At 49.6% G+C, this 288358-nt stretch overlaps 1 protein-coding gene across 1 annotated transcript; it reads left to right on the top strand.

Moving 5' to 3' along the window:
* Positions 1 to 49315: 49315 nt before the first annotated feature.
* Positions 49316 to 261096, top strand: LOC147664191 (histone deacetylase complex subunit SAP130-like). The gene is made up of 3 exons (XM_086949944.1): positions 49316 to 49421; positions 144702 to 144815; positions 260157 to 261096. The coding sequence occupies exons 1-3, from the start codon at positions 49344 to 49346 to the stop codon at positions 260313 to 260315; spliced, it is 351 nt and encodes a 116-aa protein (XP_086806070.1). The 5' UTR covers positions 49316 to 49343; the 3' UTR covers positions 260316 to 261096.
* The last annotated feature ends 27262 nt before the right edge of the window (positions 261097 to 288358 follow it).

The following is a 288358-nucleotide window of genomic DNA, read 5'->3' as shown; positions in this document are numbered from 1 at the left end:
TCCACAGAAGCAGATCTCTGTATAGTTAATACTTCCTCCTAGCATTATGCCAGTGCTCCGCTTGTGATTTTACTACGTACATAGATGTAGTGCTTTGCTGTATTGCAGTTTCGCGGGCTACACGATCTACGAAGGCATTGCCTTGTCCGATTTTGTCAATGATTTTCTTGTGTGCCATACACTTCATAATGGCAACTTTCTTCGGCTATGTAAGTGCAGTCAAGAGATTATGTACTAATTCTCCGTGCATTATCTGCATCCCGTGGGATGTAAGAAAGCCTCTTTGCTTCCAGAGTAGGCCAAAATCATGAACCACTCCAAAAGCATAGCGGCTATCCGTGTTAATTTTCACACATAAGTCAGTACTAAGCTCACACTCTCGTATCAAAGCTATTAGTTTAGCTGCTTGAGCCGACTTCTGTGGTATACAAGCTGTTTCCACTAATGTCTCGAGTGTGGTGATTGCATATGCAGCTGAGGTTGTGCCATCTGGTAACTTCAAACAGGACCCATCCACCCACAGCTCCCCATCTACATTTGAAAGGGGCGTATCTTGCAAATTAATGCAACCTTTGTCGGTTCCTCAGTAAGGAATATACAATCATGAGGCTCCTTTGATTGAGACTGAGTCGCAGGATATGGCAACAAAGTGGCTGGGTTTAGTGTTGCACACCTCTTCATTGTAATATGAGGTACTAACAATGTCAATCCGTATCCTGTCAGGCGAACACTAGTTAAATGCGTTGTCTTAGTCTGATTCAAAAGGGCATCTACTGCATGGGGTACTAACACCAACAGTTTGTGTGACAAAACTATCCCTTCGCTCGGACGTATAGACACAGCTGTCGCTGCAACTGAACGAAAACATTCAGGCAACGCACGAGCAACAGGATCAAGAACTGCAGAAAAATATGCACAGGGAAGCTGCTTGTCACCGTGTGTCTGTACTTAAACTGACTATGCACATCCATCTTTCTCGTGTACATAGAGTGTAAAGGCCTTCGTGTAATCTGGTGTGCCTAACACTGGTGCTGAGCAAAGAGCTTGTCTTAACTGACGAAAATCATTTTGACATTCATCTGTTCAAGGAAGAGGAATCAGAGTGTTCTTAGTCAAGAGTGCTAGCAAAGGTTTAACAATGTGTGAAAAACCCATTATCCATTGCCTACAAAAAGAAGTCAAACCAATGAATGCACGGACTTCTTTCTGGGTGGAAGGTACTGGAGTGTCTAAAATTGCTTGAATGCGATCTGGAGTCAGTGCACGTCCCTCCTTAGACAGAAGATGACCTAAATAGGTTACCTTTAGTCTACAATATTGCAATTTCTTCCGTGATACTTTATGGTTGTGTGTAGCAAGAAACGAAAGTAAGGACAAAGTACATTTTTCACACTGCTCAGGTGTATCGGCTGCCAACAAGATGTCATCGACATATTGTATGAGAGCCACTCCTTCAGGCAAAATAAAGGAATCGAATTGTCTTATTAAGGCTTGACTAGAAATACTCGCACTCTGTGTACCCTTGAGGAACACTACAAAATCTGTATGATCTGTTATTCAAAGTGAAACGAAACACTGTTGGGTTTAAGTACAGACAGGTAGTTTGGTTTTTTAAACAATGATTTTATCTTTGGGCAGTGTATGGTATCAGACTGGAAGTAGAAATATAAAAAAATGTATGTGATAAAGCCTAAGTTAATTCTTAATTATACAAGACAAGCCTAACTCCATCCATAACTAAAACAGAGAAGTCTATCTTATTCTATAACTATTACAGAGGGATAGTATATAACTATCAGAAAATGTTTTCCTAATTAACTTAAAGTGCAGAACATACTTCAGTTTTTAAAATAACATCTTACCTTTCAAAAAGAAGTTTAAGTTCTCAGTTGAAATGCACTTGATATGTACTTCAGGAAGTAGTAGTCAAAATGGCTGTGTTTCTCTCTTTCTTTATATATATATTCAGGTACATAACCAATCAAATGTCATGAAATAATAGAAGATATTGAAAGTAGCATTTTGATTGGTTGTCAATTCTAACACTTCATAAGTGTTTTTGTTAGGTAATTTACCTCAGGATATTTAGTCAGGCTTATAGCATAATTTTCTCAATGGAATTCCATCAAATTTGGGTAAATGGTAGGGACTGATATGTAGTAGGGCCTATTCTATATTTGATGAAAGTGTCTGTAGTGGTTTTTCTGTAAATTACTTTCCCACCTTTTTTTATCGAACGCTTACCGGTGCGCTCCCCGGTACGCGAACCGGCAGCATTACGGGAGTCCTCCATTTTGTGTATCCATAGAATTGAGACATAAGATGGAGGACAAACAATGATTGGAATGGGTAGGAGGGGGCACGGTAGACACTTTGTGACCCTCTAGGTTTTCTGAGGGGGGATTAGGACGCTGATATATGCAAAAATAAAAAAATTAAATTTTTGAAAATTTCGCGGGGGGAGCGCCCGGTACGCGCACCGGTAAGCGAACCGGGGAGCGTACTTTGGTGAAAAAAAAAAAGTTAGAAAAAGATAAATGTTTTGAATGATCAGAGGTAGGGTAGCTCTGAAAAGAGCTATTGGGTTCTGTGGCTAATTTAGGTACCTACAAGTAGGTTCCAATGCACACTTTTAAATAAAGGACGAATATTCTATTCCCTTCATCGAAGAAGTGCACACCATCTCTTCTGTAGATGTCTTGAATGTTTTAACGCAAGTTATTGTTGTATGTTAAACCCATTCCATAGTCCCTCATGAAGGCAGAAACAGATTTATTCACACGTTTCCGTGCTTTCTCAAATTGTGGAAAAAATTGGTTGGACCACTTACATTTCTGTCTTTGACATATATTGGAATATACCAAGGCAGTTTGGGGAAAAAGTGTCATCAATTGAAGAAAGGTGTTCTTTAAAAGCATTTCCAGACCAACCCCAGTCATAGTGCCCAAATCATTTCCACCACAGTGCACTATTAAGAGGTCAGGGTTTGGCAGATGCATACATTTTTTTTATTTAAAACATATAAAATATATTTTTGCATTAAAATAAGAATACATTTTACAGCTTTTGATATTTACTATTAAAAAAACATTGAAATTCACTGAAAATCCATAGGGTATAGACCATATATAGTTAGGAATTAGCATTTACAAAACCTTCAAAATTCACGGAAAAAACCATAGGTTATAGACCATATATAGTTAGGAATTAGCATTTACAAAACGTTAAAAATTCACTGAAGAAACCATAGGTTATAGACCATATATAGTTAGGGGTTAGCATTTACAAAACCTTATTTTACTCGCACAAAACCATTGAAATTCGCATATATAGTTAGTTCCACTAACTATATATCGCGCACCCGCAATCCACTGCTAATGATGTCACATATTACATCATTCATGACATGGTCAGTGACATCACTGATGACATCTCAAATGACATCACTGATGTCATCACTGATGACATCTCATTTGACATTACTGATCGCATCACTGATGATATCATTCATGTGATAATACGTTGAACCTCTTCAGACTCTAATATAACCTTACATACACTCAGTGTAAACAGACACTCACAGACTGTCACTCATCCATGGATTTACTCACACACCTAGTCAGTCATGCAAAGAATCAATCACACCTCCATTTCCTCAACTATACAGTTATACACACCTTACTTATTCAAACATATACTAACACATATTTTCTCTTTTATACAATCCTTGATTGAAGTTCACAATGATCCATACAGCCACTCACACATTCACTGGCTCTTACGCACAATTATTTATATATGTCAACTCTCACATGTACTGTGTTTTACATATGTACTTACTTTGACATGTAGCACTGAGATATCCATTCACTCACCAATACACTCATGCACACAGTCAACTGCCCATACAGCTGTTTCCACATGTACTTTTGGACTCATACATCTAGTGAATCAACTGCTCACACATCTATGCACAGAGTCATACCCCTCCCAGCCACCCACACACATACTCAGTCTCCCATACAAATACTTGGACAACCAATCAATAACCCATATAGTTACTCATATAGCTACTGTTGAACACATGCAGCAGTTTACAGAACAACCGACATAATGATGCACAAATTAAGACAGTTTAGTCACTAACCCATGCACTCAGTGAGACACATTTAATCACTCACTCATACAGTCAGTCATGCACCTACTAAATCCTTCATCCAGACACTTATACATCCACTCATTCTTCAATATGTAAGACATATTTTAACTTTACAGAAACATACAGTCACTGGATGTTGTCATCAGTGATGTCATCAGTGATGTCATTTGAGATGTCATCAGTGATGTCACTGACCATGTCATGAATGATGTAATATGTGTCATCATTAGCAGTGGATTGCGGGTGCGCGATATATAGTTAGTGGAACTAACTATATATGCGAATTTCAATGGTTTTGTGCGAGTAACATAAGGTTTTGTAAATGCTAACCCCTAACTATATATGGTCTATAACCTATGGTTTCTTCAGTGAATTTTTAACGTTTTGTAAATGCTAATTCCTAACTATATATGGTCTATAACCTATGTTTTTTTCAGTGAATATATATATATATATATATATATATATATATATATATATATATATATATATATAAAACAAGGTTCAATATTTGGCTGATTCCATAAACAAATGCCACAGTAAGTGTTTCTAAACTACCTTTCCAGTCAAGGCGTCAAAACCTACAGCAAGTGCCGCAAAACTACTCTTACCAATCAAATGGTGTCCAGGTTCCTACTGCCAAGTTCTCAAATCGACCAAACGGTCACTGCACAGCAAATCAACAGAAGAGTTCTCAGTCGAGGACCGGCGCCACCTGGATGGTCAGATCAGAAAGAAAGGGAAAACGCAGTGGATGCCAAGACTTTGGTCTCCTCCGGCAGTGATCACGTCCAAAGCGAGATTCCAATCCTTCTTCTCGACCACTCCTTCGGGCATCCGAGTCGCCGATGAGCCCTGCATTGGGTGCCAATTTGTGGTGGCAAGCCTCAGCCAGGCCTACCAGTGCAAGGGATTCGCCCTTCTCCACACAGTCCTTAGACCAATTGCAAGAAGTTGGCACAGAAACTGGAATAGAAAAAACAGAGTTTATTAAACCTCATGAGGTGGAAATACATTCACACAACATATGTTAGGTAGAGTATGAGGTAGCACACTGACTGGAAGGAGTTTGGTCCTTTTATACCCACACAGGGGCTCAAATGAAGGCGGTACAAAGTATAGAATGCTGGTTTCAAATACATATAAGGTCATACAGAGAGTGGGCTAGCAACAAGTGGGAGGGGCTGACAGTTAGCTAATTCTGGTGGGCACATCTTGACAGTTACAAGTTGGAGACAGCTGTATGCTCAACTGAGCATGTGCAAAACAGAGGAGACTAAATATATCTTGTCTCTAGGCCGATTTCAAGAGCAGTTGACAGGAAGGTAGGACAAAGCACATGGCAAACAAAATGGCCGAGAGAAATACAAAATGGAGTCCGTAAACGGACAAGATAGTCTCTAAATACAAGATGTCTTCTTCTGATGCTTAACCTAATCATTGCTAAATTTCAACACCATGAAGGGATATGTACTACGAAAGCAGTAGTGTTTTGTACCGTGCCTTTTCATCCACATGGGAAGGATGAACATTTTAGCTGACTCCAGGTTTCAACCTCCACAAAGTGTGTTTAGTCCACTGAGCAATCGTCTGAAGTGAGAAGGCGGAAGAGGTGAACAGGCGCCATAAAAAAGTAAATAAATCTGTAAATAAAAATAAATAGAATTCCATGTAGTGCAAAGCACTTTTTATTAGGTTGAGCAGCTGTTGAAAATTGTGGCCCACAGAACGTGCTTCAGATTTGGTGCTACCGCATGTGTCTTACACATGGAGGGCACATGAAGAATTGGGAGGGATTGTTACTCAGATGGAATATTTAAACCAAAATCACTAGTTGTCTGCAGGTCACTTGAACCATAATTCTGAGAACAGAGGGTGTTTATTGCTTCTTTTGAAATCTGCTGGCATTTGATACATATTCTCTTTGGAAAAGTGAAGAAGGTTCCCTTTGCAGGTTTACATGTGTTTATCTATGACCATAAAGTATGACCTATATCTCTTATACTCATTATCTACTTACCTCTTCCTCATTCTATAGATTTGTATCTTTTCTTCTGGCTACCCGATCTTTCCGTCTTTACCTTATGTCTCTCCTCATCACAGCTATCACTACCTGATTTATGGTTCTAATTCACCTCTCTCATTACACTGCCTCTTTACCGCCCTGTTCTCCACCTCTTTCCCCCCAGCCCCCAGTTGGTACTGCCCGGTATAACTGGGGATAACTGTCTAACTAGAGTAGTGCACTCAAAGAAAGAGAGGGTGGGGGACAAGGCTGAAAAGGGTACTTGCGTTCAGAGAAAAGTGCAAAATTTGTGAGGGAGCTGAATTTCATTTCTCTTTAGTGTTTTGGAAAATGTTTTTATGGCTGATATGCAAAATCTTTTTCTTTACTGTTTGTCATTAGAGGTTCTATTCTCCAAGGCAGAGTTTCAGAGCTGCCCTTCTTTTACTGTTCTGGCCAGAGATTCCAGTCTTACCCTGTCCCCTTGACTTTGTATTAGATTTCTGATTCTATTGATGATCAGAGTCAATGACATAGCTGGCTGGGAAAGAGCATCTAACTACATTATAAAGACTGCAAGTAACTACTCAGAACTGCAGTGCTCCTGGTCTTTACCAATGTTACTGGCTCTATAAGCTTAAAAATGCTTAATTTACCAAACATTTCTCTACAAATGAGAGTAACCAAATGGAGTTTCATGAAAGTGCACACCCCGTGCAAGTGGGCCACTTTGTTTGGCAGTGCCCGGGCAAAATTGTGATCCAAATCCGACCCTGCAAGGAAGTCATAGAGATGGAAAAGTGGCGCTGCAGGTATAAGTCATCCCTCGGGTGGCTGCAGCCCAGAATGATAGAGTTTTACGGTATGATACTGGCTGTCGCAATTGCAATCTCGCTAGACCACAAGACGCTGACAGAACAGGAAGCTGCTGATGATGCGTGCTACCTTAAACTGAGAGCAAGCACGCACTGTGTGTAGAGATAATGAAGCAAGTCCAATCACGACATAAAAAATGGCTCGCTTCAGTGAAACCACAGGACCCCATTTTAATCCAGGCCACAGAGGACATTTCGCCAACAGGTGGTCTTTCCAGTAGCTGTGCATAATTGCAGGCACACAAAGGTCACCATTCGTATTGGGAAACTATTTGTTGTACAGCACCTTATTTTTATCATTTCTTTGGGTAAAGCTTGCACCGCTATTTGATGCACACGCTCTAGGAGCATTTTCAGCTGTCTGTGAATTGTATTTACACCACCATGATTAACACAAGCATTTGCAATACAATAGGTCTGGCATTTACTCAAGTTTAAGCTTTTGGCATTGTAAATGTCAATGAGTTTTTTTTTAATATGTTTTAAAAAACTAAACATAAATAAAAAGCATTGTCATTTACAATGCCAATAGCACAAAATCGCTTAAATGCCAGACCTATTGCATTGCAAATGGAAGGCATCACGGACATCTGAAAGAGACACGTGAGTGATAGATTCCTTACCTTAGAATATCCCCAGGCGTCAGACTGGATCCGGACATTTTTGCGTAGCAATACCCCTGCGCGTCGGTAGGCGTTATCCGCGGCTCCGTGTCAGTCGTCCGCGTCGTTAAAGCCAGAATGACGTCGTCGGAGTACTTAGACGCCGCCCATGCGAGCTGACGTCAGTTCTTTTTTCCGTGCCAGCTAGCGTAGATCTGGAGAAGCTCTACCCCTAGTCATTTTTTGACTAAACCTTTTGATCATTTCTTTCTTCGAGTCTTCGACTCTATCGGTGCCGGTAGGGATGCCCGGGTTCAAACCCTGTTTGAAGTGCGACCGACTGATGTCGGTTACGGACACCCATCGCCGGTGCCTGAAGTGTTAAGGCCTCAACCGCGACGACCGCACCTGCTCAGACTGCCGTGCCCTGACGTCTAAAGCTAGGCGGGAGCGGTCCCGCAAGCGACTCGAGCTCCGGCAGTCTGCCCCGCGCCGTTCCAGGTCCCGGTCCCACGGGAGATTGAGGGACCGGTCGCGGGGTCGGAGTCATCGCAGCTCCGGGAGTGGACATTGGTCGTCAGGCTTCAAGTCCTCAGGTAAGAGGCATGAGAGGTCGGAGAGACGTGATCGCTCCTCCGACGCTCGCACGATGCGGCCTGTGGTTCGGGCGACACCGCCCACGCGGCTCCGAGGGAGTCGCAAGAGTCGCTGCCTGCCCCACACCTTCGGGTCCCTGGGCACGGCGCGACGCCGGAGGTGATCGAGCGGTACCTCATGGCCATGAGGTCCCTCCCTCCTCAGTCGGGTTCCGTGGCGCCTCTGGGCCCAACAGTCCCGGCTGGAGGCCCTAGCGGGTCGGGCGCTTCGGCCCGACGCCGCTGGCGACTTCGGTCCCGGCGCCGCAGGACCTCACCGGATCCGCTTTCGGATCCGGGTCGTCGCCGATCGACCTCACCGGCGCCGGCCCCACGGGTGTCGCCCCCAGCGCCCACTGTGTCGCCGTCCCCAATGTTCCCTTCGGTCCGACTCTGGCGCCGGAACGGCGCCGCTGGGCACCGCTTCCGACGGCCTTTAGAGATTTTTATTTCCATGAGGAGGCCCCGTCTGTTAACCCTGCCTTACAGGAAACGGGTGACGAGGGAGATTGGGAGGGGTCTGAGGACCCTCTGGCACTGGAGTGCCAGTCTCAACAGGACTGGACATATGTGCTTGGGGAGGCCAGTGGTATTGACACTGGATTTGTCTCCCCTCCGACCGTGGCTTCGGAGGAGGGGTCTACGTATAGTGTAGTGTTGACGAGGGCGGCCAAGGCCTTAAACCTTGAGCTCTTCGTCACGGCCGTGAGGACTAACCTCCTCACTGAGGTCCTCAAACCGCAGACAAGCTCCAGCGAGCCTCTGCTGCTGTTCAATGAGGCCTTATGTGACGTTCTTGTGGGCACTTGGTCCAAGTCCGCCTGTGGATAGGAACGTGGCCAGACACTACCGCCAGGCCCCGGGCGACCCTTGCTTTTTGTCTACCCATCCCACCCCCGAGAGTCTGGTTATCCAGGCCTCCACTTCCCAGACCGCATTCCCGTCGGCTTCGCCCGATCGGGAATCCAAGAGATATGAGCAGTTCGGGAAGAAGGAGTTCTCGTCCCTAAGCTTAGGGCTGCGGTCTGTCAATACCGCCTGTCTCTTGGACCGCTACAGCCACACCCACACCCTGTGGGACGCGGTCGCGGACGTGCTGCCACAATGTCCGGAGGCGGTCCGGGCTAAACTCGCCCAAACCCTTGTGGAGGGCTGAGATGCAGCGCGATATTCCATCCAGTGTGGGCTGGATACCACGGACTCACTGGGCAGGGCGATGGCAACGATGGTGGCAGTTCGACGCCTGGTTGAGGTCCGCCAACTTTTCGGCCGATGTCCAGGCCACACTTCTGGACATGCCGTTTGATGGCCGTCGCCTCTTTGACTACAAGGCAGACCATGCGCTTGAGCGTTTTAATGACTCCAGGGCTTCGGCCAAGTCCTTGGGCCTCTCGGCCACACGCCATCAATCGGGTGCCTTTCGCTCCTTTCGTGGCCAAGGAAGGGGCGCCCCCACACGTGCTGCCAGCCACGCGCCGCAGAATGTTCAACAGCACGGTGGCGGCCATGGAAACCGCCGTGGCGGGGGTCGGGGACAACGGCGAGGCCAGTCCACACCTCCCTCCGCAGCACCCGCCTCAAAACCTTCCTAGTCTGAGTTTTCAGGCCCATGTGACGCCGGTGGGAGGCAGGGTTCGCCATCACCTCTCCCACTGGCGCACTGTCACGTCGGACTGGTGGGTGTTGCAAATCGTCCGAAGGGGCTACTCCCTCCCCTTCGAGGCGTCCCCTCCAGCCATGCCACCGCAATTCCACCGCGTGTCGGGGGATCACTTGCAACTTCTGCGTGAGGAAGTCAACGGCTTCCTCCGGAAGGAGAAGTTCAAGATACTGACTTTGGCTCAAGTCTTATCTGCCCTAGACCCTGGAGACTGGCTGGTAGCGTTGGACTTGCAGGACGCTTATTTTCACATCCCCGTCCTGCCGGCCCACCGGCGTTACCTGCGGTTCACGGTAGGCCACGAACACTTTCAGTTTACTGTGCTCCCCTTCGGCCTTACCAGCGCACACGGGTGTTCACGAAGGCGATGGCGGTGGTCGCAGCTCATCTGCGCAGGTTAGGGGTGTCCGTCCTCCCCTACCTCGACGACTGGTTGTTGAAGGCGGGCTCGCCCCAGACAGTCGTCAGCCACCTCCAGACTACGGCCTGTGAGAAGTTGGCCTGATATGCAGTGCTCACTATTCTAGTGATCACTATGTATCAGTCCAAACAACCCTTATTGATGATTGGTTGTAAGTCAACCGTAGACCAGCTATCCTAGTAGCATGGACAAGAGCAGTCTTTAGGCTAAACTCTAGGGGGTGTGTTAAGCCAGCTGTTATACCATAACATATACCCCTTGAACACCAAGTGAAAGGACACCACACAAGTTGTTATGAAAATAAAAGGATATTTATTTAGAACACAACAGCCCTGGACTCTTTATGAGGACAGGGCGCTAAGCACAATACAAAGCTCTTATGAAAATACTGAAAGTCGCACAATTTACACAAATGCCCGAGGGGCACGAAAAACCATATACTCTAAAAGTGGAATGCGAAATTACTAGCAGGTAAGTACTACTCTAATAGGCTTTAGGATCGCTAGGACTGGACTACTGAACCTTCAGATTACTAGCAGGAGGCCTAGGGAGATCGGGTGCAGAGTGTGCACTCTCACGCGGGATGCTGGACAAAGTCTATGGATGCTAGATTTCATAAAGTTAGTGTTATCGGACGAATCCGACTAGGTAGAGCTGAAACGAAAAAGGATCAGGACCCTTGGATAGTTAAGCTATGATGGAGCACTTAAATGCCGAGATTACCTAGCCCAGGGGCTGCGGCTGCATAGGTCTGAAAAGACGTCGGGAATCCTCGTTGCAGTCTATGGAGCCTGAAAGAAGTTGTTGCTGGCAGGCGAACAGTGATGAAGTTCAATGGGATCCAAGCCTGGATTGGTGATGGAGGATACCTGTAAGCAGAGGGGACCAAGTTCTGAATCACTACCCAGTGATTAGATGGGTACCAGGTTGGCACCGGACGACCTCGACAAGGTGAGGGGGCGACGCTGGGCTCTGCAGTCTCTCGGACCAGGAGGCATTGTTGGCGACCAGGATGGAGGTGCGAGCTGTCCCACGAAGGTATTTGCTGTCGACGTCGATGGACCCAGGATTGGGGCAACAAGTCTTGGCAAATGCAAGCCCACGCGGTGGACTCAAAATGGCGTCTGGAGTGGACCAGGAGGGTCCGGGGTGCTCCTCTGTTGGAGGGGAGCAAGGGCCAGTCTGGAGCAACCAGACCAGCGGTGTTGTCGTCGTGGTGCGTCGTCAAGAGGGCTACAAGCCAGCAGGCAAGTAGCCGGACAACGCGGTGAGCAGCAAAGAGCAGAAGGGCCCCACGCAGATCGGCTGGATGCTGGGGGGCTGGACTTCGGTGCTGGAGCTGCTCAGGGTTAGGGCTTCTCAAACCCCAAAGCACTCACTCGAGGATCCCTCGGCGGTCGTGCTGGATAAGCGTTGTGCAGTCTTGAAGATGGCCGGTCTCGTCACACCCACGAATCTCAGCTGGGCTGATGATGCAGGTAGAGGTCAGAGGTGCCAGGGAAGCCGGGTCTCGTCGAGCTGGGCAGTCTTCATCCGGAGGAGAGACTTACTGCAAACCGCGATGTGCTTGGGTGGTGCCTGCTGTGCAGGGTGGCTACTCCTTAGCCACAAGGGAGAGTCTTCTGAAAGGTTCAAGAGTTCTTTCGTGGAAAGTCATCAAGATTCGGAATTATCTAATTTGGGAAGGGGGCCCGCTCCTACCTTTATACTAAGAAAAGGGGCTGGCACGCGTCTAGGTCCTGCCCATGGGTGGGACCAGGAAGGGGGGTGGTTACACCCCTCTCCCATGCCGGACTTTCCCCAGCTCAGGGGCTGGTGTGCCCCTGGAACTGGTTCTAGCCGGCAGATGCATAGTGAGCACCGGGGTGCCACTTGCAGTCACCTTCCTATTCAGCCCTGCCTACCCAGGATACACAAAACCCTGTCTGGGATGGTGCTAGCACCGCCCCTCACAGGAAACCCTTTGTCCAAGCTCTCCTCGCTGGAAGGACTCCGAGCAGCAGGAGGTCAGACTTGTGTCTGTGGTGGCAGCATCCATTTTGTGATGCTGAGGCTCGAGTTAACTTTAACCGGGGTTCACAGTTACATACATGTCGTGTCCCTCTAGAAGGGTGGAATGCTAACCCCGTCGCCAGAATTGGCGAGGGGTTAGTATTCCAATTCGTATGACACCTTACTCGACATGTTTTGATAAAGCGATACCAGAGTTGGCATATAACCGCGAGGATTATAATGCACTTCAGAGTATATGGTATGCGTTATCATGGAACAGCTATTAGGACTTGGTTCCGCAAGCTGCAAACGGGCTCAGCTCATGCCAGGGCACCATCTCACATGCTTCCAAGCACTCTGCCTTCAGGATTGTTAAGGCCTGCCATAGGAGTGACTGATAGGAATACGAGTGTCCATTTTAGGGTTAGATATAGGTATACTATATCTACAGCAAGGGGTGATTACACCACCTTGCCCCAGCTGTCGTGCAGCCAGTTGTGTCAGATTTAGATGGCCAGCCAGGGGTGGCATAATACATGCTGCAGCCTCTGGTAGGCCCTGGGTACACCTATGCCTATGAGTTACAGGGTCTGATAAGGTGGCCCAGTACCAATTGGTAAATGCACCTAAGGTACACGTGTCAATTTAGTGAGAGAACAGCAAGGCTGTGGGTCTTATTAGCAGGCCCACAGCCAGAGAAGTCGTAAACCAGTGAAGCAAAGAGCAAAAATCTGGGGTGATCATAGGATTGCAGACCCTACTCTCCTACATGACCCCCCCCCCCCCCAAACTTTGGGACAATAAACTAACCTTGACCAGGTGAGTCTTCTTGCTCTAAGTGGAAATACCTGGAGAGCCCATCTGCATTGCCATGATCAGTGCCAGGTCTATGCTCCACTGTAAAATCCATCCCCTGTAGGGAAATGGACCACCTAAGCAGTTTGGGGTTTTCACCCTTCATCTGATTTAGCCACAAGAGGGGCTTATGGTCGGTCTGAATCTTGAAATGAGTGCCAAACAAGTATGGCCTCAGTTTCTTCAGGGCCCAAACCACAGCAAAGGCCTCCCTCTCAGTAGCTGACCAATTCTTCTCGCTGGGGGTCAGCCTTCTGCTAATAAAAGCAATGGGCTGGTCATGACCATCAAAATTCAGCTGAGATAGAACAGCTCCCACACCCAACTCAGAAGCATCTGTTTGGACAATGAATGGTTTGGAGTAGTCTGGACTCTTTAGGATAGGGGCTGTGCACATGGCCTGCTTTAGGTCATCGAATGCCTTTTGACAGCCTGCTGTCCACTGAACTTTCTTTGGCATCTTTTTGCTTGTCATGTCATTAAGTGGAGTCACAATTGATCCATAATTTCTGACAAATTTCCTGTAATAACCAGTCAGGCCCAAGAAAGCTCGAACCGGAGTTTGGGTGGTTGGAGGAGCCCAATCTTTGATGGATTGTATCTTGCTCTCCAGTGGCTGAACCTGGCCTCCACCTACAAGGTGGCCCAGGTATACAACCTGTGTCTGCCCTATCTGGCACTTTGTGGCCTTGATAGTGAGACCTGCTGCTTGCAGTGCCTCTAACACTTTCCTCAGGTGGACCAGGTGATCCTCCCAGGTGGAACTAAAGACAGCTATATCATCAAGATATGCTGCACAGAAGTCATCCAGCCCAGTGAGAACTTGATTCACCAGCCTTTGGAAGGTGGCAGGTGCATTTTTCAGACCAAAGGGCATTACCACAAATTGATAATGTCCACCAGGGGTTGAAAATGCTGTCTTGGGCTTGGCTTCCTCAGCTAACCTGATTTGCCAATACCCAGCTGTCAGGTCAAATGTACTTAAGTAGTTGGCAGAAGCCAATCTATCTATAAGCTCATCTGCCCTTGGTATTGGTGGGCATCAGTCTTAGTGACTGCATTGAGGCCCCTGTAGTCTACGCAGAACCTCATCTCTTTCTTACCACACTGGGTGTGAGGTTTAGGCACTAGAACTACTGGACTAGCCCAAGGGCTATCTGAGGGCTCAATGACTCCCAGCTCCAACATTTTCTGCACTTCTGTCTTGATGCAGTCTCTGACATGATCAGGCTGTCTGTAGATTTTACTCTTAACTGGCAGACTGTCACCAGTGTCAACCTCATGCGTACACCAATTGGTTTGACTGGGTGTCAGAGAGAACATATGTCTAAAGGATTGAAGAACTTGTTTGCAATCCTTTTGCTGATGTTCAGAGAGGCTGCCACAAAAGACAACACCATCCACTGACCCATCATCAGGGTTCTGAGTGAGCAGGTCTGGGAGAGGGTCACTCTCCTCCTCCTGTCCCTCATCTGTGGCCATGAGCAAGCTCATGTCCTTCTTGTCGACATATGCCTTGAGCCTATTCACATGGAGCACCCTGAGGTGGCTCCTGGGAGTTCCAAGGTCCACCAGGTAGGTGACCGCTCCCTTTTGCTCAATGATTGTGTGGGGCCCAGACCATTTGTCTTTGAGTGCTGCTGGGGCCACTGGCTCCAGCACCCACACCTTCTGTCCAGGCTTGTACACAGTCAGGACAGCCTTTTGGTCATGCCAAGCTTTTTGGAGTTCTTGGCTTGCCTCAAGGTTTTTAGAAGCCTTTTCCATATGCTCAGCCATCCTGGAGCGGAGACCAAGTACATAGTCCACTATGTTGGTTGCTGGCTTTTTGAGAGGTCTCTCCCATCCTTCCTTCACCAAACACAGGGGTCCTCTCACAGAATGCCCATACAGAAGTTCAAAAGGGCTGTAGCCAACCCCCTTCTGTGGGACCTCTCTGTAAGCAAACAAAAGGCAGGGTATCAGGACATCCCATCTACGCCTGAGCTTTTCAGGTAGTCCATGAATCATCCCTTTTAGGGTCCTGTTGAACCTTTCAACAAGCCCATTGCATTGTGGATGATAGGGTGTAGTGAACTTGTAGTTGACACCACATTCCTTCCACATAGCAGTCAGATATCCTGACATGAAGTTTGCACCTCTGTCAGAGACAACCTCCTTAGGGAAGCCCACTCTGGAGAACACTCCAACTAAGGCTCCTGCCACAACAGGTGCTGTAGTGGTCCTAAGGGGAATAGCTTCAGGATACCTGGTGGCATGGCCCACCACCACCAGTATAAACTTGTGCCCTGATGCTGTCTGGGGTTCCATTAGACCAACAATGTCAATCCCCACTCTTTCAAAGGGCACCCCCACCACAGGCATTGGTATAAGGGGGGCCTTTGTTGTGCCACCTGACTTACCACTGGCTTGGCAAGTGACACAGGAGCGACAAAACTCCTTGGTATCTTCATTCATATGAGGCCAGTGAAAGTGTGAGACAAGTCTGTCCCAAGTCTTGTTCTGGCCTAAGTGTCCTGCAAGGGGAATCTCATGGGCCAAGGTAAGAAGGAAACCTCTTTGTGACAAGGGGACGACCAGCCTCCTGGTTGCACCAGGCTTGGGGTCTCTTGCTTCAGAGTATAGGAGTCCATCATCCCAGTATACCTTGTGGGTACCTGTGGCGTTCCCTGCAGCCTCAGCAGCAGCCTGCTGTCTGAGGGGTTCAAGAGAAGGGCAGTCTAACTGTGCCTTCCCCAGGTCTTCTCTGGAGGGCCCCCCTGAGCCCAGAAACTCAACCTGATCAGGTTCAAGTTCTTTAGGCTCAGTTTCCCTCAGCTCTTTGAGGTCAGCCTCCTCTGAGACCTGATCCTCAACCTGGGGCAAGGGGAAAGGCAATGCCTTAACCCTACTGCTCTTCTTCTTGGAAGGGGTCTGGTCCATTGTTCCAGGATCCAGCACCTGTTCAGTGGGGCATCTTCTGGCCTGTGACCTAGTCACAGTAAGGACATGTAACATTCCATGTGAGTCCTCTGCTCCACTTCTGACCATAGTGATGTTTCCAAATCATTGCCCAACAAACATTCAACTGGGAGGTCTGAACTAACAACAACCTTCTTTTGGCCACTTACCCCTCCCCAGGAGAAAGCTACAATTGCCATACTATGGTGGGTAGTGACATTGCTAGCATTGGTCACTAGGTAGTCTGTACCTAGTATGATCTGTCCAGGGTCCACAAAGTTAGGTGTCACCATTGTGACACTGGCACAAGTGTCCCTTTAGGCCTGAGCCATCTTTCCATTTATAAAAGGTGTCTGCCTGTATTTGCCCAAAGTATTGGGACTTGCATCAGGGGATATATCCATATCCCCCGTACAGACAAGGACAGCCTGAGTGAGTGTGCCAACTAAGTTGTCATACCCCTCAGATCCCAAGGTTAACCCAACTAATCCCTTGGGAGGTGCACTACCACTGCTGACTGTACTAGGGGGTGCAGGTGCCTTAGGGGCTGCAGTGGCAGGAGTTTGCCCTCCTTTCTTGGTGCACTCACTAAACCAGTGAGTTTTACTTTTACAGTATTGGCACCACCTTTTAGACTGGCCTTCTTGAGTCTTCTTCTTCTGGGAAGCCTGACCCCCACCCTCTTTGGTTTGTTGGGGGCCTGTCGAAGACTTCTGGTCATTTTGCTCATTCTTAGTATTACCCTTTTGGTCTGCTTTCTTCTGACCACCCTGGTTCTGGCCCTGGTTCTGCTTAACCCTTGTTCTGACCCATCTGTCTGCCTTCTTTCCCAATTCTTGGGGAGAGGTCAGATCTGAGTCAACAAGGTGCTGATGCAACAACTGGTTCTGACAATTGTTTAAAATCTGTTCCCTCATGATCAGATTATACAAACCTGTGTAATCAGTAACCTTACTGCCCAGCAACCAGCCCTCCAAAGCCTTAGTGGCACAATCCACAAAATCAGACCAATCCTGAGACTGAGTTTTCTGGGTATCCCTGAACAGCAACCTGTACTGCTCAGTGGTTAGGCCAAACCCATCTATCAGTGTATTTTTCAGGACTTGGTAATTGTTAGCATCCTCAGCTCTAGTAGTGAGGAGCTTATCTCTACCTTTGACTTCAAAGGAGAGCCACAAGACAGCTGCCCACTGACTCTGGGGGACGCACTGGCCCTCTCCAAAGCAGTTATCCATTTGTGGATATAATCCCCTTGTTTAAAGGGGGGCACTATCTTACTCGGGTGTCTAGTGTCTAAACTCCTCTCCTTTTCTCTAGGTAAAATGCTGCCACCAGTGGGATCTAGCCCACACAATTTTTGCTCTCTAGCAAGGGCAAGTCTTTCTTTGGCCAGGGCAAGTTCTTCCCTTTCAATCTTCAGATTGACTTCCCTCATCTTAGCTTCATGCTCTCTTCTCTGAGGGGATGTCATCCCTCTGTGAGAAGAGGTCTGAGAGCCATTAGTTCGAATGGATCTGTTAGAGCCTCTGGATAGAGACCTAACTTGTCCACTCCCAATGTTAAGCCTGCCTGAGAGTGGCCCTGGGGGTCCCCCAAATCCATTCTCATGCCTGCTTAAGTTGGTCCTGGTGAGTCTACTGACTTCTACCTGACCCTTGTCTGCCTCATTCCCTGACAACTCCTGATCCTCTCCCTCACCTTCACTGACTGCTTCATTGAGGTTGAGGTCAGGGTCCCCACGGGTTCCCTCTAAGGGTGGCATGTTCCTATCTGGATTAGAAGGGTCTGTGTTAGCAGTCCTTCTAGCATCATACGTCTCTAAGAGACCAATCAGAAAGGGAATTGTAGGGTTAGAACCCTGTTTTAGCTTCCTGGATGTACAGATTTGTCTCATCTCCTGGAAGCTAAGAGCAGCATATCTTGTCTGTGTTCCCTCCTTTATCTGACATGCTTCTAGTGTGGTGTAAGTGATAAACCTACCTACACTATTTGTTTGCCTACTGATCCCTTGCTAAGAGTTGTAGTCCGGGTGTGCTAAGCCCTGTTACACTACAATAGCTGGTTCAGTAGAACTCAGAGTATTCTAAGCTAAGTTATATGTACCTTGGTACTTATGTGATTTTTCAAATGATATTCTTAGGATACGTGTGGTAAAACAACAGCAAGCTCAAATCCCAACCGCTGCTCACCAATGTGAGAAGTTGGCCTGATATGCAGTGCTCACTATTCTAGTGATCACTATGTATCAGTCCTAACAACCCTTATTGATGATTGGTTGTAAGTCAACCGTAGACCAGCTATCCTAGTAGCATGGACAAGAGCAGTCTTTAGGCTAAACTCTAGAGGGCGTGTTAAGCCAGCTGTTATACCATCACATATACCCCTTGAACACCAAGTGAAAGGACACCACACAAGTTGTTATGAAAATAAAAGGATATTTATTTAGAACACAACAGCCCTGGACTCTTTATGAGGGCAGGGCGCTAAGCACAATACAAAGCTCTTATGAAAATACTGAAAGTCGCACAATTTACACAAATGCCCGAGGGGCACGAAAAACCATATACTCTAAAAGTGGAATGCGAAATTACTAGCAAGTAAGTACTACTCTAATAGGCTTTAGGATAGCTAGGACTGGACTACTGAACCTTCAGATTACTAGCAGGAGGCCTAGGGAGATCGGGTGCAGAGTGTGCACTCTCACGCTGGATGCGGGACAAAGTCTATGGATGCTAGATTTCGTAAAGTTAGTGTTATCGGACGAATCCGACTTGGTAGAGCTGAAACGAAAAAGGATCTGGACCCTTGGATAGATAAGCTATGCTGGAGCACCGAAATGCCGAGATTACCTAGCCCAGGGGCAGCGGCTGCATAGGTCTGAAAAGACGTCGGGAATCCTCGTTGCAGTCTATGGAGCCTGAAAGAAGAAGTTGCTGGCAGGCGACCAGTGATGAAGTTCAATGGGACCCAAGCCTGGATCGGTGATGGAGGATACCTGTAAGCAGAGGGGACCAAGTTCTGAATCACTAGCCAGTGATTAGATGGGCACCAGGATGGCACCGGACGAAGTCACCTCGACCAGGTGAGTGGGCGACGCTGGGCTCTGCAGTCTCTCGGACCAGGAGGCGTTGTCGGCGACCAGGATGGAGGTGCGAGCTGTCCCATGAAGGTATCTGCTGTTGACGTCGCTGGACCCAGGATTGGGGCAACAAGTCTTGGCAAATGCAAGCCCACGCGGTGGACTCAAAATGGCGTCTGGAGTGGACCAGGAGGGTCCGGGGTGCTCCTCTGTTGGAGGGGAGCAAGGGCCAGTCTGGAGCAACCAGACCAGCGGTGTTGTCGTCGTGGTGCGTCGTCAAGAGGGCTACAAGCCAGCAGGCAAGTAGCCGGACAACGCGGTGAGCACAAAGAGCAGAAGGGCCCCACGCAGATCTGGTGGATGCTGGGGGGCTGGACTTCGGTGCTGGAGCTGCTCAGGGTTAGGGCTTCTGAAACCCCAAAGCACTCACTCGAGGATCCCTCGGCGTTCATGCTGGATAAGCGTCGTGCAGTCTTGAAATGGCCGGTCCCTCGAGGTCTCCTCACACCCACGAATCTCAGCTGGGCTGATGATGCAGGTAGAGGTCAAAGGTGCCAGGGAAGCCGGGTCTCGTCGAGCCTGGGCAGTCTTGATCCGGAGGAGAGACTTACGGCAAACCGCGATGCGCTTGGGTGGTGCCTGCTGTGCAGGGTGGCTACTCCTTAGCCACAAGGGAGAGTCTTCTGAAAGGTTCAAGAGTTCTTTCGTGGAAAGTCATCAAGATTCGGAATTATCTAATTTGGGAAGGGGGCCCGCTCCTACCTTTATACTAAGAAAAAGGGCTGGCACTCGACTAAGTCCTGCCCATGGGTGGGACCAGGAAGGGGGGTGGTTACACCCCTCTCCCGTGCTGGACTTTCCCCAGCTCAGGGGCTGGTGTGCCCCTGGAACTGGTTCTAGCCGGCAGATGCATAGTGAGCACCGGGGTGCCACTTGCAGTCACCTTCCTATTCAGCCCTGCCTACCCAGGATACACAAAACCCTGTCTGGGATAGTGCTAGCACTGCCCCTGACAGAAAACCCTTTGTCCAAGCTCTCCTCGCTGGAAGGACTCCCAGCAGCAGGAGGTCAGATTTGTGTCTGTGGTGGCAGCATCCATTTTGTGATGCTGAGGCTCGAGTTAACTTTAACCGGGGTTCACAGTTACATACATGTCGTGTCCCTCTAGAAGGGTGGAATGCTAACCCCGTCGCCAGAATTGGCGAGGGGTTAGTATTCCAATTCGTATGACACCTTACTCGACATGTTTTGATAAAGCGATACCAGAGTTGGCATATAACCGCGAGGATTATAATGCACTTAAGAGTATATGGTATGCGTTATCATGGAACAGCTATTAGACTTGGTTCCGCAAGCTGCAAACGGGCTCAGCTCATGCTAGAGCACCATCTCACATGATTCCAAGCACTCTGCCTTCAGGATTGTTAAGGCCTGCCATAGGAGTGACTGATAGGAATACGAGTGTCCATTGTAGGGTTAGATATAGGTATACTATATCTACAGCAAGGGGTGATTACACCACCTTGCCCCAGCTGTCGTGCAGCCAGTTGTGTCAGATTTAGATGGCCAGCCAGGGGTGGCATAATACATGCTGCAGCCCCTGGTAGGCCCTGGGTACACCTATGCCCTGAGTTACAGGGTCTGATAAGGTGGCCCAGTACCAATTGGTAAATGCACCTAAGGTACACGTGTCAATTTAGTGAGAGAACAGCAAGGCTGTGGGTCTTATTAGCAGGCCCACAGCCAGAGAAGTCGTAAACCAGTGAAGCAAAAAGCAAAAATCTGGGGTGATCATAGAATTGCAGACCCTACTCTCCTACACGGCCGACCTCCTGCACTTGCTGGGGTTCTCCATCAACGTGCCGAAGTCGCACTTGTGTCCCTCTCAGAAACTCCTCTTCATCGGAGCGGTTCTCGACTCGGCGCAGTTTCGAGTTTACCCACCCGAACAGCGGGTTCGGGATATACAGGCTCTGATTCCAATCTTCCAGCCTTTATCCCGAGTCTCGGTCAGGTTGACGCTGCGGCTTCTGGGGCTGATGGCCTCCTGCATCCTTCTGATGCATCACGCCCGTTGGCGGATGCGGGCTCTGCAGTGGGACCTGAAGTTTCAGTGGGCCCAGCATCAGGGCAACTTGTCCGATCATGTCTTGATCTCGGAGGGCACTGCGAGACAACTGCAGTGGTGGCTCACTGACCGCGATTGGGTCAGTGGCAGATCCCTACCCCACCCCAAGCACGTGGTTGTGTCAGACGGGTCCCTCCAGGGCTGGGGAAGCCACATGGGAGAGGCGGAGATCAGAGGCCTCTGGTCTCCGGCTGAGTCCCGGCTCCATATCAACCTTTAGGAGCTGCGGGCGATTCGTCTAGCACTGAAGGGATTCCTCCCCTCTGTCCGGGGGAGTGTAGTGCAGGTGTTCACGGACAACACCACCGCCATGTGGTACTGCAACAAACAGGGCGGGGTGGGGTCGTGGACCCTATGCCAGGAGGCTCTGCGCCTCTGGCAGTGGCTGGAACATCAGGGCGTGACCCTGGTGGTTCAACACCTGGCAGGCTCTCTGAATGCCAGGGCGGACGAACTCAGCCATCGCTGCATGATGGATCACGAATGGCGTCTGAACTCGGACGTGGCGCAAGGCCTCTTTCAGCTATGGGGAGAGCCTTGGTTAGATCTATTCACCACAGAAGAGAATGCGCAATGTCATCAGTTCTGCGCGTTGGAATTTCCAAGGCAGCACTCACTCGGAGACACTTTTCGTCGAGAGTGGAGTTGCAGTCTATTGTACGCCTTTCCACCTATACCACTTATGCCCAGAGAGCTGAAGAAGATCAGGCGCGACCGGGCCCAGGTTATCCTTGTGGCTCCGGACTGGGCACGAAGATACTGGTATCCCGAGCTACTCAGCATGTCAGTCGATCCCCCGATTCGTCTGCCTCTTCGGGAGGACCTTCTGTCGCAGCAGCAGGGGACGGTTCTGCACCCAAACCTGTCCAGTCTCCACCTACAAGCTTGGAGATTGAGCGGCGGCAGTTGAGGCCATTTGACTTGCCTCCCGAAGTCTGTGATATCATTCTGGCAGCCAGGCGTCCCTCCACAAAGTCGGTATACGCCTGCAGGTGGAACAGATTTGTGGCATGGTGCACAGCAAAGGCTGTGGACCTACTCTCTGCACCCCTTTCTGGGGTTTTCCTCTTTCTTCTTTCTCTTGCCCAGCAGGGCTCTGCTCTGGGCACTCTCAAGGGGTACCTTTCTGCCCTTTCCGCCTTCTTACGGCTACCTGATCAGCCTTCCTTGTTCAAGTCCCCCATTGTAAATAGGTTTTTGAAGGGCATCACACACATGTTCCCTCCTGTTCCCTTCGTGATGCCCCAGTGGGACTTGAATCTGGTGCTTACTTACCTCATGTGTGCTCCCTTTGAGCCGCTCCATAACTGTCCTCTCCCTCTTCTTACTCTGAAGACTGCTTGCCTGGTTGCCATTACCTCTGCCAGGAGAGTGAGTGAGCTCCATGCTCTTTCTTCTACACCTCCTTTCCTCTCTGTTCATCCGGACAAGGTTGTATTGCCAACAGTATCTTCCTTCTTGCCCAAGGTTGTCACAGCCTTCCATATCGGGCAGTCCATTACTTTGCCCACCTTCTTTCCGCCTCCGCATCCCTCGAAAGAGGAAGAGAGGCTCCACCGTCTGGACCCAAAACGTGCGCTCTCTTATTATCTAGATCGCACACGGCAGTTTCGGGTGGATGACCAACTCTTTGTTGGTTACGTGGGTGCTAAGAAGGGAAAGGCGGTGCACAAGAGGACCATCTCACTGTGGATCATCTTGTGTATCCAGGCATGTTATTCCATTGCCAAAAAGGAGCCCCCTGCTGGATTGCGGGCTCATTCTACTCGGGCCACGGCGGCTACAACTGCTCTGGGCCGAGGAGTGCCCTTGCAGGACATTTGCCAGGCAGCTACGTGGGCCTCCCTGCATACGTTTGCACGACACCACTGCCTGGACAGCCAAGTCCGGAGGGACGGCTTCTTTGGCCGTTCCGTCCTCCAGGACTTTCTGGTGTGATTATTGGTTCGCAGACCCACCACCGGGGGTGGTATTGCTGGGGTATCTATTCTAAGGTAAGGAATCTATCACTAACATGTCTCTTTCAGATGCACAAGTTACTACTTGTGTAACGATATATCTGTAAGAGACATGAGTTAGTGATAGATTCCTTACCGACCCACCCATTCTCCCTGTTCTGCGAACTGATATCTAGGTTTAAGGTCATCCCCTTTCAGGGCCCTAGATGGGCCCTAGTTTCATGGCACCAGTGTTGGTTCTATCATGGCTCTGCGTATCTGGCGCGGAAAAGCTGTGTATCAGAACTGACGTCAGCGCGCATGGGCGGCGTCTAAGTACTCCGACGTCATTCCGGCGCTAACGACGCCGACGACGGACGCGGAGCCGCGGACGACGCCTACTGACGTGCAGGGGTATTTCTACGCAAAAATTTCCGGATCCAGTCTGACGCCTGGGGATATTCTAAGGTAAGGAATCTATCACTAACTAATGTCTCTTACAGATATATCGTTACACAAGTAGTAACTTGTGCGTTAGTGCGGGCGGGGCGCACAGAGAGGGAGAAGGCACGGACAGCGGGCAGTTGGGGATGAAGGCAGGTACAACGGGATGGAGGGCGGTAAACCAGGCACGACAACGGGAGAGGGGTAAAGAAGGCACTAAAGCACGTCATGCCTGCAGTAAGAGAAACTGAATAAAGAAAATAGTGCTCACAGTCTAATTAACACGTACCGTGTAACAACCGAAGTAAAGAGGCCAGTCCTCATATGAGGTGACAAATAACATAACGTGTATGTTCGAGGCATGTGGGCTGCTGAATTCATATCTGTGCATAGATCGCTGCCTAGTGTTGTGTCCGGATGATTGCACATTGTTGTCCTGGAAGAGTCTTCAAAGTATCACAAGATAGGTGGCTCCTCCTCTGGACTACAGTGCGCATGGGCATCCTCTCCATCCTCAGATTGTTTTTTTCCGCCATTGGGTTCGGATTTACTTTCGTTAATCGGAGTTCGGAAAAATATTTCTAACTTTCTACAGGCCAAAAGGCCTTAGGGGCGTCGGTATTGTATCTTCGATCGGCACCTACAACTTATTCCTGTTCTTTCTACTCAGGACGTCGAATCAGGCCGCGTGGCCTTCTCGACACCAGGGCCAATCGTTGATGGAACAAATTCCTTTCAAGTGATGCCCCAACTGTAACTCTAAATACCCACACATTGATAAACATCCAGTCTGTAATACGTGTTTATCTCCTGAACACAACGAAGCCGACTGCTTAGCTTGTGCTCAATTTAGGTCAAAAATGGCTCTTCGGGTTCGACGTGCGGCGCGACAGACAATGCAGAGGTCAGCGCCCGAGCCAGAGAACATCTTTGAAGACGACGAAGAGGTCGTAGACCCTGAGGATTCGGATCAGCAGTCGGAGCAGGGGTCTGAACACGACTCCAACTACTGCGTCGATGACGAGGAAGACATCATCGAGGTAGGGGACGATGAACCAGGTATAGGAGCCGTTGAGGACGACTCCGGCGAAGACACTGGGCCGACCGTGAGTACAGAGCCCAATATATTCACAGGCTCAGATCCAGAGGCTCAGGTCGAGGCATCTCCGGAAGGCCTTAGCCAAGATCAACACGACGATTCGATAGCCCCGCAGTTAAGCCCGGCTACTAATATATTACAAGAGCCATCGGTACGACATTTCCAAAATCTGGAGAAATTGAAACCGAAAGTGATAGCTACCAAACAGAAACCGAAACTGATCGACATTCCATTCATCGGACCAAAAAGGGCGGATCCGTTGAAGCCGACCAAGCAAAAACAGGTCGTCGACCCATCGAGGTCGCTTGCAAAGGTTGTCGAGGCCAGAGCTACTACTCCCACGTCCGCAATTAAGCGGAAGGCAGTCGACCCGACGACATCGACGTCGACGCCTGGCAACACTAAAAAGGGACTCGAAAGGACAACAGTTGTCGATCCGAAGTTACGCGTCAAACAACCGAAGCAAGTGCACACACAGACACTTCTACCAAAATCGAGACTCAAGCCGAAGAGCTTCGTCGAACCGACAAAAGCATCGCTCCGAAGCAACATGCTCCAAAGTCGACACCGGGCCACAGAATGGTTATCGAACAGCCAAAAACAGTCGGATCGAAAACCACAGCCCCAAAAAAGATCATACAGGCTAAAACGGTCCATCAACCTCTCGGACCGATAAAATTCGGGCTTCCTCCGCATGTCAAACCAAGGGTGGTCGAAAAAGATAGCGGATTCGAACCAGACCAGCCAAAGAGGCCATGAATGGGGGAAAAAGCTACAGTAGCAGATGAACAGGATCCCTCGACTGATGAACAGTCTAAACAGTATGTCGACCCCGACACTGGGAGGGTTACCATTCTAAAGAGAAAAATCAGGCCTGAAACTACCGTTGTGTCCTACAAGATACCTCTAAAGAGGAGAAGAGACACTTTAACATCTCCAGTTCTCTTTGAAACTATCACACCATACGTACAGGAAACATATATGTACTCGCCCACACGCACGAGTGACCATGGGGAGTATGAGGACAATGACCAAAACAATTATCCAACGGATATTGACCAGGACACACAAACTCAGCCATGGACTGACCCTGCGGATCCTGGAGATTCTTAAACAATTCCTGACAACTCTGCATACCCTGTAATACATCGCCTATAGAGGACACAGCTGCCTTTAACGCACTGATAGAAAGGGCAGCATATAATCACCATGTCGAGATGCACGCAGATCCCATTGATGTAGACTTCCTCTTTGACACTTTTAGCACCTCGGAGAAAAATGTCTAAACATTGCCAATGCTGAAAGGGGTGCTTAAACATGCAGGGGACATATTTAAAGACACAACCAGGGCACGGGGCATTAACCCTAGGATAGAGAGAAAATATAGACCAGCCCCGGTTGACCCTACATATATTAAGGGACAACTGCCTTTGGACTCTCTAGTTGTCTCCAATGCACGTAAACGTGCTAATTCTCAAACATCTGGCGAAGCTCCACCTCCAGACAGAGTCTAAAATTTTGGAGGCATCAGGAAAAAGGGTGGCTGCTCAAGCAGCTAACATCTGGAGAATTGCAAACACGCAAGCCCTGTTAGCTAGGCATGACAGGGCGCACTACGACACACTGGAACAAATCTTTCAACACCTACCTGGCCTTTATAAGGAACAGGCAGAATTCCTGATACAAGAGGGCAAGCTCATATCTAATGCATCCATAAAATGTGCCTTAGATGCAGCAGACACAGCAGCCAGGGCTATCAACACCAGCGTCATGCTCAGACGACATGCGTGGCTACGCATCTCCGGGTTTAAAAATGAAGTTCAAACCACTTTACTTAATAAACCCGTCAACCCTGACTATTTATTTGGTCCTGATGTGGACACCATACTGGACAAAATGAAAAGGACACCGAGACAGCCAAGTCCATGGGTGCCCTGCTGTCACAGCAATATAGAGGCGGTTCCTTTCGTCGCTCCGGCAACAGAGGAGCTCTTTGAGGAGCCTCAACACAGCAAACCTCTTATACTAAAAGCAACACGCAAAACACCTACAACAAGAACAGTAGAGGTGGATACCGTGGCAATAGCACCAAGGGTAGAGGACGAGGAAATAACAGCTCCAGATCCTCCACCAACGCCAAACAGTGACTTCTTGTCACTGTCCCCAGACCATGTAACACCGGTCGGGGGAAGACTACAGCAGTTCCTGCCAGTCTGGGAAACCATAACTACAGACAGGTGGGTGAGGCAAATTATACAACATGGATATTGCCTAGAGTTAATGTCCACACCACCCAATATACCCCCAAGACAACATCCTATGTCCGCAGAAAACTTACACTTATTGCAGCAGGAAGTCATCAGCATTCTACAAAAAGGGGCCATAGAACTAGTACCCTTGGAGCACCAAGGTACAGGGGTGTACTCTCTGTACTTTCTAATCCCCAAAAAGGACGGGTCTCTGACCGTTTTTAGACCTCAGGCCCCTAAACCAATACATCTTATCAGAGCATTTCCACATGATCACTCTACAGCAGGTGTTGCCACTGTTGCGTCAAGGAGACTTCCTCGCAACAATGGACCTAAAAGACTCATATTTCCATATACCTATACACCCAGTACACAGGAAATATCTCAGGTTCACAATTCTAAACCAGCACTACCAATTCAAGATCCTCCCTTTTGGGGTAACAGCCCCAAGGGTCTTCACCAAGTGCCTGGCAACAGTAGCTGCACACCTCAGAAGACAGCATATACATGTCTATCCATATCTGAACAACTGGTTAATACAAGCACAGTCAGCCCAGCAGTGTGTCAGCCACACGTCGAGCACTATTCACCTCCTGCACGATCTAGGTTTCTCGCTGAATTACAACAAATCCCAACTCCAGCCTGCCTAAGTCCAGCAGTATCAGGGAGCAACCATAGACACTCTGGCAGCAAAAGCACAACCGAATCCTGCCAGAATAAGCAGCATCCAAACGCTCATCCAAAAGTTCAGGCCGCAACACTCACTCCCAGCCCGAGTGTTTATGCAACTGATTGTCATTGCGACAAGAAGAGTGAGCTGGGTGGGGTACCATCCCAAAACTATCCCTGGGGACTGCCTTGTTGTAAACTTTAACAGCTACGACAGTGCACATAGGCTGTTCTGGGATGCCTCAGCCTTGTCAAATAACGGTATTAGGTGGATAACAAGATCCTTGGGCAAATCTCCTGTGGTTCGTCAAGAGGGGTCCGCCTGTGTTACCCCATATCCATCTTACCAGCAGCGCTTTAACATGGCACAACAAAGACCTGCCGGAGAGCTATTAGGTGGGGGTGGGAAGAGATTCTCCTAGTGTAGTTGATTATGTGTCACAGGACAGTCTAGGCCCAGCTGCCATTAGTCCTACCAATAGTTTCTCCCCCTTGACTTCAATGGAGACTAACGACTGACTGCCTGATGTTTTAGCTGAGGACGAAGGGTTGCCTAGCTTACAGAGACCATGCTGTAAAATTCTTTCCTGGAATGTGGCGGGACTTAGTTCAAAAATTTCTGACCCTATTTGGCAGGAGTTTGTCAACCAGTATGATATACTGGCCTTTCAAGAGAGCTGGGATACATCGTCCAGTTTTTCATTGGACGGTTTTCTCAGCTTCTCTACTCCAGCAGTACCGGGAACAAAGGGAAGAGCTAAAGGGGGTCTGCTTTCTCTGTTTTCACTTAACCTGGCTGGGGTTTTCACAAAAGTTGAACCTGCTCCTATGAATTCACTTATAATTGAATGGTCCATTTCGGACCATCAAACATTTTTATTTATTAATTTCTATTAATTCCAGGGAGGGCTCATCTGGGAACGAGCACTTGATCACCGTGGGAGATTCTTTGTCAGTCTACAAACATGATTGCACTTCTGTCCCAGAGATGGTTACCCTGGGAGATTTTAATATTCACCCCTGTGAGGGGGATTGTTATAATGATGGACATGGAGGATCACCTGCAGAGGGGATCCCCCATTTTGAACATAGCAAGGAGGGTGATGCCCTTGAGAGCCTCCTCTCCAACTTAAATTTATTTGAACCAGGTTTAGGCAAAGATCAGGTCGGAGCACCCACATTTATTGGGAGGGACGCAAATACCATCATTGACTATATCTTTGTGTCTCCTGGGGTGTTAGCCAAAACTCTGGAGTATAGGGTAGTGACCGCAATTTTTAGTGACCATAACCCGGTCTTATTGGCTGTGGACCTTGAGAGTTTTATGCATGGGAGGAACCTAGGAGTGGTGGCTCCAAGACATCTGTCAACCAGGGAGCAGGGTAGGCGGGTCAAGTGGGAGAAGGTCATTCCAGAAGCCTTTTTAAGACACTTGCACAGGAAACGGAGGCTAATATGGCCGTTTGCATAGACCCCACTTCATCAGGGGCTGATGTTGTGGCTGCCTATGTTGAGATATGCTCACGGATTTCTAAGAACCAAGAGTTTAGTAATGGATCACTGTAGCGAGGTGGGGGAACCCTTTGCCCGGGTATGCGGAGAGGGACTCGTAACGTGTGACCCCCCCCTCTTTTCTCCCCAGGAAACGGACGCTCCTACTTGGCACAGAGTGGAAGAGCCCTACAGCGGAGACGAAGAGGAATGGGAACAGGGTCCCTTTAACTGGCCAGGTATGCTTGATGAGAAGGAGGAGCCTAGGGCGGACTTAAAAGGCTCACAGCCCCAGGACCAGGTGTGTCTATACACCGGAGGAGCGGTCAGAGTGGATTGGAGAGGCGGAGAGGCGTGGAGCAGCGGTGGAAGAAGGAGCGGTAGAGCGGAGGAAACGACGGAGCGAGAGGAAGCAGGAGAAGGCGGAGAAGAGGAGCTGAGATCGACGGAGTCGACAGTCCCTGGACGAGGACAAGCGTCAGCCGAGGGCAGAGAAGGAGAGTACTCGAGCGGAGTGCACGAGAAGCAAGCAGCGTCCGGACCAGAGGATTCAACAGCGGGGAGCGACATCCAGAGAGAGCTGACAACGGACGGATCGAGACGCCGGTGGTTCCCCGGGCGACAAGCAAGATCATCGGAGCCAGGAGGCCAACGACAACACGCTTCGCCCAGCCACTCCCCCGGAGGGGCGTGGCTAACAGAGGTGCGTAACAAAGTTGCGGGGTGGGTGTGGAGTAAACACTGAGGAAGCCCCGATACCCTTGATAAATTCCCCTGAGAACTTCACTCACCGTCCCCTTTGTAAAAGTGCACCGTGTGTTCCACCACCCCCTTCCCTGATAACGAGCATCGTAAAACCCCTGTACTGATACTTTCCTCTGTCTTTGCTTCTCTCCTTCGGTGGAGGCTGGGACAAGACGGAGACCGATAGAAGAGGACGAAGAGGGACCCACCTTAGACGGGAAGAAGGAGCAAAGGGAAAGAGCCGCCGAGAAAGAAGTCGATCTCCTCGACGTACTATCACCCGTCCTACTTGTACTGACAGACTGTATCAGTCAATAAAACCATCTTTGAAACCTACACGGACTCGTCTCCTCCCTATCCCCGTCCAGCCGCTTACACTCACATTGTGGGAAGGTGTATAAATGGTTCGATAAAAAGTGTTCACTCACCCATGGTGCCTTACTTAAAGCACTAAAACACAGACCCAGGAACAAAGTACTAGTGGCGAACCTCCGCAAGGAATATAAATTGGCACTTGCATTACGCAAGGACCAAATTAAGGAAGAAGCCTGGGATAATCTGCAATCCGCTGATGTGCTGAGAGACAGTAAAAAATTCTGGGCCATTATTAACCAGTCGTTTTTCAGTGAAGATGGGAAATCTGATATGGACTGTGTAATTGATGACGAGAGCTGGCTAAAGCATTTTAAAAACATCTATGACACAGAGTTAGGGGTCTTAACCTCCCCTGACGCTGTTGCACCCCGAAACACTACGCCCATTAAGTTTAATACCACTGAGGTGGAAAAGGCGATAAAAGACACAAGTAAACGTAAGGCCCCCGGTCACGATGGGGTCCCCGCAGACCTCTATATCCTGTACCCACAATTTTGGTCAAAAATGTTAACTAATGTTTTTAACGCAATACCCACTGCAGGTTTCCCATCCTCTTGGTCATCCTCCATTATTGTTCCAATCTTTAAGAAGGGGAACAGAGGGGACCCCGCTTGCTACAGGCCAATCTCCCTGTTGGACTCTGCCGTTAAGATCTTAGGCAGAGTAATTTTACAGAGACTGGGGGATTGGCTTGAGGGGAGTGGGGTTCTCTCTGATCTCCAGTATGGCTTTGGAGCTCATAGGGGGACTATGGATCAATGCTTAAACCTGCATTTTATCGTCAGTAAATACACAGTGGTGAAGGAGGGGCTTCGATATTTGGGTTTTATGGATTTATCTTCTGCATTTGATTTAGTTAATCGTTCAAAATTATGGTTTATTTTGCGGGATATGGGTCTAGACACCACTTTGGTTAATTTCTTAAGTGATCTTCATCAGAACTTGTCGGCTTCTGTTAGGGTAACAAGGGATGGCAGGTGTACCGAGCAATTTAGATCAGGAAGAGGGGACAGACAAGGTTGTATTCTGGCCCCTCTTCTATTCACGCTCTACATTAATTCCTTGGGTAAATCCCTGGACCTGGCCACCCTGGACGTTCCGCGTATGGGAGGGTCGGCTATTCCGGTCCTCCTGTACGCGGACGATGCCGTCCTACTTGCACGTACAGGCATGGGACTACAAAAACGGTTAGATCACTTTGGTACTTTTATGGAAGCCCTGGACTTAAAAATCAATACCTCGAAATCCCATGTAATGGTGACCGGACTTCGCAGGAAAACTACGAAGGTTAAAACCTTTACATGTAACGGACCACCAATTTCGAGGGTGCCCTTTTTTTGTTACTTAGGTGTTGTATTCGATGAAAGGGGGAACTGGGGTTCTCAGCTGAAGCTCAAGAGTAACGTGGTTGTAAGGTCTACCACAGCCCTTTTGAACTTTTCAAAAAGACTGGGAGCAAGACCCATGGAGGCTATGATCCGCATCTATAAATCAAAGTGTATGGCAATTGCCTCATATGGGGCTGATATTTGGGGCTATGTCCCAACACCAGGGATCCAAATCATAGAAAACAAGTTTATTTGATCCCTCTTGTCACTCCCACAATCATCCCCCACATATTCAATTCACTGTGAAGTGGGTTTGGGGTACATTTCTGACCACTTGAAAATGGCCCCTTTGGTATGATGGGTTAAAACATGGCTGAATGACGAAATCACGCTGAACCACCTGATACTCAAGGACTGTATGGCCCTGGACAGAGCTGATAGAATACCCTGGCTTGCGTATGTTAGAGCGGTATGCGCAAGGCTAGGGCGTCCGGAAATGTATCTATCTCCACAGGGCCTCAGGAACGAGGATGTAGGGTGGATTAAGCGTAACTTCCTCAACTTGTTGGAGTCAGAAAGGGAGGAGGTTGAACTTAGGAAACCTATGGTGAGATCACTTTATCAGCTGACAATCTCCCCAATCATGGAACCGTACCTGAAGTACGTGACTAAACCTTACCATTGTTTCCTTCTGGTCAGATTTAGGTTCAACCTCATTCACTTCACGCTGGGTACTTATTCGAAGTGGGGGACCCCAGAAGATACCCCACCTTGCACCTGTGACAGTTTTTCCACACAGGACACGCTCCACTTAGTGATGTTTTGTGAGCACTACCTGGTGGTTCGCAAAACATTTTTAAACCCAATCCTGAAGGGATTTTAAATTTGTCCAGGTGAGGCCTGCCCTCCTACATTTACAAATGCTTGATTCCGTTCAGGTTACCTACAGTGTAGCCAGTTTTTTGGTAGCGGCAGCGCGCATAAATAAAACAAGATTTACCCAGACGAATTTATTAGCACAATGAGATTCCCCAAAAAACTTTTAGCTTATAATGTACTGAGGATTGTTTGAAATTATGGTGGGTTTATTGTTTCATGATATTGATTCCCCAAAAAACTTTTAGCTTATAATGTACTGAGGATTGTTTATGGTGGGTTTATTGTTTTATGATATTGATTTCATTCCATTTTCTCTTTGTATCATTGATTTTAATTGTTTTAGATTGTCAATTATGAACTGCAATCATGTGTACATCTGTATAATTTTAACATGTATAATAATGAATTTTGCATTGCTTTTGTGGTTTTTATTAACCGAAATAAAGATATTTGACTGACTGACTGACTGATTGGCATGATGGCCTCGTGCATCTTCATAGTCCCTCATGCAAGACTTCATATGCGTCCGCTGCAAGAGTGCCTAGCACAGCAGTGGAACCAGGCTCAGGGACAATTAAACGACCTATTGTTGGTGACCAGTCGTGCATACAACTCTCTGCATTGGTGGAAACCACAAAACCTTTGCAAGGGACGACTGTTCCAGGAGCCTGTACCACAAATTGTGCTGACAGCGGACACATCCCTGATAAGGTGGGGAGCCCATGTTCTCCACCACACAGCAGAGAAAACTACACATCAACCTGCTGGAGCTCATGGCAATTTTCATGGCAATGAAAGCTTTCAAGGTACATCTCTGCAACAAGACCGTGTTGATCCGGACGGACAAAATGACTGCAAGGAACTTTCCTTGACCGTGCTGTTGCCTGCAGTTTTCTTTTGGCCACGAACCCTCTGCTCACCCTCAGAATCTACCGCGGACCCGCCCGCCTGTCTCTCGCTGCCTGACTGCTCACCTGCCACCTAGAGCGGGGCCGCCGAGAGAAGACCGGCGAGGGGCGGACTTCACTATCCAGCAGCCATTGCGGTGTTCCGCGTCACCGGGAAGCGCCAGGAGGCACTTAAAATCGTCACCAGTCCCATTGAGTGGGGGAACTTTCCTTGACCGTGCTGTTGCCTGCAGTTTCCTTTTGGCCACGAACCCTCTGCTCACCCACAGAATCTACCGCTGTCCCGCCCGCCTGTCTCCCGCTGCCCGACTGCTCACCTGCCACCTAGAGCGGCGCCGCCGAGAGGAGACCGGCGAGGGGCGGACTTCACTATCCAGCAGCCCTTGCGGTGTTCCGTGTCACCGGGAAGCGCCAGGAGGCGCTTAAAATCGTCACCAGCCCCATCGAGTGGGGGAACTTTCCTTGACCGTGCTGTTGCCTGCAGTTTCCTTTTGGCCACGAACCCTCTGCTCACCCACAGAATCTACCGCGGACCCGCCCGCCTGTCTCCCGCTGCCCGACTGCTCACCTGCCACCTAGAGCGGGGCCGCCGAGAGGAGACCGGCGAGCGGCGGACTTCACTATCCAGCAGCACTTGCGGTGTTCCGCGTCACCGGGAAGCGCCAGGAGGCGCTTGAAATCGTCACCAGACCCGTCTCGCGGGACGCCGGGCGAAGCCCGGGCCAAGGGTGGGCCCGTTTAAGACCGGGTACGACTGGACTGGGCCCCTCCCCTAACATTTTGCCCCCGAGATACTGCTATTATTGTTACCTGTGTTATAAGTGTCGATATTCATTTTAAATCATGAGTACAAGGGGAAGCAGGAGCAAGACGGCCCAGGGGCTAGGTCAGATCACCGGACCGATTGACCAATTTATTACAAGGGCAAATGAGGCGATCGACCAGGGCATCATTCTTATAGAAAGAAGAGTATCACAGGATCTGGCTATAGCGCGAAGGTCCTCAAAAGGCCTATTGGCTCTAGCTACAACTCCCATACAGCTAGGAGCAATTGCCCCATTACTGCTTGAAGTCCCTGTTGATATTCATACCATCTCTAATAACGTAGATCTATCTGCTTCACAACTATCATTGGAGGCAGAGACAAGGGAAGACCTAGAGAAAACTCCGGTCCTGGCCATGAGTCCTACCCAAATTGTGTCACCAACCCAAATAGAATCTTTGAATAAGCATGAAAAGGGGAAGAGGGAGGGAGCTATCCCAAAACAAAAAAGTGCTAGGAGCAAGAAGGAGCATAAACACCAGTACGCTAAAGCCTCTAAAAAGAACAAAAAAGCTCGACAACCGTCTCCTAAACGCAATGTTGTAAATTCCGCGCCTGCACCTATAGATGACCCTTCTCCATCACCATTAATTCTAGATGTGTCAGACAGGGGGGGAGGGTGCGAGTATTATAATTGAACCGAACAAACAACTGTTGGTTAGTATTGGGGAATTGATTAAGATGCATTTACTTCCAATTGAGCGAACATTAATGAGCATTGAAAAACAAATAGCTAAGCTCACCACTCACTTAAATAATCCGATTAAACAAAATACATTAGGAGTTACCAAGGTGAGTGGTACTAAAGTTAATACCGCACAGAAACCCCTAGGGCCAACTCCACTACCTAAAAACTCTACAACCACGCCTAATCCACAAGCAAAACAAAAAGTGACTCAGGATTCGACACAGATAATCCAGGACACACCCAGAGGACCAATCGAAACAGACAAACCAAAGACATTGCCACTTAAGACTCCAGCTATACAACAGGAGGGAGACAACAACAAAAAGGGAGGGAGATTCAGGCGGCCCATTAATCTTCCCCCAGAGGCAAGTCCTTTCACTGTGATCCTCACGGGGGTCCCAGAACTCCCCGAAAATACGAGAGAATCCACCTGGTCTTTAACAAAGTGCAGCAATGGCTTAGTATTAATAGACCTCTCCCCCCCAATTGTAACAGTAGGTTCTCAATGGTTGTAGGGTTTCCTGGATTGGGGAAACAAAGAAAAAAATACAGGTGGATTGTGTTATTATAAATTTTGATGATCCAGGCACGGTTAGATATATTTGTTCATGGTCAACATTGGAGAAAAAAGGAGGTATTGACGCTAATCGTCTGTCCTTTTTCTACCCCCCAATGTATAACTATGACCAAGAACCATCATACAACTGGAACCAACGCCCCGATTGGAATTGGACTCAAATAGACTCCCGAAACAGGAGAAGGGAGGCATGGTCCTGGAATCCCAGAAGAGAGCAACCCTATATGGAAGGATGGAGGGGAATACCAACTAGTTACCGTGTCTCTTCCTTAGAAATGGTGGATTGACCACCATCAACTCCAAGCACTATGGAGCTCAAACTGACATATCCCAGGCCCCCTATAGCCCCCAGGGAACCTCATACCCAAATAAATGAAATAATCCATCACCTGGCTAATCACAAATTAGGGAAAAATAATAATGTTCCGTACAATGAGCATATATCCTCTAGACTGCATCCATCAACAAATGATATTCTCGAAGGGATTAATAACCTACCTAGCAATAGGGGAGATGATGAACCCCTACCGAAAGGTACTCGAGATAAGTCCCTAGCTCAGGGTGCCAGAGCAGTAAGAGATGGGATTCCAACTCATCCAAAAGTAGAGCAAGGAATATTCCAGGTAAATCGAAATAACTCAAGGCAAAATATATCAATTGTAACATGGAACATTGCTGGACTCTCTAAAAAAGCGGCAGACCCAACCTTCTTGAACTTGATTAATAACTTTGACATAATATCTCTTCAGGAATGTTGGGACCTGGAACCTACTAATATAGACGGTTTCAGTACCAACTTTACTCCGGCTATCCAGACCAGCAAGGGCAGATGTTCAGGTGGCCTCTGCCTATACGCCTCAAACAGGGCTAACATAACATTAGAGAGAATGGATTTACCTCAAGATAGACTCAAGAATAAAAAAATCGGATATTCAATGCAGGCATTCTTAGTGAAGGGGAAAGGGGCCCCTAGCTTCCTCCTAATTAATCTATATAATAACATAGTGAGGGACGAGCAAGCAGAATTCATAGATGAACTGTTAAATGTCTTGAAGAGGGGAATGGGAAGGGACAAATCAGAAAGACGTGCCATAGTGATGGGCGATTTTAATTGTCATTTATGCCCCCACAGTGGATCAAGCGTCTGTGATATAAGAAGCCTTAATGGCGAATTCACTACCCACTTTGAGCATACCCATATTGGAAACCTAATGAATAAACTGATACATGAATGGGACTTAGGTTTTTTCAATGAGTTAACTAAGCCAATGACCGATTTCCAACCTACATTTCATGGAAGGGGGTCATATTCTACAATAGATTTTATACTGATGTCAAATAGCCATCACAGGGATGCTATGGAATTTAAAAGAGAGGATATAGTTATGAGCGATCATTATCCGATCAGTGCCAAATTCTATGTTGGCCCTAGCATTAGCCAGTCATTGGATATAACGGAAAGTCTTTACCGTCACTCAATCTCCCTGGCACGTACAAATGGCTATTCCATAAAATGGTCTAAAGTAAATACAGATACCTTTTTGAAAGATTTGATCACGGAAGACCCTGACCTTTTTGTGACCTGTCTTGAATACCCCTCAAATCCATCTGCAGTAAAACTGCCTTTGGTAAAATAGCGATTACTATTAAAAAAAACCTTACCAGGAAACAAAAAGAAAACTCCAGGGTCAAGAGTATAGGCTGGTTTAATTCTGAATGCTCAAAAGCCCATAATACCCTCAAAGACACACTAAAAAAATTTCCAAAAAATCTAACAGAAATTAGAATAGCTCGATTGGCATACAAACAGTCAATCAAGAAAAGAAAAAGGGAACTTAAAGACGCAGCTTGGGAGGCATTACTAAAAGCTAGCACTTTAAGAGATAATACGGCTTTTTGGAGGGAAGTGAATGCACCGTTTTTTAGGGAGAGGACGTCAGATCTCCTAGAAATTGCCATCGCAGAGGATGTTTGGATCAATCATTTCACAGAGCTATACAAACTAGACGAGCTGATTGAACCATACAACCTCGGATCAAGGAGCTTACATGAAAATGACCCTCAGAGAATTCTGACACACACATTTCCACTCCATACATATTTCACACTCCCAGAAATAGAACAGGCCATACTGGAAAGCGCAAACTCCAAAGCTCCCGGACCCGATGGAATCCCAATTGACATATTTAAGGATAACATGTCTCTATGGGCCCCCCTTCTCACAAACTTCCTCAATTCTTATACATCGAAGGCGTTCCCTACAACATGGCAGGAAGCCATAATAATTCCAATTTTTCAAAAGGGAGATAGAATGGACCCAAAATGTTATAGGCCAATCTCCCTGCTAGATTCTATGATGAAGGTAGCCGGAAGAGTATTGCTGAATCAACTGCAAGCCTGGGCCACGGAAAACTGAGTCTTCTCTAAATTTCAATATGGATTTGTTTCTGGCCTTGGCACGGTGGAGCAATGTCTCAATTTAGCCCTGATTACAAATATAATACGCTGTGGTAAAGTAGAGCAACCTATACATGACTTTTGTTGACCTAAGTTCAGCATTTGATTGCCTCAGCCACAGCGTACTTTGGACCACCCTCATAGACCTAGGAATTGATACAAATATACTCGCTTTTATAAAGGAACTATATCGAGGAGCGGGGGCCATGGTCCGCTATGGAAAAAATGGAAAATGCACCAAAAACTTCCCCATAAAAAAAGGTGTCCGACAGGGATGCATCCTCGCCCCGTTCCTTTTTAATCTTTATATAAATAGTGTTGCAGACTACCTGGCTAAGCTGGAAGTAGATTACCCAAAAATGAATGGCATGGCAGTTCCAATATTACTCTACGCGGACGATGCTGTCATAATGTCTAGAACACAGCTAGGTCTCCAGAAAGCACTGACAGGTTTTTCCTCATTCATGGGCATGAGAGACTCAAGATAAATGTGGGTAAAACCTTTACTATGTGCTGTAGTTCAAAAAAGAAAATAGACTGCAACACTTTCTTAAATTCTACAAAGATAAGCTTAACAAAAACTTTTACCTATCTGGGTGTTCTTTTTAATAATAAGGGAACCTGGAACACAGCTATTAACACACGTAATTTGGTTTTCTCTCGAGAAATCGGTGCCTTAAAGAAGTTTGCAAAAAAACTAGGCGGAAAGCCGGTCCAGATTTTGCTCAACATCTACGCAGCAAAATGCGTTTCTACAACGACCTATGGAGCAGGAATCTGGGGTGTGGCGGACTGCCGCGAGATTCAAACCAGTGAGAATGCCTTCTTGAGATACTTGTTAGCAGCACCGAGATCTATCTCTACCACCATTTGTCACAACGAGCTTGCCCGGGTCCACATTATTGACATAATTAAGATAAGTCCAACTTTGCTGTGGCATAAGATATGGTCCTCGAATAAAACAGAGTTCATCAAGGATGCGATTAGAGACTGTATGGCCCTAGCTGCTTCACGGAAAACATTGTGTTAACCAGACTAATGGGACCACCTTTTGAGCCATTGCACTCATGTGAGATACAATTCTTAACATGGAAGGTGGCTTTTCTCATAGCCATCACTTCGCTTAGAAGTGTTAGTGAGCTGCAAGCCCTAACTATTCAAGAGCCATTCATTCAAATTCACGCAAATAGGGTTGTGCTTCGGACAAACCCTAAATTCATGCCTAAAGTGGTATCACAATTCCACATAAGTCAAACAATAGAACCCACAATCAGTACCTGAAAGAGCTCTGCACACACTGGATGTGAAAAGAGCTCTGCTATATTACATAGACAGGACGAAAGATTTTAGGAAAACAAAGCAGTTGTTCGTTGCCTTTTCACCACAGCACAAAGGTAACCCTATTTCAAAAGGTGGCTTAGCTAGATGGATAGTTAAATGCATCCAAATATGTTACATTAAAGCTAAACGTAGGTTAACAGTGCCCCCAAGAGCGCATTCCACACGCAAAATGGGAGCATCTATGGCTTTCCTAGGGAACATTCCTCTAGAGGAAATATGTAGGGCAGCCACATGGAACACCATACATACATTTACCAAACACTACTGCGTAGATGTACACTCCAAGCAGCAGGCAGCTGTGAGACAGGCTGTTCTCAAAACTCTTTTTCAGACTGATGCAGCTGGCACAGGTAGCCACCGCTAAGGGAGAGACTGCTATACATTCAATGCACAGATATGAATTCAGCAGCCCACATGCCTCGAACGGAATATGCTACTTACCAGTATGCATCTGTTCTTGGCATGTAGAGCTGCTGACATTCATATTGCCCACCCTACTCCCCGGTGCCTGTCGCAGCTGTAGCATTTACTCTTACTTTCTTGCATGGACATCTCTTACTGTATGACACTCCATCTCTGCCATAATAGTGAAAAACAATCTGAAGATGGAGAGGATGCCCATGCGCACTGTAGTCCAGAGGAGGAGCCACCTATCTCGTGATACTTCGAAGACTCTTCCAGGACAACAATGTGCAATCATCCGGACCCAACACTAGGCGGCAATCTATGCACAGATATGAATGTCAGCAGCCCTACATGCCAAGAACAGATGCATACTGGTAAGTAGCATATTCCTTGTAAAGTGCACGTTCGCCTAAAGGGTTCTTGGCACTGGATAACCGATGTTTATTGAATGTAGAGGAGGCAGTACTAAGAAGGGACTAACAACCCTATTTTCGAATCAGAAGCCAGCATTTAGGACAGACAATGAAAGAGCCATGTCACTTTCTTTCATGCGGCTCACTCCAGACAAGGACAGCAAAAGGCTGAAGGCAGTAGGGAGAGGGTATCTGCCACACAGTGAAGAATAGCTAATTATAATGCCCTCTTCAACAGGCACAGACACCAAGATTGGGAAGATATGGAAGGCTGTATGTCACATTTGCCAGAGAACTACTGAAAATAAAACGAAGGCTGTCATTGAAGAGGGGAAGAACATTGCTAATGTCAGCCCTAAATCTGTGGTTGGGGCAAACTCTGAAATATACCTTGCATGATTCACAATTACCTTGTTACTCAAAAATTATAATGACCAAGAAAATTAATCAGATGATCATCGCTGGGGCAGCCGTTGCGCTATATAAGCAGCTGTAACATAACATAACATAACATAGTTTATTTTGACATTATTTCAACAGGTCAACAGGTTTGGCAAATTACAGCTATAATGTCTTAAAAAATAACAAAGTGCTTCTGATAGAGACATCTAGCCACAGATTCCTCATCTTTCGAATATTCTCCAGGTGTCTGACTGTATCCAGAAACTTTTCAGCAATACCACGGTGCAGAGCTGTACAGCGCCACCTACTGACGCACAGATGCCGGCTCGCTCCGGAAATTATGTGCAGAACCTGTATAGCGCCACTCCCGCACACTGACATCTGTTCATTTCTTTTAGCGCCACTAGATAACCAGTCCTCACCCGAGCTATATATGATGGTCATGACACCGCCAAGTTTACAATTCTTTTTGGGCTGGCCACCCTTGGCTGTAGCCCATCCGTTTTGCAGGCAATGACCAGTCGTCTCTTATTGACAAACGGTTCAACAAGACTCTCATGTTTGGAGAGAGGGCAAAGTCAGCTCTTGAGTGGTTCAAGGAGAACAGGGCATTCACCCTTCTTGAGCTTATCTACCCCACCTCACCAGCCACATCACCCCTATTGCTCCTTTAACAGCTTCGGCAGAGCTACCCCAAGCAGTCAGCCTGTCCAACCTCCACAAGTTACCCAGACGTTTCGAGGATGTGGTGCCCACCATCCCTGCTTTCAAGTTTAACAGGCTGCCCTGACCACTAGCCTCCTGCAGCTCCACCTGCCAAAACCCTTTAGTGTGCTCTTAGTGGAGCACAGCTACCCAGTGGACGCAGTATCTGACGACTATTGCCAGGTTGGCAGGTGATAACATCAGACATCTGGGTCCTACAGATTGTTTTGGGTTGTATCCTGCCTTTCACTCTCTCCCCACCACACCTTCCACTATAACCCCAGCGACGGACGGAGAGCCGTTTATCCATTTTGCTGCAGGGCTCAGGGGCTATCGGGAGTGTGCCTGCGCAAGAAGTGGGAAATTGTGTTATTCCCACTACTTTATGGTGCCCATGAAGTACAGAAGCCTTCATCCCATTTGGACCTGTCCCCTCTCAACTCCTACCTCCAGAAGGAAACATTAAAAATGCTCAACTGTCCCAGGTCTCGACATGTACATTTTTTTGTCAAGTAAGCTTTAAGCTCTGTGTCCTCCTGCTCCACGCCAACTTCTTTCCGGACCAGCTTTTCTTGCGTACACAGGCATATTTTTTTACTAGAGTTGTAACGCTTGTCCTTGTCAGAATATTAGCTTGATCACGTTTATGCTCCACCTCCCCTCTCTGGGGAGGAGAGACTCCATTGCTTGTTAAGATTTTACCTAGCTTGTACCAAAGAACACTTGATGGATGATCGGCTCTTTGTGTGGTTCTGTGGAGTAACAAAAAGGCAAGGTTGTGCAAAAAAGATCATATCCTGAAGGCTCATGCTTTGCATTCACATCTGCTGTGCATTGTCTAAAAACCAGTCTCAGGAAGGACTTCATGCTCATTCTACCAGGGCTAAATCTCTGCCCCCTGTATTGGCATGCGGACTCCATGTTCGGGACATTTTCCAAGCGGCTATGTGGGCGCCCCCCACACGTTCACAAAGCACTGTTGTCTGGATAGTCTGGTCTGCTGAGAAGGGCATTTTACTCGCTTGAGCCTGCAGGAGTTTGTCTGGAGTCCATTCACAGACTCGCCTCCAAATCGGCACTGCTTTTGTATCTATTCAAAAGATGAGGAATCTGCTGCTAGAAGTCTCTATCAGATACCTAACTATGGTAATGCTCGCCTAGTAGACTGTCTAGACGCAGATTCCTACCATCCACCCCGTTCCGTGGTTTGATCCTATCCACTAATAAGATCCCAATCCTAGTAGTATGCACACTAGTTACAACAATTTGCTTTAAGGGCTCTGCGCTTTGGTGCTCTGACAGCCCTGAAAGCAACTGACGGTGTGCTGGAGTGACGCCTATATAGGCTCTGCATGTCATTTCCAGAGTGGAAATGCACCAGTGTGGAGCCACAGAATGCCGCCTACCAACACGCAGAAGTATTGCTAAATAAGTTTCTGGATCTAGTCTGACAGCTAGGGAATATTTAAAAGGACTCTGCAGCTAGATTCAAGTCAATCAATCACTCATGGACATTTGTATAGCGCCCTACTCACCCGGAAGGGTCTCAAGGCGCTGGGGGGGAGGGGTCCGCTACTGCTTGAAGAGCCAGGTTTTGAAGAGCTTCCTGAAGGAGCGATGATCCTGGGTCTGTCGGAGGTGGATCGGGAGGGAGTTCCATGTCTTTGCTGCCAGGTAGGAGAAGGATCTTCCCCCGGCAGGTGACTCTGCGGATGCGTGATGCGGCGAAGGCGAGGCTGGTTGATCGTAGCTGGCGGGTGGGCGCGTAGAAGGTCGGGCGGTTGTTGAGGTACTTGGGGCCCAGGTCGTGGAGGGCCTTGTGTGCGTGGGTGAGGAGCCTGAACGTGATCCTCTTGCTGACAGGGAGCCAGTGCAGGTCTCTCAGGTGGGAGATATGGCTGTGTCGGGGAATGTCCCGGACGAGTCGTGCGGAGGCGTTCTGGATGCACTGGAGTCTTTTCTGAAGTTTGGCTGTGGTTCCGGCGTAGAGGGTGTTTCCGTAGTCCAGTCGGCTGGTGACGAGTGCCTGGTGATCGTCTTCCTGGTTTCGGTGGGGATCCATCTAAAGATCTTCGGAGCATGCGCAGGGTGTTGAAGCATGATGATGAGACGGCGTTGACTTGTCTGGTCATCGAGAGGGAGGAGTCCAGGATGAAACCCAGGTTGCATGCGTGGTCCGTTGGTTTGGGAGTGGTGCCCAGGGCAGGGGGCCACCAGGAGTCGTCCCAGGCGGAGGGCGATGATCCCAGGATGAGGAATTCCGTCTTGTCTGAGTTCAGTTTCAGGCGGCTGTTCTTCATCCACTCGGCGACGTTTTTCATCCCTTCGTGTAGGCTGGTTCTGGCGGTGGCGGGTCGTTGGTGAGGGAGAGGATAAGCTGGGTGTCGTCAGCGTAGGATTTGATGTTGAGGTTGTGTTTGCGTGCGATGGCTGCAAGAGGGCTCATGTAGACGTTGAAAAGGGTTGGGCTGAGTGATAATCCTTGTGGTACGCTGCAGATGACTTCGGTGGCCTCGGATCTGAACGGGGGGAGGCAGACTCTCTGGGTTCTTCCAGCGAGGAACGAGATGATCCACTCCAGTGCCTTCTCGTGGATTCCGATGTTGCTGAGGCGCTGTACTAGGGTGCGGTGGCAGACAGTGTTGAGTGCTGCGGATAGGTCCAGGAGGATGAGGGCAGCTGTTTCCCCGTTGTCGAGCAGGGATCTGATGTCGTCAGTGGCTGCGATGAGGGCGGTCTCGGTGCTGTGGTTGGCTCTGAAACCGGACTGCGAGGGGTCGAGCGATCCGTTCGTCTCAAGGAAGGCGGCGAGCTGTCTGTTGACTGTCTTCTCGATGACTTTGGCAGGAAAAGGGAGGAGCGAGATGGGGCGGTAGTTCTTGAGGTCGGTGGGGTCCGCTGTTGGTTTCTTCAGAAGGACGCTGAGTTTGCCGTGTTTCCAGATGTCTGGGAAGGTGGCGGTGTTGAAGGAGGTGTTGATGATGTCCCGGAGTTGGGGTGCGATGATGGAGTCGGCCTTGTTGAAGATGTGGTGGGGGCAGGGGTCGGTGGGCGATCCGGAGTGTATGGTGTTCATTGTGCGGATGGTGTCTTCGGTGCTGACCTGGGTCCAGGCGCAGAGGGTGGTGGTGGGGGGAGTTGGTTCGTTGGTTGGGTGCGTGGTTGGTGCGCCGCAGCTGTTTTGTATATCGGCGATCTTGCGGTGGAAGAACGAGGCGAGCGAGTCGCAGAGGTCTTGCGAGGGAGTGATGTCGTGGTATCCGGCGCAGGGGTTGGAGAACTCTTTGACGATGTTAAAGAGTTCCTTGCTGTTGTTCAGTCGTTCTTTGAATGCTGTCTTCTTGGTGGTGCGGATCAGCTGGTGGTGTTTGTGGGTGGCGTGCTTGAGGGCCGTCATGTTGTCCGTGGTCTGGTCGTGGTGCCAGGCTTTCTCGAGGGTGCGGCAGTTCTTCTTGGAGATCTTGAGTTCCTCGGTGAACCAGGGGGTTTTCTTGCTGCCGGGTCTGCTGGGAGGGTTCTTCAGTGGTGCGAGGTCATCTGCGCAGTTGGTGAGCCACTGTGTGAGGTTGCTGGCTGCTTCGTTGGGGTCCGTTGTGCTGGGTGGAGGGTTCTGGCGGAGGGAGGTGGTGAGCTGTTCGGCGGTGATCCTGCTCCTGCGAGGAACTGTTGCGGGTGGTGGTGGGTCGTGTTTCTTCTGAAGCTAAAGTGGATGCAGCTGTGGTCAGTCCGGTGGAGTAGCTGAAGGAGATCTGCTTGCTGGAGGAGAAGATGGGGTCTAGCGTGTGGCCGGCGTAGTGGGTGGGGGTGTCTCTACCAGAAAGAGCGTTACCGAAGATAAGTAACTTGTTGTTATTTTGTACCGTCACCAATCTGAGAGTAATACAATATAAAAAAAAGTTTTAGGCTACTAATGGCATAGCCAAAAGGTCTCGCCTTTGGGCCGTTATAAGTGTTTAGACAGCGCTTTTGGCTTTGTTAACATTTTTAATATGTGTTGTTGAGCATTATGAATGTTGTGCAGCATGTTATAATAAACAAATTGTTATAAATATTTCTGTCAGTGGGAGGGAGAGAGGGTAAGAGTGAAGGGGCGGGCGAGGAGCCAGTAAAGGGAGATAAATTGCAGCAATAAGAAACAATACACAGACTGTTTACTGTAGAGCAGTCTGTTGGAAGTGTGGGAGGGGTGGTGGGTCTTCCTCCTGTTACAGTGGTGGTACTGGTGTGCTTCCTGTCTGGGCAGCACAGGGGCAAAAATGTTGCTGCTGATGATTTAAAAATCGTATAATAAAGGGCAATAATGTGAATGCCAAAGTTGGTAGGAATAATAATTAACTATCACAGCAGCTTGTGGCGGAGGAGTTTGTCCCTCGGCCGGGGTGGAGAGGACACGCCTTGTAAGGAAAGCTGCAAGGTCCAGCTCCTTGTTGCTTCTGTCAGGGCGCTTTATAATCCTGCTTATGGCGGTGGGGTCTGTCCCTCGTCCGGGGTGGATGGGACGCGCCTTGTAAGAAAAATTGTGAGGTCTAGTGACATTTACGAACATCGGAAACCTGGGCATCTGTGTGTGAAATTTGTTTATTAAATAAAAAACAAGAGACCCACGTGGGTGAGATGGAGGGGGCATGTGCAGTGCGGTGAAGGAAACCCGCACCACAGCTGTGCAGTGGGGTGAAAGGAAGCACGCACCACAGCTGTGCAAAAAGGTGAAAGGAAGCATGCACCACAGCTGTTCACTGGGGTGAAAGGAGGCACACACTGCATATCTGCACCTTGCAGTGTTGTGAAAGGAAGCACACGCCACTACTGCGCAGTGGGGTGAAAGGAAGCACTCGCCACAGCTGAAAACTTTGCAATGGGGGAAAGGAAGCATGCACCACAGCTGTGCATGGTGCACCACAGCTGTGCAGATCTGTGAAAGGAGGCACGCACCACGGTGATGAAAAAGGGTGAATGTTAAAAGGTGCGGTGCGGTCCATTTTGAAGCTGGGTACTGTGCAATGGGGGAAGGAAGCATGCACCACAGCTGTGTACTGTGCAGAGATGTCAAAGGTAGCACACCACAGCTGCGCAGAGGTGTGAAAGGAAGCACGCACCACGGTGCTGAAAAAAACGCGAATGTTAAAAGGTGCGGTCAATTTTGAAGCTGTGTACTGTGCAATGGGGGGAAAGGAAGCACGCACCACAGCTGTGCAAAGATTTGAAAGGTAGCACGCACCACAGCTGCGCAGAGGCATTATTTAGTAGCTGGTGCCAGCAAACACGCACAAAAATCTAGTGCTAATAATTAAGTGCCCATGTGCGCACCGGCAAAACCGGCTCAGATTAAGCCCCCAGCAAGGGCCTGCGTTACGAGCGAGCACCAAAAAGCAATGTGGGGAAAGGAAATACTCACCACAGCTGTGCACTATGCAGAGATGTTGAAGGTATCGCGCACCACAGCTGCGCTGAGGTATAAAAGGAAACATGCACCACAGTGATAAAAAAGCGCTAATATTAAAAGGTGAGGTCAATTTTTAAGATGGTACTGAAAGATGCGACTATAGAGGCCAATACGGAGTACAGCAAATGTCTTGACAATAACATACTAATACAAAGATAACGGTGCAGAAGAGAGTGCTGACACAGATAAAATGCGAGTGCTGGAAAAAGAAGCGCGCACTCTTGTGGCGGTGGGGTCTGTCCCTTGACCGGGGTGGAGGGGACACGCTTTGTTAGTATCTTATTGATAAATGCGAGTGCTGGAAAAGAAGCACGCACTCTTGTGGCAGTGGGGTCTGTCCCTTGGTCGGGGTGGAGGGGAAGCGCCTTGTAAGGAAAGCTGCAAGGTCTTGAAATGAAACATGATCCACAACAGATGGCACGCTGTGCGCTGCTGCTCGCTCCCGATAGCTAAACGCTGTGGGAGTAAACATTTTCAGAAAAGGTGGGACATGCACCCGCCTTTGGCCAATTGCGTGCTTTAATTTTTGAAAGCCACACGGAAAGGCCAATAGCATGTTTCTAAAATCGAACACCACGCGCATGAGTTTTCAGAAAGTCTGAAGTGATTCCAAGAGGGCTTCTCCTAGAGCAGCGCATGCGAGCTGCGCTAGGCTCGACCTAAACAAGTTTTAGGCTACTAATGATGTACACTTCCTGTACCTAAGACCTGAAACATTCAAATATCATCCGTGTCCAATGATTAGTTTATTGGTACTCTGGTTTGGGAAAAAGTAAGCGGGTGGCACAGTTTTTTGGGAAGCTGGCCATGGTTAATGGTTCAGTTTCAGTTTCATTTAAAGGTACCTGGCGATCTCTGTGTTTTTTTTGGGGGGGGGGGGGAGCTAGGGGTGGGCGTGGTGAATCGTAGGCTTTGAGTACCGTCAGCAATAAGTGACGATGCCACACAGCTAAGGCGATGAAAACAATGAAGAATTCCAGTGAAATTCCGACTATAGATGTTCCAACCCTGGCTTTACAATTCACCACGCACACTCTCCAAAAACACGCACTGAGAAATTAACACAGTAAGCCTTAAAAATCGTTAATGTGATGAATAATGTCAAGATGGATACAAAGGATATCAAGGTGCGGCCTGAAGATGTAGTAGTACGAAAGTTGGAGATAGCTATTATGTTTTTGGTAATAGTAAGATACCTCACGCACTTGCTGGATAGCAAATTGTTCATCTGTCAGTTATCGCAGCATACATTAGAGGTAGTAACACAAACAGATTAAGCCATAACACTTTTTAAAAGATTAATGAAAGAAGCTCAACAACTCTTCCCTTCACATACAATTTCAGCATCACAGTGGTTTCTTAATTTAGTACTAGTCGAGCTAATGAAAGCACTCTTTGAGCCTGGAGTTTCACTTAATATTCTTACCTTTTAAGAGATCACGTCTTGTAGGAGAGTAAAAGAGGTAGAGTCACTCACTGTACCACAACCATTTATAATTATTTACAAAGTTCATATCAGCGTGGTGACAAACCCAAGTTTTTTTTTACCCCGAGGTAGTGTTACCATTTCACATCCATCAGACCATAAAACTAACAGCCTTCATAACAAAATACTGCAGCAGAAAGGGCTGCGAATACATTAAATGCAAGCAGAACAATGATGTACTGTATGCAAGAGATACAAAATATCAGCAAACGTTATTGGAGCACACAACACATCCTTGGGGCACAGCCGTACCCAAGGACACCATTTCAAGATGGATAGTAAAACAATTCAACTATGTTAAATACTGATGACTCGTACGTTTCCAGCCAGAGAATGACCCAGACAACACCACTAATATCACTTGGTGCTTTGACCACACCGTTCACTGAGTGATGTAGACCTTCATCTGCCTGAAAGGAACCAAGACTGAAATCATAGTCGTTGGAAAACGTGATTGCCATTTGACTGGCACGCAGGTCTTGCAACCCTTCTTTCAACGATCCAAAAGACAAATACCTGGGGATACTGTTGGACTACAAACGATAGTTCATTCCTAACGTCAATACAATCAAATTCCAGCTCTTCTTGTTTTAAAAAATACTCCCTGTACACCCTACCTCGCAAAGCGTTTTCTCTCCAGCTGGAGTGTTCTGCTTGCTGATTGCACCTTTTTACTCTTTATCTGCTTCCCTATAACTTAAGGTTACATGCAGAACACTATAAAACTAAATAAAGGCTCTGTAACCCCCTGCTGAATAGCTGAGCCCATCGTACATTACACCACGAATCTGTTGCTCATTTAGTTAATGTGAGTTATCTGTGTTGCCATTTCTTATTTCCATGCACTTAATATGGTTATCTAACTTCCAAGTGTATTAGACAGACAGTATATTTTATTCATGCTTCTCTTCTGTCACCTTAAGCGCTATTGAGAACATATCAGGCCTGTTAAAGGTGCCAACCTCAGAAATAGACACTATTTTATTTGTGATTGATCATTACTGGCAGTTTGTCTTAAGATGCATACTTCAACCAACATTGCTGGTGGGTTCTGGGTGTCAATGTTTATAGTAAAAACAATGTTTTGGCTTGTCTTTCTGCAGAAGAGAAGAAAGCAACACTGCAGGAGATGGCCAGTCAGAAGGGGATTTCTTGCCGAGCCCAGGGCTGGAAGACTCACCTGTGTGCAGCTCAATTACTGCAGCTAGTAAGTGGAGTGAGGGTCAAAAGGATTGTGCTCTTATTGATGATGCACAGCATTCAGCCTATGCATGAACTGGATTATGTAAAGTAAGCACTTTATTTTGTCCACATGTAATGCTTCCAAGGTAATGGATAGGGTAGAGTTAAAAATTATTCCGCTAAACGTAGAGCCTCTACCCTGCTCCTTCTTTTAGAAAACACCCGTGGGGGCCTCTGCACCATTAGATACAGTATCAGAAAGAGCATTCTATTTTTACTCTGTTTTCCTTTAACATGGTCATCTGTTGTTTTTTGAGCTGTCCCCAGCCATTATGCACTTTAGGGCAGTCGTTCACCACAAAGAAGCTACAGTCTTTCCTCACATGCTGTGAGAACACTCCCAAGTTATTGAGTACATTTGTTTTTCATTTTCCTGCATAATGCTGACCACTCTGTAACTTTCTTTACCAATGCCACTGAGGCTAAGGAGGTAGTAACCACTTTGGTGAAAATTCTCTGACCTGAAGAGAAGCACAAGCTATTTGAAGAAAGCAGCCTTGTTCAGTGTTCCATCCACCCAATCCATATGGATTCTTCCTGACATGCATGAATTGCCCCCTTTAAGTCTCCTTTGGTGTCCCATAGCCACTGGTTTTCTTTACTAACTAAATGGCAGGTAGTGGAAGGTTATCAAGCCTTATCGCAGCAGGAGCGTTGTTAGCTTACACTGGTGTGCTCAGTACGCGGAGCCTTTTGTTTCTTTATTCTCCTTTCTTCCTCACTTTTCCTTGGTGGAGTCTGCCTGAGCTCCTGACTGCTAGATCCTGCCTAGGGTATCAAGATAAGATTTTTTAAGACCATTGTAGTGTAGTTCCTACAAATCTATATAGGATCTGCGCGTTTAGACAACATCAACTAAGGGATTAGTGTCCAGACTGATTCCAGTCACCCCCAATTGACGTGATTGCCTGTAGACCAGCTAGCTCGCAGTGCCACTATTAGCCTTCCAACCTTACCAAGGAGTGAATAGTATCAGACAACTATTGAACATGTCAACCCTGAACCCTCTGGGATCGTGGAAACAGTACAGTACTTTTCGCGGAGTCACTTGTGCTCCCTTTGTCTCAGAGAGATACACAGAATAAACTGGGGGGATGTTTTCGATAAGCATTTATTGAACAAGCGTCATTGTAGTAAAAAAATATGTGTGCTACAACAATCATTAGACAGAAACAGATATATGCGATTACAAGCACCAACAGAGTAAATAAAAAGTAGAATTCTACCATGGTGCTAAAACAGTTTATATATGCAGGCATATAGATACATGTCAGTAATCATGCATACTCCTAAGAAGCAAGATCCTAACTAGATGTATCTAAATGTTCCTAGCATGTATGTATGTTTATAGCCAAGAATCCCCCTAGGAAATAGCCAACCCCATTACCTGATGTGAGAGAACGAAGGACCCCGTCTTGGTCGCGAGTTGGACACCCCCGCAAGGGATGTCAGACCACTGCGTGCTTCAGTGTCTGCGTTAAGGGACTTCAGCGTCTCGTGTCAGCGTGGAAGCTATGTGTCCTCTGGTTTGCCCAGCAAAGATGTGGTATTTATATACTCAAAAGGTACCCTCAGGCATTCTACCTTGATGTGTCATGGTACTGTGAGCATGTCGGCCAAGGATGACGATAGTGGTGACACTTGTACAGAGTTATTATGCAAAAGATGTTAATCCTGCTGTGATACTAAGAATCCTCATGCATAATAAATTAGGCTAGTTTTTGAAGAAAACTGCTGGACATTTATTTGGCACCTAGCTAGGTAAAAGGTCGGTACCAGAACCGTTATGTAGAGCAAGGTAGGACAAATGTAGGTAAAAGGTTATGCAACTACCTAGGCCTATATTGGGGTACATTGTAGTTCATAACGCCGCTCTTACCGTATAACATTTGTTGCAACTCATAACTGCAGCAGTACTAAGTGCTACTGTGAACCATCAAGAACAGACCATCACGAAAGCTTGGGACCCCCATTTTTCACACTAAGCCCCATAAAATGTTTGGCTAGCCTGTCTGGGCATATTTTGTGGCCTATCAAAGTTCTGCTGTAAGAGGTGGATAGGGCAGGCCCTGGAGTCTGTGCATTTTTCAAGAGGGCCTCTCCTACACAAGATAATCCTGTGTAGTGCTTGATTTGCTAATGTAAAATCTTTCTGGAAGGAAGCTTTCAATTGCCCAAACTGCCAATATAGGAAAGGGTTAGTGTGTTGATTGTCTTCTTCTGGTAACTTTATTTCGGTCACCACAGACCATAAAAGTGCAGATAAAATACATACATACAATGCACAAGAAATGAATAAAACAATAAATAACATATCCAGTAAAATTCAAACATTTAAAATTGAATTAAACAATAATGGTTATCCAGATATACAGTAAATACAAAGTTATAATTACACTTGATCTTTACAACACTTTTCTTCGTCTGTGCCACATACCAATTAGGAACCGTGAGACAGCAAAGACAATAGGGGGATGGGTGTTGTATTTTAAAACCCTACAAGTTTGGGCGCATTGGCTGAAGCCTAGGTTTCTACAAAGTGGAATCAACCAGCATTTCCTTAAAACCTGATCAGCAGGGCAAAAAACAGGACATGAAATACATCCTCTCGCTTATATTTGCATGCCGGGCACACAGTGTTCTCTGTATTTGCCCATTTGCTAGTAAATACCCTGAGTGGGAGACTACCAATCCTAAACTGCATATAAAGTTTCCTCACAAGTGGGGGATAAATTACATCCAAAAAAAACTCAATTTTAGATACTTGGAGGAACTCTGCTGTTAGTCTTCCCACTGTAGTGGATCTATGAAGAGATAATAAGTTATGGTGCCTAAAGTAGTGGACCAATAGAATCTTAGATATCCCTGGACAGGTTTCTTCAGGATTGTCCCACAGCTGAGCTAAGCCAATCCTGTTACTAAGTGCCTTAATATCCAAGAGCCCCGGAATGTTCTTAGTTCTTAAGGTAGCCCACACCTCTAGGAATTCTTTTTTATAAGAGGCTAGTTCAGGCACTGACCATATTCTCTTCCAGTACATCAAGGGCCGTAATACTACTGCCTCCTCTATGGGATCTAGCCCCAAGTCCATGCGTACGGGAACAAGTGGTGTGCTGGCAGGTAAGCCCAGAAGATTCCTCATGAAGGTGTGTTCTACCTTCGTGAGGCTGGTTGTTCTTTGGTATCCCCATAGCTACGCCCCGTACATAGAAGCCGTTCTGGCCTGGAGTTTATACATTTCTATGACCGGGGCCGCTGGCTTAAATTCAGAAATTCTGTGCACTTTTCCAATTCCACCCGCCACTTGAGATAACCTAAGGGCAGCCTTTGCTGACTGGAAACCCCAGTCAAGATGTTCCGTCAGAGTAATGCCCAGGTACTCAAAGGTCTTGACTCTTTCCAAGGGAGTTCCATTCAAGAGTGGATTTGGGCTGGTCTGCCTTGGAGGGTTGAAAATCATAAACTTAGTCTTATCTAAGTTTATTTCTAGACCACGCAGTGCACAGAATGCAGCAAAACCATCCAGGGTACGTTGGATACCCGTTGATGTTTTGGACAACAACAAAGTATCGTCCACAAACATCAATGCGGACACCCAACCGGAAGCTAGCCTAGGGGCGTCATTATCCTTTACTTCAAGCAGATGGTCTACTAACCCATTTATATAAAGACAGAATAAGGTTGGGGCCAGGACGCACCCCTGGCGCACCCCCTTCTTCACAGGAAAGCAATCAGACATTTGTCCGTACCTCCCACACCTGACTTGAGCATAATTGTCCGTGTGGAGTCTAATTAGCACATTCAATAAGTAGATGGGTAAGCCCATATCAAGTAATACTCACCACAGCTTTTCCCTCGGCACTAGATCGAATGCAGCCCGCAGGTCGACAAAGATGAGGTAGATGCTGCCATCCTCCACTCTCACCGTCTTCCAAAACAATACCTGAAGTCTAAATATTTTATCTTGGGTTGAAATACCCAGCCTAAACCCAGCCTGCAGAGTACTCAGAATCTCATTTTCCTCTATCCACCCCTGAACTCTGTCTAAAATAATCCTTCCCGTCAGTTTTTGTGTGGTGTCTATCAAACTGATAGGCCTGTAATTAGACTGAGTTAGGGGACCTCCTTTGTTATGGACAGGGACTATCTCTGCTCCACGCCAGGTATCAGGCGTGTCCATACCCTTTAGTATTGCATTAAATAGAACACCCAAGTATGGTGCCCAAATTCTCGGTTGAGACCGAAATAGATCCCCTGGCAGCTTATCTAGGCCGGGCGCCTTGTTAGGTAGGAGTTTGGCTATTGCAGTTTCAACCTCACTTAATGAAATATCCAAAGACCCCTCCAGTTGATACTCATGGAGGGGTCCTGGGGTAAGGAGCAGGGGAGCCTCTTCACCAGAGTACGCATAGAGAGCTCCAAAGTGGGGTTCCCAGACCGCAACTGCTATATTGGGTATGGGAGCTGAGCCACCCTCACACACCCCAGAGCTGACAATAGCCCAGAATTATTTAGAGTCCCTACGTGAGAGTGCTGATCTTAAATCTTGCCATCTATTTGCCTCCCAATCTTTCTTTTCCCTATTAATAACCTGGTTATGGTTAAACCGGCATTGCTTAATGCTTGATTTGTCCTTTGCTTTAATTGCGGTTAGCAAATCTTTTTTTGCTTTCCGACAAGTGGCATTGTACCAGGGATGGCTTACAACTGGGCATGCCTTCTTACTTCCTTTGGGGTAGAACACATCAGACAATTTGAGAACCAACTGTTTATGGATTTCCAAAGGCCTGATCTGAGAATCTTGCTGGGTGTCCTTATCCCCCATCTCTCCCATTTCAATCAGCTGTGGTAGGACCTGCTGATATATACCTGCAAGTTTAGTTGGAGAGCCCTGCAAGTAAGATCATTTGACTCTCCGCCTATTATTAGTTAGGAGGAGGGGCAATTGAGCAGCATTGGGCGCAGGTACAGGGTTAGACAACCCAAAACTCCTGTGTTTCAACGTCAAGACCAGGGCATTGTGGTCACTGTCTTTCCTCGGATGTACCCTGAAGTCCAGGACCTTATCCCAATGTCTAAGTTCAACCATTATGTAATCGATGAGGGAGTTTTACCTTTCCCTATTGAAGGTTGATACTCCCGGCCTATCTGATTCTGTCCTTCCATTGCACGCCCTCAACGACATTGAAAGGGAAAGAGTATTGATTTGGAGAACTAACGGCATCCATGCTCTAACAGGTGGTATATGTGGGTTTGGGATGCGCCAAAACTGATCCTCATCAGCTAATCCTTCTAGATCTATGCTGGTAAGAGGCTCAAATTGGCAATTAAAGTCCCCGCCTACTATTAGGACAACTGTTGGTTCAAGGGTCAAGATGATCTGCCTTGTGTCAATGGTTCCAGATTCTTGCCCACTCTGCATAGGCCTTGAGTAAATATTGAGTAGGGCAATCTGTGTGGAATCTAGGAGTGTTAAAAGGACACATTGCACATCGGGTGAGTTAGTTGATATGTGGGCTGCTTTGGCACCCAGGTGCATACCCACTCAGGTGGTAAAGCCGCCCGAGGGTCTGCCCCTACCCCGTGTTGTGGCTAATATATTGAAAGTAGCAAAAACAGTTATCACGGTCTCTTCCAGCGCCCATGTCTCCTGCATTAGGCAGATGTCATGCTTTTCTATAAACAATCCCCACTCGGGCGCAGTTAGTGTACTTTTAATCGCTGCCAAATTCCAGGACAGAATTTTAATGTTACCACCCGTTGCCCTATCCCCAGTTGCGCCTAGTACTCTCATTGAACTGGTTTCTCCAGCATGTGGTACTTCACCAGGTGTTTCCCCTCTAGTGCACATTGGCCGCTTATTCACTTTAGTTCTTTTCTTGGGCCCACCCTTTAACAACTCGTCTATAGCACCACCTACTTCCTCCTGTGTCACAGGGAGTAGGGCTCCAAGATGTGCGACCGCATGGTCCCTCCCCTTGATCTGCCCCGCGTTAATCCTGGGTACCACCCTGCCGCCTACACCCTCTTGCTGGATAGTTACTGGGGTATGGGGAATAATAACATCAATATTAACACCCTCTCTCGCTACTTGTGAGCCCTGAGCATTGATCGTTGGAAATGCGGTCAGTTGACTCCCTGGCCGTCAATCCATTTGGTCTACGGTACTGAACCTATTGCTTTGAGGAAACAGGGGAAGTAAAGGGATAGATGTATATGCACCCTTCCAATGTGTTGTCCCCACTTGGTCTTTGTGGTGAACCATGTTCTGCTCCCCCCAGAAATGCCCACCTCTGTTTCAGCTGGGATCCGGCTGAGGAGCAGGATAAAAGTAAGATAGGTGTAGGGATTGGATTTGCGTTTCAGGCCGAGCTGGAGCCCCATTACAAATATATTCCACCACACAACTATTCCTGAAGTTAATTATCGCACAAACTCCCAAAATGTTTTTTTGCCTAGGCCCCACCCAATCTACTCGTCTTGCAAACCATATTTCGCCAGAAACCTGTAAGGGAAGTGGCCTATTAAAGTTGAGCCACTCCATACATTTATTTTTGAGCTCATTATAATCCTCTTTTTTCCCCTGGCTTAGGACTGGGACCCCTGCAAGCGCCACCACATATGGTAATGATTCTGGGGGAAGATCAATGCGAGGTAAGGCTTTCACTAGCCTTCCTGAGGTATGTTACTGCTTGCTCGAGGTAGTTGATTCACAGGCGCAGTCACCCCCGCAAGCACCACCTTCTAATCAAATCATTGCTACTGTTTATAATGCTATCACTTAGTCAGGGTGGAGGGGTTACCACCAAAGGAGGTGGAACAAGTACATTATTGCTAGTAGGCAGGATGTTTAGGTTGCCGTCTCCATTATATTGTCCCCCATCAAAGTTACCATCCACCCCTGTAGCCTGTATACCTGCCCGTGCCTGGGCAGATTCATGCAGTGATTCAAGATGCAAGAGTCTATTTTCTATCAACGCGAATCTGTCACAGATGGGGAGACAGGTCTTAGTAAAAATAAGTTCCAATTTGGCCCAAAAGGCAGGTCCCAGGTCGCTGGGGCCCACATCACTGAAGCTCGTTGTAGTAGTAGCCACTTGAGTAGTATGCGGACTTGTGACTGGGGTGTTTAAAGTTCTTGTACTTTGACCTTCACCCTCATTGTTCCGTTTTTAGATCTTCACTTTTCTATTCTTCAAAGGGGCACCCCGCATTTCCTTTTAGCAACCTGGTCTACTGCAGACTTTGTAGCCTCCGGTTTGGAACTCTGTTTAGATCTTGTTTTTGGCCTTGAAATCGGCGAACCTGGGTCCTCGTAGTTGTGATCTGGTATGCTTGAGTTGCCAGGGGCAGCATCCCTAATATCTGATGATATGTGCTGATTTACACTAGCTTGTAATAGATTGTGCCCCTCGCCATTAGCTCTTATCAAACCAGTATCAGTCCCAGCTTCATGAATAGGCGACAATGCGTGTACCAACACACCCAGGGATGACCGTTTGTCAAAAACGGGGTCCAATGACGGCCTTTTTTCAGTTAATTCTATTTTGCGGGCCAGCACAGATGATGCCCTCGTAATAAATTGATCCAGGGTGCCCATTAGTGAGCCACCAGTGGTAGACTTCCTCCCCTTCGCTTCCTTAGTAGTAGTCATGACGGCGTTAGGAAGGAAAGCAACTTCTTAGGTGCCTACTAGTAAGATTTCAGATGTACAAGTTAACACACAGTCAAGCTGCTAAGTGAGGTATGAATACACTAACCTTGGCTCGCAGATGAAAGAGGATGGGCCTCTAACGGGCTCAAACGGGTCTGCCGTTGGCCCGGGCTTTGCCCGGGGCGCGCAGGCGTACCGCGGAGCGGATGTGAGGATCAGATTTAAACAAGCTGGGGGAGTGGCCAAAAACGCCTCAGGTGTCCCAGGCGCAGGGCTGCTGGGACACGTAGTCCTCGCGGTGTTCCGGCATGGGGCAAGAATGAAACAGTCTCTCTCAATTCGCCCAGTATTCGATCCTCGTTGTACTCATGGAAAGCAGGGCTTGGGTGTAAAAATGCGCAGCATCAACCCACGGTGATCTCCTCTCAGCGAAGCGGCACCTTAAATCCACTTAGCTCCACTTACCTGTTTAGCTACTCCAATTTGCAAAGACTCGCTAGCAGACCTTCACGAGGCACAAAGATATGGAGCCGGGCACCTCCAGCGTTTTGAAGCCTCTTACCGGTCGAGGTTGTTAACTGCTGGTTTGCTCCTCAGTCCTCAGCCTTCCCCTTTTAGCCTTTGCCTAAATTTCCTCCTCCACAGCGTCTCACCGCCTTTCGCCACAGCCTTACGCCTCCATTAAGGAGCTGTGTTCGTCTGCCAAATCAGCCCCCTTGGGGTGTCAGTAAGTGCTCATTATCAGCTCCTCTTTTGGGCTCATTAACTTTACGGCGCTTCAAAGAAGTTTTCAGATCGGCGTTCCGCATTCTGCCGCGGTCGCCATTCCACTCTCCACTGCGTGTTGATTGTATCTTTGGCTGTTCTCCAGGTATTGCTTCTTGACTGGTTTATATTGCTACCTTAAACATTAAGTCTGTTTTAAAGGGTTCAAATTCTTCATTTAATAAGGTCTTGATTCTGAAACAGGTACAGCATGCAAAGAACTTTTTTGGCAGCAGCCTACTGGTTGAATGATTTAGAAGTGTAGGTGTACTGACTTGGGAGAAGCTTTGTGTGGGTGTTGTCAACCATCTACAAACCTATCAGAGCACTATAGACATCCTCTTATCTAGCTATGGATTTTCCATGGATTCACACGCTTGAATCATTCCCTGGCATTGAGGTGGGAGTCTCCGGTCATATGCAACAGCAGTACAAAACATCAATTGACCATAAAAAAATTAGCAGTCCTGTGTTAAGTAGACCATCCACCTTAATGAAAGTGTATGAAAATTCAACCAAGAAGGTGGAAGTGCCCTAAACTATATTTCCTTTAAGGCAATCATACCTCAAATTTCTAACACACTTCTTCTGTGTAGGTACTCTCAACTGAGCTATTCTCACTTCTTTGTTTTGAGACCGCAAACTTACATTTTTTATGAGAATTAACAAGAAAGGGGCTATCTCCTTCACTCTTGACCTTCGGAGCATCCTAAATACTGCAAAACATCTCACTCGAGGTCTGAAGAAATGTGATATCACCCATCCTGAAGGTGATCCGGTACGAGAGAGGAAATTCTGCATCCCAAAACATGAGAAGAGTTTGCTGCCCAAGCAATCTTTCTCCCACTCCAATTGCAGGGCCATTCACGATCGCATTCAAAGAGTTGGTCATGCGCAAATTCCCTTTTCCATTCGAAGTCTCCCGGTAAGTCAAAGACCGGTCATTAGCACAAGAAAGACTATGCAGGACTCTATCCAATATTGCCAGTCAAAAGAAGGCGATATTGCACAATGCTATCAAAACAAAAGATTGTAATCCACAACGACTTCTGTAGGAAACTGGGCTTGAGTTGCAGTACCACCACTTTTTGCCCCCTTTAGCTGCTAGGTGCTGGTTTTAGACTCTGACAGTGTACTGAGATCTGCTAACCAGACCTCCTTCCCAGTGCTCTTTCTTTGGAAAAAAAAAAAGTGATGTCTGAATGTTTTACAATTGCCAAGGACTTGAGCACCCCTGTAAGTCCCTAGTAAATGGTAACCTGGTATCTAGGGCCAGGGTACTAAAGACTGCAGCATATCTTTTATCACCCTAAGGGACCCACACCCAAATTGCACTCAGACTGCCCTTGCAGGCTGCGTGACATGGTGCACACCATGGGGGAAACATGACATGGCACACTCCTGTGTGCCCTGCCAAAGTCACTGCATTTAATATATGTAAGTCACCCCTACAGCAGACCTTTGAGCCCTAAAGCAGAGTGCATTATATCCTATGTGAGAACATATCTGCACGAGCAGATATGCCCCTGTGATGTCTAGTTATGTTACTAGATATTGCGAGTGAACAGGGATCCCATCTCAAGGTATGTAGTAGGCGGCGTGGCCAAGCACCATGGCCAACAGGACGTGAGCTCCGCCAGCTCCCATCCATCGGACCCAGAAATCCTTCGAAGCCATCCTGTTCAGGCTCCTGGGGGGCTGAGGTGTGGGTCGCGAGATCCCCTCTTGCTGCGGGCTCCCCTGGCAGGACGAAACTCTTCAGCGCCAGCGGACACGTCCTTGTACAAAGCCCTGACGGAATCACCCCAGCCCTCCGCAAGACTGGGGCTGGAGGCCTGGCCGCGGTCTGGAGCGGACCTCCGTGCTGCGGACCTGCCGGCGGCCCGCGGGGGTCCCGACATTGAAGACGCCACCCTGGTACCCGGCTGATCGGCGGTGAGCGGGTGACGGTGGGGGGCCTACGGGGGCCGGCGGCGGCCGTTCCTGCGGCTGCTGGGGCGCCTGAGGCGGCCGGTCCCTTCCTCCTGGGCCTCCCCCAGTGCTAACGAGGATTGACCCTGACATCGCTGCCCAGCGGAGGTCCCACTGCGAGAGTCCGAAGACTTAGAGCAACCCCCGGACAGGGAAACCGGCAGAGGCTTCCAGCTGCGCAAAGGTCCCGGATCGCGGCCTACGCCTGCCGGGAGCAGACTTTGAAGAGAGCGGCCCGAGCCTGGAACGGGGTGTCGGAGGCCCAGTGGAGGTCCGTGGCCCCCAGAGCCACCACCTGAGGCCTGGACTCGCCCCTGCGGCCCCCCCCACCGGCTGGGTGGGGCCCTGAGAATCGCCTGCGACGACTGGCACCTGCGGATGGCGGCGGCCTGGCCCCGATTTGCCGCGGCTGGGCCTTGAGTTGTGCGGATTCTGTGGTGCCCTAGATACTGGATGGCCTTGGAGCTGGCGGCTTAGGCGCACCTTCCACGAGGTGGGGCCCGGTGCTGGACAAGGGGGAGCCTGGACCCTGAGGATGCTGTAATGCCCCTCTCGGCACGCTGAAGGGGAGGAGTGCCGCGGGGTGCCTCTGGTGGTGCCACTTCAGGAACATAGAACGGGACGTTACTGAGGAGCCTCGTAGAATCACAGTGGGAGAAGATGGGGCTCTGCTTCTGGCGCCATCGATTGCAGAGGATGGCTCGGGGGCTCCGAAACCACATGGTCCTGAAGATATCCTGGTCCCGGACACATTGCAGGCTACAGTGCAGGACATGGTTCTCACAGCTCCAGTGATCCCGGAGACCGGGGGAGCTGAGCCACCGGAAGAGGCGGTACCACCCTGAGGTGTTATGTGGACTGAATGTATAGTGTGTCAGGTTTGTGGGGCCCTTGGGCCGACCTTAGTTCCACACTAGTGGGCAGTGACTATGGGACATGCTCTTTTCGGCGGGTGGGGCGGTGTGACCTCATTTAAGTTGATAGCGCGTGTATGGAGGGGGGCGGGTGTGTGTGATTAGGGACTTGCCTGTGCTGGGGCTAGCCCGCCTAGTTGAGCCTGGTGTTTTTCGCATGGACATTGGGTCGCGCAGGGAGTTGGGAGGGGGGTTTCTTGCTCTGTTTATTGAGAGTGATTGTTGTGTGGGGTGAATGGGGTGGCTGTGTACGTCCTGACACCAGCAGGGGGAGGGCAGGGTAGCGTGTTTTGTTGTTGCTGTCATCTTGCTCGCGGGTGGGGGTGGGGAGGTCTGTTCTGGGGTGTTTGTGGCAATGGGGAGATCGGGGTGGTGGGGGCACTGTAGGGGGGAATTGTTGCAGGCATCAGGTGTATCACAGTTCGGGCTCAGGGATGGCAGACTACAAGAAACAGAGCTGAAGGCCCGGATGGGCACTGTCAATGGCCATGGGATATAAGTTCTTAAGCTGGAATGTGCGGGGCTAGGCACATGTATCAAGAGGCATAGGGTTCTATCCTTCCTCCGAAGACACGGAGTCTCCATTGCGTGCCTGCAGGAGACCCATCTGGATGATGAGGGTGCCCAAAAGTTTGGTAAAAAGTGGAGGGGTCAAGTGTTTCACTCCTCCTTTTCTACGTATGCGAGGGGGGTCCTGATTTGGGTGGCCCCTGGTGTCCCGTTTGCCATCCAATATGTGGAGGCGGATATCAATGGCAGGTACCTGCTCCTGCGGGTGAAGTTGGATGGGAGGGATCTCTCACTACTGAATTCATACGCACCGAATGTAGACTACCCTGACTTCTTTTCCCACCTACAGGAAGTCCTTATTCCGGACCTGGAGGTCCCTCTTCTTTGGTTTGGGGACTTTATTTGTGTATTGGACCCAGTTTTGGATAGATCCCCGCCCCGTACGGGCACAAAACCATGCATGACAGCGCGACTCCGGGCGGTGATTCAAAACTTTGGGGTCAGTGACATGTGGCGTCTGGGTAACCAGACACAGAAACTGTATACATGTTATTCCCCCACTCATAACACGCATAGCCGACTGGGCAGGGTTCTAGCTGCTAATGTCGACGCGCCTATTTCCCTAACGGTTACACATCAGGCCCGCTTCTTGTCCGACCACTCTCCAGTGACATGCGGTGTACAATGGGAAAACCAGCCCTCCCGCCCTCGAACATGGATGATGCCGGTGGACCTCTTGCAGGACCAAGTGGGGAGGGATCATGTGGAGACCGCCCTCGCTAACTACTTAGATTTGAACTGGGAGGGGGGAGACATCGCCTACTCTACTAAATGAGACGCCCTGAAAGCGGTAATACGCGGCGAATGTATGGATCTCCCTTATGGTGTCCGGAAGCAACTGCTTAGTGAGTTACGTGAGGCAGAGGATGATCTTCTGCGCCGACAGACGTTGTCGGATCCTGATAACATGAATCTGGAGGCAGAGCAGACAGCCCGATCGTGTGTGCATGATATACTGAATCTTCTAGACAAATACACTCTCGACCAATATCGGCAGCGTCTCCATCACGAAGGAGACAAGTCGGGCCGGCTATTGGCCTGGATTCTCAGACGTGAGTTTACCCCGGAGAGGATAGTGGCCCTGAGGGGGCCTACGGGAGGCATGGTACACTCGGAAGCGGGCATTCTCCGAGTCCTCCAGTCCCACCTGCAGATGGTATACGCTGATCCTTCGGTCACTGAGGCCTCCTACCTACCTTATCTCCAGGGGCTGACTCTCCAAACCCTTCTGAGGGAGGCCGCAGAGGAATGGAAGAGGTCCTGGCGCTTCGTGAGGTGAAGACGGCGATGGCCAGCCTGCCGAGGGCTAAATCCCCGTGGAGCGACGGCTTCCCCCGGAATTCTATCAGACATTCGGGGATACTCTTGCCCCCCCTCCTCTTACAGGTGTACCTTGAGGCGTTTGAATGTGACACCCTTCCGCCTACTATGAACCAGGGCGAAATCTGTGAGATCCTAAAGCCGGGTGTGGACGGTTGCAATCCCACGGCATTCCGGCCCATAACTATGATAAACACGGAGGTAAACATTTTGACCAAGCTATTAGCTACCCGACTGGCGGCGCCACACATGGCCCACCTGGTGCACCCGGACCAATGTGGATTTATCCCGGTCCGAAATACCGCCATGAACCGACGGCAATTAAACCATATTGTCCATGAGGTGCACGACAGGGAGGACTAGCTGGTCCTGGTATCGATTGACCTCGCTAAGGCGTTCGACACCGTCGACTGGGGGTACCTGTTGGAGGTCCTCCGGGTAGTGGGGTTGGGCCTTGACTTCTGTCGCTGGGTCCGGATACCATACAAGGCCACTCGGGCCAGAGTTAGGCTTGGTTCAGCATGATCGGAGGAATGGTCTTTGGGTAGAGGCACGCGGCAGGGTTGTCCCCTCTCGTCGCTCCTTTTTGTCCTGGCGATTGAGCCCCTGGCGGTCCTCGTCCGAACGGAAATGACACAGTGGGGAATCACAGTGGGCGACACGAGTAACGTGGTCTCCTTGTATGCAGACAACGCCCTCTTTTACTTGATGGCCCGAGGGAATAGTTGCCCATCTTGCTCCGGCTATTGGACCGCTTTGGTGCGGCTTCGGGTCTGAAAATTAACTGCGGGAAGTCCCTTATCTTCCCCCTGGCGGGTTACGGTACGGGCCCGCAGATGGACCTGCCGAACCTAGGGCTGCGCTGGGAGCAGGGGGCTTTCCGGTATCTGGGGATCCAGGTGGCTCCATCCGATGCGCAGTTATTGGCCCGTAATATCAACCGGGTTCTGCAATCCCTGCAACAGTCTGTGTCCTTCTGGAACTCCCTGCCACTCTCCCTATTGGGGCGGCTAGCTGTCGCAAAGATTGTGATGCTCCCTAGGACGTTATACGTCCTTCAAAATTCTTTGTGCCCGCTCCCCCCGCGAGTATTTCGCACGCCTAACACGTTGCTTACTTCTTTACTCTGGGCGGGCCGGCGTAGCCGGGTTGTCCTCCATACCATTGTCCGGAGCTGGGAGGAAGGGGGCCTGGAGGGGCCGAGGTTTGACTTGTACTACTATGCGGCACAGCTATTGCCAGCTTCACGGTGGTTCGTGGACACTGATAATTGTGAGATGAGACTTCTCGCCGGCAGAGCGGATGAGCGGGCATTGCAGGTGGCCTTGATGCGAGGACGGGGGGCGGACGGGGCCCTACCGTATGTGGTACGCCACACTGCAGAGGTCTGGCAGCGGTTCGTGGAGAGAATTTTGCGACAAGCCCCCTTTCATAGGGAGTTGCGGGGTGGATTTTGGCCCCTATAGTTGCCATGGAAGAACACATGTCCTTTCGGGATTGGCGGGCGGGAGGCTGTGAGACTTTAGCCGACCTTTATCCCGATGAATCCTTCGTGTCTATTGAACAGGCCACGGAGGCCTTCTGGCTGGGAGGGGGGGGGGGCAATACTTGTACTACAGGGGCCTCCAGGAGGTGGCAAGAGCGGCTTGGCCCCAGTTCCCCGAGGCGCCCCCGCTGTCCCATACCCTGAACATCCTTCTTTCTTGTGGTAGAGGGCGAAGATTGATATCTTTGCTGTATTCAGCCATGCGACGGGACTCCACCCCGCCGGTTCCAACCTCATGGGAGGGTTGGGAGACGGACCTTGGGGCCGCCCTGGACCCAGGGCAGCGCAAGCGTATAGGAAACCTCACACGTAAGGTGTCAAGCAATGCGCAATTTAAACTGATACATTTTAATTTCATGCATCGTACTTATTTGACCCTGATTTCCTTGCGGCGTATTTCGGAAGACCGGGGGGACAACTGCTCCAAATGCGGGGTGGAAAGAGCGGGGTTCCTGCACCTAGCCTGGGACTGCCCCTTGGTCGGGAGCTTCTGGAGGGCAGTAGTGGATCATGTGCGTGCCTTAACTGGCCTCCGGATCGACCTGACCCAGCTTCACTGCTTATTAGCCTTGGTCCCTAAGCCTAAGAAGAGAAACCTTTCCTGTAAACTAATGCTGGTGTTGGCGAGGCGTAGGGTAGCGATCACCTGGATGGGGCAGGGGGGCTCCTGAGCTGTCGACCTGGCTTCGAGATGTCCGAGAGTGGTCTTTGGCAGAGGAGACACATATGCACCGCACGCGCAGGGACCAGAAACTGCAGGAAGATTTGCTTGCATGGCGAGTCATGTGCACTACGGGGTTGTCTCACAGCGATTCGTATGGCACGAGTGCTGAACTGTTTTCCTCGGGGGGTCGGGGTCTGATGGAGAGGGAGGAGGGAGCGGGGAGGTTGGGTCCGTTCTGGTATAATGCTCTTTTTGTTCCGCACGTATAGTTCCTGTTGTTAATGTGATTTGCTTCACTCCACATGGACGCAGCCCAAACTGTGATGTCTGCACCCAAGTGTGCCATAATGAGGTTATAGAGCTGCCTACAAGTCTTGTAATATTGATGCCAATTGCAGGGGGGATTGTTTTCCTGTTGAAGCAAAAAACTAAAATAAAGTTTAAAAAAAAAAAGGTATGTACTAGGCATTAGTCAAAATGAGTTATCCAGCTACTTAATGGCTTCACTGAAACCTATGATGGTTGGTATCAAACACCTCATATTAATAAACCCACACTAATTCTAGTGATGGATGTATTAATACCTGCACTTAGAGGTACCCCCTGAACCCTACTAGCCCTCTAGTGTGCTAGCTAGCTGACTGCTCTGGTTCAGACTGCCTCCACAGACTAGTTTCTGAACCTCTAGGAGGTGAGTGGCCCTCTCTCAGAGCTCAAAAACAGTGCCTGCTCTGGTAGGATGTGTTTACAGCTCCTCCAGCAGGAATTCTAGTCAATCAACAAATCAAGGCAGAAGGCTTCAAAGACACTGTCACCTTTGATACACAAGCCTCGCTTACCTCAGACATGGGAGATGCCTCTCCCTGAGGCCAATTTGGCACCAGGATAGGCAGGAAAATTAGATAGTCAGGAGGTGTGTTGCACTGGCAGGCTGGACACACCTTTAGGGTGGGCCGCCTGAAGGGAACACGAAATAAAGAATTCCACCATCTTTTCGGTGGTGCAATTAGGAACTCTGGGACAGGGTGATACCCACTCCCCACAGGAAGTGGTCATCTGAGGTGTGTAGTGCCCCAGGGGTAAGTAGTCAGCTGACTACTACTCTGCACTCCCCTTTGCGCTCCTAAAGCTAATATTTACCCAATGCCGAAGCACCTCTGCACACGGAGACCCCATATCTAACCAAGGTGACCTGTTGATGCTGCCTTGGACCTTGCCCCATACTCACCTTGGGTCCAGAAGAACAGTCTTCTAAGTTGTTGACAAGTGACTGTATGCAGTATATGTTTCTTTCCCACAGGATAACATTAAAGTTTCCAAGATACAAATACAAGTGTATTTCTTTATACCTAAAAAGTGACAACTCGAAAAGTACTTGCCCGATTATGATGCTCTGTGTTTCTAAATTCATATAAAAATCTGTTACAAATTGTTGTCAGATTTCTTTGAGTGTGTGTCTCACTTACTGAATCTGTGTGCAAAAAGTGCATAACATTATCCTCTATTAAGTCTAAAACTGCTTGCCCACACTACTACAAAAGAGAGCATTTGAGTTTGTTGCTTGTGCCTTTGTAACCAATAAGGGTTGCCTTGACTCTCTGCACAGTGTACCTCGTTTTGGTGACCTATATGGAGATCCAGCTTCCTACAACTTCTAACTCGACCCACGGTTGGTCTCAGCATGCTCCCAATTACCCTGGTTGCTGTTGAACCTCTGCAGATTGCAGCCCTTAAGGAGGTAATGTTGCAGCTCTTTCAGAGAGTTCCAGCTCTCTCTGGTGCACCTTCTGGCCCCACAGAACAGCTAGATCTAGAGCTAGAGTCTCTAGTTGCACTTCGGGCGATGGACCTTCCTTCAGCGCCTTCCTGACTTTGTGGAAAGTTCCCAGGCCTTTTCTGATGCTAGCTCATAGTTCTGCTCCAGTCTGTGTTCATTCCAGTCGCTTCTCCACTGGTGCTGGGCCAGGAGCCAGCTCCGATGCAGGTCTCTGACTGTGACTTTTAAGCAGGTCACTTCTGGGTCATATCATGCTATGAAATCATAATATTTCAACTAATCAATTTGCAACCAGACTTTAATCCGCAGCTTCAACTCTTGTTTTGTTAAATGCCAGACAACCAATTTAGCCCCGGCCCCGGCTCCTATTCTGTTTAAGGATATACAGAATTTTCCACATTAAACTGTTGATGATGAAGCTGACAACGTGCTTCCCCCCTCACAATACAGATGATGGACTATAGCTTGATGTATAAAGTGGCAGTGGGTTGTATGCATCCCTAGAGAGACTTACTCTCCTCCTAGGTCAACAATTGAAAAAAGTGCTGCTTTTGAGGATTTGTGCGAAGTGCTGTAGAAGTTCTTAGTTTACAGCTAGTTACTGTTGAAAGCAAGGCAAACTTGTTAACTGATGTCTTTCAGCCAGGTCCAGCTTCCACTGAGCCTCTTAACGTTCTTCGAGGTTCTTATACATCCTTATGGTCACTTGGTCAAAACTGTGTTTAACGCCTCCGGTTAGTCATCCTGTTCACAGGTGACATAGAGCAGGCATAAACAGTCAGTTCAGATGCATTTTCCGACTTTCTGTTGGCCAAGGTTGCCATTGAGTGGGTGCTGCTTCCTCGTCCTGAAGAATGGAAACCTCAGGCCTAGACTGGACTTCGTCCCCCTAAACGCCTTTCTGCGGAAAGACAATTTGAAGGTGCTCACCCTGTCTAATTCCTGCGCTGTGGACCCAGAAACAGGATGGTGTTCCTGGACTTGTGGAATGTGTATTTTTTATACCAGTCTTGCTGTATTACATCTATTATCCGTGGTTCACAGCGGGGTCAGAACACTTCTAGTTTGCTTTGCTCCCCCTCTGCCTTAACTTGCCCTTGAGTGTTCATAAAAGTAATGGCAGTGGTAGCTGCATACCATATAATGTCAGGGATTGGTTTCTTGTGTTCTTGTAGCTTGATTACTCGCTACGCAAAGCAAGCTCGCCACAGTCATAGTCCACCTCTAGATAATGGAAGAACTCATTACATATTTGGAGTTCTCCATCAGTGAGCAGAAATCTCATGTATCCCCCACTTAGAGTAGTTCCTTCATGGGACTGTTCTGGACATGATGGTGTTCGAGATCTTTCCACTGCTGCAATAAGTCTAGCATTTAGAGTAGTATCCCAATTTATTGGGAAGAATCCTGGCTATCTCGGAGGATGACGGTCACGTTTCTTGGACTCCTATCCTCATGGATCCTCTTTCTCTCCAAAGCCTGATGGCATATGTGGACCCCGCAGTAAACCTCAAGTTCAGTGGGCTCTTCTTCGGGGTTGCCTCTGACTCCATCCAGATATCCTAGAAAATCGTTCAGGATCTTCTGTGGAGGCTGCCGATCACCAACATGACCTGCACCAAGCCAGTCTCCCTTCCCTAATCAGATTGTGCATTTCACGTCATGGCAGGTGCTCCACAACTGGGTCGGGGGGGGGGGGGTCAGTTGGGCAAGGAATACATCAGACACCTCCATTCAGAAGTGGAGTCGGGTCCACGTGAACATTTTAGATCTCCATGCGATGGGTTTTGCCCTGAAAGCCTTGCTGCCATCTATCATGGGGTGATTGGTTCAGGTCCTCGTTGACAACACATCTGCCATTTGGTACTACAACAGGCAGTGCTGAATGGTATCCTAGACCCTGTGCCAGGAGGCCATACATTACAATACATACATTGCTGTAGGTGGCTGGACCAGCAGAACCTCTTTTTGGTAGCAGACACTTTAGCAGGGTATCTGAATGCCAAAGCAGACAAGCTGAGCAGACATCTGCTGGCTAATCATGTGCAGCCGCTCCACTCTAAAGTGGCACAGTGCATCTTCTTTCGGGGCACTTTCCCTAGTTATCTGTTCACCACTAACAATATTGTGCATTGTCAGAACTACAGTGTGCTGAAGTTTCCACTGGGAGAGTCACTGGGAGACCCATTTTGGCTATGGTCGGATTTGGTCCCTTGTGTGCATTTGTACTACTGCCTCTTCTAGCTCGAGTTCTGAGGAAAGTCAGAGCAGATCAGGTTCAAGTCGGAAAATATGGTAGTCGAAGCCCAGGTGCTTGAGAACTTGCCATCCAATCTGGCTACCACTTCGGAGGACCTCCAGTCTCCACAACACAGGAGGGTCCTACACTAAAGTCTCCACATCTTACACCTCCATGCATGGAATTTGCGTGTTGATGCAACTTTATTTGACCTGCTGATAACAACAATTGATGATATACTTGCAGACTGACACCCTTTAATAAAGTCCATGTATCTTAGGTGCTGAGAAATGTGTTGCCTGGTGTAGTGCTCATCATACTGACCCTCTGCAGGCCAAACATTCAGATGTATTATTGTTTTCTGATTGTCTAGGCAAGGCATTGTATTGGGCTTAGGGTTATCTGTGGGGTATTTCTCTGCTTATTTACTTGTCTCGATTATCTCTACTTAAAACACCTTTTGTGATGTGTTCGATCAAAGGTCGCTCCTGCCTGTTTACCTTGTAGCTGTTCATCATTCCGCAATTGGGCTTGAATTTCATGTTAATATTGATCACTTGCACGCCCTTTGAGCCAATGCACAACTCCTTGAGATTGATGACGCTCAATACAGTCTGCCTAGTTTCCATCACCACTGCACACCTTGTGAGTGAACTGCATGCTCTCTTGTGGCAACTGGCCTACAGCACATTTTCTCTGGACAAGTTAGTGCTGGGAAAACAGGCAGCAGTAGTAACACCTTTTCAAGCTGGCAAATCGGTCACATTGCCATGGTTTTTGCATCTCTTACCCCAAAAGGACATTGAGCTTTTACATGGGCCGCAAAAAAAAACATTGTGTGGATGACTAGCTCTTTGTAGGGGTCGTTTGCTAGGTTGTAACGAGGAAGCCATTGCACATGTTCACAGAACACTACTACTTTAACAGTTTAACAGGAGGACCGTTGTGCCTGCTCAGTCCTGTAGGAATTGATGGTCTTGCATCCACTCTTCAAATACTCAAACTTCGAAAGGTGCTGCTGTGCTGTTTAAGTGAGGAATCTGTTGTTGGAAGTATTTATCAGAAGATCAAGGGTCTCATTTAGAGTTGGGCAAACAGGGTACTCTGCCACTAATGTGGGGGAGTACTCTATCCTCCAAACTGACAGGCGGTCCACTCCTGCTCTATTTAAAGTTGGCTGAATCCTCCTCTTTGTGATGGCAGTGCCCCTGATTGTGGAAACCTAACAGCGACAGACTTTTGGTTTTCGGTGTAAGTATATCAGGATGTCTGCTCTATTTACTCCAAATTAGAAATTGACCTCGAAATGCAGGATTTTTCAACGGGTCACTGTACTGTGAGTACTGACATCCCCATCCTGCCACCTAAAAAAACATTTTCTCCAACTGAACATTAGGAACTCTGGTCACCACTGCCAGCAGCTCATGGTCGGCACTGCAAATCCGATTCGGATGCACCTCCCTTGACACCTAAACATCAGCCAAAGCTGTCCATTTAGGGGCCTAGCCGGCCAGCTCCACTTTCGGCACTGACTACTCAGGCACGAAACAGAAATGCATCTTGGCTGTGAAGATTTTGAGATCGGCACCAAGATCTGACGCTGGTACTCTAGTGGATGCCTTTCTACACAAGATGCTCCGAAGTTGCAGAGTCCATGGGTGCACTTTAACCCTTTCGATGCTGATGACGAGCTCAGCTCGTCATCACCCACGGGTGTCGTGTGCTGATGACGAGCTGAGCTCGTCATGGTGCCACTAAAATGGCATTTTCCAGCACAGGGGGGGGGGGAACGCCCAGCAGCCATGTGGTTAAACACCAATTCCCCGTGGCTTCTTGTGCCACTCATCTTGTAGGGCAGGCCCAAAAACTACCTTTTCCAATAACTCTTCATTCCACTGAGGCCAGATTCACCAATCCTCTCCCAAAGGCCACTAAAGGGCACATACAGAGGCACCAACTCATAAGGTAGAGGCAAAGGTGCTCCCCATGTGGTGCTACATCCATCCCAAAGCAGTGACTCCCTTCTTCTTCCACCGATCATTCCACACTTCTTATGGGATTTTTGCAACATTTTCTCCCCACTTTGCGATCCATAGCCTCGGATCCTTGGGTGTTGGACATTATCCAATATGGTTATTGTCTGGAGTTCATTCCCACACCTCTTAACATTCCACCTCACACTCATAGATTCTCTCTGGAACACCAAACTACTCAAACAGGAAGTGCAAGCTCTTTTACTCAAAGGAGCTATAGCACTCACCCCTCTACAATATCAAGGGTCCAGAGTATACTCGATGTACTTCCTGAGCCCTAAAAAGGCGGGTCTCTCCAGATAATCTTCGATCTATAGCCCTTAAATCTTTACATCCTGTCAGAGCATTTCCATATGGTCACTATCCAAGACGTGATCCCACTTCTCCAGGAAGGCGACTTTCTATCAGACCATGACTTAAAGGACACCTGCTCTCACGTTCCAATACATCTAGCACATCGTAAATACCTAAGATTTATTTGTGTTAGCAGGCAAACATTATCAATTCAAAGTCCTACCATTCGGACTGACTATTGCTCCTCCAGTATTCACCCAGTGCTTAACTGTGGTAGCAGCACATTTACGCAGAAAAAACATCCATATCTTCCCATATCTTGACGACTGGCTTATTAAAGCCAGCACTCGTCCTCTATCTCAACAACACTTCGCCATCATTTTCCAAAAATATCATCTTCAGCTTTTACAAGTTCCACCGTGTCTCGGGGCTATCCTAAACACAAAACAAGGATTAGCCTATCCCAATACAGCAAGGATTCCAGATTTCCGAACACTACTGTCACATTTTCAACCCAATCAACTGTTCACAGTCAGAACCATCATGTGCCTACCGGGTATGATGGCATCATGCATTGCCATAGTGTCACTTGCACAGCTATACATGCATCTGCTTCAGGAATGTCTAGCAGGACAGTGGTCTCAGTCAGAGGGTCAGTTGGAGGATCCACACTCATCGCTCTCTGCAGTAGTAGGAAACAAACAGTCTGTTAATAGGTGGCCTTTCCTCAACCCTGTTCCCCACATCATCCTTACAAGACTCCTCACTGACAAACTAGAGTGCTAACTCACACAATCTTACAGTTGAGGGTCTCTGGTAAACCAAACACCAGGGTCTCCACATCAACTACTTAGAGCTTCAAGCTGTTCACCTAGTTTTGAAAGCGTTCCTACCTCACCTGATCGGCAAGTTTGCCTTGGTCCAGACGGGACAATATGACAACCATGTGCTATGCATAAAAACAGGGGGGAGGGACACATTCTTAACTGTTATCATGCCTATCTCAGACCATTTGGCGTTGGGCTCTAAACCACAACATTTATCTATTAGGGAACACCTTCTGGGAACAGACACCGATTTTGCCAACCTCCTCGGCAGGGTGCATCAACAAGTCCACGAGTTGGAACTCTAGTCCAAAGTCCTCTTCCCTTACTTCCACAAGTGGGCGTTTCCACTAATTGAACAGTTTGCAACCGCAGACAACACAAAATGCCCAGACTTCGTATCCGGGTTCCCACACCCACTAACTAAGGGCAATGCTCCGTGGAGAAATTGGTCTGGGTTATTTGCCTACGCTTTTCTGCCTCTTCCTCTTCTTCCGTTTCTGGTTCAGAAGCTCAGGCAAACATCCCTCACATTAATACTAGTAGCTCCCACAAGGGCCGACAGCCCTGGATCACAACAGTACTCGAACTGTCCGTAGTTCCCAATGAGAAGCTTCCACTCCAGCCTTACCTTCTCTCTCAACCATGGAGAAATCAGGCACCCAAATCCCAAGGAACTCAACCTGGTGATTTGGCTCCTGAAGTCCTAGTTTGGTTAGTTCACTCTCCCACCTGAATGTATGACCATATTCTCAAGGAAGCCTCGCAGGCCTACAACTGGAACTTGCTACGCAGCTACATGGAAAAGATTTGTCTTTTACTGAATGAATGAATGGCATTTTTATACCGCGCAAGCTTAGCCCCAAGGGGCATCAAGGCGCAATACAAACAAACATGAAAATCCAAACTACCCGGTGACTAGAACAAAAGGCCAATGGGAGAGCCAAACCTAATATGCTTGAGAGAAAAGCCAGGTCTTAAGAAGTTGTTTAAATATTGCTAAGGAGGATTGACTGGTGAGCTCAAGGGAGAGGGAGTTCCACAGTTTGGGAGCCAAGGTGGAGAAGGCTCTACCTCCTCATCTTACCTTTGCAAACCTAGGAACCACAAGCCTATTCGATGAAGAACGAAGAGTTCTAATGGGGGTGTAAGCACACAAAAGAGAAATAATACCTTCAGATCCTGAGCCATGGATAGCACTATGGGCCAGACAAAGGATTTTGAAAGAGATCCTAGATGGAATCGGAAGCCAATGAAGATCCCTTCTGGCCATTGTTGCAGACTCTCTCCTAGGAAGGCCTAGAACCAACCTGGCAGCCGCATTTTGCACCATTTGGAGGCGGTGGATAGAGTCCTTATTGATGCCACCATAAAGGGCATTACAATAATCCAGCCTCGATAGTACTAAGCCAGCTGTTGCTTGTTTCCGGGCTGCCAAGGACAGGTAGGGGGCAATTTTCTTTAAAATTCTAATGATGCCACAGCAAGTTGATACTGTCCTATTTACCTGAGGGTCGAAAGAGAGGGCAGGATGAATTTGTACGCCGAGATTCTTGGCAATAGAAGTAGGGGAAGGGCAGTCTCCCATGGACGGTGGCCACCAGTCCTTCGACCAAAGATCTTGGCTCCCTCCGAAGACCATAACCTCGGTTTTTTCACCGTTTAGTTTTAAAAAATTACTCGCCATCCATTGGGAGACTGCCTCCATACAGGCTCTAAAATTGGATGCAATCTCACAGGCTGGCTGGGTGATGGATACCAAGATCTGTGTGTCATCGGCATACGATAGCACATCCAGGCCAAAGGATCTTACCACCTTTGCAAGTGGGGTAACATAGATGTTAAATAGTAAAGGGCTCAACGAGGAGCCCTGAGGAACCCCACATTGCACCTTTTGGGGATCGGAGAGGAAGTTGCCCATTTTAACTCTCTGCTCCCTGTGATGGAGAAAGGAGGAGAGTAAGCTAAGGGCAGAGCCTCCTAGCCTGATATCCTTAAGCCTGGAGATCAGTATTGGCGGGGACAAGGTGTCAAATGCTGCTGTGAGATCTAATAACACAAGCAGCGAAGGGTGTCCCCTGTCAACCTCAGATCAAATTTTATTAGGCACCACAGTGAGAGCAGACTCAGTGCTGTGAGCTGATCAAAAGCCGTGCTGGGAGCTATCAAGCATGTTGGAGTTTTCAATGAAAGCGGACAAATTTTGGTTTATATAAGATTCCAGAATCTTGGCTGGAGCTGGGAGCAAGGAGATTGGACGGTAATCTTTCAGGATTCCTGGGTCCAGGGAGGGTTTTTTGAGCAAAGGCCTGACAATGGTGGTCTTCCAGGGAGAGGGAAAGATGCCCTCTCGGATCGCCAGGTTCATAACTTCCAATAGAGGGGGAAGCACAGATCCTCTGCAAGTTTTCAAAATTTTTAGTGGGCATGAATCAAGAGGCGAGCAGGACTTGGTAGCATCAAGTAAAAGATTGAGATCTTCTAGAGACAGCAGGGGGAAACATGTAAGCGACGGTTTGAACAAACATCGGTCTTTTCATTTATAACAGGAGTTGAAAAGGAAAATCCTACTGCCTTGACATTTAGCTCTTGATTTCTAATTTCAAGCGCACTATAGATATCAGCAATCTTATCGTGGAAGAAGCTCGCTAAGTTGTTGCAGAGTGCCTGGGTTTCGATGGTAGGGTCGGCCGGTCTAGGTGCCGAAAGAGTCGATAATGTTAAAAAGGTCTCTAGGAGATTTTAAAGAGGTCGTCAGGTTAGTAAAATAGTGCCTTTTTTCTTCCATTATCGCCTTCTTGTAGTCTCTAAGAAGAGATTTATGCAGGCCTTTCCCCCGTAAGTCAGGATGAGCAGTCCAGGACCTTTCTTGTTTCCGACATTTCTGACGCATAGTTTTTAGGCAGTCTGAAAACCAAGGTTGAGAAGGGCTCTTCGGGCTGAGTAATATCGTTTAACCGGAGCAAGAGAATCTATAGCATTAGCTAGGGCATTAGAGAGGTCAGAAGCAGCCCTATTAGGATCCTTCAGAGAAGGGCATCTAAGATCATTCAAAAAAAGTGAGAGAGTGTTATCGTTTATTGCTTTATAATTCCTTCTGGTGGACCAGACACTACTCTTCGGTTTATTACCTAGGTTGGAGTTTACTTTAAAATGAAAGGGAACTGCTAAATGGTCGGACCAAGAGAGAGGAATAGGGGTGCCAGTCATAAGTCTAGCATCATTAGAAAAAATGCCATCCAGCGTATGAGAGGCAGATGTGTGGGACCATTGACCAGTTGGTCCAGCCCACATGCAGCTAGACCATCTGCAAGTGCTAGCGTATCCTTAGAATCTGTGGCCTCTAAGTGAAAATTTAAATCGCCCAGAATAGTAAAGTGGGGCCTGTCAACATAAGGCTCAATAAGTCTAAGAATTTCATAGGGAAAAGTCGTTTTAGGGCCTGGGGGTCTATAGCAGAGGATGCCAGAGAAAGAATCAGAAGGAAGAAAATTAATGGAGAAATACAGTGCCTCGAATGTATCTGAGGGCATAGAGAGAGGCTTGATATAACAGGTGAAGATGTCTCTAAACAAAATTAGCAACCCACCACCCCTGCGCCTTGTCCTATCAAATCTGGACAGGGAATAACCCTCGGGAACTGCCTCAACAAGATCAGGACCAGAGGTTTCAGAGCCCCAGGTTTCAGTAATAAAAACCCAAGGTGGTTTATTTTGGGAAACAAAATCATTAAATGCAACATTATTTCATACCAGGGACCTAGCATTTAACAGCAGGCCTGCCTCGCTAAAGAGATTAAGAGCGGGCGACTGACTTCCACATATGACAGGATTTTTGTGACTGGGGTAGCGAGGGCGTCTAGAACTTAGAGTCCCCTTACAACAATGGATATTAACCAGATCATCTGGAAGTAAGCTAAAATGACACGGTTTAGGTACAGGTCTAAGAGCCAAAAGAATTGAGTAGGAGTACAACTCACAATTTCCATGGAGGGGGAAACGAGGTCCAGCCCGTCTGGCCCCTGGCGCGTCCTCAGCGCGGACGGCCGTAGACGGGCTTAACTTTGGCGCAACTTTGGCGCACATTCGTTGGGCGCGTCCGCTGGGCGCAAAGAAAGTTGCCCCTCTTAAGTATGGCCGCTTCACGAGCCTGGCGTCCCACCTGACCAGGATTCGACCAATGAGCTCGGGGAGCAGCTGTTCGCCTACGCGCCCTCCAAACAAACGGGAACATTCGTGGTGGACCGGGGCACACGGCGAATGAATTAACAGATGGCTAGGTAAGAAGCCTACTGCCGTATGCAGACTATTGATCCATTTAATTCTATCGTACAAAATATTGTTTTCCACCTTCTCCATTTCCAGCTCTCTAGCCTTGGGTTCAATGCCATACAATAAAATGTGACTTCAGTGTCTGCCTATCTCAAAAATAGGCAACACTTATATTTAGTTAAAGTACCAGTCATCAAAGCATTTTATGGAAGGCCTTAAAACAGTAATTTCACCCCGAGTTCGACCTGCACTTACATGGAATCTCAATATTGTTTCAAAGACTCATGGGTCCACCATTTGAACCACCACATAATTGTTCCCTCCAATTTCTATCTCTATTTTTTGATAGCCATCACTTCACTTAAACGTTTCAGTGAGCTCCAATCACTACCTCTAGAGGAACCTTTCTACCAGTCACACAAGGTTCACACCAACCCAACATTTCTTCCAAAGGTGATCTCCCCTTTCCACCTTAACCAATCAATTGAGTTACCTGTATTCTTTCCTCAAACTGACTCGGTTGCGGAAAGGGCTCTTAGTACATTAAATGTTAAAAGAGCTCTGAAGTATAACATCGATAGAACTAAGACTTTCGTCAAATTAAACAACTCTGTTGTTTTTTCACCCCCTCACAAAGGAAAGCCCATATCCAAGTCAGGCATTGCCAGGTGTATAATTTAATGCATTCAAACCGGTTATGCCAAAGCGACTTTACCAGCGCCCCCTACAGCACACTCTACTTGCAAAATACGGGCTTCCATGGCTTTCCTGGTGAGTATCCCACTAGCTGATATATCTAAAGCAGCTATATGGTTTACACCACACACTTTCACTAAGCATTGTTGTGTGGAGGTGTTTGTGCGCCAAGCCTGGCGAGGCTCTATGTGGGGGCCTTTGAACACGCTGTCATCAATGACATCTCTTGCCCCTGGACGTCCAATATAAAACTTTGGCGTCGCTACATTGATGACGTCTTGGTAATCTGGAAGGGGGATTAACCATCGGTTCACTCCTTCCTCGAGTGGTTAAATCAGAGGAATCCCCTGTTGCATTTCACTTCAACCATTACCAAGACCGGCTTACCTTTCTTGGATCTGGTGATCGAATCCAGAGGAGGCGCCGTCCAGACAAAAGTCTTTCACAAACCTACGGACAAAAATGCTTTACTAGCCTTTGACAGCTTTCATCCCAGATCCCTGCGGGAAAATTTACCTGTGGGACAGTTTTTCCAGATACGCCAGAACTGTTTGGAGAAGGGTGATTTTACGGAAGAGGCTGGCTTCCCGTCGAAAACACTGATCGAGAGAGGTTATCCTGAAAGAGTGATCAAAAGGGCAAGGAAGAGAGCCTCAAACATCAATCAAGAACTCCTGTTGTCTAAAACAACAAGACCATCAATGGAGAAACCGGTCTTTGTGTCCACGTTTAACACTGCTTCCCAACAGATTAAACGTACTGTTTTGAAAAACTGTAGGATCCTCAATTCGAATGTACTGAGTGTGGAGAAACCACTTTTTTCCTTTAAAATTAGTCAAAATTTAAAAGATCTATTGGTCCACACAAGACCGAAGAAGGTGCACCCTGGGGGGACTAACACTGTGACAGGTCTGCCCCCGGTGACGGGCCACACCCCGTGTGGTTCTTGCAGTGTGTGTCAATTAACTAACAACACTAAATGCATTGAGATTAGTCTTACCTATCCCTGAGAACAAAGATCCCACACAAACTGCAACTCCGAAGGAGTTATATACTTGATCACCTGTCCATGTCAGAAGTACTATGTGGGGATGACGAGTCGAAGAGTAAACACTCGAATTATGGAACACCGGAGTACCATCAGGTGCGGGAAATCAAATACAAAATTGACTGCTCACTATCTGGAGGCCAATCACACTGTTGAGGACTTGAGCTGGACGGTCATTGAGAAGTTACGGTTGGGATCAGACCCAGGTGACAGAAATAGAGCACTTCTTTTAAGGGAACAAAAGTGGGTGTACCGACTAAAAAGCCATTTGTGGGGATTGAATGACAACATTCTATGGCATGCCCTTACTCGATAATATATTCGGTAGGCTTGATGGGGGTTCTAGTACACAAATTACATTCTACAGACTATGAATGGAAGGGGGTGTATGCAACGTAAACTTTCCCTCCCTTCCTTCCCCCCTTCCTTCCCATTCCTAACTTCTTTTAGTTCTTTCTCCCCCCCCCCCCCCCCTTCTTCTTTACTCCAGATTGGATGATATCTGTGTTCTGTATTCCTAGTAGACTGAAGATATCTATGCAGGAGGAGGACTGATTTGGGATGTCCCTAAGGAGGTAGATTATACCCCCTACTGATAGAACTAAGGGGTTGAGGTCACTCAGGCTAGCACATGACACATAGGCATAAGCACGCCCATCGGACTCCGATCGGTAGTGTTTATTTATATACTATGGCGCCCCATTATGGCAGGTTAATTGGTAGCTATGGTATAAGGGGGAAAGACTGGGTCCCTTATTTTGAGTAGATTTCCATTCTGAACATTTATCCACAATGCGATTACAACGCACTGGATATTATCGGAGTAGCGAGGAAGGGGAGGGTCTGTAGGCTGTGTAAACATTGTACCAGCATTGGTTTCCATGGTGAACGAAGTGCCCTTGCACTCTGACGCGTCCACCCGCCTCTGACACGTGACAGGGGTGGATACGGAAGAAATGCTTTTAATGGCATGGCGGCAGCGTCTCTTCGGACTACACGGCGAGGTACCAGCAGGCACAGAGTAGTGTGGGTTCCCCTGCGGAACGGTAAGGAGTAGGACTGATACAGTCGAGATGGGGTATCCTGAAGGGAGGTGATATCAGGGAATTGTGAAGTTTTCGATGTAAACGTTAACGATATCACATTGAAAATATTTTCTTCCTGAACACAGGTTATGTTCTTAGGGGCCCGCTCTGCCCCTTGCCAGTTCGAGCTCACCAATGTGTTAAACTCAGTGAGTGCAGGACTGTTCTTTCTCTTTGTGTTATTCTGGGGGACAGGAATTATCAGTATGTCCGCTAATACCACTGATTTTCTTTTTCAATTTACCTCATGGTTATGGTTTAGAGTGATGGTCTGTTTTATTTCTCTGACAACCTATGTGAGATTATTGGAACATCCCAGGGGCCTACTATGCGCGTTCACTTGCGGAGGGCTGATTAGAAGCGCAAAGTGGTGTAGACAGCATAAAACTATACTGGCTATTACAGATGTTGAAGGAATACATTTGTTTTTGCATGCCAAGCATATGTATGTTTTGTTTTGTCATTCCAGTATTTGGTTCCCGTGTTGGTGGCAATTACCTCCACATGTGTTGGATCTATTGGGGTCCTGTTGCTACCTTAATACTTACCAGAGTAAGCTAAGGTGGGTAAGAGACTGGGACTGATAGAAGTCCAGAGGAAGACCGAGGTGACCAGGTTTGGCGCATAATCATACAGTCGAAACATGTTGACACGAGCAACTTTAGGAGGGGTGTTTGTGGGAACTTTATTTCCTCTATAAACACTATCCATCCTGTACTATTTTTATTCCTGGCCTTGGGGTCACTAATAAAAAGGTTGAATAGGGCACCCATGAGTCAGTTTTAAGCACTTCCAAGACTGCACTTTTTCTATCACAGCACCCAGTCACCAGGGGACAGATACCCTGACATTATTGTTTGTGTTTTGTGTTGTTTTGTTTTCCTCCTCTTTATGCTCCATCCAGTGCGTGGCTACGCCAGGATGTATTGTAAGCAGACCCGATGATGAAGCATCTGGGCATTTTTCCAATACAAATGTTGTGCCAATATGTTATCACTTTATGATATATATTTTTGTGTCCTCTCTACCCCTCTTGGTGTTTGCATGTTGTACTAGGGGCTTAGGGGTAGATGAGTTGGATTGACCCTCTTCCCATTATTTGTGAATACGAGGATCTGAAAGAGACACGTTAGTGATAGATTCCTTACCTTAGAATATCCCCAGGCGTCAGACTGGATCTGGAAGGTTTTTCTACTCAGCAGTACCTCTGCGAGTCAGTAGGTGGCGTCCTGCGGCTCCGCGTCCGTCAATGGCGTCTTAGACGCCGAGATGACATCACGGAGAGTACTTCGGCGCCACCCATGCGCGCTGACGTCAGTTCTTTCTTTTTCCGCGGCGAAAGCGCAGATTCGGATTGAGCGCGTACCTCTGTCATTTTTTTGGCCAATTTCTGAGACTTTTTGTCTCCTCAATTTGTCTCCTGGTGCACAAAGGGATGCCCGGCTTTAAGTCTTGTGGGTCGTGCTGTAATATGTCGGTGGCGAGCACCCATTATGTCTGCCTCTACTGCCTGGAGACCGACCATGACTAACGGGATTGACGAGACTGTTGAGCCATGGCCCGAAGACCTTGCGAGAGTGGTGCCAGAAGTTGCTAGAGGCCCAGCACTCCTCTCCCCACCACTTGGGGCCTAGAGGCCGTTTGCAGGACCGCTCCCAGGACCGGAACCGTCGCTCCACGGGCTCCAAGTCTTCCCCTTCAGATTCCGGTAAGCGACGCCATAAGAAGAAGTCAAAGAAGCGTGTTCGCTCTCCGACATCCCCCCGTCGCTCCTCGGAGGCGGTTGAGGGGGACAGGGGCTCTACCCCTGTGGCGCCTCCGGAGCCTGGGAGTCCCACGCCCTACCTGTTAGGAAACGGTGACTAAAAACCTTGACATGTGTGATGTTCGGGAATCCCTGTCCCGTCATTTTCAGCTATTCCCTAACCACTGTAGCTGATAGGCATTTTTAGACTCTCCCTGGCGCACGTAAAGAGGCGTGTCGGAACGTAGCCGTTGCTTGGCTTACTGTTCCAGTACCATGCCCCCTTCCTACTTCCTGATTTCGGAACGCATTGCCACAGCGTTCGCTGCTCCCTCTTGGCGTTTTCTTGGTTATTTTGTCCCGATTCCTGTGGCCTGTATCTTTCTCATTGCATAGCTTTCTCCATGCACTTCTGGCGTGTTTATAACTGTCTGCCGGCATTTTACTTCGCAGCTCCCGGGCGGGCGCTGCAGTACCCTACCTTTTCCCACGCATTTTTGCGGACGTCCTGCTCAGCCCGTGTTTTCAGTCCCAAACCCCCGTAGCAAACGGAAGTTACTCTTTTCTTTCATTGTTTATCCTTCCTTCTGAGAGTGAGCGCTCCGCCCTGGTTCTCCCTCGGGCCGGGTGTCTCTCCTCCTGATTGTGTCACTGCTCCGCTGTTCATGCCCCTGCACAGCCGGTCGGTACACCTCATTCCTTCCCCTTTTCTTTTGTATGTTTGGGTGTGTGAGTCCTTTGTGAGTTCTGCCCTTCCTGGCCTGGTTAACGGGTCTACTGGATATCTCCTTGAGCTAAAGAACTCATCTTTACAGCGATCACCACCTTCATTTGGGGTAGGAATTTCCTTGTGACAACCACGCATGTCAATGTTTTGAGTAGTACTAGTATGTGTGGCGTATATGGTATATAGTGCCTCCTGTTCTTTTTCCTAGCCTGGAACACCACCTGAAGTTCTTCTTCCTGTAAGCTGACCCCCTCGTATGAGGAGAGTGGTGGGCACCTCTTGGGTTTTTCCCTCATACTTTTAGGGGACAGTGGACAGGAGTGTGTTCCCTATCACATTCTTGTTTCTGTGTCCTGGAGGTAGTGGGATTCTTCTTCGTTCCCGCGGAAACTGGCGAACTTGCTAACACTACCCGCCATACCCGGGTCCGTCGGCAACTCCCGAACAGATGCAAGAGTTTCTTGCTGCCATGGACAGCCTTTTTAGGCCTTGGGCTCCCAGCGGTGCGCCTGCGTCCTGTGTGCAGACCCTGTTGGCCCGGCGGTACCGCCTCTGGTGCCGGCCCTGGAGCCACTGGATCCAGCGCCCTTGGCTCCGGCCACTGTGGTAAATGTATAGAAAGGGTCCCAGTGAGGAGAACGTGTAAAAACACAATAACACACTTACAAATTTAAATAAAGATAAGGAATTGATTCTAATGAGAATGTTGTCATTTATTCAACAACACTACATTTTGATTTAGTGAAGCATTATTACAATCACTTTAAAAAGAGTAAGAAATTAGAAAAATTAAATAGCCCCAATTAGGGAGGGGAGGAAAGGAGGAAGTGGTGCTCAAGGGCTGTGAAAAGGTTAGGGAAAGTACACAGACTTAAACAGGATGTAAATAAATACAAGAATCAAATCAGGAATTGGGAATTATTCCAAAAACCAAAACAGCCTATGTGAATTATGGCAAATGTTGAAAACACAATTCAGCTACGGACACATATACAGTTCAGTGTGATCCAGGAGATGTGCCAGACGTCCAAAAGTTAAGAGGCGTCGACGTTTCGACCCCTATTTATAAGCTAACTTAAGTCCTTTTCCGGGGTCTTCATCAGGACCGTTACAGTGGGGGAAGGGACGAAATGGGGCCGTCCTGTCTGTAAAATTAAAAACCAATATCAGAAACTGGGATATTAAGTTAGACATCACAGTCACTGTCCTGTAAACCATAAAGGTTGATTGATCAAGGCAAAATAACACCATGGGGTCCGGGTCACTAGGACCTCTGGACAGAGGGAACTGGGAGCGGAGTAAGCAACATGTCATGCTCAAGCTCAATAGTACAAATCTTAATTATCGAAAAACAACACTTAATTACCGAGGAAAACAATAGCCAACAAGAAATTTAAAAGACATATACATTAATATACATTGTCTGCGGGAGAGAATCACTTGGAGTGGAGGAGAAACAATGCAGTGGACCATCCGAATGGTGTACTGCTCCCGATGGGGAAGAAACTTTCTCCCAAAAGACTGTCAACTGTAGATGGAACCACAGGTGTTCATTAGTACAGGTATGGGTATGTAGTGGTAAATTACCATTACACGGACAAGATTAAATGGCTACAAGTCCGAATATAGGATGGACAAATAAGGTACGTTGAAGGCGGGTATGAAATTACCTTTAGTTAAATCAAACGAACTCCATCAAGATATACATCAGCGGGAATAATTGCTGCCACGACTGGTGGGCGGCGTGCTGGTTTGCTGCAGATCTAGCTGGCAAATCTAGGTCGAACCAAATACGTCTGGGTATTAAAATAGAGTGATAGAATAAGACGCTGAAAGTCATATTGGTTCATAATGGAAGACACTACACTTGTTGTGAGCATATGAGTTGAGACTGGGCCATGATGTTAACCCATAATAGGGGACTCAATGCAAAATCACAGCGCCACAAGGTGCTGCGCCGCTGGTTCCGGCCCAGGCGCTGCCATTGGCTCCAGCCCCTCGGCTGCCCCTGGCTCTGCCACAGGCACCGCACTGGGTGCCGTTTATCCAGCCCCTGCCCCGTTCCCAGACCATTTTGTTCCAGTCTGGGATCCACATTGGGATGCGGCTCCAGCGCGGCCCCGCTGGCGCTGTTGCCGCTGACCCCCTCTCCGACTCCGGTCCTGTCGCCGCGGCTGGCTCCTTCTAGCCCGGAGCCACACGAGTACTGGTACGGCTCTGAGGACCCCCTTGCGCGGCAATGTAACTCTGAGCAGGATTGGGTGGATGACCTTCAAGAACTTAATGTGTCTTCTGACCCGGGGTTTGCCTCCCCTCAGCCTTCTATGGAGGATGGCGCTTCCTACACTATGGTGTTACGTCGGGCTGCGGAGGCTCTCCATGTCGACCTCCCTACGGTGGTCCTTGAGACCAACCTCCTTACGAGGTGCTCCAGACGGCGTCTACGACGTCGGAGCCACTGCTCCCTTTCAATGAGGCCCCCACCGAAGTCCTCTTGGGCACTTGGTTGCGGCCGGCCTTGGGAGCGCCGGTGGATAAGAATGTCGCTAGGCGTCATCACCCAGCGCCTGGTGATCCTGCCATCTTGACCACTCACCCCATGCCTGATAGCCTGTTCATTCAGGCCTTGACTTCGCAGAGTGCCTTTCCCACGGCTCTGCCAGATAAGGACTCTTAAGAGGCTGGACTAATATGTCAAGAGGTTGTTCTTCTCTGCCAGCTTGCGGTTGCGGTCAGTTAACACTGCCTGCTTGTTGGGCCGCTACTCACACTCGGTGTGGGAGTCGGTGGCCGAGGTCTTGCCTCAGTGTTCTGAGGAGGTCCAGGCTGTCCTTTCCCGAGTGGTTGTGGAGGGCAAGGATGCGATGAAGTTTGCCATCATGTGTGGTCTGGACACCGCAGATTCGTTTGGCAGGGCGATTTCCACGACTGTGGCATTGCGGCACCATGCCTGGTTGCGATCAACCGGTTTTCGCCCGATGTCCAGAGCTCGCTCATGGACATGCCCTTTGATGGCTCCCGCCTCTTTGGTGACAAGGCTGACAATGCTCTGGAGCGCTTTAAAGACTCGCGGGCCACGGCCAAGTCTTTGGGTTTTTCCACGAAGAGCCCGGCCACGTCTGGATTTCGTTCATTTCGTGGCCAGGGTAAGAACACCCAAGCACGCTCCTCCACTAAGCCTGTGCAGAACCAGCCCCAGCGTGGCTGCGGCTTCCACAGGGTTGTCTGGTAACCAGCGAGCGGGTCAGTCACTTCCACTCCCGCTGATTCCGCCGCTAAGCCTTCCTAATACGAGCTTCAGAGAGCACCCCACGCCGGTGGGTGGCAGGGTACGATGCACCTCCACCACTGGTGCGAAATTACCTCGGACAAGTGGGTGCTGCAGATAATCTGCCACGGTTATTCGCTCCCCTTTCTGTCCTCCCCTTCAGCCGTACCACCGCATGTCGGTGGATCATTTGGCTCTTCTCCGTCAGGAAGTCACTGCCCTCCTGGCCAAAGGGGCCATCGAGTGCGTTCCCATTCAGGAAGTAGGGAGTGGTTGTTATTCCCTCTACTTCCTAGTCCCCAAGAAGGACAAAAGGGGCCTGCGCCTCATCTTGGACCTCCGGGATGTAAATCGCTTCCTCTGGAAGGAGAAATTCAAGATGCTGAATCTGGCTCAGGTCCTGGCTGCCCTGGGCCCTGGAGACTGGATGGTGGAGTTGGACTTGCAGGACGCCTATTTTCACATCCCCGTCCTGCCGGCCCACTGGCGCTACCTGCGATTCATGGTTAGCCAGGAACATTTTCAGTTTGCCATGCTCCCCATCGGCCTTACCAGTGCCCCTCGGGTGTTCACGAAGGTGATGGCGGTGGTCGCGGCTCATCTGCGCAGGTCAGAGGTGTCAGTCTTCTCCTACCTCGACGACTGGCTGTTGAAGGCGGGCTCGCCCCAGGCAGTCATCACCCACCTCCATACTACGGCCGACCTCCTGCATTTGCTGGGGTTCTCCATCAATGTGCCGAAGTAGCACATGAGTCCCTCTCAGGAGCTCCCTTTCTTCAGAGCAGTCCTGGATTAAACACTCTTTCGGGTTTATCCTCCAGAGCAGCGAGTCCGGGATATTCAGGCTATGATTCCTCTCTTTCAGCCTCTATCCCGGGTTTCAGTCAGGCTGACTCTCCGGGTCTGGACCTGATGGCCTCCTGCATCCTGCTGGTGACACATGCAAGGTGGCATATGCGGACTCTGCAGTGGGACCTAAAGTTCCAGTAGAGGAGGGCACTGCCCGAGAGTTGCAGTGGTGGCTCACGAATCGCGATTGGGCCAGTGGCAGATCCCTCTCCCTTCCCCCAACCGAAGCACACAGTGGTGACAGATGCGTCCCTCCTGGGATGGGGAGGCCACATGGGAGAGGTGGAGATCAGAGGCCTCTTGTCTCCGGCGGACTCCCGGCTCCATATCAATCTTCTGGAGCTGCGGGCGATCTGACTTGCATTGAAGGCATGCCTTCCCTCTGTCCGGGGAAGTGTGGTGCAGGTGTTCACGGACAACACGAACACCATGTGGTATTGCAACAAGCAGGGCAGGGTGGGGTCATGGACCCTTTGTCAGGAGGCTCTGCACCTCTGGACATGGCTGGAATGTCAAAGCATTACCTTGGTGGTTCAACAACTGGCAGGTTCTCTGAACGCCAGGGCGGACAAACTCAGCCGCCGGTCCTTGATGGATAATGAATGGCGTCTGAGCTCGGCTATGGTGCAAGGTCTCTTTCTGCAGTGGGGAGAGCCTTGGTTAGATCTATTTGCCACCGAAGAGAATGCGCAATGTCATCAGTTGTGTGCATTGGAATTTCCAAGGCGGCAGTCGCTCAGACGCTTTTCGTTGGGAGGGAAGCTGCGATCCGTTGTACGCCATTCCCGCCTATACCACTTCTTCTCAGAGTGCTGAAGATCAGGCGCGACCGGGCCCAAGTGATTCTTGTGGCTCCGGACTGGGCTCGAAGAGTTTGGTATCCCGAGCTACTCAGTATGAGCATCGATACCCCGATCTGTCTGACTCCTCAGGAGGATCTTCTGTCGCAGCAGCAGGGGACGGTCCTCCACCTGAACCTGTCCAGCCTCCACCTCCATGCATGGAGATTGAGCAGCGACAGTTGACACATTTCGATCTTCCTCCCGAAGTCTGTGATGTCATTCTGGCAGCCAGGCGTCCCTCCACCAAATCGGTATACGCCTGTAGGTAGAACAGGTTTGTGCCATGGTGCACAGCTAAGACTGTGGATCCCCTTTCTGCCCCTCTTTCTGAGGTCCTTCTGTTCCTCCTATCTTTGCCCCAGCAGGGCTCTGCTATGAGCACTTTCCAAAGTTATCTTTCGGCCATCTCTGCCTTTCTACGGCTTTCAGATCGGCCTTCTCTTTTTAAGTCCCTGGTTGTTGACTGTTTCCTTGAAGACATTACGCATACGTTTCCACCGGTGCCCTTCATAATGCCTCAGTGGACTTGAATCTTGTTTTGACTTTTCTGATGTGCGCTCCCTTTGAGGCCCTTCATAACTGTCCCTTACGTCTTCTTACTCTGAAGGCGGCTTTCCTGGTAGCTATCACCTCTGCCAGAGAGTGAGTGAGCTCCAGGCTCTTTCTTCCAAACCTCCTTTCCTTTTTCTCCATCCGGACAAGGTGGTTCTGAGGACCCGTCCTTCTTTCTTACCGAAGGTTGTCACGCCCTTCCACATTGGGCAGACCATCACTTTGCCCACCTTCTTCCCGCCTCTATATCCTTCAAGGGAAGAGGAGAGGCTCCACCGTCTGGACCCAAAACCTGCGCTCACATTCTATCTGTAGCGTACACAGCAGATCCGGGTGGATGATCAGCTCTTTGTTGGCTACGTGGGCGCCAAAAAAGGTCGACCCGTGCACAAACGGACCATCTCCCACTGGGTCATTCTGTGCATCAAAGCGTGTTACTCCTTGGCCAAGAAGGAGCCTCCTGTGGGGCTGCGTGCCCATTCGACCAGGGCAGCTGCAGCCACTACTGCCTTGGGACATGGTGTCCCCTTGCATGATATTTGTCAGGCAGCTACGTGGGCCTCGCTGCACAAGTTTACCAAGTACTGCCTTGACAGTCAGGTCCGGAGAGATGACTTAATTGGCTGTTCTGTGCTCCGTGACTTTCTGGTGTAATCCTGTTTGCAGACCCTCCACAGGGGTTGGTATTGCTGGGGTATCTATTCTAAGGTAAGGAATCTATCACTAACGTGTCTGTTTCAGATGCACAAGTTACTTACTTGTGTAACGATATATCTGTAAGAGACATTAGTTAGTGATAGATTCCTTACCTCCCGCCAATCCTCCCCATTCTGCGAACTGATTACTAGGGTTAAGGTCATCCTCTTTTAGGGCCCTAGTTTTATGCACCAATTGTCAGTATCTTGCATGGCTCTGCGTTTCGGCGCGGAATAGTTGTGACGTCAGCGTGCATCGGTCGCCCCTAAGTACTCTCCATGACGTCATCTCGGCGCCTACGACGCCAGTGACGGACGCGGAGTCGCAGGACGCCACCTACTGGCGCACAGAGGTACTGCTAAGCAGAAAAACTTTATGGATCCAGTCTGACACCTGGGGATATTCTAAGGTAAGGAATATATCACTAACTAATGTCTCTTACAAATATATCATTACACAAGTAGGTAACTTGTGCTTATAGAACGCCAACTAGCTAATGTAGGTCAGGCAGTGCTACGTACAGTTTTCCAAACAACTGCAACGCCCACAATTTAGCCAATGCTTTTGAAGGGCACTGCTTTACAGTCCATGCAAAGCATGTGTATCTACAGCCACACATACCTCAAACGTATTATGTTACTTACCCTTGAAGTTTCTGTTCTTGGCATGTAGTGCTGTAGATTCACATGCGCCCACTCTCCTTCCGAGACACCTATGGCCTTTATCTTTCCTTAATCTTTGTATGTGCATGGACATCTCTTTACTGGCACTTGCACTCCATTCTCACCTGCCTGTGTAAAACACTGGAGTTGATGCCCATGCACATTATCACCAAGAAGAGGAGTCACTTTTACCTTGCGACTCGAAAATACTTCTTCGAAGGAAAACAACTTGCATACATCTGGACCCAACACTAGATGGCAGGATTATGCAAAGCATGTGAATCTACAGCACTACATGCTTTGAACAAATCCTTACCGGGTAAGTAACATAATCCTTACTCTTCCACCAGCCTTGCCCCTGCGGTCAGTGAACAGCTTGTGCCTCTTAGACTGGTATTCCCATTCATTGAGGACAAAGTTGTGCAATTGATGCCCATTGTCTCGAAGGAGGCCCGAGCAATCAAGACCCTGGCTATTGTTGATGGCAGGCATACAGCAAAGTTCACAATATGCTGCAGACTGGAAAGGACCAACTTGCTAGGTAAAGCGATTTGTTCGTCAGTGACACTCCACCACCATGCCTGGTTTAGGTCTACTGGTTTCTTGGGACATGTCCAGTCATGCCCTCCGATGGCACAAGCATGTTTGGGGACAAGGCAGATTCAGGACTAGAAAGCTTCAAGGACAGTAGGGGCCCCTTCTGGTCGTTGGGACTCTCCATGTCCCACACCAGCCCCATTCTGCCTTCCACTCCTTCCATTGCTACAGTAGGGGCTACCAGCTGTGTCCTATTGCACCCAGCCACCACAGCCAGCAGGGTCCGCAGTCCTTTAGTGACTGCGTCTCCCACAAGGCTTGTGCGACCCAAAGCCAAAGATCTGCCCAGCTGTCCACCTCCTCAAGCAGACACAGCCTCCAAACTCCTTTCAAATGCCACCACAAGCAACCAGTTGGCAGCAGGTTCAGGAACCACCTACCCCAATGGCAGTTCATAACTTCGGACCAATGGGTGCTCAAAATCATTCAGTGCTGTTCCGCCCTTCTATTCATGGAAACCCCACTGTCCATCCACCAAACTTTAATCTGCTTACAGAGGACCACTTCTCCCTACTGTGTTAGGATGTGCAGTCCCTTTTGCCAAAGGAGCCATCAAGAGGGTGCAGAGATCAGAAGTTGGTTGTGGTTGCTATTCCCGCTTCCTTCTGGTGTCGAAGCAGGACAGAGGCCTCCACCATATACTGGACCGGAATAGTTTCTGCATGGAACCCTGGAGTCTGCATGGTAGCGTTGAACTTGCAGGAGGCATGTTTACAAATACCTGGCCTGCCAGCCTACAGATGCCATCTGGGGTTAATGATGGACTACAAGTACTTTGTTTGCTGTTTTCCCCTTTTGTCTTATCAATCCCTCCATCAGGTGTTCACAAGAGTGAAGACAGTGGTTGCAGCCCATGTGTGGTGGTGAGGGATTCCAGTTTTCCTCGACGGCTGGTTGTTGAAGGCAGGCTGCTGTTACCCACCTCAATACTACGGCTGACCTTCTGCATTTGCTTGTGTTCACTATCAATGTGCCAAAGTCATACGTGACCCTCTCTCAGATGCCCCCTTTTATCAGCCATGCTGGACACAGTACAATTCCACGCCTATCCTGGAAGCAGCAAGTCCAGGATATTACAGGCTATGATTCTTATGTTTAACCTCTGTCCTAGATTTTGGTAAGACTGACTTTGAGACTGAAAGGTCTTCTGGCCTCCTGTATCCCTCTGGTACTACACGCCGACTGCCATACACAGACTCTGCTGTTGGACCTTCAGCAAGAAGCTGAATTCTGCAAGAAGCAGCTTTTCTGGCAAGTATTCGGATTCCTGCCTTATGCAAGCTTTCAATCTGGGAGTCTGTTCCCTTTTACAAGATATTGAGAATAACGCAGTCCCCCCATTCTCACAGTCCCCGGGTGTTTGGACAAAATATTGAGTTAAATCAAGTCAATATATCATTTGGAGAAAATATTGTGTCAAGCATGTAGAGGGCAAAAATATTGTGAAGTTAAGTTCCTATGGGTAAGTAAAGCTTCACTATACTTAACTTCACATATATGTGCCTTGAAAAAAAAAAAATATATATATATATTAGATATATATTGCCTACTGGTATTCGCCAGTAGATAGTTATAGTTAGGACCTTGTTTATATTCAAAAAGCATTTTTTCTTTTCCCAATAACTTTGGCGCCGATTGATGAATCTTCGCAAAATTTTCAAAACTAGTGGGGCACTCCGGTTTGCTCCTATCTTGAAAGTTTTGGGGTGATTCGGCAAGCGGGAACGAGAAAAAAGGGGGGTACCAAAACTTATTTTCTCTGTTAATTCTATGTCAGGAGTGGAGGCTTCTGATTAGGCTTTTCCTTTCTCCATTTATTGTACTCCAGCAGCCTTTCAAAGGATCATAAATTACATAAACTACATTTCCCATGAACACAGGGAAAATGAAAAACAGAAAATGTCCCAAACAGCATCAGCCAATCCTATGCCAGGACGCCTCATATCTTCCCCTGCAGGCGCTCTATCTTCCTCTTTATTCACTGCTCCAGCAGCATACAGATGAATGCTCTTTTGTTTATTCATTGCTCTGACTGTTTTGAGATGTGAATTTGCTATACATTGGCCTACTGTTTTGTTAGCTGAATGCTTAATTGGTTTGGGCGCTGTTAATTACCAGCTTTGGTTTCAGTTCTACCGCGGGAGCGGCTCCTCGCTCCTTTGCGGTCACAGTATTCTGCTGCAGGCTCTGTGCGTGGTGCGGCCTCTCGCCCCTAGGGGACCGCGCGCCCTGTCGCCTATGCTCCTCAGAGAGCTTTACACCCCCCCCCCGGGCGGAATTACACCAAATTTGGCAAAAAGGTAGCCCTTGTTTCAGAAATAACTCTTTTTGTTAAATGATGTAAATCCGTTCAGTAGTTGCTGAGAAAAGTAAAAAAACAAAAGTTGAAAAATGCATTTCCTATAGGAAACTTTAGACATGGCTACAGCTCGAACTGCTGAACGGAATTACACCTAATTTGGCACAAAGGTAGCCCTTGTTTCAGAAAGAACTCTTTTTCTTAAATAGTGTAAATCCGTTCAGTAGTTGCTGAGAAAATCAAAAAATAAAAGTTTCGATATATAGAGGCGCAGTGGATCTGCGCACTCTCCCGATCACAAACTGCATTCTAATTTGCTGTCAACACTTCAAACCAGGAAGCGTTGGCAGCCATCTTGTGCCTCTGCGTAAAACAAGAAAAGAGGACAGGGTAGAAACACCCTGAACCCCTAGGGCTTCTCAGGGGGTCCCACAAAGACCCAAAAAAGCATAAAAAAAAGAAATCGGCAGAATTCGCGCTGGGTGCGCGAATCCGGCCGAGAAAATAAAAAATATATATATATATCCCCAAAAGTGACATCCACTACGCGGTCACAGATCGAGGCTCACACTTGAGAGATGAATTTTAAAGTTTTATTGCCACATGACTACTACCCGGACAGACGCGTTTCGGCTGCACGCCTTTCTCAATGTAGGTGGGATCAACAGAAACGCCATATTTAAAATGCAATACTTTTGTGCAAGCTCAGTATCACTGTATTTCTGCGATGGCCATCTGTACATGGTTAAAACTCATCTATTCTACTCCACATTGTCTATCTATTATTTCATAGAACTTGTGGGTACTCAATCCAATTGCATGATTATTTGATTGTTTAATCAAGACAAATCTAATTCATCACTTCATTATTATTGTTTGTCTCCACCAAGAAGAATTACATTTTTTATTTCATATGGATCGCGGATAGCAATTTGGACCTGAATGGGCTTTCCTATCCCTCTGGCCCTTTACATGCTAGACATTACTGTTCAATCGAGCAAAATTCCTCCTTATCAGGTTGAACTACATTGCAATGTGTATTTCTCATAATTATTTAGCCCTGAATTGGCCCTTTACCCACAGTGTATGTCACCAATAGTCAATCACTGACAGAATATTATTCAATATGCTAATCTTTTTTTCTTCTCCTAATGCTTGCAATAGCATAGGCCCATTTTCTGTGTATGATCTTCGACCATAAACAAAAACAAACAATAATTAGGCTTTCTCATCTATCTGCTCTTCAGATATGAACCCAAAGCTCCTCTTCAATATTTAGGCCTTTTGGGGTCTTTGTCTGCAACTCAACAATATATTGGGATTCCAACTTACTTAATTTCATAGTCCTGTCCCCCCCTCTCTCTGTTTTAGGGACCTGATCTATGCAGAAAAACTTGATAAGATTCTGGTTTGAATTATGTTTCTCTTAGAAATGGCGTGCTACCGGTTATGTTAAATCATGATTTTTTTATGGCACACATGTGCTCAAGGATCCTTTTCTTTGTTGGGTGAATTGTACTCCCAACGTAATTCATGTCACAGGGACAGATTAAACAATACACAGTATAGTCGGAATTCAAATTCATTAGCTTTCCGATCATACGTTTGGTTTTTCTGCCTGGAACCTGAAAGTCTTTTATTTTCTGACTATTTCTGCAAGCTTTGCAGCTCATGCAGGGATAAAATCCTGTAATTCGGTCCTTCTTTTTGGGTCCCTTTGTGAAATGACTCCTCATTATCTGATCTTTGAGAGCCAGACCTCTCCTGTAAGTTAAGAGTGGACTTTGCAGAATTTGTGGCCCTATAATATTTTCAGCTTTCAAGACCCTCCAACTTTTTAGAAAAATCTGAAATACTTCAGAAGAGCTGGTTGTATACTTGGTTATCATTCTAACCATTCCCTTCTCTTCTAGTTTGGAACCCGCATTCACCCTGGTTGTTATCAAGAGATCCTTTCTCTGTATGTTTTGTACTTTCCTCACTGCATTTCTCAAGGTTTCCTGCCTGTAACCTCGATCTCTGAACCTGTCCAATGCACCCTGACTTTCCTTTTGAAAATCCTCAACCATCAAACAGTTTCACCTTAGCCTTAGTAGCTCTCCATATGGGACCCCACTGATAACACTCTTCGGGTGGAAACTATCAGCATGTAGAGTGCTGTTTCCCGCTGTGGGCTTTCTGTACAGAGTTGTCTAAATAGTATTATTTTTAATGTACACCAACAGGTCCAGATATGGTACCTGTGTCCTACTCATACATTCCGTGAACTTTAAATTCAAATTGTTATTGTTCAGGGCTGCTACATAGTTCATCGCCTCATCTGATGACCCCTTCCATATAATGAAGAGGTAGTCTATGTAGCAAGCCCATAGTACAACCTTGCAAAGCCATATTTAATTGTCCCCTACCCACGCCACATGCTTCTTCCACCAGCCTACGAACAAGTTAGTATAGCGGGGGGCAAAGCATGTGCCCATCGCAGTCCCTTGCTCTTGATGAAACCACTCTTCTGAAAATAAAAAGATGTTATTTTGGAGACAGAATGATACCATTCCATTAACATCATGTTGTGTTCACAATACTTTAAATTCCTCTTTTTCAGAAAGAATTGTGTTGCTACCAGACCTTTTTGATTTTCGATGCTCGTATATAGACTGGCTATGTCTAATGTTAACAGTAACATGTCGGGCTTCCATTCAGTGTTGGCAATAATTCGTAAAAAGTCCTTTGTGTCTTTTACATACAAACTCAAATCAGTTACTAAGGGCTTCAAGAAACAATCGATGTAAATAGAAGCGTTTTCAAGTAGACTGTTTTAGAGGATACTATTGGCCTTCCGGGATGGTTTGTCTTACTTTTATGCACCTAGGGAAGGTGATAAAATGCTGGTAATTCCGGTGACTCACAATACATAAATTTATAGTCTAGTCATCTCCCAATATACCTTTTGCCCTCCATTTGTTTAGAATCTCATGGAATTCTCTTATGCTTTTTTCATACTCCATCCGTGTTGCCACCTTGTAGCATTCCTTTTCTAATAGTTGTCTCCTGGCTTCATTTTGGTTTGCTTTTTTGTCCATCACTCCTACATTTCCGCCTTTGTCAGGCGCTTTGATAATTATATCGTCGTCATCCCTTAGATTCATTATTGCCTTCAGTTGTTTTTCCGATAGCTTTTTTTTTGTATATTGAGGCCTCTAGTTTGCAATATCTTTAGATCCTCCATTACTAAATAATGGAACGTGTCTATTGGGTCATGCGCGGTTTGTAGAATGAATTGTGACTTTGTTCTTAGATTGCTTGCTGCTCCTGTTTGCGTTATTCCCATTTCCTCTAAGAATCCTAGTGTTCCCTCCATCTCCAATATCCGTTTCTGTTTCCAGTTCCCTCGGAGTTTGTAGGTTCTCATACTCCATTCCTGTTAACGGGTTTGCCTGGTCTGAAATGTTTGTAGTGTCTCCTCATTGCTTTTTAAGGTGTAACATATGTATCTTCATTAATTTCAATTTGCGTATAAACCTATACAGGTTTATTATCCACGTGCTGGCATAGTCAAATTGGACCGTCGAGCAGAAAGTAAGGCCAAGTTCCAGTACTTTAACTTCTTTGGTCGTCAATTGCGTATTCGATAAATTCACGACCGTTCATTTTTCTGTTATTTCTGTTACTTCCTTGTGACTCTCTGTTCTGGCAATGTAGCCTTTTCCTTTCCCTTCTAGTTTCCCGTCCCTTCTTGCGGGGGGGTGGGGGTGAGTTTGAGATTCCGGACACTGTTTCACTTCTCTCAGCAGCTGACATGCCTGTGAAAAACGTCATCAGTCTTGATTCTTTCTCTTTTCTTTTTACTGATTGTTCCCCTTCTGACAGCTCAACTTCTGATTCCGATGTTTTCCTAGAAGACACTTCACTTGCTTTTTGTAAATTTAAATGCTTCCTGGGAACATCATAATTTTTGGCAAAAGTCAGGATACATCCTGACTTGTAATCCTCATCATCAGTTGCATATGGTAGCGAGGTTCTGAGAGGCAGGGATGCTTTACTACTGAACACCATTATGACAAAAGCATACTGAGTAACGTTAAACTTACCGCCTTATACCTCGCCGGCACAGATTCGGCTCAAGCTCGGTGTAACGAAGCAACTCCTCGCAAGGCGAGGCTCGTACATCAAGTGCTGGCATAAAATTAAGAACTCCGCCATAAACACACTGAATCACCAGCTTTGGCAGGAACTGTGCAGCACACCTACTTTGCCAGCCAAAGCCTACTTGGAGGAATCGCTCGCCATAACGGGACTAGTCGACCTATAAGAAATCCCAACAACGCACCTGCACTTTAAACACATCACCAATAAGGTTGTTAAGGATCTTTCCCTTATAGAAGACAAAGCTGCTTTTTCACACAGGAGCCACGCATGGATGACTCTATCCAATTATAAATCATTTGGATCACAGGCATACTTTGAATTAGGATATTCAAGGAAGTCTAAAGAAGCTTTTCTAAAGCACAGGCTAGAAATCCTGCCAGCCACACCATCTTCCACCATGGCTGAGAAAGAACTACGGGAACTCATGCCGGCTATGTGGAGTTGGAAAGGAGGACATTGAACACATAGTATGCTCCTGTGCAAAGCTTAATAACATCCAAGCAAAAGATGCTCGATGCTACAACTAGTGTATAATTTTTCACAGGCTCCCAGCTAAAAGACTCTGGATACTCTGTACTTTTAACTCACGCACGAGTGCACCAACACTTTTTAACAGAGCATTGAGTGAAAAGCTATTTTATCAAAACGTTTTAATTGAATGTATCTTTTGTAATGGTTTTAATTATTCAAATACAATTTTAAAAAAAAATTCTTAGTCACAAAGAAACTTAGTTTGTTTCCGAGGTTTGATCGTGCTCTCATAATCTGTTAGTCTCTTCTTCATTCGTTGATGCAATTCTTCCTTCAATTTTGTGTCTTTCTCCAATGCTATATATAGCTTCTTTAATGACTTTGATTTCGTCTACCAATTTTTGTTGGTCGTTCCAGGCATATTTAATTTGTACTTTGACCATACCTTTGGCGGATTCAGTGGTATATTCCGCCCATTCTTGCAGTAATAACTGTTCTGGATTTTCATATGAGGGTGTTGTATATATCTGCAAAAAAAAAAATATATATATATATATCGGTCACAAAAATGCCCTTAGCATTTTCCAAAGCACGCAGATGTTGTAATATGTGACATCATCAGCAGTGGATTGCGGGTGCGCGATATATAGTTAGTGCAACTAACTATATATGCGAATTTCAATGGTTTTGTGCGAGTAAATTAAGGTTTTGTAAATGCTAATCCCTAACTATGTATGGTCTTTAACCTATGGTTTTTTCAGTGAATTTTCAAGGTTTTGTAAATGCTAATCCCTAACTATATATGGTCTACAACCTTTGGTTTTTTCAGTGAATTTCAATGGTTTTTTAATAGCAAATATCAAAACCTGTAAAATGTCAAGTACGTGGTAGGTAAAAACATTTTCGTATTTATGCACGCTGATGTGCTTTGAACGCTGCCCCCCTCCCCCCCTCCTCTTTTCTTTTAGGAGTATTCTCTCTTTGCAGATAGTGAAGAGTAGGTAACACAGGCCTTTGCCCCCGTTGTAATCCATCGTGCCTGCTTCCCTCTCCATTTGATTGATTGTTATCCAAGCATTTATTGTTTTGGAATTGGTTCTCTTTGGTTCATTCTCTATTTACAAAGAAGCACAGAGTCGCAATACTCTGTTTAGTCTTTGCAGATAGTGAAAAATCGTTAAAAAAACAAAAGGAATCAAGCAAAATCAGTAGGCCACTAATGAGATCTCTTTTTGACCTCGCCAAAATAGAAACATTATGAACAACCCCTCATGACAAATACGAAACTAGTGAGAGGAACTGAGCTCGACACCATGATGGCTGCAAGACAGCTCGGCTCCGCCGCCCACCCCACCCAAAATAACGACAAACACTATGCAAATATTATAAATATATACAACACACCAGCAAAGTAACAGGGTAAAACGTTTTATTAAATAACTATTTACATGGCAGCCTGCTGCAACATGGATCCAAACAAGCCTTTGTATCTTGGGCTCAAAATAAACCATCAATAGTAAGATTTTCATAGGTGAGTGTAGGTTCATGGTTTTCCATCCACAGACTAAAAGCCTAGAGTGGGAGTGAAAGAACAATAACTAGGTAAGAAGGAAGGCAGAGGTTGTGGGAAGGACTCTGGATATGGTATGTTGCTTGGTCCCTGAGATGCTTCGATGTCACTGCCTTGCACAAATGGCAGAAGTCCTGGATGTTGGGTGCCATAGTTGAGGGTTCGGAGCAGCGCTTGTAACACTGTCTGAAGCTTATTTGCACCTGCTGCAGCTTCACTATTCTCAAAGTAAGTGGGGGCTGTTTGTGGACCTGACTGCATTGGAAAACAATGTGATGCGGTGCCTCCCTGAACCGCTTGACGGAGGCCCCCGAGACAATTGCGCCTGCTCCACACCTTGTCCCACAATCCGTTTGACCTGAAGACACGTCCTGCGGTGCCCTGGTCCGACCATCACATATACCTGCGCCAGGAGACGGCGTGGGGTGCAGTAGAAGGGAGAGGCGCTTCACTCGACCAGCTGACTTGCGCCCGCTCTTCCGACACAGTGCCTCGCTCGGCCAGCTGAATTGCGCCTGCTCTTGCTATTACAACGTCTCACCCGCCATCCAACGGAATTGCACCCAATCTTGCGGTACAGTGACAGGCGGCTGCTACGGAGCTCACGAAATGGCGGTCGGCTCCACAGACTTGGGCCTGGCCTGCAAAGATGGCTCTGGGCAACCGTGGAACTCGGACGCTTGACTGCTAGGGCATGGGCCCCATTCCCAAAAGAGTCCCCTCAGCCTTGAAGATTCTACAACAGTCACCGAGACCCCCGACTCCCGTAGACTTCCGGTGGGGAGCGACTGCCATGATTGCTCGCGGAATGGCCACGACGTAGCCACGAGATGGTGGTGCTCTCATGCTGACGCCAGCTTCAGTCTGAAACATCCAGAAACACTGTAGACTACCAATTGGATCAGTTCCGGTGGAGCCCCAACGTGACCCGGTAGAGAAGAACTTGCCCTCCCCTCTTTGACTGATGGTTCTTGTTGCCTGTCCCTTCTCTTGTCATTTAACAAAACTTTTTGGACTGCTGCAAGGGGTTGTGTTCCGACCGCTGGTTGGTGGAGACATTTTGACTATATTCTGGACCTGCGTTGTCGCGTAATGCGTCATATGACGCGCCGCGTTAGCGCACCCGGAAGTGCTCCGGTGCGCGAGGCGCAGCTTCCTGGAAACGATCCAGAGCGCGGCGCGTAACGTAAGCATAACAGATCATGTGACTTGTTAATAAAACTTTTCATTGGTTCATTTTACTTTTGTTATTCTAATGATGAAAGGCTTGGTCATATGACCTAAAAATAACACTTTTCATTGCTTTCGAACATTTTGTTTGCCCAAATGATGAAATCCCCACCTTTTTTTTTCTCACTCTGACTTGTAAAGCAAAGGACCCAGATGCATTTACAGTTTATCACTAACAATGTTCCACGCTAATGTATTTTCCCGGTAAATTTACAACTGTCTTGCAAGTAAAATATTCCTATTTCGAGAAAAGGGGCGTTTCTTCGTCCCATGAGGGAGCCGTTGAGCAAAAGAGGCTCGGCCTGCTGTCTTAGTCGCTGATAGGCATGAATATCGGATTCTTATCGATCACTTTATGTTGCAGGAGTGGAAAACACAACAGCCCTTGACCATTTATCTTTACTGCGTTCCTGCGTATTATACCTTTAAACCGTCATGTAATCGGGCTGCTTTATTTCACTAGCCTTTTACTCATTCGAAAACAGTGGCTATTATTCAAAACTATACCAAAAAAGGTACTACTACCATATTTTGTTTTAAAAACCTTTATTGTGAAAATGTCAGTATACAAATACGGGCCTATAACCACGTGGGCAGGCCACGGAGCAAACTGGAATCGTATATGATGAGGGGACATTTACAATGTAGAAGAACGTAACGGGCGGGCCATTAGGTTGCAAGAACTAAGGTGTCTAACAGTTGCGGAATCGGTGGACGTACATTTTATAATTAAAGTACGACAGGGCCAGTTACAATAAAATTATCTAGATATACATTTGCGGGCAAGTACCATGGGTGACGTTAATTCGAACTTTCAATAGTACAGAAATCAATAACACATCAGAACTTAATATCAATAGGGATGTCCAAATGTTCAATCAGTACTCGTCCCCGCCTGCCATGTGCTTCAAAACTGCATACGTATCTCGTGATATCAAGGTTGGGCAGCCAGTACACAACAAGGAGTTGCGAGTCCCATTTATACCGGCGCCATTTTGTGCGAGGCCGGGCAGGTCCAGGATATAGTCAAAATGTCTCCACCAACCAGCGGTCGGACCAGAACCCCTTTCGGCAGTCCAAAAAGGTTCCGTTAAATGACAACAGAATAAATAGGCAACAAGAACAATCAGTCAAAAGAGGGGACGCTTTCGTGAATGGGGCCCATGCCCTAGCAGGCAAGCGTCCGAGTTCCAAGGTGTTCCAGGGCCATTTTAGTGGACCAGGCCCAAATCCAAAGAGCTGGCCACCATTTTGAGAGTCCTGTTGCAGCCGGCTATCGCTGCACCACAAGAGTAACCGCAATTCAGCTAGATGGCGGGTGAGTCACTGTACCGCAAGAGCGGGCGGAACTCAGCTGGATGGGGGGTGAGGCACTGTGCCGCAAGAGCGGGCGCAATGCAGCTGGACGGCGAGTGAAACGTTAAGAGGCGCCCCACTGCAGATGAGGTGCCTCGCCCTGGGGAGGCGAGAGAGGCCCGTTTGCGCCCCCCCCCCCGGGCATCCCACGCCGTCTTTCGGCCAGCATTGTAGGATGGCCACACCAGTGAAACTTGCTGGACACCACCTCGGTGCCATCCGGATCTCTGCGCGTTCGACTCACTGTACCGCAAGAGTAACCGCAATTCAGCTGGATGGCGGGTGAGTCACTGTACCGCAAGAGCGGGCGAAACTCAGCTGGATGGAGGGTGAGGCACTGTGCCACAAGAGCGGGCGCAACTCTGCTGAACGGCGAGTGAAACGGTAAGGGGCGCCCCACTGCAGATGAGGTGCCTCCACCTGGGGAGGCGGGAGAGGGCCGTTTGCGCCGCCTCCCCCCGCCCCACCCCCCCCACCCCCCCCCCCCCCCCCCCCCCCCCCCCCCCCCCCCCCCCCCCCCCCCCCCCCCCCCCCCCCCCCCCGGGCACCCCACGCCGTCTTTCGTTGCAGCATTGTAGGATAGCCACACTAGTGCGGCAACTTGCTGGACACCACCTCGGTGCCATCCGGATCTCGACGCGTTGTGCTGCCTTCGGCCTATTCGCACATCGGTCCGCTACTGACGCCGCCTCACAGGCCAACGGATTTTGTAGGCTTTTTATAGCCCAAAGCCGCATAACAGGTCATGTTACATGTTTATAAAACTTTTCATTGGTTCATTTTGCTTTTGGTTTCCTAATGATGAAATGCTCGATCATATGACCTAAAAATAACACTTTTCATTGGATTGAAACATTTTTTTTTCCCCAAACGATGAAAGCCCAACCTTTTTTTTTTTTCTCACTCGGCAATCCAAAAAAAGGTTCCGTTACATGACAACAGAGGGCACAGGCAACAAGAACCATCAGTCAAAAAAGGGGAGGGCAAGTTCTTCCCTACCGGGTCACATTGGGGCTCCACCGGAAGTCATCGAATTGATAGTCTACAGTGTTTCTGGATGTTTCAGACTGAAGCTGGCGTCAGCATGAGAGCACCACCATCTCGTAGCTCCGTCGTGGCCATTCCGCAAGCAATCATGGCAGCCGCTCCCCACCGAAAGCCTGCGGGAGTCGGGGGCCCGATGACTTTTGTAGAATCTTCAAGGCTGAGGGGACGCTTTCGAGAATGGGGCCCAAGCCCTAGCAGGCAAATGTACGAGTTCAAATGTGTCCCAGGGACATTTTAGTGGACCAGGCCCAAATCCGAAGAGCCAGCCGCCATTTTAAGAGTCCTGTGGCAGTCGCCTATCGCTGCACCGCAAGAGTGGGCGCAATTCAACTGGATGGTGGGCGAGACGCTGTAGCCGCAAGAGCGGGCGCAACTCAACTGGATGGTGGGCGAGACGCTGTAGCCGCAAGAGCGGCCGGTAAACAGCTGAATGGCGGATGAGGCACAGTGCAGCAAAAGCGGGCGGAAAACCGCTGAATGGAGACTGAAACGCTAAAGGGGCGCCCCACTACAGCAGACGAGCCTCCACCTGGGGCGTTGAGGCCATAAACTACATCCACAGGGCTAGGTGATAGCCTGGGACCGGCCTGGACAATCAGACACAAAGGAAGAGGAGTGTCAGAGGGTGCGGTAGTGAATAGGGTGAAAGGGAGGTGTCGGGCGGGCACAGGGTGTGATTCTCAGGGAAGAGCAGCGCAGATGGGGGGAGGTTTATGGCCCATGCATAAGAGAGAGAGTGGGGGTGACCAGTGCATGGGGGAGATGCTTGCGAGGGTGGGGAGCCATGCTGAGGATCGGCGGCGTGCAGAGAGTGGGTCTGGTCAAGGCATCTAAAATGGCTGCCGTGCACGACAAATGTGTGGCATTGGAAAAAAAGCAAGATGGCGCAGACAATGTTTATCAATACGGATTAATTTATAACAATTATTTTTAACAATATATTTACTCGCAGTGTCAAAATGGCGGTCAACGCTTCCTGATTTCCTTCCAATCGAACGTTAACAGACGTCACGCAGCAAAAAAAAAAAAAAAACGCTCACGCGCAGCCGCTGGAAGACAAGTATCAACATATATGAGCATCCTCAGAAAACATAGGGGGTCAGGATACGTCTCCCGTACCCCCTTATACCCATTTCTCACATTGTTTTTCCTCCATCTTGTAATTTAATTAAAACGAAACACAAAATGGCGAATTCCCATTTCGCGTCCCGGTTCGCTACCCGGTTTGCGAACCGGAAAGCGCTTCTACCGCAAAAAATCCAATTTTTTTTATTTGCCCCACGGGACCCTTTAATAACCCCAACATCATTCCTAGGGGGTCAAGAAGGGTCTACCTTGCCCCCTTTCATTAAATTCCCCCTTCGTTTTTCTCCTCCTCTTGTCTCTCGATCCTACCGAGAGACAAGATGGCGGCCGCTCCGGACTGTTTAGAATGTTGACAGACACCGGAGAGCCAATCAGCTTCGCTTCGCAAAGTTCCGTTACGCGAAAAGTTCGCGAACCGGAGCGCTACCCGGGACGCTGTCACAGATATATCTGTTTTTTTAAACGTTAATTTCTCAAAATCCACTGGAGCACATATATTGAGACCCAGCAACGGCACATCGGGCTAACAGTCCCTACAATTTTGCCAAGTTTCGTGCAAATCCATTCAGCCGTTCGAGCTAAAAGTGAGGCCAAACGCCCTATGGAAAACTCAATGTTAAAAACGTGTTTTGGGACCCCCCTTTTTTCTCGGCCCCCCCCTTGACGAAACCCCCCCGAATTTTCAGGGGCTGCTCAGAAACAAAATGTGCCATTTCCCTGAAAATTTCAGCCGATTCCGTCCACAAACGCCAAAGTTATTAGACATAGAATTAAGTCCCATAGAGAAAAAATCCTAACTATATATACCTACTGGCGACCGCCAGTAGGTAATATATATATATATATATATATATATATATATTCATATATATGCAGAGCAAATCCTCAAACCTCCACGCCGATAGCGTAGCGAAAGAAGAAAACAGACCCCACGTTTTCAGGCAAGATGTTGGGTTTTTATTTGAGACCTTTCAGATGACGCTTTTCGAGTACCATGTACTCTTGTTCACACACCGTTAGAACAGTCAGCCTGTTATTTTATATGCTTTCTTTCCCTGACTCTTCCTAAGGGCCACACCTCCTGTCGTGCATCACATGACAGTGAAAATAAACATAGAAATAGGTGCTGGATTGTGGATGGGAAAACAGACGACTTTTCATGATGTAATTGCTAAATCACAACATAGCATGAAAAATAATACAGTATATAAAACAAATCAATTTTGTTTTCATAAAATATATTGCATCCTAAATTTTAAAAATGTGCATTGTAACATTTATAAAATATATATTCATTTCCTACCCTAACCAATTGCACAAATCTCATAGATGGCCTTAACACATATCATGAATGCAGATACCCAAAATAAGGGCTGTTAAAGTGACTGGTGCTTAATTCTTACTGCTTTAATGCAGATATCCCAAGGGATATAAAGTGCCTAATGCAAATTCATGTAAACTAACAACCAGATTAATGCTTGACAATAAAGCCTTGATCCACTTGGTCATGTGATGTAAACATATCTGTGACAACTCACTGTGTAATACCCACAAGCTAATGTCTAAAATATTTATTAAAAATTCAAATTTCCTGAATTTACATATCATAAATATCAAGACCTATGTACAATTATATACAAAAAAATATATATGTATATAATATATAATGTAAAATAACCACCACATTGATTTGTGCTCATATGTACAAGTGCTAAATAAGAGTGAGAAAAATGGGGGAAAAAATTGTATTCTGTGAAAAAATAACGCTGATAATGAATATTTGATTTTTCACATTATGTACAATCCTAAAAAAGAGATGTTGCAAATTCCATAAACACACGTATTATCGAAATATTGCCAGACGTATTCAAAATAGTACACCTCTGCCGTGTGAATTAGAAATGTTTGCTCAGTGGGCTATTAATGTTGGAATCGGATTGCAACATGAATCCAAGACCCAATAATGAGGTAACCAAGACTATATATATCGGCCTAATAAACACTAGAGCTGAATCATACTGTAAAGAATTTCCACCATACATAAATAACATGCATTAGAAACATGAGAAACAACAATAAAGTTTGTTTTGGAACTGTTTTAATGCTCAGGAAACAGTACAAATTCTTATAAAACACTGAAAGCATAGGAAGCTCCCAGGCTGCATTGCAAACACACAGTCTAAAAAGACTGAAAATCTAACCTGTAGCTGCATGCAATAAACTGACACCGTGCCTTTAAGGCACTCCTGACCCCCAGCTTCCCATCATGCCTCAGGGGTGACAGTTAGGTCAGTTGTTCTTTCCGGCTTCTTCTGGAAGGATCCCGGCAACACAGCTCCACTCTTTTCTGATTTCTTCAGAAAAATCTTTTCACTTTTGACAACCTTTTCTCTTTACTTCGACGTTTTACATCTTCAGAAGTAAGAGACTGTCCTTTTTTGACAGATTAAGGCATTTTTAACTCCTTAAAATGCAGTCTCTTTTTGACTCTTGCCCTTCTTGTGGTCATAAGAAGGCCAAAACAGACTCACGAAGTCTGTATCCTTTGTCTCCCTGAAGACCATGACCCAAAGGCCTGCTCTCACTGTCAGCACCTGACCAGCAGAACTTTGAAAGACAGAAAGCGAATTCGTATTTATGGCCTGTCAAGAGGAAGATCTCCAGTCAAGAAGGGCTCCAAGAGGGCTAGAACATCTTCTAGAAGTAAGTCCTCGTGTCCTTCAGCGTCGGGCTCGGCGCTGAAAAGAGATCTTCAAATGGGTCATTTATCGAAGAAAAGACCCTTGACAGCGGGCTAGCCGTCGAGAAAAGGTATGTCGTCGACGTCGAAGATTCATCCTCCGCCGTCGTCAAATCGACGACGATTGGTGTCTAGGAGCAGGGACCCGTCGCCATCATCTCGACGACGATCGGCGTCGAGGTACCAAGGCCATCCGTCGGCAAGGCGTTCGATGTCGAGGGCAGGTTCTCTTCTGTCGTCGCAATCCCACCAGAGATCGACGTCGAGAACGAGGACACTTCTGCCGTCGTCAACTGGGCGACGATCGGCGTCGAGGTTGAAGTCTCCGTCGTCGTATCGACGGCGTTCGGCGTCGAGGGCGAGACAAACCCCTCCGCCCTCATCTCGAAGACCTTCGACGACGAGACTGGATCCAGCTCCGCCGTCGTTTAGAAGACATTCAGTGTCGAGTGAGAGACATCCCCCGTCGTCAGCTTCTCATCGCCGTTCGACGTTGAGAGAGCACTCACCTCCGTCTCATCAGCACCGATTGATGCGTTAGACGTCGAGAGGACGGCAGGAGCCTAGATCGGCATCCAGAATGCGTTCGACATTGAGAAAGGCCTCGGTGAGATCTGGGGATTCAGTGGTCCTGGTGACGGAGTCGGCGTCACGACATTTGTCTCCTCACTCTTCCAGGAGGGCATATACAAAGTCGCCCACTCCGGAACCTGCTACCCGCGTCCGCAAGTCTCCTTCACGATCAAAGGGGGCCCCTGCTGCGACCCAGTTGTCCCCAAGATGGTACCTACCTGCAAGTCACTGGAAGGACTCTGGAGCAGCAAGGCGGATGCAGGAATATGCCAGCTCTGTACATAGGTCTCCTTTGCAGAGACTAGTGGACGAAACAGACAGATTGAGCCCTCCTGGACACAGACGGGAGATGTCTCCAGAGACAAGGCGCCACAGGTCTCGCTCTCTGAGACTCGAGGACCGCACTGGGAGATCGAGAGAAGAGAGGTTTTCTGAACATTGATGGCGTAGGAGAACACCATCTACGTCCTCGTCTTCCTCCACCCGATCCTCCATGAGAGATTACTCTCCCACACTATCGGACAGCCCGACTACCAGGGTCACTCCCATAGACAATATTGCCACCTACCATGAGGTTCTACAAAGAGGTGCCCAAAAGCTTAATATTGAGATGTCTGTCCCGCAAGTCACGACAACAGTGATTTTTGAAACTCTCCATAAGAAGACAGCATCTCGACCTCTACTGCCACTGGTTCCTGGGATCCTTGACCCAGTCATGGACACGTTTTTAACTCCTGCAACCATTAAGGCGGTTCAGGCTCGTCTCTGGAAAAAGTACAAGGCGGCTACCTCAGATCCAATCTTCGTCAAGACAGACCCTCTTGCTGACTCTGTCATTGTGGCAGCAGCGAAAAAGACGCATCCTGTTTCGGCCACTTCTTCTGTTCCACCAGACAAGGACAGCAGGTCCCAGGACTCGTGGGGTCGCAAGGTCTGCACTTCTGCTGCTGCTTCTCTTAAGGTCTCCAGCACGGCTGCGTTGCTTGGCAGGTATGACAGGGCTCTCTGGGACTCTTTGGAGCGTTTCCAAGCCAAGCTCCCAATGGGAGACCAGAAAGATTTCGCAGAGATAGTCACAGAGGGATCTATGGTGGCTAACCAAGCAATAAGCACAGCGGCAGATGGCGCTTTGGTTTCAGCGCACTCTTACGCGCATGGAATATGCGCCAGAAGGTCGTCCTGGTTACGGTTAACAGGACTTAAGCCAGATGCTCAACAAAGGATCATGAACCTCCCGTTGTCCGGCTCTTCCCTCTTCGGCTCCCACGCTGACGAGGAGATGACTAGGATGAAAACCGAGTTGGACACAGTCAAGGCAATTGGGCTGGAGAAGAAAAAAGAATTTAAGCGCCGCTACAAATCCAACTGTGGCAAAGGGCCTCAACAGAGGGTTCAAACCCCTCAGTGGTCCCAAAATAAGAACCAGGGGAAGACCCAGTTTCGAGGAGGAAAGTCCAACAGAGGTAGAGGTGGTCACCAACATTAGTCCTCTACCACGACGAGAGGAGGGAAGACCTGAGCAGTGGCTTCCTCCGCCTCCGTTGCCCACTCCAGTGGGAGGAAGTGCTTCTCAACATATAGCAGAGTGGGCCAGCATCACAACAGATCGCTGGGTGCTGAATATACTGAGCAATGAATATGCGCTACGTTTCCGAGAGCTTCCGAAGGACATGCCACCAAAAAAGTCTCGTCCCCATCAGTTACAGCTTCTTCGAAAAGAGGTGAGAACTCTTCTCCAAAAGCAGGCGATAGAGGAGGTTCCACCCTCTCAAAGAGGAAAAGGAGTTTACTCCAGATACTTTCTTGTCCCCCAAAAAGATCAGGAGGGCAAGTTTCGACCAATTCTGGACCTTCGACTACTGACAAAGTCATAGTGAAGGAAAGTTTCGCATGTTGGCCCTTCACCAAATATTTTTTTTTTTTTTTTTTTTTTGTCCTCATACGCCAACAAAGATATTTTCGGTACTGATTATACTGAGAATCTTTAAGGAAGCTCTTTTTGCAGTCACCCAATATGAATCTTACGGTACCACCATGTCTATAGTCAGTTCAGTCTTAAACTTTACCAGACCCTTGGACTGATCTTAGGGTGTTTCGTTCCGCAAAAAGGCATAACATTGGACAAAGCCAAATTAAAGTCCATCGAGCCAGTTAATGCAAGGAGACCAAAAATACTTCCTTCTCTTCCATACCACTTTGTCTAAGCTAAGAGTGTGCCTGATTGCCCTAACCCAATCTAAATATATTGGTGCCTTAATACTCAGCCACAATTTACATATTTCTCTCCGTGCTAAAATAATTAGGTATAAAAATAACTTATTACTATCTTGAGATATTATCTCATAATTGGAGGGAATTCCAAAAAATATTTGTTGTGTACTAACCTGTATTTCATACCCAAAAAGGGCTTTCATACCTTCTTGTACTTCAGACCAAAATTGTGATAGTTCGGGGCAAGTCATAAACATATGGAGATCATCCGCTTTTTCCAAAATGCACTTTGGACAGCAAGGAATAGGCCCCTTTGAAATCTTAGCAATCTTGGCCGGAGACCAGTATACCCTATGGAGAGAAAACAAGTGGTTCCGCTTTAAATTAGCAGGTGAGACCGTAAGATGTAGCAAATCCAAGGATACTTGCCATAAGGTCTGCAGGTCGGCATCCGGAACTTGGTCTCTCCATAGGTGTTCTGGAAGGCTGAACTCTCCATCCTCTCCGTCAAGTATTGTCCAGTATAGAGTCAATGTTTTGAGCGGAGTTGTTTTCTTCATTAGTAGTTCATCCAGGCTAGATTTAGAACCTTTGCCTTCTGTGACAGCCTGATCCCAACTTTTTATTTGTCCACATCTGCAAGTAGGGGATTAGATGTGTTCGGTGGACCTCCGAGATGCGTACTTCCACATCTCCATCACAAAACGACATCGAAAGTACCTGCGGTTTGTGATCGGTCACAAACATTATCAATACAAGGTTCTGCCTTTTGGACTGAAGTCAGCTCCGCGAGTCTTCACCAAATGCATGGCAGTGGTGGCAGCCTTTCTTCACAGAAAAGACTTTTCGTCTATCCTTACTTGAACGACTGGCTGCTAAAAGGTCCGGCCCCACTGCAAGTGAGTCACGACTTCCAGTCCTGCCTGCAGCAGTTGCACGACCTCGGGCTGCATGTCAACGTGGACAAGTCGGTGCAGCAGCCCACCCAGACCATCCAGTATCTCGGCTCCGTTCTGGACACAAGCGTGGGAAGAGTGTATCCTTCGGAGGAGAGACTGTCTTCCATGAAGCACAGATGCAAGCTTCTGCTCCAGGCGCAGAATCCGACAGTCAGGCAGGTGGCATCCCTGCTAGGATCCATGGCGTCCTGCATCTTCCTAATTCCCAACGCCAGGCTGAGGATGCGTCCTCTGCAGCAGACTCTGGAGGACCAGTGGGATCAGTCGACAGGTCGCTGGGAGGATCAGATCTCTCTCAGGCGGCCAGATCCTCCCTCTCATGGTGGACCCAGCAGCGGAATCTGATGGTGGGAGTCCCTTTTCACCAACCACTACCGGTGCAATCGGTGGTGACAGACGCATCTCTGCAAGGCTGGGGCGCGCACATGGGATGCCTTCAGATTCAAGGACGATGGTCGGCAAAAGAACAGACCTACCACATCAACATGCTGGAACTCCGGGCAGTCCATCTATCTCTGAAAGCTTTCCTGCCTGCAATCGAGTCCGATTCAGTCCTGGTCCAGACAGACAACACGACAACCATGTTCTACCTGAACAAGCAAGGTGGAACTCAATCACATCCGCTCTCCCTGGAGTCTCATGCCATCTGGCACTGGCTGCTCGCCCGGAACCTCTCGGTGGTGGCAGTGCATCTTCCAGGAGAGCTAAACGTCAAGGCAGACGCCCTCAGCAGGCACTTCGAAGATCAGCCAGACTGGGTGCTGCACGACGAGGTGGTGGCAGACCTTTTCCATTGTTAGGGTCGTCCGGAAATAGATCTGTTCGCGGATGACGAAAAGACAAAATGCCACACCTTCGCGTCCAGGTTCCACCGTCCAGGGACAAGAGGGAATGCTCTTTTGATGGACTGGTCAGGGACATTTGCCTACGCCTTCCCTACTCTGCCCCTGATCCCGAAGGTTGTGTTCAAGCTACTCAGATCCAACATGACCATGATTCTGATAGCTCCAGACTGGCCACGGCAGTGGTGGTACCCGGACCTTCTACATCTGTTGGGGCTTCCACACAGGAGACTACCGTGCAGGCCGGACCTGCTGTCCAAGATGGGAGGGAGGATTCTTCATCCCAACCTTCCCTCACTGAACTTGACAGCATGGCTACTGAAGTCCTACAATACGGACATTTAAATCTGCCTCCTGATTGTATGCATATCTTAAAGGAAGCGAAAAGACCATCCACACAAACGTCATATGCGTTTAAATGGAAGAGGTTTTTTCTTTGGTGTAGAGAGCATCACTTTGATCCCACGAAGGGACAGGAGGATGTTATTCTCCCTTACCTTCTGAGAAGTGTGGCTCAGGGGTTAGAGGCGGCAGACCCGGAAGCTGAGATCGGCCCTGGACCAGGGTTCAATTCCCCGCCTCGGCAGGTCTTGGGCTCAAAAAATTCCACGGACTTGATAATTCTCGCTCTGGTGCCTTCTCGACTCACGGGTTCACACTCTGCGACTCTGGGCAATAGCTTGCTTAATCTCCAGGCGGGATGCCTGGCTTTCACCTTGTGGATACCCTGCCTGGGTTATCTCACAGGGGAATACCAGGATGGGTTCCCTAAGCAAGCGCCGGGAAACCCACTGTGGGTAGCTGTGCGCTATATAAGCTCAAATACATACATACATACATACCTAGCAAGATCTGGTCTTAAATATGCTTCGATCAGAGTGCATTTATCTGCCATTACAGCTTATAGGAAGTCACCTAGTCAGCCCTTCTTTTTTCAAATGCAGGTGGTCAAGGACTTCTTACAGGGGTTAAAGAAAGAGTATCCCCCTGTTAGAAACCCTTCTCCTCCATGGGAGTTGAACCTGGTGTTGTCTAAGTTGATGGGCCCTCCCTTTGAGCCCATCCACAGAGCTTCCTTGCAGCACTTTTCTAGTAGCGATTACATCAGCGCGCAGAGTAAGCGAGATACAAGTATTATGTACCAATGAGCCTTACACTGTTTTCCACCATAACAGAGTAGTCTTTAGGGCACATCCTTCTTTTCTCCCTAAGGTGGTGTCTGATTTTCACATCAATCAGTCCATTTCCCTGCCATCTTTCTTCCCTGATCCGGCGACCCCAGCTTAGCGGTCGCAACATTCCTTAGATCTTAAGAGTACTTAAGTTCTACTTACAAGTCAAGTCAAGTAAGAAATTTATATAGCGCGCTACATACCCATAGGGTCTCAAGGCGCTTGAGGAAGGGGGGAAAATTACTTGTCGAATATCCAAGTTTTAAGTTGCTTTCTGAATGCTAGGTGGTTCTGAGTAAGGCGAAGGTGAGTGGGAAGAGAGTTCCAGGTTTTGGCTGCCAGGTAGGAGAAGGATCTACCTCCCATGGTGGCTTTGTTGATGCGAGGAACAGTGGCAAGGGCTTGGTTGGAGGATCGTAGCTGACGGGAGGGGGTCAGTCGTGTGTTGAGGCATTCGGGTCCAAGGTCTTAAAGTGCTTTGTGTGCGTGGGTTAAGAGGCGGAAGGTAATCCTCTTATTTACGGGGAGCCAGTGGAGGTTTTTCAGGTGACCAGAGATGTGTTCTTTACGCGGGATATCAAGTATGAGCCTGGCTGAGGCGTTCTGGATGCGTTGGAGTTTTTTCTGGAGTTTTGCGGTGGAACCGGCGTATAGGGTGTTTCCGTAGTCCAGGCGACTCGTGACCAGTGATTGAGTGACCGTTTTTCTAGTTTCGGTGGGGATCCAGCGAAATGTTTTTTTGAGCATGCGAAGAATGTTGAAGCAGGATGATGAGACAGTGTTGACTTGTCTGGTCATTGAGAGTGAGGAGTCCAGGATGACGCCCAGGTTCCGTGCGTGGTCCGTCGGGATGGGTGCTTTTCCAAGGGCCTCTGGCCACCAAGAGTCGTCCCAGGCGGAAGGTGAGGTACCTAAGATTAGGACTTCTGTTTTGTCTAAATTCAGTTTCAGACGGCTGTGCTTCATCCACTCGGCTACTTCTTTCATTCCTTCGTGTAAGTTGTTTTTGGTGGTGTTGGGGTTCTTGGTGAGTGAGAGGATCAGTTGGGTGTCGTCAGCGTAGGAGATGATGTTGAGATTGTGTTGGCGAACGATGGCTGCGAGGGGGCTCATGTACACGTTGAAGAGGGTGGGGCTGAGTGACGATCCTTGCGGCACGCCGCAGATGACTTCAGAGGCCTCTGATTTGAATGGAGGGAGCCGGACTCTCTGAGTTCTTCCGGTGAGGAACGAGGTGATCCATTCCAGAGCTTTTCCTTGGATTCCGATGTTACTGAGGCGCTGTAATAGGGTGCTATGGCAGACTGTGTCGAAGGCTGCGGAGAGGTCAAGGAGGATGAGGGCGACTGTTTCTCCATTGTCCAGTAGGGTTCGAATGTCATCTGTTGCTGCGATGAGTGCGGTCTCAGTACTGTGTTTGGCTCGGAATCCGGACTGTGAGGGGTCGAGGGATTTGTTGCTTTCGAGAAAGGCGGCAAGCTGGTTGTTGACAGCTTTCTCGATGACTTTGGCTGGGAAAGGAAGGAGCGAGATGGGGCGGTAGTTTTTGAGTTCGGTGGGGTCAGCTGTGGGTTTTTTCAGAAGGGCGCGGAGTTCTGCTGGTTTCCAGCTTTCCGGGAAGGTAGCGGAGTTGAGGGAGCAGTTGATGACGTCTCGGAGGCGTGGTGCTATGATGGAGTCTGCTTTGTTGAAGATGTGGTGAGGGCATGGGTCAGTTGGGGATCCTGAGTGGATGGATTTCATCAGGCGGATGGTGTCCTCAGTGGAGATTGGGTTCCAGTCGTTAAGGATGTTCAAGGGGGGAGAAGGTCCCGCAGAAGGTTGGGTGGGTAGGTCTTCGGGTCGTTTGTCGAAGCTGTTGTGGATGTCTGCAATTTTGTTGTGGAAGAAGGAGGCTAGGGAGTCGCAGAGGGCTTGAGAGGGGGTGATGTCGTTGGAGTTGGCTGATGGGTTGGTAAATTCTTTGACGATGTTGAATAACTCCTTGCTATTGTGGGCGTTGTTATCTAGTCGTTCTTTGAAGGCGGCTTTCTTGGCAGACCGGATTAGTTGGTGGTGTATGCGGGTGGCATTTTTGAAGGTGTCTCTGGTGTTGGAGTTTGGGTCTTTTTCCATGCTTTCTCGAGGGAGCGGCAGAGTTTCTTGGATTTTTTAAGATCATCGTTGAACCAGGAGGCCTTCTTGCTGCTTAGTTTGTTTTGATGTTTTTTCAACGGTGCTAGGATGTCGGCGCTTTTGGATAGCCATTGGGTGAAGTTAATGGCTGCTTGGTCGGGGTTTGAGGAGTGGACAGGAGGGATTTGGAGGAGCGATGAGGAGATCTGGTCGATGGTGAGTTTGTTCCAATTTCTACGCAGGGTGGGTTGAGGGTGGTAGTGGATTGTGGGCTTATTGTAGAAAAAGTGAACGCAGCTGTGGTCCGTCCAATGGAGAGCTGTGGTGTGGCTGAATGAGACGTATTTGCTGGAGGTGAAGATAGGGTCGAGTGTGTGACCTGCAATGTGGGTGGGGGAAGTGACAAGTTGTTTGAGTCCGAGGTTTTCGAGGTTGTCCAGAAGGGTGGTGGCGCTGTTGTCATTGCTCTTTTCCAGGTGAAAATTGAGGTCTCCCAATAGGATGTAGTCCTCGGAGGGGAGGGCGTGTGGGGTGATGAAGTCAGCGATGTCGTCATTGAATTGCGCCCGGGGGCCGGTAGAGAAGGGTGCCTCTGAGTGTGGTTTTGGGGTCGGTGTGGATCTGGAAGTGAAGGTGCTCGGCGCTGGCAAGGTTGTCATCTGAGCTGGTTGAGATGTGAATGGAATTCTTATGGACGATGGCGATGCCTCCTCCTGTATGCTTGACACGGTCCTTACGGATGATCTTGTATCCTTCTGGGATGGCAATGGTGATGTCTGGGGCTGATGAGGCGTTCATCCATGTTTCTGTTAGGAAGGCGACGTCTGGTGAGATGGTGTCTAGTAGATTCCAGAGGTCGATGGCATGTCTGTGGACTGAGCGGGTGTTGAGCAGGATGCATTTTAGGTGGTTGGTGTCGGGTCTCTGTGTCGCGTTGGTGGATGAGGAGTAGGTTTTGGTGCCGTCGAACTTGCAGGAGTTGCATGAGAAGGGTCCATGGGTGAGTAGGTTTTGGTGCCGTCGAACTTGCAGGAGTTGCATGAGAAGGGTCCATGGGTGTGTCCAGGAGCGGCTTGGGCGCAGTTGGGGGAGTGGCTGGAGTTAAGGGCTAGGAGGGAGGTGGCATCGTATGTAATGCGGGGTGGGTGGGTGGTACGAGGGGCAGGGGTCTGGTGCTGGGCGCGGGCTTGGCGCGGACGGGCGTAGACGGGCTTACCTTTGGCGCACCTTCGGCGCGGCCGTAGCGCGTGGACGCTGCGCGTTGGGTCATTGGACATAAATGGAGAGTGGAGGGGGCGGAGCGTGGGCGGGGCAGCTGGGAGGCGGGACCTGGGAGGAGACACGGGCACAAACAATGTAAACAAACACTCCACAAAATGGCAGCCCGGTAGCAGAAACGAAACTGGGGCACAGCCGGAGTGCGAGATAAGGTACACCAATTGTTAAAATATTGCAAACACAGTGCAGGCGCTTTTAACCTTCCCCGCAATGCAGGCCAATGAGTATAAATTAAGTAGGCACCAAAATGATGTCAGGCGCGATATAAACGCTGTAATAGGGCAAGCTGGCATAAAATAAATGTTAACGATACCAAGCGCTGCTTGCACTACGAGGCGCTCAATCAGGCAGCAATCAGGGCAATCAGGTGGCTGGAAGCGAAGCGTCTGTAAGGAGGCAAAGCGCGAGTGGAGCAACCGCTGTGATTAAGGTCCAGCTGGTTACAGATTGCGAGAGGACGGGGCGAGGTAGCTGAGCTCGTGGGTGGGCGGGGCAGCTGGGAGGCGGGAGCTGGGAGGAGACATGGGCACAAACAATGTAAACAAACACTCCACAAAATGGCAGCCCGGTAGCAGAAACGAAACTGGGGCACAACCGGAGTGCGAGATAAGGTACACCAATTGTTAAAATATTGCAAACACAGTGCAGGCGCTTTTAACCTTCCCCGCAATGCAGGCCAATGAGCATAAATTAAGTAGGCACTAAAATGATGTCAGGCGCGATATAAACGCTGTAATAGGGCAAGCTGGCATAAAATAAATGTTAACGATACGAAGCGCTGCTTGCACTACGAGGCGCTCAATCAGGACAATCAGGTGGCAGGAAGCGAAGCGTCTGTAAGGAGGCAAAGCGCGAGTGGAGCAACAGTACAAAAGAGATAAGGAAGACAGATCAATTGTTTGTTAATTATGGCGCCATGAGAACTGGCTTCCCAGCCGCTAAGAGATCCATTTCAAGATGGATTGTTTCATGCATTACCTTAGCTTATCAGCTGGCGAAAAGGTCCTTACCTTACCTCCCAAGGCTCATTCCACCAGGGGTAAGAGGCCACTGTTGCATTCTTGCATGACGTCCCTATGTCAGAAATTTGCAAGGCCGCAACCTGGAAATCAGTTCACACTTTTACGAGGCACTACTGCCTAGAGTCTGATTCCAGGGCTGATGCTCTAGTAGGCCAGGCATCCTTAAGGAACCTGTTTGGATAGTGGTTTTTTACTCTATCCTAGCTTGGTGTTTTTAACTAAGCTTACTGATTATATTTACTGTGTTTTCCTTTGCCCGCGGGGAGATGAGGTGAGGCTCGCTATTCTATTCTAATGCCTAGGACTATTGATGAGGATCCCCTGGAAGAGAAGGATTAGTTACTTACCTGTAATCCTAGTTCTCTTCCAGGGGTTTCCTCATCAAAGTCATAAGCTACCCTCCCGCCTCCCCGGGCAAAGGACTATTTTAAGTTGGAGATATTGTTAACCTCTTAGTTTTCATGGTTTTTCAGTCTCCGCAAAGAACAACTGACCTAACTGTTACCTCTGAGGCATGATGGAAAGCTGGGGGTCAGGAGTGCCTTAACCCGTTGCGTGCTCGTGACGGAACCGTTCCATCACAGGCCTCGGGTGGGCTGTGCTGGTGACGGAACCGTTCCGTGACGACCCGCTTGCCGCGCCTGCGCGGCACAAATTCCGCGCCTGCGTTGAGCGTTCTATTAGGCGGGCGGGGCCGTGACGGAACCGTTCCGTCACAAGCAAAGCCCACCCGAGGCTCGTGACGGAGCAGTTCCGTCACGAGTACGGGAGCGCCGCGCGCCCCCCCCCCCCCCCTCCCCCTTAGCGCTGCGAGAGAATAGCCGCCGCAGCTAAGGGGTGAAAGGCACAGTGTCAGTTTATTGCATGCAGCTACAGGTTAGCTTTTCAGTCTTTTTAGACTGTGTGTTTGCAATGCAGCCTGGGAGCTTCCTATGCTTTCAGTGTTTTATAAGAATATCTACTGTTTCCTGAGCATTGAAACAGTTCCAAAACAAACTTTATTGTTGTTTCTCATGTTTCTAATGCATGTTATTCATGTATGTTGGAAATTCTGTACAGTATGATTCAGCTCTAGTGGTTATTAGGCTGCTATTGCATATATATATATATATATATATATATATATATACATATACATATATATGTGTGTGTGTGTGTGGGGCACATATAATATAGTGTTTCCGGGGTCCCGCGCATGGGCGGGAATATTCTAATGCTTATGACTTTGATGAGGATACCCCTGGAAGAGAACTAGGATTACAGGTAAGTAACTAATCCTTCTTGGCGGGCCCTGCTTCACCCTTCCACAAAGAACTTGAGCACAGCCATCTTTGACCAAAAAACTCATCCAGCCTACGAATATATATCATGTGCCAGCTCTCGTCCCTTCAGTGTGTTGACTTTGACCATGGCATTGAGACAAATAATATTTTCCCAGGCTCTATTCATCCTACTTAGCCACCTGCATATAGACAGGCCTTGTTCTAGCCCTCAACCCCAATCTATCACATACTCCAATATATGTGAAAGTGCACAAGGTAGATTTCCTATAGCCCCAAGATTTGTGGGCATACTGTGATTCAGTGAAGAGAAGTATCGGACCTGCTAGCAATACATTTACACGAAATTAGCTATGGACCCATTTTCTCTTTTTTCTCCCCCCACCCCCCTCCCAAGCTCCGTGCGCTCCTATTAAGGACTCCTAGTAGTTATACTTGTTTATTATACACTATTCTAGCATATGTAGTTAGAACCATGTTTTTTTTGGGGGGGGGGGGAGTAATTTATTGGCATTTCAAAATTCCATTAACACATACAACATGAAGACCATTCTGCCTCCAAGTCACTGAAAATAATATTGCATCCTTGCATCCCCCACAAGAATCCCCGGACAGCTCACCACGTTTTTACAAATCATATAAGAGTCAATTGGCATCTATAAGTGCACATGACAGATATGAGGACCCATATATCTCTAGGTCTAGAAGTTTGTGGCAAATCCTCTGCATAACTAGCCAGCTGTTCTTTACAATATACCATGCCTTTATTCCACATTTCAAAACCAGGGGGGCATCTCTCCCACCCCATAAATGGACACCTGCCTCTATTCCAGAAGCAATGCAATCACCACAAGGCTGCGGTTGGTGGGACGCCGGTTTTTAACCAGGCCCAGCAAGCACATCTGTGGGGTGCAGTCCACTCATTCCCTAACCATTTCAGATAGGGCATGTGTACACTGTGTTCAGTAACATGGAACAGGTTCGCATATCCAGGCCAAGTGCAAAAAATCTGCGTTAGGGTCTTGGCATCTGTCACAGTTTGTATCTACTCGCAATCCATATTGTTTTAACCGAGCTGGAGAATAATGCATCTGTTGTAAGTACTTAAAAAAAATTAAAAAATTAACTTTATTTCCAATTTTCGAAGTAAACGCAATGTAATTACCAGCTGCAGTAAACAATATTTGCTGCACTACACAACATACAACAGATGCGCCAGCAGTACATGATACAGAGCTCCACATGACTTCTCGTTCTGTTGATTACCAACGTTTCTCGTACATAATGCTTTAACCTGACCAATTACATTTCGTACATCATAATTCTGCACCACAGTCAAATCACATTGCATGAATCAAAATCATATAAACTTGGTGTATCCAAATTATAGGCTTGAAAATCAGTGTCCCTGAAGTCAGCCAATACCCGCTGGTACGAGCCCGCTATTTGGCTGTGTGGAAGACTGTGATTGTGTTGTGGCTGTGTGCTGCTTGAAAGGACCCCAGATATCCTGTAAACGAGATTTACTGGGCAATGTGGAAGCATATAAATCATAATTGAGGTAGCAATATGCTAGACTGCGTAGCCAGTCCTTGCTCTGCAGCACTGGCTTTCGCCCCCGTTTTTAAGTGCAATCTCCCATTTTGCTAGCAACAGCCCCAAGGCCGTGAACCTCCGGACCGGTTTGGGTATGTTAGTTACATATCCTAATAAAGCTATGGCCGGTATGGGGTCTATATCAAAACCAATCATGTCCCCCAGTGTGTGAGATATGTTGGTCCAGAATCTAACAATCTTGGGACTTGTCCAACACAGGTGCCCAAAGTCTGCATGTGGGGTCTTGCATTTGAGGCAGCAGTGGGACCTGTCTGGGTCTATTTTGTGTGACATCTCAGGTGTGATGTAAATTTGCCTTAGGAATTTAAAGTGGAGAAGCTTGTGCCTGCTGTTCGGAGACACCTCTTTAGTTTGTAAACAGCATGCAGCCTACTGATCATCAGACATGGGGTGAAACAGGTCCGTCGCACATTCGGTCTGTATCTTGGTGCCATGGACTGGGACTATCTCTGTGCAGGCCCTGTATAGTTTAGACACCAATAGGTCCCCTGTGCTACTATCTAGTGTGCGTTGCAATATCCTTTCCCGAGTAATTGGTATCCATTGCTGATTCAGAAGCAGTAAGCTGTGGGAGTACATGCTCGGAGAACCCAGCATCCTGTGCAGTTTTTGCCAGTCCCATCTGGTGGTGGATAGTGTCTGGATGTCTAGGGGATCGCGTGGGTAGCCTTGCAGCAGCACTATGCTCAAGGAGTCCGGTAGGACAAGATATGCTTCAGGTCTCAAATAGGGACGTCTAGCATCAGGGTGAAACCAGGAGTGAGCATAACCGCACTGCACGATTAAATAATATAACTGAAAGTTAGGTACTCCCAATCCTCCCCTGTGGTATGGGGGTCATGACCTTCTAGCGGACCCTTGGGTGCCTGCCCCCCCAAGTCAGCCGAATAAGGTGGATATTAATGCATTTGAAAAAGTGGTTAGTGAGAGGGATAGTTTTGTTATTAAATAAATACAAGAATGTTGGCAGGACAATCATCTTAATATGTGCTACCCGCCCAGTAATAGAGAGTGGAAGCCAAAGCTCCCTCTCCACCTGCTGTTCCAAATTGTATATTGCTGTGCCATTGTTAAGTGATAGTATCTCTTCAATGTTTAAGTGTATGTGTATCCCTAAGTATTTAATGGAGTCGAAGCACCAGGTGAGTGGATATTCACATTCCCATCTGACTGTCCTAGTGGTAAGGGGGAATATCACAAGAGAAACCGCCAAACCAAACTATCTCTCTTATCAAGGGGGCCAAATTGGTTTGGGGGTCCCTGACATATAGTATAACGTTGTCTGCATATAGTGATACCAATAATGGCCCAGTGTTAAATTGGAGCCCCCTCTGGAGATGACGTTCCTGAAAATGTCCAACAAGTGGGTCCATTGCTAATATGAAAAGCAGTGGAGACAAGTGGCATCCCTGCCTGTGCCTCGGGATAATGTAAAAGAGCGGGAGAGCATTCCATTTAAGCGCAGTCTAGCAGTGGGGGCAGAGTACAGTAGCGCAGTTAAGTTGACAAACTCAAAGGCCATGCCCAACCTGCACATAACAGTCCATATAAATGGCCACTCCAAAGAATCGAAAGCTTTCTCCCCGTCTAATAGCACTGTCGCTGCTGGTATTGCCCGGTTAATATGGTGGAGGACCTTGAAGAGAGTGTCTAGGTTCAAAGAGGTAGATCTATGGGGGACAAATCCTGACTGGACCGGGGAGATTATTTTATCCAGCAACAGGGCAAGGCGCACAGATTGTTTTCGCCAGAATTTTATAATCAAAATTTAACAACGATAGCGGTAGATACGATCCACATTTCAAGAGGTCCTTGCCGTGTTTGGGTAATAGTACGATCACCGCTTCCCTCAGAGTCGGGGGTAGCTGATTCCATTCCAAGGATTCATAGTAAACCTCCAGGAGTTTAGGGGCTAGGATATATTTGTATCGTTTATAAAAATCACCTGTGAAGCCATCTAGGCCAGGGGCGGAGACACCGTTTAATACATCAATCACGTCTATTATTTCGTCCTTTGAAAACGGCAAGGAAATCCTGCATATATTTGTCCATATATAGCATTGCAACCTCATTAAAGTATTCTTCACGCACATCGGGGGAGTGCACAAGTTTAGAAGTGTACAGGTCTTCATAGAACGCTAAGAATGTGTCTTGGATATCAATTGTGTCCGTTAATGTGAGCCCTGAGTTGGTGCAAAGTGCTGTGATGTATGATTTAGATTATGGTGGTCTCAGTAGCTGCGCTAGCGTACGCCCCGGCCTTTTGCCTTCTCCATATGTGCGTGCCACCGTGTATTTGCTGAGGAAATGAGTTTCCCTTTCCGCAGCTTCCCGAAATTCTAGTAGTAACGTCAAACGGCGCCGTTCACCATAGGCTGCATACGGGGAATCTAGCATTGAGACTTCCAGAGCAGTTAGCTGCTGCTGTATGTTGGCTAAAGTTTTTCTCAAGTCCCTCTGTACCCCTGCGTGTTTCGAGATGGCCACACCCCTTATGTATGCCTTCAATGCCTCCCAGAGAGGCGCCCACATGTCCACTGACCTTTGTTTAGATCAAAGTATTCTTCAATTGCTTCCCTGATGTCATTGTCAAATAGGTAATCGTTTAGCACCCTCTTCGGGAATCGCCATTGGTGCTCGTGTCCCTCCGGTCTGGGGGTGCAAAGTTTTAACAAGACGGGTGCATGGTCCAAATAGGTGCAGGGAAGAATTTTCATTGTGTTACGCCATGTGTGCGAGATCGGTGCGAGCAACCAGAAATCTAGTCTGGTCCCAGTGTTGTGGGGGGATGAATAGTGGGTGTAACCAGGATTCGTCGGATTGCGGACCCTCCAGACGTCAGAAAGTTGGAATGCCTCACATGTATCCAACAATACCTTATGGGCCCAGGGTTTGGAGTCTGCGGCACTAGAGGAGCAGTCTATGGTGCGATCTAAGAGTAAGTTGAAATCGCCGCCCAGTATCACATTTCCAGTACTCATGTAAAATTTGGGCGTCGAGCTCCTGGAAAAATTCAGGGCTGTCAGTATTCAGGGCATAAACACGAGAGTAACAATATGACCCATCAGTTTATCACTACAATAGTGTAACACCCTTCGGATCAGTGTGGCAGCAAGACCGGGAGAATGGAAGTCTCTTATGGATTAAGATCACTGTTCCATGGGCATAGGTGATGTAATTGGAAAAAAATCGGTATGCTTCCCAGCCAGCAGCAAAACGTGTTGAGTTGGACCTCGGTAAATGTCTCCTGTAGGAAGGCGATGTCCACATTATGCGGTTATAAGTAGTGGACCACATCTTTACATTTTTTGGGGTTGTTGAATCCCCTAATATTCCAGGTAATGAGGGACAAATACGAATGGGCAGCTAAGTCGGGGGCAGGCGTCCTCTGTTTTGTGTAGTGAAACCATGAATGTGAAGCGTGCAATGAGTGTCCGCTGTATTGCTGTGGTTAGAGCTGGTAAAGGAATAACATCTAACGATTCCGAAAATTTCCGCTCCCTCCACCCCACCCCCCCTCCTCCCTCCCTCCCTCACGTCCCAGTACAAACGGCAATAACCAAGTAAACAATAGCCTAATGCACCCTGGAGATACACTATTCGGAAAAAACAGGGTCAGTGACTGATGCATTTAAATCTAAGAGTTCATTAATGTGCTACGAATGTTGGGGGGAAGCAACGCTCCAATGGCTCCCAGCATTACAGAAACAATATGAAAGAACTTTAGTCATTCTGTCTAAGTAACCTAATAGCACAGTGCTTGCATATTATCAATTCTCTGTGGCGTGAGATCATAAATAGTTGCTGAAACTTAAGCAAGTGTCATTCACGTGAATAGAGTTAAACACTAGCAACAGATCCGCTGTGGGGAGGGGAAGAGTCATTACCCACATCTCTTCACTGGATATCAGAGCCTTTGTAGGATTTACAAAAGGCTTGAGCCTCCATGGGGTTTTCGAAAATGCAAGATCTTTGGTTGACATCGACCGGCAGACGAGCCGGGTACATCATGCCATATCTAAGGCCCAAATTTCGCAGCGTTGCTTTGACACCACAGAACTTGCGGTGGGCCTCCTGGACCATGCTTGTAAAGTCCGGGAAAAAGAAGACAGTAGACCCCTACCATGTGAGCACACCTTGCTCTCTCGTCAAGAGGAGCGCCGAGACCCTGTCCTGGAAGTTCATTATACGAGCAATGATCGGGCGAGGTGGGAATCTAGGATTAGGACGTGGGCCTAACTATCGATGTGCCCGCTCCACAATGAAACCAGGGGTGAACTCCTCCTTTCCAAAAATGTCAAACAGCAGCGATTCCACAAAGGTGTTCATTCTGCCCGTGTTGGTCGACTCCGGAACCCCAATCTGTGGAGAAGTGTGGCTCAATGGTTAGAGCCGCAGACTCTGATGCAGAGGTCTAGCCCGGGACCAGGGTTCAATTCCCGCCTCGGTGGGTCTTGGGCTCAATTTCCTCGGACCTGATCATTCTCGCCTCGGTGCCTATTCTAATCATGGGTCCCACTCTGCAACTCTGGGAAATAGCTTGCTTAATCTCCACAATGGCCCCAACAACACTAGGATGCCTGGCTTCACCTTGGGGGTGCCCAGGAGTGGGCACTTCACAGGGAAAAGCCAGGATGGGTTCCACAGCAGTATGCGTACAAGCGCCAAAATACCTCAGCTGGGGTCGATTTGTGCGCTATACAAGTACACTACATTTACATTTACAGTTATATGGAGGTTGTTGCGGCGACTACTCGCTTCCAAATCTTCGTTTTTAATGGCAAGGTCTTTTAAGATTTTTTCCATTCGTTCCAACTGTTTCGTCGATTGAGCAGCGCCGTCCTCTAGATCCGAAATGCGGCCTTCCGTTGTGTCTAACCGCTGATCGTGAATGTCTATTTTGGCCCCAAGGGAGTCCAGGCCTTTATCGAGTGTGTCAAATATACTGTCTATTGATTTGAAACTGGCCTCGAGTGCCAGCAGCTAGTAGAATTGTGCGCCACCACCCAAAATAGCGAGACTGGGACCCGATGAGGGCATGTAACGGCTATGGCAAGTGTGAGGACGACGTGGCTCAGCTGCCCTTGGTTTCAGAAGATGCACGGTGTCGCCCCCCCCCCCCCCGCTGCCCCCGCACACAGTCGGGCGTACGTCTCTACCCGGTCACCCTGGGAGGCCTACAGGAGCATCGGCAGATCAGAGTGCAATCCCCATATATGCTGGTTAACAATGGGGAGCGCGCAGCGATTGCCACAGTTGGTAGGGCATGCATGGAGGGGGGGATGGGGTCTGGCAATGCACTCACCGCGGCTCGGTGCCCACCATCAGGTCTCTTGTGCGCTGTCAGCACAGGCCCACAGGCAGCAGATCGGAGGCTCCGGCAAGCAGCGTTGCAGGCCTCAGCAGGCTCCTCCCCCTCAGGCCTCAGAGCAGATTTCTGCGTGTTGCGGGCAATTATACAGATCGAAGAAGTTGCCACAGCCGCCACATCTGACGAGGATGGATTGCTTCGTGCTGCGAAGTACTACCAGGTAATTTCTACCAGGACAGCCGGATCGATGCCGGGACACCGGACGGAGCTTCAAAGCCACGTGTCCATCTTGGTCTGCGGCTTGGCCATGCCCCCAACTGTTGTAGGTACTTCAAATGAATTTCACTTAGATTACAATTTGATGGAAGTTTATCTAGCAACGTGTAGTAAAATTCCCATTCAACCGGGGGTAGAGGTTGTACCAAAACAGAGTTCCATCTATTCAGTTCAGTATGTGCAATTTCCTATGTTTCATGCTGGGAGGCATTATATAGCTGAGTAACCAGTTTCCTCTGTCCTTTATTAGTGAGTAGTGCCTGTAGCGATTGCAGCGTCTGTGGCTCATGCGGAAAGGAGGAATACAAGTTCTGTAGTAGGGGATCTCTGTGTATAGTCATAATCTAGTGAATAGTCCTGCCCATGTGCGTGGACCCCGGCAATCAAAAATAATCTCTTAAGTTGTCAAAACATGCAGAACTGCAAAGACACTTGAGAGAAAATTTAAACACAAATAATGCAGCCTTTATCCACAGGCTACACTGTACAGTACTTCAACTAGAAATTCCACCAAACAAAACCACACACAACACAGCCTGCCCAGTTTCTTCCATAGAGAAACTTGCCTCTACCAGTAAAAGACTCTGGAATGATAGAGAGGAAGGCATGGGCAGACAAGCCCCATAGGCTGCCATTATGTGGCTTAAATAGAATACTGTGCCTTTAAGAGGACTTTCCAGACCTTCTCCCAGTATCCCAGAATGCACAGCAGGTCCCTTTTACTTTCAGTTCCTTTTTCCGGCTTCTGCTAACAGGACCCTGGCATTCAGCTCTCCCTTTTTCAAGGACTTATTGGATTTTTCTTCACTTTTTGGATAAAAGTTTTTGCAGTTTATTATATCTTGGTGTAAGCAACAAGGAGATTTTCCAAATCAACCAGGGAAATTGGGCGCACACCAGTGTGTCCGCACGGTAGAGAGCACCGTAAAGTGGTGGGTACAGGCAAGAGGGCGGGCGGTAATCTCACAAAACCGCCCAAAGTTGGATCAAGAGGATCCACACAAGTAACATTAACACAACAATGCCCCTGCGCTATACAAGTATATGAAACATAAAAGAAATTACATATATAGCAAAAGAACTTCAGTTAGTATATATCCACACTTTAGGAGTCGCTTTTTGAGAATCAATTACTCCAGGTTCAGGTACAAAAGTTCCGAAAAAGAAAGAGAAATGTTCTGTCCTTGGTGTTAAATCATTGGTTTATTGTTCCTTTGTTAATGCCAACACGTGTTTCATCGCAGGGAACATACTGCGAATCTTCAGGGCTTAGTGAGAAAAGTATGACAACTAATATCAGATTAGTAAGGCAAGTCCGTATCAGGACCGAATTCGTGTAAGTAGGTTAGGGGTCTGTAGCACGCTGCCTGCGTGATTGGGGGATCTTATTTAGTTTGGTGTGAGTCAAAACCCTCTAAAATGCCTGCTCTTTTCGACAAGTGCCCAGCATGTGGAAGGAAGAAGTCCAAGACTGATCCACACGACGTCTGCATTATCTGTCTCCCTGAAGCACATGTCCCTGAAGAATGTGACATCTGCCAGCACCTTTCAGCAAGGACCCTGAGGGAAAGGCTGAAGATTAGGCTTCAAGGCCTGGAGGAGAGACGACTGCAGGTGGGTCTTGGCAGGTTGGGAAGGTTCCCTCTGCTGAGGCCTCTGGGGGGCTCCCCAGAGGCAGGGAGACCAACAAACGGTCCCGGTCTCCGTCGGCGTCTATTGCAGCGACAACGATGTCGAGAGGGATGACGACGGTTTGTTCCCCATCTCCCCGGGGCTATGGGTCGAGACGGCGTGAAGATTTGACGTCTAAGGGCCTAGGTAGGCCGCCGTCGAGACCATCTTAGACATCGACGTCAGCGTCGAGCTATCGGCGTCGAAGGAGCGACAGGCGTCGGCGCTCGCCGTCGAGGTGACATCGCCGTTCGCCGTCGAGAAGACGGTCGGCGTCGAGGGGATCCTCGACGTCAAGGACCTCGAGAAGGCGGTCGGCGTCAAGGAGTTGACGCTCGTCGTCGAAGATGGAACGTTCGACGTCGCTGAGGCGGCGGTCGGCATCGGGGAAGAAGAGATCGACGCTGCGGAGGCGGCGTTCGACGCCAGAGTCGCGGAGCCGACATTCGATGCCGGAAAAGCGGCGCTCAGCGTCGAGAAGGAAGAGATCGGCGTCTCAGAGTTGTTCCAACTCTCCTAAGTGGCGTAGAAGAAGTTCTGGCGCCAGAAGTCACGCTGGGTCTGGTGGAGGGCGCCGGAGACGGCGATCACCTACTGGAGGGGCTGACTCGCAGTCCCCTCCCCCGAAAAAGTCACCGGGCTCGGTGTACTCGGTGGTATATACACCACCTCGGCCGAAGTCTCCCCTCCTCCTGTACCTAAGGAGGATCCTCCCATCAACCCTCCGCTTCCACCACTTCCTCCACAACCACCACCACCGCTTCCGCCGGATGTGCCCGCTCCTCGGTCGGAGATACCTCCTGTTCCTCCGCCAAGGTCGGTGTCACTGCCCCCTCTTCCTACACCGCCTAAGGGGACGCCTAGACCAAAACTCCAGGATAGGCCACGGAAAACGCCTCCACGGAAACCTGCGGAGCGCCCACGAACTGGGAGGTCGCGCTCTCGTTCCAGGAGGAGGGAACGATCGCGCAACAGGTCATCCTCGCGGTCGAGACGCCGCCACAGGAGGCACAGGTCTCGCTCCCATACGAGGTCCTCGGGGACCAGGGACTACTCTCCGACTTTGTCGGGGTCACCGGAGACAAGGGTGTCACCGGTTGATGATCTGGTGGCTTTTCACGATGTCCTGTTAAGAGGTGCAGCAAAATTGGGCATCTCGTTGACGGTGCCCACGCCCAAGACATCGGTAATCTGCGAGACACTGCACCAGAAACATCTGTCTCGTCCATTATTGCCCCTGGTAACGGGCCTGGAGGAACCGGCCATGGACCTTTTTCTCACCCCGGCGGTGATTAAGGCGGACCCCTCGAGACTACAGAAAAAATACCGGGCTCCCGTTTCTGATCCGGCTTTTCTAAGAGTGGAACCTCCTCCAGACTCTGTGATAGTGACGGCAGCTCGTAAACAGCATGCCACCACTCCGTCATCCACAGTCCCTCCCGATAAATAGTCTAGATGGATGGATTCGGCTGGGAGGAAGGTGTGTGGGACATTGGCGACCTCCATGAAGGCTGCGAGTGCCACGGCCTTGTTGAGACGCTATGACCGTGCCCTCTGGGACTCCCTCCAGCAGTTTGTGGAACACCTACCTCGTGACAAGAGAGAAGATTTCCAGGAGGTGTTCAATGAGGGGATGTTGGTGGCGAATCAGGTCATCAGGGCTGCAGCCGATTCTTCCCTCTTGGCGGCGCATGGCTTCAGCCATGGGATTAACCAGCGATGACATGCCTGGCTCCGCCTTACGTCACTGAAACCTGACGCACAACAAAGGGTTGCCAATCTTCCATCTCTGGCGAAACCCTATTTGGGAAACCTGCGGATGACGAAATGGTCCGCATGAAGGCGGAGGCCGAAACACTTACGGCTGTGGGTCTGGAAAAGCCCAAAGAGTCAAAGAAATCATACCGCCCGTTCCAGAGACGATTCAGTGGACAGGGAAGAGGGCGTGGTCAAGCTTCGGGACAGCAACAGCAACAACAGCAGCAGTGCCGAAGGCTGTTCCAGAAGCGCCCGAAAGGCAGAGGCGGCCAACAGTCGGCACCAGTGACCAAAGGCCCGGCCGGGTCTAGGCCCTGAGCGCATACTTCCCCTGCATCCGTTACCCACTCCGGTGGGGGGAAGCATTCAATTTTTTCTGGCAGAGTGGAGAAAAATTACTCCGGACAAGTGGGTGCTGAATATTGTTTGCAATGGATACAGTCTTCGGTTCACCAGCCCGCCTCCAGCAATTCCACCGGTCAGCTCGCAGTTTCAGCTGCGCGAGCTCCAGGCGGAGCCCGATATCCTGTTAAGGAAAAGGGTGATAGAAGATGTACCTCTGTCTCAGAGATGAAGAGGTCTGTACTCCCTGTTCTTTCTGGTTCGCAAGAAGGACAAGAACGAGTTCAGGCCCATTCTGGACTTGCGACAGGCAAACAAGTGGATGCGCAGAGAGAAGTTTTGCATGCTGTCGTTGCATCATATTTATCCTCAGTTGAAACAGGGAGACTGGCTATGTGCTATAGACCTACAGGATGCGTACTTCTATGTGCCCATTGCACACAAACACAGGAGGTTTGTGCGATTCCAAGTCGGCGCCAATCATTATCAATACACAGTACTCCCATTCGGACTAAAGTCTGCCCCGAGAACATTCTCGAAGTTCATGGCAGTGGTAGCAGCACACCTGAGGAAGAACAAGGTGTTCGTCTACCCGTACCTGGACGATTGGTTGATCAAGGCCTCCTACTTCTTGGAAGCTCGAGCACACTTCCAGAAGACATGCGTTCTCTTGAACAAGCTGGGGTTGCACATCAACATGTCCAAGTCTGTCCCGACTCCAGTCCAATGCATACAGTACTTGGGAGCCTCCATCAATACGCTGTCAGCAAGCTTGTCTCCTTCGGAGGAGCGACGATTATCACTCCTTCGGAAGGCTCAGGCTCTTATTACCACTCCATCTACAACAGTGAGAACGGTGTCTTCTCTACTGGGATCGATGGCATCTTGTATCTTCCTAACGCCACACGCACGACTGCACATGAGACCGTTGCAAGAGTGCTTGGAGGACCAGTGGGATCAGAGGAAAGGATCTTGGGACGACAAGATACGACTGCCTCTGCATGCTCTTCAGTCTCTGAAGTGGTGGTGTTCAGCGGAGAATCTCCTCAGAGGGGTTCCCTTCCACAAGGACATTCCCACGCAGACTGTCGTGACGGATGCTTCTCTCCACGGTTGGGGGGCGCACTCCGGAGACTTACTGATTCAGGGAACATGGTCCCCGATGTAGGCCACGTATCACATCAATTTCCTGGAACTCTTGGCACTGAAGGCCTTTCATCTGTCCTTTCAGACCAACTCTCTGCTTGTACAGACGGACAATACGACCACGATGTATTACCTCAACAAGCAGGGGGGTTCGAGATCGCGCACTCTGGCGCAGGCGATCTGGCACTGGCTTCTGGCCAGAGGACTGACGATAACGGCTACCCATCTGCCAGGTGTGCAGAATGTTCAGGCGGACGCACTGAGCAGACTGATTCAGGAAAACCACGAATGGGTCATAAACAACGAAGTACTAGGAGAAGTCTTCGCAAGGTGTGGGCCACCGCCGAAAACAGCAAATGCCGAGACTTCGCCTCCAGGTACTACCAGCAGGGAACGCTGGGGAATGCGCTATGGATCAACTGGTCGAACAGCTTTCTGTACGCTTTTCCACCCGTTCCCCTGATTCCGGCAGTACTCAACAAGCTGGCCCGGTCCAGGGCTCGGATGATCCTGATTGCCCCGGAATGGCCCAGGCAGTGGTGGTTCACGGACCTGCTTCACCGGTCTCTCCTTCCTCACATACGGCTGCCGTGCAGGCCGGACCTTCTCACGAAGTTCGGGGGGCAGATGTTGCACCCCAACCTCTCGTCTTTGAGTTTGGCGGCATGGCTCCTGAGATAGTGCAATATGGCCATCTGAATCTGCCTGCGGATTGCATGGACATACTGAAGGAGTCTGAGACCTTCCACTCGGACTTCATATGCTTACAAGTGGAAGAGGTTTTGTATCTGGTGCCAGTCTAAGAACCATGACCCGACGGCGTGTAAGGAAGATGTCATCCTTCCTTACCTTCTACATTTGGCGCAGTCTGGACTTAATGTTCATTCCATTAAGGTTCATCTCGCCGCATTGACTGCCTACAGGAAATGCCCTTCACAGACTTCCTTTTTCCAGATCCCTGTGATCAAAGATTTTCTGGAAGGATTGAAGAAAGTATTCCTTCCTGTCAGGCTTCCTTCGCCTTCGTGGTAATAACTGAATGTGGTGCTGTCCAGGTTGATGAAGGAGCCTTTTGAACCTATTCATAAGGCTTCGTTGCAGCACCTGTCCTGGAAGGCGGCATTCCTCGTGGCCATTACATCGGCCCGCAGGTTGAGTGAAATTCAGGCGTTGTGTTGCCAAGAACCTTATACTGTATTTCATGCTGCTAAGGTTGTTATGCGTACTCACCCTAAATTTTTTCCCAAGGTTATTTCTGATTTTCATGTCAACCAGACCATAAAGTTGCCTACGTTTTTTCAGAATCCTTCATCTCCAGCGGAAAGGTCTCTACATTCCCTGGATGTTTGGAGGGTGCTGAAATTTTATCTGGATAAAACCAAAGATATTCGTAGGTCAGACCAATTATTTATCAATTATGGATCGGTCAGGACGGGTCTTGCTACCTCTAAGCAGTCCATCTCTAGGTGGATTGTGTCCTGCATACAGTTGTGTTACCAAAAAGCTTATAAGACCTTAGGGGGTAAACCCAAGGCTCATTCCACCTGGGGAAAAGCTGCCACGACAGCTTTGCTTTGTAATGTTCCGATTGCAGACATCTGCAAGGCGGCCACTTGGAAGTCGGTTCATACCTTTGCTAAGCATTACTGTCTGGACACTGATGCCAGGGCAGATGTTCAGGTTGGGCAGGCTTCGCTGCGAAATTTGTTCGCACAATAGTGGTGTTAATTTTCTTCTCTCCACCGCCGCTTTGGTGTGGGGATGGGCTTGCCATTCTATTCACTAGATTATGACTATACACAGAGATCCCCTACTACAGAAGGAGTAGTTTCTGTCCTGTAACTCCAGTTCTGTAGTAGGGGTATCTCTGTTATAGTCCTAAGCGCCCGCCCTCCTCCCCGGTGGAGAAAGATATTCATGTAAGGAATGCTACAGGTCTGGCGTGCTACGCCTTCAAAAAGACCTGAAAGTAAAAGGGACCTTCTGTGCATTCTGGGATACTGGGAGAAGTTCTGGAAAGTTCTCTTAAAGGCACAGTATCCTATTTAAGCCACATAATGGCAGCCTATGGGGCTTGTCTGTCCATGCCTTCCTCTCTATCATTCCAGAGTCTTTTACTGGTAGAGGCAAGTTTCTCTATGGAAGAAACTGGGCAGGCTGTGTTGTGTGTGGTTTTGTTTGATGGAATTTCTAGTTGAAGTACTGGACAGTGTAGCCTGTGGATATAGGCTGCATTATTTGTCTTTAAATTCTCTCTTAGGTGTGTTGCAGTTCTGCATGTTTTGACAATTTAAGAGATTATTTTTGATTGCCGTGGTCCACGCACATGGGCGGGACTATTCACTAGATTATGACTATACACAGAGATACCCCTACTACAGAACTGGAGTTACAGGACAAACTACTCCCTCTCCTAGTTGCTCGCAATCATTAGTATATAAACATAAGGAGCGAAGTATGGTCCCGGCTGCCCATTAAGTTATCTATCAAGGTCCCACCAGGGTAAGTCACCCATTGTCTGCAAACCCTCCCCACGCAATAGAGAACGTGCCTTGGGTTCTTGGGTGACCTATAGGTCTGGATGATGCAAGAGTGGTAATGCTGGGGCGTATTGTGGAGTCTTGCATGCTCTTATACTGAGCGTCCACCAGGCTTGTGTTGTGCTATGAACAGGGTTTATTCCTGTGACTGTGCAGTTATAGCTCACATCTGTCAGAATAACTCGCAGACGGGTGGGGTGAGCATCATCACTGTCAATCGCTATGTGCAGGAGGTATCTTTGGGTGTGGTACCAATAATGCGCAAAATGCAATTACGCGCATAAATAATATAGCTATCAATCTGAGGCACATATGGTCTAATAAGCATTTGCCAACTCGTTCGAAGTTGCCTCCCCAGCTCATGCAGGCACTATCATGCAGGATTTGAAGGTGTTCTTAAAGAAGATCTGGGTCAGAGGGATATTAATAAACCGATAAGGAAATTTAGGGGAGTACGACTATTTTCATAAGAGCTAGTCATATCCACCTGATCTTGCACATTTGAGACAGCAGTGTCATAGTTCTGCCGGATAACTATTTCAAGGTCCTGGTGCACCTAGATACCCAGGTATTAAACCGGTTCTACACACCGTTCCAGGGGATATTCCAAAGTAAGAGGTTGTGTGTCTAGGGTTAAGGGGAAATGAGTCTATTTAAACCAATTAATACTTAGCCCAATGCCAGATAAGACAGTGAACATATATTGCAATTTGTCTAGAATCAACTGCTTTGGCAGCATCCAGTAACACCTCTGCTGCCTGTAGTGATGGATTCAGCTGGTGGAGAACTGCAAACATTATAGTCAAGTCAAGTCATAAAATTTATATAGCGCACTACATACCCAGAGGGTTTCAAGGCGCTTGGGGAGGGGAGGGGGGTTATTTGTCAAATATCCACGTTTTAAGTTGTTTTCTGAACGCTAGGTGATTCTGGGTGAGGCGAAGGTAAGCGGGGAGTGAGTTCCATGTTTTGGCAGCCAGGTATGAGAAGGATCTGCCTCCCATGGTGGTTTTGTTGATGCGAGGGACAGTGGCGAATGCTTGGCTGGAAGATCGAAGTTGGCGGGAGGGGGTGTAGAAGGACAGTCGAGAGTTGAGGCAATCTGGTCCGATGTCGTAGAGTGATTTGTGTGCGTGGGTAAGCAGTCGGAAAGTGATCCTCTTATTGACGGGTAGCCAGTGGAGGTCTTTAAGGTGACCAGAGATGTGTTCGTTGCGTGGGATGTCTAATATGAGCCTGGCTGAGGCGTTTTGGATTCGTTGTAGTTTCTTCTGTAGTTTGGCGGTGGTACCTGCGTAGAGGGTGTTTCCGTAGTCCAGTCGGCTCGTGACCAGAGCATGGGTGACTGTTTTCCTTGTTTCGGTGGGGATCCAGCGAAATGTTTTTCTGAGCATGCGAAGGATGTTGAAGCAGGAAGAGGATACGGCGCTGACTTGTCTGTTCATTGAAAGTGAAGAGTCCAGGATGACGCCAAGGTTCCGTGCGTGGTCTGTCGGGATGGGTGCTTTTCCGAGGGCTTCCGGCCACCAGGAGTCGTCCCAAGCAGAGGGGGATTTACCTAAGATGAGGACTTCTGTTTTGTCTGAGTTCAGTTTCAGACGGCTTTGTTTCATCCATTCGGCGACTTCTTTCATTCCTTCGTGTAGGTTAGTTTTGGCGGTGCTGGGGTCCTTGGTGAGAGAAAGGATCAGTTGAGTGTCATCCGCGTAAGAGATGATGTTAAGGTTGTGTTGGCGGGCGATGGTCGCGAGGGGGCTCATGTATACGTTGAAGAGGGTGGGGCTGAGTGTGGATCCTTGTGGTACGCCGCAGATGATTTCAGAGGCCTCGGACTTGAATGGTGGGAGGCGGACTCTCTGGGTTCTTCCGGAGAGGATGTGTGGGACAAAGCCCACTGATCTGGTAACACCAAAGAGGGTAGTAGTGGCTATTCTCTGTGCTAGGATTTTGACATCTGTATTGATGGGCGATAATGGGTGGTAAGAATCTCACCTCTCGGGTGGTTTGTCCAGTTTCAAATGTAAATAATAATGCCTCCTAATGTGGGTGTGATAAAGTCTGTGTATCATAGGTGTCTTGGTATAATTCTGAAGGTAGGGTACTAGTAGATCTACATACACTTTAAAAAATTCACTGGGGAGTCCGTCGCTCCCAGATGCTTTCCTATTTGTGAGTGTTCGGATGGCATCCCTAATATCGTCCTCACTTATGGGCTGTACCAGAAATTCCCTCTGCCCTGAAGACAACCAATCAGGCGCAATATCATCTAGGTATAATGTAGTCTTCTGTTTGTGGCCGTTTCCTGAGAGCCATACAGTCCAGCATAGAAAGCCATACAGTCCAGCATAGAAATCCACCAATCTAGTCACTATGGAATGGGTATCTTAATTGTCTGTAAGAAAGTGCCCCTTTTTGCATGGGTACCCCCCACTTTTTGCCTGACACATGATGTATTTTTGACTTGGTGTGCCCTGGGTCCCTGCCAATCAGGTTCCTAGGTCCTGTGTTAATTCTTAAAGCTGTACCTTTGTACTCACAATTGCCACATCTGTGGCCACAGGTAAGCCCCTCATAAAAGGTACCATGCGTACCAAGGGTACTGTGGCCAGGGAAGGCCTCTAGGGTTCACAGCACCTATTGTGCTGCCCTTCGAGGCCCTGTAACTTAACACCCACACACTGCCATTACAGGCTGCATGTTTTTTGTGCAGAGAAAAGTGAAGAGTTTATGTGGCACTCGTTCCTGTTTGACATGCCACAACCCACTGCTGGAGGCCTAGGTAAGCCACCCCTCTAGCAAGGTGCACTAGCACTCAGGTGAGGGTACTGTAGCATAAGCCCTTTACCCCTACAGTGTTTAAGTCCATTCTTAAGACATTGTAAGTGTGGTAAAGCCATAAAGAGTGTATGGTCTGGGAGTTAGTCAATATGAACTCCACAGCTTCATAAAAAAACAACTAGCCTTGGTGTGGTTCTTGAATGGCTGCCCGTCATTTGCCACCACCAGACAGGTTTCTGGACCCCTGGGTAGAGAGCCTCCGTTCTCTAGAGCCGGAAACAAAGCCCATCCTGGGTACAGGTGTCATGCCTCCTCCCCCAGGATAGGCTGGATCCACAAAGGGAAAGCTTCAAAGGCCTTCCGCCTTTGTAAGCAGTCCCTGCATTTTGCTGCTCCCTGGAACTGGCTTCCGCCAGCTCTGCCCCCCACTTGGGTGGGAGAATTGCTGGGAAAACCAAGCTAGGCGAGTTGTGTCCACCATTGCCACCCCTCAGGTGTGGGGGGGGGGGGGGGCGGGGGAAGCACACATCTCAGTCCTCTCTATCTTGAAGATGAGGAGACGCCACCAATCAGTAAGAGGCTCATGCCTCCCACTGGTGGGTGGTATACTAGGGGGTGTACCTACCACCAGGAAGCGACCCTTTGGTCCTGTAGGAGAGTAGGGTCTGCTATCCTATGGTCACCCCAATTTTTGCTTTTTGCTTCACTGGTTTTCGACTTAATGAGGCTGTGGGCCTGCTAATCAGACCCCCAGCCTGCTGTTCTGTCTCTAAATTCACATACATGTACTATAGGTACATAACCCAATTGGAACTGGACTCCTTGTCAGCCCCTGTACCATGCACTATAGGTGCTCAGGGCATAGGTGCCACCAAGGCCTACCAGGGGCTGCAGCATAGCTTTTGCCGCCCCTGGCTGGTTCTTAAATTGACACAACTGGCTGATCACTCAGCTGGGGCAAGTTGGTGTAATCGCCCCTTGCTTAGAATAGTATACCTATATCTAGACCTATATCTGAACACATATAAACCTGTGAGCCACTCCTATGGAAGGCCTTATCAATCCTGGAGGCAGAGTGCGTGGTTTAATGTGAGATGGTGCTCTAGCATGAGCTGAGCCTGTCTGCAGCTGTCGGGAACAACTCCCTAAGCTGATCCGGGATAATGCCATACCATATACTATATTAAGTGCATTATAATCCTCGCGGTTATATAGCAACTTTGGTTTGGCTTTATCAAAACATGTCGTGTAAGGTGTCATACGATTTGGAATACTATCCCCTCGACAGTCCTGTCGACGGGGATAGCATTCCACCCCTCTAGAGGGAGAAGACATGTTACTTTACTGAAACGCGGTTGATTTTTAAAAGAGCCTCAGATCCACAAAATGGATACTTCTGCCACAGACACGAGTCTGACCTCCTGCTGCTGACCGAAACTCAGCTGAGGAGGCCTGGACAAAGGCTTTCCTGTCGCAGGGAGGTGTTACACCACCCCAGACAGGAGATAGTGGATTGTAGCAGGGAGGTTTGAAAGAAACCAGACACTGCCTGGGGAGCACAAGGCTTCCCCTTGCATAATCCGGCCAAACCGGTTCTGGGGCACACCAGCCCCAGTCCCAGCGCGGCCTGGATCAAAGGGAAAGGGGTGTATCCACCCCCTTCCTGGGTCCCACCCATAGGAGGGGACCTAGCAGGTAATCTAGCCCCCTAGATTGGTATATGAATGGGAGCAGTGCCAACGCACTCAGATTATCCTGATGAAACATTTGAAAAGAAACTCTGGACCCTTCGGCATCCTACTCGACGTAGAAGACTGAAGAATCTCCCTTGTGGTCAAGGAGTGACCACCCTGTGCAAACAGGCACCATCCAGCACCTCGACATCTGCTTTGTTGCAGTTCCCGCCGGAACTCGAGCGACAGAGATCGACGAGATCAAGCTTGCCTGCCTTCTACCAGCCCGATCCACAGTCCCTGCAGAGCTGAGACCGGTGGAGGCGACCGGAAGCGTGGGGCACGCCATCTTGAAAAGACCTCGAGACGCTGACCGTGCAGCCCACGAGTGACCCTCGAAGCTGTACACCGGGGTTTGACAAGCCCCAGCCCTGAGCCACTTTTGCACCGAAGCTCACCCCTCTACACTCACCGGGTGCTGCGTGGGGCCCTTCTGCTTCTTTTGGCTCAACGCGTTGGCCCGGTCACTTGCCCGCTGGCTTGTGGCCCCTGTGCCGACGAAACTTGAAATCCGACTTGTGATTCTGGTTGCTCCAGACTTGCACCCGCTCCTCTGAAAAGGAGCACCCGCTCTGACCCTCCTGGTCCGAGTGAGAAGCAATCTTCCAGTCCTGCATGGATTGCTCTTGCCAAGTGTTGTTTGCTCCGATCTTGAAGCCGACAGCGCCGACGGTGAGAGCCTTCGTGGGACAGCTCGTGACCCGCTCCTGGACATTGCAGATGCCCTAGAGCCCACGTGGCAGCGGAGAGAAGCTCCTCGACAACCACCTGATTGCGCCCGACATTGCCTGGTTCCGTCCTGGTTCCTCCCTGGTCACTGCTGAGTGACCCAGACTCTGTCCCCTCTGCTTTCAGGTACTCTACAACTCTGATCCACCCTTGGATCACACCGGACACTTCTCCTTCAAATCGCCTGCAGCATCTTCAGCTTCAAGCTCCAACAACCTGCGTGACGAAAGCAGACTCAACTTCGACCCTATGCACCCGCTTCCTGTGGGTGACGTAATTCAACAACGCCGGTGTTCCCACACTGGTACACACCTCTAGTGTATGTGTCTTGAATTTCGTCCATCTAGGTTAAGCGGAAGTCTCCTTAAACAGTAACTCTACAACTTTTACGCACCATTGACTTTGCATTGGTGCATGCGTGTGCTTTAAGCGCTGCACCCGAATCCCGCAGGCTTTTCCCGACTTCAGCATTGCTAGTCCCGACTGCTCCCAGCGATGCCCTAGGCCTAACCACTGTTCGATTGGTATCTCTTATACCACTTTCTTAATATATGGTTTGAGTGGCCACCCGCCCTCATCCATAATTGTGCAACTTTTATATGTTTAACTGTGCTTTTGTTTAACGCTTGTGCCCCTTTGCTCATAAAGAGTACTGGGGATTATTTTAGTAATAAACACATATATTTTTATAATATATACTTGTGTGGTGTCCTTTCATTTGATATTGAAGTATTGGGATTGGTAAAACAGCTCGCTTAACACGACCTCTTGAGTTTAGCCTTTAAGGCTGCTTAGTTCATGCTACCACTAGGATAGCTTGTCTAATAACGTTGACTTACAACCAGACACCATAAGGGATTGTTTGGACTGATACAAGGTGGTTCCAGAATTGGAAACATCACATATCAGGCCAACTTCTCACAGGTCCCGAACTGCACACCTCTATTAAAGCCCCTAAATTTAGTATGTAGGGGCAACCCTGAACCTTGCCTCCTTAGATTTGAGTAAGAAAGAAGGACATGAAGAGCCGTGCTGACCAGGAAGAAAAGCACACCTACTGCTTTGGCCCTTTCCTTACCGTCCTGTCCAGACTCCGACCTGCCTACAGCAAAGAAACCAGCGTGTCCAGCAGCCCCCCAGAGCCCGGAGGACCTGCCCTGCACTCACCTTACAAACTCTGTCTCCTGTGAGCACCGAATCTGCTCAAACCAAAGATTCCAAGAACAGAACCTGTATTCAGGCGGACTCTGTTTCTTTACCCGGCCACCACGTCCCGAATGGCATAACACCACGAGGAGCTCTCCCCAGCGATCCTGACCTGGGATCTGGTGAGCCCTGACCTCCCACAAGCTACGAGACGGCGCGTGCTGCCTCAACCTGATCGAATGTTCATCTAGTCCTTAAGGAACCTTGGCCCTAGCCCCCGAAGATCCCACTTGTAAGACGTTTACTTAGCTTAAAATGATAACCATTATTCTCCCATAGGAACCACTGTTGAGTTTTTGTTCCTAAAATGTTTTCTGTTGAGCTGATATTTTGTATGGAAAAAAAAGTAACTACACTGCAAACCCTAAAAAGTCTTATTTACCTTGTATTGTGAGGTCCCCGGTGTTGTATATAGGCATACCACTCAGGGTAGTAGAATCCAAAAGTAATCTAAACGCAAGCCAAAAGTAATTACTGTGTAATTTAAACTGCTTTTTGAAACCATACAAACCTGCAAAAGTGCAAATCCATTCCCAATTGCATTCCTGTGTAAATGTTTACAATTGAAAGTATATTTGGCCTACATCTACCCAAGTCCTGCTTATTTCTAGAAATAGAAACCAAGTATATATGTTTTTATACTTATCTAATTGGTCTGGATTATGTCTCTGAGTGTGTGTAATCAGTCCTTGATTGAGTTAATACAATAAATGCTGAACACACCCTCTGGATAAGCCTAACAGCTCGCCTAATAACACAAAAAGAGCTGTTAATACTTACCTAATTTAATCTCTGCTATAGCACTGGGCAACCCATCGACTCTGTGAATGCTATACCTTACTTTGGTATAGTATATACAGAGCCAGCTTCCTACAGTGTCCCCATCTTGTGAAATTATACTCCTCACGTGCAGTATCCTGGGGTGCTCTTATTTTAGCAACTAAGCTGCGCCCCAGTCTGCCGTCACCATGGGCCCTTCCCACCCACTGGCTGGACATGTCGTATTTCATTAGCCAAGTCATGGCTGGTATTCATTCAGGGCTAGACTATGCATGGGTGCCATGTTTGCTGATTCACACCAAAGAAAGGAAGGGATATTCTAGTATGATCTATTGTCTAATGGGGAGCTGCTAAATATTCTACACTGGGATATCCCTTTGTGTTTAAATACTGCCCTCTCACACTAGATATTGTCATGCTTCAACATAGGGCGCGCATCAACATCCTGATGCAGACTAATGTACAGAAAGGAGCGAAAAAAAGTTAGGTTTATGTTGTTGTCAAAAGTTGAGGAACTAGAGTAAATCCCTCTGTCCCATCTGGGTAAAGATCCTCTCTACGCAGAAATTCTGCTGAATTTTATTTTGAACTTCTTCTTGTATAGTTATAAATATTATGGGCGAGGTATTCCTGGATCATTAGTATCCGTGCCCCCTAAATTTGTTTTGGCTTTCTGCATGCCCCGTGGGGTCAACAGGCCTTCCTCAGGATTCAGATCTCTTAAATGGGCATATTCTACACGCCCCTACATTCAATACCTTGTATCCACAGGTAGGTGTGGGGAATTGTAATCACTTAGTAGCCTTACTTGTTCGCACTGCTACTCTCCTCAGGCTTGTGGCTACACCCGAGCTTGCATCCCCATAAGGAATCCTGGTGATGAATCCTTATCCACTAGAACGCTCCCGGTACATTCTTATGTCTAAACTTGTCCCTTTTCTCATTCTCTCTCACTTGGGGCTTACGGTCCTACTACATGTATGCAAAAGGTATCTGTTACACCTTCTAGCCTCAAATCCATCATTGGATGTGCACATCCTATGATGGCTCTGAGGCTAGAAGATGTAACAGATACCTTTTGCATACATGTAGAATAACCTTAAGCCACAAGTGTGAGAGAGAATGAGAAAAGGGACAAGTTTAGACAGAAGAATGTACCAGGAGCGGTCTAACCACCAAGGGCCCATTTACACAATCATAGGGAATGAGACAAGTGGCACAGGGAACCTTGCAAGATCTAACTTTGTATTCTCTCATACTGCTGGATTGTGTCTAATACAGAGTGTGAATAAAGGGAGGCATTCCCACCACTATCCCGGTTTCTGAGAAAACAGATGAAACTCGGGTAAGAGGAACGAGTGTAGATATACACATAAACTTACACGAAACGCACAAAGTTGTATATGCATGCGCACCTGCAGGTGATCACTCTGTGTGGGTTGTAGAGTGGAATGAGAGTATTAGAGTTTTTGAGTTGTGGGATGAAGACCACACAAACAGTTTTTAATGAGGGAGTTGCATGGTTGGAAGGAAAACATGTTTGTGATTTTATTTGCTAGCAGGATATTCCTGAGGAGAGTCGCAGTGTGAACAAGTAAGGCAACTGCGTGATTACAATGCCCGACACATACCTGAGGGTACAATGTATTAAATGCAGGGGTGTGCAGAATATGCCCATTTAAGAGGGATCTGAATCCTAAGGGAGGCCTGTTGACTCCACAGGACATGCGGCAGGTCGAAACATGTAGATATAGAAAACACAAAAATTACGGGGCATGGATACTAATGATCCAGGAATACCCCACCCATACTATTTTAATAATGCCAAGAGAAGTTCATTAAAACATTTAGCTGATTATCACCCAGGTAGTTTTAGATTTTTCAGAGTCGGTCTGCGTCAGGATGTTGATGTACACTCTATGATGAAGTATGACACTAGTGTTTGAGGGCAGTATTTTAACATGAAAGGATTTCCCATATAGAATATCGAGCAGCTCACAATTAGACAATAGATCGTATTTGAATACCCCATCCTTATCTTTGGTGTGAATTTGTGTTACATTAAGGAGGACAAAGGGAAGGGAAGGGTGGTACCTCTCTCCCGCCCTGTGTTGTAGGTGTGTTTATGCCATTTATGCTGCTAGAGGAGTGTGGGGAAATAGGTCAGTGATGTTGTGACATTGGAGACTGAAAAAAGTCCAAACATTAAATAAATAGCCCACCGCCTTTCCACATCTGCACCAAAATGTGCAAAAGCCATCCAGTAGAAGCAAACAAGAACCCCATTTGACATATCATCTAACCGAACTGTGACATGGTCTAATATAGTCCTATCAAAATATATAAATGTGTGGATCACGCCCTCGTGGGGCAGCTAGAGGCTGAGTATCCTCCGGGTGGACAGAGGTGGCCTGGAATCTGCCTAAATTCAGCCATAAATACCAGGCCACACTTGACGACCAATGTATTAGCACATACAGGGATCGGGAGATCTAGCTTGATGTGACTAAGTGATGATGGGTCATCATGGGATACCAGTATATACCATATACAACACACCCAGGAGTCTAATAGCAACAGCAATGCAATGTAAATAAAGAAACATCATAGAGCACATAGAATAGTCACAGGGTTCTACGTTACCACCATTATCAGGTGTTTTCAACCTCTCTGGTCATTCTCATTGCTCCATATTTCGAGCAAGGTAGAGCTCTGGCAAAGTCCATGGCTGCCTTTGGTGTGGTGAAGATTCTTTGGTCCCTTGGAAATCCATGTGAAGCCTAGCAAGATTTAACATAGCATATGGGATCCCTGCCACTTGCGATTTTTTCTTGATCTGGGAAATTTCTTGATAGGCAGTTTGTACGCAATAGTAATGTCAGGGTAGAAAGCAAACTAATTTCCCTGGAAGTGTATTGTTCCCTTGTCCCTAGAGAGGCACAGCACTGCATTGCTGTCGAGATAATTCACGTGTTTAGGGATGATTGATCTTGGTGAGGAACCAGGAGGGAGTTGCGCCAGTAATAATCAATGCACCCTTTCGACCACCAATACAAAGGATTAGGTGCTCATCTCCATATATCTCATGCATCATGTTCGCTATACAGTCTACTAGCTGACCAGTGTTGATTGATTCCGGTATGCCCATGATGCAGAGATTACTGCTGCACGACCTGGCCTCAAGGGCCTCATTTTTTGCTTAGATTACCGCCAGTACCTCATCCATATTCGGTTGCCTAGTGGTTCAATTCTGAATGTCTTTTTTGGCAGTAGAAATGCGCTGTTCCGCTGTCGTTGATTGCAAAGCATGCTTATCTAGTTTTGCTGCCATATTGTCTATTCTAATATTCAAAGAGTCAATATTTCCGTCGATCGACGGCAGCCTTTGCTGCCTGGTCAGCAGTGTGGTCTCCAACAAGTGGGGGGTTCAATGGTGGTAGGTCCTGCTCCGAATCATAGTGTGCAAGTTGCTGCGGCCTGGTCGATTTCTGTGCCTCAAATGTGTGTCGGGCCTGCTGCTTCTCTGTCTTCCCCATATTAATCCAGGGGAGTCGTGAGTCGTGAGGTGTCTATAGGAAGATGGAACTATCAGTGGTGTCACCTGCAGACCGGTAGGCCACATAAGGCAAATAAGGAGAAGTCTAAATGTGTCACGCACCAGCAGGGGTGGCCCCGAAGGCAATCGTTGCGCAGGGGACGCCACAGCAAGATGTCTACCAGGGGTGCAGGAGCAGTAGTAGTCCTAGGCAAGGTAACCCCCGGAGAGGGAGTCAACTCTCTGCAGGAGATGTGTGTCTCATTCACCACCACCCAGGAGACTCAGTAACTATGGAAAATATTAACATTAGAGAATGCTAACTTTGTGAAAAATACAGAAGCCACAGACTTAATGAATTTGCCTAACTTGAATGGATGTCTCTATTTCGAACTAAAGAATGATAGACAGTTTCCCATATACTTTGTTACAGTATTCAAGCTTAAATCATTCCGTGAGCTGGCTGCTTATCAACACACCTGTTCTTAGGAGCAACCTCAATGGTTTCCCTCAATGCACACTCGCTAAGACACAGTTTACATAACAGTCTCACAAAGAAACATGTAAAAAGGGAGATTAGCTAGGTGTATAGAGTGGTCTAGAATGTAAAGAACACATTGTGGCAGGGCATACGTGAGAAACCATCATTTCCATTATCCATATATATGCCAGTCTTTAGGCCTGTATTCCTAATGTACATTAGGTCTTAAGTAATGTTATGTTATGTTAATTGATTTTTTGAGCGCACAGCTGCCCCAGCGAAGGGGCGTCCCGGCGCTATATCTGAGAAGGTAACATAACTAACAAAAATAGACAAAGTAGGGAAATTTTAATAAGGCAGGGGGAAAAGATACGTTTTAACAGCTTTCCTGAAAGCAAAAAGATCTTCTAAAGATCGAATATGCACAGGGAGCGCGTTCCAAAGCTTGGAGGCCAACACAGTAAAGGATTGGCCGCCTAGTCTACATTTTTGGAAGCGTGGAACAAGTGCTAGATTTTGACCTGCAGAGCGAAGGCTACGTGGAGGAGTGTACAGGGTCAGGAGGTGCTGGAGGATGGTAGGGGTGTCGGTTTTAAGAATTTTAAACGCGAAACACAGAGTCTTAAACTCTATGCGTCTGATTACAGGCAGCCAGTGCAGTTTAGAGATTGTACTGCGGGCTGAACAGAAGCGTGGCAGGCCTACCAGGGCCCTGGCAGCCGCATTCTGCACCCGTTGGAGTCGCAGGACCTCCGCCTGATTGGCACCCAAAAACAGTGAACTCGCGTAGTCAAGCCTTGATGATACGCTAGCTTGAATCACCATCTGGCGAGTGGAGGCATCAAAAAATTTGAGGATAGGCCTCAAACCACGAAGAATGCCGAAGCATGTAGATGCCACCTTCTTAGTATGACACGAGAAGGTTAGTTTGGAGTCCAGCCACACGCCAAGATTTTTAAGTTCGGAGACCGGTTTAGGGGGGGGTTCCCAGCTCGTTAGGCCACCAGCTTGCACCCCACAGATCAGGATGTTTCCCTAATACCATCACCTCGGTTTTGAGGGCGTTGAGCTGTAAACAGTTGGTAGTAAGCCAGCCAGCAACAGCCCTCAAACCATCCGCAAAGTTTGATGCCAATTGGTCAGAGTCCCCGTTGAGAACCACCGCCAACTGGGTATCATCGGCGTATGATACCATTGTGAGACCCCAACTCTTCGCAACCGCCGCCAAAGGTTGGACGTATAAGTTGAAGAGAGTGGGGCTCAACGCCGATCCCTGCGGAACTCCTTGAGTGATGGCATGAGGCTTAGATCTGAACAGTGGCACTACTACCTGGAATGATCGTTCCGAAAGGAACGATTGAAACCAATCCAGCGCCTTGCCAGATATGCCAGCCTCACCAAGCCTGCGGATAAGAATGGTGTGGGATACAGTGTCAAAGGCGGCACTAAGGTCTTATAAGACCAGTGCCGCCATTTGACCTGCATCTAGTACAAAGCGGAGATGTTCAACCATATATAGGAGTGCCGTCTCTGTACTGTGCCCAGGTCTAAAACCATTCTGTGTAGGATCCAGTAGGTGTGCAGAGGTCAGATGTTTCGTTAAGATGTTATTCACATGAGCCTCTGTGATCTTTGTAACCCATGGAAGGAGGGAGATAGGTCGATAGGTGGATCCAGTCCAGTTAAAGAAGAGCATTTGATTCGTACAAGACCCTTTGGGTAAACAATTCATATAGCATATCAAATCCTAATGTACTCACATAATAAAAGAAAGTATTGGAAAATATATTAACAAGGCAATAAGTATGCATTGGCAGGATGTATATAAGACGTACGTTGAGGTGAAAGTGCAGAAGCTCCCTTGGAATATACAGAAATCTAGCCTCCAACCCTTATGCATATGGCCTTGAGTCAAACACAGTGACCTCTGAGCCCAGGGCTAGGCAACTGGTCATGCTCTGCGGCAGCCCTTATACTATCTAGCACAGTGTTGTGTTCTTGGCTCAGCCCACTGTCATACCCATGCAAGTTGTGCACTTATGTGTCCCTACTTTAGGTTGCTTGGCAAAATATATAGTCATTGGATTGTTATGCAATAAAATAAAGATTGTGGAATAGACCAGACCACTTCATGTCATACAGGTAAGAGCCTCTGATACATTGATCTGTCTCCCATTTCCGCAAGCCTTTCACAAAAAAGAAGTCTGCACTAGATTTCTAAACTGGTCCATATAGCTAATCTTGAGATATTTTACTATTTTAAAAGAATATTCTGCTACTGATTTGACCTGGGGGATAGGTGAATTACTAATGTTTTTCTCAACTGAATATTTGCAGACTGACCTGGAACAGGACGTGTTTGATCGACTGACTTCGCTGCAAGAAGGAATAATCCCAAAGAAAAAGGCTGCCAGCGATGATGACTTGCACAGGATCAATGAATTAATACAGGTAATAGCAAAATTCTTAAGGGTGAACATAATTTCATCCAGTGACGAGAGACAGACTTGAATTGATCTTTCAAAAGCAGTCAAACACTATGGAAGTCATTTGTAAGGGGATGTGCTAACTTATGCCATCTAATTTTGGGCTTGGATGTGTACAAATTAATTTGCTTCTGTTTTTTTCAAGTCTGGGGCCCTAGTGACTTCACCTATTAGTGGTAATGCCTTGTGTTAGCGCCGGGCCTTTGGATTGGTTAGTCATTGTGGGAAACTGGGACCTTTTTGCAGAACCACCCCACTTTTTGCCTGGTTTTTGATGCAACTTTGACTGAGGTGTACTGAGTCCCTGCTAACCAGGTTCCCAGTACCAGTGTTCTTTTGCTACAAATGTCCCACAATTGGCACAAATTCAACCCCCATATAAGTCCCTAGTAATTGGTACCTAGGGTATTGGAAGTGAATAGGGTCCTCCAGGGCTGCAGCACAAACTGTGCCACCCTAGGGCCCCCATGCCATGATCATGAAAACTGCCATTGCAGGCTGCTTGTCTTAGTGCAGAGAAAACTGAAGAGTTGACATGGCACACATCTCTGTGCACCATGCTCACAGACACTGCATGAGACATAGGTGAGCCACCTCTACTGCAGGCCTTACCACCCTAAGGGTAGGGTTCATTATATCCCATGTGTGGACTTATCTGCCTGAGCAGATATGACCCTGCAATATCTGAGCCTGTTCTTGGATACTGTACATGCACAGGGAAGCCGTAAAGAGGTCATAGACTGAACACTCAGATTCGAATAGCAAGCATCCGAACGCTAGTAGAGCTTCCAGCAGGCGGTGGGGCACAGACGACGGGAAAAAAACGGCCAGAAAAAACATTGTACAAGTACTTGGTGCACCGTCCCAGGACTTTAAAGCAGAAGACGTTAAACTTTCAACTTTAATAATATCGGGAGGTGAGACGCCAGAAGGAAGGCAATACTGTTAAAAAGCAGACTCTCTCAGTGACAAGCGCCGTGAGGGGAACGGCTTGCATAGACAATTGCTGGGACACCGACATCTCCTTTACCCCTACCGCGCCGTGAGGGCAACGGCTGCTGGCTACACTCCTGACGGTCCGGTTGCAGCGGAAACTACATCCCCCAGCTGCCCCGGCCGCCGGCGCAACACCTGTGACGGCATTCCTGCGCCCGGAAGGCGCTACAAGGGTGAGAGGCGCCTGCCGCCCCGCGGGACGCGCGCGGATGGCGCCCGGGCAGAGGGCGGGCCGTCTGTGGCCGGAGGGGGCCAGGCCGGGCCACCCCTCTAACCTGCTAATGATGGGTAAGCGGAAACTGATGGGAGTGGAGGGAGTTGGTACTAAAAATGCTAAAGTCGGGGGGCGTGGCTAGCAGCCGACTGGAATGGCTGCCTAGCAGAGGAGCTCCGTGGTAATCTAGACCCCATCTCACTATCCTCCCATTAATCCGTGGCTTTTTGCTGCTCTGGTGATTGCTTTCAAGTGGAGACTCCAAACGGCGTCCTCCGCTGAAACCCCGGTGCTGATCCGACACCGGCATTTGCTCCGAGGTGAAGTGCCTGACTGTGGCCTGCTTGCATCGTGGCTGCACCGGCCTGTCCTGAATGCCCTATCCTGCCGGAAGTGAAGGGACGCCAGGGGACCGGACCGGAAGTTCCCGCATCGAGACCCCGGAGGAAACATCATGCTTCGGGCGGCGGACGTGAACACCGGTGGCGGCGCGCTTCCGAGGTGGGTCGGCGGCGCCCCCACGAATTTCCCCCCCCCCTACCCTGGACTTGATTGTGATCGAGGGGGCCGGGGGCCGGGGGAGCACATCCTGAGGCCGGGGAAACAACGATGTCGGTGACGGTGGGTGAGACTGCCGCTTTGGCTTGGAACGTAAGCCTGATCCTCCCCTCGCCACCCCTGCCACCGTCTATACTGCCGGCGGGAGGTGGGACATTTATTGACACTGTGCCGGGGCGAACCCGCCCATCTGCTGCCCGGCGTGCCGTCCCTCCTGCGGCGCGGACCTCGCCTGCACTGCTGCTGGGCCCGTGACCGCGCTGGTGAGCTAGCGACCTGCCTGATTCGTGCCTGAGGGCGAGCGGGTGTCGGTGCGCCCCGGGCGGGGGCCACCGGCGTACAGGCTCTATCACGAAGGCATCAACCCATTCTACGCTCCTGCCACAACTTTGAGGGAGGGCATTGGACCCGAGAGGCTTTCCCCCTGCACGCAGTGAGGGGACTTACCATTGTGTGCACCTTCGTCCCCCAGGATTCGTTGTTCGCCCGTGGTGACGGTGAGAACGCTGTGGCGTAGAGGCCTGCACGTCGCGGGGCGCATTGCATTGGGGGTTCCCATCTGGCCAAACCCCGTCGTGCCCTGTTTTGTCACCATTCACTACATTGCCGGACCTCGGAATAGGGGGATCCCACCCACTGAGCCATTCTCAGAACATACCCCTGACGCCTGACCGGACCTGCCTCATCGGCGGACCTACCTACTTGCACGCCCGACCCTCAGAGGGCCAAGCCTCAATCTGGACAATAGCCGAGGCTGACACGCCTGACGGCCCCCGTGCAACCGCTGGAATGGCGGTAAAGGGAACGCGACACAACACTGCTCAGTCGAGACTGGAAAAATTTGCGTTCGAGAAGACCCCCTCGCAACACCCAGAAGGACGCTCGTCCGCGGGCAGGAGCCCCGAAGGTGACGGAGGAAAAAAGGTAACACTCGAAGACTTAATGAGGACGCTCACTAATGTCCAGACTACAGTGGGGGCCATCTCCTCGGACGTCGGCTTACTAAGGGCAGACCTGCACAAGATGACCGAGAGGGTGGCGCAAGTTGAAGTGGTCACGAAATCCCTGGTTGAGGACACCTCCGAACTACAGTTGGCCATGGAACGGATGGAGGCGGTCACTAAGAAACTGCAGGACAAGCTGGACGATCAGGAGGGGCGGGCTAGGCGCAACAATGTCCGCATCCTTGGACTACCGGAATCGGAAGGCAAACGGGCGATGGACCTTTACATAGAGGACCTTATCAAAACAGAACTGAAACCGAAAGGTCTGTCGAACTTCTTCTCCGTGGAGAGGGCGCACAGGGTCCCAGGTGGCACGCCGAAACCGGGAGCAGCGCCAAGGCCTGTCCTGGCCAGGCTATTTAATTTCCGGGACAGGGATGTCATACTTCAAGCGGCTCGGAATACCCCGCCCATCAAGATACATAACTCCACGCTGGCCTTCTTTCCTGACTATACTGCCGAAGTGGCCCGACGCCGCAAGACCTTCATGGAGGTTAAACAGGCCTTGCGGGCAAAGGAATTGCCCTATTCGATGCTGTTCCCGGCAAAACTGAGGGTCGTGGATGATCATAAAGCTTGGTTTTTTGATACCCCGGAGGCGGCGTGGGAGTGGCTGGACGGTTGGCGTAGGGTGGAACCTACTAGGCGCACGGGCAGAGGCCAACGAAACCAACGATTCGACAATACAGGAACTTCGCCAACATCGACCGAAGATAATCGTGACAAGGAGCTGGAAGAGGGGCCGGAAGCCGACGAACGATGTCCTGAAATATGAGTTCTTTACTGGCACTGTAAGATCCGTCGGTGGCAACGGGAGGTGAAAGGGCTGCCGTTGGACTATGAACGAGAAGAGCAGTTCGTGAGTGATGGGGTCACTCATACCACGGAACACTTACCCCGCAAGCAAGTACATTGGGGAACAATGGGAGTAGGCACTCTGCTAAGTTGGGGAAGCGGGCGGTTATATGTCCGTGTAGCAGGGAGGCAGGGAGGGGGGGTGGGCAGGGGGGGTTGTTTGCGAAGTTCTATTGTCCTCTGTTGAGTCTCATGTTTTTCCTAGGGTTATATGTACACTCGACCACAGGGCACTTACTCGGGCACAAGTACACACTGCTAGATCTTCAATGCCGCCACAGGCGAGGCTTCCTAATAAGCCTAGTATTCTCCATGGACCTTCTAGCTAGACGAGGGGAGGGGTTTGGAACTGTTCTGTGCCCCACACGACACGATATAGGGTGTGGTCCCTTAGTCCGAGTGTCCTCTTTGGGGGCATTGCCGCCCCGGCACTCAGTACATAATGATTGCTTAGTTATTGGGTCCCAAGGTTCCAATGGTCTCAGGTTTCTATCTAGGCCGGCTCTACACTCCAGCGCAGAGCGCTCTCTGAGTTGCCCCTACACCAGTCCAAGCACTCTTCATCGCCACAGGCAGGGCTTCCCACGTGCACTGTTGTTGGACCCCGGTCCGACTGCTATATTCGGCGCCACTGACGCACAGGTGCACCTACAGACATGGCTGACCACAACCTCTTAACGCCTCTCCCCCACCCACACTCACTGGTTCCTCCCCCACTCACTATCATCTCCTGGAATGTAAATGGGCTGGGCCACAAAATTAAGCGGGGTTTGGTCCTCCAATTCCTTAAGAGAAAGGCGCCGACAATAGTATTACTCCAGGAGACGCATCTGGTGGGTACAGCCTGTAAGGCCCTTAACCGCTGGGGGTTTAAAATGGTCACTCACGCAGAATTCTCCTCAGGTTCACGTGGGGTGGGTATCCTGGTTTCCAAAAATGCACCCCTACTTATTAAGCGCACATGGGCTGATGACCAGGGACGCTTTGCTGCGATCAGTTGCCAATGGGAGGGACGGCCATATAACGTACTGACGGTATACATCCCCCCGGCATTGCATCAAGGGGCCTTCCAAGACCTGGGTAACTTACTGCTTAGACTCCCGGAAGGGGAATTAATTATTGGAGGCGATTTCAGTGCGGTGCTGGACGCTGCCATGGATCGGCAGCCTCCTCGAGAGGCTACCAGAGCTGACAACATGTTCCGAGAATTCTTGGACGCATTGGGATTGTTAGATGTATGGAGACTCAAACATCCCCGGGACCGATATTACACATTTCTTTCGGGAGTACATTCTAGTCTTTCCCGGTTAGACTACTTACTGACACTAGCAGTACCCCCGGAAAAGATTGCATCCATTGAACACTTACCGCGGGGAATATCTGACCACTCCCCGGTGCTACTCACCTACACAGTACACCCCGACAGACGTCAACGGATTTATCCGATATATCCTGGGTTTCTTAAGAATTGTACCATTTCCAAAGCGCTAAAAACGGCTACCGCGAATTACTTCGAGGACAATGTGGGCTCGGTCGACTCACCGTCGATACTGTGGGAGGCGTACAAGACAGTGATCAGGGGGCAAGCTATCTCCACTATCACGAGGCATAAAGTAGCACAGAGGGCAACCATTGAATCGCTCGAAACGGCGGTCCAGACCGCGGAGTTGGCGCACGCCTCTGACCCCACGGAGGACACGGCACACACACTGACGTTAGCATCTCAGGAATTTAGAGCGTATGCAGAGGACATGACAAAGTCGAGATTGACTGATACGTTTCATAGGGTCTATGAATTAGGAGATAAGACAGGGAAAATGCTGGCATGGATTGAGAGGAAAGAAAGAGCGAGTAGATGGATAGCCGCCCTAACACTATCTGATGGCACACACACTACATCTCCCGCTGAAATAGTAGAGGAACTCGCTTCTTACTATGAATCAGTATACACAGCACGTTCAGGAATATCAGAAGACGAGTGCACACGCTTCCTGCATGATATTCCCCTCTTCACACTCTCACAGGAAGACGCACAGTCACTAGAAGATGATCTAACGGGTGAGGAGCTGGGGCTGGCCCTGGCGGCCCTGAACACCGGAAAGGCAATGGGGCCTAACGGCCTGCCAATCGAACTATATAAGACGATGTCGTCAACCCTTACCCACCATATGCTCCCCATGTATGCAGACTGCTTGGAGCGGGGCTCCCTCTCGCCGGATCAGAGGTTGGCCACTATTGTCACTATACACAAGCCTGGTAAACCACCTGACCTGCCATCCTCATATCGGCCGATCTCGCTGATGAACGCAGATGCTAAAGTGCTGGCGAAACTCCTGGCTCAGCGTCTGCAACCTCACCTCACAACACTTGTCCACCCCGACCAGTCCGGCTTTATGCTAGGGCGAAACACCTCCCTTAATTTGCGGCGTCTTAATGGAATACTACACCGTATTCCCTCACTCAGGGAGGATGCTGCGATTCTCTCATTAGACGCGACCATGGCATTCGATCTTGTGGATTGGCCGTTCCTCTTTGCGGTGCTCAGGAAAATGGGCTTTGGCCCTAAATTCTGTGGCTGGGTTCTGCTCCTCTACACAGCACCCCTAGCGCAGATCATTGCGAATGGACACACGTCACGAGTGATCACTTTGGGTCGCGGCACCCGACAGGGTTGCCCCCTGTCCCCGCTATTGTTCGCCCTCATTCTTGAGCCGCTGGCGGTGAAAATCCGTATGGATCCACAGATCCGGGGCATCTCGTGGGGAGAGGGCTGGGAAGACCGCATCTCCCTTTATGCTGATGACGTGCTGCTGTATTTAATGTCTCCGACCCCGTCCCTAGCGACACTAATGACCATACTTACGACCTATGGAGAGGTCTCGGGATATACAATTAACTGGGCAAAGTCGCTCTTGTATGTCCTACGAGGTTCACCGCCCATACTACCCCATGGCTGCATCTTACAAACGGTAACCAGAGGGTTTAAATATCTTGGCATTTACGTCACTCCACAGGTCACAGTCTTCATGGAGGAAAACCTACTGAAACCTCTACAGAGGCTAAAGTCGGATGTGAAGCACTGGCGCTCCCTTCCGTTGACTTTACTAGGCAGGGCAGCCCTCTTTAAAATGCTCTCGCTTCCTAGACTCCTCTATGTCTTGCAAAACACCCCATTTCCGGTCCCTCTCACTTACCTCAAATCGGTCGATGCAGAGATCACCGCACTCTTATGGGACGGTAAACCGGATCGCATTGCACAGGCTAAATTGACACGTAGTTGGTACGATGGGGGCATTGCCTTACCGAACATCAAATTATATTACTGGGCAGCACAGCTTATGGTGGTGAATCAGTGGATACATGCCTCGCAACAAGATCCGGCCTACGCTCTGGACAGAACCGTCCTGCCCCCAGGCAACCTTATGAAGGCGCTATACTCTGACAAACGCCGGCACACACTCACGGGCCCAACGGCTCACCCAATCAAGATCTGGCACACTGCACAGAGAGCTCTGGGGTGGGAGGGGGTTCTTACACTTGCCACACCACTCTGGGATACCCGCAAACTTGGCACGCTGTCGAATTCGAAAGGTTTCAGGCAGTGGGATCTAATTGGCATCTCGACAATTGGAGACCTATGGATAAGAGGGGAGATTATTTAATTCCCGGCCCTACAAGAGAAGTATGGGATGGGAGTAAATGAACGCTTTCGTTATGCACAAATCAAACATGCCTTGCAGGGAGCCATCCCATCTGGTGCAATACTTCCTGCATCCTCCCCCCTGGAGGATAGACTCCTCACTGACCACCTGGATAAGAAGGCGATCTCCCTTACGTATCGAAAGCTCGTCAATAATCTCCCTGACCCCACGGTGGTCCTGCGCAGTCGGTGGGAGGTGGATCTGGGGGACATAGCGGATGAGGACTGGTTACACGCATTGGCATCACCCAGAGAGACCACCATACCTTCGCGACTGAAACTGGTACAATAAAAAATAATACATAGAGTGTATTATTCACGTACTCTACTACACAAGCTAGGGCGCACCCTGGAACCTACTTGCCTCAGAGGCTGTGGATCCCCGGGGACCTTCTTTCATACCCTATGGGATTGCCCCAACATACAATCATATTGGGAGGAGGTTTTGTTTGAGATATCGGAGGCGACGGGGGTGGTGCTGCAGAATGAACCTAAATGTTGTCTACTGAATATCTGGTCACCAACTGATATGAACAAGGGACTTCAAATCTGGGCGACACTGGGTATGGCCATTGCAAAGCGTAACATTGCTAGGCGATGGGGATCTGGTGTTAAACCCTCATGTACTCGGTGGTGTAACGATATGGATTCTGCAATGGTGGCGGAAAAGGCAGTGTATGTGCATAGAGGGTGCCCTAAGAAATGGTCGAGAATATGGAAAAATTGGAACGAATATCGAGGGAACTTATGTGACCCCCAGAGGAACTGCTAGAACCTGATGATGACCTGTAGAGGGGATGATACTATGACTTTGCTCTATCATGGCCTTCAATGTGTTGTGGGACTCGGAGGGGAATTCTCTGGGACTCCGTATGCTGAGCAGTGGTCAAGGGAGATGCGATTTAGCGTGTCTGGCTTATACTTCGCCTAGGGAGGGTTCGTGGTTGGAATTCTGAGGTGTGTCGTGCTGGATTGGAGGAGACACGGAGAGTGCTAATCAAGGCGGGTGGTATGGCTTGTGATAGGAAATGTTCCATAGTATGATAAGTATACTTGGGACCCATTTGCCAATGCTTGTGATGTATAACCCTGTAGGATGTTGACTTTGAATGCTTTAATCCTACTTTTGATGGAGACAAGTTATGGTTGTTTAAAATACAAAACAAGACGGACTAGTTCAGTGAATATTCCTATCCGAATGTATCCAGGTGATGTATTCATAATCAGCAACTTGGCGAGGATGGTCGTAAATACTGTGGTACTATTGTGATACTTGCATATGATGAATAGCGGCCAGCCTCAGGGTTGTGTGCAAGACGCTGTGTACAACTGGAATATTTAATAAACGTCTTAAAAAATTTTTTTTTTTAAAAATGCTAAAGTCCCACGTAAGGCTGACACCATCATCTCCTATTTAACTTCTGCCGTGGGGGTTATAAACGAAAAAATCGCAAATGCTGAAAAGGTTCTGGAACTAGAAAGGATAAATGGCACTACCAACAAGTCCTCTACCCATCCTACCCCGTCAGAATCCCCACACGAGAACACAATCCCTGTTTCTGACATACCACAAGACATCGTCACCAATACATGTATACTGTCAATGGAGGAGGAGCCCAGCCGTAGGAAGCCTCCAAATCCGGATCAGTCAAAACCCCAAAAATGTGTCCGTAAAACGAAACATTTGCAAGTAGATCAAGGACAAATTATGAACGCATTCTTGGGAGACAAACTGGAGGAATTGGTTAACTCACGAATAGAACCACTACTCGTGAGCATTGCTAAAGATATTGTGGACTCACTTAACGCTTGCGTAGCTGGCTTATTAAAAAGGTGCGAAACTATAGACATTTTTATAAAGGACTATCAATCGCACTCCCGGGAGGGGAACAGCATCCCTAAGCCTGCTCCCCCATAGTTTTGGAAGCAATGGAATGCTCAGGTCCAAGCACAATTACACCTGACACACGAGCAAAAATTAACGCTAAACACGGAGGTGACCTTATAAATCCGACCCATAGTAAAGAAAACACCCTCATCGGTGCCCTTGCTATCAATCCCACCACCCAAAAACAAACAACATCTCAGTCAAATCTCACTACAAATATTCATAAAGCTAGTAATTTTAGGCTGCATCTCCCCCCGATGCCACCCCCTTTGTAGCTGTACTAACCGGGATTCCACCCCTAGCACATGGGGCCACCGAGTCTACAGTGGACCTTCTAAGCAAAACTAGAGAGTGGTGTAGACACTACTCTAGTGGGGACTACGACATACCTGCATCCATCACTATGGTTAGGAGAGTGGGGTGGGTAGGTAAAGGCACCAAGTCAATACCAGGGGACTGTATTGTTGTGAATTTTGGTGAGAAAAATGCCACTGATAGACTGTTTTGGGATGGCTCTGAGACTACAAAAACGGGGGTTAGACCATATCCTTTGGGTTTTTTCTATCCACCTTTAAATGCACAGAACGGTAGGCGGCCTGTATCATTATCCAACAGCCAACCCCAATCAGGTATACTTGCACATGACGGAACTTCCAGACCGAGGGCATGCTGTATTCCACCTGAGCAATATATCACATCATCAAAGGACCCTAAGAATAAGGCCAACACATCATGCGGGGGTATACCTCTCTCAAACCGTTTTTTGCCACTTGTTGGGATGGACGACATTGATTGACAACCAAATCAATGTGGTAAAGAAGCTGAGATCGCTGCCACATCACCTCCCAAAAACACATGTAGTATCCTGAGCTGGAATATAGCCGGTCTCAGATCCAAAAGCAAGGATGAAAATTGGCTGGGTATGATTAGAGCCCATGAAATTATAGCATTGCAAGAAACCTGGGACACGAGAAATAGCATGGCTCTGGATGGATATACTCACTTTAGTATCCCAGCCAAACCTAGCCCGGCTGGCAGAGCGAAGGGAGGACTAGTTACACACATCTCATTAAATATTAAAGGTAGAGTTAAACAGATTGCTTCTGGTTCTAGAAATTGTCTAGTTGTCGAACTGAAGATAACTAACTCCCCCACCCTATTATTGATAAACTTTTATAATTCCCCAGTCAGTCACACCCCAAGTGAGCATCTAGACTCTTTAGGAGAGTTCTTGAACAAGTATAGGGAGTCTAGTAAACATGAGTTTGAGGTCATACTCATGGGAGACTTTAATATTCACCCATGTAGCTTAGAGTGCCTAAGGGAAGATAGCGAGGGCCCCCCTCACTCACTCGCTCCCGACGCACTTTGAACATACTAAACAGGGGGAGGCCTTGGAGCTTCTCCTGGCATCAATGAACCTCTATGAATCTGGATGCTGCGAAACTGGGCATAGGTTGAATACATATGTAGGAAATAACCCAGGCACGGTTATTGATTTTATTTTCATTTCTACTTATGTTTTATTGCAGGCCATAAATTACAGAGTAGAACATTCTGTTTTTAGTGACCACAATCCCATAATTCTGGAGGTTGCTCGATGGGGGCCATTCGGATGCATTGAGACGCAGGTTCTTTGTGCCACTGACCTGGTCCCTAAAGACCAGAATCGGAGGCTAAAATGGGACAAATTATTCCCAATGACCTTCCTACAAGATACCCTGGCTAAGGTTGAGGCAGAGGTGGGCATTTGCCTGGATAATATCAACCCAAATAAAACATTAATTTAGGCTTTTAACGTCATATGCCATCAAGTCAATGCCGAGTTAACAGTAAAAATAAAACCAGGTTTCTGTTAGGGCCCAAAATGGTTTGACTCCAATTGTACAAAAGCCCACTCAGTCCTCCTTACAGCGCTAAAAGATAAACCAAGGGACAGAGCACTTATTGCATCCCTTAGAAAACAATATAAACAAGCCATCCAGGCCCGTAAACTAAAGATTAAAGACAAGGCCTGGAATGATTTATTATCGGTTGAGGCACAGCAGGACAGCTCCAAATTTTGGTCAATCATCCCTACTGTAGGAAGGTGGATACCTGACTGTGGTTGCCCCCAACTTTTTGCCTGGTGTTTTGCTGGTTTTCCGACTTAGTTGGCCTGGGACCCTGCCAATCAGGACCCCAGGCCTACTGCTCTCTCTGTAAAATGGATTCCATGTACCTTAGGTGCATTTACCAATTGGTACTGGGCCACCTTATCAGAACCTGTAACTCAGGGCATAGGTGTACCCAGGGCCTACCAGGGGCTGCAGCATGTATTATGCCACCCCTGGCTGTCCATCTAAATCTGACACAACTGGCTGCACGACAGCTGGGGCAAGGTGGTGTAATCACCCTTTGCTTTAGATATAGTATACCTATATCTAACCCTAAAATGGACACACAGATTCCGATCAGTCACTCCTATGGCAGGCCTTGACAATCCTGAAGGCAGAGTGCTTGGAATCGTGTGAGATGGTGCTCTGGCATGAGCTGAGCCCGTTTGCAGCTTGCAGAACCAAGTCCTAATAGCTGTTCCATGATAACGCATACCATATAATCTTTTTTGATTTTTATTATTCGAATAAAGAAACTTGACTGACTGACTGACACTCAGCATTAAGAGTTCCCCAACTCCATGATGGCTTTACTGTATCCTAGGATGTTTGGTACCAAACATCTTGTCTTACTAAATCCTCACTTATGCCAGTGTAGGATGTATTAATAAATGCACACAGGGGACACCTTAGAGGGTCTCTGAAAACCTTCCAAACATGTGTGGTCTCTGACTAGCCTTAGCCAGCCTGCCACCACCAAATATGTGTCTGGGCTCAAAGTCCTCATTTTTTGCTTTGTTGTCCGAATCCAGGAACAATGCCTGCTCTGGGCGGGGGTGCTTCACATCTCCTCCAGGCAGTAAGTGGCATTCCAAGGTGGGAAGCTTCAAATGGGATGCCGCCTTTGAAATGCGACCCAGGCAGTTCCATATTGTGGAGGATGCCAACCCCCTGTCCTGATCCCTTTTGGCGGGAGCATAAATGGGAAAATTAGCAAGATTATGAGGTGTGCCCACATTCAGCCAGCACCACCCCTCAGGTGGAGCAGGAGATGTGGATCCCAAATTCCAGATTCCTCCCTCTTGTGTTGGAGAGAATTAGCCTATCAGGGTCAGGGGCAGGCCCACTTCCCACAGGAAGTGGTCATATAGAGGGTGTAGACACCCTAAAGGTTGGTAGCCCATTGACTACTACCTATCACTCCCTCTAACACCCCTATATTAAGTATTTAGGTGGCACCCCTCAACCCAGAACTTCAGATTCCTGCCTACCTTAGAAGGACAAAGAGCCGCAAAAGCCGAGAACAGGTGAAAAAGCAGTTGATTTGCCCCCCAGCTTTGACTGCTTCCCTCATCAAGGACTGTGCCAAAGTAGACTAGTCCTGCAGCTGGGACTCCAAAAGCCTGGGAGGACTGCCTACCTTTGAAAAAGAACCAAATAGTCTCCTGTGGAGTAGCAGAGATGCTCCTCTGTATCCTGCAGGCCCCCACTAATTATCACTAATTATCAAGGATACTTTTCCATGTCACACATTTGACCTACACCACCTTAAAGACGCTGAAAGCTTGGGCTTCTCAATTAAAATCACTGCCTCGTTCTCCCTCTCAGCCGGACTCCTCTACCGTCCTCCGGGCAGCCCTTCCTCATTTCTTAACTCCTTGGATGAGGCCCTCGGCGCACTCATGTTACAATACCCTAATTTCATGCTCCTTGGCGATATGAACTTACACATGGAATCATCCACTGACCCCCACACTATCTCCTTCCTACAGTCCTTGGACATCTTTGGACTCTTCCAACATATCAACATGGCCACCCACAGTGCTGGACATACCATTGACGGCATCTGTTCTAATATTTCTACCCTTTCCACCTCCCCTCCATTGCCCCAAATCTGGACCGACCATTTTTTCATCCCCTTTGACCTCACGACACCTACTGCTACCCTAGTTAGCCCTAGACATACCCAAGCCACCTTCACAGTTAACTGGAAGAAAGTGGCTGAACGTATAAAGCTTGAGTCAAAACCATTGCCCTTACCCCCCACGCTAACTGGAGATGTCGAAGTTGACTCATGCAACTTCCACACCTGGATGCACCAAATAGTCGCGGTTAACACTGAACCCAAAAGCAATCAAGGAAAGGGACCCAAGAAGAAAAAACCCAATGCCCCATGGTACACCAAGACCCTGGCAGATAGTCACCTCCACTGTCGGAGACTAGAAAGAAACTGGAGACAGACATATGACACGACCTCCAAAACACGCTATATCCAACAGAGGAAAGTATATCTCTCTGACATTAAAGCAGCTAAAAAAGACTATTTTACTAATCTCATAATGGAAGCGCGCCAAAATCAAAAAACCATCTTCACCATAGTCAAGTCCTTCACTCACCCGAAAGCTCTCACCACCGATATACCTCCCTCAGAGAGTCTTTGCAACCAAATTGCAGACTATTTCGTTGACAAAATTGTCAACATTCAGAAAGACTTTCCTCCACCCCCGACAACCATCGTACAAGTAACAGTTAACTACCCTCCTCTCTCCAGTTTTAAACCAGTATCCTTGCAACAGACAAGCAAGGCAATCCGGGCCTGTAAATCAGGAGCACCCACGGATTCCTGTCCCCCAATCATTCTTCACCATCTGATTGACACAGTCAACCCTTACATTAATGGAATCATTAATGAATCCCTTGAATCCGGAATTGTACCTGCCGAATGGAAGAAGGCCACTGTCAAACCTCTGTTGAAAAAACAGAACAAACCATCCACAGACTTGACTAACATGCGCCCCATCTCTTTACTTCCTTTTCTGGGCAAAGTCACGGAGCACTTAGTGCACGAGGAGCTTAAAACCTTCACAGAAGCCCATAACATCTTGCACCCACAGCAATCGGGCTTCCGCTCCGGTCACTCCACCGAAACAGCTTTGATCGAGCTTGCTGACTCTATCAAATTCCTACAGGATGAGGGCAAGCAAGTTGTCCTCATCCTGCTGGACCTCACAGCAGCATTCAACACTATCTCGCATGTTATCCTAATCAATCGAATGCGAGAGATTGGCGTGACAGACTCAGCCCTGGCCTGGATTTCATCATTCCTATCAAACAGGTCCCAGACTGTGGCACTAGGACCACACCTTTCCTGCGAAAAGCCAATTACATCTGGAGTGCCCCAGGGGTCCATATTGAGCCCTCTTTTTTTCAATATCTACATGGCACCCCTCTTAGCTGTGATAGAATCACATGGGATCTTGGTCACGTCTTACGCTGACGACACTCAATTGGTCGTCACCATTGACAAACAGCGTACTGACGCAGAGCTCCGGTTTAAAAACTGCCTCTCTGACGTCTTTGAGTGGCTAAATACTAATCATCTTAGATGCAATAGCGCAAAGACAGAGATCATTCCAATAGGTAAGAACCCTTCTTTTTCTCCTAAAGATTGGTGGCCCACAGGATCCGAGGCCCCTCCTAGTGCAGTTACATCAGCTAGAAACCTGGGCGTACAATTCGATTCTTCCCTTACTTTTGACGACCATGTTAAGATCACTGCCGGTCGATGCTTTGGATTAATAAAATCTCTGAGGAAATTTTTTGATTTCCTCCCAATTGCAGCCAGAAAGTCAGTCGCGGTAGCCCTTTTACTTTCCCGACTTGACTACTGCAACGGCCTTATGGCCGGAGTGAAAAAATCTACCCTCAGAAAGTTGCAGAGCTTACAACATGCTGCAGCTCGACTGGTTTTACAACTCCCCAGAAGGTCATCTGCGTCTGCAGCCCTGAATTCACTTCACTGGATGCCACTGCACAAAAGAATCTTTTTCAAATTGCTTCTCACAGTCCATAAAACCATGCAAAACACAGGACCCCGTTACTTTGTAAACCGTTTCAAGCGCTATAACCCTTCGCGCTGCTTGAGATCCTCTGGGACCAACCTTGTTCAAATCCCCAGATTTAAATATAAGACCAGAGGAGGGAAATCCTTCAATGTTCTGGCAGCCAAAGCCTGGAACACCTTACCCGCCGACCTTAGAGCCATTGACAATGAGAACACTTTCAGAAAACTTCTCAAGACATGGGTCTACAAACTACCAGACTCCTCTGTCTTGGCAGCCATCTAGTTCTCTCTTCCATTTACCCCACTTTTTCAGTTATTCCTTGCAACTCGCCCAGCGCCATGATGCTCCCCTGGGAGCGAACGCCTGCGCTTTACAAATGCCCATAAATATCAAATATCAAAATATCAAATATGAACTGCTCCAGGCCTCTGGACTGCCAAAAACCTGACACCGGTAAGCACCACTGCACCTGTTGCTCCAAGGCCGAGCTATAGTGGGCCAGAGGTGTCAGTGTGTTAGCCCAGCAGAGACAAAGCAAACCTTGGACTTCCTGACACTACCTGAAGCCTCTTTGTGGCGTCCCCCCTCAACCGCTCCCAGCGACAAACCTTACGCCTAAGGACACCTCTGCACACTTTGGTCTGGAGAAGAGAACCGAAGGTGCCCACACATCCTTGGGCATCGCAAGAGTTGAGCCACCTTGCCGGTTCAGCTCAACTTATTCCCCAATCCAAGCCTGCAGCCTCTATGTGTCTGGACCGATCCTCCATTGAAGTGAAGGGGGCACCTAATGCTGTAATGCACCTCTGCACCCGGACACCCAGCACGGCTCTTTTGCTATGGTGGATGATCTTCGCTCCCCTGCCAGCACTTTAAAAAATGTAAAAATAAAACAAGTTTAAAACTGTTGGGGATGCTAGGTTGCGCACGACCGTGATGGCCGTGCACCAGTGAGCCTCCGGCTGCCTGGCAGAAAAATCCTCCACTAATCCTTCTAATCGCCTCCTGTTTTAACTCTGCATGCCCGTAAGCTGCTCTCATAAATCCCGCCTGCCTCTGGTGCGCTTTCTGATGACTGCCACCTCCCGCCGCTGCCTCCCCAGCTGCTTGAAGACCAGAGCGGGGTAGGCATTGGGCACAACACGGGACCCTGCCCAGCTAAGGAGGGCACTCGAGCCACGCGGCGCCCACGTGGTGTCAGGCCCCCGACGGATGGCGCTCATGGGCGGCTGGAGTGGCCGCTGCCCTGCTGGGATTCCCGACCCTCCTCAATTGCCTGCTGTGGAGGTAAGCCCCCCCAAATTGATGAGCACTTGCAATATGGAGAATGAGAAGCGCTTTTGACATATATTTTGGTGGCGCTGACGGAGTGCAGACACTGTGAGAACTGTGACCCCCTGCTCCTGCGCTGGCAACATGCTACATCTGATAGAGCCTACTAGCCGCAGATTCCGTAAAGTAGAATTATCCCCAGGCGTGAGACTGGATCCAGAAAACTTTCCTGCAACAGCACCCCTGCCCACCGGGGGACGGCACCACGTGACTCAGCCCTGACGTCGTCCGCGTTTGTGATGTCAGCGAGGATACATAAGTCCCACCCTGGCGCGCCTACGTCAGTTTTTTTCTCTTTCTAAGTGCAACGCGGATCCGGATTGTGTCCTGGTCTATTTTCAGGCCTTGGCGTTCTTGGAACAGTGTGCGAATGCCTTCGGGCATCAAGACGTGTACCTCCTGTGCACGTCCTATGTCAGTGACGGACCCTCACCCGATTTGCATGTGGTGCCTGGGTGACCACCACGACTCTGAGTTGCGAAGCCTGCCAGCACCTTAAGCCTAAATCACAGGGGGAGCGCCGGATGAAGTTGCTGTTGGTGGGCTTGTCCAGGTCGGTGTCGTCCAGCGTCCGTGCCCTACCTCGAAGGCAAGGCGCCACCAGTTTAGTTTGCGACATCGCCTTTTGCCGCGGCCCTTGGGGCGTGGCTCACCGGCTGGTAGGTCCTTCAGCTTGTCTCAGAGGCCCTGTCCTCCTTCCGTGGTGGGCACGGTCTCCCCGCCAGCCGCCTCCCTACCCGCCATTTCCTGGCGCGGAGGTGACTAGGGCCCAAATGACAGTCTACGCGTGCTGCAGGCTTCTTTTGCCCTTCCTCCACCTCCTGTGACGTCTGCGGATCCCTTGCCTCGCACAGGGACTATCGCGGAGTCGTCGCCGGCGGCTCCGGCGCCAGAGTTTTCGGCTTCAGGTCGTAGGAGGGTGGCGTTGTCGAGGTGTAGTCCTTCGGTGCTCCCCTCTTCGGCGCCTAGCGTCCCTGCCTCGCCGCAAATTCCTACGGGGCTCCCTGTGGTGTCGCAGGTGATCGCCGGGACTCAAGGCTTGTCCCTGAGTCCCCCTCGGTCCTCTGAGCAGGCCGCTGCCTCACCAGAGTTCGTTATGGCGCCGTTTCAGTGCGGGAGCCTTCCTCCCCTGCTCCGGTGGAGTCGCGGGTGGAGGCTGGGATTTGGGGCGCTTTCCCGAGTCCCTCTCGGTCCTCAACGCGGGCGGCTGCCCTGTCTGAGGCCGAGATGGTGCCTTTTTGGCGCTGCGTCTTCGCCATTCCGGCGCTGGCCTCGCCCCATTCTCTTAGAGAAAATGTGGTGGCAGTAGTCGGTCCAGCGCCACGGATACCCACTCCGGCTCCGGCCGACGTCGATCAGGCCCCGATGGCGGATTCCACGGAGCCGCGCCGGCGTCTAATTGTGGATTAGTCTCCTGAGGTCCCTTCTTCTCCAGAGGTCTGTCATCTGTTGGTTTTTCCTCCCCGTAGACAGGGCGCCGTGTTGTTGCATTTTCATCTGCATCTTCCAGGGAAGGCTCTTTGCTGTCCCCACGGCCTAAATCCTCGAACCCTTCTTTCTGTGGTTCGCGGCTTGCTTCTCCACTGGCCTCCGCCTTCCCCTGGGGCCCCTTGGGTTCCCCATTCATCTGTGGATCTCCCACTGTTCGAGGCATGTGGGCTGCTGAATTCATATCTGTGCATAGATCGCCGCCTAGTGTTGGGTCCGGATGATTGCACATTGTTGTCCTGGAAGAGTCTTCGAAGTATCACGAGATAGGTGGCTCCTCCCCTGGACTACAGTGCGCATGGGCATCGACTCCATCCTCAGATTTTGTTTTTTTCCGCCATTGGGTTCGGATGTCTTTGAATTCCCTCTTGTTGGAATCGATAGAAAACTTTCTTAAGACCAAAAGGTCCTTAGTCTAATACGTCGGTATAGTCTTGCGTTCGGGCTTAGTTCTTCCAGCTCGGTCCCGAGCCGAATTTCCTACACCCGCGTGCTTTCGACGCGGATGGCCCAGTCGACGCTTCAGACCCTATCGACCGTTCATCATGGACCGTAGTCCATTTAAGAGATGTCCCGTCTGCAACTCGCAGTATCCCCACATCGACGTCCACCCGGTGTGCAACAAGTGTCTGCCGGACCACGATGAAGCCAAGTGTATCGCTTGTTCACGCTTCAGGTCCAAGAAGACGCTTAAGCTTCGACGAGCTGCGCGCCAGGAGGCCCAGCATGCTGCACCGGCGCCTGTGGACATCTTCGATGCAGGGGATGTCGAGGACAAATCTATCCAGGACATTAGTGAGTCGGACGTCGACTACGACGCGGATGCAGAGATGTTCGAGGCCGAAGAAGTCGTCGACGAGGTTGGAGACGACGACTGGGCCCTCGGGGCCATGGAGGATAGCTCGGAGGAAGAGCTTCCTCAAACTGACTCTGGGGCCGTGCCAATTCATAAGGCTCAGGTCGAGGGATCGCCTTCGGGCCTTACCCAAGATCTTACCATGGGTTCTACGGCCCCGCCTTCGGGCTCGGCCACGGACATTGCTTTTGAGCCGCACCCTGGCAAATCGAAACCGGAAGTGAAACCTACGGTCTCGACACAAGAAACTGCGCAGGTGCCGTCCTCTAAACCGAAAGTGCTCATCGCTTTGGTCGGCTCCAAGGCCTCGGAGCCCTCGGCGCCGAAGAAGCCGAAGGGTGCTGTCGAGCTGAAGGCTCAAGTCAAGGGCGTCGAGACGAAGTCTGCCGCGCCGAAGACTAAAGTCAAGGTGATCGAGCCGAGCGCGTCGGCGCCGAAGACGGTCGACACCGACAAAGTCCTCGGCGACCCGAAGAAAGCTCTCGGTCACCCGAAGGAACGACTGGATGACCCGAAGGTTCTCGCGACTCCACGTCAACAGGACAGGGCCAAGAGCAGCACACCCAGAGAGTAGACTCCAGGTACGGCCTCGAAGGATTCCGTCGAACCGGCGCGCCCATCCGCCGCGTTCACCAAGAAGGTGACGGACTCCCTGTAGCGCATCAGGGACAGGACCTTATCGGTCAGTCCGAAGGATCCTCCGCCTACGAAACCGGTGGAGAAACCGCATAAGGCGTCCATGCCCATCCATTTTACGTTGCCGCCGAAGACGGCGCCGAAGGCTTTCGCTCCTAAGGCGGTCGCCAGCGTTCCCGAGAAGGTCTCCTCGGCGCCGAAGTCGTCAGCGGTGGTCCCCGGCCCACAGCCTCGACAACCTTCAGTGGACGAGCATCAGGAACACTTCATTGATGCCGAAACGGGCAGGCTTTCCCTCCACAAGCGGAAAATCGCCCCGGAACGCCCAATGGAGTCCTACAAGATCCCTCTCAAGAAATAAAAGGACTCTGCTTTCACTCCCGTCTTGGTGGAACCACTCTCCCCACAGACTCATGATGTTTCGCCCACTTACTCTGATGTGGACGCTGGAGAGGGAGATAATAAGGACGAGTACAGTTATCCTGTCTATACAGACCCTGAGGATACCAACGGACCCTGGGCCGCTGGTGCTGACCCAGGTGATCCTGAAGCAGGACAAGACCCTCAACTATTTTCTGCAAAAACGTCTCCTACAGAAGACTCTGCAGCTTTCAATGCCCTCATTGAACGGGCAGCTAACAATCACAACGTCCAGCTCCATGCTGACCCTGTTGATGTCGACTTCCTTTTTGATACCTTCTCAGTCTCAGAAAGAACCGTTAAGACTCTGCCTATGCTGAAAGGTGTTTTTTAAACATGCTGGCGAGATCTTTAAAGAACCTACCAGGGCGAGGGTGATAAACCCTAGGATTGAGAAGAAATACAAGTCCGCGCCTATTGATCCTACCTACATCAAAGGACAGTTGCCTCTGGACTCCCTTGTCGTCTCGAATGCCCGGAAGAGGGCTAATTCTCAGACTACGGGTGATGCTCCTCCCCCAGACAAAGAATCCAAGGTCTTTGAGGCATCGGGGAAGAGGGTAGCAGCACAGGCAGCCAACATCTGGCGCATTTCAAATACACAAGCACTTCTGGCGAGGTATGACCGGGCACACTATGACACACTGGAGACCCTGTTGCAGCACCTGCCTGATGAACACAAGGAGGCGGCTGAGATGCTTATTCAGGAAGGGAAGCTGTTCTCTAATGCTTCGATTAAGTGCGCTCTGGACGCGGCTGATACCGCAGCCAGGGCTGTCAACACTAGTGTTATGCTATGACGACATGCCTGGCTGAGAATCTCTGGATTTAAGCCGGAAATCCAAACCACCATCCTTAATCAAACGGTGAATCCAGATCACCTGTTTGGCCCGGAGGTTGACACCACCCTAGAAAAAATTAAAAAGGACACGGAAACTGCTAAATCCATGGGTGCCTTAACAGTCGCAGCAGTTTTGGGGTGGGTCTTTTCGTCGCTCAAGCACTAGAGGCGTTTCCAGAGGCCAGCTCTCCCAGTCCACGCAGTACTACAAGGGCAACACTCAGTCCACATACACCAACAAGAGTTGAGGTGGATATCGTGGTAACAGCGCCAAGGGCAGAGGTCGTGGAAACAACAACTCCAGATCCTCTGCCACCAACAAACAGTGACGCCTTGTCACTGCCCCCTGACCACACAACACCGGTCGGGGGGAGACTCCAGCAGTTCCTGCCAGTCTGGAAGTCCATAACCACAGACAGGTGGGTCAGAAAACTTGTACAATACTGGTATTGTCTGGAGTTAACGTCCACTCCACCCAACATGCCCCCAAGACACCGTCCTATGTCGGCCGAGCATTTGCACTTATTGCAGCAGGAGGTCACCGTCATGCTGCAAAAAGGAGCAATATAGCTTGTGCCTGTGCAGGAAAGAGGCACAGGGGTCTACTCCCTGTACTTCTTAATACCAAAAAAGGACGGGTCCCTCAGGCCCATCCTGGACCTCAGGCCACTCAACCACTACATCCTGTCGGAGCACTTCCATATGCTGACCCTGCAGCAAGTGCTCCCGTTGCTCAGTCAGGGGGATTTTCTCGCAACTTTAGACCTAAAGGATGCGTACTTTCACATTCCACTGCACCCTTCACACAGGAAGTACCTCCGGTTCACCATACAAAACCAGCACTACCAGTTCAAGGTTTTGCCTTTCGGTGTCACCACGGCACCCAGGGTGTTCACTAAGTGCCTGGCGACAGTGGCGGCGCACCTCAGGAGACGGAACATCCATGTCTACCCTTATCTGGACGACTGGCTCATCCAGGCAAAGTCAGCCCAGCAGTGTGCCGCCCACATGTCCCACACCATTCACCTCCTGCACGATCGGGGATTCTCACTGAATTACCCAAAATCCCACCTCCAACCCGCCCACATACGGCAGTATCTGGGTGCGAACATAAACACTCTGGCAGCCACAGCACAGCTAAATTCAGTGAGGGTCAGCAGCATTCAATCGCTGATACAGAAGTTCAGACCTCAACACTCGCTTCCAGCAAGAGTGTTCATGCAGTTGATAGGCATGATGGCCTCCTGCATCTCCATAGTCCCGCACGCGAGACTACATATGCGCCCGCTTCAGGAGTGCTTAGCACTTCAGTGGACTCAGGCTCACGGGCAGTTGAAAGACCTAGTGTTGGTGAGCGGTCGGGCATACAACTCTCTGCATTGGTGGAATCCACAAAACCTTTGCAAGGGACGACCGTTCCAAGAGCCTGTGCCGCAGATCATACTGACAACGGACGCTTCTCTCCAGGGATGGGGAGCTCATGTACTCCATTACACTGTGCAGGGACTATGGACGCAACAGCAATGGAGGATGCACATCAATGTTCTGGAACTGATGGCGATCTTCATGGCACTAAAAGCCTTCAAAGTACATCTGTGCAACAAGGTCGTGTTGATCCGGACGGACAACATGACGGCCATGTACTACATTCAAAAGCAGGGAGGAACACACTCTCCGCAGCTGTCTCATCTGGCTCAGAGCATGTGGAAGTGGGCCATTCAGAGGAACATCTTCCTCATGGCGGAACACCTCCCGGGCAAGGACAATCAGATGGCGGACCTGCTCAGCAGGTACAGCAACCAAATGCACAAGTGGGAGATACATCCATCAGTACTCCAACCGTACTTCCAAAGGTGGGGTCATCCAGAGATAGACCTGTTCGCAACAAGGGAGAACGCAAAATGCCAGAGCTTTCCCGCCAGGTTCCCACACCCACAGTCGCAGGGCAATGTGATATGGATGAACTGGTCAGGCAAATTTGCGTACGCTTTTCCCCCAGCACCTCTGATACCGCTGGTGGCATGCAAGCTCAGGCAGCACTCAATGACTCTCATCCTGGTTGCTCCAACGTTGGCTCGCCAGCCATGGTACACCACGTTTCTGATAGATACATCTGCCTTGTGGATTCCTCACCTTGTGAATATCCCCCTTGCGCCAGCAACGTTCGGAAAATTCTTCGTAGCACGCCGGCGTGGACGACGTCATAGGAGCACGGCACTGCGCGCGACTCCGTCTGACGTCACCGACTCCTCATAAGGACCTCGTCGGCGTGATGACGTCAGTTCCCTTTTCTCCGCGTCATCGACGCTAACGGTTTCTGGGATCTTCTGCGATACTTTGAGTATCTTGTTGCCGTTTTGTGTAACTGTTTCGCTGTTGAGTGATTCTTCTTCGTCGAAGATGTCGTCGACGAAGACGGGGTTCAAGCAGTGTGGTTCGTGTGCTCGAATGATGTCGATCACCGATCCGCATGACGCTTGTCTGTGGTGTCTTGGATCGGACCATGATGTAAAGAACTGTTGGTCCTGCTTCAAGATGAACCCCAAGGCTTTACGAGAGCGGAAGGCGAAGCTTCTGCTTGCGAAGGTAAAACAGAGAGAAGCTGGAAGGTCTTCGAGGTCGACATCCAGGCGTTCGAGGTCGAAGCAAAAGTCGCGATCGAAGTCGAGGTCGGCTTTGAGGTCGAGGTCCAGAGCGAGGTCAAGATCTAGCGAGAGATCAAGGTCCGGATCCAAGTCGGCTTCGGGTCATGCTTCGAGCTCCTCGAGGAAGAAGAACAAGAGGAGTAAGCATCACTCAAGCCATCACTCTGGCAAGGGGTCTTCGGATTCGAAGAAGAAGTCTCGTAAGCATCATAAAGACTTTGTGTCCCCTTCTCCTGCGCAATCTCGTGGAGGTTGCCCGGTTCAGGAGCAGGAACCTGATCTGGAGTCACACCATTCTTTGGAGCATGAAGAAGAGGAGATTCCTCGGGCTCCAACTCCGGTGGAGGAACCTGAAAGTCAAGAGGGCCTGGGTGAGCCTTTGTCGGAGCAGCCACCTTCGGAGCGGCCGTTGGGTTCGTACCCTCCCTTTCCTGGCCCTGGGCAGGACCCCTCGCAATTCCTTAATGCCATGTTTGGTGTTTATGCGAGGGCAATGTACCCCACTGGTGCACCGGTTGGTCCAGTGGGGTCCATTGTCTTTTAATTTGGGCGTACCTCAGGCTTACGCTCCGGCTCCATTTATGCCATTCATGCCGACGCCTTGGCTCGATACGGCACCGCCGAGGTCGTCGACTCCGTGTGCAGCTTCGCCGGCTCCGGACGACCTCGTGATTCCTGTCATGGTGCCATGCCGCTTCGTGAATCCTATCCTTCAGCTGTCCCGGCTCATCGTTCGACGCCGGTTCCGGCTCCGTCGGAGTCTTTACCGGATCCGTCGACTTCGGTTCGCGTGGATTGGTCGAGGCGCAGGGCACAGCGCCTCTTGGAGGAAAAGGGATACGTGGATTCTGAGGTTGAGGAAGGAGAGCTTCTGGAACAAGGGGATTGTTTTGAGGACCTCCATGACGCTAGTGGCCTGGAACTTTCACCTGAGTGGGGTTTGCCATCGGTTTCGGATGCACCATCTAAGGACGTGGCACCCTATCATGTCGTGATTAGGAAAGCTGCAGAGTTGCTTGGTCTGACTTTACCTTCTGTTGAGTACAAGCCCAACATCCTCACGGAGGTTTTGCATTCGCCTTCTTCTATATCAGAGCCAACTCTTCCTTTCACTGATGCTTTAACTGAGCCAATAAAAGAGGTCTGGAAGAGGCCTTTGACTGCACCTGCGGTTTCCAGGTCGGTGGCTAGACATTACAGGGTGGCGCCTGGTGACCCTGAATTTCTCTCTTCGCATCCTTCTCCGGAGAGTCTGGTGGTGCAGGCCGCTTGTTCCAACAGGTCTGCAGTTCTTTTCCTCAGGTGCCGGGAGACAAGGACTCTAAAAAATTGGACCAGTCTGCGAAAAAGATTTTCTCCTCTAGTAGCATGGCTCTAAAATCTACTAATGCTACTTGCCTGTTGGGGAGATATGTTCATGCATTGATGGACTCTGTGAAACAATTGTCATCTAAGCTTCCAGAGGATGATAGGAAGAACTTTAATGAAGTGGTCTCCGATACTCAGGCTGCAGCCCGTATGGTAATTCAGAGTGGCATGGACACGGCAGACTCTGTTGCCAGGATTACGGGCTCTACTGTTGCTACCAGAAGGGCCGCATGGCTTAAATCTTCTGATTTTTCAGCTGACGTACAGTCTACCTTAATGGACTTGCCATTTGATGGGACAGGCCTCTTTGGTAAGAAAGCAGATGTGGCCCTGGAGAGGTTCAAAGACAGCCGGGCAACGGCAAGGTCTTTGGGCCTTCAGGCAAGGGGTTCTGCTACTAGGAAGTTTAGGGGATTTGGCAGATCCACTTTTCGTTCCTTTAACCAAGGCCAGGAGCAGCAGCAGCAGCGGCAGAACCCTTTGTATAAGACATACAGAGGTAAACAAAGGGGCCGTGCTCGTGGACGCCAGGCCTCCTCCTCCTCCACTTCCTCTAATAATCAACCCCCTCCCTCAACAGCAAAGCAGCCCTAGATTCGCCATTCTGGAACATGCGGGTCCGGTAGGGGGTCGGCTTACTCACTTTCTACGGGATTGGGAATCGGTTACGTCAGATCTTTGGGTTCTCAATCTCGTAGAAAATGGGTATGCACTTCCTTTCCAGGAGCTCCCTCCCAATTACCCTTCTTGCCAGGGTTATTGATCGGAGGACCACCTGCTTCTCCTGTAGGAAGAAGTCCTGGCACTGTTCAGAAAGGGTGCGATAGAGGTGGTTCCGGAGCAGGAGAGAGGTCAGGGCTGCTACTCCCGGTATTTCCTGATCCCCCAAGAAGGATGGCAGGTTGCGTCCAATCCTGGACCTCAGGATTTTGAATCTCTACCTCAAGCAGGAGAAGTTCAAAATGCTCACACTTGCGCAGGTTCTTCAAGCGCTGTTGGAAGAAGACTGGATGGTGTCGATCGACTTGCAGGATGCGTATTTTCACATCCCAATCCTGAAGTCGCACAGAAAGTATCTCCGTTTTACGGTGGGTTCGCAGCACTACCAGTTTGCGGTCCTCCCGTTTGGACTTACTACTGCGCCTCGAGTTTTCACCAAGGTGATGGCAGTGGTGGCTGCGCATCCGACTGGCTGATCAAGGCAGAGTCGCCCGAGAAGGTGCTCCATCACCTGCAAGAGACATCGCAGCTGTTGTACAGATTGGGTTTTTCGATAAACGCGCCCAAATCTCACCTCGTGCCTTCCCAGCGCAACCTGTTCATAGGCGCGGTACTGGACACTACTGTATGTCGTGCATTCCCTCCACCTCAAAGGATTCGCGACATACAGGAAATGATTCCTTTATTCTACAATGGAGCGGTTGTTCCAGTCCTGAAGGTCCTTCGCCTGCTTGGTCTGATGGCTTCTTACATTCTGTTGGTCAACCATGCACGCTGGCACATGAGGGCGCTCCAGTGGTGTCTCCGCAGGCAGTGGTATCAACACAACGGAGATCTCGGGGAGTCAGTGAGGATCTCCAGAGAAACTGCAGCGGATCTGTCATGGTTGAGTGTGGAGGGCAATCTGTCTCAGGGAAAGCCTTCCCTCCTTCCGCCTTCGGTTGCTACAGTGATAACGGATGCATCCACTCTCGGGTGGGGTGCTCATCTGGGGGATCTGGAGATCAAAGGTCTTTGGTCTCCGGAGGAAAGGTTGCTTCACATCAACCTTCTAGAGTTGTGGGCGATACGTCTGGCGCTCAAGGCCTTCCTCCCTTCCCTTCGCGGTCAGTCGGTTCAAGTCCTGACGGACAACACGACCGCGATGTGGTACATCAACAAGCAGGGAGGAGTAGGGTCGCAGTGTCTCTGCAGAGAGGCTCTGCGTCTCTGGTCCCGGGTTCAGGACCATCAGATTTGTCTGATTGCAAATCATTTGGCCGGAGTTCTGAACGTACGTGCAGACATTCTCAGTCGGCAGTTCTCTGCCGACCACGAGTGGAGGCTTCACCCGGAGGTTGTTCACGACATCATTCAGATGTGGGGGACTCCTCGGGTGGACTTGTTTGCCACACTTGCGAGAATGCTCACTGCCTGTCATTCTGCAGTCTCCAGTATCCGATGCAAGGAGCATTGGGGGGACGCGTTTCAGTTGAGTTGGGGAGATCAGCTCCTTTACTCGTTTCCCCCCATACCCTTGATTCCTCGTGTTCTGAGGAAGATTCGTCAAGACCGGGCCCAAGTCATATTGGTCGCCCCGGATTTGCCAAGAAGGGTGTGGTATTCGGACCTTCTCCACCTCTCCTCTCACCCGCTGCTCCGTCTTCCTCTCAGGGCAGACCTCCTCTCTCAGATGGATGGGCAAGTTCTACACCCCCACCTCCAGACATTACACCTTCATGCCTGGAGAATGAACGGGGCAACTTGAATTCCTTTTCTCTCCCTCACGATGTGGTGGATGTCATTCTTTCTGCCAGGCGTGACTCCACCAAGTCCATCTATTCGTATAGGTGGTCTAAGTTTGTCTCTTGGTGTAGGGAGAGGGATGTTGACCCTTTGAAGGCTCATTTGTCTGACATTTTGCAGTTTGCTCTTTCTCTGGCAGGGCAAGGTTTTGCTGTTGCCACGGTCAAGGGGTATCTTTCAGCCTTGTCGGCATTTCTCTGTTTACCGGATCAGCCCTCTCTTTTTAAGTCTCCAGTGGTTTTAAGATTTTTGAAGGGTCTCACTAATATGTTCCCGCCTTCTCCTTTTGTTGTTCCTCATTGGGACTTGAATCTTGTGTTGACTTATTTGATGGGTTCACCGTTTGAACCCTTGCACAAGTGTCCCATGAGGCTTCTTACTTTTAAAACGGTCTTTTTGGTTGCAATCACCTCGACAAGGAGGGTAAGTGAGCTTCAGGCTCTTAGTTCCAAGCCCCCGTTCTTGGCCATTCATGCTGAAAGAATGGTTCTCAGGACCAGGGCTGCTTTTCTGCCTAAGGTGGTAACTCCCTTCCATCTAGGACAGTCCATTACCCTTCCTACCTTTTATCCTCTCACTTTTCAGGGTGCCTGCCATTAAGGCCTTTCTAGAAGGACTCAAACGAGTCATTTTCCGCAGACTCCACCAGCTCCGGAGTGGAACCTCAATGTGGTCCTCACCCGGCTAATGGGTCCTCCCTTTGAACCACTGCATTCCTGCGAGATTCAATTCTTGATGTGGAAAGTGGCTTTCCTTATAGCTATTACATCGCTGCGACGAGTTAGTGAGCTACAAGCACTAACTATCCAAGACCCATTTATTCAAATTCATTCTAACAGGGTGGTGCTTCGCACTAACCCTAAATTCCTTCCTAAGGTTGTGTCTCAATTCCATATTAACCAAACTATTGAATTGCCTGTTTTCTTCCAAAATCCTGAGTCATTGGCAGAGAGAATGCTCCACACCCTTGAGGTCAAGAGGGCCCTGATGTATTACATCGATAGGACCAAGGATTTTAGGAAAACTAAACAACTCTTTGTTGCCTTTGCGCCACAACACAAAGGTAACCCCATTTCCAAGGCTGGTATAGCTAGGTGGATCGTTAAATGTATTCGGATCTGCTATCTGAAAGCCAAGCGTACTCTCACCATTCCACCAAGGGCCCACTCCACCAGAAAGTTGGGGGCCTCCATGGCTTTCCTTGGAAATATTCCTTTGGAAGACATATGTAGAGCAACCACATGGTCTACCACACACACATTTACAAAGCATTATTGTGTTGATGTGCACCCCAAACAGCAGGCAGCTGTAGGGCAGGCTGTTCTAAAAAAAACACTTTTCCAACCTGCTGCAGCTGGCACGGGCGGCCGCCGTTAATGGAGGGACTGCTATGTATTCTATGCACAGATATGAATTCAGCAGCCCACATGCCTCGAACCGAATATGCTACTTACCAGTATGCATCTGTTCTTGGCATGTAGGGCTGCTGACATTCATATCGCCCGCCCTCCTCCCCGGCGCCTGTAGCAGCTGCAGGATTCACGTATACTTCTAGCATGGTCATCATTCACTTAGTTTCACTCCTTCTTGGCCACAATGGCTAAAAACAATCTGAGGATGGAGTCGATGCCCATGCGCACTGTAGTCCAGGGGAGGAGCCACCTATCTCGTGATACTTCGAAGACTCTTCCAGGACAACAATGTGCAATCATCCGGACCCAACACTAGGCGGTGATCTATGCACAGATATGAATGTCAGCAGCCCTACATGCCAAGAACAGATGCATTCTGGTAAGTAGCATATTCGATTCCGGGTCTGGCCGCTTCCCCCGAGACATGGGGACGGACGGCTCAGTCTGCAGCCGTCGCCCACGGAGTCATTACTTTCCCCTCCGCGGCGCCCTACTGAGGCCAATGTTGCCTTTGTTCGGGCTATTTCCACGGCTGCTGGTATTCTGAGGATGGGTGAACCTGTCACTCCATTTCCTACAGACAACCAAGAGAGTTGTTCCTTCCTTTTGAAGCGTCACTCCATAATTCTCTTATGGGGGCACCCTGCCACAGACGATCCGGTGCCTCAGGCACTACTGCATCGCCATCGTCCGGCTCCTCACGACCCGGTCTGTCTTTCTTTCCACCCTTCTACTCAAGGCGCTCTTCTGCGGAATGCCTTTCCGTGTTTGCCTGTGGTGTTGTTTCCTCCGTCTCGGGAGGCCCGGAGGTTGGACCCATGGGGGCGTAATGTCTTTGCTTCTTCCAGCGCTGCCTTGCGGCTGCTTAACACCTTGCGTGTGTTGACCAGGGCTACTTTCAGCCTGTGGAACTTTATGGAGTCCCTTCTTTCTCATGTCTCTCATGAGGGTGCCTGTGCTGATCTGCTGGGCCATGTGTTGGATGGTAGGGAGTTGGCTGCGTTTATTTTTCGTGCGGCTTTGGATGTTGCTGATGCTTTTGGGTGTGCTATGACCACTTCTACGGCTCTCCCACGCCATGCTTGGCTACGTGATGCTGTTTTTCCTGAAAATATTAGAGAGCGTCTGGTCAACCTACCTTTTGACGGGGTCTTGCTGTTTAATTCTTATGCAGACTCCGCCATTCAGCGTCTTCTTGCGGGGCTCCGTCCTCCTCCTCCTCCCCCTTCTCCTCCTGAGTAGGTTGTTTTGCTGATCCTCCGGGTCTTGGTGGGAGGCGTTATCCTACTTGCTTCTAGTTTTGGGTTTTGGAGTGGCTGTTACACTTTCTGTGAGGGTTACTGTGCCCTCGGGGTCCTTGGTTGGCCCCTCTCTTCAGTTGGCTCCTGGTTCAGCCCCCTATTTTGATGGGGATGTGTGTTTGGATGATTACTAAGCCTTCTGTGGTTTCTGCCGCAGGTCTATGGTTTGTCCTCTGATGCGGGATAGTTTTTTCCCCAAGAGTGGTTCCCATGCTTCTTGGGACGTGTCCTACCCTATGTGGGGTACATGTAGCTATTGTATACCCCATCTTACGCTTGGAGGGTGTGGACTCCCCCTTTTGGGTTCCTCGCCCTTCCCTGTGTCGCTGTATTACGATGGTGTGGTTTTTGGTCCTTACTGGGGCATGGCTTGGCCCTCTACGGCGGTGTGCTGCAGTGTTTTTGCCCCTTGCCTGCCGTTTGCTCTGGTCCTCTGTCTGGTGTTTCTGAGAGAATAGTTTCCTGTGTTGACGGACTGGCCCGTCCTACTTGTTTCTCCTCTTATCTTCTAACTGATCGCACTTCTTTGTGAATAGGATCTGTCTGGCACGGTCCCCTTTGGGGTTGTTCGGGATGTTTCACTAGCCTTGCCCTTGTTCAGAACCCGGCGTGGTCTGGGCGTTTAGTTTTGTGGCGCTTGTCAGTGGATGGCTGTCCCGCCTGCTCTTCTGTTCTGTGGCCGGAGGCCGTGGCGTGGCGTGGGCCCTGGCGCTCCTGCCCCTTGTCCTATGGGGACATTGTGAGATTACGTTCTTATTCTTCCGCCTGTCTTATTTCTGAGGCGCTGTTCTGTCTTGTCTGTTGACTTCAAGCAGACAGGCTCAGCTGCCCTCTGCACTGGGTATGTTCCCTGTAGAGGGATTTGCGTCGCTTCTGCCTCATCTCCTTGGAGTCTGTGGGTGGCTCTTCTTCCTCGGTACTCCTCTGTGTTGCCTGTACCGGCGGAGGTCCCTGGTGCGTTGACTGGGCTTGGGGTGTTCTGTCCTCCTTCATATTGCCCTTGTTTTCTCCTGTTGGTGAAGGCTGGGTTGCCTCTTTGTCGTTCAAACACATCCCCTTGAGGTAGGTGTTCTTCCACGTTGCTGAGGTTCTCTTCAGCTTAGGGCCTGTGACTCCTCCCCTGTTGCGGTGGACTGAGTTATTTTTCCCTGTCCCCGTGACTGGTTCCCTGTTGGTGGTTTTGTGCTTGTCTGAGCTGGTGGGGTCCTCTCGCAGACCCTCCTCCCCCTCGGGTATGGCTAGAGTATCGATTCTACGTTAAGGAATCTGCGGCTAGTAGTCTCTATCAGATGTACGAGTTATTTACCTCTGGTAACGATGTATCTGGTAGAGCCGATTCTAGACGCTGATTCCTTCACGACCCACCCTTCCTCCCCGTTTCTGGGAGGACCTCTCTCTGTCTTCTGTACTAGCCTGCTTCAGGGCCGCGGTCCTCTGCGAGTGCCCTCTTTTCTTACTCCCTCCTAGGAGGATGCTCGCCTTGTTGTTGTTGCTCCATTCCTTCCTTCTGGTGATTGGTGGATGAATGCCTGGGTATTTTTGCGCCCATGCATTTGGTCTCCAATGTAGGGTTCGTTTTGCCCTGCTTCCTTGTGTTGCTTGTTTCTTTCCCTTTGGTATAGCTGGGTTTTTGCACACTGTTCCAGTATTCTCGCAGTTTTGTTTGTGATGGCTCCGCGTTGTGGTGCGGAAAGTTTTCCGAAGAAAACTGACGTAGGCGCGCTGAGGTGGGACTTACGTATCCTCGCTGACTTCACGAACGCGCGGACTACGTCAGGGCGGAGTCACATGGTGCTGTCCCCCCCATTCACCCCCCCCCCCACCCCACCCCTCCGGCACGCAGGGTTGCTGTGGCAGAAAAGTTTTCCGGATCCAGTCTCACACCAGGGGATAATTCTACGTTAAGGAATCTGCTGCTAGAATAGTCTCTACCAGATATATTGTTACTGAAGGTACGTAACTCCTACATTAGGCTGCACCCTGACTCAGCTAATGAGAAGAACTGGGATACGGCCTCACTGTGGTTGGCGATGGCTGGTGTTGCTGCTGGAGTGGCGATTTGTTGACGCAGCCTTGTCTGGTGTGCACTCGCGCATACCACCTTGCGGTCTGCCTCGCTGCGGCTCTGGAGGTGAGGCGCCATCTTGTCACTTCCACTGTGTGGGGCTTGTGTGCCGCTGGACTGCTGTTGTGTGATACGGACTGGCATACATCTGGCTATTGTGAAGAGGCCCTATGCTGAGCCTGATGCAAGGATAGACTGTAGCGTTGGTGCTGCTCTTTGACTGAGGCTTTCGGCAACCCATCCCCACACATTCCGGACTGCCGATTGTTGCGCACTTGGCTGCTGTGACCCCCTGATTGGGAAGGCCTGCCACTGGCTGAATGCGGTTGGGCTGGTTTCGGTCCTTGTCCAGAGCAGATACCCGGATTGGGGGAATTTGGCCCCTCTTCCTCATGCTGGCTTTGCTCCTCCTATGTAGTGAAAGGGGATTATCTGGTGGCTGACAGCATACACCTGGTTCTTGCCATAGTCTCCGCCATTGTTGACAGGTAGAAGCAATGCCGAGACTCCTTTGCTGTCTCCCCCCCTCCCCTTTCCCGGGCATTGAGGACAGCAACCCAGATCAGTTCTACATGGCTGGACGACGCCCCCTTGAGAGGAGTGTTGTAAGTACTGGGGATACCTCTTACGCCTCGCTTCTCTGTGGCTGCAATGGGGAAACCGGATAGCCTTCAGCCCAAGCTCGACCTCGGAAGATTCGATGCAGTCAGCTGTGGAGTCGTCGCAGACACAGCCCTCCGCTCCTAAAGTTAAGGCGCTGCTCCTTGCCATGCAACATAGTCTGACTGATCTCTTGGGGAAGATGGATACCATGAATAGTCGATTAGACTTTTTGGTTCAGAAGGTGGACAAGCACGATGGGCAGATCAAGGAGGCGGAGCAGCGTATATCGGATAACGAGGGCACCGCTTCGCAGCTGCAACTTCAGGTGTTGCAGATGGATAAACTGCTCAAGATCATCACAGCTAAGAAAGAAGACCTTGAGGCTTGCAGTCGCCAGAAAAATATCTGAATCGTAGGCGCCCTGGAAAGCACCAACATGTGCCGCATGGAAGAGTATGTTGAACGTCTATTGAGGGGAGCCTGTGATGAGGATCCTTTCTCTGAACAACTTATAGTGGAGCGGGCACATCGATCATTGTGGCCCCGTCCCCCTCCAGGCGGAACATCCCGGCTCATTGTGGCACGTCTTCTTAGTTATCGTGACAGGGATGCTGCGCTGAAGATGGCCAGTGTGTAGGAGAGTAGGGTCTGCTTTCCTATGGTCACCCCATTTTTTGCTTTTTGCTTCACTGGTTTTCGACTTAATGTGGTTGTGGGCCTGCTAATCAGACCCACAGCCCTGCTGTTCTCTCTATAAATTTCACATAATGTACTTTAGGTACATCACCAATTGGGATTTGGGTCACTCTTTTGAGTCCCTGTACAGTGTACTACAGGTACCCAGGGCATAGGTGCCCCCAAGGCCTACCAGGGGCTGCAGCATATCTTTTGCCAACCCTGGCTGGCCATCCAAACTGACACAACTGTCTGATCACTCAGCTGGGGCAAGGTTGTGTAATCACCCCTTGCTTAGATATAGTATACCTATGTCAAACCTTATATCTAGACACATATACACCTCTAAGTCACTCCTATGGCAGTCCTTAACAATCCTGGAGGCAGAGTGCTTGGTTTTATGTGAGATGGTGCTCTAGCATGAGCTGAGCCTGTCTGCAGCTTTCGGAACCATGTCCTTATAGCTGTTCTAGGATATTGCCATACCATATACTATTAAGTGCATTATGAACCTCGCGGTTAAATGCTAACTCTGGTTTGGCTTTATCAAAACATGTCGTGTAAGGTGTCATCCGCTTTGGAATACTACCCCCTCGCCAGTTCTGGCGACGGGGGTAGCATTCGACCCTTCTAGAGGGAGAAGACATGTTACTTCCATTAATCCCGGTTAAAGTTAGCCAGAGCCTCAGCATCACAAAATGGATGCTGCTGCCACGGACACAAGTCTGACCTCCTACTGCTGGGAGTCCTTCCAGCGAGGGAGGCTTGGACAATAGGTTTCCTGTCACAGGGAGGTGCTAGCACCAACCCAGACAGGCTATAGTGTATTGGGGCAGGGAGGGCTGAATGAAATAACACTGCCTGGGGCACACAAGGTGTCCCATGCATAGTCCAGTTCAAACTGATGCTGGGTCACTACAGCCCCAGCTCTGGTGCGAAACTGGACAAAGGGAAAGGGGTGTAAGCACCCCCTTCCTGGATCCCACCCATAGGAGGGACCTAGCAGGAAATCCAGCCCCTAAATTTGGTATATAGGTAGGAGCTGAGTCCCAAGACTTTAGATTTATCCTGACTGAAACTCTGATACGAAGCTCTGGACCTTTGACATCCTACTCGACGTAGAAAACTGAAGAATCTCCCTTGTGGTCAAGGAGTGACCACCCTGCACAAGCAGGCACCACCAAGCGATCAACGGTTTGCTTTGTCGACGCTCCTGCCGGAGCCCGAGCACAGAACCTGACGAGACCCGGACTTCCAGACTTTCTTCAGCCCGATTCACAGCCACAGCAAAGCTGAGACCCGTGGAGGCGACGCGAGACGTGGGACCGGCCATCTTGGAAAGCCAGCGAATTACTTTCCGTGCAACTTCTGAGGCACCCTCGAAGTTGTGCATTGGGGATTGAGAAGCCCCAGTCCCGAGCACCAACTGTACCGAAGATCAAGCCCTCCACACTCCAGGAGTTCTGCTTGGGGCCCTTCTGCGTTTTCCTGCTCGACGCGTCTGTCCGGTCACTGCCCGTTGGCTAGTAGCCTCTGTGACGACGAACCTTTGAATTTCCAATGCTGGTCTGGTTGCTCCAGACTGGCCCTTTCTCCCCTGAAAAGGAGCAGCCCATCAGACCTTGCTGGTCTGATTAAGAAGCCATCTTCCTTTTCTGCGTGGGTTGCCTTTGCCAAGGCTTGTTGGCTCCAATACGGAAGCAGACAATGCCAACAGCAAGAGCCTTCGTGGGACAGTCCGTATCCAGCTCCTGGTAGTCGTCGGCACCTCCTGGTCCACGTGGCCGCAGAGACGAGCTTCACGACATCACCTGATTGCTTCGCAACATCGCCTGGTTCCTTCCTGGTTACTGGCTACTGACCCAGACTCTGTCCCCTCTGCTTTCAGGTACTCTTCTTCTCCAGTATTATGGGTGTCTTTCATAGATTCACATGCTTGAATATTCCCCGTCTTCGAAGTGGGAGTCCCACGGTAAATAAAATAGCAATAATGCTAAATATATATAAATACATATAAATATATATGTACACATAATACATGATAAAGAAGAGGAAAACATAATAGAAACCTCAAAAAAACGATTCCTACATAGGAATGCATGGTAAAGAGAAAGAAACTGCTTGTAACACATTAGTGTCATTATGTTAGTCCAAATTACAGCCAATCAGGCGACAGCACCCTCTAGAACCTTCTTCTCAGAAGCTCAAGCCCTCAGATTTTCTACCGCACGTCATGTGAAGGGAGTCTCCCTGAGCTCTGCTCAGTTTTCACCTCTACTCATCTAGTTCCAGTGTTTTTCTCAACATGTCAAGTAAGAAGTCTTTATTTAGACCTTGCTCTACTTGTGGGAAGCTGCGCCTTTTTGAAAAGGACCCCCACCAGAAGTGTATATACTGTTTATACCCTGATCGTGAGGCTGGCAGCTGCAAGTTCTGTAGAACTTTTTCTACAAAGACTCTGAAGGACCGAGAAGGGCCGCCTTCTCCTTTGGCTTCAACGTCTAAAGGACAAGGATTCAGTCCTGTCGGGTGCAGAAAGTTTTCATTCTGGACTTTCTTCAGCAGCATCCAAGCGTGGTAGTTTACAGGATGTTCCATCTCCTTTCCTCAAAAAGATGAAGTTGGCCATGCCTCTGGCTCCTGGGGCGTCTTCAGCCACCCCTACCACCTTTACGCCCACGAGACCTGGCTCTCAGGCGTCTTCTGCTGCCTCTCGAGGTGTTTCCACGCCTCTTAAAGTTCCGCCGTCGACGGGAGCGCCGACGAGCGCTCCGACGACGAAAACGGCATTTGCTGCATCCTCGACGACGACGCTGACTACAACATCAGCTTTTTCTTCGTCGACGACGGTCTCGTCTACGGCATCCACGTCGACGAGGGTTTCATTGCCTTCTAAGCCAGTTCCGAAGAACTCTTCGTTGACGGCAACTCAGTCGACCAAGATCTCGTCGACGAAGATACCGTTGACCAAAGCCTCGTCGACGAAGACTCAGTCTACAGAGGTTCTACTGGCGTCGACGACCGTTCCGTCGACTATTGCTTCGTCGACGACCTCGTCTACAGCTGACCGGCTTTCGACAGTGGCCCTGACGACGACTCAGTCGACGGCCGTACCGTCGATGATGACTTCTCCAAAACTATCTTCATCGACGAGCAAGTCAGTATCATCGACGTTAACGACGACTGCACCGTCGACGGTGGCACCACTTTCCTTTGCCTCATTGCCGTTAGTGCCTTTGAAGACTTCAGAATCTTCTCATCGTCGCGATAAGGCTCCGTGTCACCAGCTCTCTGATCCAGAGCTGCAACCACCTTCTCCAATGTTTGCCACTACCTCTGAGCCTGATACTGACTCAGAACAAGAAGGGGATACCTTTGGAGCAGCACAAAGTCCATCTGACTTAATAATTAAATGTCAGCACTCTGATTCTGACGAAGGTGATGGTGATCAACAGTCTCAATCTGAGGAACAGCTGGTCCAGGTCCCTATGGCTACCATTCCTTTAACTCTAATCTCAAATCTCCAGCATAGCTTGATGATTACAACCGCCGTTTCCCAGCTACGCCACAGAGTACACCGGCACCATCTCCGGCTCCCGTAGCACTGCCTCCACCTTCTCGGCCACCTGTGTTACCACCTACAACTTCGTCTCAGGTTCAAATGTCTATTAGAATCCATACACCAGTTTATCCGCAGGATGCGGATGATGAGGCGGTCCCGGAGCGTGAGGACAGAGAGGTCCCAGACAATTCGGATGAAGCAGGTGACCAGAATTTGGCGGAATGGGATGATTATCGGGCACAGACGCCCTCGCCTCCGCCAGGGAACTCTGGAATTTCACCTCCTGTAGATATCGCCAGTTTCCATCTTTTAATGGATAAAGCAGCTCTGCGCTTCAAATTACCAAGATCACAACGTGAGGATGACTGTTTACTTTATGATTTTAAAGATAAACCTTATAAGCAGACCCACACAATTCCTATCATCGATTTTGTTAGGAAGGAAGGAATTAAACTCATGACTGCTCCAAACTCCTTACCTGCACAGATACCGCGCCTTGAGAAAAAGTACAAGGCCCTGACTGGCTCTCCGACTTGCCTACTTTCTCACCCCAAGCCGGACTCTGTAGTGACTCAGGCCACACAGCGTTGAGCCCGGAACCCAGCGGCTCCAATCACAGCCCCTCCAGATAGAGAGGGTCGACGCCTGGATGCTATTGGCCGCAAGTTTTCAACAATGGCTTCCACATCTGTCCGGGCAGCCAATGCCTTAGCCATCTTGGGACGTTATGACCGACAGATGTGGTCAGACATTTCAGATCTGATGGAACTCATACCTGATACTTCCAAGGCTGACGATGGACAGAGAACGTCAGAAGAAATGATCTACTGCGCAGTCGATATTGCTAACACAGGTTTCCGTTTGCTTTCAAGTGCGGCTGCACTCAGACGACAAGGTTGGCTAAAGTCCACATCCTTCCGGCAGGAAGTCCAATCCAAAATACTGGACATGCCCTATGATGGGGAATCGATATTCGGATCCCATATTGATGACGCCCTGGAGTCCATTAAGAAAGACACCGATACGGCAAAGTCTTTGGGCACGTTACAATTTCGGAAGCAGTCCTTTCGAGGTGCGCGCGGACGTGGCACTTCTTCCAACGTTCGAGGTGGGCAGCAACACCGCTCATACAATCAGAGCGGCCAACGTTACACGCCCAATCAGCAATCGCGTCAGCAGCCCTCCAGGCCTTACAGAGGAAAGTCCTCTTACCGGGGATCCAACTCTAAGCGCCAATGACTTTTCTCACCATCAAAGTGTTGGAGGTCGAATCTCTGTTTTATTCTCAGTGGTCCTCGATCACCTCGGACCGCTGGGTTTTGGACATTGTCCGACCGGGGTCATGCCCTAGAGTTTGTAGAGATTCCTCCTTGTACTCCACCTCGTGGCCCACCTCCTCCACATCTCGAGGAGCTTTACTATCACGTTCGTCTTCTTGTGTTAAAAGGTGCAGTCGAAGTGGTCCCGAAACATCAAAGAGGAGAGGGGTTTTACTCTTGATTCTTCCTCATACTCAAGAAGACCGGAGATTGGCGACCCATTCTGGATTTGAGGGCTCTCAACCAGTTCCTAAAGTCCCAATCGTTCCGCATGCTGACGTTACTGGAAATCCTGCGTCTTCTATCCAGCGAGGATTTCATGACCACCATAGACCTTCAAGATGCATACTTTCATGTCCCAATTATTCAACAACATCGCCAGTACCTGCGTTTCAAGGTGGGGCCAAGGCATTTTCAGTTCAAAGTTCTGCCCTTCGGGCTGCAATCAGCTCCTCGTGTGTTCACGAAGGTACTGGCCCCTGTGGTGGCTCACCTGCGTCTACAAGGCGTTCAAATCTTTACATATTTGGACGATTGCCTTCTAAAGTCTCAATCCCACCATCAACTATGTCAGGACACTCGCCTTTGCCAGCAGGTGTTTCAGTCCCTGGGGTTGACCATCAACGTCGAAAAGTCACAGTTCGCGCCTCTGCAAACGAGATCCTTCTTGGGAGCGATCCTAGACACGAAGCTCTCAAAAGCGTTGGTCTCCAACGAGCGACGTCACAAGATCCTTCGTCTGGTCTCCCTCATTCGAAAAAAACAGTCCGTTTCTGTTCGAACGTTAAAATCATTCTTGGGAATGGTTTCATCTTGTACCGCACTGATCCCAAATTGCAGGTTGCGCGCCCGTCCCATTCAGGAAGAACTGGACTTATAGTGGCGTCAGCTCTCCGGGTCCTTCAACGACCTTGTTACAGTCACAACCCGCATGAGAAAAAGCTTGCTTTGGTGGGCACAACCTACAAACCTGGAAATGGGAACGTCCTTTCTCGTTCACGCACCAGATCTCACGCTGACGACAGACGCCTCCCTGGGTGGGTGGGGCGCTCATCTCCAGGGCCTATCCATCAAGGGCAAGTGGACTCCGCCCCAACGCAAGTGGCATATCAACAGGCTGGAGTTGATGGCGATCTTCCTAGCGCTCAAGTCATTCCTCCCTGTAGTTCACGGGGAGTCAGTGCTGATCCAAACGGACAATACCACCAGTATGCACTACGTGAACAAACAGGAAGGAACCAAGTCTCCTCATCTATCTCACTTGGCCCAATCAATCTGGGATTGGGCTCTCCGCCACCAGATCACCTTGACAGCCGTCCACCTTCCGGGCGTGTCTAACATTTTGGCGGACTCTCTGAGTAGGTCCACTTCCTCAACACACGAATGGGAACTGCACCAGCCGACTCTAGATCTTGTCTTTCGCCAGTGGGGTCACCCAGATCTAGACCTCTTTGCAACACCGGAGAATCGGAAATGCCCGACTTATGCAAGTTGGCATCCCCACCCCGGGTCGTGCTGGAATGCCCTTTTGATAGACTGGTGCGATCTATTCGCTTACGCTTTTCCGCCGATTCCATTAATACTGCGGGTGCTGTGGAAGAGGCGGAGAGAGCCTTGCCACATTCTGTTGATCGCACCTCGTTGGCCCAGACAGGCATGGTTTTCAGAACTGCTTCTGTTGTCCCAATGCGAGCCCATTCCTCTGCGCCCTCGTCCAGACCTCCTATCAATGGACAGGGGCCTAGTGTGCCATCCAGACCCCTCCACGCTGCAATTGTGGGCATGGAACCTGAGCACCTTGAATTCGCAGATTTCAACTTATCTCAGGAATGCAGAGACATCGTGGCTCAGGCTAGGGCTCCGTCTACCATCAAAACTTATTAACTCAAGTGGAAGAGATTCTGCCATTGGTGTGTTGCAGCCAATGTCCATCCCATCCAATCCACTCCAGAGCAGCTTCTTCCATTCTTCTTAAGCCTTGCTCAGTCAGGACTCTCTCATTCTACCCTGAGAGTTTTCTTAGCTGCAATATCTCGTTTCCGACACGATGGCTCTTCTTCCCTCTGTTCGTCCAGAATCATACGTCAATTCTTCAAAGGGCTTTTCGGCATGTTCCCACCTGTTCGGAGCCCTCCTCCATCTTGGCACCTCAATGTTGTACTATCCCAACTTATGAAGTCACCATTTGAACCTATCCATAAAACGGCCAACCCCCACAGACCACGCACGCAACCTGGGAATCATCCTGGACTCCGAGCTCAAAATGGACCGCCAGATCAACTCTGTCTCATCTTCCTGCTTCCACACCCTCCGCCTCCTTCGTAAGACCTTCAAATGGATCCCCCTCGAACACCGAAAGACAGTCACTCACGCCCTGGTCCCCAGCAGACTCGACTACGGCAACGCACTCTACGCCGGAATAAACAAAAACCTCATCCGCAAGCTACAGAACATCCAGAACGCCGCTGCAAGACTGGTCCTCAACCTGCCAAAACACTGCGCATCTCCCAGCACCTGCGCACACTCCACTGGCTCCCCGTCGAGGCGAGAATCACCTTTAAGATGCTCACCCACGCACACACGGCCCTCCACGGCACCGGACCAGCATACCTGAACAGCCGGCTCAAATTCCACGCACCCCAAAGGACCCTACGATCAGCCCAGCTCTCCTACGCCGAGGTCCCCCGTACCAGAAAGACTAGATCAGGAGGCCGCTCCCTCTCCTTCCTCGTGGCCAAAGCATGGAACGCCCTTTCGCTCCACCTCAGACAGACAACATCGCTCCCCATCTTCGCAAGAAACCTCAAAACCTGGCTCTTCGACAGACCCCCTCCTTGATGGAATGGAACCTGCACCCCCCCCCCCCCCCCCCCCCCCCCCCTAGCGCCTTGAGACCCTTACGGGTGAGTAGTTGCGCTTTAACAAACTCTTGATTGATTGATTGATATCAAATTCTTCACCTGGAAGGTTGCGCTTCTTTTGGCTTTGACCTCATCTCAGCGCGTGACGACCTTCAAGCCGCCTTATCTTCAGTTCAGTCCTAACGGAGTGGCGCTCCGCACCAACCCCTCTTTCCTACCTAAAGTACCTACAGACTTTCATTTGAATGAGCCTGTGTTCCTGAGAACTTTCTTTCCGGACCCTAAGTCTCCGGCGGAGCAGCGCTTGCACTCTTTGGACATCAAACGATGCCTTAAATTTTACATTGCCAGAACTGCCTCCTTCCGCAAGTCCGACCAGCTGTTCATTGCCTACGGACGACTGCGTAAGGGACATCTAGTTTCCAAGCCAACTATTGCTCGGTGGCTTTCCTCAGCCATTGCCTTCAGCCACCAACAAGCTGGTAAACCATTCGAGTCTTCAGTGAGGGCTCATTCTACGAGGGCAATGTCTTCATCCACCGCCTTGTTTGCTGGTGTGCCTCTTCATCAGATTTGCCGTGCAGCGACATGGCCAGCAGGCACACTTCCACCAAGCATTACTGTTTGGATGCCATCAATGAAGCGGATACCGCAGTGGGACAGGCAGTGCTTTGCCATCTTTTTAAATAAGGTGAGCCTCTGTTCCCCCCTCCTTGATGTTTTACTGTGATTGCTATGATGTGTAACATGACTATTATTTTTAGTGCTGTCTTGGTTTTCTTCCATATATTTGCCTAGAAATCTCTGTTCTCGGAGGTTACTGCTTTGTATTCTATTCAAGCATGTAAATCTATGAAAGACACCCCTAATACTGGAGAAGAACAATTGTTACTTACCTGTAAACAGCTGGTTCTCCAGTATTGGTGTCTTTCATAGATTCACATGCGACCCACCCTCCTCCCCTCAGAGGCTCTCTTCTCCTCATACACTCTTTGTTACTTGTGCTACGAAAATCTGAGGGCTTGAGCTTCTGAGTAGAAGGTTCTAGAGGGTGCTGTCGCCTGATTGGCTGTAATTTGGACTAACATAATGACACTAATGTGTTACAAGTAGTTTTTTTCTCTTTACCATGCATTCCTATGTAGGAATCGGTTTTTGATGTTTCTAATATGTTTTCCTTTTCTTTATCATGTATTATGTGTACATATATATTTATATGTATTTCTATATATTTAGCATTATTGCTATTTTATTTACCGTGGGACTCCCACCTCGACGACGGGGAATATTCAAGCATGTGAATCTATGAAAGACACCAATACTGGAGAACCACCTGTTTACAGGTAAGTAACAATTGTTAATCCTCGCTCTGCCCTTGGATCCACCCGGACACTTCTCTCCTGGTCGCCTGCAGCATCTTTCTCTAAGGCTCCATAGGAATCGGCGACGAAACCCGACACACTTTGACACCTATGCACCCACTTCCTGTGGGTGAGGTAACACGAGTATTTCGGTACTCCTGTGGCTATTGACTATCCTAGTGTCCTAGTTTCAAGTAGCTTTTCCCTAGTCTATCCGGAAGTGTCCTAAAAGAACTAGTTTCCATTTCTTTCGTTCCCATTCTAACCCTATGGTAACTTGTGTGCGTGTAAAGACACTGCAAGGCCATCCTGTGGGCCTCCTGCTCTCCAACCAGTGGTAGTACAGTGTAGACCCAGCGATTCTCCAGGCCCTAGGCCTTTCCTTTGTTCGTGACGTGGTTCTTATACCACTATTTTAGTATATGGTTCGAAGTGCCCCTAGGGCATTACTGTATTTTGTGCAACTTATTGTATTTTAATTAAGTATCTTGTATTGTGCTGGTGCCTCTGACCTCATAAAGAGTTCAGAGGATTGTGCTAGAAATAAATACATATATATTTTGATATACAACCTGTGCGGTGTCCTTTCACTTGGTATTAAGGGGATTGCATATGGTAAAACAGCTGGCTTCACATGCCCTCTTGAGTGTAGCCTAAGACTGCTTTGTCCATGCTACCACTAGGATAGCTGGTCTATAAGGTTGACTTTACAACCATCACCATAAGGGTTGTTTGGACTGGTGCAAGGTGCTCACTAGAATAGTGAACATCATAAACCAGGCCAACTTCTCACGTTGGTGTGCAGTGGTTGGGATTTGAGCTTGCTGTTGTTTTACCAATTGTAATATTTGCAATATCATTTGAAAGATCATACAGGTACCTATAGGTACATGTAAAACAAGATTTAGAATTCTTAAGTTCTACTTAACTTAGTTGTTGTAGACCAAAGGGCCTAGCACACCCTGACTACAACTCCTAGGGAGGTTTAGTAGGAAAACACTTAGTGTAGGTAGGTGCACACACCACACCTCACTAGATCATGTCTGGCACAGGTGAACCATCAGGATCTCTACCTGTGGGGAGTGACCCTCCCAGGGCACCCTCCAGATATGACATGCTCAACTTCCAAGAGATGAGACACTTGTGTACTTCAAGGAGATTGAAACAGGGTTCCAACCCTACCATCCCACACCTGATAGAACTCCTAGAGAGAGCTGATCTTGAGAAGGCCTCTAAACCAGGCCCCCCAGATAATACAGGTGAGGGTGTACCCTCCACAGAAGATGACTCCCCAACCCCAGAAAAGGAGGAAGATTCTGAGGGAGATGTAGACAGCCAAACTATAGTCAGGAGACTTAGCCAGGCTAACTTAAGCCAACTTGGGGCTGAGCATGGGACAGCCTCATTCAGGCCTTCAAGTGGGTTTTACCAGGGTTATAGGAGGGACAGAACTCACTCAGGTGAATCTCTCCACTCCAATGGCTCTAGAGGTTCTCAGAGGGGAATGGCTTCCTCTCAAAGGAGAGAACATGAGGCTAGGATGAGGGAAGTCCAACTCAGAATACAGAAGGAAGAACTTGCCCAAGCAAAACTTGCTTTGGCAAGGTGTGAGAAGTTGGCCTGATATGTAGTGCTCACTATTTTAGTGATCACTGTGTATCATTCCAAACGACCCTTATTGATGATTGGTTGTAAGTCAACCTTATAGACCAGCTATCCTAGTAGCATGGACAAGAGCAGTCTTTAGGCTAAACTCTAGAGGGTGTGTTAAGCCAGCTGTTATACCATCACATATACCCCTTGAACACCAAGTGAAAGGACACCACACAAGTTGTTATGAAAATAAAAGGATATTTCTTCTTAATCACTAGCCGGTGATTAGGTGGGCACCAGGATGGCACCGGATGAAGTCACCTCGACCAGGTGAGTGGGAGACGCTGGACTCTGCTGTCTCTCGGACCAGGAGGCGTTGTCGGCGACCAGGATGGAGGTGCGAGCTGTCCCACGAAGGTGTCTGCTGTCGGCGCTGCTGAAACCGGGATTGGAGCAACAAGCCTTGGCAAAGGCAAGCCCACGCGGTGGAGTCAAGATGGCGTCTGGAGTGGACCAGGAGGGTCCGGGGTGCTCCTCTGTTGGAGGGGAGCTAGGGCCAGTCTGGAGCAACCAGACCAGCGATGCAATCGTAGTGGTTCGTCGTCAGGAGGGCTACAAGCCAGCAGGCAAGTGGCGGACAACGCGGTGAGCAGCAAAGAGCAGAAGGGCCCCCCACGCAGATCTCGTGGATGCTGGGGGGCTGGACTTCGGTGCTGGAGCTGCTCAGGGTTAGGGCTTCTCAAACCCCAAAGCACTCACTCGAGGATCCCTCGGCGGTCGTGCTGGATAAGCGTTGTGCAGTTTTAAAGATGGCCGGTCCGTTCAGGTCTCGTCACACCCACAAATCTCAGCTGGGCTGATGCAGGTAGAGGTCAGAGATGCCAGGGAATCCGGGTCTCGTCGAGCTGGGCAGTCTTGATCCGGAGGATGGACGTGCAGCAAACCGCAAGCGCTTAGATGGTGCCCGCTGGTGCAGGGTGGCTACTCCTTAGCCACAAGGGAGAGTCTTCGGAAATAGTCAAGAGTCCTTTCGTGGAAAGTAGTCAAGATTCAGAATTATCTAATTTGGGAAGGGGGCCCGTTCCTACCTTTATTCTAAAGAAAGGGGCTGGCACGCGACTAGGTCCTGCCCATGGGTGGGACCCGGAAGGGGGTGGTTACACCCCTCTCCCTTGTCCGAACTTTCCCCAACTCAGGGGCTGGTGTGCCCCTGGAACTGGTTCAAGCCGGCATATGCACAGTGAGCACCGGGGTGCCACTTGCAGTCACCTTCCTCTCAGCCCTGCCTACCTGGGATACACAAAGCCCTGTCTGGGATGGTGCTAGCACCGCCCCTGACAGGAAACCCTTTGTCCAAGCTCTCCTCGCTGGAAGGACTCCCAGCAGCAGGAGGTCAGACTTGTGTCTGTGGTGGCAGCATCCATTTTGTGATGCTGAGGCTCGAGTTAGCTTTAACCGGGGTTCACAGTTACATACATGTCGTGTTTCTCTAGAAGGGTGGAATGCTAACCCCGTCGCCAGAATTGGCGAGGGGTTAGTATTCCAATTCGTATGACACCTTACTCGACATGTTTTGATAAAGCGATACCAAAGTTGGCAAATAACCGCGAGGATTATAACGCACTTAAGAGTATATGGTACGCGTTATCATGGAACAGCTATTAGGACTTGGTTCTGCAAGCTGCAAACGGGCTCAGCACATGCCAGAGCACCATCTCACATAATTCCACACACTCTGCCTTCAGGATTGATAAGGCCTGCCATAGGAGTGACTGATAGGAATACAGGTGTCCATTTTAGGGTTAGATATAGGAATACACCACCTTGCCACAGCTGTCGTGCAGCCAGTTGTGTCAGATTTGGATGGCCAGCCAGGGGTGGCATAATACATGCTGCAGCCCCTGGTAGGCCCTGGGTACCTAAGGTACACTGTACAAGGACTGATAAGGTGACTCAGTATCCAATTAGATATGTACTTAAGGTACATGGAATCCATTTTACAGAGAGAGCAGTAGGCCTGGGGCCCTGAACAGCAGGGTCCCAGGTCAACTAAGTCGAAAAACCAGAAAAACACTAGGCAAAAAGTTGGGGGTAACCATAGTCAGATATCCACCTTCCTATACAAGGGAGCAAAAGTTAAGTGGATTAGATTCCACTGGTGGCAGCAATATCCCTAAGGATAGAGACCGGTCCTATGACAATAGACACCTGAGTAAGATTGTGCCCCCCTACAAAGTTGGGGATGACATCCACAAATGGATAACTGCTTTGGAGAGGGCCTGCAAAGTACAGCAGGTACCCCAAAGGCAGTGGGCAGCAATCTTTTGGCTCTCCTTTGTAGAAAAAGGAAGAGATAAGCTCCTCACAGTTATTCATGATGATGCTAACAATTACACTGTCCTGAAGAGTGCTCTAATTGATGGGTTTGGCCTAACCACTGAACAGTACAGGTTGATGTTCAGAGATACCCAGAAGACACAGACTCAGGACTGCACTGATTTTGTTGATTGTGCCACTAAGGCTCTGGAAGGCTGGTTGCTGGGAAGTAAAGTTAAGGACTATACAGGATTGTATAATTTGATCATGAGAGAACAAATCCTTAATAATTATCAGAACCAGTTGTTGCACCAACACCTGATATGACCTCTCCCCGAGAATTGGGAAAGAAGGCAGACAAATGGGTCAGAACCAGGGTTAAGCAGACACCCCAGAACAAAGGTGGTGATCAGAAAAAGGCAGACCAAAAGGTGGGGATCAGAAACAAAAAGACCAGAAGTCTTCATCAGGCCCCCAAAATTCTAATGAAGGGGGGTCCCAAACTTCTAAGAAGAAGAAGAACGAAGGTCCAAAGAAACCTTGGTGTAATTATTGTAAGTCTGCCTCTCACTGGTTTAGTGAGTGCATCAAGAAAGGTACAGCCCCTACCACTTTAGCCCCTAAGGCACCTGCACCCCCTAGTACAGTTAACAGTGGTAGTTCCCAACCCAAGGCTATAGTGGGGTTAACCATGGGTACTGAGGTGGATTCTGGCCAAGTCAGGATACCAACTCAGGCTGTTCTTGTCTGCAATGTGGACATGGGTATGTCCTCAACTGTGAGTCCCAGTACTCTGGGCAAGTACAGGCAAACACCTTTGATAAATGATAAAGTGGCTCAGGCCTACAGGGACACATGTGCCAGTGTCACTATGGTGACACCTAACTTTGTGGACCCTGGATAGATTGTACTGGGTGATAATTACCTGGTGACCAATGCTAGCAATGTCACTACTACACATAGTGTGGCAGTTGTTAACTTCTCCTGGGGAGGGGTAACTGGCCTCAAAAGAGTTGTGGTAAGTGCAGACCTCCCAGTTGAATGTCTGTTGGGCATTGGCCTTGAATCGTCAGTATGGTCAGAAGTGGAGTATAGGACTCATGCAGAGATGTTAGGCATATCAGCACATGACCTTGCTGTGACCAGGTCACAGGCCAAAAAGTGCCAAACTGAACAGGCCTTCGATCCTGAAACTATGGACCAAGTGCCATCCAAGAGAAAGAGCAGTAAGGTTAAGGCAGTGCCTTCCCCCCTACCTACAAGTGAGGATCAGCCTTCTCAGGAAGCTGATTCTGAGACTCCTGAAAGAACTGTCCTAGAAGAACTTGAACCTGACCAGGTTGAGTTTCTTGGGACAGGGGGACCTTCAAGGGCAGACTTGAGGCAGGCACAGTTAGACTGTCCCTTTCTTGAACCCCTCAGACAGCAAGCTGCTTCTGAGGCTGCTGGAAATGCTACAGGTACCCATAAAGTTTACTGGGATGAAGGACTCCTTTATTCTGAGGGTAGAGACCCCAAGCCTGCTGCTTCCAGGAGGTTGGTCATACCTCAGACCTTTAGGGGTTTCCTTCTTACCTTAGCCCATGATATTCCCTTAGCAGGACATCTAGGCCAGAACAAGACTTGGGGCAGGCTTGTCCCTCACTTTCACTGGCCCCATATGTCAGAAGATACTAAGGAGTTTTGTCGCTCCTGTGTGACCTACCAAGCCAGTGGCAAATCAGGTGGCACAACAAAGGCCCCCCTCATACAACTACCTGTGGTGGGGGTACCCTTTGAAAGAGTTGGGATTGACATTGTTGGACCAATGGATCCCCAAACAGCCTCTGGGCACAGATTTATACTGTGGTAGTGGATCATGCCACCAGGTATCCAGAAGCTATTCCCCTAAGGACCACAACAGCACCTGTTGTGGCAAGAACCCTCCTGGGAGTTTTCTCAAGAGTGGGCTTTTCAAAGGAGGTTGTCTCAGACAGAGGTGCAAACTTAATGTCTGGGTACTTGACTGCTATGTGGAAGGAGTGTGGTGTTAATTACAAATTCACTGCACCCTACTATCCACAGTGCAATGGGCTTGTTGAAAGAGTCAACAAGACCCTCAAGGGTATGATCAAGGGTTTACCTGAAAAGCTTAGGCGAAGATGGGACATTTATTTATTTTTTTATTTTTTATTTATTTATTTTTATTTTTTATTTTTTTGGCATTTATTAAGCGCGAACAATTGCCCGCAGGCGTCTCGGCGCTGTACTGTTTACCCTCCTATTTAATCTGTGCGGTTTTTTAGAGGTTGAATAGCCAGGTTTTCAATTTCTTCCTGAAGGACAGTAGATTTGGGCTTGATCTTATGGTTTGTGGAAGCGTGTTCCACAATCTTGGGGCGGTAACTAAAAAACGTCTATCTCCCCAATTTACCAATCTGGTTCGTGGCACTACCAGGTCATTCTGTCCTGCAGATCGTAACATTCGGGTGGGAATGTACGGGACAAGATGGTCGCACAAGAATTGTGGCGCTTGATGGTGTAGTGCCTTATAGACAATACATAGCGTCTTAAATTTAATTCGGTTCCTGACAGGTAGCCAGTGGAGACTTCTCAAAGATTCGGATATAGGTTTGAATTTAGGAATATTGAGGAGAAGTCTGGCTGCTGCATTTTGGATTGTTTGCAGTTTCTTGATTGTCTTAACTTGGGCATTTGCAAACAAGGCATTGCAGTAATCCAATGCTGAAAGGACCATTGCGCTGACCAGTGTCTTTCCCACATTAGTAGGAAGAAAAGGGAGAATCTTCCTTACCAATCGTAGCTTGTAGAAGGCTTTGGAGGCCGTCTGGTTGGCGTGAGCCATGAAATTTAGGTTATCATCAAAGATGACACCCAAGTTTCTCACCTTCGTAACTGGTTCAGGTACAGCTCCGAAAGATGATGGCCACCAAGTAGGGGACCAGCCAGGGCTGAGGTGGCCAAAGGTGACCACCTCGGTTTTGTCGGAATTTAATTTCAAGCAGTTTGCTGACATCCATTTTCCAATGGCCAGCATACCTGTCTTGAAATTTTCAGCCACTGTTTCCCCGTCATTTCTGACAGCCAATATCAACTGAGTATCATCCGCATATGAGGTAAGGTTCATCCCGTGCGCTTTGATGGTATTAGCGAGGTCCGACACATAGATATTAAATAGTGTCGGACTAAGGGATGAACCTTGGGGTACCCCACATGGCAGTGATAGTTCAGCAGATTCGTATTGGCCCAGTATGACCGCCTGGGATCTCTCTGCTAGAAAAGATGCAATTAAGTCTTTTGCTAGGCCTTGTATGCCCATCATTTCGACACGGTTGACTAAGATCTTGTGGTCAACCGTGTCGAAGGCCGCTGATAAATCCAGGAGCACCAATAATGCAGTTCCACCTTGGTCTCTGATTAATCGGATATCATCCGCTGCCTTTATGAGGGCTGTTTCCGTCCCATGAAACTTACGGAAACCAAATTGTGTTTCGTCGAGCAGATGGTATTGCTCGATGAATCCCGCAAGTTGAATGTTCATGGCTTTTTCAATTACCTTGGCGATAAAAGGGAGGTTTGCTATAGGCCTATAATTTTTAAGTTCTGCTTTATCCAAGCCTGGTTTCTTCAAGAGAGGTTTGAGTAAGGTTTTTTTCAGCTGATTAGGGAAGATTCCTGTGCGGAACATGAGATTGGTCATTTGAGTAATTGCTGGAATTACGACATCTATTAATGACCGAAGAGTGTTTAAAGGGCAGGGATCCAGAGCTGATCCGGATTTGATTGTTTTCATAATGTCCTGAATGTTATCATCTGTTACCTCTGCGAAGCGAGCAAGAGTATTACTTGGAGGAGAGGTATTTGTTTTCCTGATCCATTGATCTTCACCTAGGTTGAATGCTGAAAAAATGTCATTTACTTTGGTGAAGAAGAATACTGCCAAAGAATCGCAGAACTCTTGTGAACAAGGAGGGTTAAGATCTGGGGCACATCCCGCCAGATGTTTAGTTATTTCGAAAAGTTTTTTGTTCGAGTTTTTAGCGCTTTCGATTTGCTCAGTATAAAACTTCTTTTTTGTCTCTATAATAAGAAGTTTATATTGAGTTAAGAGTTCCTTATACACTATCTTGTCCTTGTTATCATACTTTTTCCTCCAAATTCTTTCTTTATTTCTGCATTGCTGTTTCAATTTTTTAAGTTCTTCAGTATACCAGGAGGCTGAAGGGGAACTTCTGTTTCTGGACATTCTTTTTTCAGGTACCAGTTTGTTAGCCGCCTGGCCTACCCATGTGTGATATTGTTCAATAACTGTGTCTGGATTAGCTGCCCATTTGGGAGTGGAGTTCAATAGTGCCTCCTTGAAGCAGGGGATACTGATGTCTTTCCAGACCTTGAACAATTCTCGTGGGGGAGATATAGAGGGTATAATGGTTTTATTAATTTGAATGGTTGCCAGGACCAAATAGTGGTCAGACCAAGCCATGGGCAAGACATCAGACACTGATATATTTTCCAGGTTGGTGAAAATACCATCTAAGGTATGGCCTGCATTATGGGTGGGTCCTTTCACCAGCTGAGATAGACCAAAGACCTCCATTTCAGCTTGCAATGATATGGTGTCCTTGTCTTCGCCACATTCCAAATGGAAATTAAAATCACCTAGCAGAGTTATCGAGTTGTCAGTACCTGAAGTTTCTAGGATGGTAAGTATTTCTGTCAGGAAGTTTGCCCGGGTTTCTGGTCTTCTGTAAAGCAATATACCTTTAAAATTGTATGAAGGGGAGAGATAAATGTCAAATTGAAGCGCCTCACATGCCTTTGAAGTGTATGACAGTAGTGCGAATTTTAAAAAAGTCATCCTTCTACCCTGCCTTCTGTTTGCTTACAGAGAGGTCCCACAAAAGGGGGTTGGCTTCAGCTTTTATGAGATTTTGTTTTGGCATCCTGTAAGGTGACCCCTATGTCTGGTGAAAGAAGGATGGGAGTTACCTCTCAAAAAGCCTAAACTAGACATAGTGGACTATGTACTTGGTCTCCGCTCCAGGATGGCTGAGTATATGAAGAAGGCTTCTAAAAACCTTGAGGCTAAGCCAAGAATTCCAAAAAGCTTGGCATGACCAAAAGGCTGTGCTGACTGAGTACAAGCCAGGACAGAAGGTGTGGGTGTTGTAGCCAGTGGAACCCCTAGGAGCCCCCACAGGGTACTCCATGTCAACAGACTCAAAGCATATGTTGACAGGGCAGACATGGGCTTGCTCATGGCTACAGATGAGGGACAGGAGGAATAGAGTGACCCTCTCCCAGACCTGTTGACTCAGAACCCTGATGATGGTTCAGTTGATGGTGTGGCCTTAGCTGGCAGCCTCACTGACCAGCAGCAACAGGACTGCAGACAAGTTCTACAGGCCTTTAAACATATCGCCATCGTCCACAAGAACACCATCCGCATCACGACCACTCCAACGACACCTTCGTCGCCGCCGAGCACCTCTACTTCCAGATTCACACCGACCCAAAGACGACCCTCAGAGGCACCCTCAGCTACAGACCCCCGGGACCACGAACACAATTCAGCGAAGACATCACGGACTTCATCAGCCCACACGCCCTCCCCTCCGCCGACTACATCCTCCTAGGGGACCTCAACTTCCACCTAGAGAACAACAAGGACCGCAACACTGCCGCCCTGCTGGACAACCTCGCCAACCTCGGACTCAAGCAACTGGTCAACACCCCCACCCACTACGCCGGCCACACGCTTGATCCAGTCTTCTCATCCAGCAAGCACATCACCTTCAGCCACTCCACCGGACTCACTGGACCGACCACAGCTGCGTCCACTTCAGCTTCAGAAGAACCACAACCCACCACCACCCGTAACAGGTTCCTCACAGGAGCTGGAGCAAGATCACCGCCGACCAGCTCACCACCTCCCTCAGCCAGAACCCACCTGCCAGCACAACGGACCCCAACGAAGCAGCCCGCAACTTCACGCAGTGGCTGACCGCCTGCGCCGACGACCTCGCACCACTGAAGAACCCTCCCAGCAGACCCAGAAGCAAGAAGGCCTCCTGGTTCACCGACTAACTCAAGGACTCCAAGAAGACCTGCCGCACCCTCGAGAAAGCCTGGCTCCTCGACCAGACCACTGACAACATGACCGCCCTCAAACACGCCACCCGCAAGCACCACCAGCTCATCGCACCACCAAGAAGAAATCACTGAAGGAACGACTGGACAACAACGCCCACGACAGCAAGGAACTCTTCGGCATCGTCAAGGAGTTCTCCAATCCCAGCACCGGCAACAACAACATCACTCCCTCACAAGATCTCTGCGACTCTCTCGCCTTGTTCTTTCACCGCAAGATCACCGACATCCACAACAGCTTCGGCGCACCATCCACGCATCCAAGCGTCGAACCAACGCCCCCCACCGCCACCCTCCGCACCTGGACCACGGTGACCACCGAAGACACAGCCCGCACGATGAACACCATCCACTCCGGATCTCCAACCGACCCCTGCGCCCACCACGTCTTCACGACTCCACCATCCCACCCCAACTCCGGAGCATCATCAACACCTCCTTCAACACCGCCACCTTCCCGGAGAGTTGGATAGCATGTCGAGCTCAGCGCCCTACTGAAGAAACCAACAGCGGACCCCACCGACCTCAAAAACTTCTGCCCCATCTCGCTCCTCCCTTTTCCTGCCAAAGTCATCGAGAAGATCGTCAACAGACAGCTTGCCGCCTTCCTCGAGACGAACGGATCCCTCGACCCCTCGCAGTCCGGTTTCAGAGCCAACCACAGCACGAGACCGCCCTCATCGCAGCCACCGACGGCATCCGAGCCCTGCTCGACAACGGGGAAAGAGCGGCACTCATCCTCCTGGACCTCTCTGCAGCGTTCGACACTCTCTGCCACCGCACCTTAGCTCAACGCCTCAGCAACATCGGCATCCAAGAGAAGGCACTGGAGTGGATCATCTCGTTCCTCGCCGGAAGAACACAGAGAGTCCCCCTCCCCCCATTTTGATCCGAGGCCACCGAAGTCATCTGCGGCGTACGGCAAGGATCATCATTCAGCCCCACCCTCTTCAACGTCTACATGAGACCTCTTGCAGCCATCGCACGCCAACACAACCTCAACATCATCTCCTACGCCGACGACACCCAGCTAATCCTCTCCCTCACCAGAGACCCCGACACCGCCAGAACCAGCCTACACGAAGGGATGAAAGACGTCGCCGAGTGGATGAAGAACAGCCGCCTGAAACTGAACTCAGACAAGACGGAAGTCCTCATCCTGGGACCATCGCCCTCCGCCTGGGACGACTCCTGGTGGCCCCCAGCCCTGGGCACCACTCCCAAGCCAACAGACCACGCATACAACCTGGGCTTCATCCTGGACTCCTCCCTCTTGATGACCAGACAAGTCAACGCCGTCTCCTCATCATGCTTTCACACCCTATGCATGCTTTGCAAGATCTTCCGATGGATCCCGACCGAAACCAGGAAGACGGTCACCCAGGCCCTCGTCACCAGCCGACTGGACTACGGAAACACCCTCTACGCCGGAACCACAGCCAAGCTACAGAAAAGACTCCAACGCATCCAGAACGCCTCCGCCCGACTCATCCTGGACATCCCCCGATGCAGCCACATCTCTGGCCACCTGAGGGACCTGCACTGGCTCCCCGTCAACAAGAGGATCACGTTCAGGCTCCTCACCCACGCACACAAGTCTCTCCACGACCTGGGCCCCAAGTACCTCAACGACCGCCTGACCTTCTACATGCCCACCCGCCAGCTACGGTCTACTAGCCTCGCCCTCGCCGCCGTACCACGCATCCGGAGAGCCGCCGCCGGAGGTAGATACTTCTCCTACCTGGCGGCCAAGACATGGAACTCCCTCCCCATCCACCTTCGGCTGACCCAGGACCATCTCGCCTTCAGGAGACAACTCAAGACCTGGCTGTTCGAGCAGTAGCGGACCCCTTCCCCCAAGCGCCTTGAGACCCTTCCGGGTGAGTAGTGCGCTATACAAGTGTTATGATTGATTGATTGATTGATTGATTGATATATTTTCATTGACACCTAGTCAGACTAACTGGTGCACCCATGAGGTGGACACTGGTGACAGTCTGCCTGTGAAGAGTAAGATCTACAGGCAACCTGACCATGTCATGGACTGTATAAAGACTGAGGTACAGAAAATGCTTGAGTTGGGAGTAATTGAGCCATCAGAGAGCCCCTGGGCCAGCCCAGTAGTCCTTGTACCAACACCTCACACCCAAGATTGTAAGAGAGAGATGAGGTTCTGTGTGGACTATAGAGGTCTCATTGCTGTCACTAGGACAGATGCTCACCCAATTCTAAGAGCAGATGAGCTCATTGATAGATTGGCTTCTGCCAAGTTTCTGAGCACATTTGATTTGACAGCTGGCTAATGGCAAATCAGGTTAGCTGAGGATGCCAAGGCCAAAACTGCTTTCTCAACCCCAGGAGGTCATTATCAATTTGTGCTACTGTTCGAAGAGCCAGGTCTTGAGGAGTTTTCTTAAGGCGAGTAGGTCTTCGATCTGACGTAGACGGGTAGGAAGGGTGTTCCAGGTCTTGGCGGCGAGGTAGGAGAAGGATCTGCCGCCGCAGGTAGTTAGTTGGATGCGGGGGACGATGGGGAGGGCGAGGCTGGCGGAGCAGAGCTGGCAGGTGGGGGTGTGGAAGTTGAGTCAGCTGTTCAGGTAGGCGGGTCCGGCGTTGTGGAGTGCTTTGTGTGCGTGGGTGAGGAGTTTGAAGGTGATCCTCTTGTCGACGGGGAGCCAGTGTAGGTTCCTCAGGTATGGGGTGATGTGGCAGCGGCGGGGTGCGTTGACGATCAGTCGTGCGGAGGCATTTTGGATGTGCTGGAGTCGTCGTAGGTGTTTGGCTGCGATTCCGGCGTAGAGTGCGTTGCCGTAGTCCAGCCTGCTGCTGACGAGGGCCTGTGTCACCGTTCTTCTTGTTTCGGCCGGCATCCATTTGTAGATCCTGCGAAGGGTGCGGAGGGTGTTGTAGCAGGAGGAGTCAGCGTTGACCTGTTTGGACATGGAGAGGGTGGAGTCGAGGATGAATCCCAGGTTGTGTGCGTGGTCGGTGGGTGTCAGTGCTGTCCCCAGAGTGGTAGGCCACCAGGAGTCGTCCCAGGCTGAGGGGTTGGGCCCGAGGATGAGGACCTCAGTCTTGTCCGAGTTCAGTTTCAGACGGCTGCTCCTCATCCAGTCGGTGATGGCCTTCATTCCGTCGTGGATGTTGGTTTTGGCGGTGCGTGGGTTCTTGGTGAGGGAGATGATGAGCTGAGTATAGTCGGCGTAGGGGATGATGTTGAGGTTGTGGTGGCGGGCCACTTGTGCGAGGGGGGCCATGTAGATGTTGAACAGCGTCGGGCTGAGAAAGGAGCCCTGGGGCACGCCTCAGATGATGTATGTGGCTTCGGAACGGAAAGGCGGGAGGCGGACGCTCTGGGATCTGCCGGAGAGGAAGGACATGGTCCAGTCGAGGGCCTGCTCTTGGATACCGGCTTCATGGAGGCGAGTCTTTAGTGTGCGATGGCATACCGTGTCGAAGGCGGCAGATAGGTCCAGGAGGATGAGGGCTGAGGTTTCGCCGTTGTCTAATTGGCGCCTGATGTCGTCTGTGGCGGCGATGAGGGCTGTCTCGGTGCTGTAGTTTCGTCTGAATCCGGATTGGGATGGGTCCAGGATGTTGTTGTCTTCTAGGTGGCAGGTCAGCAAAAAATGGGGTGACCATAGGAAAGCAGACCCCACTCTCCTACATAACCCCCCCGCCCCCCTCCAAACACAGGGACATTAGACTAACCTTGATCAGTTGTGCCTTCATGTTCTAAGTTGACGTACATGGAGAGACCATCTGCATTGCCATGGTCAGTCCCTGGTCTGTGCTCCACTGTAAAGTCCATCCCCTGTAGAGAAATGGAACACCTGAGCAGTTTGGGATTCTCACCCTTCATCTGATTTAGCCACAAGAGGGGCTTATGGTTCAGTGGACAGTTAGCTGTCAAAAGGCATTTGATGACCTGAAGAAGGCCATGTGCTCTGCACCCATCTTGAAGAGTCCGGACTACTCCAAAGAGTTTATTGTCCAAACAGATGCTTCTGAGATGGGGGTGGGAGCTGTGCTTTCACAACTTAATGTAGATGGTCAAGACCAGCCCATTGCTTTTATTAGCAGAATGCTGACCCCTAGAGAGAAACGTTGGTCAGCTATTGAGAGGGAGGCCTTTGCTGTGGTTTGGGCCCTGAAGAAGTTGAGACCATACTTGTTTGGCACTCACTTCAAAATTCAGACAGACCATAAGCCCCTCTTGTGGCTAAATCAGATGAAGGGTGAGATTCCCAAACTGCTCAGGTGGTCCATTTCCCTACAGGGGATGGACTTAATAGTGGAGCAGAGACCAGGGACTGACCATGGCAATGCAGATGGTCTCTCCAGGTACTTCCACTTAGAACATGAAGACACAACTGGTCAAAGTTAGTCTAATGTCCCTGCGTTTGGGGGGGGGGGGTTATGAAGGAAAGTAGGGTCTGCTTTCCTATGGTCACCCAATTTTTGCTTTTTGCTTCACTGGTTTTCGACTTAATGTGGCTGTGGGCCTGCTAATCAGACCCACAGCCCTGCTGTTCTCTCTCTAAATTACACACCATGTACTTAAGGTACATCACCAATTGGTATTTGGATCACTCTTGTGAGTCCCTGTAGAGTGTACTATAGGTACCCAGGGCATAGGTGCCCCCAAGGCCTACCAGGGGCTGCAGCATATATTTGCCACCCCTGGCTGGCCATCCAAACTGACACAACTGGCTGATCACTCAGCTGGGGCAGGGTTGTGTAATCACCCCTTGCTTAGATATAGTATACCTATGTCTAACCTTATATCTAGACACATATACACCTATAAGTCACTCCTATGGCAGGCCTTAACAATCCTGGAGGCAGAGTGCTTGGTTTTATGTGAGATGGTGCTCTAGCATGAGCTGAGCCTGTCTGCAGCTTTCGGAACCATGTCCTTATAGCTGGTCTAGGATATTGCCGTATCATATACTCTTAAGTGCATTATGAACCTCGCGGTTAAATGCTAACTCTGGTTTGGCTTTATCAAAACATGTCGTGTAAGGTGTCATACGCTTTGGGATACTACCCTCTCGCCAGTTCTGGCGACGGGGGTAGCATTCCACCCTTCTAGAGGGAGAAGACATGTTACTTCCATTAATCCCGGTTAAAGTTAACCAGAGCCTCAGCATCACAAAATGGATGCTGCTGCCACAGACACAAGTCTGGCCTCCTGCTGCTGACCGAAACTCCAGCAGGGGAGGTCTGGACAATAGGTTTCCTGTCACAGGGAGGTGCTAGCACCACCCCAGACAGGAGATAGTGTATTGGGACAGGGAGGGCTGAATGAAATGAGACTGCCTGGGGCACACAAGGTGTCCCATGCATAATCCAGTTCAAACCGGTGCTGGGGCACTCCAGCCCCAGCTCTGGCGCGAAACTGGACAAAGGGAAAGGGGTGTAACCACCCCCTTCCTGGGTCCTACCCATAGGAGGGACCTAGCAGGTAATACAGCCCCTATATTTGGTATATAGGTAGGAGCTGAGTCCCAAGACTTTAGATTTATCCTGACTGAAACTCTGATGCGAAGCTCTGGACCTTCGACATCCTACTCGACGTAGAAAACTGAAGAATCTCCCTTGTGGTCAAGGAGTGACCACCCTGCACAAGCAGGCACCGCCAAGCGATCAACAGTTTGCTTTGTTGACGCTCCTGCCTGAGCACAGAGCCTGACAACACCCGGACTTCCAGACTTCCTTCAGCCCGATCCACAGCAAAGCTGAGACCGGTGGAGGCGACGCGAGACGTGGGCCCGGCCATCTTGGAAAGCCAGCGAATTGCTTTCCGTGCAACTTCTGAGGCACCCTCGAAGTTGTGCATTGGGGATTGAGAAGCCCCAGCCCGAGCACCAACTGCACCGAAGATCAGCCCTCCACAGTCCACGAGTTCTGCGTGGGGCCCTCCTGCATTTTCCTGCTCGACTTTTCTGTCTGGTCACTTGCCCGTTGGCTAGTGGCCTCTGTGACGACGAACCTTTGAATTGCCACCGCTGGTCTGGTTGCTCTGGACTGGCCGTTGCTCCCCTGAAAAGGAGTAGCCCATCAGACCTTGCTGGTCTGATTAAGAAGCCATCTTCCTTTTCTGCGTGGGTTGCCTTTGCCAAGGCTTGTTGACTCCAATCCGGAAGCCGACACCGCCGACAGCGAGGGCCTTCGTGGGACAGTCCGTATCCAGCTCCTGGTCGTCGTCGACACCTCCTGGTCCACGTGGCTGCAGAGATAAGCTTCACAACATCAACTGATTGCTTCGCGACATAGCCTGGTTGCTTCCTGGTTCCATCCTGGTCACTGGCTAGTGACCCAGACTCTGTCCCCTCTGCTTTCAGGTACTCTTCATCCTCGATTCGCCCTTGGATCCACCCGGACACTTCTCTCCTGGTCGCCTGCAGCATCTTTCTCCAAGGCTCCATAGGAATCAGCGACGAAACCCGACACACTTTGACACCTATGTACCCGCTTCCTGTGGGTGAGGTAACACGAGTATTTTGGTACTCCTGTGGGTATTGACTATCCTAGTGTCCTAGTTTCAAGTAGCTTTTCCCTAGTCCATCCGGAAGTGTCCTAAATGAACTAGTTTCCATTTCTTTCGTTCCCATTCTAACCCTATGGTAACTTGCGTGCGTGTAAAGACACTGCACGCGCATCCCGGCGGCCTCCTGCTCTCCAACCAGTGGTAGTACAGTGTAGCCCCAGCGATTCTCCAGGCCCTAGGCCTTTCCTTTGTTCGTGACGTGGTTCTTATACCACTATTTTAGTATATGGTTCGAAGTGCCCCTAGGGCATTACTGTATTTTGTGCAACTTATTGTATTTTAATTAATTATCTTGTATTGTGCTGGTGCCTCTGACCTCATAAAGAGTTCAGAGGATTGTGTTAGAAATAAATACTTATATATTTTGATATACAACCTGTGTGGTGTCCTTTCACTTGGTATTAAGGGGATTGCATATGGTAAAACAGCTCGCTTCACATGCCCTCTTGAGTGTAGCCTAAGACTGCTTTGTCCATGCTACCACTAGGATAGCTGGTCTATAAGGTTGACTTTACAACCATCACCATAAGGGTTGTTTGGACTGGTGCAAGGTGCTCACTAGAATAGTGAACATCATATACCAGGCCAACTTCTTACACAGTGAACACAAGACGCTAAGATATAACGGCGTGGAATTTACCATCTTCCCTGATTTTACTGTCGCAGTGCAGGAAGCACGTCGAAAGTTCCTGAGAGTCAAGCAAAAACTTCACAAAGCGTGGATTGAATATGCTCTCCTGTACCCAGCGCGGCTGCGAGTCTCCTATCAAGGGAAACATTCCATTTTCACCAACCCCCATCAGGTGGAGGAGTTCCTTAAATCGATTCAGCGCCGCTCCCCGAGGAGCGCCTCCACGGACCATGCTTCTCAATCTCCCTCTCCTCACACTGACTAAATGCAACACAGGATTGCGACATCGGCGGATACCCCCTGCTATATGTGACAAACTCATGGCACCATGCTGATATGCTGGGATGTGCGACAGTTTTGACCTCGGAGACGACGCCTTAAGTAGAAGATACTTCACTACATCCTGAGGAGCCACGCGACCAGCTATGCCTCATGGCCAGATAAGTGTACAACTGGCATACAGACTATGAAATTTTGGGATGGGTGCACACGTATGGGACAGGTGGTTTGACATTGGAGTAAGCCAGGCACCCTTCCTTCCTCACGCAGTCCCTTCTGGGGGCCCTGAGACACTTTTGGCAGTAAGGCTTTGTGGTGCACTGGTGATACCCCCCGGGAGGGAGGGTACATACTACACCACACGCTTCCTGTTCCCGCCTTGACTATTGGATAGTTTCTCGTGGGGTCACACCGTGGATAATTTCTGTGAGGCTCATGGCCGGAAGCCTTTCAGATCATGCTCCCGTCAGCATGACGATTGCGCCCCCTAACTCAATCGCTACTTCGCGTTTCCGGCGGCTCGTCCCTGAAGTACTGCTCGATGCTATCTTTCAGACTGAACTGGGGGAAGAGATTGCTAGCTTTTTTTAGTCGGAACCGAGGCTCGGTTGAGCATATTATTTTGCTATGTGAGGCTTTTAAAGTCAGTTTGCGGGGTTTTTGCATGGCAAAAAGCTTTGGATTTCTTCGGGATTTCTGGCGCAGCCTGCATCGACTTGAAGGTAAACTAAAACAAATGGAAGCAGACTTGTGGCGGGAAGAGACGGGACCTCAGAGAGCCGCACTTCGATAAAAGCTCACTGAATACACTGAAATGGCTGAACGGGAAGTCAGTTTCCATGGCAAGTACTACACTGCTCGCTGTTATGGGGAGGGGGAACGACCCGGACGTGCGCTGGCGATGGTTGTCAGGCAGCCTCGCTTTTTTAATTACATTATGGACATAATCGATGCCTCTGTAGAGCTACACAGGGATAGTCCGGATATCCTACATAAATTTACTGCTTTTTACAGAGACCTCTATAGCACACGCAGACTTGTGCCACCGGATTTCACTCCATTTCTCGAAGATATCGCCCTAGGATAGCTAGGCGACCATCAACGGGAGTTTCTGACTCCGCCGTTTGATGATGACGAGTTCCGGGAGGCGATTATGCAAATTAAATCAGAGAAAGCCCCGGCCTCTGATGGGCTTCCCGTCGTCTTCTACATGTCCTATATAGATCAGTTGGTCCTGGTGCTGAAGTAGGTGTATCTGGAGACTCAGGGATCACAAATTCTTCCAGGATCTATGCGAGAGGCACTTATCTCTCTCCTGAAGCCTGGCAAGCCTACAGATCATTGTGATTCATATAGGCCCCTCTCCCTTATTAATACCGATACTGAAATTGCTGGCAAACCGCCTCAGCCTCTTAATGGATAAATTAGTGTTACCGGATCAGGCAGGTTTCATTCCCGGGCGAGCGACTTCCCATAATCTTCGTACCCTGTTCTCCATCTTACACAATGTAGACCCAAATTTGGCACTCGTGGCAGTCTTCCTGGACACCACGAAGGCCTTTGGCTCCCCTGGTGGTGAAACTCAGACAACACCATCAAGAAAAGGCTCTTCGGTGCTTCCTTAGTCCCATACTGATTTCTCTTTATGCGGAGGACGTCACTTTGTATGTAAAAGATCCAATTCGAAACCTCAACCCACTCCTTAGGAGATTCGGCGGGCTGTCAGGCATACACATCAACTGGGCTAAGTCACAATTATTCCCACTCACCCAGTCGGTGACTCCATTCCCCACTGACTTTCCCATTGAGTGGTGTGCGGATGATGTGAAATACTTGGGGGTGCATGTCACTGTGGATCGTGATAAACTGCTACAGCTCAACTATGGGCGCACATTAGAACATGTAACTGGCAGTGTTGCACGATGGATCGCCCTCCCCCTTACCATAGCGGGACGCATTTCCCTCATTAAAAGGATCATCCTTCTCAAGCTCTTGTATCTGTTTTTGAACATTCCTTTTTCTCAGGGTAGACTCTTCTTTACTATGCTACGGTCGGAGCTCATTAAACTGGTTTGGGGTGGTAAACCACCACGGGTACAATGGGAAACAGTCACATGACCCTATTCACAAGGAGGTTTTGATATTTCCAATTTTGAGATGTACTATGTGTGTGCTCAGGCACACTTCGCACATTATTGGTTCCACCCTCCTAGATACACGCCACATGTCGCAACGGAATATTGGCTGGCGGACCCTATCCCGTTAGACTGTATTATATTGACTGCCCCTGCACCGTGCATGCAGCACCCGAATTCAGTTGACTGCGTGGCGACGGCTTCCCGATATTGCCAGGCTCCCATTCTCTATTCACCACTGCTTCTGCTTATATACCACCCACAGATGCCGGATCTTCAGGAAGGAGTGTTCACCAAGACCAAAACTAAGTTTAATATAATCTGCTGGGGTGACCTCTATTTATATGGCAAATTTTGTTCCATGTAGCAATTGTACGGGGGAGCACCACCATCCCTCATGGATGTCTTTCTGTATATCCGGCTTAGACAGGAACAAACTCCCTCCTAGGTGGGTGGCCTGTAGGTGGGGTAGAGAACGGGCACCAAAATTCAAGAAGTGGCTGGGCGATATGATATTTTGGCAAGAGCAAGCATCTACTTACGCTGAACTCCTCCCACTCTCGTCCCGGCCTCAGGACATATGGGACCCTCTCAGAATGTACCTCTTGGAACACCCTTTGGAACCCACTGTAAGTCCAACCTTGCAGAATTGAGAGTGTAGTGTACGCCCTGTTTATCTGTGGGAGGTGGGCGAGGGATTCTGCTGTGACTGTACTGATGCCCGTTGACTCATGTTCTTGCTATGCCTCTTTGTGCGATTTGGGACTGTTGGGCGGAAGGAGTATGTTGTAAATGTTCAATACAAAAGTGGGAACCACCTGTGGACAATGTTTAACGGGGTCCAGTGTACCTGTCCAGTCAACTAAATCGCAAAAGAGTACAAAGTTCCCCCGAGGAAAAAAACAAGAGGTATGTGTGTGTTTAGGAGTAGAGAAGAAGCAGGGAACAGGAAGACCTCACACACCCAGTAAACTAGGTGTCATGCTTCATCATTGGTCTCCTGCTCCTCGTCAGACTGGCGCTGCAATGTCCGACGGGCGCCATAGGCGCTCTTTGTTGGAGTTCTTTTGTTCCAACCCTCTAAATAGGTCGACATGTTTCTTGCCCAACTGGCAATTCTTCAGGACCTTCGGGTGCTTGGTACTACACAGTGAAAAAACACAATAAAATAAAGGAGAGAGATACAACCTCACTGGGTCAATCAGGGGGCAGACCAAGTGATCCTGCTCTAGCGGGGAGACCCTAGGAGTATCACTAGTGGGCCCCGCAGTCTGTTCCCGTGTGGCTGCTTGTTAAGGTAAGGTACCTGTAGCGCGAACAGCCTGGGTACAAAAACCTACCCGACGCAAGGCGCCCCGTCGGTAGCGCGGAACAGCTGATTGTGTTTTTTCACTGTGTAGTACCAAGCACCCGAGGTCCTGAAGAATTGCCAGTTGGGCAAGAAACATGTCGACTTATTTAGAGGGTTGTTAGTCCACTGTGCCCCTCACAGTCCCTATCTCCCCTCCCACCCCTTTTAACTAAGGGAGTCAGCCACGTGAATAAAGACCCTTGTGGACTGACCCACCTTCTTTTAATTTCACCATTCCCTAACGACTACACTTTCACCAGACCCCTCTCACGCACTCAACCATTGGCTGGAACAAAAGAACTCCAACAAAGAGCGCCTATGGCGCCCGTCGGACATTGCAGCGCCAGTCTGACGAGGAGCAGGAGACCAATGATGAAGCATGACACCTAGTTTACTGGGTGTGTGAGGTCTTCTAGTTCTAATAAGGGAACATCCTGTTCCCTGCTTCTTCTCTACTCCTAAACACACACATACCTCTTGTTTTTTTCCCCGGGGGAACTTTGTACTCTTTTGCGATTTATGTTGTAGATGTCTCAGAAAGTCTGATTTTTTTCTTTTTTTTTTTCTTTTTTCCCCTGTGCAACTGTTGATGTCCCTAAAAACGAACTTATTTCTAATGCTGTGTATGAACAATGTACAATGTTTTGCACTGAGAAAACACAGACGGGGGTTGGAGGGTCTAAGGGAATTTAGAGACCTGCCCAGGTTGTCATCCCCTAATACACGTAATGCAACTACAAAAAAACCCGGGAGTCTAAACAGCAAAAGAGACAAGTGTACTCAAAAAACCATACGGGTCAGTAAGTCCTCAAAGTACTAACTAGAATGTCTAAATGGTCTTTTATAGAGTTGATAATCCAAGGTATGTGACCACCAGCAAAGGTAGGTGAGACCCAAGATCCAGGGATGATTACCATCAAAATCTTGTTAGTGATCTTATTTTCTCATCTGGTCATCCACAGGGTTGTACTGGGGTGTCTCTGGATCATTGAGACTACTTCCAGATCCACCTGGCAGGACTGGGGTCAAGCCCACAATCGCTTGTAGACCATGCGTGGGATCACTAAATGGAACCAGGTGCAGTGCAAAGAGTGAACGTGTAGGGAAAGTGAAGTTAAAATGGAATAGAGAACGAACAGTAAGGTAACATCTGAAAGAAACACGTTAGTATTAGATTCCTTACCTTAGAATATCCCCAGGCGTCAGTCTGGATCCGGAAACTTTTGCGTAGCAGTACCCCTGCGCGTCGGTAGGCGTCGTCTGCAGGCGTCCCCTGCGGCTCCGCGTCCGTCGTGGGAGTCGTTCGACGTGATGACGTCGCTGGAGTATATAGACACCGCCTCCGCGCGCTGACGTCAGTTCTTCTTTTTTCCGCGCCAGTAAGCGCAGATCCGAAGAGCAGTACTCCGGTCTTTTGACCAAGTTTTGTAAACTTCTTATAACTTTTTTGGTGCCGGTAGGATGCCTGGTTTCAAGAATTGTGACGGTTGTGACCGCACGATGTCGGTCACGGACCATCACTGACTCTGCCTCCGGTGCCTGGGCCCCGACCACGACGTGGACGCCTGCGTCGATTGCCGGGCCTTGACAAATAAGGCTAGACGGGAGCGGTCCCGCAAGCTGCTCGAGCTCCGGGTGTTGGCCCCGCGTCGAGAGCGGTCCCGGTCCGGCCGGAGGTCCAGGGAGCGTTCGAGGGAGCGGTCGCGGAGCCGTGCCGAGCGCTCCGGAAGTCGTCACCATTCGTCTGGTTCCTCAGGTAGGAAGCACAAGAAGTCGGGGCGTCGTCATCGTACCTCCGACTCCCCCCGACGCTCGCGCGGCGCGGCCGGGGGTTCGGGTGACCCCTCCCCCGCGGCTCTGCGAGAGTCGCCGGCGCGGCCTGCTCCATACCCTCCGGTCCCTGGGCTAGGCGCGACGCCCGAGGAGATTGAGGCGTTCCTCATGGCCATGAGGGCGCTCACTCCTCCGACGGAGCCTACGGCGCCTTCGGGCCCAGTGCTACCGTCAGGTTCGGGTGTCCCTGCCTCGACGCCATCGGGTGCTCCGGCCCCGGTGCCGCCGCCGGCGCCGCAGGGGCCCTCGGGGTCGACGCCGGCTGGTCTTCCGGCCTCTCCGGCGCCGATTCCATCGGGGTTACCCCCGACGCCGTCCCCGCGCGGCGCCGGTTTTCCGGTGCCGGCTCCGGCCGGGGCTCCGGCGCCGGCTCCGGGCGGCGTCGTCCCCATTCCCTCCCCGAATCCGGACGCGGAGTCGGACCGGCGTCGCTCGACGCCGGGCTCGACGCCGATGGGGCCTGTGAACCCCGAGGAGCCGGTCTACATTGTTTTTTTTTTTTTTTTTTTTGAAAACCTTTATTTATCTTAAACATAGTACACAGCGTCTGCCTACAACCACTGCTGGCCGGCCGCTATGACAATATACAACCTTCCAGAGTACCTTGCATGCAACGGTTGGCACAATTTTCAGAACTACAATAAACTGGCAAGGGAACACCGGAGGAGGATAAAGAGGGTTTCGTTTTATAATTTTGACGAATCGTCCTAGAGTCAGACAGGGTAGCAGAGTGGGCGAACTACATAGCAGGAGAACCACAAATGAACATCGTTAGAATAATACTGAAGTGGATCATTACGACAAGGAGAGCTAAGAACAAAGAGACATGTCGCCCCAGTTGGCGCCCGCCCACTCAGTGTATTACATCAGAAATTGCAACCTAGCTCGATACGGTAGGATAGGATATGGGAGGGATCACTACATACGAGCAATAAAAGGATCCGACAACATATGGAGAGAGGCATTCATTATACAGGAGAATGCGTAATAGGATATGCGCCCTCAAATGGTAGTAGAAGAGGGAAGAAAAAGCAGGATATGCAATAATACAGTGACTATGCATTAAAATCAGTAAACTAGTCTTACAGTCAAAAAACCATGTAGTAAAGACATAGGCACAGAGCGCAAAGAACATCCCGGAAAAAATAAAAAGACCCAAAACCCCCACCTCCCGTCTGACCCAAGATATAAAGAAGAGAAAGAGAAGGAAGAAGAGAGAGAACAAGAAGAAAGGCCATAGAAACAAAAAGAGAGAAATAAAGCCCCAAACCCCCCACCCTGCACGTCGAAGAGGCTACGGCCCCCCCCCCCCCCCAAGAACGTGCCTGTCGCCCCGAGAACCCACAGAAGGGAAAAGATTCAGGGAGGAAGAACAGAAGAACCTGATCTATACCTCCCGGTAAGAGTGGAGGAGGACATATCAAAGAAACATAAAGCAGTCAATATGGGCAACCACGATCGATCATCCCCGAGCCCCAAGACCAACACAAAACAGGCACACAAATTCCGGACTCATGTATTACAGTTCCAGCAATAAGAGTTCCAGCAGGCGAAGGAGAAAGAAGCAGCCTCAACCCAGCCCCTTACGGTCCAATGTGTAAACAGAATCCAGCCGCACGACAGCCATCCCGGACGGGGCAGTCAGACCAAACGGCCACGGCAGGGTAGAGCGATGATCGCCATGGAGTATTGAGATGCAGGAAGAGGCCAGCGCGCATGATAGGAATACAGTGCGAAATAGGTAAAAGTCTCACTGATTGCACAATCAACACATCAACAAGTATTTCAGTCCGGGGTCACAACCAGGCGGACAGTCAGTGACAATAAGGGAAAAGTCATCAGCCCTGTCCCGAACGCCGGAAGCCCACCAGGCAGAGCCACAGCAAGGCAGTGAAACAATATGGCCACAGAGAGAGTGAGAGTGTCGCTGGAACGCAAAATGGCCGTCGAGATCCAACAGTAACTCCTTCAACTGTAATAGTGGGTACTCTGGGAAACTGCAGGGCGTACAAGTTCTCTGAAGTCAAAGTCAGAAGACACAACCCAGGAGCCGATAATGAGGTCGACGATGGTTTAGATATGTCCCAAGGCACTCGCGATGAATATTTCAACAATGTTGTACTCTCCGGTGAAAGGAGAAACAAAATATCCCTGAGTAAGGCTGCAGGCGGACAATCTCGAATAACAGTAAATTCGGGAGCGGGCACCTCCATCAAGTCGGCAGAAGGAAACACTGTGACGCCCTGAGGCGCAAGCGGAGATGAGGATAGATTTGGCTGGGTCAGTACATTGCAGTCCCGCCATAGCGACGGCGCCATGTCGTCCATCTTCTTCCACAGCACTTGGCAGCCTTGGCGCATATCGGCGCGGAGGTCGTACAGGGCAGTCAGGAGGGTCTTAAGAGATATTGCAGGCTGAAGCCCCTGGTTCCCATTTCCCAAGGAGGACATTCGGGACTCGGACTCCATCGCTGGCGGGGCAACCCGGGCCAGTGATAGGGACGGGCGCCCTCCCCCACTCCTAGGAGCCTCAAACAAAGCCACAATGGCGAAAATCCGGGGAAAAAACACAGGATAGTAGTGGCCCAGGCGAGCGTCCTTGCAGGGTTAAAGCATTGCAGAGTACAGCACTAGCGAGGCACACAGCGCGGAGAGGCGCCCCGTACCAGGGGGGTAGCGAGGCGCGGGGCCAGGCCAGCACAGGCTATCAAACATGGCCGTACAGCACTCTCCGTCCGTACCCGCCCCAAACAAAGGATCTGCTGCGAGAGGGTGCCTCAGCTCAACGAGCGCTCGCTTCTGGCCTCCTTCTGCAATCGCCGTATTTGTCACAGCACAGACAGTGCATCTCGAGATCCCCACCGGTGTAAGGTCGTCAGCGCCGATCAGGTATCTCGGCCGCCATCAGGTCTCCGGGGCCGGTCTACATTGTTGACTCCGAATATGGAGATGATGTAGAGTACGGAGAGGGTTGGGAGGGGTCTGAGGACCCTCTGTCACGTGAGTGTCAGTACGACGTGGACTGGTCAGGTGATTTGGGTGATGCCAGTGGTCTGGACGACTCTCCTAACCCTGGCTTTGTCTCGCCTCCTACCGTGGCATCGGAGGAGGGGGCTGCTTATTCAGTGGTGTTGATGAGGGCTGCCAAGGCCTTACACCTTGAGCTCCCCGTCGCGGCCGTGAGACCTAACATCCTCACTGAGGTCTTCAAACCGCAGTCATGCCTGCCTCTTGGGCCACTACACCCACTCTGTGTGGGATACGGTCGCGGACCTGCTGCCAGAATGCCCCATGGAGGTGCGGGCGAAGCTCGGCAAGGCTGTGGCTGAGGGCCGAGACGCAGCAAAATATTCCATACGGTGTGGTCTTGATACGACCGACTCGCTGGGCAGAGCGATGTCCACGACGGTGGCTATTCGTCGCCACGCCTGGCTGAGATCCGCCAACTTTTCGGCTGATGTCCAGAATGCCTTGATGGACATGCCGTTTGATGGCTGTCGCCTGTTTGGTGACAAAGCGGACCACGCGCTGGAGCGCTTCAAGGACTCCAGGGTCACGGCCAAGTCCTTGGGTCTCTCGACCCAGCGCCAGCAAACGGGTTCGTTTCGCTCCTTTCGTGGCCAAGGAAGGGGCGTCCCCACACGTGCTGCCAGCCACGCGCCGCAACAATCTTTTCAACGCGGAGGCGGCCGTGGAAACCGCCGTGGAGGCGGTCGGGGTCAACGGCGGGGTCAGGCCACACCTCCCCCCGCAGCATCAGCCTCCAAATCCTCCTAGTCCGTGCTTTCAGGCCCATGTGACGCCAGTGGGTGGCAGGGTTCGCCATCACCACGCCCGCTGGCGCGCAATCACATCGGACAGGTGGGTGCTGCAGCTCGTCCGAAGGGGCTACTCCCCTCCCCTTCGAGACCAATCCTCCAGCCATGCCACCGCAGAACCACCGTGTGTCGGGGGACCACTTGACACTTCTGCAGGAGGAAGTTACGGCCCTCTTGGCCAAGGGGGCCATCGAGCGCGTTCCTGGGCCAGAAGTAGGGCGTGGTTGCTATTCCCACTACTTTCTGGTGCCCAAGAAGGACAAAGGGGGCCTACGTCCTATCTTGGATCTACGGAACGTCAACGGCTTCCTCCGGAAGGAGAAGTTCAAGATGTTGACATTAGCTCAGGTCTTGGCTGCTCTAGACCCGCAAGACTGGATGGTAGCGTTGGACTTGCAGGATGCGTATTTTCACATCCCCGTCCTGCCGGCCCACCGGCGTTACCTGCGGTTCACGGTAGGCCAGGAGCATTTTCAGTTTATCGTGCTCCCCTTCGGCCTTACCAGCGCCCCACGGGTGTTCACAAAGGTGATGGCGGTGGTCGCAGCCCATCTGCGCAGGTTAGGGGTGTAGGAGAGTAGGGTCTGCAATCCTATGATCACCCAGATTTTTTGCTTTTGTTTCACTGGTTTACGACTTTCTCTGGCTGTGGGCCTGCCAATCAGACCCACAGCCTGGCTGTTCTCTCTCTAAATTACAACATGTACCCTAGGTGCATTTACCAATTGGTACTGGGCCACCTTATCAGACCCTGTAACTCAGGGCATAGGTGTACCCAGGGCCTACCAGGGGCTGAAGCATGTATTATGCCACCCCTGGCTGGCCTCCTAAATTTGACACAACTGGCTGCATGACAGCTGGGGCAAAGTCGTGTAATCACCCTTTGCTGTAGATATAGTGTACCTATATCTAACCCTAAAAATGGACACACAGATTCCTATCAGTCACTCCTATGGCAGGCCTTGACAATCCTGAAGGCAGAGTGCTTGGAATCGTGTGAGATGGTGCTCTGGCATGAGCTGAGCCTGTCTGCAGCTTGCGGAACCAAGTCCTAATAGCTGTTCCATGATAACGCATACCATATACTCTTAAGTGCATTATAATCCTCGCGGTTAAATCCTATCTTTGGTATTGCTTCATCAAAACATGTCGAGTAAGGTGTCATACGAATTGGAATACTAACCCCTCGCCAATTCTGGCGACGGGGTTAGCATTCCACCCTTCTAGAGGGACACGACATGTATGTAACTGTGAACCCCGGTTAAAGTTAAACGAAGCCTCAGCTCCACAAAATGGATGCTGCCACCACAGACACGAGTCTGACCTCCTGCTGCTGGAAGTCCTTCCAGAGAGGAGAGCTTGGACAAAGAGTTTCCTGTCCGGGGCGGTGCTAGCACCATCCCAGACAGGGTTTTGTGTATCCTGGGTAGGTAGGCAGGGCTTTACAGGAAGGTGACTGCTGAGTGGCACCCCGGTGCTCACTACGCATAGGCCGGTCAGAACCAGTTCCAGGGGCACACCAGCCCCTGGCCTGGGGGAAGCCCGGCATGGGAGAGGGGTGTAACCACCCCCCTCCTAGTCCCACCCATAGGCAGGACCTAGTCACCGGGTCAGCCCCTTTTCTTAGTATAAAGATAGGAGCGGGCCCCCGGTTCAAATTAGATCATCTTTGGAATCAAGACACAACTTTCTTCGAAAGGACTTCAAGATTTCTTCTTCAAGATTCTCCCTTGTGGCTAAGGAGTAGTCACCCTGCATCCGCAGGCACCATCTTAAGAACACTGCGGTCTGCTGCAAGTCCTTCCTCAGGTATCCGACGACACAGCTCGACGAGACCCGGCTTCCCTGGCACCTCTGACCTCTACTCACCTCTACAGCCAAGCTGAGAACCGTGAGTGCGACGAGACCTCGAGGGACCGACGATCGCCAAGACTGCACAACTTCTTTACAGTACGCCCGCCGAGTGTCCCTCTGGTGAGTGCTTTGGGGTCCGAGAAGCCCCGACCCTGAGCAGCTCCAGCACCGAAGTTCAGCCTCCCAGCATCTCCACGATCTGCGTGGGGCCCTTCTGCTTTTTTGCTGCTCACCGCGTTGTTTGGCTACTAGCCGGCTGGCTTGTGGCCTTCTTAACGACGCCCGACGACATCACTGCTGCTGGTCTGGTTGCTCCAGATTGGCCCTTGCTTCCTTCCAAAAGAGAAGCACCCCGGACCCTCCTGGTCCACTCCAGACGCCATTTTAGGTCCACCGCGTGGGCTTGAATTAGCCAAGGCTTTGTTGCCCAATCCTGGGTCCAGCGACGCCGACAGCTTCATCCATCGTGGGACAGCTCGCTCCTCCATCCTGGTCGCCGACAACGCCTCCTGGTCCGTGAGATCTGCAGAGCACAGCGTCACCCACTCACCTAGTCGAGGTGACTACCATCCGGTGCCCTCCTGGTGCCACCTGACTACTGGCTAGTAGTCACGAACTTGGTCCCCTCTGCTTTCAGGTGTCATCTATCTTCAAGATCCAGGCTTGGATCACTTCGAACTCTCTTCACTGGTCGCCTGCCAGCATCTTTCTCCCAGGCTCCTGGTCCGTCTACGAGGATTCCCGACGTCTTTTGAGACCTATGCAGCTGCAGCCCCTGGGCTAGGTAACTTCGGCATTTCGGTGCCCCAGCATAGCCTCACTATCCAAGGGTCAGAATCCACTTTCGTTTTCCTCCTACCAGGTCGGGTTCGCCCGAGAACACTAACTTTGTCTTTACTAGCTACCATAGACTTTGTCCCGCATCACACGTGAGAGTGCACCCTCTGCACCCGAGTCCCCTGGGTCTCCTAGAAGTAATCTAACAATTCTATAGTCAAGTCCTAGCGATTCCAAAGCCTATTAGTACTTTACTTACCTGCTAGTAATTTCGCATTCCACTTTCAGAGTATATGGTTTTCCGTGCCCCTCGGGCATTTGTATATACTGTGCTAACTTAAGTATTTTCGTAAGAGTTTTGTTTTGTGCTTAGTACCCTGTCCTCATAAAGAGTACAGGGCTGTTGTGATTTTAATAAATACACTGTTTATTTTCATAACACTTGTGTGGTGTCCTTTCACTTGGTGTTCAAGGGGTATATGTGTGGTATAACAGCTGGCTTAACACGCCCTCTCGAGTCTTTAGCCTTAGACTGCTCGTATCCACGCTACTAGGATAGCTGGTCTATAAGGTTGACTTACAACCAATCATCAATAAGGGTTGTTGGACTGATACATAGTGTTCACTAGAATAGTGAGCACTGCATATCAGGCCACCTTCTCACAAGGGGTTTCAGTCTTCCCATACCTAGACGACTGGTTGTTGAAGGCGTGCTCGCCTCAGACAGTCGTCCACCACCTTCAGATGACGGCAGACCTCTTGCACGAGCTGGGGTTCTCCATCAATGTGCCGAAATCACACCTGTGTCCCTCTCAAAAGCTCCTTTTCATCGGAGCGGTTCTGGATTCGGCGCAGTTTCGGGTTTATCCCCCGGAACGGCGGGTCCGGGATATTCAGGCTTTGATTCCCATCTTTCAGCCGCTATCCCGGGTTTCGGTCAGGTTGACGCTGCGGCTGCTGGGGCTGATGGCTTCCTGCATCCTTCTGGTGCATCACGCCCGGTGGCGGATGCGGGCTCTGTAGTGGGACCTGAAGTTTCAGTGGGCCCAGCATCAGGGCAACTTGTCCGACCACGTCTTGATCTCGGAGGGCACTGCGAGACAACTGCAGTGGTGGCTTACGGACTGCGATTGGGTCAGAGGCAGATCCCTCTCCCTTCCCCAACCGGAGCACGTTGTCGTGACGGACGCGTCCCTCCAGGGCTGGGGAGGCCACTTGGGAGAGGCGGAGATCAGAGGCATCTGGTCTCCGGCGGAGTCCCGGCTCCATATAAACCTGTTGGAGCTACGGGCGATTCGTCTAGCACTGAAGGCATTCCTCCCCTTTGTCAATGGAAGTGTAGTGCAGGTGTTCACGGACAACACCACTGCCATGTGGTACTGCAACAAGCAGGGCGGGGTGGGGTCGTGGACCCTTTGCCAGGAGGCTCTGCGTCTCTGGCAATGGCTGGAACGTCAGGGCGTGACTCTGACGGTTCAACACCTGGCAGGTTCTCTGAACGCCAGGACGGACGAACTCAGCCGTCGGTGCTCAATGGATCACGAATGGCGTCTGAACTCGGACGTGGAGCAAGGCCTCTTTCTGCAATGGGGAGAGCCTTGGTTAGATCTATTCGCCACAGAAGAGAACGCGCAATGTCATCAGTTCTGCGCGTTGGAGTTTCCAAGACGGCACTCGCACGGCGACGCCTTTCGGCGCGAGTGGAGTTGCGGTCCGTTATACGCCTTTCCACCTATACCACTTCTGCCCAGAGTGCTGAAGAAGATCAGGCGCGACCGGGCCCAAGTTATCCTTGTGGCTCCGGACTGGGCTCGAAGGTACTGGTATCCCGAGCTACTCAGCATGTCAGTCGGTCCCCCGATCCGCCTGCCCCTTCAGGAGGACCTTCTGTCGCAGCAGCAGGGGACGGTCCTCCACCCGAACCTGTCCAGTCTCCACCTCCATGCTTGGAGATTGAGCGGCGACAGTTGAGGCAATTTGACTTGCCTCCTGAAGTCTGTGATGTGATTCTGGCAGCCAGGCGTCCCTCCACGAAGTCGGTATACGCCTGTCGGTGGAACAGATTTGTGGCATGGTGCACAGCAAAGGCTGTGGATCCTCTCTCTGCCCCTCTTTCCGAGGTTCTTCTCTTCCTTCTTTCTCTTGCCCAGCAAGGCTCTGCTCTGGGCACTATCAAGGGCTACCTTTCTGCCCTTTCGGCCTTTCTGAGGCTGCCTGATCAACCTTCTTTGTTCAAGTCCCCTATTGTAACGAGATTCTTGAAGGGCATCACACACATGTATCCTCCTGTTCCGTTTGTGATGCCTCAGTGGGACTTGAACCTGGTTCTCACCTTCTTGATGTGTGCTCCCTTTGAGCCACTTCATTCCTGTCCTCTCCGTCTCCTGACTTTAAAGACGGCCTTCCTGGTTGCCATCACCTCTGCCAGGAGAGTGAGTGAGCTCCAGGCTCTTTCTGTCAAACCTCCTTTCTTGTCCATTCATCCAGACAAGGTGGTTCTGAGGACTAGACCTTCTTTCCTGCCCAAAGTAGTTTCTGCTTTTCACATCGGGCAGTCCATCACCCTCCCCTCCTTCTTCCCGCCTCCGCATCCTTCAAAGGATGAAGAGCGGCTCCATCGTCTGGACCCAAAACGTGCGCTTTCATTTTATATGGATCGCACACGCCAGTTCCGGGTGGATGACCAACTGTTTGTTGGCTACGTGGGTGCGAAGAAGGGACGGGCGGTACATAAACGGACCATCTCTCGGTGGGTCGTTCTGTGCATCAAAGTGTGCTACTCTTTGGCTCGGAAGGAGCCCCCTGTTGGGCTGCGGGCCCATTCCACTCGGGCCATGGCGGCTACTACTGCCCTGGGCCGGGGAGTCCCCTTGCAGGACATTTGCCAGGCGGCTACGTGGGCCTCGCTGCACACCTTCGCGAGGCACTACTGCCTGGACAGTCAAGTCCGGAGGGATGGCTTCTTTGGCCGTTCTGTCCTCCAGGACTTTCTGGTGTAGGAATGTATTGGTTCGCAGACCCACCACCGGGGTTGGTATTGCTGGGGTATCTATTCTAAGGTAAGGAATCTAATACTAACGTGTTTCTTTCAGATGAACAAGTTACTTACCTTCGGTAACGATATATCTGTAAGAAACAGTAGTTAGTATTAGATTCCTTACCGACCCACCCATCCTCCCCGTTCTGCGAACTGATACCTAGGGTTAAGGACATCCCTTTCAGGGCCCTAGTTTCAAATGGCACCAGTGTTGGTTCTCACATGGCTCTGCGTGTTCTGGCGCGGAAAAGCTGTGTGCAAAGAACTGACAGCGCGCGGAGGCGGCGTCTATATACTCCAGCGACGTCATCACGGTGCACGACGCCGGACGCGGAGCCGCAGGGGACGCCTGCAGACGGCGCCTACCGACGCGCAGGGGTACTGCTACGCAAAAGTTTCCGGATCCAGACTGACGCCTGGGGATATTCTAAGGTAAGGAATCTAATATTAACTACTGTTTCTTACAGATATATCGTTACTGAAGGTAAATAACTTGTTCTTTAATAGCTGTAAGCCTCTTTCTGTTTAAAAACCAGAACAGCGCAAACACGCAGTATAAACAAATGACTGCTTAGGGGCCAACATGTTTCTGCCAAATAGGGGAAATACTCCCTTGGCTTTCTTCAGGGCCTCTGTTCTTGAAAAACTTTTGCTACTGCTAGTGCAAAACCACACTCAAAATGATAAAGAAATTAAGTACAGTGACATCTTAAAGGATATATATTTCTATTCCTCCATGTCAGCTGTTGTATCAATCACCTAAAATGAGAATGCAAAGTGGTGTAAGTACATTGTGCTTCAGAGATAAGACACTTATCAGGGACTCCCTGTAGATAGAAAGGAATAGTTCTTTTTCTTCCTCTTAATTTGGGTTTCCCCTCCTTTTCTTATCTTTAGAGCGTGGCCTCCCTTACTCTGAGCTTGGTCCAGGTGAGGTGAGGTATTTTCCCCTGTCAAGAAGGGTGAGTAAGGAACTGCATTGGTCCTTTGTAAATGGACTTATATTGTTGAATATCCAATGTACTTACACCACTTTGCATTCTTATTTTAGGTGATTGATACACCAGCTGACACGGAGGAATAGAAACCTTTAAGATGTCACTGTACTTAATTTCTTTATCATTTTGAGTGTGGTTTTGCACTAGCAGTAGCAAAAGTTTTTCAAGAACAGAGGCCCTGAAGAAAGCCAAGGGAGTATTTCCCCTATTCGGCAGAAACATGTCTCGGCCCCTAAGCAGTCATTTGTTTATACTGCGTGTTTGCGCTGTTCTGGTTTTTAAATAGAAAGAGGCTTACAGCTATTAAAGTTACCTTACTGTTCGTTCTCTATTCCATTTTAACTTCACTTTCCTTACACTTTCACTCTTTGCACTGCACCTGGTTCCATTTAGTGATCCCACGCATGGTCTACAAGCGAGTGTGGGCTTGACCCCAGTCCTGCCAGGTGGATCTGGAAGTAGTCTCAATGATCCAGAGACACCCCAGTCCAACCCTGTGGATGACCAGATGAGAAAATAAGATTACTAACAAGATTTTGATGGTAAAGCATCCCTGGATCTTGGGTCTCACCTACCTTTGCTGGTGGTCACATACGTTGGATTATCAACTCTATAAAAGACCATTTAGACATTCTAGTTAGTACTTTGATGACTTACTGATCCGTATGGTTTTTTGAGTACACTTGTCTCTTTTGCTGTTTAGACCCCCGGGTTTTTTTGTAGTTGCATTGTTTTGCACTGCCAGACTGTTACGTTTTTTGTAATGTTGTAGTTCTGAAAATGCGATAAATAAAATGTAAAAAAAAGTTTAAAACCTGTTCCATTTTTGTTAGGTCGAGCATTCAAGACCTCTTGTATATACTTTACTATATACTTATATGTGTATGTACTTTGTGGGCTCTGGAGATCAGCCCTAGGACTTGTCTGCTTCCGCTTATGGACTTTTTTTTCTGTTCCACTGCCACTATTTAACTGTATTTATAGAAAACGACCAGCAGGGATCAGTAAAATACCAGAATTGCTTTCTTCTGAGGGACTTTCTGTTTTTGAATTTTTCCGGCAACTGCCTCTATTTAACTTTCTTGATAGAAAACGACCAGCAGAGGTCGGTAAAATACCAGAATCACTTTAGCATTCTCAAGATTCCAGTCCATAGAAATTGTCTTCCACAAGCACCTGTAGACGACAATATTGTATTTTCGGTGATAAAACCACCGAAGGCCCTACTTTTAAATTAAAAACAGAGCTTTGGACTATACCATTTCCCTGCTTAAAGGCAATATTTCTCTCCATGTGTTCCCATGCCTGGTGTGTCACACAGTTTGGTGCTTACTTTCACTCCATGTTAAAGAACAGTAGATGTTTCAGCAGCCAGGCTAATGTGCTGCATTGCTAAATGCATATAAGGTCCGGAAGGCAAGACCGATTGCATTGCAAATGCTTGTTTTATTTAGCTTGTGCCCGGGCTTGAGGCGTGTCCAGGGGGATGACACCTGGATACTACCTACACTGCACATGTGTTTTTTAGCCGGCCATCACTTACCTTCATCGCAGATGATTGGTCCCATAAGTCGCTGCTAATTACCTGTATGCTGTGTGTGTGTTCGCGGCATGTGGGCTGCTGAATTCATATCTGTGCATAGATCGCCGCCTAGTGTTGGGTCCGGATGATTGCACATTGTTGTCCTGGAAGAGTCTTCGAAGTATCACAAGATAGGTGGCTCCTCCCCTGGACTACAGTGCACATGGGCATCGACTCCATCCTCAGATTGTTTTTTTCCGCCATTGGGTTCGGATGTCTTTAATTCCCTCTTGTCGGAATCGATAGAAAACTTTCTTGAGACCAAAAGGTCTTTAGTCTATACGTCGGTATTGTCTTGCGTTCGGCATTACTTCTTCTAGCTCGGTTCCGAGCCGGATTCTCTGCTCCCGCGTGCTCTCGGCGCGTAAGGCCCAGTCGACGCTCCTGACCTATCGACCGTCCATCATGGACCGAAGTCCATTCAAAAGATGTCCGGTCTGTAACTCGAAGTACCCCCACATCGACGTCCACCCGGTGTGCAACAAGTGTCTGTCGCCGGACCACGATGAGGACAAGTGTATGGCTTGTTCACGCTTCCAGTCCAAGAAGACGCTTAAGCTTCGACGAGCTGCGCGCCAGGAGGCCCAGCAATCTGCTCCGGCGCCTGTGGACATCTTCGATGCAGGGGATGTCGAGGGCGAATCTATCCAGGTCATTTCTGAATCAAACCCCGTGTCTAACGTAGACTATGACTACGACGCATATGCTGAGATGTTCGAGGGCGAAGAAGTAGTCGGCGATGTAGGGGACGACGACAGGGCCCTCGGGGCCATGGAGGATAGCTCTGATGAGGAGCTTCCTCAAACTGATTCTGGGGCCGTGCCGATTTAGAAGGCCCAGGTCGAGGGATCGCCTTCGGGCCTTACCCAAGATCTAGCTATGGGTTCCACGGCCCCGCCTTCGGGCTCGGCCACGGACATTGTTGCCGAGCCACTCCCTGGCAAAACGAAACCGAAAGAGAAACCTACGGTCTCGACGCCAGATACTGCGCAGGTGCCAGCCTTGAAACCGAAAGAGCGTATCACTTTGGTCGGCTCCAAGGCCTCGGAGGCTTCGGCGCCGAAGAAGCCGAAGGTGGCTGTAGAGCCGAAGGCTCAAGTCAAGGGCGTCGAGACGAAGTCTGCCGCGCCGAAGACTAAAGTGAAGGTGGTCGAGACGGGCACGTCGGCGCCGAAGACGGTCGACACCGGCAAAAGCCTTGGCGACCCGAAGAAGGCTGTCGGTGAGCCGAAGAAGACTCTCGGTGACCCGAAGAAGCGGCTCGATGACTCAAAGGTCCTCACGACCCCGCGTCCGCAGGACAAGGCCAAGGGCACCGTGCCCCGCGAGTCGACTCCAAAAGTGGCCTCGAATGATTCCATTGAACCGGCGCGCCCATCCGCCGCGTTCACCAAGAAGGTGACGGACTCCCTGCAGCGCATCCGTGAAGGCACCGCGTCGGTCGGTCCGAAGGATCCCCCGCCTACGAAACCTGTGGAGAAACCACTTAAGGCGTCCACGCCAATCCACTTCACGTTGCCGCCTAAGACGGCGCCGAAGGCTTACGCTCCTAAGGCAGTGGCCGGCGTGCCCGAAAAGGTCTCCTCGGCGCCAAAGGCGTCATCGGTGGTCCACGGCCCGCGACCTCGATGACCTTCGGGAGACGAGCGTCAGGAACACTTCATCGACGCCGAAACGGGCAAGCTTTCCCTCCTGAAGCGGAAAATCACCCCAGAACGCCCACTGGGGTCTTACAAGATCCCTCTCAAGAAGAAGGACTCTGCTTGCTCTCCCGTCTTGGTGGAACCCCTTTCCCCACAGGCTCATGATGTGTCGCCCACTTACTCGGATGTGGACGCTGGTGAGGGTGATGATGAGGATGAATACAGTTATCCTGTCTATACAGACCCTGAGGATACCAATGAACCCTGGGCAGCTGGTGGTGACCCTGGGGATCCTCAATCAGGACAAGGCCCTCAACTTTTTTCAGCTAGAACGTCCCCTACAGAAGACTCTGCAGCTTTCAATGCCCTCATTGAGCGGGCAGCTAACAATCACAACGTCCAGCTGCATGCTGACCCTGTGGATGTCGATTTTCTCTTTGACACCTTTTCAGTCTCAGAAAAAACTGTTAAGACTCTGCCTATGCTGAAATGAGTTTTAAAGCATGCTGCTGAGATCTTTAAAGAACCTACCAGGGCAAGGGTGATAAACCCTAGGATTGACAAGAAATACAAGTCGGTGTGAGAAGTTGGCCTGATTTGCAGTGCTCACTATTCTAGTGATCACTATGTATCAGTCCAAACGATCCTTATTTATGATTGGTTGTAAGTCAACCTTATAGACCAGCTATCCTAGTAGCATGGACAAGAGCAGTATTTAGGCTAAACTCTAGAGGGCGTGTTAAGCCATCTGTTATACCATTACATATAACCCTTGAACACCAAGTGAAAGGACACCACACAAGTTGTTATGAAAATAAAAGGATATTTATTTATAACACAACAACCCTGGACTCTTTATGAGGACAGGGCGCTAAGCACAATACAAAACTCTTAAAGAAATAAAGTCGCACAATTTACACAAATGCCCGAGGGGTACGAAAAACCATATACTATGGAAGTGGAATGCGAAATTACTAGCAGGTAAGTACTACTCTCAGAGGCTTTAGAACCGCTGGGCCTACAATGCTGAACCCTTAGATTAGAAGCAGGAGGCCTAGGGACGTCGTGTGCAGAGTGGGAACTCTCACGCGTAATGCGGGACAAAGTCTATGGATACTAGTAAATGCAAAGTTGGTGTTCTCGGGCGAACCCGACTAGGTAGGTCAAAAACGAAAGTGGATCTAGACACTTAGAGAGTGGATCTACGCTGGAGCACCCTGGTACTCGGTTTACGTAGTCCAGGGGCTGCGGCTGCATAGGGTTCAAGTGTCGTCGGGAATCCTCGTTGACGAACCAGGAGCCTGAAGTGGAAGTTGCTGGCAGGCGACCAGTGAAGATGTTCCTGGCTGATCCAAGGACTGGATCAGTGAAGAAGGGTACCTGTAAGCAGAGGGGACTGAGTTCTGAATCACTAGCCAGTGATTAGGTGGGCACCAGGATGGGACCGGACAAGGTCACTCAGCCAGGCGAAGAGGTGACACTGGATTCTGCTGCTGCAAAGACCAGGGCGCTGATGTCGACCAGGCTGGAGGTCTGCGAGCTGTCCCACGTCGGATGTCTGCTGCTGGCGATGCTGGATCCGGTGAAGGAGGCAACAAGCCTTGGCTAAGGCAAGCCCACGTGGCGACACAAAATGGCGTCTGGAGTGGACCAGGAGGGTCCGAGGAAGGTCCCCTTCAGGAGGAGACTAGGGCTAGTCTAGAGGAGCTAGACCAGCGGTGAAACAAACGTAGGACGTCGTCTGGAGGGTCACTAGCCAACGGGCAAGTGACCGGACAACGTGGCAAGCGACACAGAAGCAAAAGGGCCCCACGCAAATCTGGTGGATGCTGGGGGGCTGGACTTCGGTGCTCGTGCTGATTGGGGTTGGGGCTTCTCTTACCCCAGTGCACCCACTCAAGGGTCCCTCTGTGGTCGTGCTGGTTCAGTGTTGTGCTAGTTCCGTTGATAGCCGGGTCCTCTGGTCTCGTCGCACCCACGATTCTCAGCTGTGCTGTAGAGGCAGGTTGAGGTCAGAGAGGGCAGGGAGTCCGGGTCTCGTCGTGCTGGTCGGTCTGGTTCCGGAGGAAGGACGTTTCAGCAAACCGCAAGATACTTAGTTGGTGCCTGCTGCTGCAGGGTGACTACTCCTTAGCTCCTTAGTCACAAGGGAGAAATCTTGAGAAGAAGTCTTGAGTTCCTTTCGTGGAAAGTAGTTTCAGGATTCAAAGATGATCTAATTTGGAAGGGTCCCCAGATCCTACCTGTATTCTAAAGAAAGGGGCTGGTACGCGACTAGGTCCTGCCCATGGGTGGGACCAGGAAGGGGGGTGGTTACACCCCTCTCCCCTGTCCGGACTTTCCCCAGCTCAGGGGCTGGTGTGCCCCTGGAACTGGTTCAAGCCGGCATATGCACAGTGAGCACTGGGGTGCCACTTGCAGTTACCTTCCTATTCAGCCCTGCCTACCTAGGATACACAAAACTCTGTCTGGGATGGTGCTAGCACCGCCCCTGACAGGAAACCCTTTGTCCAAGCTCTCCTCGCTGGAAGGACTCCCAGCAGCAGGAGGTCAGACTTGTGTCTGTGGTGGCAGCATCCATTTTGTGATGCTGAGGCTTGAGTTAACTTTAACCGGGGTTCACAGTTACATACATGTCGTGTCCCTCTAGAAGGGTGGAATGCTAACCCCGTCGCCAGAATTGGCGAGGGGATAGTATTCCAATTTGTATGACACCTTACTCGGCATGTTTTGATAAAGCGATACCAAAGTTGGTTAATAACCGCGAGGATTATAATGCACTTAAGAGTATATGGTACGCATTATCATGGAACAGCTATTAGGACTTGGTTCCGCAAGCTGCAAACGGGCTCAGCTCATGCCAGAGCACCATCTCACATGATTCCAAGCACTCTGCCTTCAGGATTGTTAAGGCCTGCCATAGGAGTGACTGATAGGAATACATGTGTCCATTTTAGGGTTAGATATAGATATACTATATCTAAAGCAAAGGGTGATTTCACCACCTTGCCCCAGCTGTCGTGCAGCCAGTTGTGTCAGATTTAGATGGCCAGCCAGCGGTGGCATAATACATGCCGCAGCCCCTGGTAGGCCCTGGGTACACCTATGCCCTGAGTTACAGGGTCTGATAAGGTGGCCCAGTACCAATGGGTAAATGCACCTAGGGTACATGTGTCAATTTAGTGAGAGAACAGCTAGGCTGTGGGTCTGATTAGCAGGCCCACAGCCAAGGAAGTCGTAAACCAGTGAAGCAAAAAGCAAAAATCTGGGGTGATCATAGGATTGCAGACCCTACTCTCCTACATGACCCCCCCCCCCAAACTTTGGGACAATAAACTAACCTTGACCAGGTGAGTCTTCTTGCTCTAAGTGGAAATACCTGGAGAGCCCATCTGCATTGCCATGATCAGTGCCAGGTCTATGCTCCACTGTAAAATCCATCCCCTGTAGGGAAATGGACCACCTAAGTAGTTTGGGGTGTTCACCCTTCATCTGATTTAGCCATAAGAGGGGCTTATGGTCGGTCTGAATCTTGAAATGAGTGCCAAACAAGTATGGCCTCAGTTTCTTCAGGGCCCAAACCACAGCAAAGGCCTCCCTCTCAATAGCTGACCAATTCTTCTCTCTGGGGGTCAGCCTTCTGCTAATAAAAGCAATGGGCTGGTCATGACCATCAAAATTCAGCTGAGATAGAACAGCTCCCACACCCAACTCAGAAGCATCTGTTTGGACAATGAATGGGTTGGAGTAGTCTGGACTCTTTAGGATAGGTGCTGTGCACATGGCCTGCTTTAGGTCATCAAATGCTTTTTGACAGCCTGGTGTCCACTGAACTTTCTTTGGCATCTTTTTACTTGTCAGGTCATTAAGTGGTGTCACAATTGATCCATAATTTCTGACAAATTTCCTGTAATAACCAGTCAGGCCCAAGAAAGCTCGAACCTGAGTCTGGGTGGTTGGAGGAGCCCAGTCCTTGATGGACTGTATCTTGCTCTCCAGTGGCTGAACCTGGCCTCCACCTACAAGGTGGCCCAGGTATACAACCTGTGTCTGCCCTATCTGGCACTTTGTGGCCTTGATAGTGAGACCTGCTGCTTGCAGTGCCTCTAACACTTTCCTCAGGTGGACCAGGTGATCCTCCCAGGTGAAACTAAAGACAGCTATATCATCAAGATATGCTGCACAGAAGTCATCCAGCCCAGTGAGAACTTGATTCACCAGCCTTTGGAATGTGGCAGGTGCATTTTTCAAACCAAAGGGCATTACCACAAACTGATAATGCCCACCAGGGGTAGAAAATGCTGTCTTGGGCTTGGCTTCCTCAGCTAACCTGATTTGCCAATACCCAGCTGTCAGGTGAAATGTGCTTAAGTAGTTGGCAGAAGCCAATCTATCTATAAGTTCATCTGCCCTTGGTATTGGGTGGGCATCAGTCTTAGTGACTGCATTGAGGCCTCTGTAGTCTACGCAAAACCTCATCTCTTTCTTACCACCCTGGGTGTGAGGCTTTGGCACTAGAACTACTGGACTAGCCCAAGGGCTATCTGAGGGCTCAATGACTCCCAGCTCCAACATTTTCTGCACTTCTGATTTAATGCAGTCTCTGACATGATCAGGCTGTCTGTAGATTTTACACTTAACTGGCAGACTGTCCCCAGTGTCAACCTCATGGGTACACCAATTGGTTTGGCTGGGTGTCAGAGATAACATATGTCTAAAGGATTGAAGAACTTGTTTGCAATCCTTTTGCTGATGCTCAGAGAGGCTGCCACAAAAGACAACACCATCTACTGACCCATCATCAGGGTTCTGAGTGGGCAGGTCTGGGAGAGGGTCACTCTCCTCCTCCTGTCCCTCATCTGTGGCCATGAGCAAGCTCATGTCCTTCCTGTCGACGTATGCCTTGAGCCTATTCACATGGAGCACCCTGAGGGGGCTCCTGGGAGTTCCAAGGACCACCAGGTAGATGACCTCTCCCTTTTGCTCAATGATTGTGTGGGGCCCAGACCATTTGTCTTTGAGTGCTGCTGGGGCCACTGGCTCCAACACCCACACCTTCTGTCCAGGCTTGTACACAGTCAGGACAGCCTTTTGGTCATGTCAAGCTTTTTGGAGTTCTTGGCTTGCCTCAAGGTTTTTAGAAGCCTTTTCCATATACTCAGCCATCCTGGAGCGAAGACCAAGTACATAGTCCACTATGTTGGTTGCAGGCTTTTTGAGAGGTCTCTCCCATCCTTCCTTCACCAAACACAGGGGTCCTCTTACAGGATGTCTATACAAAAGTTCAAAAGGGCTGTAGCCAACCCCCTTCTGTGGGACCTCTCTGTAAGCAAACAAAAGGCAGGGTATCAGGACATCCCATCTACGCCTGAGCTTTTCAGGTAGTCCATGAATCATCCCTTTTAGGGTCCTGTTGAACCTTTCAACAAGCCCATTGCACTGTGGATGATAGGGTGTGGTGAACTTGTAGTTGACACCACATTCCTTCCACATAGCAGTTGATATCCTGACATGAAGTTTGCACCTCTGTCAGAGACAAACTCCATAGGGAAGCCCACTCTGGAGAACACTCCAACTAGGGCTATTGCCACAAGGTGCTGTAGTGGTCCTAAGGGGAATAGCTTCAGGATACCTGGTGGCATGGTCCACCACCACCAGTATAAAATTGTGCCCTAATGCTGTCTGGGGTTCCATTGGACCAACAATGTCAATCCCCACTCTTTCAAAGGGTACCCCCACCACAGGTAGTGGTATAAGGGGGGCCTTTGTCGTGCCACCTGACTTACCACTGGCTTGTCAAGTGACACAGGAGCGACAAAACTCCTTGGTATCTTCATTCATGTGAGGCCAGTGAAAGTGTGAGACAAGTCTGTCCCAAGTCTTATTCTGGCCTAAGTGTCCTGCAAGGGGAATCTCATGGGCCAAGGTAAGAAGGAAACCTCTCTGTGACAAGGGGATAACCAGCCTCCTGGTTGCACCAGGGTTGGGGACTCTTGCTTCAGAGTACAGGAGTCCATCATCCCAGTATACCCTGTGGGCACCTGTGGTGTTCCCTGCAGCCTCAGCAGCAGCCTGCTGTCTGAGGGGTTCAAGAGAAGGGCAGTCTAACTGTGCCTTCCCCAGGTCTTCTCTGGAGGGTCCCCCTGAACCCAGAAACTCAACCTGATCAGGTTCAAGTTCATTAGGCTCAGTTTCCCTCAGCTCTTTGAGGTCAGCCTCCTCTGAGACTTGATCCACAACCTGGGGCAAGGGGGAAGGCAATGCCTTAACCCTACTGCTCTTCTTCTTGGAAGGTGTCTGGTCCATTGTTCCAGGATCCAGCACCTGTTCAGTGGGGCATCTTCTGGCCTGTGACCTAGTCATAGCAAGCACATGTGCTGGCAAGCCTAACATTTCCATGTGAGTCCTCTGCTCCACTTCTGACCATAGTGATGTTTCCAAATCATTGCCCAACAAACATTCAACTGGGTGGTCTGAACTAACCACAACTTTCTTTTGGCCACTTACCCCTCCCCAGGAGAAACCAACAATTTCCATACTATGGTGGGTAGTGACATTGCTGGCATTGGTCACTAGGTAGTCTGTACCTAGTATGATCTGTCCAGGGTCCACAAAGTTAGGTGTCACCATTGTGACACTGGCACAAGTGTCCCTGTAGGCCTGAGCCATTTTTCCATTTATATAAGGTGTCTGCCTGTATTTGCCCAAAGTATTGGGACTTGCATCAGGGGATATATCCACATCCCCTGTACAGACAAGGACAGCCTGAGTGAGTGTGCCAACTTGGTTGTCATACCCCTCAGATCCCAAGGTTAACCCAACTAATCCCTTGGGAGGTGCACTACCACTACTGACTGTACTAGGGGGTGCAGGTGCCTTAGGGGCTGTAGTGGTAGGAGTTTGCCCTCCTTTCTTGGTGCACTCACTAAACCAGTGAGTTTTACTTTTACAGTATTGGCACCACCTTTTTGACTGGCCTTCTTGAGTCTTCTTTTTCTGCTGTGAAGCCTGACCCCCACCCTCTTTGGTTTGTTGGGGGCCTTTCGAAGACTTCTGGTCATTTTGCTCATTCTTGTTACTACCCCTTTGGTCTGTTTTCTTCTGACCACCCTGGTTCTGAGCCTGGTTCTGCTTGACCCTTGTTCTGACCCATCTGTCTGCCTTCTTTCCCAATTCTTGGGGAGAGGTCAGATCTGAGTCAACAAGGTGCTAATGCAACAACTGGTTCTGACAGTTATTTAAAATCTGTTCCCTCATGATCAGATTGTACAACCCTGTATAATCAGTAACCTTACTGCCCAGCAACCAGCCTTCCAAAGCCTTAGTGGCACAATCCACAAAGTCAGACCAATCCTGAGACTGAATTTTCTGGGTATCCCTGAACAGCAACCTGTACTGCTCAGTGGTTAAGCCAAACCCATCAATCAGTGTATTTTTCAGGACTTGGTAATTGTTAGCATCCTCAGCTCTAGAAGTGAGGAGCTTATCTCTACCTTTGCCTTCAAAGGAGAGCCACAAGATAGCTGCCCACTGACTCTGGGGGACGCACTGGACAGTGCAGGCCCTCTCCAAAGCAGTCATCCATTTGTGGATGTCATCCCCTTGTTTAAAGGGGGGCACTATCTTACTCCGGTGTCTAGTGTCTAAACTCCTGTCCTTTTCTCTAGGTAAAATGCTGCCACCAGTGGGGTCTGCCCCACTCAATTTCTGCTCTTTAGCAAAGGCAAGTCTCTCTTTGGCCAGGGCAAGTTCTTCCCTTTCAATCCTCAGATTGACTTCCCTCATCTTGGCCTCATGCTCTCTCCTCTGAGGGGATGTCATCCCTCTGTGAGAAGAGGTCTGAGAGCCATTGGTTCGAATGGATCTGTTAGAGCCTCTGGATAGAGACCTAACTCGTCCACTCCCAATGTTAAGCCTGCCTGAGAGTGGCACTGGGGGTCCCCCAAGTCCATTCTCATGCCTGCTTAAGTTGGTCCTGGTGAGTCTACTGACTTCTACCTGACCTTTGTCTGCCTCATCCCCTGACAACTCCTGATCCTCCTCCTCTCCTTCACTAACTGTTCCATTGAGGTGGAGGTCAGGGTCCCCAAGGGTTCCCTCTAAGGGGGGCATGCTCCCATCTGGATTAGGAGGGCCTGTGCTAGAAGCCCTCCTGGCATCATAAGTCTCTAAGAGACCAATCAGGAATGGGATGGTAGGGTTAGAACCCTGTTTTAGCTTCCTGGAGGTACACACTTGTCTCATCTCCTGGAAGCTAAGAGTTGCATATCTTGATATGACCTGTGGAGGGTCAACTGACACAAGGGGGGCCTCTGAGTTCCCTCCTTTGTCTGACATGCTTTTCTAGTGAGGTGTAAGTGGTGCACTTACCTACACTATTTGTTTGCCTACTGATCCCTTGCTAAGAGTTGTAGTCAGGGTGTGCTAGGCCCTGTTACACTACAACAGCTGGTTCAGTAGAACTCAGAGTATTCTAAGCTAAGTTTTATATACCTTGGTACTTATTTATGTGATCTTTCAAATGATATTCTTAGGATACGTGTGGTAAAACAGCAGCAAGCTCAAATCCCAACCGCTGCTCACCAATGTGAGAAGTTGGCCTGATATGCAGTGCTCACTATTCTAGTGATCACTATGTATCAGTCCAAACGACCCTTATTGATGATTGGTTGTAAGTCAACCTTATAGACCAGCTATCCTAGTAGCATGGACAAGAGCAGTCTTTAGGCTAAACTCTAGAGGGCGTGTTAAGCCAGCTGTTATACCATCACATATACCCCTTGAACACCAAGTGAAAGGACACCACACAAGTTGTTATGAAAATAAAAGGATATTTATTTATAACAAGTCTACCCTGAACTCTTTATGAGTCAGGGAGCTAAGCACACAACAAAACTCTTAAGAAAATACTTTAAGTTGCACAATTTACACAAATGCCCGAGGGGCACGAAAAACCATATACACTAAAAGTGGAATGCGAAATACTAGCAGGTAAGTAACAAGATCCAGAGGCTTCAGGATCGCTAGGACTACACTACTGAACCCTAAGGTTAGGAGCAGGAGGCCTAGGGAGAGCGGGTGCAGAGTGTGCACTCTCACGCGGGATGCGGGACAAAGTCTATGGATGCTAGTATTTGTAAAGTTACTGTTATCAGACGAATCCGACTAGATAGACTGGAAACGAAAAAGGATCTGGACACTTAGATAGTGAACCTACGTCGGAGCACCGAAATGCTCGGGTTACCTAGCCCAGGGTTCAAAAGACGTCGGGAATCCTCGTTGTAGTCTATGGAGCCTGAAAGAAGAAGTTGCTGGCAGGCGACCAGTGAAGACGTTCGGAGTGATCCAAGCCTGGATCGATGATGGAGACGACCTGAAAGCAGAGGGGACTCAGTTCTTAATCACTAGCCAGTGATTAGGTGGGCACCAGGATGGCACCAGATGAAGTCACCTCGACCAGGTGAGTGGGCGACGCTGGACTCTGCAGTCACACGGGCTAGGAGGCGTTGGCGGCGGCCAGGCTGGAGATGCGAGCTGTCCCACGAAGGTATCTGCTGTCGGCGATGCTGGACCCAGGATTGGGGCAACAAACCTTGGCAAAGTCAAGCCCACGCGATGGAGTCAAGATGGTGTCTGGAGTGGACCACGAGGGTCAGGGGTGCTCCTCTTTTGGAAGGGAGCAAGGGCCAGTCTGGAGCAACCAGACCAGCGATGTAATCGTCGTGGTTCGTCGTCAGGAGGGCCACTAGCCAGCAGGCAAGTGACCGGACAACGCGGTGAGCAGCAACGAGCAGAAGGGCCCCGCGCAGATCTCGTGGATGCTGGGGGGCTGGACTTCGGTGCTGGAGCTGCTCAGGGTTAGGGCTTCTCAAACCCCAAAGCACTCACTCGAGGATCCCTCGGCGGTCGTGCTGGATAAGTGTCGTGCAGTTTTGAAGATGGCCGGTCCCTTCAGGTCTCGTCACACCCACGAATCTCAGCTGGGCTGATGATGTAGGTAGAGGTCAGAGGTGCCAGGGAATCCGGGTCTCGTCGAGCTGGGCAGTCTTGATCCGGAGGATGGACGTGCAGCAAACCGCATGCGCTTAGATGGTGCCCGCTGGTGCAGGGTGGCTACTCCTTAGCCACAAGGGAGAGTCTTCAGAAATGTTCAAGAGTTCTTTCGTGGAAAGTAGTCAAGATTCAGAATTATCTAATTTGGGAAGGGGGCCCGCTCCTACCGTTATTCTCAAGAAAGGGGCTGGCACGCGACTAGGTCCTGCCCATGAGTGGGACCAGGAAGGGGGTGGTTACACCCCTCTCCCTTGTCCGGACTTTCCCCAGCTCAGGGGCTGGTGTGCCCCCGGAACTGGTTCAAACCGGCATATGCACAGTGAGCATATGCCACTTGCAGTCACCTTCCTCTCAGCCCTGCCTACCTGGGATACACAAAACCCTGTCTGGGATGGTGCTAGCACCGCCCCTGACAGGAAACCCTTTGTCCAAGCTCTCCTCGCTGGAAGGACTCCCAGCAGCAGCAGGTCAGACTTGTGTCTGTGGTGGCAGCATCCATTTTGTGATGCTGAGGCTCGAGTTAGCTTTAACCGGGGTTCTCAGTTACATACATGTTGTGTCCCTCTAGAAGGGTGGAATGCTAACCCCGTCGCCAGAATTGGCGAGGGGTTAGTATTCCAATTCGTATGACACCTTACTCGACATGTTTTGATAAAGCGATACCAAAGTTGGCAAATAACCGCGAGGATTATAATGCACTTAAGAGTATATGGTACGCGTTATCATGGAACAGCTATTAGGACTTGGTTCCGCAAGCTGCAAACGGGCTCAGCTCATGCCAGAGCACCATCTCGCATAATTCCAAGCACTCTGCCTTCAGGATTGATAAGGCCTGCCATAGGAGTGACTGATAGGAATACATATGTCCATTTTAGGGTTAGACATAGGAATACTATATCTAAAGGAAAGGGTGATTACACCACCTTGCCCCAGCTGTCGTGCAGCCAGTTGTGTCAGATTTAGATGGCCAGCCAGGGGTGGCATAATACATGCTGCAGCCCCCGGTAGGCCCTGGGTACACCTATGCCCTGGGTACAGGAACTGATAAGGTGGCCCAGTACCAATTGATATATGCACCTAAGATACACGTGTCAATTTAGTGAGAGAACAGCTAGGCTGTGGGTCTGATTAGCAGGCCCACAGCCAGGGAAGTCGTAAACCAGTGAAGCAAAAAGCAAAAATCTGGGGTGATCATAGGATTGCAGACCCTACTCTCCTACACATGACACCAAGGGTCCTTTTGGTGTGTGAGGGGTATTTTACCGACACTGGGTGCTCCCCACCATTGTAGGGAAATCCTTCCATTGTAAAGTTAAATCTGAAAGAGACACGTTAGTGATAGATTCCTTACCTTAGAATATCCCCAGGTGTCAGACTGGATCCGGAAATGTTTTGCGTAGCAATACCTTTGCGCGTCGGTAGGCGTCTTCTGCGGCTCCGCGTCCGTCGTGATGACGTTGTCGCAGTACTTAGACGCCGCCTCCGCGTGCTGACGTCAGTTCTTTTTTTTTTCCGCGCCAGCAGCGCAGATCCGGAAAAAGTGGTACCTTAGTCTTTTTTGACTAAACTTTTTGATCCTTTTTGATCCTTTCTTTTGTCGAGTCTAAGGGTGCCGATAGGGATGCCAGGTTTTAAACCCTGTGAGGACTGTGACGGACTGATGTCGGTCACCGACCCTCACCGTCGGTGTCTCCACTGTCTCGGCGTCGACAAGACCTGTTCTGACTGCCGGGCCCTGACTTTGAAAACTAGGCAGGAGTGGTCCCGCAAGCGACTCGAACTCCGGCAGTCGGCCCCGAACCAGGAGAGGTCCCTCAGTGGTACTTGAACCTTGTTCTTACGTTTCTGATGTGCGCTCCCTTTGAGCCACTTAACAACTGTCCTCTCCGTCTTCTTACTTTGAAGACTGCTTTCCTGGTTGCCATCACCACTGCCAGGAGAGTGAGTGAGCTCCAGGCTCTTTCATGTACACCCCCTTTCCTTTCTGTCCATCCGGACAAGGTTGTGTTGCGTTCTTTCCTGCCCAAGGTTGTCAAGGCCTTCCATATCGGGCAGTCTATAACCTTGCCCACCTTCTTTCCGCCACCGCATCCCTCTAAAGAGGAAGAGCGGCTCCACCGTCTGGACCCAAAATGTGCGCTTTCATTCTACTTGGATCGCACACGCCAGTTCCGGGTGGATGACCAACCATTTGTTGGTTACGTGGGCGCTAAGAAGGGAAAAAGCGGTGCACAAGCGGACCATCTCTCGTGGATCATCTTGTGTATCCAGGCATGTTACTCCTTGGCTAAAAAGGAGCCCCCTGTTGGATTGCGGGCTCATTCCACCCAGGCCACGGCAACTACAACTGCCCTGGGCCGGGGAGTTCCCTTGCAGGACATTTGCCAGGCAGCTACGTGGGCATCGCTGCACATGTTTGCAAGACACTACTGCCTGGAAGTCAAGTCCGGAGGGATGGCTTCTTTGGCCGTTCCGTCCTCCAGGACTTTCTGGTGTGATTATTGGTTCGTAGACCCACCACCGGGGTTGGTATTGCTGGGGTATCTATTCTAAGGTAAGGAATCTATCACTAACGTGTCTCTTTCAGATGCACAAGTTACTACTTGTGTAACGATATATCTGTAAGAGACATTAGTTAGTGATAGATTCCTTACCGACCCACCCATCCTCCCCGTTCTGCGAATAGATATCTAGGGTTAAGGTCCTCCCCTATTCAGGGCCCTAGTTTCAATGGCACCAGTGTTGGTTTTTAACATTGCTCTGCGCTTCTGGCGCGGCAAAGCTGTGTCTAAGAACTGATGTCAGCACGCGGAGGCAGCGTCTAAGTACTCTGACGGCGTCATCACGACGCCGACGACGGACGCGGAGCCACAGACGACGCCTACTGACGCGCAAGGGTACTGCTACGCAAAAAAATTCCGGATCCAGTCTGACGCCTGGGGATATTCTAAGGTAAGGAATCTATCACTAACTAATGTCTCTAACAGATATATCGTTACACAAGTAGTAACTTGTGCTTCAATTCATCCACAGCTCCCAAGGGCATCCCATTTATAATTACATCGCTCTGCAATTATACTTTTACCCCTAGAGGATGTTACCAATATGCACTTTAACCCCTCCGATGCTCATGACGAGCTCAGCTCGTCATGAGGTACACCTCTCGTGTGCTCATGGCGAGCTGAGCTCATTATGAAAAAGGGGATTCAATAACTTTCAGCACAGGAGGGGGGGTCAGCTTAGCACCCAAGGTGTTAACATAGTCCATAACGGACATCACATTTAAAACTACTGCGCCAATATGCAGTTACCACCTGTCTGCCTACATAAAAACTCATATCACCACTTCCGGCCACAACAACTACAGCCATAGTCTTTGCCCTTAGAGGGTGCAGTCTTCCCAGCTGTAGAGCGAAAGATCCAGCCTAGGGAAGGCCTGATAAACCCTTGGAAACCTTGAGGGGTTATCTACGCAGAGTCTCAGCCATCTTAGGGTGAGGACCTTTTGCATTCCTTTTGGGGGGAGGCTGCGCTGCTCCTGCAGCTCCCCTGCACTTCTGCATAAATGTGGTAGTGAGCCCATCCCCTCCTGCAGTCACAACAGGCTGAAAATAAGTGATTTTTTTTTTCTTCTAATGCCGGCAGACTGACCCCACAGGGCATTATGGGGCGCTCCTCACACCTGGTTTGCGAATAGCTGAGCAGCAGGTCTCCCGCAACATTAAAGAGAGCCACAATGCTTTCTTTGTTTTCTATTCTGTTATCTTTATTTTTTCATGCATCATGGCGCCGCGCTTGTATTTGTCTCCGGATCCCTCCCCCCAGGCACCCAGCGTGTTTGGGCCAACGTTGGAGAGCAACTTGGGAACCCAAGCCCTGGCTGCTCCCAGCCAACTCCCGCACAGCTTTCACTCCTCTGTGCTGCTGTGGGAGCTAGCGTACTCTCTGCCTCTTTGGGCGCACTGTAGTGGGGCAGTAGAACTCCTCCGTCCTCCTTGATCTCCAGGGCCCAAGGGTGGGGTCCTGGCCCCTTCCCCACATTGGCTGGAGCAGGGCAACAGTGCTCCACTGTAGCTTCTTCTCTGTGCCCAGCAATGGTTTATTGGGCCCGTGTCGCTGTGCTGATCTTTTGGGGAAGCGCAATGGCGCTTCCCCTACCTCCTCCATCAGTTGTCCAGGGATGAGGTGCCCAGGCCACTTTAGATGGTGGGGTGGTCTCAGGCTTGCCCCTGCCCAGCAATCAAATTGCTAAGCCTTCTTGCGGTGACCCCAGAGCCCTGGCCTACCACAGGAGGGGCAGAAATCCTCCAGCACTGCTCTGCATGCTTCAAATTTGCTGTAAGTCAAGGTCGCCCAAAACTTTGAACAGCAATAACTCAGGCTCTGTTTTAGACTATTATGGTCTCTTTTTGCTCCTAGTGGTGAGCCTTAGCCACTTGGAGTACCTCCTTGCCTCAAAGTGGGAGGAACTTGCAGGGTGCTGGTTTTACTAGTTCTATGCACCAACCCTTCCCTTTTCTGTTCTTCTGGGCCTCTCTCTTCCTTTGCGCAGAAGGCCAGCCTCACCCCCTCCCCTCAACGAGTCCTCAGGGGGTGTAATGCGACCAGCGACCCTGGTCCAGGTGGTCAGTCAGAGGCAGAGTCATTAGTCCAGCTAAAAGTCAAAGTGTTCCTTCTCTCAATTGTCCATGGTGTCAGCCTCCAGTCGCAGTATTCAGCAGAAAAGCACACCCACGAGAGAGCTCTCTTTTTGTGCAAGACCTTTTAATTGGGGGCGGAAGGTGCCAGCATGGAGGCCCACCTGGCCTATCCTGAGCTGCCACATGACCTGTTTCAACCTTCCTGCACAGCCTTCTGGGATGCTTCAAGATGGCGTCTCCCAGGAGTCACTTGCCACATGTCACCTGGGGGTCTCCGCTCCACCCCTCGCTGACATCACTGCCAGGGCCTGCCAGCAAAACGTCAAAAGAGCCCCCCTCCCTCCTGGTTTGGCTCCAGGGTCTGGGCCCCTTCCCTTTGTAGAGTGGGCTTGGGCCGGCCCTTTTCCTGGCACAGGATGACAGCTGGTTGATTGAGGCAGGGCAGTCCACCCCTCCCTTTCCTTGTGAGGAGCTTGCTTAATCAAGCGTAATTACTCCCTTTGTGGTGAAAGGCTTTTGTTCCTTTCACTGGTAAGAAAAGTAATTTATCCAGCCCAGGAGGGTGACAAAAGGCCTGTGCTCTAATCTTGAGCCGCGTCCGAGAAATATGACATTCCTGGATGACCCATAAGCTGTACAGATATGCTTTTGTACTTTACAGAATTTTTCTTTTCACACGGGTTACAGTGTACATTGGTTCGACTCAAGAGTCTGTAGACCAAAGGTAATTGAGCTGTGCCCTAAAGCAGCCTTTCCCATAGGAGTATAATTGAGTGTCACTAGAGTCAAGACAGTAAAGCTCTCTGACTTTCCCTACATGGGTACACCCACATTATAAGGCCTATTTCAGGCCACTAAACACCCCTGCATAGTCCCTTCTGCACCAGGCTGGGTTGCGCACAACAGGAGTCTCTCACGCGCATCCCTAACACGTGTACACATTCTTGTGTAACCAACCAAGTGCCCCTTACCATGGCTGCTTGTTTCCGATACAAGGGAAGACCTGGCTTGGCAGTTCGGGCTGGACTGTTCCCATAAGGCACAGGGTCAAGACTGATTTGCATATATCTGTGGTCTGAACTGGAGTGTCGAAGTGAGCTAAAAAACGATGATGGATTCAACCCAGATCTGTGACTGCGGGTGAGTTTCTGAAAAGTTTCAGCGCTCTGTCCATCATCTCCGTGTGTTTGCTTTGTTCGCCCTAAGTTGGCAGGGTATGCCCAGACGTGGGTCCCTTGCTCACTTTGCTACTGGTTTCAAGCTAGCCTGCCTGATGAGGGTGTTACCCTGAAAACCAGTCCCAGGATGCTTGTTTCCGTTTCAGGGAAAACTTGGCTTGGTAGTTCGGGCTGGACTGTTCCCATAAGGCACAGGGTCAAGACTGATTTGCATATAGCTTGGTCTGAACTGAGGTGGGGAAGTGAGCTAGAGAGTGATGATGGATTCAACCCAGATCTGTGACGGGGCGAGTTTCTGAAAAGTTTCAGCGCTCCGTCCATCATCTCCTTGTGTTTGCTTTACCCTGGCTGAGTTATAGCTGCCTTATCTTAAGGCGGACACTGGTGGTAAGCAGGCGCAGTTAATTTGACTATGAGTTTACCATAGTGGAGTCGCAGGTTATGAGGCTCTCCCACAGTAAAAGGTCAAAGAGCAAGTGATCAAAAAGCAAAAGATTCAGGCAGATTAGTTGGGCAGAACTGCCTTCTACCAACAAACAATTTACATGTGAAGCGGGATCCATGTTACAATTAATACAGAATCAAAGATGTTTCTAAAGACAGACCATTCTTTGTAAATAAAGGACCTACTTACACTGATCTAGATTTCTCCGATCAGATGCATGTATGATCGATGGGTAGGTGGATTGTCATGCATCCGACCATACTATTAATATGGCAGTTAGAAAACTGCAAATACTTTGATGATTGTACATATTCAGAACACCTGTAGGATTACCACCTGGAGGTCATTTCATACATCTGCCAAGCCTTTCTGCATAGGTGTGCGCAAATAACATATTCTGTAGTTGGTCAGACTTCATGTCCATTCTGTTTACACAAGTTCGAGGCATGTGGGCTGCTGAATTCATATCTGTGCATAGATCACCTCCTAGTGTTGGGTCCGGATGATCGCGCATTGTTGTCCTGGAAGAGTCTTCGAAGTATCACAAGATAGGTGGCTCCTCTCCTGGACTACAGTGCGCATGGGCATCGACTCCATCCTCAGATTGTTTTTTTCCGCCATTGGGTTCGGATGTATATTGGTTCACTCTAGTCGGAATTGATAAAAACTTTCTTAAGGCCAACAGGCCTTTAGTTTTCTTCGTCGGTATAGTCTTGCGTTCGGTGCCTGATTCTTCCAGCTCGGTTCCGAGCCGGATTCCAGAGAACTGCGTGCTTTCGGCGCGGAGGGCCCAGTCGACGCCACAGACCCTATCGACTGATCATCATGGAACGGAGCCCGTTCAAGAGATGTCCCGTGTGCAACTCCAAGTATCCCCACATCGACGTCCACCCGGTGTGCAACAAGTGTCTGTCGCCGGATCATGATGAAGCCAGTTGCATGGCTTTTTCCCATTTCAGATCCAAGAAGACGCTTAAGCATCGGCGCGCTGCGCGCCAGGAGGCCCAGCAAACTGCACCGGCGCCTGTGGACATCTTCGATGCCGGGGATGATGAGGGAGCTGACCGGGAAGTTGGTGAAAACCGGTCTAATCCCGCATCGGAGGTCGACTATAACTACGACGCAGACGCTGAAATGTTCGAAGCAGAAGAAGTCGTCGACGAGGTAGGAGACGACGACGGGGCCTTTGGGGCCATGGAAGATAGCTTGAGCGAAGAGCTAACTCAAACTGACATTGGGGCCGTAACGCTTCAAAAGGCTCGGGTTGAGGGATCGCCACTAGGCCTTACCCAAGATCTTACAATGGGTTCTACGGCCCCGCCTTCGGGCTCGGCTATGGACATTACTATTGAGCCGCACCCTGCAAAATCGAAACCGAAAGTAAAACCAACGGTCTCCACGCAAGCGAAAGCACTGGTGCCCCCCTCGAAACCGAAAGTGCGCGTTACTTTAGTCGGATCGAAGGCCTCGGAGCCACCGGCACCGACGAAGCAGAAGGGTGTTGTCGATCCGAAGACACAGGTTAAGGGCGTCGAGACGAAGTCTGCCACGCCGAAGACAAAGGTCAAGGTGGTCGAGCCGAGTAAATCGGCGCCGAAGACGGTCGACACCAACAAAGGACTCGTGATCCGAAGGTTCTCGAGACTCCGCGTCAACAAGACAAGGCCAAGAGCGGCGCAACCAACGAGTCCACATCTAGTGGTGCCTCGAAGGATCCCGTAGACTCGGCGCGGCCGTCCGCCGCTTTCTCCAAGCAGGTGGCGGACTCCCTAAAGCGCATCAAGGAGAAGGCCTCAACTGTCGGCCCGAAAGATCCTCCACCTTGAAGCCGGTCGAGAAACCTCAAAAAGCCCATTCACTTCACGTTGCTGCCGAAAGTGGCGCCGAAGGCTTTCACCCCTAGGATGGGCGCCAGCATGCCTGAGAAGGTGCCCTCGGTGCCGAAGTCGATGACAGTGGTCCCAACCTTAAAGCATCGACAATCTTTGTTGGAAGAACAACAAGAACACTTTATCGATGCCGAAACGGGCAGACTTTCTCTCCATAAACGGAAAATTGCCCCGGAACAGCCAATGGAGTCCTACAAAATTCCTTTAAAGAAAAAGAAGGATTCCACTTCAACTCCTGTTCTTGTGGAACCACTTTCTCCACATGGCCATGATGTCTCACCCACTTACTCTGACGTGGACGCTTGGGAAGGTGATGATGAGGATGAGTACAGCTATCCTGTCTACACAGACCCTGAAGATACCAATGAACCCTGGGCAGCTGGTGCTGGCCCGGGTGATCCTCACTCTGCCCCAGACACTCAACTCTATGCTGTAAAAACATCACCTACGGAGGATTCAGCAGCGTTTAATGCCCTCATTGAAAGGGCGGCTAAAAATCATGACGTCCAGCTCCATGCTGACCCCATTGAAGTGGACTTTCTTTTTGACACCTTTTCCGTCTCAGAGAGAACTGTCAAGACTCTGCCTATGTTGAAGGGTGTCTTAAAACATGCTGGGGAGATCTTTAAAGAGCCTACCAGAGCCAGGGTGATAAACCATAGGATTGAGAAGAAGTATAAACCAGCGCCTACTGACCCTACTTACATCAAGGGACAGTTACCTTTGGACTCTCTTGTTGTTTCAAATGCCCGGAAGAGGGCTAATTCTCAAACAACGGGTGATGCTCCTCCCCCAGATAAAGAATCTAAGGTGTTTGAGTCATCAGGGAAAAGGGTGGCAGCTCAAGCGGCCAATATCTGGTGCATTTCAAATACACAAGCACTTCTAGCGAGGTATGACAGGGCACACTATGACACACTGGAGACCCTGTTGCAGCACCTGCCAGACGAATACAAAGAGGCAGCGGAGATGTTCATCCAAGAGGGGAAGCTAATATCCAATGCTTCTATTAAATGTGCACTGGACGAGGCTGACACCGCGGCCAGAGCTGTCAACACTAGCGTCATGCTGAGACGACATGCCTGGCTCAGAATCTCAGGATTTAAGCCAGAGATACAGACCATCATTCTTAATCAGACAGTAAACCCTGATCATCTGTTTGGCCCAGAGGTGGACACCACCTTGGAAAAGATAAAGAAGGACACTGAAACTGCTAAGTCCATGGGGGCCTTGCAGTCCCAGCAATTCAGGGGTGGTTCTTTTCGTCGCTCAAGCACTAGAGGTGTTTCCAGAGGCCAGCTCTCCCAAATCACGCAGTACTATAAAGGCAACACACAGTCCACTTACACCAAACAAAGTCGAGGTGGATATCGTGGAAACCGCGCCAAAGGCAGGGGTCGTGGAAACAACAACTCCAGATCCTCTGCCACCAACAAACAGTGACGCCTTGTCACTGCCCCCCGACCATTCAACACCGGTCGGGGGTAGACTTCAACAGTTCCTGCCAGTCTGGAAATCCATCACCACAGACAGGTGGGTCACACAGCTCATACAGTACGGTTATTGTCTGGAGTTAACATCCACTCCACCCAACATGCCCCCAAGACACCATCCTATGTCCGACGAGCACTTGCACTTATTGCAGCAGGAGGTCATCATCATGCTGCAAAAAGGTGCAATCGAGCTCGTGCCTGTGGAAGAAAGAGGCACAGGAGTTTACTCACTGTACTTCTTGATACCAAAAAAGGACGGGTCCCTCAGACCCATACTGGACCTCAGACCCCTCAATCAGTACATTCTATCGGAGCACTTTCACATGCTGACCCTGCAGCAAGTCGTACCGTTGCTCAGTCAGGGGGATTTTCTCGCAACTTTAGATCTAAAGGATGCACATTTTCACATTCCGCTGCACCCGTCACACAAAAAATACCTCCGGTTCACCATCCAAAACCAACATTACCAGTTCAAGGTTTTGCCTTTCGGGGTCACCACGGCACCCAGGGTGTTTACGAAGTGCCTGGCGACGGTGGCGGCGCACCTAAGGAGACAAAACATTAACGTCTACCCTTATCTGGACGACTGGCTCATCCAGGCAAAGTCAGCCCAACAGTGTGCCGCACACATGTCCCACACCATTCACCTTCTTCACGATCTGGGATTCTCACTGAATTACCCAAAGTCCCACCTGCAACCCGCCCACATACGGCAGTATCTGGGTGCGACGATAAAAACACTCTGGCAGCCACAGCACAGCCAAATTCAGTGAGGGTCAACAGCATTCAATCGCTGATACAAAGATTCAGACCTCAACACTCGCTTCCAGCACGAGTGTTCATGCAGTTGATCGGCATGATGGCCTCCTGCATCTCCATAGTCCCGCACGCGAGACTACATATGCGTCCGCTTCAGGAGTGCTTAGCACGTCAGTGGACTCAGGCTCACGGACAGTTGAAAGACCTAGTGTTGGTGAGCGGTCGGGCATACAACTCTCTGCATTGGTGGAATCCACAAAACCTTTGCAAGGGACGACCGTTCCAAGAGCCTGTGCCACAGATCATCCTGACGACGGACGCTTCTCTCCAGGGATGGGGAACTCATGTACTCCATTACACTGTGCAGGGACTATGGACACCACAGCAAAGGAGGATGCACATCAATGTTCTGGAACTGATGGCGATCTTCATGGCACTAAAAGCCTTCAAAGTACATCTGTGCAGCAAGGTCGTGTTGATCTGGACGGACAACATGACGGCCATGTACTACATTCAGAAGCAGGGAGGAACACACTCTCCACAGCTGTCTCATCTGGCTCAGAGCATGTGGAAGTGGGCCATTCAGTGAAACATCTTCCTCATGGCAGAACACCTCCCAGGCAAAGACAATCAGATGGCGGACCTGCTCAGCAGGTACAGCCACCAAATGCACGAGTGGGAGATACATCCATTGGTACTCCACCCGTACTTCCAAATGTGGGTTCATCCAGAGCTAGACCTGTTCGCCACAAAGGAGAACGCAAAATGCTGAAGCTTTACTGCCAGGTTTCCACACCCACAGTCGCAAGGCAATGCAATATGGATGAACTGGTCAGGCAAATTTGCGTACGCTTTTCCCCCAGCACCTCTAATACCGCTAGTGGCACGCAAGCTGAAGCAGCACTCGATGACTCTCATCCTGGTTGCTCCAACGTGGGCTCGCCAACCATGGTACACCACGTTTCTGGAACTGTCCGTGGCACCGCATCAAAGGCTGCGCCTCACACCCAGGCTTTTGGCGCAGAGCCATGGCGACATTCAGCATCCAGATCCGCAACAGCTCAACCTGGCGATCTGGCTCCTGAGGTCTTAGAGTTTGGCTACCTCAACTTACCTCCTGACTGTATGGACATCATCCGGGAGGCAAGGAAGCCCACCACCAGAGCATGCTATGCGGCGAAGTGGAAGCGGTTTGTAATTTATTGTGCAGGCCACAACATTAACCCGCTGGGTGCTTCTATTCAAAACATCATTTGTTATCTCTTACATTTGTACAAATGTAATCTGGCCTATGCTTCCATTCGCATACATTTATCCGCAATGGCTGCTTACCTCCAAAACAGACAGCACCTCTCACTTTTCAGGGTGCCTGCCATTAAAGCCTTTCTGGAAGGACTCAAACGAGTCATTCCTCCGCGGACGCCACCAGCTCCGGAGTGGAACCTCAATGTGGTCCTCACCAGGCTGATGGGTCCCCCTTTTGAACCACTGCATTCCTGCGAGCTTCAATTCTTGACATGGAAAGTGGCTTTCCTTATAGCGACTACGTCGCTACGACGAGTTAGTAAACTCCAAGCACTGACTATCCTAGAGCCATTTATTCAAATTCATTCTAACAGGGTGGTGCTTCGCACTAACCCTAAATTCCTTCCTAAGGTAGTGTCTCAGTTCCATATCAATCAGACTATAGAACTACCTGTGTTCTTCCAAAATCCAGAGTCACTGGCGGAGAGAATGCTCCACACACTTGTCGTCAAAAGGGCCCTAATGTATTACATTGATAGGACCAAGGATTTTAGGAAGACTAGACAACTCTTTGTTGCCTTTGCGCCACAACACAAAGGTAACCCCATTTCCAAGGCTGGTATAGCCAGGTGGATCATTAAATGTATTCAGATCTGCTATCAGAAAGCCAAGCGCACTCTCACTATTCCACCACGGGCAAACTCCACCCGAACGTTGGGGGCCTCCATGGCTTTCCTTGGAAATATTCCTTTCGAAGACATATGTAGAGCAGCCACATGGTCTACCACACACACATTTACAAAACATTACTGTGTTGATGTGCACTCCAAACAGCAGGCAGCTGTAGGGCAGGCTGTTCTAAAAACACTTTTCCAAACTGCTGCAGCTGGCACAGGCGGCCGCCGTTAATGGAGGGACTGCTATGTATTCTATGCACAGATATGAATTCAGCAGCCCACATGCCTCGAACTGAATATGCTACTTACCAGTATGCATCTGTTCTTGGCATGTAGGGCTGCTGACATTCATATCGCCCGCCCTCCTCCCCGGCGCCTGTAGCAGCTGCGGCATTCACACATACTTCTAGCATGGTCTTCATTCACTTAGTTTCACTCTATCTTGGCCACAATGGCTAAAAATAATCTGAGGATGGAGTCGATGCCCATGCGCGCTATAGTCCAGGGGAGGAGCCACCTATCTCGTGATACTTCGAAGACTCTTCCAGGACAACAATGTGCGATCATCCCGACCCAACACTAGGCGGCGATCTATGCACAGATATGAATGTCAGCAGCCCTATATGCCAAGAACAGATGCATACTGGTAAGTAGCATATTCGTTATTCACTCTATGCCCTGATCCTCTTGCTATTCTTGTCTTTACTCTTTTCTATTGAGCCAGTTCCATGATTGAGACGGACACTTTATGAACTCTTAAGTCCTAGTTCTCCAGTAAGGGTATTTTTCTAAATTTGCAAATGACTCACAGATCTTGTGGACCAGGTTTATACTTTTGAACCACTGTTCTGTTAGACGAGATACAGTCTTTCTCCTTCTACCCCTGCTGCCTGTCTTGAAAGCTCCTCACCTCGCAGCATGGCGGGTGGGCTTGGCTCCGCCAGAAACTCTGCTGAAACCGACCGGCCGGGCTTGGCTCCGCCGGCCGGACTACATCCTCCAGCATCCCTAGGGGGTCAGCGACGACGCCAGGAAGCAGCGCGCCAGGAGGCGCATAAATCACCGGCAGGTCCCTTGTCCCGCGTGGACGCGCGCGGGACGCGTCTGACGAAGCCCGGACTAAGGGCGGACAGTCTAAGACAGTCCGAGACAGGCAGAGACTGAGCTGGGCCAGTCTCTCTGCCCGTAACTCTAAGGTGAGACCTTCCCATTGCTCGAGGCCGAACCAGGACATTATTTGGCACAGACTCTGAATGCATTGTGGCTAAGTTGCTTTGAGGGTCTGAAGTACACGTTCCAATCGTATCTATACTGTGTTTCTGGGAGGGTACTGTATATTGGTGTACTATGCCTGGTAAAAAGCTATCTCCGGCAAAAAATACCATGGACAACTATCTAGTACAGGTAGTTGCTAAAATTAATAGTGAGAGGAGATCCTCACTTGGGTTGGGTGTATCTCCTAAATCACCTACATCTATTTCTTCGGCACCTGACCCAGCCCTATCCCCTGATCCAGTTAATAGTAATTGTCCTGTTGTAATACCTGATTTTGATGACAATTCTATCTTGGACCAGGCAAATTGTGCACTGGAAGTTAGTATTAGTGAAGATGAGGCTGAACTACATCCACATGAGGAAAAAGCCCCTACCCCAGTGCCTGCGCCGCACACTACTAGAGGAGTAAGAAAGGGCCAGCCAAAGCGTGGAGGGCTTCGTTCAAGTCGAAAGAAGCCTGCCTCTCCACCTAGTAATATTGTGGTGGAGGAAGAAGGGTCAATTGACGAAGTCTGTATGTCTCTAACCAACGAGCAATTTAAGAAGTTGTTGGCCCTGATGAATACCAAGATTAAGGGAATCGTAAAGCTGTTGGTAAGTAGGATAGATAAGCTCACTAACGAGGTTAATCGATTAGGGGGCCTTTTGAGTAAAACTTTGGAGGAAGTAGAAAAATTGCCTACAGAAGTCGTTAACAGGGTTGAGTTAAAGAATGGAACATCTAGATCTGAGGGTGGTGGAGGAGCATTCCCCTTGTCTAATCATCCTGTGGCTCCACAGGTAGTTGCAGTGGATGGCGAGCAAGGGGTAGTCGTTCCTCCAATTGTACTTACAGCCCCGGAACCTGTGAGAGGCTCGGTCGAGCTCATAGTTGAGGCTTCTCCCCTAGTCCTTGTTTTAGCTAATGTTCCTACATTGGCCCCAGGACAGGATGAAACTACTTGATCACTGTTGTCCAAAGCCTTACACTGGCTAACCAATAATATGTTGATAACCCCCTGGGGTAAGCAACAACTGGCAGAAGAATTAGTTATGGCCAGGAGGGTGGAGTGGATTGGAAGCAGTCCAAAAAGATTCAGGGGCGATTGTGTTGTTTTGAATTTTTCAGATCCCGAGGTATTAACCAACATCTTGCCTAACCTTTTGCCTCCACAGCGAAGATCAACCGACATCATCCCACTTACCCTAGATTTCTTTTACTACCGGAAAGGGGGGGGTCCTAATCGGGGTACATTAAGAACAAAATGGAATGTGGTTTCAGCCAAGGGGAGGAGTGTTGCTAAACCCACTGAGTGGGGACTAAATCTTGAGAATAGGTTCTCAGCCCTCTCCAATTTGAATGACTGTGATTGGCTCCCAGGGGGTAAAAGTTTATTACCATCAGTTATAAAAGATCAGAGATTGTGCTCCCTGCCTGCCCATAATGGTAATGAGGTTGTTCAATCGGATGCTTCAAGCACTGTAGCGCAGATAAGCTCAGCAGTATCAGTAGCAGGAGTGTCCTGTTCTTTGATTGTAACTCCTAAGTGCAACTTGACTGTCCGACTGGGGTGGGGAATTTAATCTCTTGGAATTTGGCTGGGCTATGTTCCAAATTAGATTGTGGGGACCTGCTTGGCTTTGTTAACTCATATGATGTATGTATATTTCAAGAGACTTGGGCTTGTGAACCTGTATTTGTGCTAGGTTATCTAAATTTTTCCGTGCCAGCAACTAAGGGCCCAAAAGGGAGACCAATGGGGGGTCTTACAATGTGGGTTCGTCAGACCCTTAAACTTACCATCAAAAATATAGAGACTAGTCATAATGACATTCAATTGATTAGGGTAACTAGTGATGTATCAGGGTCACTTGATACATACAACATATATGCTAGGAGTGCAAAGGGTGGCAGATCTGATGTTTTAATTGCATTGGGTAATCTTCTTGACAAATTTTCCCCTGATAATAATGTTGTAATAGCAGGCGATTTCAATCGGACCTTTGAGCTTCTGGTCATGTGTGAGGCCTCCATCGGAGCAGAAGAGGACTCCCACTGGAGTATTCCTGCATTAGATCTGAAGCCAGTCACACGTTGAACTGAGGACATTATAGATCTGAATGCAATGTGCCTAGAAAAAGGTCTAAGAGCATTGAATGGACGTACAGCTTTGGACAGAAAAGGCTCTATGACCTTTGACAATGGAAGACACAAAAGCAGGATAGATTCTGTTATCTGCAGCTTATCGCTGTGGTCATTTGTCTGTGATATGGAGGTCGCCGTGAGACCCGAGAGCGATCACAACCCCTTATGTGTGGAGCACAAATGGTGGCCCGCTGGTACAAATTCTACTCCCCTGAATGCTCTTGTTCCACTTTTGGTCATTCCAGGAAATAATATGCGTAGGCTTAAATGGGCTAGCGTAGTGACCAATCAACAGGCTATTGATAATATCAATTATGAAACTGACAAAGCTATAGCTGCTTTGGAAACTATCAGTGTCTCTCCCTCTGGCATGGAGGAAGTGGTTAATATCCATGAAACCCTTTTCGCCAAGATTAAAAAACACTTTCTGAAACCCGCTAGGCGAAATGGGTCTAGAGCTAGTAAAGATGCAAAATGGTATAATGCCGAATGTAGGGCTGCACGACTGGCTCTGGGTCAGGCAATCAAAAAGAGGGTGGCCGATACTACTCATCTAGTCAGAAAGAGTTATAAAGCCTGCATAGTGAAAGTTAAAAGAGCCTGGGATGAGCTACATTGGTGTAAATTGAAAAAAGCTAGCGACAGAAAGGATTCAAGAGCGTTTTGGAATATTGTTAAATGGGGTAGTGAGAGAGTAGAGGAACCCCCTAATAATAACGTACCTCAGGAGGCATGGGTAGAATTTTTTAGCTCACAATATGCTCTTAATACTCAGATTACAGGTGAGGACAGTATTATTATGTCCTTTTCTCACGGTAATCTTTTTAATGACAAAGAGATTATGACTGCTATAAATGCTGTGAATAGAGGACGTGCCCCGGGTGCGGATGGCGTCCCTGCAGATATCTTTTTAAATGATAAAGAGCGTTGGTGTAAATATATCCATCTACTTATCAATTTCATTGCCAAGGGTGCTGAGGTCCCGGCCTCTTGGAGAGGAGCCGTGATCATTCCTGTTTTTAAAAAGGGAGACCGTGCACAGCCGGGTAATTACAGGCCAATAAGCCTTATTGACACTGTACAAAAAATAATTGGCCGAGTGGTTGTAAACAGGCTCCTAGACTGGGCAGAGGACAATAATATCCTATCACCCTACCAAGCAGGATTTCGACGGGCAACAAGCACGGTGGACCAAGTATTCCGCTTCCAGTTGATTCAATGGAAGACTGTGGTGCTGGGAGGAGGCAGCCTATATGCAGCATTTGTCGATTTGAGGGCTGCCTTCGACCTGGTGCCACGGGCAAAATTGTGGCAAGTTTTACAGAGTCTGGGGGTCCCTGAGGAATTATTGACCTTCGTAATGCGATTGCACGAGTTTACCTTTGATAAAATACAGTGGGGTGGCCATGATATGGTTACAGATGAATTTCCAGTAGAAAGAGGGGTTCGACAAGGGTGTTCAATGGCTCCAACCTTGTTCACTTTGTACATAAATGGTGTTGTCCCCCACATGGTAACAGCTTCAGTTGATGCTCCATCTCTTTCAGGGCTAAAAATCCCTATACTAATGTTTGCGGACGATACACTTATTCTGTCTAAAACCCCTAGTGGTTTGCAGCGTGCTCTGTCCATTTTTGAGAATTTCTGTGGGGAACATGGATTGGAGGTGAACGCCACTAAAACTAAACTCATGACCTTTAAACCACACCGTAGCTTTAAGACTAAAATTGTTATGAGTGGGCGGTCTCTTGAGGTGGTAAACTCCTTCACATACCTCCTGGGAATTCTCATTGCAGACAATAATAGGTGGAGCCAGCATATAAATATTGCTACCCTGCGACATAAGCAATTATCGGGTGCCATAAATTCGGAACATAGGAAGTCTTTGACCAAACCTTTTAAGCCAGCTTTGCTGGTTTATGAAGCAAAGGCTATAGGGTCCGCACTTTATGGTGCGGAGATGTGGGGCTTTGAAAATCTGAACTCTCTACAAGGGTCAGAGAACAAATTTTTAAGGCTACTCACGGGCACCCCAAAAAGTACTCCACTCCTGCCTCTAAGATATGAGCTTGGTAGGAATCAAATCAAGGACCTAGCCAGACTACGACCAATCTTATATTGGCGAAGACTCTGGACTACTCCCGAGCTTGCGCATTATGCCGAAGGTTTTATTGATGTCATAAAGGCGGACTGTTTTCATAAAATTGGTTGGCTCAATTCACTGAAGGCAATATTGTTCGAGCTTGGGTTAAGTCCTATATGGCTTGATCCAGCAGGTGCGTCATTCCCCACCAAGTCTGCCCTAAAAAATATATTTTGGGAACACGTTGCTAGCAAGAGTTTGTGTAATTCCAGTAATGGGTCCATGTCCGCGGGTTTCCTGGAGGTAAAACTGTTCCCGGCTCTGGAGTCGTACTGGGATATCATCGCAAAGCCGGGTGACAGGAAGCTCCTATTCCAATTGACAGCTGGAGCCCTCCCCATAAGATCATTGACAGTCAAATGGGGCTCAGGGGGGTGTGACATTTGCCCAGCCTCTGGAACGGGGAAGGAAACTCTTGGTCATTTTTTGTTCTCTTGTAAAGCATATTGTGCCCCAAGGCGCGCCTGGTTAGCACCTATGTGTAGGAACCTTGGTACCACTTGTAGTTCTGTTGCCCTGCGCATTATATGTTCAAGCCCACTTACATGGATATTAATAGCCACATCTCAATACATTGGCTGGGCATGGGCGATCAGACAGAGACTGCTAGTTAATTAACTATTCTCTGTCTGTAAAACCTGTCTCTACGAACTTATTTTTATTGCTTTTTAGATTACTAATGAATTTGGTAGCTATACAGAGACTGCTAGTTAATTGACTATTCTCTGTATGTAAAACTTGTTCCCATGAAATTGACATTATCGCTTTTTAAACTATAAATGTTTTTATAATAATGTATTAATCAAATCTCTTTTTAATCTTTGTAATTATTTAGCAAATACTGTGGGATTCAATAGTGCTTTGTGAATGTGTTTGACTGTAAATTTAATCCTATTTTAATATTGTCAATATTTCGTGTATGTTTTGCTTTTATGAGTAATAACTCGAATAAAGCACTTTTGAATTGAATTGAACTGTCTGAATTTGATCTTCAAAAGCAACTAACTTACTTGACTCTTCAAAGTGCCTGACAGGATTAGGTCAGCATAGAAATTTCTCAAAACTGCACAATATTTTTTCACGCATATCGAAGTAGAGGAGCACTCCTCTTCCATTCTTTCTTTTTCAAAACTGAGCCAGTTTGGTGTTTCAGTCAAAATGTCCTTTATCATCACTGATTTGTCTTACTGTAATATTATTAAAAAATAATACTTCTATATAAATGTTGTTTTTATTTTAGTTATTTTCTCATTGGAGGAATTGTATATTAAGGAAATGTGTTTAGAAATCCTGCATGTTTGTTACTTCCGATCAGTAGTAAAGGCCATTGTACTTGCTAAGGAAGATTGTAGTAACTCCATTCTGTCGGGTGTCCATGCTCCCCCTTACCACCTATGAAAGTCATCTTTCACTTTGCAGCCAGGTTTCTACCTGGTACTAGAAATTGCAACTCCTTATCTTCTTTGCCAAAAAAGGTTACACTAGCAGCCAGGATCAAATTCAAGCTGGCATGCTTTACTTTCAAGGCCATATACATACAATCAGCACCCAGGATCTTCTTTCAAAATATTGAGTCGTGATAAGAACTTCAGAAGTATTGACACACTAAGACTGGAAACGGAAGAAAAAAACAGAACATGGAAAACAAAACAATTCTTTGCCATAGCAGTCCATTCTATCTGGAATCTGAAACCTTTTAGATCCTCCTTTCCAATTGCATTGTATTCTTTTAGTTCGCCTCTATTTTATTACCCATCATTCCTTTGAAATCTGTATCCTCTCTTGTCCATGTGTTTTTACTAGAACCTCAAAATATGCCAGCCTTTCTAATTGTCGTACTGGGGCAACCTCAACACCGTAAACTTATCTACACAATTCCTCTCACTGTGCACAGCTCTTGACTTTAATTCTTTGAAAAATGCCTGCCCTTGTTCTAACCAGCGTTAGCCAAATAGTTCAATCTGAAAGAAATACATAGTGATAGATTCCTCACCTCAGAATTACCCTCAGGCGTCACACTGGACCCGGAAGGTTTTCGTCAGCAGTACCCCTGCGCGTCGGTAGGTGGAGGCGTGTGGCTCCGCGTCTGTCGTTGGCGTCATCGTCGCCGTCTGTACTTTCTTTTTCCGCACTAGCAAGCGCTGATCCGGGAAGAGGAGGAACCCCACAGTCAATTTTTGACTGACTTTTTGATGCCGTTTTGTCTCTATTTTTCTTCTTGTCTTCGACTCCTGGTGCAGTTAGGATGCCCGGTTTTAAGTCCTGTGAGGACTGTCACCGTATGTGTCGTTTCTGCCAGGGGAGTGACCACGACCCCAAGTCGTGCCCCGACTGCTGGGCCATGGTGCCGAATTTTTTGCAGGAGCAGTCCTGAAAGCTGCTGAAGGCCCGGCAGTCTGCTCCGCATCGTTCGAGGTCCCGGTCCAGAGAGAGGTCGAGGGACCATGCGCAGTCTCATCACCATCGGTCTTGGGGTCCAAGTCTTCGCCCTCGGGTTCAGGTAAGGCGAAGCACAAGATGTCGAAGAAACGTCATCGTTCTTTGACTTCCCCTCGCCGGTCGCAAGACGCGGTTGAGGGTGCGGGTGCCTCCCCCACGGCTCCGGCGGAGCCTGTGCAGTTGCCGCCGGCCTTCACGCCCTTTCCGTCTCAGTTGGCGACTCCGGCCCAAATACAGGAATTTCTGTCGGCCATGGCTCACCTCTTTGGGCCATTGGGTCCCGCTGGTGCGCCTTCGGGCCCCGCGTTCACAATTGGGGGTCCTTGCCTTTCCTCGCCGGCCACTCTGGCCCGGCGTCGCAGCCGGCTCCGGCCTCAGCGCCTCAGGACCCCCTTGGATCCAGGCCTGGATTTCTATCCCCATGTCCCTGCTCCTTATTTTAGGCCTGTTGAACAGCCTGAGGAAGAAGGGGAGGACTGGGAGGGGTCTGAGGACCCTCTTGCAGCTGATTGCGAGTATGAACAGGACTGGGCAGAGGAGTTGGGGGAAGCCAGTGGTCTGGATACCTCACCAGACCTTGGCATGCTCACTCCTCCTACCGTGGCTACGGAGGAGGGTGTTAGTTATGCTGTGGTGTTGCGTAGGGTGGCCGAGGCCCTACACCTCGTGCTCCCTACTGTGGCCATCAGGACTAACCTCCTGACCGAAGTGCTTCAGCCAGCAGCTACTTATGTGGAGCCGCTGCTTCCCGTCAATGATATTTTATAAAGCTAAGGAGTTAGGTCCTAGGTGGATTGGGCCGGACCCTTTTTAAGCAGCAAAATACACAAAGTGCCCACACCACACGTTTTCAAATACTAATTTTCGGAATCAAACCAAAATGATAAATTCTAGTTCGTCCGGGTACTTTTATTTTATATTTAATTTAATAAATGTGTTTTAAATAGCATTAAATGTATATATGTTTCTTCTTTCATTCATAAATCTAAAAAAGAGTTTATAAAAAGAATTAAAAAGTCATAAGGGTAAAAATAAAAGTACCCGGACGAACTAGAATTGATCGTTTTGGTTTGATTCCGAAAATTAGTATTTGAAAACGTGTGTGGTGTGGGCACTTTGTGTATTTTGCTGCTTCCCATCAATGAAGCACTTTCTGACATTCTTTTGGGCACCTGGTCCAGGCCCACTACAGGGGCTCCTGTGAATAGAACGTGGCCTGACGCCATCCCCCGGCTCCGGGTGACCCCATTTTCCTCTCCCAACACCCCACCCGAGAGCTTTGTTGTCCAAGCCTCTGCTTCCCCGACCGCCTTCCCTTACGCACCACCGGATAGGGAATCCAAGAAACTGGATCAGTTCGGAAAGAAGATTTTTTCTTCCGCCAGTTCTGCGCTGCGGTCCATGAACACCGCATGCCTCTTGGGACGTTATTCCAACGCTCTGTGGGATACGGTGGCGCAAGTGTTGCCTCAGTGTCCGGAGTAGGCCCGGACAGCTCTCTCCCAGGCTGTTGCAGAGGGAAGAGACGCAGCTTAGTTCATGATTTGTTGTGGCCTAGACACTGCTGACTCACTGGGCAGAACGATTGCCACGCCTGGTTGAGGACAACTGGATTTTCGGGGGATGTCCAAAACACACTTATGGACATGCCTTTTGATCGCCGTCGCCTCTTCAGCGACAAAGCAGATATCGCGTTGGAGCGGTTTAAGGACTCACGGGCTACGGCCAAGTCCTTGAGACTCTCTGCAATCTGCCCTCCTCCGCCTTCTGCTTTAGGCTCCTTTTGTGGCACTGGAAGGGGCGCCCGCAGCTTTTGCAACAGGGCCACAAGCCTGCGCAGCAACAATCCCAGCGTGGACGCGGGTTCTGCTGTGGCGGACCAAGGGGCCAGCGGGCGGGTCAGTCCATGTCCACCACAGCCACCATTGCCTCCAAAGCTTCCTAGTCCGAACTTTCAGGCCAATCAAACGCCAGTGGGCGGCAGGCTTCACCATCACCTCCCCCAATAGCGCACCATCACTTCGGACAGGTGGGTTTTAAAAATAGTCCAAAGGGGTTACTCCCTCCCCTTTAAGACTACTCTCCCAGCCGTGCCACCTCAGTACCACCGCATGTCGGGGGATCACTTGGTGCTTCATCAGCAGGAAGTTGCTGCCCTTTTGGCCAAGGAAGCCATCGAGCGCGTTCCGATGCCAGAAGTAGGTCGTGGTTGCTATTCCCACTACTTTCTGGTACCCAAGAAGGACAAGGGCCTGCGTCCTATCTCAGACATCCGGAACGTCAATCGCTTCCTCTGCAAAGAGAAGTTCAAGATGTCACTCTGGCTCAGGTCTCTGCTCTTGATGCTCTCGACAAGATGGTAGCCCTGGGCTTGCAGGATTCTTATTTTCAAATCCCAGTCCTGTGGGCCCACCGGTGTTACCTGCGGTTCACGGGAGGCCACAAGCATTTTCACTTCACCGTGCTCCCTTTTGGCCTTACCAGTGCCCCTCGGTGTTCACGAAAGTGATGGCTGTGGTCGCAGCTCATCTGCGCAGATCAGGGGTCTCAGTCTTCCCCTATCTTGACGACTGGCTGTTGAAGGCGGGCTCGCCCCAGGCAGTCATCTCCCACCTCCAGACTACGGCCGACCTCCTGCATTTGCTTGAGTTCTCCATCAATGTGGCGAAGTCTCACCTGATTCCCTCTCAGAAGCTCCTCTTTATCGGAGCGGTTCTGGATATGGTGCAGTTTTGCGTCTATCCTCCCGAACAGCGAGTCCGGGATATTCGGGCTCTGATTCCGATCTTTCAGCCCTCTTTGGCAGAGTGTTGTTGTTCTTGAAAACGTTTTACCATAGTTGCATGTAGTTTGCCGGTACGGATCGCAGAACCATGTTCATTGAGTCGTGTTGCAACCGCTCTAAATGTCTCTCCAACGTAACCTAGGTTACATGGACAGACAATCAGGTAAATGACATTGTCAGTCTTGCAGTTAGTCATTGATTTAGAGTGAATGGTATATCCATTGTGTGAAGGCATTCCTTCTCTATGTCAAGGGGAGGGTAGAGCAGGTGTTCACAGACAACAACACCGCCATGTGGTACTGCAACAAACAGGGAGGGGTGGGGTCTTGGACCCTTGTCAGGAAGCTCTGCGTCTCTGGACATGGCTGGAACATCAGGGCGTTTTCCTGGTGGTTCAACACCTGGCAGGTTCTCTGAACGCCAGGGCGGACGAACTCAGCCGCAGGTGCATGATGGATCACAAATGGCGTCTTCACTTGAAGGTGGTGTAAGGTCTCTTTCAGCAGTGGGGAGAGCCTTGGTTAGATCTAGTCGCCACCTAAGAGAACGCGCAATGTTATCAGTTCTGCACGTTGAAATTTCCAAGGCTGCACTTGCTCGGTGACGCTTTTCGTCACAAGTGGAGTTGCGGTCTGTTGTACGCCTTTCCACCTATACCACTTTTGCCCTGAGTGCTGAAGATGATATGAGGCGACCGGGCATAAGTCATCCTTGTGGCCCCGGACTGGGCTCGAACAGTATGGTATCCTGAGCTACTCAGTATGAGATTCAATCCTCCGATAAGAATGCCTCTTGGGGAGGATGTTCTGTCGCAGCACCAGGGGACGGCCCTCCACCCGAACCTGTCCAGCCTCCACCTCTTTGCATGGAGATTAAGCGACGTAACTTGATTCTTTCGACTTGCCTCCTGAAGTTTGTGATGTCATTCTGGCAGTCAGGCGTCCCTCCACTAAAGTGGTATACGCCTGCAGGTGGAACAAATTCGTGGCATGGTGCACAGCAAAGGCTGTGGTTCCCCTTACTGCTCCTCTGTCTGCAGTACTGCTGTTCCTTCTTTATTTGGCCCAACAGGGCTCTGCTCTGGGCACTATCAAGGACTATCTTTCTGCTATTTCGGCCTTTCTCCGGCTCCCTGATCAGCCCCCTCTTTTCAGGTCCCTTGTTGTAAATAGATTTCTCAAAGGCATTACACACCTTTTTAATCCTATTCCTTTCGTGATGCCTCAGTGGGACTTGAACCTCGTTCGTACATACTTGATGTGTGCTCCCTTTGAGCCCCTCCACAACTGTCCTCTTTGTCTCTTGACCTTGAAGACTGCCTTCCTTATGACCATTACTGCCGCTAGGCGAGTGAGTGAGCTCCAGGCTCTTTCTTGTAAGCCTCCTTTTCTATCAGTCCATCCGGACAAGGTTGTGCTCAGGCCCCTTCTTCCTTTTTGCCAAAAGTTGTTACGGTCTTTCACATTGCACAGTCTATTACCTTGCCCACCTTCTTTCCGCATCCGTTCAGGGAGGAAGAGAGGCTCCACCGTCTGGACCCAAAACGTGCGATCTCATTTTATTTCATCTGCACACAACAGTTCCGGGTGAATGACCAGCTCTTTGTTGGCTACGTTGGCACCATGAAAGGTCGGGCAGTGCAAAAGAGGACTATCTCCCGCTGGGTCGTCTTGTGTATCAAAGCCTGTTACTCGTTGGCTAAAAAAAGGAACCTCCGATGGGACCCCGTGCTCATTCCACCAGAGCTACTGCAGCCACTACTGCATTGGGACGTGGTGTCCCCCCTGCAAGACATCTGTCAGGCAGCCACATGGGCCTCGCTGCACACGTTTACTGAGCATTATTGCCTGGACAGCCATGTCCGGAGAGACAGCTTCTTTGGCAATTCTGTTCTCCGCGACTTTCTGGTTTGATCTTGGTTCGCAGACCCACCATCGGGGTTGGTATTTGTTGGGTATCTATTCTAAGGTAAGGAATCTATCACTATGTCTCTTTCTGATGAACAAGTTACTTAACTTCGGTAACAATATATCTGTAAGAAATATTAGTAGTGATTGATTCCTTACCGCCCCACCCATCCTCCCCGTTCTGCGAACTGATTTCTAGTGTTAAGGTCATCCCTTCCAGGGCCCTAGTTTCAATGCACCAGTGTTCAGTTTCTTGCATGGCTCTGCGTTACTGGTGCGAGAATTTGTGTACAGAACTGATGTTGGGGTCTGGGCGGCGTCTAAGTAGCGGCGGCGTCTAAGCAGCGCCTGCGTCGTCACCTCAGCGAACACGATGCCACCTACTGACGCGCAAGGGTACTGCTGACAAAAACTTTCCGGATCCAGTCTGACGCCTGGGGGTAATTCTAAGGTATGGAATCTATCACTACTAATGTTTCTTACAATATATCATTACCGAAGGTAAGTAACTTGTTCAGTTCTATGAAAGTGGTTTTTGTTTCATTATACAGCGAGCTGACACCATCCATGCTACATGGTGTCCATAAAAATGGCAGGTAAGTAAATAAATTCAATGACATGTACTCCATTAAAGAAATGAGATCATATCATGACAGGAAGCTAGGATTATAAGTAAATTTTCTTTCTTGTGGATTTCAAGCGTTGTAGGAAATACTATAAAAACCCGAATCTATGAAACCTATTCTTTATGGAGAGCTAAAGTGATGTAAAAAATGTTATCACAAGAGAGACTTTTAAGCTAGTAGCTCATGATTTTCATGTCTTCATACAACCTACCCACTGTTTTGTAAATGTGTTTATTCCTTTAGCCTATGCTGTGGATTTGTGAGGTGGATAGAGATCAGAGCTAGCGTTCAGTAACCATTCCCCCTAGCCATGGTACGAACAGATCCATTCTGCTTCCAATTTTCCTTATCTTAATGAAATAGACTGTTGTTTAAATGTTCTCAGGATACCCAGTGATATGGAACATCCCATTAGTTTCAAAGAACGGGGACAGAAAAGTGGTATTTCAAGAGTCACTATAATGGAAAACCTGTACTATTTCTTCCACTCCCTGCAGTTTCTATTCAGCGTAATACCCCAGTCACCCACAGTGTCAATATTGATCAGGACCTCTCTCACTCCCTGATCTGTTAATCTGGTCAGATTGGTTAAATTTATTGTGACATTGAAGGGCAATAAACTGCATTTCCATAGTCCGACCATATTACTCATTGAATCTTTGTTTTCCACAGGGTAACATTCAGCGTTGTAAACTTGTGAAGGATCAGATCAGTGAAGCCCGTGAGTCCATGCTGAAAGTTCTGGACCATAAGGACCGGGTCATGAAACTCCTGAACAAGAACAGCAGTTCCAAGAAAGTGTCCAAACTAAAGCGCAAGGAGAGAGCTTGAGCATCTGCAAAGGACATGAGTGACTAAAACAGGATAGGGTCTGCTTTGTTCTGCTTAAGAATACTGAATATTGATCAACCCCTTTTATGGAACGTTGTTTTCCAGTAGATCATCTAAATGAAACAATATCCGGAAAGGTGAGAGAAAGAGATTAGAAAATCAGGATTGAGGTTGGTATCGAAGACACTTGAAGTAAATATGTGAATGGTGTGTGACCTTCCATTGAACATCTTTCATAGTTGTAAGTTGCTGGCTTCTAAATCATCTCTGCAAAGCCTTTGAGCAAGAACTCTACATGATAGCCTGCCTTGCCAGATTTAGATAGTTCTGGTTGAGGTTTTTTTGTTAATCAGTGGACTTTTCAGCTGCCACAATAGAATACGCAGATGAGAGTGCATCGCTGGAGCAGGTTTTGTGACAATATCTGTACTTCGAAATTGATGCATCTCTGTTGCACATAAAACTCTTTCTGGGCGTTGTGCGTACCAGGTCATTTCAGATGGTTCCTGTGTTCCATTGACTCTGAAACTAATTGTTTTATGTATTGTCAAAGCTCTACATGCTTAAAAGTTCATCGCAGACTGACCAGCAGTGTAGACTGTATATCCATTTGTAATGAGTTATTTTTACCTCCATACACATTTGTCTGTGATTTCCTGGAAAGTGTTAATGTTTTTTGTTTTTGTCCTACTGCAGTGTGCCAGTCCAAAAACATACTGTTGTCACTCATTTGAAACCACGAATAAAGTATTCCCAAGGGAAGAGTGTTTTGTACAGCTCACACCTTTGTGCTATTTCATATTGTTAAATGAAACATGTAAAACACCTAGTTTATTACAAGTTCTGAAGATGGGTCTTGCCTTACCTGCTTTCTTGACCTGATGAATGAGAGCTTTAAAAGGTGCCCCTAAGCACTGTATTTGATACCAAGACTGAATTTTGCTGTTACTGAAATTCAGATGAATGAGGCTCTGTATTGGCTAGAGAAACTGCTATGAATGACTACATTATAGTAACATAGGTCCAGTTTTATCATGCAGAATTTTGGTTGGATGAAGCAGACAAGAATTCCAGTAGAAGAGAACTCCAGGTAACATATCATTGAATCTTTGGAGATGCCAGTAGTTATTGCTGTTGCCTGGAATTATGCTCTCAACATGTAGAGGGAAAAGACAGGTGTCTACCAAAGTCATACTGGGTTTGCCGGATATTTCACATCAAATACATTCCATTGAAAAAAATCTAAATAGCATTCCTTGTATTATGAATATCCTTACTACAATCTGAATAATTTTCGAACCAGTCCTCCATGATCAATCTGCCCACCCCTGGGACCCCCCATTGACCAACAGCTTTGTGATTATGCTTTCCTCTTATTCCTTCTTGTGAAATGGCTGCAGTTGCAGCCAAGAGAGAAAAAGATTTTCATAAAAGAAAGTTGACATTATAATGAATGTTGGAGCCCTCCCACGTACAGACGAGTCGTCCACCACCACACCCAATTACTGCTCATTCTGGTGAGGGATTGGCTCCTCTAATGCCTTCACTTTGAAATGGTACAGTTTTTCTTCATAGCCTCTCCTTCTTAGAAGGGGTGTGTTTTTTATTAATATATTTTTGAGTTCCATTAGATATTATAACACAAGTTCTGTATCGTGCATTTAGAGAATGGGAGCTTGGTTAGTTGTTGTACCTTTGGTGCTGGAATCATCCAAAGTCGCTGAGAAACCTCCTCTTTTCAGTGGGTACTAAGTGGACTTCCAAAGTCTCCAGGTGGATATTGTGGTTTTGAATAAGGTACAGGGCAGGGAATCCGAGTTAGCTTTGCTTGTTCATATCAGTAAAAAGATTGTCTTCCCAATGGGTGTACTCACTTATGAGTATCTCTCTGAGAGAAAGCACCACGCTACAAGGCTTGTGGACCTGCAGTACCATGCAGTTAAATACACTTGACCTAGGCCAACCCCACTAGACTCCTGCGGATGATCACATGCTGGAATTCAAACTCAAAGAGTTAGTGAGGTCCCTGACCAAACCTAAATCCCTCATCGCTGAGGTTGTCATTCTTCTGCCAGCATTACCTTACAGTCCCCCTTCAACTCTTCTCCCCAGTAAGAGTCCCTGGGACCAGTGCTTCAGAATCGATTATCTGAAAAACACTCACCTGCTCTGGAGCTGGTGAAAACACACATAAAAAATACGACATACTGAAATTTAGAAATACTGATCGGCTAGTTCTGCTCTCAAAAGGCCAGTTTCTTCTGAACTCAAACCCTGTCTTTATAAGTCAGAACGCTGCTAGAAAGATAAACCTGAATCTAGGGAGGTAGGGAGAGTGTATGTTTATTTATTTTTTTAAATTATTATAAGACAGCGTCATCTCTGTATCTGCTCCTACTTTACTCCATAAAGGAAGAATTACATCTTTGGGGTTGTACATAGGGCTGCAATAAAATTATTTGAGAGTCCTTCACTGGGTCGAAGAAGACTGGTCATTTACAATCAGAGGACAAGAACTAAACCAGATCAGTGAGAACTTGATATCTAGTAAGGGTATGCGCTAATTTTGTTTCCATCCACTCCTCCATGTCTTCAAAGTTTGCAGAAATGATCTCCTGAGGTTCTGGAAGATATTCTGAAACTCCACTTTGAAATGGCAATATGGCTTGCTCTAGAAAGTGGAAAGGACCTGGCATTTAGTTCGTTTATTGTCCCCAAGAAGCCTGGAGGCATTAGGCCAGTAGTCAATTTAGTGATGGATATGTATAACTTCATATTCCTCCCCATTAGAATATCCTTAGGTTCCAGACTGGTTTCAGGTAATAGTCCAGCAATGCCAGTTGGTGGTGTTGTGAGGCTCTGCGGTTAGTCTGTACTGCCCCGGAGGTGACAGAGCAGAACTACATATAAGCACCATCCCTGTTCATGACATCAGTTCCTTTCTTCACACTTCAATGCTGATCTGGAACTTCACTCCCAACTTTTCCAATGACTCCAAAACATTTAGCAGCGTGCTAAAGAATGATGCCCCTACTGAAATTGCAGGATTGAAGCCATGCCAAGTCTTCAGGAAAGCAGATTTCTGTCACAGACCAGCATGGGATGTCTAGTGCTTGGGTTCCAGGCACAACTCAGTTCGTGCTAAATGCCCTCATGCACCAGCACGTGATCTGAGGGCAGAGACCTTACTCTACATCGCAAAACATAAGATGAGGTTATGGCCAAAACACTACTCTTGCTCCCAGTCCAATTCACATGGCCGTTCATGATCCCGTTCAAGAGGTCCGTCATGCACAAAGTCCTGTGCGGAGTCTTCAAGTAAGTCTACAAGTGTGCCTTGTGCACCCCAAGTCAAAGTGATTTGTGACGAGAGGTGAAACTGTACATCAACAAGGATAAGAAGAGGCTGTGGTTGAATGATAGTTCCTGCATATGAGGTCTTGAGTCCTGGCGTCCATGCCACTTGAGACACCCTCTTCCAGTAAGTCCAAAACAATGTCTAGATAAAAGTGCAAAATTACAAGCGGGACTCGACCCAGTCCCACCACAGCATTATCCTCTTGGCTGTTGAGGACCTCTAAGCGATTTCCCCACCATTGCTGAATATTCAGGGGCTAGCTTATAGACCACGCCAACCTTCCCCCAACAGTACAGCACCTATCGACCATGGAACAAACTCAATTTTGATTACTTAGAAACGCAACTAACACAACTAACTTCCAACACAGATCTAGACACAATACATTCTGTCAAAAAACTTTGAGTGGCTACAGGAAGCTTTTGATACCTAATACCACTAAGTACAACAAAACAGGACAACATACAAAACAAGGACCTTGGAGAATGACAGAACAAAAAAAGTTAAAACCATATTAGAAGGCTGCAATGAACCTGGCTCAAAACAAACCGCAATCAAGACAAACTTCACCTAGACAAACTTTATAGCATATACAAATCAACAATCAAAAACAAAACTAAAATTATTTTAAAGTACTATTCAGACAGAATTCAAAATGCTAAATATGCAAATAAAGAGTTATATGGAACTCTCTCCAAATTTCGTGAACCTAAATGAACAGAAAGAACTCATCACATTACCAAAGAATTCATTGATAAACTGGCAAATCATTACACAACCAAAGCAGACACGTTGGACTCCTATTTAAAACAAAGAAAAACAACAAGCACCAGCCCATTTCCAATGCTCCCCTCCAAGAGTAGGCTGACCCAGTCTCTGCATTCCTTCAAACAAATATCACAAGGTGAATTTTTGGATCTAGTCAGAGCAAGCAGGCCTTCCTGCTGCCCTTTTTTGGGGGGGTGGAGGGGGGCTCTGTTTTGAACCATACATCTGAAAGAGACACGTTAGTGATAGGTTCCTTACCTTAGAATATCCCCAGGCGTCAGACTGGATCTGGAAAATTTTGCGTAGCAATACACCTGCACGCCGGCAGGCGTCATCCGCGGCTCCGCGTCCGTCGTCAGCGTCGTTCGCGCTGGAATGACGTCGCCGGAGTACTTAGACGGCGCCCTCGCACGCTGACATCAGTTCTTCTTTTTTCTGCACCAGCTAGCGCAGATCTGGAGAAGCTCTACCCCTTAGTCTTTTTTGACTAAACTTTTTGATCTTTTTGATCATTTCTCTACTCAAGTCTTCGACTCCTACGGTGCCGGTAGGGATGCCCGGGTTTAAACCCTGTTCCAAGTGCGACCGACTGATGTCGGTTACTGACCCCCATCGCCGGTGTCTCAAGTGTTTAGGCCTTTACCACGACGACCGCATCTGCTCCGACTGCCGGGCCCTGACGTCTAAAGCTAGGCGGGAGCGGTCCCGCAAGCGACTCGAGCTCCGGCAGTCGGCCCCGCGCCACTCCAGGTTCCGGTCCCACAGGTGGTTGAGGGACCGGTCGCGGGATCGGAGCCCTCGCAGCTCCAGGAGTGGACATTGGTCGTCAGGATCCAAGTCCTCGGGTAAGAGGCATGAGAGGTCGGAGAGACGTCATCGTTCCTCCGACCCACCCAGAAGCCGGGGGTTCGGGTGACACCATCCACGCGGCTCTGACGGAGTCGCGGACGTCGCCTGCCCCACACCTTCGGGTCCCTGGGCATGACGCGACGCCAGAGGAGGTCGAGCGGTACCTCATGGCCATGAGGTCCCTCCCTCCTTAGCCGGGTTCCGTGGCGCCTTCGGGCCTGCTGGTGGGCCTGGCGGGTCCGGTGCTTCGGCTCCGCCGCCGTCGGGTGCTTCGGCCCTGGCGCCGCCGGCGACTTAGATCCCGGCGCTGCAGGCCCTCTCTGGATCTACTTCCGGATCCGGGTCGTCGCCAGTCGACCTCACCGGCGCCGGCCCTGCGGGTGTCGCCCCCGTGCCTGCCATGGACGCCGTCCCCAATCCTACCCTCGGCCCGGTTCCGGCGCCGCTGGGCGATGCTCCCGACGTCTATTTACACGAACCGGCCCCATCTGTTGACCCTGAAATGCAGGAGATGGGTGACGAGGGTGATTGGGAGGGGTCTGTGGACCCTCTGGCACAGGAGTGCCAGTCTCAACAGGACTGGACATATGAGCTTGGGGAGGCCAGTGGACTTGACACTTCGCCAGACACTGGATTTGTCTCCCCTCACACTGTGGCTACGGAGGAGGGGGCTGCTTACAGTGCAGTGTTGACGCGGGCGCCCAAGGCCTTACACCTTGAGCTCCCCGTCGCGGCCGTGAGGACTAACCTCACTGAGGTCCTTAAACCGCAGGCAAGCTCCACTGAGCCTCTGAGCCCTTGTGCGACGTTCTTGTGGGCACTTGGCCCAAGCCCGCCACAGGTCGGCCTGTGGATAGGAACGTGGCCAGACGCTACCGCCCGGCCCCGGGTGACCCTTGCTTTTTGTCCACCCATCCCACCCCCGAGAGCCTGGTCATCCAGGCCTCTACTTCCCAGACCGCATTCCCGGCGGCTCCGCCCGATCAGGAATCCAAGAGGTATGAAAAATTCGGGAAGAAGGTGTTCTCGTCCCTGAGTTTGGGACTGTGGTCAGTCAATACCGCATGCCTCTTGGGCCGCTACACCTACACGCTGTTGGACACGGTCGCAGACGTGCTGCCACAATGTCCGGAGGAGGTCCGGGCAAAACTCACCCAAGCCCTTGCGGAGGGTCGAGATGCAGCGCGATATTCCATCCGGTGTGGGCTGGATACCACGGACTCTCTAGGCAGGGCGATGGCAACGACGGCGGTTCGACGCCACGCCTGGTTGAGGTCCGCCAACTTTTCGGCCGATGTCCAAGCCACTCTTCTGGAAATGCCGTTCGATGGCCGTCTCCTCTTTGGCGACAAGGCAGACCATGCGCTTGAGCGTTTTAAGGACTCCAGGGCTATGGCCAAGTCCTTAGGCCTCTCGGCCCCACGCCAGCAATCGGGTGCCTTTCGCTCCTTTCGTGGCCACGGAAGGGGCGCCCCCACATGTGCCGCCAGCCACACACTGCAGAATGTTCAACAGCGCAGTGGCAGCCGTGGAAACCGCCGTCGCGGCGGTCGGGAACAACGGCGAGGCCAGTCCACACCTTCCCCCGCAGCACCTGCCTCAAACCCTCCTAGTCCGTGCTTTCAGGCCTATGTGACGCCAGTGGGGGGCAGGGTTCGCCATCACCTCTTCCACTGGCGCACTGTCACGTCGGACAGGTGGGTGCTGCAAATCGTCCGAAGGAGCTACTCCCTCCCCTTCGAGGTGACCCCTCCAGCCATGCCACCGCAATTCCACCGCGTGTCGGGGGATCACTTGCTACTTCTGCAAGAGGAAGTCACAGCCCTCTTGGCCAAGGAGGCCATCAAGCGTGTTCCTGGGCCAGAAGTAGGGTGTGGTTGTTACTCCCACTACTTTCTGGTACCCAAGAAGGGCAAAGGGGGCCTACGCCCTATCTTGGACCTACGGAACGTCAACGGCTTCCTCCGGAAGGAGAAGTTCAAGATGCTGACTTTGGCTCAGGTCTTAGCTGCCCTGGACCCCGCAAACTGGATGGTAGCGTTGGACTTGCAGGACGCTTATTTTCACATCCCCGTCCTGCCGGCCCACCGGCGTTACCTGTGGTTCACAGTAGGCCACGAGCACTTTCAGTTTACGTGCTCCCCTTCGGCTTTACCAGCGCCCCACGGGTGTTCACGAAAGTGATGGCGGTGGTCGCAGCTCATCTGCGCAGGTTAGGAGCGTCAGTCTTCCCCTACCTCGACTGGTATTTGAAGGCGGGCTCGCCACAGACAGTCGTCAGCCACCTCCAGACTACGGTTGACCTCCTGCTCTTGTTGGGGTTCTCCATCAACGTGCCGAAGTCACACCTGTGTCCCTCTCAGAAGCTCCTCTTCATCGGAGCGGTTCTGGACTCTGCGCAGTTTCGGGTTTATCCTCCTGAACAGCGGGTTCGGGATATTCAGGCTCTGATTCCGATCTTTCAGCCTTTATCCCGAGTCTCGGTCAGGTTGACGCTGCGGCTTCTGGGTCTGATGGCCTCCTGCATTCTTCTGGTGCATCACGCCCGGTGGCCGATGCGGGCTCTGCAGTGGGACCTGAAGTTTCAGTGAGCCCAGCATCAGGGCAACTTGTCCGACCATGTCTTGATCTCAGAGGGCACTGCAAGGCAGTTGCAGTGGTGGCTCACAGACCGCGATTGGGTCAGTGGCAGATCCCTCTCCCTACCCCACCCGGAGCACGTGGTTGTGACGGACGCGTTCCTCCTGGGCTGGGGGGGCCACATGGGAGAGGCGGAGATCAGAGGCCTCTGGTCTCCGACGGAGTCCCAGCTCCACATCAACCGACTGGAGCTGTGGGCGATCCGACTTGCACTGAAGGCATTCCTCCCCTCTGTCCGGGGGAGTGTAGTGCAGGTGTTCACGGACAACACCACCGCCATGTGGTACTGCAACAAACTGGGCGGAGTGGGGTCGTGGACCCTATGCCAGGAGGCTCTGCACCTCTGGCAGTGGCTGGCACATCAGGGCGTGACCCTGATGGTTCAACACCTGGCAGGTTCTCTGAACGCCAGGGCGGACGAACTCAGCCGTCAGTGCATGATGGATCACGAATGGCGTCTGAACTCTGATGTGGCGCAAGGCCTCTTTCAGCAGTGGGGAGAGCCTTGGTTAGATCTATTCGCCACTGAAGAGAACGCGCAATGTCATCAGTTCTGCGCGTTGGAATTTCCAAGGCGGCACTCGCTCGGAGACGCTTTTCGAGTGGAGTTGCGGTCTGTTGTACGCCTTTCCGCCTATACCACTTCTGCCCAAAGTGCTGAAGAAGATCAGGCGCGGCCGGGCCCAAGTTATCCTTGTGGCTCCGGACTGGGCACGAAGATACTGGTATCCCGAGCTACTCAGCATGTCTGTCGATTCCCCGATTCGTCTGCCTCTTCGGGAGTACCTTCTGTCGCAGCAGCAGGGGACGGTCCTCCACCCGAACCTGTCCAGTCTCCACCTACAAGCTTGGAGATTGAGCAGCGACAGTTGAGGCCATTTGACTTGTCTCCCGAAGTCTGTAATGTAATTCTGGTAGATAGGTGTCCCAGATTTGTGGCATGGTGCACAGCAAAGGCTGTGGATCCTCTCTCTGCACCCCTTTCTGAGGTTCTCCTCTTCTTTCGCTTGCCCAGCAGGGCTCTGCTCTGGGCACTATCAAGGGCTACCTTTCTGCCCTTTCCGCCTCCTTAAGGCTACCTGATCAGCCTTCTTTGTTCAAGTCCCCTATTGTAAATATGTTTATGAAGGGCATCACACACATGTTTCCTCCCGTTCCTTTCGTGGGACTTGAACCTTGTACTTACTTACCTAATGTGTGCTCCCTTTGAGCCGCTCCATAACTGTCCTCTCCGTCTTCTTACTTTGAAGACTGCTTTCCTGGTTGCCATCACCTCTGCCAGGAGAGTGAGTGAGCTCCAGGCTCTTTCTTCCACACCTCCTTTCCTCTCTGTCCATCCGGACAAGGTTGTGTTGCGGACAGGACCCTCTTTCCTGCCCAAGGTTGTCACGGCCGTCCACATCGGGCAGTCCATCACCTTGCCCACCTTCTTTCCGCCTCCGCATCCCTCTAAAGAGGAAGAGCGGCTCCATCGTCTGGACCCAAAACGTGCGCTGTCATTCTATCTAGACCGCACACGCCAGTTGCGGGTGGATGACCAACTCTTTGTTGGTTACGTGGGCGCTAAGAATGGACGGGCGGTACACAAGCAGACCATCTCTCGATGGATCATCTTGTGCATCCAAGCGTGTTACTCCTTGGCTAAGAAGGCACCCCCTGTTGGGCTGAGGGCTCATTCCACTCGGGCCACAACAACTACGACTGCCTTAGGCCGAGGAGTGCCCTTACAGGACATTTGTTAGGCAGCTACGTGGGCCTCGCTGCACACGTTTGCGAGACTCTACGGCCTGGACAGCCAAGTCCGGAGGGATGGCTTCTTTGGCCGTTCCGTCCTCCAGGACTTCCTAGTGTGATTATTGGTTCGCAGACCCACCACCGGGGTTGGTATTGCTGGGGTATCTATTCTAAGGTAAGGAATCTAACACTAAGGTGTCTCTTTCAGATGCACAAGTTACTACTTGTGTAACGATATATCTGTAAGAGACATTAGTTAGTGATAGATTCCTTACCGAACCACCCATCCTCCCCGTTCTGCGAATCGATATCTAGGGTTAAGGTCATCCCCTTTCAGGGCCCTAGTTTCATGGCACCCGTGTTGGTTCTATCATGGCTCTGCGTATCTGGCGTGGAAAAGCTGTGTCTCAGAACTGACGTCAGCGCGCGAGGGCTGCGTCTAAGTACTCAGATGACGTCATTCCAACGCCGACGATGGACGCAGAGCCGCGGACGACGCCTGCCGGCGCAGAGCGTATTGCTACGCAAAATTTTCCGGATCCAGTCTGACGCCTGGGGATATTCTAAGGTAAGGAATCTATCACTAACTAATGTCTCTTACAGATATATCGTTACACAAGTAGTAACTTGTGCAACGTCCACAATTGGTACATAGCAAATATGTCGTATAAAATCACAGAAAGACATCATAAAAAGGGCAATAAGCTGTCATGACAGCAAATGCAAAGGTGCCACTGGAGTTGGACACAGTTAAGGCAATCTCCAGGCGACTCAGCCCCTCACAAGCAGTCTAGGGCAACGCTGTGGGGGAAGCAGTCACCTGGTACCGGACTAGGGCATGGGTGGACATGTTTCCTATGTAATACCCCTAAGATTAGCCCAGCCATTCTATTATATTCTGCAATTTTTATATAGTGCATGGCTACCAGAAGGTCTCCCAGCGTTACTACAGATACCATAGAATGTCTGAGGACTCAACAGTTATTCCCTGGACAGCCAGGTCTTCAAGGCTTTGCAGCAGGGGAGTACTTGCTCCAAAAAGCGTAGTTCAAGAGGCAGAGTATTGCAGAGTTTGGATGCCAAAAAGGATGTGGTGCGTCCAACCCAATGCGATCTCCAAATCCTGCGGACCTTAAGTGTAGAGAGTAGGGTCTGCTTCCTATGGTTACCCCCACTTTTTGCTGAGATTCACTGGTTTTTCGACTTTAGTCTGGCTGTGGCCCTGCTAATCAGGACCACAGCCTAGCTGTTCTCTCTTTAAATTCATACCATGTACTTTTGGTACATACCAGATTGGTTACTGGGTTACCCTTGTGAGCCCCTGTATATGGTACCGTAGGGTGCACCAGAGGCCTACCAGGGGCTGCAGCATGTATTGTGCCACCCCTGGTTAGCCTTCCAACCTGACATCACAGATCTGCAATTACAGCCTGGGTAAGGTGGTGTAATCACCCCTTACTTAGATATAGTGTATATGTGTGTGTGTATATATATATATGTGTTCCACCAATGAACCCTTCCGGTCCAAGAAGGCACACAGCACTCTCCCCACCTCCGGAATGCGTGCCTTTCTGTCACACCTGATTACATCCTTCTTGATATCATTTCCATGTTGTGCGTTTCAAGGCGGGAACACCTCTTCATCAGGACTTTGCATAGGAAAAGAAGATCATCTCACCACTCCATTCATTGCACGTTTTTATTCAATGAACAACGCCCTAAGTGGGTGTGGCAACATCATGACTACCAGCGGCATGCTGGTCTTTGAAGTCCCATGAGTAGTGAGTTCTATTTTATCAATTTAGTAGGTTCCTATTTTCCTATATTTGTTTAGCAGCTTTTGTGATTCCTATAGTAGGATAGAAGTTCTGTATTGCGTGCTTGATCGCCCCAGGAGAGTGCGCCTGGCAGAAAGGAAACATTCCTCTATATGGCCTCTCCGCGCTCCGCAGCTGTTTCAGCCAAACCCGAAGATGGTGCTCTTCTCCGCGGCGAAATTTATCAGCAGCAAAGGGGAGTGGCCATGGGGGCATGCTTTTCCCCAACCTATGCGTGTTTACACGTTGTGTGGTGGGAGGAGCGTGTCCTCAGGCATACTCCTAACTTTTCTAATAACATCATTCATTACTGGAGGTTCATAGACGACATATGTATGGTGTGGAAAGGGACAGAAAGTTCTGCTAGGGACTTTGTGACAGCCATAAATGACAATAATATGAACCTAAAATTTACCTCCCAAATAAGCACCACTAACATACAATTTTTAGATGTAGAAATCTATATCTGAAAGAAACACGTTAGTATTAGATTCTGTAGTAGGGGATCTCTGTGTATAGTCATAATCTAGTGAATAGTCCCGCCCATGTGCGTGGACCCCGGCAATCAAAAATAATCTCTTAAGTTGTCAAATCATGCAGACTCTGCAAGACACTTAAGAGAGAATTTAAAGACAAATAATGCAGCCTATATCCACAGGCTACACTGTCCAGTACTTCAACTAGAAATTCCACCAAACACCACACATAACCCAGCCTGCAGTTTCTACCATAGAGAAACTTGCCTCCACCAGTAAAAGACTCTGGAATGATAGAGAGGAAGGCATGGACAGACAAGCCCCATAGGCTGCCATTATGTGGCTCAAATAGGATACTGTGCCTTTAAGAGAACTTTCCAGAACTTTCTCCCAGTATCCCAGAATGCATAGCAGGTCCCTCATACTTTCAGTTCTTTTTTCCGGCTCCTGCTAACAGGACCCTGGCATTGAGCTCTCCCTTGTTTCAAGGGTTTATTGGATTTTTGTCACTTTTGTGTTTAAAAGTGTTTGAGTTTAGCTTTCTTTGTGCTTTTCTTCTCTCCTGTGTGTTAGTTCAGGCGTTTTAGGGCTCTAAAATGCCTGGTCTTTTTGACAAGTGCCCAGCATGTGGAAGGAAGAAGGCCAAGAGTGATCCACACAACGTCTCCATCGTCTGTCTCCCTGAAGAACATGTCCCTGAAGACTGTGACATCTGCCAGCAGTTTTCAGCAAGGACCCTGAGGGACAGGCTGAAGATTAGGCTTTCAGGCCTTGAAGAGAGACGGCTGCAGGTGGGTCTGGGCAGGCTGGGAAGGTTCCCTCTGCCTCTGCTGAGGCCTCTGGGGGGCTCCCCAGAGGCCGGAAGACCAGCAAACGGTCCCGGTCTCCGTCCACGTCGATTGCATCGACGACGACGTCGAGAGGGATGACGGCGGTGTGTTCCCCATCTCCCCGGGGCTCCGGGTCGAGACGGCGTGACGACTCGACGTCGAAGGGCCTGGAGAGGCCGCCGTCGAAGCCACCATCGACGGCATCGTCGACGTCGGAGTCGACCTATCGACGTCGGAGACGAAGCGACAAGCATCGGCGCTCGCCGTTGAGGCGACGCCGTCGAGACAACGGTCGACGTCGAGGGGCTCCTCGACGTCGAGGACCTCAAGAAGGAGGAATCGACGCTCGTCGTCGAGAATGGAACGTTCGACGTCGCGGAGGCGGCGTACGGCGTCACGAAGGAAGAGGTCAACGTCGCGGAGGCGGCGTTCGACGTTGTGGGAGAAGGAATCGACGTCGCGGAGGCGGCGTTCGACGCCGGAGTCGCGGAGGCGATGTTCGACGCCGGAAAAGCAAGAAGAGATCGGCGTCTAGGAGTCGCTCCACCTCTCCTAAACGGCGCAAGAGGGATTCTGGCCCCAGAAGTCAGATTGGATCTAGTGGAGGACGCAAGAGGAAGCAATCACCTGCTGAAGGGGTTGGATCTCAGCCCCCTTCGCCTAAGGGGTCACCGGGCTCGGTGTACTCTGTGGTATACACACCATCTCGGCCTAGGTCGCCACCTCCGCCTGTACCTAAGGAGGACCCTCCCACCAACCCTCCTCTTCCGCCAGGCAGACCACTGCCACCGCTTCCACCGCATGGGCCTGCCCCTCGGTCGGTGATACCTCCGGTCCCTCCGCCGAGGTCCACGACATTACCTCCTCTGCCTACACCTCCCAAGGGGACACCGAAACCTAGACCCCAGGAGGAACCGAGGAAGACTCCCCCACGGAAACCTGTGGAGCGGCCATGGGCTGGCAGATCTCGCTCTCGCTCTAGGAGGAAGGAGCGATCACGCCACAGATCGTCCACGCGGTCGAGACACCGCCATAGGAGGCACGGGTCTTGCTCTCACACAAGGTCCTCGGGGACCAGGGACTACTCTCCTACCTTGTCGGGGTCACCGGACACGAGGGTGTCTCCGATTGATGACCTGGTGGCGTTCCATGATGTCCTTTTTAGGGGCGCTGCAAAGTTGGGCATATCCTTGACGGTGCCTACACCTAAGACTTCAGTCATTTTCGAGACGTTGCATCAGAAACATTTGTCTCGTCCACTGCTACCTCTGGTGCCGGGCCTGGAGGAACCGGCCTTGGCCCTTTTCCTCACCCCTGCGGTCACAAAGGTGGCTCCATCGAGATTGCTAAAAAAGTACCGGGCTCCCGATTCGGTCCCGGCCTTTCTGAGGGCGGAACCTCCCCCGGATTCTGTGATTGTGACGGCGGCCCGCAAACAACATGCCACCACCCTGTCATCCACGGTTCCCCCGGATAAGGAGTCTAGATGGATGGATTCAGCAGGGAGGAAAGTATGTGGAACATCGGCTAACTCTATGAAGGCTGCGAGTGCCACGGCGTTGTTGGGACGCTACGACCGCGCCCTCTGGGACTCCCTCCAGCAGTTTGCGGAACACTTACCTCGTGAGAAGCGGGAGGACTTCCAGGAAGTGCTGAATGAAGGGATGCTGGTGGCGAACCAGATTATCAGCGCTGTGGCAGACTCATCGCTGTTAGCGGCACATGGGTTTTGCCATGGTGTTAACCAGCGACGTCACGCCTGGCTCCGTCTTACGTCCCTGAAACCGGACGCACAGCAGAGGGTTGCCAACCTGCCATTCTCTGGCGAGACCCTCTTCGGGAAACATGCGGATGACGAGATGGCCCGCATGAAGGCGGAGGCCGAAACGCTCACGGCTGTGGGCCTGGAGAAGCCTAAAGACACGAAGAAATCGTACCCATTCCAACGGCGGTTCGGTGGGCAAGGCAGAGGACGTGGCCAAGCTTCGGAACAGTCGCAACAACAACAGTTCCGTAAGCCGTTCCAGAAACGCCAGAAGGGCAGAGGAGGCCAGCTGTCGGCTCCGGCGACCAAGGGCCAGGCTGGGTCTAGGCCCTAGGAACCTACTTCCCCCGGATCGGTTACCCACTCCGGTAGGGGGAAGCATTCAATTTTTTCTGGCAGAGTGGAGAAAAATTACTCAGGACAAGTGGGTGCTGAATATTGTTTGCAATGGATACAGTCTTCAGTTCACAAGCCCGCCTCCAGCGATTTCACCGGTCAGCTCGCAGTTTCAGCTGCGCGAGCTTCAGGCGGAAGCAGATATCTGTTAAGGAAAAGGGCGATAGAAGACGTACCTCTGTCCCAGAGAGGAAGAGGTCTGTACTCCTGGTTCTTCCAGGTTCGCAAGAAGGACAAGAACGAGTTCAGGCCCATTCTGGACTTGCGATAGGCAAACAAATGGATTCGCAGGGAAAAGTTTTGCATGCTGTCGTTGCATCAGATTTATCCTCAGTTGCAACAGGGAGACTGGCTATGTCCTATAGACCTACAGGATGCTTACTTCCATGTGCCCATTTCACACAAACACAGGAAGTTCCTGCGGTTCCAAGTCGGCGCCAATCATTATCAATACACAGTACTCCCATTTGGACTAAAGTCTGCGCCGAGAACATTCTCGAAGTGCATGGCGGAGGTAGCACACCTGCGAAAGAACAAGGTGTTTGTCTACCCGTACCTGGACGATTGGTTGATCAAGGCATCCTCCTTCTCGGAAACGCGAGCACACTTCCAGAAGACGTGCGTTCTCTTGAACAAGCTGGGGTTGCACATCAACATGTCCAAGTCTGTCCCGACTCCGGTCCAATGCATACAGTACTTGGGAGCCTCCATCAATACGCTGTCAGCAAGCGTGTCTCCTTCGGAAGAGCGACGATTATCTCTCCTTCGGAAGGCTCAGGCTCTTATGACAACTCCATCTACAACAGTGAGGACGGTGTCTTCTCTACTGGGATCGATGGCCTCTTGTATCTTCCTGACGCCACACGCACGGCTGCACATGAGACCGCTGCAGGAGTGCTTGGAAGATCAGTGGGATCAGAGGAAAGGATCTTGGGACGACAAGATACGACTGTCGCTGCATGCGCTTCAGTCTCTGAAGTGGTGGTGTTCAGCGGAGAATCTCCTCGGAGGGGTTCCCTTTCACAAGGACATTCCCACGCAGACTGTCGTGACGGATGCTTCTCTCCTGGGATGGGGAGCGCACTCCGGGAACCTACAGATTCAAGGAACGTGGTCACCGATGGAGGCCACGTATCGCATCAATTTCCTGGAACTCAGAGCTGTTCACTTGGCACTGAAGGCCTTTCTTCCGTCCTTCCAGACCAACTCTCTGCTTGTACAGACGGACAATACCACCACGATCTATTACCTCAACAAGCAGGGGGGCTCGAGATCTCGCACTCTGTCGCAGGAGGTGCAGGCGATCTGGCACTGGCTACTAGCCAGAGGACTGACGATGACGGCTACCCATCTGCCAGGTGTGCAGAATGTTCAGGCAGACGCGCTGAGCAGACTAGTTCAGGAAAACCACGAATGGGTCATAAACGACGAAGTACTAGGAGAAGTCTTCGCAAGGTGGGGAAATCCAGACGTAGATTTGTTCGCCACCGCCGAAAACAGCAAATGCAGAGACTTCGCCTCCAGGTACTACCAGCGGGGGACGCTGGGGAATGCGTTATGGATCAACTGGTCGAACAGCTTTCTGTACGCTTTTCCTCCCATTCCCCTGATTCCGGCAGTGCTCATCACGCTGGCCCGGTCCAGGACTCGGATGATACTCATTGCCCCGGAGTGGCCCAGGCAGTGGTGGTTCACGGACCTGCTTCACCGGTCTCTCCTTCCTCACATTCGGCTGCCGTGCAGGCCGGACCTTCTCATGAAGTTCGGGGGACGGATGTTACACCCCATCCTCTCGTCTTTGAGTTTGGCGGCATGGCTCCTGAGATAGTGCAATATGGCCATCTGAATCTGCCTGCGGATTGCATGGACATACTGAAGGAGTCTGAGACCTTCCACTCGGACTTCATATGCTTACAAGTGGAAGAGGTTTTGTATCTGGTGCCAGTCTAAGAACCATGACCTGACGGCGTGTAAGGAAGATGTCATCCTTCCTTACCTTCTACATTTGGCGCAGTCTGGACTTAATGTTCATTCCATTAAGGTTCATCTCGCCGCATTGACTGCCTACAGGAAATGCCCTTCACAGACTTCCTTTTTCCAGATCCCTGTGATCAAAGATTTTCTGGAAGGATTGAAGAAAGTATTCCTTCCTGTCAGGCTTCCTTCGCCTTCGTGGTAATAACTGAATGTGGTGCTGTCCAGGTTGATGAAGGAGCCTTTTGAACCTATTCATAAGGCTTCGTTGCAGCACCTGTCCTGGAAGGCGGCGTTCCTCGTGGCCATTACATCGGCCCGCAGGGTGAGTGAAATTCAGGCGTTGTGTTGTCAAGAACCTTGTACTGTATTTCATGCTGCTAAGGTTGTTATGCGTACTCACCCTAAATTTCTTCCCAAGGTTATTTCTGATTTTCATGTTAACCAGACCATAACTTTGCCTACGTTTTTTCAGAATCATTAATCTCCAGCGGAAAGGTCTCTCCATTCCCTGGATGTTAGGAGGGTGTTGAAATTTGATCTGGATAAAACCAAAGATATTCGTAGGTCTGACCAGTTGTTTATTAATTATGGATCAGTCAGGACGGGTCTTGCTCACCTCTAAGCAGTCCATTTCTAGGTGGATTGTGTCCTGCATACAATTGTGTTACCAAAAGGCTAATAAGACCTTAGGAGGTAAGCCTAAGGCTCATTCCACCAGGGGCAAGGCTGCCACGACAGCCTTTCTCCGTAACGTGCCGATAGCTGAAATCTGCAAAGCAGCCACTTGGAAGTCGGTTCATACCTTTGCTAAGCATTACTATCTGGACACTGATGCCAGGGCAGATGCTCAGGTTGGGCAGGCTTCACTGCGGAATTTGTTCGCACAATAGTGGTGTTGCTTTCTTTTCTCCACCGCCGCTTTGATGTGGGGATGGGCTTGCCATTCTATTCACTAGATTATGACTATACACAGAGATCCCCTACTACAGAAGGATTAGTTTCTGTCCTGTAACTCCAGTTCTGTAGTAGGGGTATCTCTGTTATAGTCATAAGCGCCCGCCCTCCTCCCCGGTGGAGGTACTTCATGTAAGGAATGCTACAGGTCTGGCGTGCTACGCCTTCAAAATGAACTGAAAGTATGAGGGACCTGCTATGCATTCTGGGATACTGGGAGAAAGTTCTGGAAAGTTATCTTAAAGGCACAGTATCCTATTTGAGCCACATAATTGCAGCCTATGGGGCTTGTCTGTCCATGCCTTACTCTCTATCATTCCAGAGTCTTTTACTGGCGGAGGCAAGTTTCTCTATGGTAGAAACTGCAGGCTGGGTTATGTGTGGTGTTGTTTGGTGGAATTTCTAGTTGAAGTACTGGACAGTGTAGCCTGTGGATATAGGCTGCATTATTTGTCTTTAAATTCTCTCTTAAGTGTCTTGCAGGGTCTGCATGATTTGACAACTTAAAAGATTATTTTTGATTGCCGGGGTCCACGCACATGGGCGGGACTATTCACTAGATTATGACTATAACAGAGATACCCCTACTACAGAACTGGAGTTACAGGACAGAAACTACTCCTTCCTTACCTTAGAATATCTCCAGGCGTCAGACTGGATCCGGAAATTTTTGCGTAGCAATACCCCTGCGCGTCGTTAGGCGTCGTCTCTGGCTCCGCGTCCGTCGTCGGCGTTGTCTGCGCCGGAATGACGTAGTCGGAGTACTTAGACGCCGCCCATGCGCGCTGACGTCAGTTCTTCTTTTTTCCGCGCCAGCTAGCGCAGATCCGGAGAAGCTCTACCCCTTAGTCACTTTTTGACTAAAACTTTTTTGATAATTTTTGATCTTCAAGTCGTTCTCGACTCTTCAGGTGCTGGTAGGGATGCCTGGGTTCAAACCCTGCTCGAAGTGTAGTCGACTGATGTCGAATACCGACCCCCATCGCCGGTGTCTGCAGTGCCTAGGCCTCGACCACGACGACCGTTCCTGTTCCGACTGTCGAGCTCTGACGTCGAAGGCAAGGTGGGAGCGGTCCCGCAAGCGGCTCGACCTCCGGCAGTCGGCCCCGCGCCATTCGAGGTCCCGGTCCCATGGGAGGTCGAGGGATCGGTTGCGGGGACGGAGCCCTCGCAGCTCCGGAAGTCGGCATCGGTCTTCTGGTTCCTCCTCAGGTAAGAGGCATGAGAGGTCGGAGCGGCGTCATTGCTCCTCCGACCGACCCCGACGCGGCCGGGGTTTTGGGTGGCACCACCCACGCGGCTCCGCAATAGTCGCTAGCGCCACATCCTGCCCCACACCTTCGGGTCCTTGAACAGGATGCGACGCCGGAGGAGATCGAGCGGTACCTCATGGCCATGAGGTCGCTCTCTTCTCCACCGGACCCCATTGTGCCTTCGGGCCCAGTGGGTCCGGCTCCGGGGCCTAGTGGGTCGCGTGCTAAGGCACCGACGCCGCAGACGGCTTCGGCCTCTGCGCCGCCGGCGACTTCAGTCCCAGCGCCGCAGGTCCTGGCCGGATCCGGGTCGACGCCGGTCGACCTTACGACCTCACCGGCGCAATGGGTACATTCTACTTTAATGAACGGGCCCCAATTGTTGATCCTGGCTACCAGGCATTCGGTGACGAAGAGGACTGGGAGGGGTCTGAGGACCCTCTGACACGGGAGTGTCAGGACCAAGCGGACTGGACAGAGGAGCTTGGGGAGGCCAGCGGCCTGGATCTCTCTCCAGACACTGGTTTTGTCAATCAATTTAAATCAATTCAAAACTTTATTCGATCAAAGTGCAAACAGTACATCACAACGCTTTACAATTCACAATTTACATTTTATAGACATTCAGTTACAAAAAGACATACTTTTCCTAAGAGATACAGATTTTAAAATATATACAGCAGTAAAAAAGCACACGTCAGGTTCGACAAGTGCGAACAAGAGACTCATGGCTGATTTCATTGAAAATACCTTATATTTTTTAAAGAGTGGTTTCAAATAATTAATACGAAATTGTAGGTAATAGGGGCAAATCAATAGAAAGTGCTCAGTGCTCTGCTTTGATGTCCCGTCACACGGACATGGGGCTACAGTATGAAGCTTGATGTGCGGACAGGCAACAAGCAAATGAACAGTCCCCATACGTAGTCTGGTAAGGACATATTGGTGTGAGCGTATGGTTACCATTTTTAAATATTCTGCAAAACCAGGTTCAGCCAGGTTATAGGTATTATAGAAACGATGTGTAGAATACTGGCTGGTGGCAGAACAACGCTTTTGTGCCTTAGCCCTCATATACACGTGCTTTAACTCTTTTTTAGGGATGACCGAGGCACTGGAGGGGTTTTCGCGGACATTTAACTTAAAAACATCTTCGAATGAACAAAGAATGTAATTGAGCCAGTGAATCAAGTTACACTTGTCCAGGCGGAGACAGTCATTAATAATTCTCCTCGTAAAACTGGTTTGTTCTTTAAGCCAGATAGACCTCCATACTTTGAGAAGTTGGCCTGATATTCAGTGCTCACTATTCTAGTGATCACTATGTATCAGTCCAAACGACCCTTATTGATGATTGGTTGTAAGTCAACCTTATAGACCAGCTATCCTAGTAGCATGGACAAGAGCAGTCTTTAGGCTAAATTCTAGAGAGCGTGTTAAGCCAGCTGTTATACCAAGTGAAAGGACACCACACAAGTTGTTATGAAAATAAAAGGATATTTATTTATAACAAGCCTACCCTGATCTCTTTATGAGTCAGGGAGCTAAGCACATAACAAAACTCTTAAGAAAATACTTCAAGTTGCACAATTTACACAAATGCCTGAGGGGCACGAAAAACCATATACTACAAAAGTGGAATGCGAAATACTAGCAGGTAAGTAACTATTCTCAGAGGCTTTAGAACCGCTGGGCCTACAATGCTGAACCCTTGGATTTGAAGCAGGAGGCCTAGAAACTTCGTGTGCAGAGTGGGAACTCTTACGCGCAATGCGGGACAAAGTCTATGGAGGCTAGTAAATGCAAAGTTAGTGTTCTCGGGCGAACCCGACTAGGTAGGTCAAAAACGAAAGTGGATCTAGACACTTAGAGAGTTGTCCTACGCTGGAGCACCATGGTACTCTGTTTACCTAGCCCAGGGGCTGCGGCTGCATAGGGTTCAAGTGACGTCGGGAATCCTCGTTGATGAACCAGGAGCCTAAAGTGAAAGTTGCTGGCAGGCGACCAGTGAAGATGTTCCGGGCTGATCCAAGGATGGATCAGTGAAGAAGGATACCTGTAAGCAGAGGGGACCGAGTTCTGAATCACTAGCCAGTGATTAGGTGGGCACCAGGATGGCACCGAACGAGGTCACTCAGCCAGGTGAAGAGGTGACACTGGATTCTGCTGCTGCACGGACCAGGGCGCTGATGTAGACCAGGCTGGAGGTCTGCGAGCTGTCCCACGTCGAATGTCGGCTGCTGGCGATGCTGGATCCGTTGAAGGAGGCAACAAGCCTTGGCTAAGGCAAGCCCACGTGGCAACACAAAATGGCGTCAGGAGTGGACCAGGAGGGTCCGAGGAAGTTCCCCTTCAAGAGGAGACAAGGGCCAGTCTAGAGGAGCTAGACCAGCGGTGAAACAACCGTAGGACGTCGTCTGGAGGGTCACTAGCCAACGGGCAAGTGACCGGAGAACGTGGCAAGCAACGCAGAAGCAAAAGGGCCCCATGCAGATTTGGTGGATGCTGGGGGGCTGGACTTCGGTGCTCGTGCTGCTTGGAGTCAGGGCTTCTCTTACCCCAGTGCACCCACTCGAGGGTCCCTCGGCGGTCGTGCTGGATCAGTGTTGTGCTGGTTCTGATGATAGCCGGTTCCTCTGGTCTCGTCGCACCCACGGTTCTCAGCTGTGCTGTAGAGGCAGGTAGAGGTCAGAGAGGGCAGGGAGTCCGGTTCTCGTCGTGCTGGTCGGTCTGGTTCCGGAGGAAGGACGTGCAGCAAACCGCAAGATACTTAGTTGGTGCCTGCTGATGCAGGGTGACTACACAAGGGAGAAATCTTGAGAAGAAGTCGAGAGTTCCTTTCGTAGAAAGTAGTTTCAGGATTCAAAGATGATCTAATTTGGGAAGGGGGCCTGCTCCTATCTTTATACTAAGGAAAGGGGCTGGCACGCGACTAGGTTCTGCCATGGGTGGGACCAGGAAGGGGGGTGGTTACACCCCTCTCCCCTGTCCAGCACCCCAACAAAGTGATCCAGCAGCAAGGTCTAAAAGGTATCCCAGGACAGCTTAGCAGGCAGGAGCTTTACAGGCTGTTGGTGGGGCGGGCGAGCAGGGAGAGCGGCCAGGTCACAGGTGGCGCGGGTTACCAGGACTCCTGGGAGACGAAGTCCGGTCCCGACGCTCGCAACCCTGCGCTCGCACTCACACCCACAGATGCAGTCCCAAGCTCAGAAACGGCTGACACGTCGCAGCGGGACCCGCAAGTTGTAATGGTGAAAACAAAGTGATCCAGCAGCAAGGTCTAAAAGGTATCCCCTGGTTTTGTCTCCCCTCCAACCGTGGCTACCTATAGCGGGGCAGCCTATAGCGTAGTACTGATGCGGGCGGCTAAGGCCTTAAACCTTACGCTCCCCTCAGCGGCCGTGAGAACTAATCTCCTCACCGAGGTCCTCAAACCGCAGTCAAGCTCGGTCGAGCCTCTGGTGCCGTTCAATGAGGCCTTATGTGACGTTCTGCTGGGCACCTGGTCCAAGCCCGCCTCAGGACAGCCTGTGGACAGGAACGTGGTCAGACGCTACCGCCCGGCTCCGGGTGACCCAAGCTTCCTGTCGACCCATCCAACCCCCGAGAGCCTGGTTATCCAGGCCTCTAACTCCCAGACCGCGTTCCCGCCGGCCCCTCCCGACAGGGAATCCAAGAGGTTTAAACAATTTGGCAAGAAGGTGTTCTCGTCCCTTAGTCTGGGACTGCGGTCAGTCCACACTGCATGCCTCTTGGGCCGCTACACCCGCACCCTGTGGGACACGTTTGCGGACGTGCTGCCACAATGCCCTGAGGAGGTCAGGGCTAAACTCGCCCAAGCCCTAGTGGAGGGTCGAGATGTGGCACAGTACTCTATCCGGTGCGGACTGGATACCACCGATACGCTAGGCAGAGCGATGGCCACGACAGTGGCGGTCAGACGCCACGCCTTGCTACGGTACGCCAATTTTTCGGCCGATGTCCAGGCTACACTTCTGGACATGCCGTTTGATGGCCGTCGCCTGTTTGGCGACCAGGCAGACCACGCGCTTGAGCACTTTAAGGACTCCAGGGCTACGGCCAAGTCCTTGGGCCTCTCGGCCCGCGCCAGCAAATGGGTGCCTTTCGCTCCTTTCGTGGCCAAGGAAGGGGCGCCCCCACACGGACCGTCAGCCACACGCCGCAGCAGAATGTTCAGCGCGGTGGCGGCCGTGGGAACCGCCGGGGAGGCGGTCAGGGTCCAAGGTGAGGCCAGTCCGCACCCGCTCCCGCAGCATCCGCCTCGCAGCGCCTCGAAACCTTCCTAGTCCGAGTTTTCAGGCCCATGTGACGCCAGTGGGGGGCAGGGTCCGCCATCACCTCTTCCACTGGCGCACAGTCACATCGGACAGGTGGGTGCTGCAAATCGTCCGAAGGGGCTACTCCCTCCCCTTCGAGGCGACCCCTCCAGCCATGCCACCGCAGTACCACCGCGTGTCGGGGGACCACTTGCAACTTCTGCAGGAGGAAGTTACGGCCCTCTTGGCCTAGGGGGCCATCGAGCGCATTCCTGGGCCAGAAGTAGGGTGTGGTTGCTATTCCCACTACTTTCTGGTACCCAAGAAGGGCAAAGGGGGCCTACTCCCTATCTTGGACCTACGGAGCGTCAACGGCTTCCTCCGGAGGGAGAAGTTCAAAATGTTGACTTTAGCTCAAGTCTTGGCTGCCCTAGACCCGCAAGACTGGATGGTGGCGTTGGACTTGCAGGACGCCTACTTTCACATCCCCGTCCTGCCGGCCCACCGACGTTACCTGCGGTTCACGGTAGGCCTCGAGCACTTTCAATTCACCGTGCTCCCCTTGGGCCTTACCAGCGCCCCACGGGTGTTTACGAAAGTGATGGCGGTGGTCGCAGCTCATCTGTGCAGGTTAGGGGTTTCAGTCTTCCCCTACCTCGACGACTGCTTGTTGAAGGCGGGCTCGCCCCAAACAGTCGTCAGCCACCTCCAGATTACGGCGGATCTCCTGCACCTGCTGGGGTTTTCCATCAACGTGCCGAAATCACACCTGTGCCCCTCCCAAAAACTCTTCTTCATCGGAGCTGTTCTGGACTCGGCGCAGTTTCGGGTTTATCCTCCCGAGCAGCGAGTCTGGGATATTCAGGCTTTGATTCCGATCTTTCAGCCGTTATCCCGGGTTTCGGTCAGGTTGACGCTGCGGCTCCTGGGGCTGATGGCTTCCTGCATCCTTCTGGTGCATCACTCCCGGCGGCGGAGGCGGGGCTCTTCAGTGGGACCTGAAGTTTCAGTGGGCCCAGCATCAAGGCAACCTGTCCGACCATGTCCTGATCTCGGAGGGCGCTGCGAGACAGTTGCAGTGGTGGCTCACGGACCGCGATTGGGTCAACGGCAGATCCCTCTCCCTTACCCAACCGGAGCATGTAGTTGTGACGGACGCGTCCCTCCAGGGCTGGGGAGGCCACATGGGAGAGGCGGAGATCAGAGGCCTCCGGTCTCCGGCGGAGTCCCGGCTCCATATCAACCTTCTGGAGCTGCAGGCGATTCGTCTAGCACTGAAGGCATTTCTCCCCTCTGTAGTGCAGGTGTTCACGGAATACACCACCGCCATGTGGTACTGCAACAAACAGGGCGGTGTGGGGTCCTTGACCCTCTGTCAAGAGGCTCTGCGTCTCTGGCAGTGGCTGGAACATCAGGGCGTGACCCTGGTGGTTCACCACCTGGCGGGTTCTCTGAACACCAGGGCAGACGAACTCAGCCGACGGTGCTCGATGGATCACGAATGGCGCCTAAACTCGGACGTGGCGCAAGGCATCTTTCTGCAGTGGGGAGAGCCTTGGTTAGATCTATTCGCCACCGAAGAGAATGCGCAATGTCATCAGTTCTGCGCGTTGGAATTTCCAAGGCGGCACTCGCTCGGGGACGCATTTCGTCGCGAGTGGAGTTGCGGTCTGTTATACGCCTTTCCGCCTATACCACTTCTGCCCAGAGTGCTGAAGAAGATCAGGCGCGACCGGGCCCAAGTCATCCTTGTGGCTCCGGACTGGGCTAGAAGGTTCTGGTATGCCGAGCTACTCAATATGTCAGTCGGTCCCCCGATCCGTCTGCCTCTTCAGGAGGACCTTCTGTCGCAGCAGCAGGGGACAGTCCTCCACCCGAACCTGTCCTGTCTCCACCTCCATGCTTGGAGATTGAGCGGCGGCAGTTGAGGCCATTTGACTTGCCTCCTGAAGTTTGTAATGTTATTCTGGCAGCCAGGCGTCCCTCCACTAAGTCGGTATATGCCTGCCGGTGGAACAGATTTGTGGCATGGTGCACAGCAAAGGCTGTGGATCCCCTTTCTGCCCCTCTTTCTGAAGTTCTTCTCTTCCTTCTTTCTCTTGCCCAGCAGGGCTCTGCTCTGGGCACTATCAAGGTCTACCTTTCTGCCATTTCGGCCTTCCTAAGGCTGCCTGATCAACCTTCTTTGTTCAAGTCCCCTATAGTAACTTGTTTTCTGAGGGGCATCACGCACTTGTTTCCACCTGTCCTTTTTGTGATGTCTCAGTGGGACTTGAACCTGGTTCTTACTTTCCTGATGTGCGCTCCCTTTGAGCCACTTCACTCTTGTCCTCTCTGTCTTCTCACCTTGAAGACAGCTTTCCTGGTTGCCATCACCTCTGCCAGGAGGGTGAGTGAGCTCCAGGCTCTATCTTGCAAACCTCCCTTCCTGTCTGTGCATCCGGACAAAGTGGTGTTGCGTACAAAACCATCTTTCCTGCCCAAGGTAGTCTCTGCTTTCCACATCGGTCAGTCCATCACCTTACCCTCCTTCCCGCCTCTGCATCCCTCAAAGGATGAAGAGCGGCTCCATCGTCTAGACCCAAAACGTGCGCTTTCATTCTATGTGGATCGCACACGCCAGTTCCGGGTGGACGACCAACTCTTTGTTGGTTACGTGGGTGCGAAGAAGGGACGGGCGGTGCATAAACAGACCATCTTTCGGTGGGTCGTCTTATGCATCAAGGCGTGCTACTCCTTGGCTAGAAAGGAGCCTCCAGTTGGGCTGAGGGCCCATTCCACTCGGCCACGGCGGCTACTACTGCCCTGGGTCGGGGAGTCCCCCTGCAGCACATTTGCCAGGCGGCTACGTGGGCCTCGCTGCACACCTTTGCGAGGCACTACTGTCTGGACAGTCAAGTCCGGAGGGATGGCTTCTTTGGCCGTTCCGTCCTCCGCGACTTCCTGGTGTGAGTATTGGTTCGCAGACCCACCACCAGGGTTGGTATTGCTGGGGTATCTATTCTAAGGTAAGGAATCTAATACTGACGTGTTTCTTTCAGATGAACAAGTTACTTACCTTCGGTAACGATATATCTGTAAGAAACAGTAGTTAGTATTATATTCCTTACCGCCCCACCCATCCTCCCCGTTCTGCGAACTGATACCTAGGGTTAAGGTTATTCCCCTTTCAGGGCCCTAGTTTCTTGGCCCCTGCGTATCTGGCACGGAAAAGCTGTGGATAAGAACTGACGTCAGCGCGCATGGGCGGCGTCTAAGTACTCCGACGTCATTCCAGCGCAGACGACGCCGACAACGGATGCGGAGCCAGAGACGACGCCTAACGACGTGCAGGGGTATTGCTACACAAAAATTTCCGGATCCAGTCTGACGCCTGAGGATATTCTAAGGTAAGGAATCTAATACTAACTACTGTTTCTTACAGATATATCGTTACCGAAGGTAAGTAACTTGTTCGTTAAGAACAATGCCCTTGAAACTAAACTTCACAGGAAAAGCACAGCCGGCAATTCTATATTGCACGCTACTAGTGCCCATCCGGGACATTTAATAAAAAGTATCCCCTATGGGGAATTCACACGGATGCGCAGAATTTGTAGTTCTGAGCCTGATTTAGAAGCATGCCAGAATGAGGCCTTTAAAAGATTCTTGAAACGTGGCTACTCAATTAAAGAACTTACAGCAGCCAAAGAAAAGGCCAATAGCAAAAACAGAGAAGATTACCTGGTTAATCTGGCTGAGGGCAGTGACACAGATGGCACCAATGTATTGGTCAAGGAGGAAAGGACAATCAGTTTGATAACCACTTACAATACTGAGGAACGTAAGATAAGGGGCATTTTAAGGAAACATTGGCCCATACTAAAAACAGACATTAGTTTAGCTCCCATACTCCCAGCAGAACCCTCCCTAGTTTTTAGGAGGGCACCCTCTATGAGGGACTCTCTGGTCAAAACTAGTCCAGAAGTTACAAATAACCAAATATGGGTCTCTAACATAAAAGGCTTCCGTAAGTGCATCTCGTGTAGGGCATGCAAATTTGGGGTTAACACCTCGGAATTTTGTTCGCCATTTAATCCTACGCCTACACCAATAAAGGAGCTATACACATGCTGCACAGATTTTGCTGTATATGTATTAGAATGCTCCTGCGGGTTAAAATACATGGGCAGCACCAAATTACAAGCTTTTAATCGAATATTGCAACATCTGAGAGCAATTGTTAATTTGGATGCTACATACCCAGTTGCCCGCCACTTCAAATTGGTGCATGCGAAAAATCTGAATCACCTCAAATATTTGCTCATCGATGCTGTGCCTAAAAACATACGGGGAGGGGATCGGGAAAAACGTTTAAGGCAACTGGAAAGTAAGTACATTGTGCTTCTAGATACCAGAATCCCGAATGGATTAAATAGGGGGGAGGATCTTCAGGTCTTTCTCTAGGGATCAGCCTTTCACCTCTCCCAGTAACACCTTGTAATCTTTACTTGAACATGGTCCAGCATCCACTGAATCTGAATCTGGGTGGTTTTTCAAGGGTGCCATTTCTTGGTTGGGATCCTTATCAATAGAATAGGCATATTGCTCTATGGTTTCAGTAGTAGTTTTTCGCAATTTTGTAAATATGAAGCCTTTTGATTATTTTTAGCAGACAGTGGGCATCGGTTCTCGCAAACCGGATACAGACGTTACCTTGAAAATTTCTTTAAGTAGAACAACGGTATTATAAGTCACTACGGCTTTAGTAAGGTTCCCTAAATTAGCTTTGTGCTTCAGTCTTTACATCTGTGTACATATATGAAATATTAGCGTATAATTTTGCCATTTTTATCATTTTATGATGGTTGGTTATATTTATTTTTTAATTTATAAATTGATAAATATTGCGCAATCACCTTGCACTTCAATTCTTTCAAGCACTTGCACTTTTTGTGACATCAAGCACA

This window comes from Lissotriton vulgaris, unplaced genomic scaffold, assembly GCF_964263255.1.
Source record: "Lissotriton vulgaris unplaced genomic scaffold, aLisVul1.2 SCAFFOLD_2793, whole genome shotgun sequence".
NCBI lineage: Eukaryota > Metazoa > Chordata > Amphibia > Caudata > Salamandridae > Lissotriton > Lissotriton vulgaris.
This window is presented reverse-complemented; position numbering and strand designations above follow the sequence as displayed.

Excerpts from the sequence above, each read along its gene's own strand:
- LOC147664191 (XM_086949944.1), top strand. The coding sequence starts at position 49,344 with ATGGCCAGTCAGAAGGGGATTTCTTGCCGAGCCCAGGGCTGGAAGACT. Across the intron at positions 49,422-144,701 it reads CAGCTCAATTACTGCAGCTA|ACTGACCTGGAACAGGACGT; the intron begins GTAAGTGGAGTG and ends GAATATTTGCAG. Across the intron at positions 144,816-260,156 it reads GGATCAATGAATTAATACAG|GGTAACATTCAGCGTTGTAA; the intron begins GTAATAGCAAAA and ends TGTTTTCCACAG.